General features: G+C 41.6%; 1 long non-coding RNA gene and 1 other non-coding gene across 3 annotated transcripts; both read right to left on the reverse strand.

Moving 5' to 3' along the window:
* Positions 1-110,656: 110,656 nt before the first annotated feature.
* Positions 110,657-110,729, reverse strand: TRNAK-CUU (transfer RNA lysine (anticodon CUU)). The gene has a single exon. It is a non-coding gene; the product is annotated as a tRNA-Lys (tRNA).
* A 14,831-nt stretch (positions 110,730-125,560) lies between these two features.
* LOC137777814 (uncharacterized) lies at positions 125,561-237,259 on the reverse strand. Of its 2 annotated transcripts, XR_011076633.1 has the most exons (5): positions 237,006-237,259; positions 204,731-204,875; positions 203,613-203,778; positions 140,493-140,636; positions 125,561-125,648 (listed from the first exon to the last, which is right to left on the reverse strand). It is a non-coding gene; the product is annotated as an uncharacterized lncRNA (long non-coding RNA). The 2 variants fall into 2 exon arrangements; XR_011076635.1 differs by lacking the exons at positions 125,561-125,648; positions 140,493-140,636 and adding an exon at positions 155,982-157,189.
* Between the last annotated feature and the right edge of the window lie 50,846 nt (positions 237,260-288,105).

A 288,105-nucleotide genomic window follows, 5' to 3' on the forward strand; every position in this document is an offset into this window, starting at 1 on the left:
GGTCCATGCCGTGAGCTGGACCAAGGAGAGGGTCTTGCAGGGCCGGTGGGAGTGAGCTGCCTCGTCTACAAGGTGGGCAGGTGTGCCCACTGCGCTGTGTTCACCTGCGAGGGGACCCAAGCCTGTCCCACAGCAGGAGCGAGCCAGCCGCCAGCTGCCATCAGGAGCAGGGCTTGGAGCTTTCTCTCCCTAAGGTTGCGTTCCAGCTGCCTTGCCCCAGATGGGATCCTGGGAAAGTGAGAGGTAACTGCTTTCATATTCATCTTGAGTGGATTTTTATTACCCCTTTCTCAGTTGACTGTCAGGAGGAAAAAAAAAAGAAGAAGAAAAAAGCCATTTGCTGGAAAAGATAAGATGCACTCGCTCCCAGGTACCAAATGCTTTTTGACAGGGAGCTATTAGATGGAAAATTACCAGTGCAGCGAGGGGGTGTTAGGAGGACAGAGCAGCCTCTGGTCTAAAGGTCTGGAGGCTGCAGAAGGGCAGTGCCAGGGATCAAGCACCCCAAGCAAGGCCCCCAGGCAGCAGCGCTGGGGAGCCTCAAGGCAAAGCATCTTCCACCCAGCCTGTCCTTCTTGCTGGGACAGGCCCCCAGGGCAGCCTCTTACTAGCCCAGGACACTCTGTGTCCACGTCACAGCCCAGGACTCTGGGAACATCGGCTGTCCGTGTTTCATTTTTGAACATCCCGCCACCTGCATTCTTGCTCCAAAGCTGAGCTTAATAAGGTGCTGACGGTTGTTCTGACCGACAGGACCTCAGCGACCACGGGAAGTGGCAGCGACCACGGGAAGTGGCCATGGGAATTCAGCATAAACACACTAGGGCTTCTCTGCTGGACCCTTGAAGACTAAGTGAATCTGTGAAACGCTGTGAACCTGACCGACACGCCCTGCGCTTGCGAACAGGAGTGCCCAGCCAGAGGGCACGATGAAGGGACATCCGGTCACAGTGTCTCCAAAATGCCAGCACTTGAGCGCTCACCCACCCCGGGCCTGTCATCTAAGCAAGAAGGGTGGAAACGGAGGGACTTTGATCCGGTGTGTTCACAGAAAGAGATTTCACACACACACAAACACACACACACACACGCAGGCACACTTGTGCACACACAAGCATTGCACACTAACAAACTTGAGCACACACGCAAGCACACATGCAACATGCATGCAGGTGCACATGCATGCACACGTGTACACACAAATGCACACACAATTGCCCATGCTGCAGACTCGAACACATGCACATACACACATGCACACCCTTTAAACACAGTTTCCTAAAATTTCAATCATGACTCTGCTAATGAAGGTAGGGGGTGTAACAGCTGTACAGCAGTTCCTGTGACATTCAGGTCAATTCACAGTTTCTATAACAACGATTTTGAATTCTTGCTTGTGTGTTCATTTTCTTTATTTTTCACATGATAATTTCTTAGTTTCTTGTCAGTCTAAGCTGACCAACCTGCCTGCTTGCTGCAGGCTTTCTCCGTGAAGCTGCACTTCTGACATTTGTCCTTCAGAGACCTTCCAGCCAGAACAGAAAGCCTTGGCTGGACCCAAGGAGGACATAGGGCAGGCACGGCTCTCACAACCCCCTCCCTCCTCCATTCTTCCTTTCTGATCTATTACCACCCAAAGCACAGCCACATCTCATTCTAGGTGAGCCTTGCAGAAATCAAATCCTAATCGTGCAAGGGCCATTGCATTCTTAACCTTTTATTGAAGAGTATTGTATGGAGACAGAATTGCACATGTGATAAAGACATTTTCACAAATACAACGCCCCTTCGTAAACAGCACCTGGATCAAGAAACAGAATATTACCAGCAATTCCAGGACCCCCTCTGGCCCCCTTCCAGCCACTGCTTCCTACCAAGGGGACCACGATACTGACTCGTAACAACTGAGATAAGCGTCACCTATTTTCGTTAGTTTTATAAAGTACGTAGTCCATTGTGTCTGGCTTATGTCACTGACTGCTGTATCCGTGATATTCATCTAGCTGTACTATTTCTGCACACGTGGCCCTACAGTATTCCATCATGTGAGGACACCACCCCCTCTTCATCCAAGCTACTTCTGATGGGTATTTAGATAAGTTCCGATTTCTGGTTATTACAAATAGTTACACTACAAGCTTCCTTGAACATGTCCTTTGATGACAGCATGTACACAGCTCTGGGGGGTATTAGCCTAAGACTGGGATTTTGGGGTCATGTGATAGGAAAGTTCTTGGCCCTAGTAGATACTGACAAATAGGTCCTACACGGATGCTGATTTACACTGATGCTGGAAGTGTCTCAGAGTTTCAGTTGCACCCTTAACCACATTTAGTATTTTGTGTCTTCTTCATTTTAGTGTTATCACATTGTGCTTTTAATGCACATTTCACTGATAACTAATGAAATCGAGCATCTTTTCATAGGCTGAGTGGTGACTTGGATAAACTCATTTGTGTTTTCTATTTCCTATTGATTTGTAGGAGCTCTTTGTATATTCTGGGTGTGACAGTCAAATACATGGGGCTTACATTATCACTCTCTCTATAATGGTATTTGGTGAATTCAAGTTGTTTATCTTAATGTGGTCTAATTTATTATACTTTTTCTTTTATGATTAGCATGTCGCATGATTTAGTGAAGTAATTTTTGTCTTTTCCGAGCTCATGAAGACGTTCTTCTATGATTTCTTCAAAAAGACGTGTTTTTTTTTTTTTTTCATATGTGGATCTGTGATCCATCTGGAATTGATCTTTATAGTGTGAGGTAGGAGTCAAGACTATTAGATTTTTCATATAAATGTCCATTAAAGCCAGCATCTTTTAGAAACCGTCATCACCAGGTGTGATGCTAAGGCCCTCACGTACATTCACGGTATCTTCTTAATAACTAGTCACCCCAATTTGAGATGAGGACTTGGTTGGGATCACAGAGTTCGCAAGCAACAGAATGAGAATTAGCAGCCAGGTCAGGCTGACTTCAAAGCTCGTCCATCATCCTGTTGTTCTGCTGTTTCCTGGCCTTTCCTCCTACACACGTATGCCCACACACCCACACACACCCTCACACACACACACAGATGCACACACAGAGACACAGACACACACCCATGGCAGAGTCTGTCCAGTGCCTTGGTACAGTAAGTTTTTAAATACTCATGTGGAATTTCTGTATCAAAGAACTAGATTTTACTTTAGATTTATTCCTTTAATGTATAGCAGGAGTTTGCCTCATTGTCCTTTGATGAAACTATTATTTTAAATAATGATTTTCTAAAGAAAAAAAGAGTGAACCAATAAGGAATAACAGATCTGCCCTATCATAGTTTACAGCTGAGAGTTTCCTGAGTTGTAAGAAAGCAGATTGTGTAATTTAAATAGCTGATACTGTTTGCTTTACTGCAGGAGAATACGGGTAAAAGCAGAAGGGGATAATGCTGTGGATTAGAGGGAAGCCAGCCTTGTAAGGACAGCTTCTCTGCACCTTCTGTGCTATCGCAGTCGAAAGACACCAAAATTGCAAATTCCTTGGAGAGTTAAAGATGAGTCGTGCAGGAACATAGCCTGAATTTCCTGAGATGTATGTTGTCTCAGGAAACTATTAATTCTATGTATAATTGGCAGCAGATGATTTTGAGTAGAGCTGAATTTGATGATCTTTCCTTTGCTACCGCAGATGCCAGTTTCCAAGTTGGCTGGTGGAAACAGGAGTCAAGAAGGAGGGTGGGATGCATATGGACAACTTGACGCCCACAGGGACCACTGTTTGGTGGAGACCCTTCTATTTGAGTATTATGCTGTATCAGATGTTCAGTGCATATTTCTTTCATAAAAGTGGTCTAACATCATAATAACCTAATAAATCTTACTTCTTGAGGGACTGATATTACTGAATAGAGTAAGAACAGCTCCAGAACAACACCCGAATAGGATCCTTTCGACGATTTGCAAATGTGACATTAACAGAGAAGAATGTAGAACTGCTTCTAACACCCAGAGTGAAGATTAGCTTCCACTTTACAACTGAATCTGTTTACATGAATATACTAATTAATTCATGTTTATGAATGGGAACAAAAATCTCTGCTATTGAGAAATGTCAGGGTATATGTTCTATTTCTCTTAAAATCAATTCACTGAAAAGGTCCTGGGGATAGACCCCAGGGCCAGTATAAGGGTAGAGATCAATAAATGTACAAACACTAAATAAATAAATAAATAAACAATGATTTTCTTATTAGAAAAAGAATAATACTCTGCATATAAACTTGGGGAATAATGATAGAAAAAAGAAAAATCAAAATTACTGTAATTCCATTATCTAGAAGTTTTTGCTAGTTTATTATATTTCTTTTAGTGTGTTGTCTTTTTCTTTCCTGTACACGTGTGTTTTTCCACAATTGGGATCATTTGGTTCACAGAATTTTGATGACTTTTGTTTCACTTTATATTTTACCAGGAGCATTTTCCATGCTGTTAAATGTTTCTTGAAGGCTATTTTTAATGGCTATAAAATGTTTCTTTGTATGAATGACTATAATTCATTATTCACCTCTTGCTGCGTATTCTAGCTCTTTTTTTTTTTTTTTTTTTTTGCTAGTATATAAATACCTATGGTACCTATGTTCTCTTACAAACCTTTAATCACATTTCTGATTCTTTCCTGATGGTACATCCTTAGACGTAGACTGGCTGGGTCCAAGTGTCCAGCTCCTTTTAGGCTCTTGCTGTGCGGTGTCAAGGACACGGTCTTCACAGAGATGAGGTGTCAACCTAGGTCTCCTGGGGGCTTGTGTTAACTTACACTGTCCATCAGACCCCCAACATACACCTTCGCTGTAGCATCAGAACATGCATGTGGGGAATATGTAATGTGGGATTGAAAAAAGATAGGTTTTGGAGAATCAAGCAGAGTCTGCAATTAATGAAACAAAGAAAAAAATAGGTTTTTTTAAGCTGCTGAAAGAAAAGAAGAAGTTTGAATGCTGGTTAATCAATGTTTTTGACATCATACTCAGGAAAGTTTCTATCTTCCCAGAAAATAAAACTTAGAAATAAGACTCCTGAAGAGTTATTTTCTGGCTTTGTAGCTGAGGAAGTAATATGTGCAATCTTTTGGAAAGGATAAAGGCAATGCCTCTCATGCATAAAATTTTTAATTAAGTTTTTATTTTGGAACAAGAAAGTACAGATTAAGAGCTTGCGTCCTTGTGGCATGTGACAGAGAATTCATCTCACAACTGATTTTATGTAAAGAGGGATTACGAACACCAAGTATGTAAATCTTTTCAGAATATCTAGTGGTTTTTTTTTTTTTTTTCTACTTCCCAAATAGAAAAGCCACACGTGAGAGTTTATATTAAAGCCAACAGCAGAATGTAAGTGAGGGTTCCTGAGGCTTGCTTGCTTGAGCCTTGGAATGTTTTAATCACTTTGGCTGCTTTCAACACAAGGACGTGCAAAATGACTGCACTGCATCTTGGAAACACCACCAGGCTGAGATCCTGACATGACATCTTGTGTTGGGTGTGTCCTCACCCCTCAGACCAACTGTCCTTTCATAACCTGATGCTTCGATTGGTCTCCTCGCCTTTGTTTTGTTATCTATGCCTTTTTTAAAAAAAATTTTTATTGGAGTATAGTTGATTTACAATGTTGTGCTAGCTTCTGCTGTAAGGCAAAGTGAATCAGTTATACATATATCCACTCGTTTTTAGCTTCTTTTCCCGTATAGACCATTACAGAGTATTGAGAAGAGTTCCCTGTGCTATACAGTAGGTCCTTGTTAGTCACCTATTTTATATATGGTGGTACATATGGGCCAATCCCAGTCTCCCAATTTATCCCTCCCCCCTTTCCCCCTGGTAGCCATAAGTTTGTTTTCTACATCTGTGACTCTATTTATGTTTTGTAAATAAGTTTCATTTGTACCACTTTTAAAGGATGGGCTTTGGGTCACCCCCTGACTGAGGGGCTGAATTTCCAAACAGTCAAAGGAGAGTGACAGTATGCCCTTTTCTGATCCTTCTTCAAAGATAACCATGCCTTGGACTTCAAAATTACTCCTTTCCTTTGTAACTTTGTCTCCTTCATAATACATAGTTTACTTGTGAATATTTTTGAACTTTGCATAAATAGAATTGTCTTGTTTTGTTTAAGTGTTCTTCATAATTCCGACGTTACTCCTTCACCAGTTAGTTACACACGCTGCAAAGTTCTTCCTCCAGGCCGTGCCCATCTCTCCTCTTCTTCATTAATATAAGTTAGGACTTCCTAACAGCCTGGTCGTACTCTGTCTCTCCCATGACCTTCACTCGCCAGTGTGAGGACGACCTTGGAAGGGGGTGGAGGTGGTCAGCCAGGGGAGCCCAGATACCAAGTTCTGTATTAGAAATGCTGGGAAATGATGCAGATGTTTTTAACATATACATGTTTCAACATGTGTGTATATGTATATATACATGTATATATATGTATGTGTATATATATGTCGTATATATGTGTGTTTATATGTGTGTATATATGTATAAATAGGTATATATGTATGTGTGCACATGTGTGTGTCCATATACAATGTGGGTGTGTGTATCACGAGAATTGAGAGGAAGAGTGATAGAACTTGGAATACTTGCTCACTTAGGTATTCAGGAACACTAGGAATTGTTCACTCTACATTTCTTTTTTAAAAATTTAAAAAATTATTTTAAAAAGATTTTCTTTTGTTATTGAAGTATAGTTAATTTATGTTGTGTTAGTTTCAGGTGTACAGCACAGTGATTCAGTTATCTATCTATCTATCTATCTATCTATACACTCTTCAGTTTTATATATATATGTATATATATGCTCTTTTTCAGGTTCTTTTCCCTTATAGGTTATTATAAAATATTCGGTCTAGTTCCCTGTGCTATACTGCTATACAGTAGGTCTTTGTTATCTATTTTATATATAGCAGTGTATGTATCTGTTAATCCCAAACTCCTAATTTATCCCTCCCTGCCTTCCCCTTTGGTAACCATAAGTTTGTGCTCTATGTCTGCGGGTCTATTTCTGTTTTGTAAATAAGTTCATTTGTATCTTTTTTTTTTTTTTTTTAGATTCCACATATAAGCGATATCATATGATATTTGTCTTTATCTTTCTGACTTACTTTACTTAGTATGGTCATCTCTAGGTCCATCCATGTTGCTGTAAATGGCATTATTTCATTCTTTTTTGTGGCTGCATAGTATTCCATTGTATACATGTATCACATCTTCTTTATCCGTTCATCTGTCAATGGACAATATAGGGACCCCTCTGAAAGCTCTTTTCTGGTACATGCTGCCATTCCCTGGAGCAGCTGATGGGGCCTGGACTTGGACCTGGACATGGCACTGTTGGTCTTTGGGCTTATTCTTGATTTCCCCCAGAATTCTGGGGCATAATGATAAAAGGAGCAAAAAGTCCTCACTTTGTTCTGTGGGCAGTTGGTTTGCTGGCTCAGGTGAGGGGACCTTCTCGTGAAGGGATGCGTGCCTGACCCCAGATCTGTCAAACAATGCACAGGGCCCCAAGCACAGCTTGGTCTTTTGTTACAGGGCAGATTTGGATTTCACAGATTTGAGAAAACGTGTGGCTGAGGTGTATTCAGTGCCCTGAATGCACTATGCTATGTTTTCACCCTGAGAAGCGGACATGAGTGTATGGGTTGTAATCACCCATGAATTCAGCCTCTGTTGGCAAATTCATCAGGTCAGAATATGTAAAGCCAATATGTGTCAGAAGTTAACATTTTGAAAACTGCTTGGTATTTTTTTTTTTTATTTTTTATTTTATTTATCCATGGCTGTGTTGGGTCTCTGCCTCTGTGCGAGGGCCCTCCCCAGCCGCGGCGAGCGGGGGGCCACCCTTCATCGCGGTGCGCGGGCCTCTCACCGTCGCGGCCCCTCCCGCTGCGGAGCACAGGCTCCAGACGCGCAGGCCCAGCAACTGTGGCTCACGGGCCCAGCTGCTCCGCGGCACGCGGGATCCCCCCAGACCAGGGCTCGAACCCGCGTCCCCCACATTGGCAGGCGGACCCCCAACCACTGCGCCACCAGGGAAGCCCCAACTGCTTGGTATTTGATTCCACACTTGCCTAATTCTAACAAATAATTTGTTTAAGAATTGTATCATAACCAGAAAACACCAAACAGTAAAATGCTTTCAAATATAGGCCAGTAACAAGAGTTGTCATCATAGAGGATGAGAACAGAGAATGAAAATGTTGATTTTTGTTATTCTTGTTATTACGGGTTTGGCACTATGATGGGTATTTTACAAAGGATTCAAGAAGTAGAAATACAGGGCTTCCCTGGTGGCGCAGTGGTTGAGAATCCGCCTGCCAATGCAGGGGACACGGGTTCGAGCCCTGGTCTGGGACGATCCCACATGCCGCGGAGCAACTGGGTCCGTGAGCCACAACTGCTGAGCCTGCGCGTCTGGAGCCCGTGCTCCGCAACAGGAGAGGCCGCGACAGTGAGAGGCCCACACGCCGTGATGAAGAGTGGCCCCCGCTCGCCGCAACTAGAGAAAGCCCTCGCACGGAAACGAAGACCCAACACAGCCAAAAATAAATAATAAATAAATAATAAATAAATTTAAAAAAAAAGAAGAAGCAGAAATACAGTTAAAAAGTAGTTGTAGTAGTCGGTAGATTATTTTCTTTCTAAGTGATCTGGATTTTCACAAGGGTCAAAATGACCAGGTAGCTTTTAGACAGACAGCTGTGTGTCGCTCTTCTCAAGGCAGGAAGCCCGAGAACTTCCCATTTCAAGTGGACTCGAGAGAAGAGTCTTAGAGGAGGTCTTGTACCCGTCACTGGATTCCAGGATCTTCCCAGGCGTCCTGCCCCAGCAGCTGGGCTGGTCACAACCCTCAGAACTGGGGTTGGGAAGGGGGGTTTCCATCGCTTGTCTCCTGGGTTGAGAGACCTTTGGGCACCTGGGTTTGCAGGAGAGATTCTCACAAGTCCAAGACTGGGTCCTACGAGGTCCTGTGGGCAGGTGGCTGGGACAACGGGGAATGTCAGCTGATAAGGCAAATCCTCTGGACACGCCGGGGCAGAAACTCAGTCCCCTCCGCACCCCAGGTACCTGGTTCCCGTCTTTCTTTTCTGCTGCTTTGTTCCAAGTTGCTCGGCCCACAGGGCGCCACCCTTCCAAGTATGACATCATCCCTAAAGCTCTCGGGGTTACCACCAGAGGCCACGTGTATTCAGGGTTTACTGGCAACAGGAATAAACAGTTGGAAACTTTCCTGTGATGTCATTTCCTCAGTCAATTCCATCTTCTACTTTCCAGACACTCTAGGGGCTAATGCGACCTGAACCATTTCCTTCTCTCCTTCGTCTCCCTTTTTCTTCGCGGCTGACAAAGCCATGCTGCGCTTCGTGAGCTCACGGGAGGACCATGGATTTCTCTTGACTTGTTTGCCTCTAACCTCAAGTCACAGGACTTTGTAATTTAAAAAAAAAACAAAACTGAACAGAAACAAAATTATGTTCCAGTCAAGCTACACTAAGAATCTTACCGATAAAGAAGAAATAGCTTGCCACCAAAAAACAAAACAAACAAAAAAACCCTAGAAAAACTAAAAATAACAACAAAAAAAGGAAATTCCCTGGCGGTCCACTGGTTAGGACTCGACACTTTCACTGCCGAGGGCCCAGATGCAACCCCTGGTCTGGGAACTAGGTTCCCACAAGCCGCATGGTGCAGCCAAAAACAAACAAGCAAACGACACTAGACAATAAAAGGTTAACAAAAAAATTTTTTAAAAAAGCAAATTCCAAACCAGTTGATACAAATTCTAACTGAAGTAAACTGAGAGCGAACTTAGAAGGTGACCCACAAATCCACCCCATTTAGCTTCTTAGGACGATGGTGCGGACAACAAGCCTTCCTTACATCAGCCGTATATACATTCTCCAAATATTAGGGGCAGTCCCTGGGCAGTTACAAATGCGGTGCCCTCAGCCGCAGCCTCTGCCATAGGAGGTGGCCCAGAGCTGTGCGGGCTGACAGCAAGCGACAGCCAGCTCAGAGGGTCCCAGAGGGTGTACGTGTCCTTCCTTCCTCGAGGGGCTGCCAACTTCAGCCGTTACGTCCACCACATCTCAGCCCCCAGCAAGCTTTCTGGGGACCCTCCCTGGCACAGGGCTCCACGCCGACCACGTGCCAGTTAAACGGCAGCTGGATAGATGCATCAGCGTCGGCTCTGTTCTGAACAGAAACTCCCAGAAACCACGCCACAACCTTTGCGCTGGGGGCAAGTCCTACAGCAGCCCGACCCCAGCCCTGAGCCCCGGGTGAAGGCAGAGGTCCTTCAGGACACAAACGTGTGTCTGCAGGGTGTCCCTCTGCACCCTTGAGTCACACGTGTCCAAGGAGCTGGCGTCTTTCTGCTCCCTGGGCAACAGTTTCTCAGAGGAAAGCGCTCCTGGAAGGAGACGGGGGACCCGGGCGGTCGCAGGACCTGATGGGCAAGCAGGATCTGCCTATCTTTTAGCCAAACGCTTACACTCGCCAGCCTAAATCCTCTAACTCTGCTGTGATTTTTCTTCCCTCACTTGTCTCAAAGCCAAAGAAACATTTCAGGATGTGAACATGAGATATACTCTCCAGATTTCAACTCAGATTTATTCGGGGGCAAGAACTACAAATTCTCAAAAACTATCAACTACCCAGGGACCAGAGTCTTTGTTTCCCATACCTGTTGGTACATTCAGTACGGTCAGCAAAGAAACTGAAGGAAAGTGTGGTGGGTGTGAAGGAACAAAGGTGTTTGCAGGTTTGCGAAGTTGAAATGCCACCAGCCACTTGTTCAGCTGTGCTTCAGACAGAGGAATTTATTCAGCTTTGCTCCAGAACATGCAAAACAGTCAGCATATCTTTTCATTGCAAGTCAGAAAACAGCAAATACATTTACTTTGTCAGTGTTTGACATTTAACTGGCTTCTCACTTCTTTCATCTTGTTTTTTGAGTTCACCAACTGCAGTTTCAGCAAAGGGACCTGGGAGGGGAGGGTCTGGATGGGGATGGGGGACCTGCGGGGGGCAGGTCTGGATGGCGACAAAGGGAACCTGGGGGGAGATTCTGGATGGGGATGGGGGACCTGGGGGGAGGGTCTGGATGGGGATGGGGGGCCTGAGGGGGGACAGGTCTGGATGGTGACAGGGGGAACATGGGGGGAGGTTCTGGATGGGGATGGGGGTCCTGGGGGGGAGGGTCTGGATGGGAGCAGAGCCAGTGTCCACAGTCAGACTGGCCGGGCAACAGCTGAGAGCAGCCAGCTCACTCAGTGGCCAGGCGGGTAGTTCGTCAGCTTCTCCCGTTCTCTGCATGCCCCCCACCCTCCCCGCATACACACTCAGACTCCACAAAGAGCACACACCTCCCAGACACCCAGATGTGCCCCAGCACACGCAGCAAAGTGGCCCAACGCAGAGAGTCATGAGCAGATTGCTGCCTGAACTGACGCCTTGTTGCATAACCCATGCGAGCCTCCTAAGGCCTCACCCTTAGAAAGGGATCTGTCTGCAAACAGACCAGGACTCTTTTTTTTTTTTTTAATAAATTTATTTATTTATTTATTTGTTTATTTATTTTTGGCTGCGTTGGGTCTTCGTTGCTCTGCGTGGGCTTCTCACTGCAGTGGCTTCTCTTGTTGCGGAGCACAGGCTCTAGGCACGCGGGCTTCAGCAGTTGTAGCACGCAGGCTCAGTAGTTGTGGCGTGTGGGCTCAGTAGTTGTGGCTCATGGGTTCTAGAGTGCAGGCTCAGTAGTTGTGGTGCACGGGCTTAGTTGCTCCGTGGCATGTGGGATCTTCCTGGACCAGGGCTCGAACCAGTGTTCCCTGCATTGGCAGGCGGATTCTTAACCACTGTGCCACCAGGGAAGTCCTTTTTTTTTTTAAACATCTTTATTGGAGTATAATTGCTTTAGACTCTTTTAAGAAACCAAAACCAACCAAAAAACAACCCAACAACATTGTATCCTTTTTCCTAAAAGAAAGGAACAAACAAAAGGCACTTTCTCTGGGGAATGAAGTCATGGGTGTGTTTGTAAGGAAATTGTTTCTGTTTCTATTGGGGTTTGACCTCAGAGCTGACAGTCAAAGGGGAATCATTTTTAACAGGAATAGCGTTTTAACTAGAATAGCCGCCTGGCTGGGAGGCTTAGGTTAGGAATGTCATGCAAATATTCTTTTATTTATGATAAAAAGAAGTACATAGTAATATTTATCAGTTAAGGAGGCAATGATTTAATAAACACATAAATGCTCTTTGAAAATACGGTTAAGTGAGAGGGAGTGTTTAGTTAAATTTTTATGAGAAATTACACTATAGCCATCTGACCAAAATGTAATAAGAGTTAAAAGTGTCTTTATAAATCCATAGGCTGAAGGCTGAAGTCCCAGAGAAACTGTCATATCTAAGATGTTTCAAATAAAATAAGAGTATTGGAAATGTCACAACATCTTTTTCATTTGACAGATGTTTGGGTGTTTTTACAATATTAAATCTGCTAGAGAGATCCTTTATTTATTAAAAGATCCTTCATCTGACAGCCTTTAAAAATCCCAATAATAAATGTAATTGAAAATGGTTAGCCTATATCTAAAATAAATATGTGCATGTTTAGGGCAATATGTCTGCAATATTTAGCCAGAAGGGAACCCTTCCTGTCTCTAAGTACAGACACACATATACACAAATCACAGCATATGCACCTGTGGGCAGGTGTGACATATAGAAATCTCCCCTTAAGATGGCCACACATCTGCTAAGGATACTGTAGACCATCCCTCCTCAAAGTCTATGCAAACTTCATGTATATGTGTATTCTTCAGAGCAGAAATCTCATAGCTTTAATTGGACTGTCAAAGGGCTCAAAATGTCCCCCAAAGTTAAGACAAAAATGCAGCTTGATATGTGAGAGTGTGTGCTCGTGAGTATTTTATTGGTAGCTGCAGCTCCCATGCCTGGACCAGGGGTGGGCAGAAGTTGGGTCTGTGATGGGTGGGCCTCGGAGCACAGATATATGGTCAAATATTATTCTGGTGTTTCTCTGAGGGATGAGATTAAAATCCAAATTGGTGGCCTTTGAGTAAAGCAGACCACCCTCCATCATGTGGGTCTGGTCTGCGTGGGAATAAGTCAACCACTTAAGAGACAAGCAGTGTTAGTCTCTAGGAATATGTCCAACCCATCCCTCAGAAGCTGGATGTCAAAGAGTGAGCACACAGACAGCAGGTCCAGGCCAGACAGACGGCAGGTGTCAGCTCGCCTAACATGGGATGGAGTTATCCTCATAAAAGGGAGAATCCTGCCAGGACGCACACGGGAACAGTCACATTTAGAGAGCCAGGAGGGTGCTCTGGGAGAAGGAGGGGGGTCAGCACCTAGCACTCCCCCCGCCGACCCTGGACAATTCCAGACGTTGGGCTCTAGGACGGAGGCGTGAGGGTGAAATGGGCAGGATGGTGGAGGGATGGACAGTTAACGTCCCGAATAGATGAGACAAACTTTGCCACCATAACCCAGAGTCTGGTTATCAGATCTCAGCTGGAAAGTGGAGACAGAATCTGAGGCGCGAGGCGGAAATCAGGTTATTAGGCTTGAAATTTGAAGTTGGAGTGGCCTTGATCACGTTATCCTCTCCCCGAAGCATTAGATGAGGGCTGGCCTCCGGGAGGGAAAGCCAGAGCTTGCAAATGGGAAGGGAAGAAAGTAGGGGATAAGTGATATTTACCCACTTGCGTCGTGGCAGATGCAGCCCGGCGTTACTGATTTCTTTCCTCCTTAAATCCTCATAACCACTCTGAAGCGCTTATTCTTTTACCATTTCATCAACTGAGACCTAAGTTCAAAGACTTGCAGAAACCCTATTGAATGGTTCGCTTCATATTTCTTGCTGAGCAAAGAAGAATCTAGGTTTCCCAAGAAGATTTTCTTCTGGCCCTTATTTGTACTCATCTCTGCTGAAAAGAAGCTATTCCTTTTATTATGACAGCGGGCTAGGTAACGAAGGGCCCTTTCTTGAATGTCCTAAATAAAAGTGCGTGTGTTCAAAGGATTGCTTAAAAGATTTCCTGCCACTAATTATAGGTGATTTATGGCAAAGGCTGTTTTACCTGTATTGTATTAAGGACATAATGATACTCAGAAGTAACCTGATTGAATGACTTCTGTCACGGAAGACCCCTTGAGCGTTCAGGATGGGTCAGGGGTCCGTCTGACACTGAGGATCCCAGTGTCCATAAATACTGAATGAGGTGTTTGTAACTTAAAGCCTGGGAACCACCTCGTGAGTGGTTTTAAATTCAGCTCAGAAAATAACCTTCCAAATCAATCCACCTGGTTCTTGAGGTCTCCAGACCACATTTTACAACGCTTCCATTTTACAACTGCCTCTAAAACAAAATGATGATCCCCCCCCACCCCGCCCCCAATCTGGATACCTTTATACCTTTACCACCCACTCCGTAAAACAGGAAAGTAAGTGGAAAGGGAATTGTTTATTAAAATATCTGCTCGAGGTATCATTAGCTCCAAGTAACCCCCCTAAGCTTTCCAATCCCCCTGTGGTTATAAATAATTGGAGTGAACACACAGCACTCAAGAGTGGCAATGATGGAGACAAGGATGGTTTGCTCTTACAGAGAAACATTCATCTAAGCTCCTTCACATTAATCAAGATAGATTGTTTTTTAAAAGACCTCTAATTACTTTCCTGTTAATTATTTATATCCTCCAAGTGTTTTATGCTTGCTTGTTCGTTAGTAGCCTCGTGAGGTATGTCGGGTATTAAATATGGATTTACAAGTCTGGCTACTGTGAACAGAGCTGGCTTGCCCCGCCCCACCCGTGGCTAAAGTCACCCATCCTCCTCACTGCCTTCATCGGCAGTGGCTTGTCACCAACCACACGCCAAGCACGGAACAAGAACACCTTGTGGGTCCAGCGGAACATTCCTGTTTTTACCACAGATGCATGGAACTTACATACCTGAGAGAGCATTGCACATAATCCCACCGCGAGCCACGTAAGGATGCCGTTAGCGTCACTGGCCTGGTAGGCCGATTTCATGAGATCCTTGTCCTCACCTCACACCCAAAGCAGACATTACTAATCCACTCCGGATTTGTCCAGCTGGTCCCCGACCCAGGGATAATGCTTCTTCACACAGTGCTCTGAGCGACTTCCTCCAGTTGATTGGTTTTTATCTCCAGCGCCAACTCATATTTGCCATCCGCTCTCCCTCGGAACACCTTAGCGAGCGTGAGCTCATTACCGCTCAGGACGGATCGCTCCTCTGTTAACTCTGGTTGTGGGACCAGCTCTTTCTAAATACTTGCCAACAAGATAACCTATTAAGTGACACTCTAAAATTTCTGCCTCTTACTTCTCCTATATCCATCTTTCTCTTATCCATTCTATTATTTTTACCTCTATTTATCCCTTGGTTTGAAAGTATGAACTCCAGTCATGGTGGAGAGAAAAAAATAGAATACAACTCCTCATATTTTATAGGTTCCGTTTCATTTAAAATCTATCCAAGTTTTAAAATAAACAACCTATATCGTCGGTTTTGGGGATATGGAGAATCATCCAGACAGAAAAACAAAGGCTGTTCTTTTTTTTAATTTTTATTTATTTATTTATTTATTTATTTATGGCTGTGTTGGGTCTTCGTTTCTGTGCGAGGGCTTTCTCCAGTTGCGGCGAGCGGGGGCCACTCTTCATCGCGGTGCGCGGGCCTCTCACTATCGCGGCCTCTCTTGTTGCGGAGCACAGGCTCCAGACGCGCAGGCTCAGTAATTGTGGCTCACGGGCCTAGTTGCTCCCCGGCATGTGGGATCTTCCCAGACCAGGGCTCGAACCCGTGTCCCCTGCATCGGCAGGCAGATTCTCAACCACTGCGCCACCAGGGAAGCCCCCAAAGGCTGTTCTTAACAACTATGATAGATGTGTACCGTGAGAGCACCAATGGTGAGGAATTAGGAAAGAACTCAGAGTCAAAAGCTGAGCTGCATTTTGAAAGACTGAGAGGAGTCTTGCCAGACAGATAATAGGGGAAGCACATTCCAAGGAGAGAAGCAGGGATGTGTGTTCCCATAAAAGCTCTGTTAGGTTAGCGATTCTGGGACTTCGGCTGGAGAGCCCGTGAGAACACAGATCGCTGGTCTCCCCCCAGCATGTCGGATGCCATGGGTTTGGGGTGGGGCCCTAGAACCTGCCTTTCTAACAAGTTTCAATGCCAGTGCTGTTGGTCCAGGGACCCCACTTTGAGCACCCCTGCTTCCAGCCTCAGCAGACTGTGTGCACCTGCCCCTGCTTCCACAAGGATGGGTCTTCTTTTCCACCCGCCTTGCTCTTTGGGCAGTGAGCATGGAAAAGAGTGATAAACAAACTTTCAGGCAAAACCTTGAAGGCTTGTCCATCTGTCAAGGTGACCTGTGTCAGCTTGGCCAACGTGAGATCACGGTGCGTCAGGTCGGCGACCGTCAGGAGTGAGTCTGCGGCCGTGGAGAGAGAAAGCCAAGCAGTGACGGGGATGGGGGAGACTCCAGAGGGCGGCACTGGGGGCCTCCCCTCCGAAGTTCTGCAGGGGCGTCCACGGCGCTCTCACAAGTGACTGAGATTTGGGCTCTGGGTCTTCAAGTCATCCTCTCCCTGCCCGCCTCTCTCCTTCCCCTGAAGGACAGCACTTATGCCACTGTCCTCTTAATATCCTCTCGAACTAAAATTCTTTTGTGTTTCTTCTTCCAATTCCCCAGCCTCCTTCCTTGTTTCAGTTCTCATTCTACCCACCCTTAATGGGATTCCAGACTACACGATCCTAATATTTCAGCTCATAAGCTGTCACTGTTTTGCCAACACTGACGCAATGATGCATACGCTGCTTTGGACTAAGACCGTTGGATGCCTCCGCCTGGCGTTTGGTGCCCTGGAGCCGTTTGCGAGCCACTGGTCCGGCCGGTGAGTCAGTCTGCATCCTCAGGTCTGTAGCTCAGCCCCACTCCCAGAGGCACCCCTCCTGCCAGCAGCTCCGCAAGCGCAGCTGCTCACACGGATTTGTCCTCCCCCTGCTCTGGCCCTTACTTCAGAGGCTACAGCGCACTGATAGAGGTGGCGTCAGATGCATCAAAGAGAGAGAGAGATGCAGAAGGAGAGAGACACACAGAGGAGCCTGGGTCGGGGGCGGGCAGCAGCTCACCGTATTCTGTTACATTTGCTTCGGGGATTCTGTTTGGGACACACATGGCGTGTCCCTAATGAACCCCTCTGCAACGCCTTATTCTTGCTGTGCTTTCCCAGGAGGGAGCTGCTGGGATGTGTGTCCCAAGGCTTTTTCCTCCTGGAGCTGATTTGAACAAAAGCTGCCCCAAATCTGCCCCTCCTTCCGAAGCTGCCCACGTACTTAAGCAGAAGCATCACACGTCTAAAACCAAGAGGGCGGACGGCCACAAGGGATTTGGACAGACGAGAGACATTCTTCTCTCTCTCACTCTGTCTCTGTCTCTCCGTCTCTGTCTCTCCATCCCTGTCTCTGTCTCTCTGTCTCTCCCACAATCTCTTTAGAGAAACAGTTGATTCAGTTTGTGGCTGAAGAGATCCTATATTTTTCTCCCTATTCCCAGGCCCTCACTAGAGTGATTCCTGTACTTCTCAATGCATTCCCCCAACCCAAATGAGTTTGAGACTATCCCAGCATTTGCCACTTACGAGATTTTGTTGTTACTTGTTGATTCCGCCAGACCTTCTCCTCAACCCCCAAGTAGTAAAGTGATTACTGTGTATATATTTTTCTTTAAAATCAAAGTGGATTTTCATGGTTTTGCTCTCAGCACTTACAGCAACCCTAAGTGACCTGAGGGTGCGCTGGGGTAACCCAAAACCCCAGTCGGGGTGTGCTAATCAGTGTGGTCCATTTTCTAAAGCTCTCCTTTCATCCCCCTTGCCCGGCTAATTGCAAATTGGTCCTAAAAACAGGGAAGGCTGAAGAAATGGGGAGAGGCCAAAGCTGCGGGTGAATTCTTACAAGAGGCCTCTGTGTCGCCCCTTCCCTGAGCCACTGGGCCTTTGTGCAGTCACTGCTGCCCAGGAAACAGGACATCTCGGGCCTCGGGAAATGCCAGCTGGATAATTTCATCTTATTGTTTAAAACCCAAGCAGCTTGCCTTCTCTGAAGGTCCGCGGAGTAATGAGAAGGTGCTAACTGTTGTGGATTCTGCCCTGCAATGCCTTTGCCAGGTGCCATTTCACACCATCACGTGAAGGTCCCCAGCCAAGCGAGCCCAGCACAGGCCTGGCTCCGGGTCAGCTCTTCTCTGGGTTGTAAAAGTCTTGGCATTTCTGTCTCTGTTTTGGCCGAAGGAGAGAACATTTTTCAATAGCACTGCTGAAACGCTGCTTTCTCTACTTCAGTGCTTTTTCTGGCAAAAGGATTTGCCGGGAAGAGACCCAAAGAAAAGGGGAAATGATTCAGGGAGGGCAGACGCCCCCTCCTGCGCTCACGGCTCCACAGCCCGTGGCCCCTCTTCCCACATCTCAGTCCCTCCCCCCGGGAGAGTCTCGCGTGTCCCCTGAAGACCACTATTCCACCCCACACCTTTGTGCTGTCCTGCCACGTCGCACGTTAGACAGTGTGACAGCCCTCGGGTCCAAAAAGCAGTCCACTGAGTGCAGGCTGCAACCCGGACCGGGGTCCCTGCAGACGCGGGACGCCCTGTGCCACGTGTACCAGGACCTGAAGACGCAGGTCTGCCCCATCTGTCTACAGGATGCTTCAGGTAGCCTCGGTTCTGTGCCTCCCCCCGTGGGTCCCTCTTCCTTTCTCTCAGTTTCTCCTCAGTGGATGCACGCTCTCCTCCCAAACACGCTTCTGCTTTCCAGCTGTCTGGCCTGCTGGCCACAGGGCCGTGGACGGAGGGCAGAGTTTGGAATGGGGGTGAGATGCTGCTGGGAAACCTTGCCTCGTTTTCCGGAGAAAGCGTAGCTTCTCCCAGCGTGGATGACCTGCGAACACTCTGGCGCCTTGTCCTCTGTCTCTGAGCTCTGGAGAGGGGCTTGAGAGGGTGCTGCCAGCTGGACCCCGCCCCCCAAGTACCCTGAGCACATGTGACACAGGCTCAGGGAGGCCCAGGACCTTTTGAGACCTTCCAAGGGGTGTGACTACAAGTTCACCAGGGAGAGAGGAAGGCGGTAAAAACATGAGTGCCCAAGTTTCATGTGGCCTCCTCTGAAAATAAAATACTTTCTTTAAAAAAATTTTATTTATTTTTGGCTGCGTTGGGTCTTTGTTGCTGCGTGTGGGCCTTCTCTAGTTGTGGTGAGTGGGGGCTACTCTTGGTTGCGGAGCCCGGGCTTTAGGCACACGAGCTTCAGTAGTTGTGGCATGCGGGCGCAGTAGTTGTGGTGCATGGGGTCAGTACTTGTGGTGCACGGGCTTAGTTGCTCCGTGGCACGTGGGATCTTCTTTGACCAGGGCTCGAACCCGTGTCCCCTGCATTGGCAGGCGGATTCTTAACCACTGCACCACCAGGGAAGTCCCAATAAAATATTCTTGATGAATGTAGCTGGACCCTTGTTTCATTTTCATATCAGAACCTTTATATTTTTCTCCACAGTTTCTAGATAAATAGATATTTACTATAATATATAGAAACACACACTGTTCTATCCCATTTCCAATATACTATATTTCAGTTCTTGCCTGACTATTTCTGTAAGTTTCTCAGTATATTTCTAGCCATTCATGCAGTGGTTGCATCCTGAGAAACCCTGAGTGTTTGCCAAGAGGGCACTCAAAGTTCATGACTACCCATGTGAATACAGACATGCCTACACGCCATATTTATAGCAAAAGAGCCTGCAGTTGTATGTTTCCTCTTTAAGCTAGGTTGTTTAAGAGAGTTACATATGTTTTAACGTTTCTGAGTGATTGGAATTTCGGAAGGTTTCAACGTGTGTTATAAATGTTCTATTTTGTTGTGTTTTAATTAAATAATATAGCCTATACCTCTAGGACTTGGGTAATCTATTAAAAGTATCTTTGTAGTCTTGTACAGGAAGGAGGTGTATAAATATTCCATAAACCTTTAGAAAGAATGGGTAGTCTCATTTCTTGGATGTGTGTCAAATGTTTATTAAAACATCATTATTAATGACAGTATGTCCTTGCTCTTTTACTATCTTCTTGAGATATTAGAGTGATGTTATAAAGATATAAAGATCCTCACTGCTCTTGTTTCAGACAATACACTGTTTCCTTTACAACTGTATTTGTGCAATGTGACATTTTCTGATCATTGCCTCTAGCTTTTTTAAAAGTAATAGGCTTTATATCCTAAGCAATTTTAGGTTTAGAGATAAGCTGAACAGAAAGTACAGAGGGTTCTCATATATGCGCCCCTCCCATTTCCCCCATTACTAATATGTTACATGAGGGTGATGTGGTCTGTTTGTCATATTTGTTATGTGTCTGGTATACCTTCTATGTTTCTCCCAAGTTCTTGGATATTCTGTTCTGTCTTTTTCATTCTCCTTCTCTTTGCATTTCAGTTTTGGAAGTTTCTACTGACATTTCCTCAAGTTCACTAATTTTTCCTTCACCTGTGTCCATCTACCGGCGAGCCCATCAAAGGCATTCTTAACTTCTGCACAACGTTTTGATATCTAACGTTTCTTCTTGATTCTTTCTTAGAGTTTCCACCTCTCTGCTTACATGATCCATGTGTTCTGACATGCTGTCCAGGTTTTCCATCACTAGCCCTAGTTTATAAGTCATTGTTGTGTTAAATTCTGGCTCTGCCAAGTCTAATCTCTCTGCCGTACCTGAGTCTGGTTCTGGTGTTGCTCTGTTCCTCAGACTGTGTTTCTTTCTTTTTTCTTTTTAATTTTTAAAAAATTTTGTTGAAGTATAATTGATTTACAATGTTGTGTTAATTTCTTTTGTACAGCATAGTGACTCAGTTATACATATACATATATATATATTCTTTTTCATATTTTTTCCACCCTGGTTTGTCACGAGATATTGAATATAGTTCCTTGTGCTATACAGTAGGGCCTTGTTGTTTCTTTCTTTCGGCATGTCTTGTAACTCTTTCTTGAAAATCTGTGTAATACACCAGGAAAAAGGAATTGAGGTAAATAGGTCCTTAATGTGATGCTTTATGTTTTTCTGCCTGGTGTTAGGGTGTGTTTGCTATTTGCTACAGCTATAGATTTCAGAGGCAAAAATTTCCCTGGTGTCCTTGTTTTTGTCTCCTCTGTTTTTTTTTGGGGGGGGGGGCTGCAGGGGGGTTTCTAGAGCTTCTTAGGTAAGCCTGAGATGTGCTCTTTCGGTTTTATTACCCTGTTATTACCCAGAAGCCCTACTGATGTGGACGTAAGATGTGTGGGCAGGGCAGGGTCCTATGTTTTTATGATTAGGTCTTAGCCCTAGTGAGCCAGTGCTCTGGGCTGTGATGTGAACAAGTGTTTCTCAGGTTTGCCTGCCGCCACCCCTTGTGTATAACAGGAGGGCTAGAGGGGGCTGGAGTTGGATGTTCCCTTTCTGCCATGATGCTTAGGCTCTGGTGAAATAATTCCCCTTGAGGGCAGGCCCTGCCAAGGACGGGGAGCTCCGGGGGATTTACAATGGCTGACTTTCCTCTCTTCTTGCTGAAAGCACGTCTCACGTTCATTGTGAGAACTAGATGGGGTCCTGGAGATAAAACTCAAAAAATTGGGGTCCCCTGGAGTTTTTGCCTCTCAAACTTGTCGACACCAAGCCTCCAGCAGTTCATCAATTACGGTTCAAGTTTTCCTCCCCCAGTGCCTGTGCCTGGGAGGGTCCCACTCCGCAGCTTCTGCTCTGCTGAGTTACGCTTCTCTGTATCCAAAGAAGCGTCTGGATATCCAGAGAAGCGTCTGTCTCCAATTTGGGGGCATCGATTCAGCCTCAGTTAATCTAAGAATAGTTGTTGGTTTTCAGGTTCTCAATTTTTCTCTTCCTGTGGGGATGGAAGTGATGATGTCTAAGCTCCCCCTATGCCAGGCAGGAAACAGAAGGTCCTCTTAACAACCTTATCTTTTATGACAAAGTTAATTTATGTCCTTTTTATTAAAAAACAAAACCCTTCTTCAGAACATGTGAAAACCTGCTGCAAACCTAAAGAAACATGAGATTCAATAGTGTTTATGTCTAAACCTGACTCTTAGTTAGCTTCTGCTTCCACTTGGAAATCTGACTTTTCAAAACAAATTTCTAATAAAATGGGCAGTTTGATGCATTTTCCTCAACCTTCCCATTTGACAAATCCCTAGACACCCTTTAAGAGCCAGGTCAAATATTACCTTGAAGTAAATTTTAGTGAATTGTTTTTCCATGGTGCCTTCATATTTTGGACACGCATTAGCTTTAGAATTTGTCATATTATACTGTAGCGCTTGCATATATTCTTCATTAAATTGTGACCTACCTTGAAAGTTGGAATCTTTAGATATTAATCTCTGTGAGCACACTGTCATGCACATTGAAGGGGCTTAAGTACTTCTTGTTGAGGGTAGAGAGGAAGGAGAAATCTCATCAAGAAAGGCTTTGGGCCAGTGAAGTGCATTGCACACAACCACCAAAAGTCTATGAAATAACTGAATTTACAGTCTGCCACCCCTTAATTCCTACTGGATTAATGTAAAAAATATTTAAAAGTTGAACCGGAAAGCTAAGATAGAGAATTTTGACTATAAGGCCATCCATTGTGAAATTTTGCCGGGGTAAGTTGATTTTACAAGAGTTGCTATGATAGGTGAGAAGTGACAGTTGATTCATGATCACATAGGTTTACATAGGAAAACATAAAACCATCAGGGTAATGTAAGTATTGATACCTGACAGCATAGAGATGAGCACTTAATAAACTAGAAACTCATGTTGTAAACATATTTTTGGCAAGCAAGTTAAAAATGGGAATGAAGATTGATTGAAAAATCTAAGCCCTTCAGCATTTCATTCAAAATAATAAGAAAATAGGTTGATGTAAAGACATGAGAAAATCAAGTGTCGTTTCATAATCTTCTCTGCATATTTATCAGGAGAGAAATGGATTCTTAATTTAAGGCATAAAATGAAATTAATCAAATCCCAAGTCTGCTGTCATTTTTATCCTTTTACTCTTGGTGATGGTCTAAAACATGAAATGAGCTCTGCTAAATAAAATGAACAAAATGTAAATATTGCAGTTTTCCCATTATAGTTATTCTGACTACTTGAATAAACAAACAGCATGGGTTGATATTTGCATATCTGCATAGTATTAACAATTATGTAAACGGAATAGAGCTGCAGAGGTTCATAGGCAGAAAAATCCTACCTGAATAGATGATCAGGTGGATTTTGTGGTGAGTTCTCGGCATTCTTTATGACCTTAGGAAGCCACTTCTCTCTGAAGGAAAGCCATTTCCAGTTCTTACATTACAAAAGAAAAATATCTTACCTCAATTACAAAATAATAGTATGCAATACAGTAAACCTTGCTTTAAGGAAAATTCAAATGTAAAAATTCAAGATTAGAGGAAACATAAGTAAATGGATGATTTCTTATATTCTAAAACAATTTGATAGTATTTATTACTATGGTACATATAAAGTATGGCTTGAATTGACATAAAAAGACACATACAATTTCTTAGGAACACATTTATTGCACAAAAGCTATCAGCATTTATGATTTGATACATCAAGATACAGTTATTAAAATTCCACAACTGCTAAGCATTGCAATTCATGACATTTTCACAAAATAACTGCATGGTCCCATCATTTTAAAACAGGACTTTGAGAACTTATTCAAAAAACAGAAACAGACTTACAGGTATGGAAAACAAACCTATGGCTACCAAAGGGGAAAGGTGGGAGGGGGAGGGATAAATCAGGAGCTTGGGATTAACATACACACACTATTATATATAAAATAGATAACTAGTAAGAACCTACTGTACAGCACAGAGAACTCTACTCAATACTCTGTAATGTATGGGAAAAGAATCTGAAAAAGTATAGACATATGTATATGTATAACTCATCCACTTTGCTGTACACCTGAAACTAACACAACATCGTAAATCAACTATACGCCAATAAAATTTTTAAAAAAATAAATAAGTAAATTAAAAAATGGATGTTGGGGACAGTAAAAATAAATAAATTAATTAATTAAATAAAATAGGACTTTGAAAGTGCAGATGTGGTATGTGCAACAATTAGAGGAAAGTATGAACATAAGTAAACCCAGCAGCTCGTGTAGCGTCCTCCATTTGCTTCCGTGGAGTGTATGTGCTTATTTATTTTGGCTCATTCAGGGGAGAACGGTACCCGTGAGTCTGAAATAGAAGCATGTGTCTGTGGCGGGGTCAGCACGGGGCTCCAGGTGGACGGCGGAAGCATCCGTGAACTTAGACCAGGCAGCGCTGTGCAGCGGCGTTCATCCCGCGGAATCCACACAGGGCTCCACACCTAGGCGTCACGTTCCCCATTTTAAAAAGGATGCACAGGATGACTTAACTGAGTAACTGGTGGCAAAGACAAGATCGGAATCCTAGTCAGTTACGGAGCTCACAGAACCACAGATCTTTCCGAGGTCTGGAAACCATCCCCACCGTCATCCACACCATCGAATTGACCTTTCTTGAGGGCATCTGTGTCCCAGACACCATGCTGGATGCTTTCCCTACCACATCTCATTTGGTCCATCACTCCCTGAGGTAGGGCCCACTGTCTCCGTTTAGCAGAAGTGGGCTGAAACTTTGGTAACTTTAAAAAATCATCCACATCCCACTTGGATGCAATTTTTCCTACTGAATCTATACCCCAGGTCGATTGCACTCTGAGTTCTGTGTCCTCAGGTTGTAAATCATGCTCTCTTACATTAAGAGTTCCCCAGGTTCCTCTCCGAGCTGACACATTGCTCATCTGCCGATTCCAGCCTATTTCGTATGCCTCCCTCAGGAATTCTGGAATTTCTCAGAAACACTGGGTAATAATTTGCAAAATGGCACACGATATATGTAAACTGCAGAGAGATGCTGGCCGAGGTGGTTGTCCACTTCCGAGTCCCAGAAGGGACGGTCAGCCGTCTTCTCTTTTCCATCTGTGCTGTGTCTTCGTAATCCCTTGTCGGGGGGTAGGGGGCTGTAAATAAGGTGGTGGTTAAACCTTAGTTGACAAGGGGGATGAAGAATTCCAGGACCTGGCAGGTCAGTGTGGTGGGTGGTGCTTCCTTGCGGGCACAGACATTGCTCTGTTCTGTTGGTGGCAGTCTGATGGGGCTAATGAGGGGTAGAGAGTGGGGTGTAAAGACAGTAGACCTTGGGCGCAAGTTTTCAACGAGTGGGACTCATGAGAAGCTCATAGTGAAAAGGGACAGAGTGCCATAGAACTGCATGGATCTCAAAGGAGTACCTTTTTCCTCCAAGAGGGAGCTGTCAAGTGTCTCTTCATGGTTCTGAGCACAGTCTTAGGAAATACCACAAGAAGGAGAAAGAGCACTTTGCCCTGGAGAGACTGGAAGGGATGTAATGTCCTCTGGAGAGAAGCAGGTTGGTTCCTGCTGGGGTCAGGAGCACTTAGTGAGGATTTGAGGTGTTAGCGGAGTGTGTCCAATCACGAGACAGGTGTTCTGTAGCGGGACGTGGATGCTTTCAAGGCGGGGAGCCATGAGGGGTAAGTCATCAGAGGATACATGAGATGGGGCTTCCACCTCGGGACAAAGAACACAGAGAACAGGGACGTGTGTGTGTGAGTGTGACATGGGACATCTAGCCGACCCCAAGGTGACACAGCAACAATCCCGAGTCCCTAAATGGAAGGGAGGTTTTCAGATGTCTCTGGGGTTAGTTGTGGCCAAAAAGCATTAACCCTAGACAGGGTTCAGTTCTGTTAATTGAGAGTGTCTTGCTTTTCTGATGTGAGACCCTGTGGTCTCAGTTTTGTCTGTTCCTTCTACAAGGCTGTAACTGGAAGAGTCACTGAGCTTAGAATTCTAGGGGTCTGGATGGAGGCGTAAACCAAAGACCATTTTGATGTCATCCCAAACTCATGATTCTCCCTTCTGCCTGGTGAGGCTGGTGAATTATGCCGTCCCGTCCACGGAGCCTCACTTTTCTATGGGGAGGGAGGCAAATATTTTCTACAAGACTTTTCTTCATCCAAGTTTACATTTTTGACCCAAATAGATTAGTTTTAAAAATCTCATGTGGTACAGAAAAAGAAAAACCAACCTTCAGTTTTAGAAGGCTTTGGCAAGGCTATTTTTCAGACAAGACAAGGGATGTTGAAAACATTCCGAAGTTCTTAAAACATTGATACACGGTCCCATAGGCGTGTCTAAAGACCAGGCAGGCAGACGGCTGTAGGGGACAGAGAACACGTTATTCTTAATCAATGTCCCTCACTTCAGCCAGACCAAATAGTGTGTAGTCTAACAAAGCCTCAGATCTCAAAAGATATTTTTTGTTTTCTTTCTGCTGAGCACAAGTGGCCACCCAGCCTCCCGGGAGTTCAAGGAGGATTTGTGAGCGTCTCATACACCTGTGTGCACCTGCTGGGACACGGGGGTGCAGGAGGACACCTCCACATCTAGGTGCCCCTTACAAAGAGGGGGAAAGGGTTTAACCCCGGGAAATCCTACTTGTTTTTCCAGACTCTTGAAGGAATTTTTAAGGAAATGTGCCTCTTTACTCTCCTGAGGCAGTGAAATGACCTGCCATGAGATTCACAGTGTGTTTCTCATTTTCACAAGAAATGTGAAACCAAATACAAATACAAAACTGCATTATTCCACTTTAATTTTCATTTAAGTCCTATTTCTATGACTATAAATGTAATAGCTTATTGTAGAAAATGTATAAAATTTCAAGGAAGCAGTCAAAATCATGCATATGGGCACATGGGCACCATGAAACTCATTTTAATGAAAGCAAGATCTGGGAAAAATATATAATTCTCACCAAACTGACTTCCTCTCTGCCATCTCAGAGAGAGGTTTTTAAAAATTATTTAAGGTAAAGATTGTTGTCCCATTTAGTTTTGCTTGATAAATTCCTCTTGACTCCTCTGCTGCCCTATAACATAGGTCATTCTTGGGTTATTTTTATTTTAATGAATAGCTCAGTTTATAACACATTATATTGTGCATGAATGAATGGAATTTGACTGCATTGTCCTTTCTGAAAACATTTGCCAACTTGGCATGGCACTTTTTGCTAGAATTATCTCTACACACTACGTGATTTCCCTTCTCTGCCTGGCCATGCCACAGGTTTTTTTTGTTTTTTGTTTTTCGTTTTTAAAATAATCTGTTAGTGAAATAACATGTGGGGAATTTCTAATTCCATGTCTGTTACATAGTACATGCTCAGAAAATGCTATCCACATTATTCACATTACTGACAACAATGTAGGATTTTAAGTTAGTAGCAGTTCTGCAAATGCGTGACCTAGAAATAAATAAGACAGATGTGACTTGGTTTGTAGGACCATCATTTATTAGGTATGGGAACCTGTACAAGGAACCATGATCTTATGAATCCCAGCTTCCTTATATGTAAAGAAGGAATAACGATTTCTTATAAATCTCAAAGAGTTGTATTAATGGAATAAAATATATGAAAATGCCTAAAGCTGTACTTAGTACAGTGTGTACTCAATTACCAGGTCCTGTTCCTTTCCTTCCTTCCTTTCTTTATTTGTCCACCCTTTCTCCCCAGCAGAGTGTCTGCTAAGTTTTGTAGCAAGTGGAAGAATTTGACTCTAAGCACCATGGTGGTTGAGATTTGTTCATTTCTGCAGGTCCAGTCAAAAGTATAATTGGTAGGACAGAGTTGAGTAAATGGTTAGATGAATGCATGAATGAATGAATGACTCATGCACTGGCTGCTTTTATTCCAAGTCTGTCATAGAAATAGACAGCTGGGGAGGGCAGACTGAGTGATGCACCTGGATACATCGGTTATATATCACCGCATGGCCGATTACTCCACACTCAGTGGCTTTAAACAACAAGCGTCATTATTGCACAGTTTCTACGGCTCAGCATGCAGGTGTGACTTAGCGGGTTACCTCTGGCTCAGTGTTTCTCATGAGCTTGTGGTCAAGCTGTTGGTTGGAGCCATGGTCGCATCTGAAGGCTCAAACGTGGCAGGTGTGTCTGCTGTTGAGCATCTCACGTGGCTTTGACCAGGCTCCATCCCCTGCCATGGGAAACTTTGAACAAGACTGCTCATGACTGGCTTTACCCGGGCAAGTGGTCCAAGAGAACAAAAATATACTGGGTGGCTTAAAATAACGGAAATTTATTCTCTTACAGTTCTCGAGGCCAGACATCCAACATCAAGAGGTCAGTGAGCCGAGCTCCCCTTGACGGTTCTGGGGAAGACTCCTTCCTTGCCTCTTCCAGCTTCTGGAAGCTCCTGGAAATTCTTCACGTTCCTTGGCTTATAAATGCCTCATTCCAATTTCTGTCTCCTTCTGTACATGGCCTTCTCCCTGTGTCTCTGTGTCTGAAACTTCCTCTCCTTATAAGGACAGTAGTCATTGGATTAGGTCCACCCTAATTCACTATGTTCTCATCTTGACTTGGTTACATTGCCAAGGACCCATTTCCAGTCTTCAGCGCTTTGGTCTTTAGTATGTATCTTGGAGAGACACAATGTAACCCATAACAGGGGTAGCAGAGATAGCTTGGTACATGGAAGCCTCCAGGGGTCTTTCCAGAATTACTTACAGGTGGTGAATTTTGACAGGCGCTTCCTTGGCAATCAATGTAATTCCCTTTTCTTCATGAGTCTACCTCCTGTGAAAGAGACCAAGGGAGGAAGCAGAAATGACACGAGACCATACAATGGGCTTCAGAGGAAGACAAGTGTCCATGCAGGGCTCTTCCTTTCTTTGTCACTCACATGGAGCAGAAAAGGGTCCAGGGATCTCCTACACCTCATCTGGATCTGCAGGGACCAACCACCCAATTTGTGACACACTCTCAACTCTCATTTGATTATAAAGCAATACAGACGTTCATAAATCTCCATAATAAGAGAAAGCAAACAGAAAAAAAAAATCATTATACAGCTGGCGAAACATAACTCAAAGGAGGGGGACATTATGAAAACTCACAGTAAGTAATTTCCTGAAACAGATTTACTCTAAGAAATGGGAGAAAATTTAGAAAATTTCTGATGAGTCCTCCCACCAAGAAAATTAAGGAGCATTCATTTTAAAGGTGGAAAAATCCACAATCAGAGGAATTCAGATAAAAATTTTAAATACAGGAATTCTGTATTAAAGATATTACAAAATTACTTCTTCTAGGAAGAATTTTGAGAATTTAAAGAACTTGAAGGAATTCAAAGGGTAAGAAAAAGAGAGAAAAAATGAGAGAAAAGGTGAAGACAGTCCTATAAATGCAGTTTAATGTTTATAGGACTCTCAAATTAATAGAGGAAACCTTTTTCCAGTAAAGTGCAGAGCACAAAAGCTCACCAAGTACCAATTAAAATGAATAAACTGGTAACAATTTCCAATCTGAGAATTTTTAATTTTAAGGCAAACAAAGGAAAGAAAATTCATGAATATCCAATTACAATTAAACAGGCTCCCCTTCTTCACCACCAAATAGTGTCCACACTGCACCAAATCGCTCTGTCTATTCCAGTGCAAGATTTCCAAGTTGTTAGTCATATGCAAATGAATAGAAAAATAGTGTTTCTCATTGGTGTATAAAGCATACCATCAATGGACCTCTCCTGGAAAAATGTATATTTTTGCCAACTGAAATAATAACTGACTAATTCAGGAATGGGGAAATATAGTAGAAAAAAATAATAGGAACAAATGAAACCAGTTATATAAAGAGTGTTGTTAGAAAATTGTGCAAATAACTTTTTTGAAAGACAAAATCATAACTTTGATAATAATAGTGCCATTTATTAAGGGCTTGTGAGTGATTAAAAACTTTAATCACACAAATCTTATATAACAATATGGGCCTAAAATCCAAGGTGATAGTAATGAAACAAGAATCATCAGGGGAGGTAGAAGAAGGAATGGGAGAAAAAGGCAGGCTAAATTTCTTTTCACACATACGGTAAAAACAATAGATACTGTTTCTTTCCTTGCTATTTCCAATTAGGGAAAATAGATACAACTCTCCAGATAGATAGATAAATAGGGATATCTATCTAGATACGTCTATCTATCTATCATCTATCTATCTATCTATCTATCTATCTATCTATCTATGATTGGACTCATACATTCCAAGTCACTATGTAAGAAAAATGAGCTAAGTGTAAATAGTTCTGAAGAGACCAAAAATAAACAAAAGCCATTTTACGGAGCCACACTCCACATAGACGTCCATCCATTTCAGAACTGCCCCCAGACTCACTAGTCCAGAAACAATCACACATATTAGAAACGGCATCAACAGAATAGAAAGGAAACAACGTACCGTCTATTTTTCCATCAGCAGTACCTGGTGGCGGCCAACGTGTTTCCTTCTCAGATTTCTCCGCAGCTTAGACGTCTGGCCCTGCTCAGAGCCCCTGAAAAGTAAAAGATTAATTTTCATTAAGTCAGATTAATCTTCAGTAGGGCTGGAAAAATGACCTCTGGCTAGGTAACCTATCTGAATGGGAAGAAACTATTGAACAATATCAAGCAATTCAAAAATCTATTCCTAAAACCACAACAGTGCAAAATCTAGGAGTCAAGCAAACGGAATCCAATGTCTGCGAACCAGTTAGCATGCATTATACAGAATTTTGAGAAGTAAGACATCCATTTCTGGATAAAACTACACTTAAATCTTCACTAAGTAACTCAGAACTTCAAACTATGTAGGAGATTTCATAATACTCCAGTGCCCAAAAATGTTCATGTTAAAGATTACAAATTTTTTATGCTGCATCTTAAAATACTTTAAGATGCAGTATTGTGATACTTTAGTCTGTTGTCAGGGAAGGCAAAGAATGGCTAACTATTATCTTTGGAGTCAAACATCATCAATAAATGAATCTGGTTATTAGTTTTATCCTTCAGTCAATCGTAGGGTGGAGCCTTATAGCCATCCTTCTCTGATTTAGGATTTATGGATGATAAGACATTCTTCAGGACAAGTAGAAAAGATTTTGAGAATCAATCCTCCATTTTTACTTGTTAGTATTGTCTTTTTTTTTAATTTTTATTTTTTATACTATTGGTGTATTATTTTCTATCTTCTTCAGCCTCTGAGCCTCTGAGGATAATTCTGGATGACATTCTGAGCTGAGTCCACAGGAACTCAGGAATGTGTGGAATTCACAATCTGAGTCAAGAAGCGTGTACTTTTGCACTGGACTCAGAAGACATCTGCTGTTTCTGTTCTTACCATGAATTGAGAGCCATGGTGCCCCTCGGGTCTGATATCAGAACTTAGTGGGAGCCTGACAAGGAGAGCTTTGAAATCAGAAGAGATGGGGATTGAGACTATTTGCGAGAGTTAACTAAAGCAGTCAGAATCCCAGGATGCCACCTGGACCGTAAGAAAATAAAACCTGAGAAGCAACTTAAGAATATTAAAGAAAAGCTAAGATCCACCTATAGGAAAGCCGCATGGGAGAGAGCAAATCAAGGTAGTGAAAAGTGAGGCCTTCAAGAGGTAAGAGCCATTCAGACTTGACTTCAAGAAATAAATGCAAAATCTGTGTAGTGAGTTCGGCAGACTAAAGGAGTTCTGTGTGGGGACCAGAAAGGCATTACCTTCCTTACCCAAGAAGGCACTCATGTGACTTAATCCTTCAGAATCCCCAGCACTTAGTATGATATCTGACATATAGCAGGTGCTCATTCCTGGCTTATAAACAAATCCAAGAGTCGGATGCCTGCCGAGTGGAGGTTGGTGATGCCTGAGACAGACGATCCTCTGAAGACCCCTCCTCAGAGATAAACAAATCAGTATCTCACCAGCTTGTAGAAGTGCCAGCCAGAACCAAGGCAGACAGCCTTGGCTAGGTTGACCGCACATGTCCTGGAAATTTCCCACAGGTGTCAGAGAAGGGGGTCAGAGAAGGCGGATCTAACCCCCCGACTTCAGAATGAACCTCCCTGCTACTGTGGGAGGTTTCCGACAATTATCTCAGTTTTGCTTACCTCAGAATATTATCTTGTCAGTCCCAAACCCCCTAACTATCCCTTCCCCCCATCCTTCCCCCCGGGTAACCATAAGTTTGACATGTACACTATATTTTGACATGACTGCTATATTTAAAATGGATAACCAACAAGGACCTACTGTATAGCACGGGGAACTCTGCTCAGTGTTATATGGCAGCCTGGATGGGAGGGGAGTTTGGGGGAGAATGGATACATGTATATGTATGGCTGAGTCCCTTTGCTGTGCAACTGAAACTATCACAACATTGTTAATCGGCTATACTCCGATACAAAATAAAAAGTTTTAAAAAAGAATATTATCTTGTAATAAAATGGAAAAATCCCTCCTAAAACATAAAACCATGTATGTTCGTTTCAGAGAGATCTGGAGAATCTCTTATCTAATCTGCAGGCACAACCTTGGGGTCAAAGAACACAGGTGGGAGAATAAGTGATGGGAGTGAGGAAAGAAAAGCCAGTAGGTGGAAACGTGGGGACCTGGGGGAAAGCAGTGAACCAGCAAATAGCCCCAGATAGGAATCAAATTGGAGTTTTCCTGCAGGAGGCCTGGCTTCCTCAGTAAACATGCAAATGCGTTTTCACCTCCCCTCTGTGAAAGATTTGGCAACGATAAATTCAAAGAGGGTGACCTATTTGATTTTTGCAGTTGTGAGGACAGTAATTGGAATTATATACAAATAATTCTGGTCCAGAAGTACCCTTAGTGATGGATGATACCAGATTGTCAGATCTGTTCCTCTCCTCTGATCCCCACTGGCTCCCAGCCATCCGGGTACACTGTTCCAAAGATAAACACTTTTCTCTAATTTTTTGCGTCTTTGCTTCAGGAGTAATCGGATATCACAGCTATGTCTTATTTTTCAAATAATGAGCGCCAACCAGATGCCCAGTAAATATTTGTTGTTTCATTATTACTGAATTATGTCTTAATTCCAACCCAATTCATGTGCATACACACACTTCTTTCTTTTTCTCTGTAAACTTTTTTCCTCTCAAATTTATCTGTGAGATCGAACTCTAAAACAAGGGATTGTGAGTCTTTCATAACATGGATTAGGGGTAGAGAAGAGCCCTGCATTGCATACCTTCTCTTGGACCTCGCTTCCAACGTTAGGAGCAATTTCATTTCGTCTTTGGGAAAACATTATAGTAATGTTTTATTGACGGGCGAAAGCCTATCTTTCTAAGGGTAAAGTTTCCATTCTGGAGTAGATCGGTGTTTACACGTAGCTGCTTTTGATATATGTCCACATAAGCATATGAATGTGAGCCCCCTGAACTCCACAGAACAGAAGGAGAGACGCACGCAAGATTCCACGCTCTGAATTCTTGCCTTGTCAGTGTTTAATGACTTAACAGCAAACCCCGCAGCGGCAACTGTTGGAGCATTTCTCTGCTTTCCAGAAGTTGCCACTTGGAGCTGGGAGCAGAATGCCTCGAAGGCAGACCTCAGCCCATTTGCCAGCCCAGCAAAGTCATTATCTGCAGAGCAGCGTTCGACAGCAGCTGCAGCAGGAATGGCGGGAGCCCGGGGGCCAGGCTGGCATGGAGATGGCAGCCCCGGCGGCTGCATTCGGAAGCAAACCCTTGGGTGTCCCCCTCCTCCACCCCGTGACAGTGCCCGGCTTAAGGCAAGGTCAAGCCAACCCGCTGAACCACGGTCCAAAGTTACTCTTTGTAAAAAAGACAAGAGTTGTCCCACGCAGTGCTGTGAAGACACAGCCAACTCCGTGCAAGATACTTAAGAAATACAGTCCCTAAATGCCTTCAGTAATCGTGGATTATAAAATATGAAGAGAAAGTAATAAATAGGGAAAGCCTATTAACTTGGTAGCTTTGCAGACAGAGCAAGAGAAAGAGATCAACACATCACTCTTTCCTCTCGCCAGATCCAAGCACAGAAATGCTTCCCAGATGTGACTTCTACCTGCTAACACAGAGCTAACGTTTACCCCTAACTCAGCAGCTGCCCCCATCTTCTGGGTGACATGGTACAGAGGACTGTCTGGCCCCCAGTTCACACTACCCCCCGACGCTGTGAACTGCCTGCCCAGAGATCTTGGGGCCCAGAGTGGTCAGCGTGACGAAGAGAGATGCTAAAATGATGGAAAAGGCAGGTGACAGGGGTCCAGAGGGGACCAGGGCGCCCAGCACGGGTGGTACTGCTGACAAGCTTGGCTTTAGTTTCCCTTTTCCTGGGGTTATTTCCTGGTTCCCTGATGGGCCTCGGTCCACATTTATCTTTTCAAAGGCTGAGTCCTGCTTGAAAAAGTGAGTTCGTATCTTTATCTTCCTGGTGACAGCCAGCTGACATGTCTCTAAGGCCCAAATCCATTCCACTTCCCCAAAAGTTGTCCGAAGAAGTCCCACATGGATGGAAAGGTTGAAACGACAAGTGGACGGAGAAAGGACCTTAGGCTGAGAGCAAGTGACACCCAGTGCACAGGATTTGGGATAGAAGAAGAGGCTACCGTTGGGTGGTGGTTTCCTGGGAATAGTAAATGATTTAAGAAATCAATGCGATATTTGGGTTCTTCAAAAACTTGGTTAGGAAGACCCATTTCCATTTATCACCTTATTTTCATTTTTGTTTTTATTTTTTTTATGATTTCTGAAGTATATTTCAAACTTTTAGTATGAATTTTTTAAAAGACTACTGTTAATAAAGCAAATAAAATATATTGAATCTGAAAGATATGTCTCGTTTATCTTCTAATTCATTACCCTGAGCATTGATCGATTCATGTAGCTTCTGAAACCATGAAATAAAGTTCATAATTTTGGAGATGGAGATGAGAAAAGGGTGGTACAAACAAATATCCTGGGCCTTTATCTAGGTGACCTTCTTTGTAATTCCTCTCTGTATCACCTTGTTTTTAAAGCTTGTTGAGACAAGGCAGAAAAGCAGAAAACTGAGCCAATAATTGGGCTCTTTAAAATCGCCACCATTGATTGACTGCTGTAGTCACCACATGCAATTGTTTTTGGTTCTTTACCTATGGATTTCTGTCAACAGCATGGTAGTAATCTTTAGCAGGTGCTGAGATGGCCCTAAGCTCAGGAAGTGACCAGAGGCTGAAACAGGCCTCCACGGTTAGTAAACCGACTTCACTGGTGCTGAGTTAATAATCATGTGCCCAGTGTTTCCCCCTTCACTGTGTTACCTTGTTAGTGGCAGTTAACACGGGGAGCTCCACAGCTGCTGGGATGCTTGTTCAAAGCAGGGTCCTGGGCCCGACTTCCCGTCTCCTGTGGCTCTGATGCACCCTGTTCTGACCGCTGCCTTCATCTTCCTCCGAGGAAGAGACACATGCACAGCGTCCACCTCAGGAACAAGCATCCTGAACCAACAATGTCATGATGTTGGCCTGGACTTTGCAGCAAAGCCAGCGTCCCCAGAAGGTACTCTTTAGAGGGGCTCTGTGACCCATCTATGAGAGCAGCTTCAATCTAGCATTTCTTTCCTTTCTTTATATTTTCTTTCTGTTTGCACACATGATAACTGAGGTATTGGAAGATCTGAAAGTCCCAGATTGCACTGTCTGAGCTGTTATAATTGGCTTCTCTTTGGTATTCCAGGGAGGACCTCATCCCAGAACTGTGGATAAGATATAATTTCATTAGAAATACCCATGCTGTGTCTTGCGGTATTCCAGTGAGAGAGGTGAACTAAGCTAATTGGTTCAGCTTGAATCTAACCAATTTAGACTCCTGGGTTCATCCCCACAACACAAGTGTCCATCCAACTTGCTTTATGTTTCTTCCTCCAGTGGAATTGGTCAGCTCAACTGTCCTTCACCTCTCCCTGTACTTACATCACTCCATCTCTAACCGTGCTTTTTCCAAGACTTAAATTCTCTTCCCTGTTTATGTAAATTCTACTCATAACTGTTCTACCCTAGAGCAAACACTGTTCTCTTTAAAGTTTGCCAAATGTATTACCTGTAGCCTATGTTAGTTTGCTGCCATTTAATCATATTTTCATTCATTACATCCCTTGCATCGTTATTTAACTTTTTAACATTCTGTAAACTCTGTCTGCAGAAATCATATGTTCTATTTCTTTGGTTTCCCCCAAAGGCTACAGCACAGCCTGGAGAGCATACAGAATATGCATAGTTAAATGACTATTCACTGTTTTGCCTCTGCAAATTATATTTCAGTGCTGGAAGATTGGAAGCATTTAAACAGACTACTTATTTTGAGAAATCAATACGCTTGTATAAAATATACAAAAAGAAAGGCACACTCTTAAATACTCTCAGAAATGTGAAATGTTCAGTTTCTTTAGAAACCCCGAACATGATGTTTTTCTCTTGTAGGCTTACATATTTGCTAACCATAAATGTATATGGTACAGGATTGCTCTACAGGAAAAAGATTCTTTTCCTCTATAGGATAACAACTGTCTTATAAAAATAAATAAAAATTTAAAATATCCTCTCCCGAAGGCAAGCTGCTGTCGGACTTAGAGCTAGGTCTCAATTCCACAGCAACTGGAGGTTATTTTTAGTGATTTTTCACATCTACCTCACGTTGTTCTTTTCTTTCATCGTCCCTTTTCACATATATTTATTTATTTATTTATGGCTGTGTTGGGTCTTCGTTTCTGTGCGATGGCTTTCTCTAGTTGTGGCGAGCGGGGGCCACTCTTCATCGCGGTGCGCGGGCCTCTCACTGTCGCGGCCTCTCTTGTTGCGGGGCACAGGCTCCAGACGCGCAGGTTCAGTAATTGTGGCTCACGGGCCCAGTTGCTCCGCGGCATGTGGGATCCTCCCAGACCAGGGCTCGAACCCGTGTTCCCTGCATTGGCAGGCAGACTCTCAACCACTGCGCCACCAGGGAAGCCCGTAAAGTTAAAGGGGGAAAAATGGGCACGTAGAAAAATGAAACTGATACCTGTCCCAATGTTCCCATAGCAATTTTTGTAGGGAAAGAAGAGACATTCAGCCCTGCCTTCACAATAAACAAACAAACAAATGTATACTAGATTCGGTTTTCCTGATCAAAGCAAATATTTTAACACTGGATGCTTACCCGGGAATTCTAAAGTATATCAGATGTTACATTTTCATGTGATATAATAATTTCTTGGACATCTTGGTCTATTTAATGTGCCTTTTAAAAATATTTTCTGCCTTGTATTTCACTTTAAACATGATCTGTAATTTAAAAAAAAATGTCCAGCTTGGTTTTTCCTTTCTCCTTCTTTTTCTCTAAGGCTTAATTGATAAATGCTTAGTGGAGAAGCAATTGGTTTAAATATTAACATGTAATGAACACGTACTAAAAGAGTCAATTAAATCAGGATGAACTAACCAGAATCCTCCATTAATGAGACCTGAACATATATTCTGCCTTTTGAGGAAAGTGATACCTTGTAGGAAAAGATATTGAGAGCAAGACATGGAGAAAAGGAAAATCAGGGCCTGAGGCTATGACACGGGCTAATGACCTCTGAAGCCCCTGAGTATTTGCAGTTTCGTGCCCATTCCAAGATCCCCCCTGAGAACTAGAGTCATCTCCTTACTTGCCTTCTTCCTAGACTGGGCTCTGGGCTCCTTAAAGAGCTCATGCATTAGGTCCCCACAGCACGGTGCCTGTTCAGGGTAGGTTTCAGGAATGAATTGATGATAAAAATGAAGACCCAGATATCCTGCATGGTTTTCATTCATCAAAAAAAAAAAAAAATATCTCCATTCTGGTTCTGGTCAGCACAGCGTTTATTAAGGTAGGTAGAAACATCACCATAAGAAGCATCAGTCTATTGGGGTTGGGGGTTGGGGGGTGGTTCCAGGGGGCAGTGGGAGCCTGATGACCCGGAGCTCCTCCCCATTAGACCAGTAGCTCTCAGCCATGTTCTCTGGGGGGAACTCAAGGCTCATTACGGCCATGGGTCTGAATGAGGATGTGTTTGCCCGTGTGCAGTGGGAGATTCTTTTGCACTAAAAGAAAGTGGTTAAATACTCAGGCTGTGGACCGAAATGCCCGGGTGCAGACCTATGCTCTGCTAACTACTTGGGTACTTAGCTTGTTTTATGGGTTCAAGTAACCTTCTCATGCCTCTATCAGCAGGAAAACAGCAATAGTAATGGTAAGAACTCCATAGGGCTGGAGTGCAGATTCAAAAGCATGCTGCCTCCCAAAGTGCCTGACACATACATACACGTTGATTTCCATGTCTGCTTAGAGAACCAGCCCAATACAGGGGCCCATCAGCACAGGAGGCCATCGATTTCCTCCTCAACCATTCCCTGGAGACTGGGCGGAACCCCTGCTAAGCTTGGAGCTTGCAAGGAAGCAGCGCTGTCTCCGGTGCTTCAGGGAGCTTCTTGCTATTGAACATGGGTTCACATTCTGGGCTTGTTCCTTAGGCTGGATTCTCAGAAGCAGACAGTCTGAGTCGAGAGTCAGCACCATTTCCAAAGCTGCTTTCCCAAAAGTTTGCTCTGATTGATCTTCCAACCAGAGACCCTCATCTTTCTGCATCCCTACTGTACCCTATATTTTCCCATTCTCTGACATTGAGAGGATTCTACAGAGAAATGTGAAAAAAAATAACGTAAGATCTAGGCACAAAGTCTGTGAGGAACTCTTGGAGACTCTGCAGGGTGAAAGGCAGACAGATTGGGCTGAGCAAGAGAGCAAAGGTCAAGGTTAAGAGTGAGGAGGTGTAGACTGCCACCGCCCACCCTAGAACCCCATACAAGGCGGACCAGCAGATGGACCCTTCCATCCGCTCCCCCAAAGCAGGAGCGTTCCATAATCCATCACACTTTCTGACCCTGGGTATTTTCTTTTCTTCTATGTTAACTTTGTACTTGGACCAAGTCCTTCAAAGACAGCCGAGTGTTTCTGCCTCAGACCCAGATGAAACTCCTTGTTTCCTGCGTTTAGATCAATAGAAAGGGCAAAAGTAATTTAAAGAATTATTGACCTTCTTGGTTGTCTGCACACATTATTTTCATCTTGCTCTATATTTGCAGCCATAAGCATATTTTTTAAAAAAGGGGAAGGTAAAAACTGTATTTTTGATCTCACTAGAGCATCCCTGTTGCAATACTTCATCTCTTTGCCTGCCGAGAAAATGTGCCGCACTTCTTCATGAGAGGAATGAAGATTTATACGTCTCGTCTTTGTTCTGTGCACAACAATTCCAGCTCATGGCTTCAATAAGCTATGACAGTTTGAAGCTTTGGAAATGGTCAGCTGCAGGTAACAGATGATTTCTGAATTCCATCAAAAGACGAGACCATCAGAGGCGTTCTCCCAAGCCTGCACACGCTTCCTCAGATTGTGCTGAGCTGATATAGAAATTTCTCTCCAAACCCAGTGGGCCAGAGTCCTTGAGTTCCCAAAGATTTATGCCCAAGGGAGCCCAACAACCCATTCATAAGCCGCTATGTGGCTAATCTATAAATTAACACCCCCTGGTCCAAAGGCCAGTCAATCAAGTGTAATCATATGGTACCTGGATGCCCGGGCAGGAAACACTCGGATGAATTTAGCAGAAAACCTCCAGTTCATCATCCGAAGATGCCATCAGCTCCTTCTATTTTTGTGTCAGTGGTTTGATAATCAGGCTTTTTGTTCGGAATCATGCTCTTGTGGAGAAAAGGGCAATCAATCGTTTTGTTCACCCTCTCCTCTGACACTCACTGGTACCTTGACTGTGCAGTTTCCATGAATAGCCCTGTGTCCAGACAAAGAGATGAGCGGACGGGGGTTTCTGCCTTTCTAAGTATTCACAGGTTGGCGCCGTCAGTGCCTGGTGGCGGACGGGGCCGGAGCAGAGCGGCTGGGAGAGGACTGAGTCAGCTCTGCAAACCACGGGGTGACCCCGGAGAAAGGAAACGCTACTCGTCTGATACAGAAGGCGGTGAGTGGTACATGTCCCTCAAATTTCAATGAGCTTTCGATGCCTTATTCACACTTTCGCTAAGCCAGTCATTTCTGAACTTACTGCAATCGTTTTCATTATGCAGCACGAACTGACCCTTTAAAGATTTACCAAGTCCAGCTGAGTTCGATGAATTTGCATTGAGCATCTGCTATATGCAAACGGGTCTTTGAGCCTCCGGGCAGGACTCGAGTGATGATGAGAAAGCAGACCTGCTTCCCACGTAGCCCCCAGCCACAGAGGGGTGAGTCGTGTACACACGAAGGACCAGCACCGAAGAGACAGGCGACACCTCATAAAAGGGTCTGAGGGTTCGGAGAGAAGCGAGGTCAGGTGGGATCAGCCAGGCTTTCTGAAGGAGCTGTAATTTCAGATGAGGCTCGGAGGGTCAGGCAGGTGGCTGGCTGTGAGGCGGAAGAGGTGGGGAGGCTGCAGGGGGCCACATGGGCCAAGGGTGGGGGGCACGTGTGCAAACAGGTGGGAGACAGGTGGATATGGCGTGCTGAGAAGTTCGTGATGAATTCCGCGGTGAGACCCCACTGAACGTTCTTCATCTGGGGAAGCACCTGCTTGGAGGTGTTGAGAATACCAAGACCTGTGTGGATTTGGCTTGACAGGGCAGCCTCAGACCCCCTTTTTGTTTTAACAAACATACACGTTTTCAGGCAGGTTTTATTCCACTTTCCTCCACCCTGGTGGCCTCAGCTACAGCCTGAGTATGGCCAAGTGCCCCAGGATTCGTATTACGGCTTGTACCAACTGTATATTCTTCTTTACCTTTCTTGGAACTATACAGATGGACGCCCTTTAATCCTGTATGTAAATTGGCTGGAAAATATTTATTTCAACAGGGAATTTGCCTTTTTAAGAAAGAGAAGTAAAATAGGGGCATGCAGTAAATATTTTAATGGAAAGCCATTTCGGCAAATGGCTTGAAGTATTAGCAATAAGCTTTCAGATAAAGTTTGGGTTGACATTTGAAGTCTGTGGTACATGTAGAAAACTATAAATTGTGTTGGCCAGAGTTTTGCCTTCCGTCTATACAACTTTTTTATAGCTGAAATGCACTGTTTATTCAGATTTGTGCTCTGCTGCAATGTTTGCTACTTTAAAAGTCATATCTGTTTACATTCTCATTATTTTTATAACCTGTATTTTAAAACATAAGGTTTGTTTTGATTTTATGGGGCTTTAAAAGCCTATACAGATACACGATGGCTATAAATTATTCAGACTGATGTTTTAGAGCAGTTTGTGAAAATTATGGCCATGGTTTATACTTAAATCACAACAGTCTCATTATTATTAAAATATTTTGAGAGAGCCTACCACATGTATGCCTGCATTCAGTGCTGGGGACCAAAAGAGGTTGAAGAAACGGTCACTGCCCTTAAGGATACCATACTCCACTTGGTGGCACAGGACAGAAAGTAAAACACTCCCCAAATATAATATTATTGATACATCAGTGACAAGAGCAGGAGGGGGGTGAGGGGAGGGCAGGGCTAGACCTGAAAGGAAAGGGTCTTTGGAGAATGATCCAGTGCTTTGACAAAGCAGGTTGGGAGCTGAGATGCCCCTCCGTCTTTCATTTTTGTCGTTTTCCCCTCATACTGCTTTCAGTTTTATTGTTATTTTAATTTTAAAAACTTAGAATATTGAATATATTTACTTTTCAAAATTTAAAAGATACCAAATCTTTCACAGTGTTGCCATTCAAAAATGAAACACTTAGGTATAAATCTAACAAAATATATATGAGATCTATATGAGGAAGACTACACAATTCTGCCAAACAAAATTAAAGAACTAGAAAGTTCCCAAGACGGCCGAGTAGGAAGACCCTAAGCTCCCCTCCTCCCATGGATGCACCAAAATTACAGCTATTACAGAGAAATTATTGATGAGAAAGACTGGAACCTACCAGAAAAATCTCTTACAACTAAAGATATAAAGAAGGAACCACAATGAGATGGGTAGGATGGGCAGAGTCATGGTATAGTCAAGACCCACACCCCTGGGTGGGCGGCCAACAGACGGGAGAATAATTACAATTGCAGAGGTTCTCCTCAAGAAGTGAGGGGTCTGAGCCCCACATCGAGCTCTGCAGCCTGACGATCCTGCACCAGGAATATGAGACTCCAGAACATTTGGTTTGAAGGTCAGCAGGGCTGACGTTCGGGAGAGCCAGAGGGCTGAGGGAGATGTACTCCACTCTTAAAGGGAGAACACAGAATCTTGCATGACCTGGGTCCCAGGGCAGAAGCAGTAATTTGGAAAGAGCCTGGGTCAGACCTACCACTGATCTTGGAGAGTCACCTGGAGAAGCAGGAGGCAGTTGCATCTCACCTGGGGACATAGACACTGGCAGCAGCCACTTCAGGGAGCTCGTTCCACCACGTGGACGCTGGTGACGACGAGTGCCGTTGTGGGACCCTCCCTCTAGTTTACTAGCCTCAGGACCCAGCCCCACCTCACCCACCAGCCTGTAGGCACCAGTACTGGGACACCTCAGGCCAAGGAACTAACTGGCGGGGGCGCAAGCCCACTCACCAGGACCTGACCCCACATGACACCATGGCACAGGCACTAGAACCTGGGACCCCCAGGGCCCTGCAGCCAGAGACCCCAGGGCTGGCTCTGCCCACCAGAGGGCAAATGAAAACAAAAACACAGTGACCCAAAATCTATGGGATGCAGCAAAAGCTGTTCTAAGAGGGAAGTTTATAGCAATTCACTCTTACCTCAGGAAACAGGTAAAATCTCAAAGTTCTGCTAATAAGCATATAATCATCTTATTGAAAAAATTAAATTTTATTTTTGAAAAAAAAAGTGTAGAATTTTGAGGCAAAAGGGGATGATGCAAGATCTGTACCCAGGCAGAGGTGCCTTTTATCTGTGAAAGCAATGAGAAGCCTTTTTCAGTTAGATATAGACACAGATATTATTCATGCGTCATTTAAAAAAAACTGATTGAACAACCACCCTGGCCAAGAGAGAGATGAATAAAAATTAACAACTCACAAAGAGGGAAATTGCTTAAAAAGATATCAGTCCTTCCTTTTCTACTTCTTGGAATATATATTTTAGAAAATAGTCTCAAATTTGTGTATTACTGGTATTATTGTACAGCATTAGGGAATATCCTTAAAATGATAGCGAGTAATGCCCTTATAATGACAATGAATAACGTCATTATAGTAATGACCTATAAGGCTGATGAAGAGGATGATTTGTTAATGGCACGGAACGTACATTAAGTAAAATATCAAGCTAACAAAAAGAATGCAAAATTATGTAGAGAGAGACAGATTAACTCTTTTTTTAAGTGCTTAAAAAATCAACTGGATGGTACTAGGTCATTTTTGGAGAATAGAATGTAAGAGGTGGTATAAGTTGGGTAATAGGCTAAAATGCTGTAAAAAAGATGCCAAAAATATAGGTGCTCCATCAGAACAGAAGAGTATTTATTTCTCATACAATAGCCTGGAGGCAGGCAGGTGGTTCAGAGCCTGTAGCAGGCTGTGCCCTCAGAGCTCACTAGGGACCCTGGTTTCTCCACCACGCCCTGGGGTGTGGTCCTTGTCCTCTTGTTCAAAGCTGGTCCACTGGCATCAGTCTATGTTCTAGCCTGTGGGGGGAGGGGGGAAGGGGGCTAAGTGGCTTTCCTCTAGAAATGTGATCTGGAACTGGATACTCTCATCTTGCTACAGGAGCCCCTAGGGAAGACTGTCTCTGGCTGGCCTTCAGCCTACCCACTAAAGGGCCGGGGGTCCTAGTATTAAACGTGGGAAAGGGCATGGTGGGGTCTCTTAGCCGTTTCTACGACCAGAGGACTTCTTTTCTCTTCTTAATATTTTCCTCTCACTTTTAATTAAAAAATGGGCATGTATTCCATTTATGATTTTTATAGACACACAAAAAATAGGAAAGCAAAAGATTCTCGCTGGGTTTGTTCTGTAAACCTCTTTTTTTAAAAAAGATAGCTTATTATAGTACCTGCAAAATCTATGGATGTTTCACTCTTTTGTCAGATTCTAATCTGCACATCATGTAGAGAAGAGTGAAATTAATTACCTAATAGAACGTACAATCTCAAAGTCATTTCTGTGGCGATTTCTAATGGAGTAGATTGCTGTTATCCTTTATTTACTACATTTTTATAGCAGATCGGGCTTCCTGAATGTAGCGATCGCTTTGACGAGTAAACTGAGGATATATTCACTCAGTTAAGCCCAGTGTACTCCAGGAAGAATCGGCTGAAATGCCTTAGGTGACCTTGGGAAGTTGTCCTGGGTTAGGAATTCCCCCAAATAACCCTGAATGTGCTACCCAGCACTATTGTACCTTTGGTTCCCGATAATGTGCTTTCTAATTGGATGGACAGCAATACTTTCCCTGCTGTGGATCAGGAAGAAATATCAAGAGGTCCTCCAAAGAGTGCAAACACTCACACCTATTTCTCCAATTATAGGCTCCGGTTTTTAGATCAAACCTTATGTTCAGTTTCAAAATTTGAGTCATAGGTGGGTTTTTTCTTAAATATTCCTAATTACAAGAGGCATAAATGTTAAAGTGAGCAATCTTCCTGAAAACGGTTTTCAATTGAAGTTCTCAACTCACTAATGACAATGAAATGTGGGTGTTATTTAGTTGTCTATCGTAACTGGCAAAGACATATGATGCGATGACACGCGAAACACAAAAGCAGACTGAGAAAATATGAAAGCTCCTGATGGAAAAAATTGGACATGGACGGAATGGTTATGGAACTGGAAGAAAATGTTCATTTAGGGACAAGATAATTGTCCTGTCAATCTAGACCCTGCGGATTTAATAGTCTCCTTGGGTATTTTCGTGGCTGTGAAATTTTCCCCTATGAGTGTGATAGCCACTTCTAAATAAATACAGCCATTTAATAATCTTGATATTACAGGTCAAGATTAGCAGCCATTTACGGAGTAAGATATTGCTCCAAGTTTAAAGTGAGTGATTCATAAAAGTAATGATAGTGGTTCACACTTAGTACAGCCAGGCATATTTAAAATGTGTTATCTGTGTTCATTCACTTAATCCTCAGAACAGTCCTCCGAGATAGGTACTATTATTATCTGCACTGTACGGTTGAAAAGATATCACTGTCAAATTCCTTTCATAACTTTTCTGGGTTCATATGTGTTTTAGAATGTTCAGTGAGGGTGTGTGTGTGTGTGCGCATGTGCACCTGCTACAGAAGACTGGAGAAAGTAGATCACAGAAAGAGGCAAGTAGTTTTTGGAGGAATGTCCCCAAGAAGGCAATTATAATCCCAAAGATGTCGTGACTTGCTTGTTGAAGAGGCTTCCAGTAGGGAGGCAGTTGGTGCTGCTGTAACAGGCTGAGGATAGGCTCAGCTAATAAATTAGAAGAGATGTCTTCTGGTGGGCTGGGGGAGGCATTGGGGTAACAGTCATTCGGGAGGCAAGGTGGATAATAGCAGGAGTGTTTACTGAGTGCCTGTCTTGGGCAGACGCTGTGTCTGCCTTACCCTGAGTTTCTCCTTTCACAGACGAGGGCAGGGAGACACAGCGAGGTCAGTACCGCTGAGGTCATGGCCAGGACCTCACAGAGCAGAGGTTCCTCTCCAGGTGTCCCGACCTCTGGACAGAACACTTCTGAGCACGTGAAGGTGTCAGGAAACGGGTGCACGTTGACAACAAGGACCATCTCGACACAACCCCACAAAGCCCTCATTTGCCGCAGTGCACTTGGGGTGACCCTCATCTGGGCTCCTCCAGGCCCCGGGCCATGTGGGCAGCTCCTTGGTTCCCCTGACCCAGCATCTCTCCAGGTGTCTGTGCACACACAGCCCGTCTCTGCAGCCACAGCAAGTGCTTCTGCAAAGCCATGTCTGTCTTCTTCCACTGACCCTCTCTGCTGTGCCCCCAGCCCGGCACAGCCCTCATGTGCGCTCCTTAAGACGGTCTGTGAAGTCAAAGGAAAGCAGTCGTACGTAGGTTGGGGCAGGAGAAGAAAGAGTTGTTTCTCTGCCTCTTTACTGATGGTTTGGACAAGTTCCAAAGACTCCTTCTCCACACCTTTGTTCAAGGTGCTTCTTGGACCAGAAGCACCTTTCCTTCTTGGCAACATTCGTCAGCATATTTTTATTTTATATTATTTTATTTTATATTATATTATATTGTATTGTATTATATTATTTTATTTTATTTTATATTATTTTATTTTATTTCATTGTATTGTATTGTTTTGTATTGTATTGTGTTTTAGGCTGTGCTGGGTGGCTTGCGGGATCTCAGTTCCCCAACCAGGGATTGAATCCAGGTCAGGACAGTTAAAGCGCCGACTCCCAACCACTAGGCCACCAGGGAACTCCCCAACGTCTATTTTAAATGTTATATTGTCCAGGCAACTTCCTCTGATACTCGCAGGTGAATTTCTCTCCCCCTCTATTGTTCTTTCAACTTATAGCTGGTACTTACCCAGGCTCTTTTTGTCTTTGCTTCCTCCTCTTTAAAGCCGGAGTCCACTAAGTATTTCCCTTGGGGGCTGTCACAGTGTGTGGTACCCTCTGCCCTGCTCACCTGCCCACCTGCCCACCTGCTCACCTGCCCACCTGCCCACCTCAGGGTCGTTGCCCACACTCCTCGATCTGCCTGGAAACACCTCAGGTGTCTGCATGGCTCCTTCTCTCTCTTGATTCAAATCTCGCATCAGAGAGACCTTCCTCTCTGGGTTCTGCAGAAGCCACCTCTGCGACAAGAATCGGAGGGCAAGTCGCTTTACTCAGGAGGTGGTCCCAGGAAGCACAGGCAGGGAGGTGGGAAGAGAAGAAAGGCAAGAAAGGGTGGGCTGCCAGGCAGGGGGCTGCTGGAGCCCCAAACACAGCTCACATTTCTCCCCAGAAGTCTGGGGCACGGGCTCTCCCTGACTTCTGGCTCACCAGACAGAAAGGCCTGAACACCCTCCAAGAACTCCAGAGGCAGTGCTGGCCTTGGGGGGGATAAAGGGAAGTGCCTGGAGCATGGGATGGGCAGAAAGCATGGGTACCACCAGCTCCAGTGGTCCCCATCCATGCCCTTACCGTGCGGCCCTTAGCCTTTTAGCAGGTATCTGCACTAGACATGTGTTTATAGGTTTATTTTTACTGTCTTTCTCCCCCTAGATTCTGTGCTCCGTCAGCGCCTGGACCTATTCTGTTTAATTCCCCGTGGTTCCCTCAGCACAGCACCTGGCACCTGGTAGGTGCTACTGCATAAATAGATGTTAAATGAATCAATGAATAAATGTGTGTTAAAGTTTAATTGACTACCTACTTTTCATCTACAAATTACTTTGTAGGTCAAGGATGCCTAGGGCATCATTGATTCAATACAGTATTTCAAAGATTCTGTTTCTAATGCATGGTAGGGCCTCATTAATTGACAGTGTTTGGAAATGACCTCAAATCAGGCAAATGTTTAGCTGTGACAATTTTGCTTAGTATTGTTTTTGTTGCTTCTCAGTATATTTAATATTTTTCAGTATTAAATGGAGAATCTTTATTTCCATGTTTCTTTATTTCACCAAATTTGGGAAGAGGAACTCTTCTATCCCTATCTATCTATCTATCTATCTATCTATCTATCTATCTATCTATCTATCTATCATCTACTATCTATCATCTATCTATTATTTATCTATCATGTGTACATGTGTGTACAGTGGCTATGGTAGTGTAGGATGTTAGCTCGTCAGATACAGATGTTTTGGATTATAGATGAGAAAATTGAGACTCAAGGTTTTTTTCTTTTTTTTAATTGAAGTATAGTTGATTTACAATGTTATGTTAGTTTCAGGTGTACAGCAAAGTGATTCAGTTATACATACATGTATGTCCATTCTTTTTCAGATTCTTTTCCCTTATAGGTTATTACAAAATATTGAGTAAGTTCCCTGTGCTATACAGTAGGTCCTTATTGGTTATCTATTTTATATACAGTAATGTGTATATGTTAATCTCAAACTATTAATTTATCCCTCCCCCCCCCTACTTTCCCCTTTGGTAACTATAAGTTTGTTTTCTATGTCTGTGGGTCTATTTCTCTTTTGTGTATAAGTTCATTTGTATCATTTTTTAAGATTCCTTATATAAGCGATGTCATATGATACTTGTCTTTGTCTGGCTTACTTCACTTAGTATGATCATCTCTGGGTCCATCCATGTTGCTGCAAATGCTCAAGTGTTTCTGTGATGCATTCAAGGTTGTGTTGCTAAATGTGGGCGACCAGGACTGGAACAAATTGCCCACCTCCTAGGAGAGCATTCTCTCCATGACACGGCGGAGACTTCTTTCATGAGCTGCTATATTAAATGGACAAGCCAATTTCCTTTTGCGTGGCATGGCTCTTATAAGCAGAGCTTTTAAAATGTTCTTTAATTCCCCAAGTGAACATCTGAGCTTGGGTGATAGGATTATTCCTTCCATATACATGAAGGGAGGCCTCTGCGTGAGGCTGAGGGATTGGCCGCAGGTCACGAGAATGAGGGTTTGAATTCCGTGGCCTTCCTCGGATGCTGGAACAGCCCTTTCTTGTGGCTCAGAGAACAAAACGTTATGCAAATCAGGGCACCGTGTTCTGACTTCAGCCCATCTGGACCCTGATTAAGTGAAAGCAATTTCCTCATAATCCTCATTTTAGTGTGCACTTCCTCACTTGACTCTTGAGCCATTTCTACACGAGGCCAATTCAGCTTGAGTGGTTTTTCTTCCACTTAAGGGACTTTATTTTTGCCTAGATGGACTGGATAGTTTGCATTTACCCTTAGCAACATGAGAAGTTATTTGCAGAGGGGAACATTGAAATCAATGTGTTATCATAGGGTGTGGAATTGCAGTACCCATAGAAATTGTCTCATAATTGTTGTCTCCCGTAATCTACTGTCTCTCTTTCTAGTACAAAACATGAGGAAAGCTCAACCAACCTGATGGTTATATTTCTGTTTCCAGAAACATAAGCACCAGACTTAAAGTGCACCAGCCACGCTGTCCAGATGGCAAAAGCTACAGCCTTCGCTCAGGGCATGAAGTGTGCTGGCCTGACTGTGCTTGGCCGTGTGCAGTGGCTCAGATGCCACGGTGAGGCTCGGCTAGAACAAAGCAAATATGCACTTAAACAGTTAGTCTTCAAAATTTCCTTGATGGAAAATTTATGGACATTTCTATTTTTATGCTTTTAAATCTTGACAACTAGATCAGAAGTGCAAATTTCCACCCTTAAGCAATGGACAGAAGGTTTCCAGAGTGCCCTTGCATGTGTGTGTGTGCGTGTGTATGTGTGTGTTTCTGAGACAGATATCATGTGCTTTAGAGACACAGGGGCAGAGACAGTGACAACAACGAGAGAGAAACACAGTCTTCCTGCTGGAACCTTGGTTGACCCAACAAACACACTTTTCCTGACTGGGTTAGATTCTTCTTTATTATTTCCTCTTTCACCTTATCTTGAGGTTATTTGGCCATTCTTTTACTAAATCCGTGAAACTAATGCTAAGCTCATTACTTTCAAACTCTCCTTTTATCCTAAGATTGGCATTTGGGGAGCTCATGCGCTCTCCACAACCATGTTCTTTAATTCTCGAATCTGTCCCGTAACCTCCAAATGCTCACACAGGTGGGCCTGGATCCTCAAAGGACCCAACAGATCCTCCTTGGGGCTGATTTAAGCCAGTGAAGATCCTCTGGGCTGATTTAGGCCAGTGAAAATCCTGGCAGCCAGACTTGCTTGGTGTCACTTGGGTAATCCTGTCTCTGGCCCACCTGCTTCTGAACAATGATGCTGGTGTCTGGTTCTTCCTGACAAACTGGCTCTGTCACGTAGGTGCCCCCAAAGAAACTGTGTCCCTGGAGCAGCCATAGCCCAACACCACTCCAAGCGGCCATGTCAGGTCGTGCAGGCTGTGCACTGCACAACTCCAGGGCGCTGTCATAGCTGTCAGAGATCCATATGTTTACTAAAAGAAAGTTTTAGCTGATGGGGAGTGAAACATTCAGGGGAAATGCAGCCTCTTTTGAGTCTACACAGCATCACCAGATGGGCTTTCTTTGATTGAGCTGGAGAGACTTTGAGGGCTCACCTTGCCTACAGGCTCCACAGTGGTCTTCAGACAGCAGCCTTCCCTCACCTCTGACCCAAAAGGGGGGCATCTCCCAAGCCCATCCTTGCTCTCCCTGCTCATGGCTACGACTTTGCCTCTGCTGTCGACAGCAGTGGCCGCATCCCCTCCATTCCCACACCTGACATGTGCATTGCCTGCCCCACCCACGCATCCACACTAAAATGCTGCTGTTGCTGCTCTGAATTGCATGCAGATAATTCAAGCCCAAGGCAGCTCTGTGACCCCAGCATGAGGCTCTGGGAGAGATGCGCTTGCTCAGCTCTCCCTCTGAAAAGCACTCCTCAGACCCCACCCTTGCTGCTGGCTCCTCTCCCCGCTCTCCTGGGCACTCCCGGACAACCACATCACCCTAGTCCTAAAAGGCAGGTATAGTCTGGGTGGGGAGAATAGTCCAAGCCACAAAGTCCTGGGGCAGGGTGGTGGCCCTTTTCCCACTCCTTGCATACTCCTCTTTCTTCCTGAGCCGGTGTGACTCCTGCTCTTTTAAAACCAGGAGACGGTGTAAGATTTGTGGTAGGTGTAGAATGGACTTACATGGATTTTTGATGAAAAAGCAGGGTCTTGGGTTTATTTTCCAGAAAACAAAATAGTAGACAAGGTAAGAAAAAGGCCCCACGCACCACTGTAAATCAGGAAAACTAGAAGCAGAGTAAACAGCACATTGTTTATGAAGACCCTGTGTGGGCTGAGGTGAATATTTTACGCCCCAGTCATTTGCTGAGCCATAAGGTTGCTAGAGGTCAGTGAAATATACTGATGTGTCGGGCGGTCTCAATTCTGCCAGTGCCCCTTTACATCCAAACTGACAGCCTGGGTCTAAAAGTCACAAACACACAACAGAGGGTGGCGGGAGCACAGAGGTCGTGGATGTGCTAATCCGTTGGGTTCCTTAATGCAAAAAGACGTTCTGCCTTCCCATTATTGTCAGCCATGGGATAAAAAGTATTGCACTTGGCACGTCTTTTATACTGCCCTGCTTATCTACGCATTTCCATGGCAACGATCAGTGTAGCACCCGGATCCTCATTAATCCTCTCAACGCCCCTATTTGGTAGGCAGCTGACTGTGAATATAATCTCTGTTTCGTACGTGAGTGAAGCTTTCTCATCATTTGTGGATGTTGCTGGACAGGAAGAAATGCTTAAAACAGCCGTAAGCAGACACAGCCCTTCATTAGCCGTTTTGGCCAAGACCTACTTGCTTTCCTTTCTGTGTTTCTCTTCTGTGCTTGCATCTCCCCGACATCTTGCTTTCAGAAGCCTCTGTCTCGTCCATTTTAAACAGAGAAACAGAGCAGAATTGCCCCGACTCACCATGTTTGCAAACAAGTAGATGCAGGTGTCTCCACCGCCCCTCTGCTTCAGGTGAAGGAGACCATGGCTGAGTCTGACGGGGCTCCTCACAGAGGACGTGTGTCTGCCAGCACTCACTTTTTCCTTCAGCAATTTTAGAACATTTGCTGTGCTTACTTTTTAATCCTTACCTGATTCCTGGGTTTAGCGTTCACTCAAGTGAGCCTGTGTCACTGGAGGGGCTGGTACCTAAAGTGCCCTGTCTGGATGTGAGCGCCCTGCCCCACGAGTGAAGGCAGGTGACAGTTTGCTTTCCCTTAGGGCAAAGGGAGAGATGCCCTTCAACCTGCATATGACATTGTGGGCCACCCAGTTTTAGGTAAAGAGGCAGCCTTGAAAGAATAAGTGGTTTGGGAGCCCGTTACCAATTTGTGAGACATATACATTAGTTCTAACTCCTGCTCTATTTATTTATTGAAATATTAAGTTAATGTGAATCTTGTTTCAAATGTGGGAAGCTTTGAGTCAGCCAAAGAATATCTGTTCATAAAAGGGGGAAACATCTTTAAAAACCGGTGTTCCAGGAGCTTGTTCACTGACTTTAAACAAACAGTATTTATATAACAATTGGATGTGATGAGATGTGATTGGATATAGAGAATTTGAGATTTTCCTAAAATATATAAAAATATGATGGAGACATGGCATTTTATCCTTCTCATCAGGTTCCCTGTTTTATGTTGCCAGCATTAATATTTGATAGAAATAATAACAAAACAGCATAAGCAGTTAAAGTGCCTGCCAGTGAGTTTAAATATGACCCCAGCTCTGAACCATAGAGAGAACTTCCATCAAATTAGAAGATTATGATATATCCTCCAGTGATTGAACACAAATTGTCCATAAAGGTACCAAATGTAAAAAAATCTTCAGCATTCAGATAAAAATATTCATTTTCTTCTGTATTAGAGTTTTCGCGTTTCTTTGTGAAACCCTTAATTCTCCCAGTCCAATCACACCGGGGGAAAGCAAGTAAATGTAAGTAATAATTACAATAAAACCAAAAAACGATATTGAAGTGCAACTCCACAGCTAACAGAGCTCCTGGAGCTCCTGGGACTTTGAATCCAGTGCTCCCACGTCCCTGCGGGACTGTCTTCCTGGAGGAAGACACTCTGATGTCCAGATTTCTCTTCCTTGTCCCGCTATTTGGTGCCTGGCCATAATGGGTGCTTTTGCTTCTGCCGATGCCCTGTGGATGATTGGCTGCCTGTGCCCATGGGCTTCTCAGCCCACAGCTGTAGAGGCTGTTCTCAGGGGCACAGGAGAGAGCTTCCTTTCCACCAGAAGCTTCTTTCCCAACGGTGACCTCAATCTTGCTGGACTAGCTTGTAAGGACCTGGGAGCAAAGTCCTACGGGGCTGAGGAGGAGACTTAGAGGAATCACAGGGTTTGCGTCTCAGAGTTTCCCTCCACCAGGGATCAAGCACCGTCTCAGGATGGAGCTTGAGTCTCCACTGGCTCGGGATAGGGATCTGGATGCTGAGGGCCCTTTCCTCAGAGGCTGTGATGTTTCAGGATTTTCATCCCAGCGTTGTTAAGTCTCCAAAGTGGATCTCAAATTTCCTCCATTGTTTGGCAAAATCTTAATTGCTTCACTTAGAGTCATGGTGATTATCATGGATTGAATTGTGTCCCCCTACACAAATATATATGTTGAAGTGCAGACCCCTAGCACCACAGAATGGACCTTATTTGGAGACAGGATCTTTAGAGAAGTAATCAAGTGAACAGTGAGGTCATTAGAGTGGTCCCTAATCCAACATGACTGGTGTCCTTATGAGAAGAGACTATTTCGACGCAGATTCATGTGGAAGAAAGACCATGAGGACCCGGGAGGAAGACTGCCTGCAGCAAAGGAGAGGGGCCTGGAGCCAACCCTGCTGACACTTTGACCCTATACTTCTAGCCTCCAGAACTGTGAGACAATAAATGCCTGTTGCTAACGCCCCCCAGTCTGGGGCACTTTGTTACAGCTGCCCTAGAGGACTAACATAGTGGTCAACCAGGGCACACAGATTTGGATTCTGATTCCCAGTGATCTTTCTAAATATCAAATACAGTTGGACATCTGATAGCTACGTACTTTTGAACTGATCCAGGCTGATGGGTAGGGTGATCATGTTATCACCATACAGATGTTTTGAGAGTGATCAGGGGTGCTGCCCTAACTGCCTGAATAAACAGAGATAACGTGGACCCTCCAAGGCAAACAGGGGGCTGGTCATTCTGCACAGGGGCAAAGACTTGTGTCCTTTCTATTCTCCTTCTCTCCTCCAGTCATCAAGAAACCAGCTCATTGTTTGTGGAATATTTTGCAACTAGATTTTGGTAATTGCATCCCTGTGATGTTATTTTATACATCCTTTAACCCCTTCCCCTCCTTTAATTTGCCAGTTGGGTTCTAGAGGCTATCAGATTCAGATTCAGTTTTTTTGCAAGAACACTCGTTGGTGCTGCTGTGCCATCAGGAAGCACACAGTGGCCGGTTGTACCTTCTTTTCTGATAGTGACGTTGAACAAAGCGTTCGTGTATCAACGGCCTGATCCAGCTCCTCCGGGGTTCCCATCAGACTTTCATCTAAGGGGACTGTCAGCTGCCGGCGACTGCCGTTTGGTCTGTTATTTTCGCTTGGGTTTGCAAAATGGTGATGTCTTGCTCTTCCTTCTGCATTTAATAATTGAAACTTTTCCATAAAGAAGAATTTCTATTACCATATGTTTTGTGGGAGAGGCAGGAGAAATCCCTGATACTTGTCTTTTATTTGCCAATGTTCAGACTACAGTGATGGCCTAATAACTTCCAGAATTAACTAGAGTTCGGGTTCATTGGCTTTCATTAGCATCACATGGATTTTGACATACTTGGTGGGTTTCAATTCATCATAGTCACTGCTTTCTTAATGCTCCCATTGTCCTAGCTTTGGCTGATGGAGCCCATTCATTTGGCTCATGTGTGCTTGTGACCTCAGAGTTCTTTATTAGTGTCTTTGCTTTCAGTTACACTATATTCCAGACTCCAGCATTTTCTGCTGCAGACCTGGGATCAGTCATTTGTCAAGGAGCCTTAGTTCTTTTTCATGGGGAATACTAGTAAGGGACCACAATCTGAAAACTAGGCATGCTCATTGTAACTGAATTAATCCTTGCTTCTGGGCTTTTCCAGTACAGAGAGGTAGAAAATGCATATCATTAAAAGAAAGTTCTATAATGAGTTCATATGGATATTTCCCATTCAAATTTAAGATTATAGCCTCTTACACAGCCTCTCTGATATTATGCTTAGAATGTTGATGTTTAATATCATTCGCATGATTATTTATTTCCTTTATCCTATTTCATATATAATAGTTTCAAAACAGTAATGTGATTTTATCCTTAAGGCTTTAGTTATTGGTTGCAGTTTAAGATAGCACTGTCAGTTCTTTCTGTCTTTACATCTCTCTAGGTAATTTTACTAGGTATTGCCATATTTTTCTCCACGGTCGTTGAATCATTTTGCATCCTCACCACAATTATGACAGCACCGTATCCCCAAGGCTTTTCCTCAGAGCATGACACACTTCTAGATTTTGTTCAGTCTGATTGGTGAAAAATTATATCTCAGTGTAGTTTTTTTAAGTTTTCCTTTGTAAACTTACGTATTTTATTTTATCCATTTGAAACATTATTCTGAAAAGGGGTCTGTGGGTTAGGCTCTGGTCTAGAGGGGTCTAGTTAGTATTCTGGAGCTTTCCCACAGCAGGATTCCGCCAAGGAGATGATTGTCAGCAAGACTCTTCCAAGGGAGGAAGCTGGGGTCGATTTAAGTTTCTCTTACACAGTTTTGTACTCTGGTTTCTCCAATAATGAGTTAGACTGAACATCTTTTAATTTTTAAAGGCCATTTGTCTTTCTTTATTTGTGAATTATCTGATCTTGTCTCTTGCTCCTTTTTCTACACATTTTTTTTCTACTTGTATAGTTTTCTGGTCTACTTTTGGAAACTTTCTTGGACTAACAATGCTTTGTGATATGGATTACAAATAAATTTTTTCATATTTTATTACATTGTTTATTTTGAATTTTTTCAGGTAGAGGTGCTTGGGATTTGTTTTTGTAGTAGAATTTATCCTTTTCCTTCTTATTACTTCTGATTTGTGAGTTACAGATGGGAAAGATTTCCCATTCCCAGGTTTTTAAGAGATTCACCCCTGTTTCTTCTAATGCTTTTAAGGTGTTATTTATTTGTTTGTTCATTAGTTCATTCGTTTTTTGTTTAACTCTTTGAACCATTTGGTTTATCACGTTTTTTGTGAGAAATGGATCCAATTTTATCTTTTTCCACATTGTTTCCAGTTATCCAAACATTGTTTTTTTCAGAAGTCCATCTTTCCTTTACTGATTTAAAATGCAGCCCTTTCATATCATATTACAGAAATTTCTAGGTGCAGCTGCGTCTTCTCTTGGATTTTGGATTTTGTTCCCTTGATCTTTCTGTTTATTCATGTGATTTCGGCACCTTTAATTGCAGAGTTTTTATATTATTTTTATGTCTAGTAGTACTAGCCTTCTTATTAAACGTTTCCTGGCTACTTTTGCTTCCTTGCTCTTCCAAATGAACTTTATTGTCAACTTCTCTAGCTTCAGAATTTTAAAAAAATCTGATAGTATTTTTCCTTGGGCTTGCATAAATTTATAATTTAACTTACTCTCTTTTCCTCTATTTGTCTCCTCCCTCTCCGTCGATGACTTTATAATTTTTGCAATAAAATTAGCACACATTCAATATAAAATAATTCAGTCTATGCAGCAAATATAAAAAAGAGTCGGAGAAAGAATTGCTCAAATCCTGGATAAAATAATTTTATTAAGATGGAATCTTTCTATTCATGCTGTATATTACATTTTAAAGTCAGATTCACTTTTCTTAATTTTAATGGAGGGAAAAATAACATGAAAACTAACATGAAACTGAAAGAAATATTTCTTGATCAGTAGAAATATTGATTCTTAAAAGTTCTCTTTAACGTAGAGAAAATATTTAAAATAATATTTAGATGTTAGGGTCATTCTCAAAGAGAGATTATCACTGTTTACCTGCCGCTCATGATGAAAAATTAGCACTCTCATACTTCTTCCTAACTCTCTTTCCTCTGCTTCCTGGCTTTCTTGTTTGTTTTTTCATTAGATAAGATTATGTTTTTTAATCTGTCAAGGTTTACAGCACTTTTCATCTGTGCTGTAACTATATTGCCTACAGTTGTTCAGTATAATTCTATATTCAAATTGATTTGAATCTCCCTATCCAGTTATGCTATTATGCATTTTCCACTCTTGAGTTATTTTGATGCATCCCCTAAATGGACCTCATCATGTAGTTGTTTTGTCAAAAAGTTCTCCCTGGGATGCTCTTGGCTGAGGTTTTCGTGCTGGAGAGTGTCTGGAGGCTGCCTTTATTCTGGGACACCTTGGTAATAAAACTGGGTCATGTTAATAGGACAAAGGTTACACTGAAGAAACAAATGAACCTCGAAATCTTAGTGTCTAACCCCAGCAAAGGCTTCTTTCTGCTCTACTCCGTCATTCCAAGGCCATGACTATGGAGGGACCAGTCTGTGTGCCTGGTTCATCTGTAATACAGGGCAAGAGAGAAAGTGGAAAATTCACAGTCACTCACCTGCCTGGGCTCTCCGGTGACACACGTCACTTATCTCTTGTCATTTATCCAAACTTGTCACTTGGCCTTACCTCACTGTCAGGAGGCTGGGAAAGAAGCAGTAGGTTTGGGCATTGTAACTACCTGCACCTGCGGGTCAGGGTAAAGGTGTTATTTTTGTTTCCTAGGTGCCTCAAACTTCTTTTTTTCTTCTTGGAATTCAGATCTTAACTAGAATAAGTACTACATAAGTGGTTTTTCAATTATTTCCCTAGAATATTTTTTAAATCAAACAGATCTTTCCTTTACTTCAACACTTTTTTATTCTGTTATTCATTTGACCATTTTCTCCATTTCACATGTTGAATTTTCTCAACACAAATGATCCTTTTACATATAATCGTGTTTTCTTTTACTTTCCTCATTCCTCTGAACTGCTCCTTTTTTTTTCTTTTGAAATCACCACGATTACCTTACCTTTCTTCTGTCTTAACAGATTAGAATTTTGATGACTCTATTCTGTGTAGCTGCTCCTAAGGTTTGCAATTAGTGTTATAAAAGCATTAGTATAAGTCCTTAAAATTCTCCACAATCTCCCTTTAATATCATCCTGTTGTTGAACCATCTCTCCTTTGAGCTCCGGTTTTCATGATATTAAGAACTTATTAAGTTCTTCTTGAACATAAAAAACTCAAGAAGTTCTTCCTTTTCTTCTCTCATTTTTTCCAGCCCAGATTCTTGACCCATGTCCTGCATGCTTTACCCCCCTCCCCTCCCCTTCTCGTTCCTTCTCTTCACACAACGTGAGCAGATGTGCCCTCACATTTCTTTTCATCTTGATTGAGCACTGAAACAGGCTCCCCTGTCCAGACTTTCTATTTTCTCTAATTTCATGCATGTTAATTCCTCCTCCGGCTCATAGGTCTGATTTTAAGCCAGCTATTTGCTGTTTCATCTGTTTTGTTGAGGCCTAAGCTGGGACACTCAGGGCGGGGAGTGGATATGGTTATGGGGCACAAAGAAGACCATGCAGAGCCATTATTAGAAGTCGGGGCTCTATACTTCCTTCTGGGAAGCTGGTAAGTGTGTCGGGGTTCACTCATCAAGTGGGGTGTGTATTTTATTTTCAAATAAAGATACCTATTAGCTTTGAATCGTTCCCCAAATCCAAATGGTCCCAAAGTCTTTGCTCCTTTAAGAGTCAGGCAGCCACCATTCTCGGCAGCATTCTCACTGTCCCATTAAGAAAATTAAAAACAAGAGGGTCTTTCCTGAGTTCTGGAAGTTTACTTTAGACTACTGTACTAGACTTAGCATCAGTCGTCATTCTCAAATTTTGTTTATTTCTTTTCTTAGCTGCCCCCTTTGGAAGTTTGCAACATGACACCATCCATGCTCCTTGTTTGGGTGCTGGTGGCATGTTTTAAAACATTGCAGTTGCTGTTTCATTGAGTTCCCGGCAGGGGGCTTTGTGATCTGGCTGAACCCCACCATCTCTGCTCAGAAGTCTTCAAGAATGTGTTTCTGAAAGTGTGATAGTAGAACAACACACAACAGAAACCCTTGGATGCTTCTTCAACATGTGGATTCCTGGCTCTTATCGGAGGTAGGTATACTGTAACAGAAGCTCTGGGAATGTTTAGTTTACGCATTTTAAATACATTTCCTGGCAGATACTAATCACACTAAAATTTGAAAATCCCTGACTATGTAATCTTATGAAAGCTTCTACTTTTTCTCTTTCCAGCCCATAAAGAATTCTAAACACAATATTTTCTTTCTATTAACATTGCAAAATATCATCGAACTATGGTGTGTGTAACAAGGAATAAAGAGATCCCATCTTGGTGTTCGAGGATGCCCACAATTCCATACATACCCGCTCAGACTAGTTTAGTAGAAAAATGACCTGACATTCTCATTCCAGACAGCTCTTTAGATAAAAGAGAAATATATACAAAGTGCTGATGTCTGTACACCCAGAGGCCCTGTTAACGCTAAATAATCATAGTTTGAGCTAACGTCTGGATTTGTGTATAGCAACAATTATTAGTACTAAGTTTTACAGCTTTTCTGCCTGTCGTTTTCTCAAGAAATGAAGATGCGTTGTGTCTCTGCTGGGTGAACCACAGGGATCTCTGGAAGAACAGAATAAAGGTTTGCTTTTTGATGTTTATTTCCATTTTAGGAAATTGCAATATTGTTCATCAGCATTAACTCTGCTTGCAGAACAGCTCACTTTCTTATATATTTTCTCACAAAAGTGTCTGATTATATTGCTTATGTAGTTCTCAAAATCTGATATTAAAATACTAAAAATGTACACATAAAACAAAGGGAGCAAGTACCAAAGTAGGTTCCGTCCTAGTAAAATTATAAGGAAAGCGACAGTTAGAAAAACAGTCTTTATCCTCTTCCCCCCATGGATGCCCATTCCTGCCATGTGCTTCTTCTAGGTCCTTCTTTATAAAGATTACTTTTAATACAGAATCTGGCCCTTTTTATGACTTACTCTGGATAAAATTCCATGTGCCACTTTTCCCAGGAATATTAGAACATAAACCAAGTTTCCTTCAATATCATCAACTTTTGAGTACAAGTTAATTTCCTTAAAAGACAAATGGATATTAAAATACAAATATTATTACATAAGACGGAATTCATAATTTATGCAGAAGTACAATATATAACAACATTATCTCATAGGATGGTTACATGTAATTATACCTTGTGAAGTTTAAAGTTTATAATATTAATTTTAAACAGATGGTGATAACCTAAGAATGCACAGTTTAATCCATAGAACACCCTCTAAAAGTTAATAAAAGGGAGTATAGTTTAAAAAAAACAAGAAAGAAAATAAAATGAGAGACAAAAAATTTTATTAACTACAAAGAAGGCTAGAAAAGAGGAACAGAGACCAAAAAAAAAAGAAAGAAAGAAAAGAAAAAAGAGAGAGAGAGAGAAAAGCAGGAGGGACAAGTAAAAATAAATATGAAGATGGCAGACCTAAACCATATCCATCTTTACTTGAAATGTAAATAAATTAAACATTCCAATTAAAACATACATAATATCTGACTGGAGAAAGAAGTAATATTTAACTCTGGGCTGCCTGCAATAGATGTAAAACAGATATGAAGACCCGAATATGTTGAAAGCAGGAGACTGGGAAAGAACAAATCATATACGTATAGGATAAGTTAAAGCAAGCTAGTATGGCTATATTAATATCAAACTATAAAGAAATGGGACCTAATGGAACTTAAAAGCTTTTGCACAGCAAAGGAAACTATCAACAAAATGAAAAGACAACCTACAGAATAGGAGAAAATATTTGCAAATGATGTGACCTATAAAGGCTAATATCCAAAATACTTAAACAGCTCATACAACTCAACATCACAAAACCAAAGAACCCAATTAAAAAATGGGCAGAAGACCTAAATAGACATTTTTCCAAAGAAGATATACAGACGGCCAAGAGACATGAAAATATACCCCACATCACTAACCATCAGAGAAATGCAAATCAAAACCAAAATGCTATAGCAACTCACACCTGCCAGAATGGCTATCATCAAAAAGAACACAAATAACAAATGTTGGTGAGGATGCAGAGAAACAACTCTTTTTCTTTTTTAATTTTTAAATTTTATTTTATTTATTTTTTATACAGCAGGTTCTTATTAGTTATCCATTTTATGCATAATAGTGTCTACATGTCAATCCCAATCTCTCAATTCATCACACCAACACCCCCCCACCCCCGCCACTTTCCCCCCTTGGTGTCCATACGTTTGTTCTCTATATCTGTGTCTCTATTTCTGCCCTGCAAACCGGTTCATCTGTACCATTTTTCTAGGTTCCACATATATGCGTTAATATACGATATTTGTTTTTCTCTTTCGGACTTACTTCACTCTGTATGACAGTCTCTAGATCCATCCACATCTCTACAAATGACACAATTTCGTTCCTTTTTATGGCTAATATTCCATTGTATATATGTACCACATTTTCTTTATCCATTCGTCTGTCAATGGGCATTTACGTTGCTTCCATGACCTGGCTATTGTAAATAGTGCTGCAATGAACATTGGGGTGCGTGTGTCCTTTTGAATTATGGTTTTCTCTGGGTATATGCCCAGTAGTGGGATTGCTGGGTCATATGGTAGTTCTATTTTTAGGGAAACAACTCTTGTACACTGTTGGTGGCAATGTAAATTGGTGCAGCCACTATGGAAAACAGTAGGGAGGTTATTAAAAAAACTAAAAATAGAGCTACCATATGACCCAGCAATTCCACAAGTGGGTGTATATCTGAAGGAAATGTAAACACTAATTTGAAAAGATCATGCACCCCAATGTTCATAGCAGCATTTTTTATAATACCCAAGATATGGAAGCAACTCACGTGCCCATCAACGGATGAATGGATAAAGAAGATGTGGTGTATATATACAATGGAACATTACTCAGCCATAAAAATGAGTGAAATCTTGCCAGTTGCAACAACATGGATGGACCTAGAGGGTAATATGCTTAGTGAAATAAAACAGGCAGAGAAAGACAAATACTCTATGTTATCACTTACATGTGGAATCTAAAAAATAGAACAAACAAATATTATAAAACAGAAACATACAGACATAGAGAACAAACTAGTGGTTATCGGGGGAAGAGGGAAGAGGGGAGGGGGAAGATAAGGATATGGGATTAAGAGGCACAAACTTCTATGCATAAAATAAACTACAAGGGTATATTGTACAGCACCGGGAATATAGCCATTATCTTGTAATAGCTTTAAATGGAGTATAATCCTATAAAAATATTGAATAACTATGTTGTATTGTACACCTGAAACTAATATAATAGTAAATCAACTATATTTCAATAAAAAAGAAAAATGTAGCAGACAATACTGCCATTACTGTTAGTATTGATATAACTGATAATATCAATCAGACAGGAAGTACTAACAAAGATAAAGTGATAAAGTGTTAGTTATCTTTACTAACAAAGATACAGCATGATTCAACAGGAAGACATAGCAATACTAAATTTGTATGTATCTAGTAACAGATTCTCAAAAAATACAAAGCAAAATCTGATCACTTAAAGGGCAAAATAGTTGAATCCAAAACAAGAGTTGGATATTTGTTCTGTAACACATAGAGAAATTAGACCAAACAAAAAAATCTGTAAGGAACTAGAAGCTCTGAACAACATTAGCACCAATACTTGACCTCATTGACTTTTACAGAGAACTACGAACAACAATGGCAGAATGCCCATTCTTTTCACGTGTGTGTGGAATATGCACCATGACAGAAAACATAACTGAGCGTAAAATGAATACAAAGTATTTCAGTTACTGGAATGTTACAGAATATATTCTTTGGTTACACAGGAATTGAATTGGAAAAAAGGAAAGCAATAACATACTAGCAAACATCCAAAATGCTTGGAAATTAAACCAGACATTTCTAGCTAACTTTTGAGTCAAATAAGAAATCACCCAAAAATGATAATAAAAATTCAACATATCAAAATTTGTGGGATGGGGCTTCCCTGGTGGCGCAGTGGTTGAGAGTCTGCCTGCCAATGCAGGGCACACGGGTTCGAGCCCTGGTCTGGGAGGATCCCACATGCTGCGGAGCAACTAAGCCCGTGAGCCACAACTACTGAGCCTGCGCATCTGGAGCCCGTGCTCCGCAGCGGGAGAGGCCGCGACGGTGAGAGGCCCCCGCTCGCCGCGGCTGGAGAAGGCCCTCGCACAGAAACGAGGACCCAACACAGCCAAAAAAAAAAAAAAAAAAAAATTTTGTGGGATATTAGCAAAGCATTGTGTAGTGGGGAAAAATATCATTTAAATGCCTACATCGGTAATGAATAAAGATTTAAAATCAGTGATTTTAAGTTTCTACTCTAAAAAAATATAAAAAGAAGAGCAAATGAAATGCAAATTAAGTAGAATAGAGTACATAATATAGTTTAGAGCTGAAACCATGCAATGGCAAAGAAGTAAAATTAAGGCTGTCCTTGGAAAGAATTAATAAAAATCTCTAGCATGTTTAAAATTAAGAAAAAGAAAATACAAATTATAAATATCAGGAATTAAAAAGGTCATATCACTATATATGTTAAAATGACAATAAGGAATATTATAAAACTTTATGCCAATAAAGTTTGAAACTTAAAAAAATGAACGAAGTTCTTTAAAAAGTAATTTTATAAAATGGACACAGGAGAATACCTGAATGTCCCTGTATCTATAAAAGCAATTGAATTTTTAATCGATAACTTTTCCCCCCCAAAAATTCTAGGAGCAGATTTTTTCAATGCTGAATTCTGCCAACAGAAAAATATAATATCAGTCTTATGCAAATTAAGAAAATATAATGCCAGTCTTATTCAAATTGTTATAGAAATTTGAGAGGTGAAGAATGCTTACCAACTCACTTTATGAAGCTGGTCCAAACCTAATACAAATATCTCAATAAAATATTAGCACCTTAAATTCAAGCATGTGTAGAATGGATAGTGCCTCATGACCAAATGAGGTTTGGACCAAGAATACAAAGTTGGTGCAACATTCAAAAAATAACCAGTATAACTCATCACATTAATGTAACTAAGGAAAAGTTCCTATACCTACCTTAATAGGTGCAGAAAAAAGATGTGACAAAATTCAACACCCAATTATCATAAAAGTTTTAAATAAACTAGAAATTGAGTGAAAGTTAGTTGGATAAATAGCATCTACAAGAAATCTAAACCTAAAATTTTGATGCGTAAAGATACATCTTTTATCCAATGTCCCTACTCTTTATCATTAATTGGTGACTTTTTATTTTTTTGAGCAATTTCTCTCTTTAAATCAGCCTTGTTTGATAAAACTTCATTTTGTTACTATTTTGATATTATGTTTTAATGCCTTTTCCTTCTTTAAACCTTGAGTCAGTACGTTGTGTTGATATTTCTTCTGTACAATGTTTTTTGACCCAATATGTGTCTTTTTTCCTTAAAGAGATAATTTTATCTCCTTTATATTTGCAGGATAGATATCTGATATTTGTTCTAAAATTTTGTCTTATATTTTCTATTTTAATTCTCCTTTGTTTTCTATCATTTGCCCCATTGAACATCTTTATGTGGTATGTGGGTGGGTGTTTCTTTTAAAAGCATATAAGTTTTGTATTTGGTATTGTGTTACTTTTGTGTATCACTTAGGGTTCATTTGCAAGAAATGGAAATTGATGAAATGGGCCAGAGGCCTGTGCACTAGGCTGCCTCTAGGACAGACTCAGAACTGCACCGTAAAGCTGGCCCACTGCGGGTAAACCAGCGACTTTAATAGGAAGGAGGGCAGTGAGGAGTGGCTACTGGAACCAGTGATTAAAAGAACACTCCGGCGTCACCGGGATGCAAGGATCTGGAAGCTCTCTGGTTACAGCTGCCCTTTGACTTACAAGGAGGGAGCAAGGGGCCCTGGGATACTGCTCAGAAAACCCCAGCATCTCCAAAACAGGTCTTGCCAGCAACAACTACCAAAAATAAAGGAAATTTCCTTGTACCCAGCTTCTAGCTTCTAAATCTTGAAAGAATGCATCTAATTAGTAGATCAAGCTTCATGGAATTCAGGGAAATGCAGCTTGCAATTCTCTTCTGTACCAAGAGCACAGAGAAAAGTGGGAGTAGGTGGTGATTACGGAGCCAGGTCATGGGTTGTGTTTTAATTGGCAATTACATAATCCTCACAGGTGATATTTCCTAGGGGCTCCCCTAATTAATTTACATACATTCTCTACAAATATACATCAAGTCAGAATTATTTACCCGATTCAGTTCTCTAGAGATTTCACAACAATGCAATTTCATACAAGAATTCTGATCTGAATTTTTATAACTAACCTCATTTCAAACTATGTACCTCATGAGTACTCAGTTGACGTGTTTGAAAGTGATTACCAGATATTATTTATTCTTCTGGTATTTCACAGAAAGTGACACACACACCCTCCCAACTATCCTTCTTTCTTCATTATCACCATTGTTTTAGTTAAGAACTTTTTAATTTACAGAGTCTGAATTATTTATTTTGTTCAAATAATTGTAAGAAGGAGAAGATTCCCCCATATAATGTACAGTGTACAGATGCATGTGCACAAGCAGGAAGGAGAAGGTGAAATAGTCACGCACCATTTGGAGAAGATGTTCATAAAGCTCTTGGCTCGGTGCCTGAGGAAGAACAGTGGACCCTGGCTGTCAGTTCATAGCATAAGGAGGCCAAGCTCATTCGGAGTGTTGGTCCCCAAAAAGAAAACACAGGGAAGAAAATTTTGCTTCCAGTGATCCAAAAATGTAGTAAAGGAGCTCGCTAGTACTTCTGGGAAAATAGTTGATCGGCGCCAAAAAGAAATAAATGGCTTTCTTACACCTTTGTGCAATTCAGTTTCACTACTCTACGAAGCCTAAATGCTATCAAAATGCCTCAAAGAGAGTCAGAGAAGGTTTGTTCGGGCAAGGAAAGATCCTGTCAAGCTGGAGAGAACGCTGGTATTTTGTACCACCCTAATGATTGTCTCAAAATCTCAATATTTAGGGAAAAAATAAGTAGAAAGACTAGATCAAAAGTATATCATGGCTTTGGCATTTTCCAGTAGAATCAGTATTTCTGCTCTCAGTTGGTTGGACACTCTAGATCAGGACCCTCCCTGGAGTGTTCTGTGGCTTATCCAAGGTTTAGTTAGCATTCATTAGTTTTTCTCTGTAAAAGCCTGATGATGACATGTTTTATACACTTCCAAAAATTAACCGAAAATAGTAGAACTATTGGAAGTCTCCCATTTGTGAATCATTTAATCCTTGAATCTCAGTAGGTATTAACTACGGCCTTAAGGATGAAGTGATCTTACATTAAGAACAGCAGTCAGTGTTTCTGCCTGTTTTAGAATCAATGCCAAATACCATACGATTGAGCTGCAGTTATTAGCCAGCAAAGGAACTAAAATAATCAGATCCGCCATAGATACGTGTATAAAGGTGGAGCCATCATTTCTATTTTATGACAGAAAAACTGAACCAGTAAGAAGGGGAAAAGTGTGAAAGCTGGTCAAGGACCCCAACTCACTAGAAACTGGCTCTTCTCTTGGTGGAATGGTCAAGAGATCTTAGGACAAATTTGAAATTACATGAGAACTCTGTATATTACCTGTCTTCTCCATTATTTATTAAGTCATTTGAGCAGACTTTTAAAAATTTATTTTATTGAAGTATAGTTGATTTACAATGTTGTGTTAATTTCTCCTGTACAGCAGAGTGATTCAGTTACACACACACATATATATACATTCTTTTTCATATGCTTTTCCTTTATGGTTTATCCCAGGATATTGAATATGGCTCCCTGTGCTATATAGTAGGACATATATAGAACAGGGAACCAAATATTTATATAGTATCCATCCTATATATAATAGTTTGCAGAGCAGAGTTTTTAAATAACTGGATTGAGCCTCAAAGAAACTTGAAGAATATTTTAGGATATGCATAAGAAGGGATTGACAAGATTTGTACCCAAGGATAGACTGGAGTGTTGGAAAGAGGAAAGAAAAGTCTGAATCTGGAGGAGGATTACTTTCTAGTAAAACATCAACTTAGTCTCAGAGGATGGTTTGCAAAGGTCCGTGCCTTTCAGTTGTTCCAAGAACACTTTATCCTGGAGCAGACGTGTCTCTTGGGCACAGAGATTCATAAGATTCTCTTTCTCCTCTGCGTCATACTTGAGATTTCTTAAGGAGGAGGCAGGGACACACCTGTGAGACCTGGAGTGGTTGGTGCCGGTATAGCATCTACAAAGGTAGCAACTGTGCGCGGCTGATGGTCCAGTGCAGGTGAAGGTGGACTCAAGGCTGTTGTTGAAGCATCTACGCCTCCCTTGCTGTCAGCTCTAGCTCAGGTCAGCAATCACTCACAGAGCACCACCGATGGGACATGCGTGTGTGAGCTGCGTGTGGGTCACACAAAGATGAAGAAGCCACGGTACTTCCTCTGGAGAGGCTCACGGTCTGGTTGAGAGTCTACCACATAGACAGGTGGTTTCCATCCCATGTAGTGAAGGCAGAGAGGTTAGCCCAGGTTCTGGGGAAGGTCAGAGGCAATTCACGTGGCCTGACTGGGAGGTTCAGAACAGGCTTCAGAGGAGGAGATGCCCCAGGCTGGGTTTTCCACAATGTGTTAACCGGATGGAAAAGCCGAGAAAAGCATTCCAGGAGGAAAATGGAGCCTGGGAAATGGAGAGAGCTAGAAAACAGGGTCCACAGGCAGCTTGGCATTATTAAGTTTAAAAGTGAAATGTGAAAAGTGTAGGAGATAGGGGCCAGGTCTTTACAAGAGAGCTATCTATAGGAGTTCATCTAGAAATTGGTACAACATGCAATCTGTGCTAAATACCTTATTGAAATGTTTAATTGCATGATCTGTACAGAATTCGCATTACTAGATGATGCCATTTTCTTTACTCTCTAGGACCTGTAAGGAGTAACCAGCTTCAGCCACCTGAATTTTGTCTTGGTCACTTCAATAAATGTTTATAGACGTGGAGGTGGCCGATCAGTAGGGGGTACAGTGGCTGCTCATACAGAGTGGGTCAGGGAGGTGGTAAGGTGTGTGCAGAGTGGAGCGGTAGCATTGTGGGAAGACCAGCTCTCTGGTTGCCATAGGAATAGATGAAGGACTAAGAGTATGGATGCTATGGATAGTCCATTCTTTCTACGTGAATTATCAAGATCTTAGAAGCCCCTTTGACATGGGAGGGGGGCACTTTAGGAACAATTAGTGAACAGATGTGTCTGAAGTGGACGCAAGTCTCTCCTCAGGTGTCACACGTTGAAAAGGTGGCCAGTGGAAATGTTCCTTGTCCAATGAGCCCTCAGCTTCCTCTCCCAGGGCTGATGAAACTTCTATCCTGGGTTTTCCATCATGGCCAGAGCCAATGCAGGGATGTTACCAACATCTTGCTATTTTGTTCTTTTCGTAATTATTTGATTAATAATAATGACTGAGCTACTTAATACTGTATACGTCTGCTAGCATTATTATCTCCCTTAATAGGACAGGAACCCTGATTTCTGAATTTAACCCAGGGTGTATAATAAACTCACAGTTATTCAAGTCTTTTAAAAAGAATGTGTATAGTCCCGGGCTGAAGGGGAATATATTCTGAATATTCTGTGACTGACATTCTTAACATTCGATATTGGACTGAATATAACTTTTGCTACATAGATAAGTGGGCACAGAGTTGGGAATGGGGATGGGGTTATTCTTATGATTTCTATCCTGGAAGCTTTGGAGGTATCTTTAGTTTTAGAGTCTCTTCCTTCATATGTAACACGGGTATACTCTCTTTTACCCTGACACATCTTTGGGGTTTTCTTTCTACTGAAAAGTTCAAGAAGCAGAGTCAGAATGTACTGGACTATCAGGAGAGCAGGTGTGATGGGAAAAGAGAGCTTCTGGAATCAAAGAGACTTGGGTTGAGACTCCTGAAAATGTGGACACTCCCCACCTGTTGCTGGATCCTCTCCAAACACTACCTTCAGGATGCCAAGACTTTTTTTTAAATATACCCTTAGAGAAGCCAAAGTAAAGACTGTAGAAGTAGCTGGGGCTGGAGGGAGAGTAGTTGTGGCTCAGAATGGAAGGTTTGGGGCTCCCTGGAGCTCCTTTCCCTTCTGTTAGTGGACTCAGCCCACAACCACACAATCACACAGGACACAACAGCCAGAGGCTGACTCCGCCACTTCTGCTCATGCATCCTAGGCTGGGGGGGGGGGGGCGGAGGCTGGTTCCCCCAGCAGTGATGAGCTCGGGCATTTGAAGGACACACCAGAATAAAATGACTCACGTAACCATCTTAAATAGAAGAAGCGGAATCAATGAACCAAATCAAACATTGAGAATAAGCGTAGTAAATGCTCTCAAAGATGTAAAACGGGGCAAGGGCAGCAGGAAGGAAAAACACGCAGTTATAAAGAAGAAAGGTCATGCGTTTGGTTTAACAACTATAACAATGGCAATAAAGACTCTGATGAATAGGCTAAATTGCTAATGACAAATTAGTGGACATGCCCTGGAGACATTTGGAAGGAAGAAAAAAGGTAGAAAATGTAGGATATACAGAGGAGAGAAGGAAAAGTGCTGTCATTTATAGAATATTCTTCTTTCAAGAAGAATAGAAAATAAGTAACTGGAAGGAAACGGATGAAGAAATAACGATTGCTAACTTCCAGGAAATAAAGACAGCGCTCTCCTTTGTTGTCCCTTCATTAATATTCTTTTGTGTCATGCAGACCTTGTCTTTTGATTCCCTCCCTTTCTATTTGGTGTTTATGGGGAAAATTTCCATTTTAAAATCTTATCAGCATTATTCACAGTAGCCAAGATATGGAAACAACCCAACTGTCCATCGATGGATGAATAGATAAAGAAGTGCTGTGTGTACATTTATATACAATGGAATCGGAGGCAAAGCTGGGAATTTAGAGTCTTATTATCCTGGTTTTGAATGGGATTTCAAAACACTAATTAGTGCCCTAACTCTCCCCCGAAGCAACCTGTTTCACTCAAAGGCCAGTGAGGAAGCAGAATTAGAAGTGAAAATGCCAAACTAAGGCTAAAACTAGCAAACTGCAGATGACATGAGTGCGTAATGAAAGCCACAATGAGCAAAGGCAGCAGCAGTTAGTCCAGGGAAACCTTCCAGGTCTGTTACTGTGTTCAGTACAGTCTTTAGTTCTTGACTTCAAAGCAACTGAAATGATCTGGTTACTTAAACACTGTAAGAAATGGGATTTTGCAAGCTGTATAAGGTGCCTATGTGTAAATAAAGTAGATAATAAATTGAGTGGGAGTGGTGTGGTGACTTCTTTCATGCTACAGATTCCCGGGCTGTGTTTACGCTTGTGGACCCTGTGTAATGATTAATAGTGACCCTTTCACTCCCGGAGGTGTCCTGGTTTGGGTAATAGATTATACATTCATGCAGTGTATCAGCAAAGTATTTACACATAGGTGTTCTTGAGTTATTTTAGACTTTGGGGCCCTCTTGGACTCATGCTTCACCTGCAGATCTTTAGTGTAAAAAGAATTCAGGGGTCTGATTATGGCTGAGGGTCTGCTTAAAGCACAGCTGAAATTACGTCTGTCAACATGTTATAAAGTAGTAGCCTCAACATGGCTGGGCTGACAGACAAGAATAACTGCTGGACAACCTCTGGGGGTGGGAGCGTGTAGGGATCTTGCATAAGAAAAACTATAGGGTTCTGTGAAAAGGATCTGGATGAAGCCATGAGCAGGAAAAGCAGTGAGCGGTGATTGTGCAAATCAATCATCATCATCATCCTGGTAAATGGGGAGAAAAATGATGTCTGCACCCTGAAACTTCAGTTGAGTTTTCCACTTTATAAAAGTAGAAAATCAGCCTCCATTGTTAACCAAACTAATCCAGAATGTGGAAAGGAGCAGGGAAAAGAGAAATCCAAATAATGCAAGAGTACTGAGTTCCATGAGCAATAGAAAGTAGTTAGAGAAACAGAAAAATCTAGAATGACGTTAGTATGAATGATTCATGCCTCCAAAGCTTGGGTTCCGTAATAGGTTATTACCATAAAAGACGTATATGCACCTTCTATTTTTAAAAAGTATTGTCTGAGCTTCAGAAGGAAGAATTTTCAAAAAGGAATTTTGCAGAAATTCGATCTTCAGGGTACGAAGAAAAGTGAGATGTTGCTGTCATGACCCACCTAAATGTTGTCATATTTGCTAAATTCTTGAAGGTCAAAGACTACTCTCAATCATCACATGAGAACATGAGGACATGGTAAGGTGCAGCCAGGGACACTGTCTTGTGCATCACAGAAAGGGGTTGAGATTTAAACCCTCATCTCACAATCACCTCTCCGATACCTCTGAGTGAGGGCTGAGAGAGAAGGAAAGAAGAACATTCTGGGAGTTTAATGCCTGGCAGATATTATTTGCTGGCTTTTAAGAATGTGTGTGTGTGTGTGTGTGTGTGTGTGTGTGTGTGCAAATTTCTTTCTCTGGTGAACCCTATACGCAACCATAATTAGCAAAAACACATTTTATGTGCTGTCATAGAGATCGGTGCTGACTCTGAAAATTTAGTAACCACCATAAAGGGTATCAGATATAACTGCATCTGTCACTCATCTGGATTTGGTAGAAATACCAGGAGAAAGAAACAAGTCTGCTGTCACTTCATCATCTGATGTGGCTGTGTTCAAGTTGTCCTTTTTGGATATATTCCCTGGGATTCTTTGTCCACGATACAGATGTGGTCCCTGACTTGTTCTCGTTTGGGACAGGTCGAAAGAGCTAAGAAAAAAAGAGGTTAAAATTTGAGCAGTTTTTCAATCCCAAAAGTTATTAAACATTATTCAGCTTAAAAAGGAATTTGTGCAAACTATATTTCAGATTGTCTGAAATTTAGCAGCCTATTTCAAAATCTTCCTCTTGGCATTGGCTATATAGATCCATCAAGTTGAAAAAAAACTAAGTCAGTCTTTATTGGACAGGAAATACCCCTGCAGAACAGACAAATTTGAAAAAAGATAATTGGGATCATTTTTCGCAAGTATGGTAAAATAAATCTGGGTCAAAATGTTCGTACCATTTATTTCTTTTAAGAATATTTGATGTTCTGCTCAACTGTCAAATCATAGAAAAAATGTATAAGGAATTTCTAAAAAGCTATCAGAATATTTAGAACATTTTCTGCCATGAATGTTACATCTTCTTTTGGCTCACACAAAACTCTCCAAATCTTTGTTCTTGATGAGTCACTAAACATTTTGCAGAACTGAATCTGGGTGTAAGATGTAAAAGCCACCAGATAAGGGATTAAATACGGAAACGAGTTTCTTTCTGACAGCTAAAAAGTGTCATGAATTTTAAATGCTTTTTCTTAAAAAGAGTCAAGCTTTTCTCCTTAAGAGTGTTTTCCTTTGACTCTAGAAATTATTTCGGTTGCTTATAGTGTGGTCCTGTGGACTGGTCTGCAAGAAGTTGCCATTCTGAGGTAAGATAAGCAAAAAATCGAACCTTAAAAACTTTTATAGTCATTTGAGCATTGATAGTAAGTTTATATCTGTTTAATCTAATAAAAACTTAGGGGCTTTATTATATATATTTTTCATTTCTCTAATAATTTGATTTTTATATATTTTGTGAAAGTTGAAAACTTTAAAAGAAAAAACTTGTTATTTTGGCACACACAGTTTGAGAAGCATTTTTCTAGCACACACAAACACTTCTACTTGATTTTCCAAAGTTAAAGAGTTCCTGTGACTCCAAATGCCTTTGAAAAATCACAAGTCACTTAGATCTAAATGAGCACCAAAGCGAGTAGTGGTGGAGGTGCTTATAGCTTATCCCCAGGTTATTTTTTTAAATTAATTAATTTATTTATTTATTTTCGGCTGCGTTGGATCTTTGTTGCTGCGTGCGGGCTTTTCCTAGTTGCAGTGAGCGGGGGCATTGTGGTGCAGGGCTTCTCATTGTGGCAACTTCCCTGGTGACCCAGGGGTTAAGAATCCACCTGCCAACGCAGGGGACATGGGTTCAATCCCTGGTCTGGGAAGATCCCACATGCCACAGAGCAACTAAGCTTATGCACCACAACTCCTGAGCCCGCGCTCTAGAGCCCGTGAGCCACAACTCCTGAGCCCGTGCTCTAGAACCCACGAGCCACAACTACTGAAGCCTGTGTGCCGCAATAGGTTATCTTTTTTAATGGAGACAACAGAATCAAAACTGATTGAGAATATATTTTGGAAGCATATATAATTTATAGTTTAAATCTTTTGCACAGCAAAGGAATCCATAAACAAGACAGAAAGACAACCCTCAGAATGGGAGAAAATATTTGCAAACAAAGCAACTGACGAAGGATTAATCTCCAAAATATACAAGCAGCTCATACAGCTCAATATCAAAAAAAACAAACAACCCAATCCAAAAGATCTAAATAGACATTTCTCCGAAGAAGATTACAGATTGCCAAACACATGAAAGGATGCTCAACATCACTGATCATTAGAGAAATGCAAATCAAAACCACAATGAGGTATCACCTCATACCAGTCAGAATGGCCATCATCAAAAAATCTACAAACAATAAATGCTGGAGAGGGTGTAGAGAAAAGGGAACCCTCCTGCACTGTTGGTGGGAATGTAAATTGATACAGCCACTAGGGAGAACAGTATGGATGTTCCTTAAAAAACTAAAAATAGAGCTACCATACCACCCAGCAATCCCACTACTGGGCATATACCCAGAGAAAAACATAATTCAAAAAGAGTCATGTACTACAATGTTCATTGCAGTACTGTTTGCAATAGCCAGGACATGGAAGCAACCTAAGTGTCCATCGACAGATGAATGGATAAAGAAGATGTGGCACATATATACAATGGAATATTATTCAGCCATAAAAAGAAATGAAATTATTTGTAGTGAGGTGGATGGACCTAGAGTCTGTCATACAGAGTGAAGTAAGTCAGAAAGAGAAAAACAAATACCATATGCTAACACACATATATGGAATTTAAAAAAAAAAAAAAAAATGGTTCTGATGAACCTAGGGGCAGGACAGGAATAAAGGACAAGGGCAGGGGGAAGGGTAAGCTGGGACGAAGTGAGAGAGTGTCATGGACACATATACACTACCAAATGTAAAATAGATAGCTAGTGGGAAGCAGCCGCATAGCACAGGGAGATCAGCTTGGTGCTTTGTGACCACCTAGAGGGGTGGGATAGGGAGGGTGGGAGGGAGACCAAGAGGCAGGAGATATGGGGATATGTGTATACGTATAGCTGATTCACTTTGTTATACAGCAGAAACTAACACACCATTATAAAGCAATTATATTCCAATAAAGATGTTAGAAAAAAATGATTGTTGGTCCTTGTTGCTCTTATTCTATTTGCCTTATATGTTCACTAGGCTCTGGCTCCAGAGCTGAAACAATCGTGGAAAATCTGAAGACAGTGAATTAATGTGGTGTCTGTCCCACCGGGATTTAGCATTTCAGCCCGAGCCGATGCTCCCACCTCCAGGGCTTACAGGCCTTAGGTGTTTTCAAGAGAGCTTATGACCTGAACCGCTGAGAAGCTACCGGGAGCTTAGAAGCTTAATTCTGCAACGGGAGAAAAAAATGCGCCCGGATCTCTTCCTTGTTAACGAGGCATTTGAGAGCCCAGAACAATGATTCAGTGTAATATAATCATTCTGAGTGATACGGCTTTGATGCAAGCAGATTTCTGAGTTTAGTGAAATTTGAACTTTATAATCCATGCTGGAAAAAAGATTTTTAAAGAATTTTTGATAGTGCTTTTCTCCCTTTAATGAGATTGCTGGAGAATTGTATGTGTATTTTTCCTTACAAGTTTCATATGTTTTCTAAAAATCAACGTGTTTCATTCTTATAATTTTAAAAACTAAAGTTTTTCAGTCAATAAAACGCCGTTTTCTTGATCAAGTTCCACATGGATTTTCGCCTGAAGCGATAAACGTCCGCTGTGTGTAAACTTCACAGTGGGAGGGGCGATGTCGGACGCTGGGCCCTGTTATGGATTACGATGGGGGTGGATATAGATGTTGTCATGGCTGCAGTGCATGACAGCATGTATATCAGGAGCAAGAGCTGTAGGGGCCTCTCACGGTGAATGCCAGGCTTGCAGAACAACGGTTCTCCATTCAGTTCTCTGGGCCAATAGCACTTAGAAGTCCACAGTGATACTCAGCGTCCTGGGACTAGAAAGCCCCCCGCTTGCTCTGGGCGGACACAGTCTGTCACTGTTTTGCTTTCCACACAGAAGAGCCCCATCTCTAAGTGGCCTGTCCAGATCCAAGCCTGGCCACAGTGTCTGCGTTGCGATGCTCTCTTTGTGTTTGCGTTACGAGGCTGCTGTGCGCTGCTGTCGTATTTAATGAGCGTTTATTAGACACACTCCCTGAGGGTTTTCTGTCAATAGAAGGTCCAACTTTAAAAACCAGTCAATATACATTTAATCAAATATGTGCTCTGAGAATGAAAGACAGACAGTGTTTACCACTTGGTCTAAGTCTCCCAGACGCTGATATTTGCATTTATCATAAAATACCACTAGCATTTCCTCATCTGGCGTCTTAGCCTGGACTTTGAAAACAAAATACCACAGACATTTATTTCTCATAGTTCTGGAAGCTGGAAAGTCCAAAATCAAGGGGTCAGGTAATTTATTTTGGTGAGAGCTGTCTCCCTGGTGTACAGATGGCTGTCTTCTTGCTGTGTTTTTACCTGGCAGGAGAGAGGGAGAGGGAGGGAGGGAAAGAGGGGGTGAAGGAGGACGGATGCTCTGGTATTTCTTATACAAGGACACTAATCCCATCATGGACATCACCCCCATGACCTCCTCTAAACCTAATCTAATTATCTCCCAAAGGCCCCACCTCCAAACACCTTCGTTGGGAATTAGGGATTCTACATATGAATGTCTTGGGAGTGGGTCGGGGAGACACAATTCACTCCACAGCACCTGGGTCTACCACCCTCTGATCATCTCACTATGGGTTGTGGTAGGAGAGGGTGAGGGGTCCACATTTCAGTCTTTCAAGGTCAACTGTTTTGGTCTTATTATATACCGTGTTTCATGCTTTCATTTTATTGTTCCTTCTCCTACATAGACCTTTCAGTAATAGGTATACTTGTTTATTTTATCATTATTTATTTTGCAGGCAATCCATTTTTCAATTGATTTTTACTTCTAGAAATGCCTCATAAACGATCCTATTATTCAGTTTCCAAGTGTGGTTACTGGTATGACCTGCAATCTCATCGGTCCCAATGTCTGTCCCTGACGCATACATATGAAGCCGCTGGTTGTGATACTGTCTCTTCTGTGAGCTACTGCGTCTGCTTTTATTCTTCACAGCACAGTCTTCTTTAAGTATCTATTGATGTCTAGTTAAACAACTCTGAACTTTAAAAAAAATCCCCAAAGGAAATATTCTTATTTTAAAAGGGTTGAATATTCTTGCACGTACATATTGCATGATTGATATTAATATAACAAGATTATGGAAACATATTTATATGCAAAATCAAGCAAACTTTAAGTGAAAGTATGTTCTCATCACTTTGAGGTATATGTCTGGAAATGGAATTGCTGAGTCATATAGGAAGCTCTATGTTTAACATGTTGAATGCCAGCCAAAATGCTTTCCAAAGCAGCTGCACCCTTTTACAATCCCATCAACAGTGTATAAGGGTTCCATTTTCTTTATGTCCTTGCTAGCATTTGTTATTGTTTGCCTTTTTTATTCATCCTAGTGGATGTGAAGTGGTATCTCATCATGGTTTTGATTAGCATTTCCCTAATGACTAATGATTTTGAGTATTATTTCATGTGCTTATTGGCCGTTTATAGATCTTCTTTGGATACATGTCTATTCAAGTCCTTTGTTAATTTTTTCCACCTTAATGGAAATATATTTGACATATAACATTGTGTAAGTTTAAGGTATACACTGTGATGATTTGATATGTATTGACATTATGAAATGATTACCACAGTAATGTTAGTTAACACATCCATTGCATAGTTACCATTTGTGTGTGAGTGTGTGTATATGTGTGTGTATGTGTGTGTGTGGTGAGGTCATTTAAGATCTCTCTTAGCAACTTTCAAGTATATAATACAGTATTGTTAACCATAGTCACCATGCTGTACAGTAGATCCTTAGAACTTATTCATCTTATAACTGGGAGTTTGTGCCCTTTGCTCACCATCTGCCACTTCCCCCACCCCTTGGACTCTGGCAACTACCAATCTATAAGAAATAAAAATAACCCAAATATCTATCTACCGAGGAATGGATAAACAAAATATGGTATATCTATATTGCAGAAGATAAATGGCAATTAAAAGAATAAACTGCATGCATGCTACAACATGGATGAACCTTGAAAACATCGTGCTAAGTGAAAGCAAAGTCTTTGGTGAAAAGACATTCACCAAAGTCTACACTGTTTCCCTTTATAGTTCCACAACAGGCAAATACGCAGAGACAGAAAGTAGATTAGGAACTGCAGGGGACGGAGAGGAGGGAGAGAACAGGGCATGATTACTAATGTGTATGAGATTTTTTTTTCTCAAGTGAAAAAATATTCTAAAATTAGATAATGGTGAAGGTTCAACAACTCTGCAAATATACTAAAAGTAAGAAACCAAAATACAAAATTATACACTTCAGAAGGATGAATTGTATGGTATGTGACTTATATCTCAATAAAACTGTTCATTTGTTTGAACTAAGCAAATGCCGTTCTTGTCTTTACCTGCAAGAGCGTGATGGTCTGCCACAAGGCCTGTGAGCAAGATTAAGGATTTGGGAAATTGAATAAATATAGCCATTTATTTCCTCAAGTAAATTATCAGGGGCAATAACAGGTTTCCCCCAACTTTCATTTTGAAAATTTTCAAACCTACAGAAACACTGAAAGACTAGTATAATAAACACTCAAATACCCTTTGTCCATATCTGACAATTATTAATATGTTAATAACTGGTAACGTATTACCACCTGTGTGTGTGCATGTGCATCTGAATGATCAGATGGTGAGTCACAGAAATCGTGGTCCTTTCTCATCAATACTCCAGATCCAGGATGTGTCTCCTAAGAACAAGGATGTTCTCCTATATAACCTCAGCACCACCACCGGCAAGAGACCCACAGGTGACAGTATGTGTAGCATCCGAGTAGATGATACACAGTCATTAGTCTTGTTTCCCCAGTGTTCCCTGCAAGACACTTTATAGCTTTTTATGGCCCAGATCCAGGATCAAATCATTGCCTAACATCTAACATCTTTCAGTCCAAGACGGTCTCCCTACCTCTTTTATCTTCCCTGTCACTGACATTTTTAAGGAGTCAAGGCCAGTTATTTTTTTAAATGTCCTCTCATTTTTTTTAAAGTATAGATTCATGTTAAACACTTTGGGCAAGAATATCACGTTGGTGATAATGTATCATATCTGGACACGTGATATCAACTGTCCCAGTCTTAGTGAAATTCAGTAGAATAACTTGGTTAAAGGCGGGGTATCTGTCAGACCTCTCCAGTGCAAAGGTACCGTTTAAATTTCTAATTAATAAACAATCTTTGTAATTAATAAGTAATACAAGTGAATATTCTGTTCCCCCAAATAATGAAACAGATACTACGTGCTAAGAATTTATGGGGAGCGTTTCTGATTTCCAGTGAGCATTGCTGGCTGTGTCTACCCTGGGCTGCCTGGTGGGAAAAGTCTGGGGGATTGTCGGTTCTCAAGTTAACGGGGTCACCACAGCAAGGATGTGGGGTTGGGGAGTATTTCTTAATCTATAGCAGTAGTATAATCACATGGAAATTTGAAGACTTAATAGAAGTCTAATAAAGTAATGTTGCAAACTCCTTCTAGGCTTTCTGCATATTTTTAAAATAGATTTAATAGCACCTAATTCTGTAGATTGGTGCCAGGAGAGAGGAGCTGGGTGAATGCCCACGGAAAACGTCTATGCTCTTGGACGTGGTTAAACTATTGTTTCTGTCCCAAGAAGAGCATGTCTGAATAAACTGCAAGTTGAGGGGAACCTTAGAGATAACACTTTGCTTTTCTAGAGCACTTTTGTGCCCAACCACTGGATGCACTCAAATCATCATTCAGTCTACCTCTAGGAGACATACAGGTGGTAATGTACTACCTATATCATTTCCTTTGAGGGCTGGAGAAAACCAGAGCACAAAATTGTGACCTGCTCCGTGAATCCATCCGCATCACTGCAGGGGTGGGAGTGCCTTCATGCTTTCCTGCTCATTTCTTTAACGTTAATGAAAAGCAGATTAATTTTTTCATTGGAGGCTGCTATGAGATAAATGAAAGGTGAGGGCAGCTGAGTCTCTTCCTGCTTGAAAATTGCACATCACATCTTCGGAGACACCTTCCTAATTCTAAAACTATCCTGGAGTAAAAGGAGTAATTTAGACCAAGAGGATGAATGAATGCTGAGTGGAGAACAAAGAACTTAAGGAACCACTCAAAATATCTCAAGGATTTAGTTTGGAGGCAAAGCTGGGAATTTAGAGTCTTATTATCCTGGTTTTGAATGGGATTTCAAAACACTAATTAGTGCCCTAACTCTCCCCCCGAAGCAACCTGTTTCACTCAAAGGCCAGTGAGGAAGCAGAATTAGAAGTGAAAAGAATGATTCTCTAGACGGCTTTGTTGCCCTTCTTCCCCATCTCACTTAGTACTTAACCATGGGGGAAACCACGGGCAGGAATAAGCTGCAGTCTGTGTGAGAGAGACGGGATCCCTGGGGCTGCAGGTGGCATCAGGAACACTGCTCAGAGCAGGTTAGATGGTCTGTGAATTGGGGGTAGGGCAGTAGCAGTTCTGGAAGAACGTGGACTTGGTGGTCAGCCTCAAAGCAGATCACACTGGCCAGCCGGAAGCTTTGCCCACTGAGTTGGGCACACAAATGATTCAAGCACTCTGGCTAGATGTGGGACCATCTGCCAGACCTTCCAACCAGAATCAGGCTCAGGACCTCCTTCTGTTACCTTCACAGCTGCATATCCTATATAAAAGTTAAGGACGGACTTCCTTCAACAAGTTTATATTCTGGAACACAATGTTGAAAAGTACAAACACATCAGTTTGTGAAGTTTAGATCCACGCTCTGAAAGAGGGAAACGCACCCGTTCCCTGTCAGAGCCCCTCACACCTGCAGTTCCCATCACTTTCACCTTTTTCTCCTGGAGAGCAAGTGTGTGTTAAGTTGCTGGGAACCCACATTTTTACTGATTGAATCCAGATACTACTACTGACAGAATGGGTGGCATCAGAATCCCCACCACCGCAAACCTAGCTTGGACATTATTACGGGAAAAAGGAAATACTTCCAGTATGGGTAGAAGCCAAAACGGGACCATGACACCGCCACGGACCTTCAGAGCTGCCAGCTGACAACAGCAAGATGTGAAACAATGACCTGGGCACCAGCAAGGCCTAAGCTAAGGGCCTGGGTGCTGAGTGTTTCCTGGAATCACAACAGCTAACATCTTTATTAAGATCCGGTGATTTTGTTTGGAGCAAATTAATTTGTACTTATCTGCATGAAACACATTCAGTTCCCTCCCTTCGACTAAAAATAGTTTCAATTCCTATCCCTTGGGCAGGTCGCCTGTCTGGGTTTTACACGTGGACATGAAGGCCCGAGGACCCTTGATGAGCTATTGTTTTAGCCACAAAAGGACTGAAGGACCCAGTATTAGAAGTGAGGAGGGGGGTTTTCCTGGTGGCGCAGTGGTTGAGAATCTGCCTGTCAGTGCAGGGGACACGGGTTCGAGCCCTGGTCTGGGAAGATCCCACATGCCGGGGAGCACCTGGGCCCGTGAGCCACAACTACTGAGCCTGCGCGTCTGGAGCCTGTGCTCCGCAACAAGAGAGGCCGCGATAGTGAGAGGCCCACGCACCGCGATGAAGAGCGGCCCCCGCTTGCCACAACTAGAGAAAGCCCTCGCACAGAAACGAAGACCCAACACAGCCAAAATAAATAAATTTATTAAAAAAAAAAAAAAAGTGAGGAGGAAAGAACAATGAGAAACAGTTGATGAGAGTTCCAAATGGAAACAAGAGAGGAAAAGAAGCAGACAGATTTTCCTAAGAAATAATAAAAGAAACGTTTTTAGTTTCGACATCACAAGGTTCCATTGAGTGTCCTGAATAAAAATGGGGGGAAAGAAAGGAAACTTCTCATGGAAATTAGCTGACTGCTTCCCAGCCCCCATTCCCCGCTCTCCTTCCCGACAGTCTTTTATTTCTGATGGGGACCTTGTGGTCCCCAGGAAGCAGACTCCACCCCCAGCCCCAGGGCTGGATGCTATAGTCTATTTCATCTCTCTGGCTACAGAGATTGGTTCAAAAGGCTACTTATGCAGCCTCAATTGGTGACTCCCAGGTTTTCTGGGAATGCAGAGATAAACCATTTGAATGAGGAACGCTGGACCCCAAACAAGGAAGCTGGGAGCTGGTGGCAGCCAGCCTGGTCCCCTGACCTGATGCTGGAAGGCTGAGTGGAGACACAGGGAGAAACTGAGCCCTTGTTGGCACCCATGTCTCTGTTACTGGAGCATGTAATTCCTTTATTGTTCAAGCTCATTTGGGCTTGGGCTTGTTTCTCTCTGTTAATGAGAATTATTTATCATTGAATCCGAGTAAAAGAAATCTCATCAAGAAATTTCAGAACAGCAAGGATGCAGCTATAGTTCTAAAACCTTCTTGCAAGAAAAAATAAAGTACATCACCTCCAAGGAAACGATCAGCTGACTGTCAATTTTTCAGCAAAATTACCAGGTGATAAAAATCATGGAAAAATATCTCCCAAATTTCGAGGGAAAATTATTTTTATCTTAGAAATGTATGTAGTGAATCTCTTCTGAAGTGTGAAGCCATGACATTTTCAAATTTACATTTTTAAGTTCGCCTCCCACTACTCTTTCTTAAGAAGTTGCTTAAAGATGTGCTTTCAAAGAAACGAGGGGCTCGAACAAGGGAGAGGAAGACACGGACTGGGGGCTGCACCCGGTCAACCCAATAAGGGATACAGGGATGTCCTGGGACAGCAGCTGTGCCCCAGCCTGAGGGGTGGTCTGCATGAGTGGGGTGGGGGGAGAGCCTGGGGCAGACACCTCTGCAGGGGTGGTCGCTTGTGGGAAAAGATGACCTGATGGGGCAGACTGGAAAGAAAAGTCGCCTGGAAAAGCATGCAGTTGAAAAAGTTAGGCAGATGTTTACTATAGTGAAGAAGAAAATGCTGTATAAAAATTTCATGGCACACAATTGCTATCAGTGATAATAATAAGAACACAGATTATTGCTTAGTTATCAAAAGATGTGACATGGCGCCATTGGGAGAATGTGATATGGCTTTTGAAGAGCCCCATTCACATCATGACACAGTGAAATGCACCCTTACTGCCTATAACTTATAGATAATTATGAATAGTTAACAAATGTTGTATTTTACAATTAACTGAGCAGTTATGAATTTTATTTTTGTTGTTTTCCTACATTTTGGAACCCCTTTTTTTTCAGCTTTCACACATAAGCGCTTGAAAATCTCATAGGTCCTAAGCAATGATCTATAGTGCCTGATAGATAGGCCATGATGGGGGCAGTGTTAGGACAACACATCATCATCTGCTGTAAAGTGAATCAACTGGAAAAACAATGCAATTGTGATTAATGACAAAATCAACAACTTACACGTATTGAGCGCTTACCACACGCCAGGCTTGTTCCAAACACTATTTATGTGTTATTTTATTTAATGATCTCACTGACTACATGGTATTGGTATTATCGCTTCTATAGATAATGAACGGATGGATTTTAACCTCTAGCCTAGAGCCACCCATGCAATATTTCTCCAGAACCTGATGACATTTAAAACAGAAATCAAGAAACAGCAGAGAAGCACGGTATTTAGAAACATGACAGTCAATACCAGCAGAAAGAAAAAAAAGAAAAAACTTAAAGTGATCATTTGAGGAGTGGGTTTGCAGGTAGGAAGCGGTAGGGAAAAAAACTGCTAATTTTCACTATAAACTTTTTGTACTGTTTGATCTTTGAATACCTGCCTGTATTAATTTACAAACTTTTAAAAAATAAAATAAAGAACATGAAAGCAACAAATGGCATAATTCTGGCCCCAGACAAGCTTTTTTCCATGTTGCTTTCCACATGGACTTGAACTTGGGTGAGTGCTTGCCAGAGTTATTACTACCTGAGTCATGGTAGCAGAACAGAAGTCTCCAGCAGGACCACTGCAATTCCCAGGAGCTGATTCTCCTCTGCCTCGTCACACTGTGATGCTTTTCACTCAATTTTAGACTAGAATTCAAATAGTGATGTGAGAAAGAGACATGAAGAATTTCAATAAAATATTTGCATTCTGAGTTAGGAGGGCAGGAACAATGCCATAGTCTGCTCTCCACTTATATATTGAAATTCCTATTCCTTTGCTCATTTTCCCGATAGCATTTAATGGACAAATGTTAGCAGATGTGAACTTTTTCATGGTAGGTCCTGTTGGTGGAGGGAACTGCTAGGTACATATGAGTTAAATCAAACAGAAACATAGCTGGAGTGTGTGTGCGTGTGTGTGTGTGTGTGTGTGTGTGTGTGTGTGTGTGCATGTTGGGAGGGGTTTAGAGATAGAGACCCTAATCTCCTCTACTGAATTAATCTAATTCATGAAAGCTTGAATCTTCGGGTCTTATTCCAATAGTTAAAATATCCTAACAGAGTTGATCTTTGTACTCAGACATATTTGATCTAGACAGTGCGTTGTAAGGAATTGAATTCCTTCTTTAGCTTAGGTTTCGGCATTCTGTCTCATATTATAATGCAGTGCTAGAACAAAGATCTTTTGAACACTCAGCGATTGTTCATTTTTTTCTCAGGAAACTATGTCCATGTCAAGAATTTCTCCTACTGGGGCATCATTGCTCACCGCCACTGGCAAACACGTAGCTGACGACTTACAGAGATAGAGTGCGGGTAGGGTGACAAAAATCATGATAAACCTCATTGACAATATCCTTCTTTCTGACAGAAACTTACTGAGACACAGGATCTGAAAAGATGTAAGGTTGGTGAAAACTGAGAACTTTTAAGGTTTGATTCTCTTCCAGTGTAGGAAGATGAGTTATTAAATATCCCCAATGCATTCTTAAATTTTTAATGCATACAATGAACAAGGCAGACCACACAACATGGAAACAACAGAAAACTTGTCATTCCCACACAGGAGAAAAGATGGAGTGGGCATGTACCAGGTGACAAGTCATGGGACACAGAAATGGGAAGTTGAAGAACAGGTAAGGTAAAAACATTGAGACAAATGCTAATGTTTTTTTTCAAACTTCAAAGAATGTTGTCAGTGAATTGTGTAATTATTCTCAGTCTTCTCCATAGGGCTGCCATCAGGGAAGTTATGAAATGCCCAGCATCTGGTAGTCAAGTCATCAGTGTCCATGACACCATTTTTTTTCCCATCAGTTGAGTAATCCAGCCATAAGTGAAATCAAAATGTTCTTTCCTTACTTATTATTGATTCAGTATTTTGTTTTAGTAGTCTCTGCTTTTGTGTCAATAGGCTCACAAATAACTCAGAATCCTTTCCACGTCTATCACCAGGCTCAAGGGGCTGCTGTCAGCAGAATCTTCTGTCCTTCATCTCTTGAAAACCAATGATGTGTCCAGCTCCAGGGTGATGATGGCTTTTGCCCTATTTTCCATGTTTTCTCCAAATCCTGCTGAGTAACCTTTAAGTAAAATTTCTGATAACTTGTGAATCAGTTAAATCCCATTTTATTTCTCCACCTTTCAATAAGAATAAGAGTCATGGTTGTTGGAGCTTTGGAATCAGCATTTGTTTGCATATTCCAAGGCTTTTTGTCTCCTGAGACATCAGGGGCAATGGCTGCCTTGCTGTTTACAACCAGGGAGGTCAGGTGGATGATCTGTTTCAAAGTTTACTCTCACCCATTGTCTGAATGTGTCTTCCTCTCATTACCTGTAGGTGTGTGACAGGGGAAATAATACTCATACCAGTTTTCACTATTAATACATTGGGAAAATGTGTTGAACCATAAAATTTTAGCTTTTTCTAAGTTGACATTCTCTTGACTTCCTCTCTACAAGGAGAAAGTGAAATTCAGTATCACAGTGTCTGAACAGTTTTGAAGTACAATTAATATGTTTTTGTTAAATAAAGACCAAAATTTACTTAGATGGGTTCTCTCAGAAAAAAAGAACTTTTAAAAAATCTAACTCCACCAACTCTTTCAAGTCATTTAGGAACTGCCAATAAATTTTTAAGAAAGAAGGAATGAAAGGAAGGAAGGAAGGAAAGAAGGAAAAGAGGGAAGGAAGGAAAAAAGGAAGAAAAGGAAAGAAAGAAAAGAAAGAAAGAAGGAAGGAAGGAAAGAGAAAGAAAGAAAGAAAGAGGGAAAGAAAGAAAGAAAAGGAATGACTCCTGTACCGGAGTTAAGTCTGGGACCTTCTAACTTACATGTCTCTTCAATTACGTCAGTTGAATATGCTTTTTAAAAATTCACTTTAAAAATTCAATCAGTTGGACTGAAATTTTTTTCTTCAAGTTTTAATACCGTAAATTATTTTAAAAATATTAAAATGTTCACAAGACCACAGATTCAAATAGGAAAGGCAGGAAAGTACATGCCCAGTCATGAGCTACTATGGTGGTTTCCAGCTTGGAGGAGTCATAGACCAGAAACAGTGATGTTGGGAGTTTCATGACGGATGGTGATGCATGGAAGCTCTGAGAAACTGCCGTGCTGGACCAGAAAACCTGACTAATTCTGTGCAGCTACTGCCCACGTACATTTAACCTCAGAACTCCCCTTGTAAGAACTGTGAACCTGGAACACGTCCCGTTCTCCAGTGTTTCACTAATCTGTACGACACTTAGGAGAGCTTTCAGGAAATTAAGGTATTAGTCTAGGCACTGAAACTGTACCGTCTTGAATTATATCCAGTGACTTGAATCATATCCAGTCACTCATTAATTCACATTCACTGAGCAGTAACTGCAGGTAAAATAATATCCTAAACCATGTGAAGAATTAAATAATAAATGAGGAAAGTATAAGGGGTCTAACTTCAAAGATTATAATCTATAAAGAAAAATAAAACTTATTCAAGGAGCAAAAATGAAGTATAAGCACATTAAATCAAGTTGAAGATAAATTATTCAGAATCACTGAAGGTTGAAAATAAAGAGGAAATAAAATTGGGTTGAAGATATACAGGTCTTTTTTTTTCCTAAGCCAAATATTAAATAATTAATTTATTTTATAACTCTGAAAAAGTCATTTAACCCCCCCTGACCTCACTTTCCTTATCTGAAAATGAGAAAATTGAGCTAAACTTTTCCTTCCTGCTCTGAAGCTTGATGCCGTGATTCTGACAGAACTTCCCATCCGGCAAAAATGACATTTGAAGAACGACAGGGATTTTCTTTTATCAAAACAAGTAGATAGTTCTTCTGTCACCCATATTCAGATCCCTGGAGATTATTCCAGATGAAAAATTCCATGTGGCAGTTGTGGAAAGTAATGCATTTGACAAATAGCCTCCAGAGCAATTTAAGGGCAAGAAGGGCATGCCTCTAATTCATGCCCCACGCCAGTGCCACATTAATCTTCCTACAAGACAGGTTGGGCACACTGGACCTTGCCCAAAACACTTTAATAGTTTTCCACGGCACACAGCTACTCATTTCAAACTGCCTTGAACGTACGTCCCAAGATTCCATTCTTAATTACAAATTATTGGGTTGCAAAGAAGATAATGCTCATGAGCTACTTTTTGCAAAAGAGAAATATATTAAAAGAAGTGGGGATACCCTTGAAACACAGGGCAGTAAGTACAGCTGGAATTGCTAAGGGCTTCACTAAGGAAGGAAATCATACAGAATCAAGATACTTATGTATTTATTTTTATCGGGATAGAATTCTAATACCACAAAGTTCACCACTTTAGAGTTTACATTTCAGTGGTTTTTCAGATATTCACAAGGTTGTGCAACCATCACCATTGTCTGATTCCAGAATATTTTCAGCACCCAAAGCAACCCACACTCATTACTGTCACTCCCTACTCACCTATCCAGCCTCCTGTAGCAAAAAAGTAATTTATTTACTATCTCCATGGATTTTCCTATTCTGAACATTTTATAAAAATGGAATAACATAATAGGAGGCCTTTTGTGTCTGACTTCTTACAGTTAGAAAGTGTTTTCAAGGTAGATCCACATTGTAGCATGTATCAGGACTTCATTTCTTTTATGGTTGAATAATATTCAATTGTAGTGTTATGCCATGTTTTGTTTATCTATCCATCAGTTGATAGACATTTAGACTGTTTCCTATTTTTGGCTATTCTGAATAATGCTGCTATAAGCATTCATTTACAAGTTATTACATAAACATATGTCTTCATGGGTATATGCTTTGGAGTGGCATATGCCTAGGAGTGAAATTGCTGGATCACGTGGTATCAGGGATTGAATTTTGTCTACCTTCCCACACCCAATTCATATGTCGAAGTTGTAACCCTTATGCAACCTCATTTGGAAATAGGGTCATTGCAGATGTGATTAGTTAAGATAAAGTCATCTTCATTGGAGTAGCCCTTGTGTCCATATAAAATGGGGATATTTGGACACAGACACACTACGTGAACAAGAAGGCAAAGATTGCAGGGATGTGTCTACAAACCAAGGACCACAAACCATGGCAACAAACACCGGAAGCCTGGAGAGAGGCAGGGAACAGATCCTCCCCCAGAACCATAGGCAGGAACCAACCCTGTGGACGCCTTGGTCTCACACCTCCAGCCTCCACAACTGTAAAACTATACAATTCTGTTGTTGCAGAACATAATACTTTGTTCTGGTAGCCCTGGGAAATTAATTCATATGGTAATTCTACGTTTGATTTTTGAGGGACTGTCAAAGTGATTTTTCAAAGTGGCTGTGACATTTCACATTCGCACCATCATTGCCTGAGGGTTTCGATTTCTCCACATCCTAGCCAGCGCATGGCATTGTCCAACTTTTAAATTATTGTTATCCTGGTGGGTGTGTAGTGGCGCCTCGTTATGCTTTTGAAAGTATCTCCTTATAATCCTTATTATTCCTGTAAGATTAACAATAATGTCTCCTCTTTCTTCCCTGATTTTAGTAATTTGAGTCCTTTTGCCCCCCTCGGTCAGTACAGCTAAATGTTTGCCAGTTTTATTGATCCTTTTAAAGAACCAACTTTTGCTTTTGCTGATTTTCTCTATTTCATTTCCTTCCACTCTAGACTTTCTTATTTCCTTCCTTCTTCTTGCTTTGTATTTAGTTTCTCTTCCTTTTCTAATTTCTTAAAATGAAAGCCTAGGTCATTTATTTGAGATCTTTCTTCTTGTTTAATTTAGTCATTTACAGCTACAAATTTCCCTCAGCACAGCTTTTGCTGCATCCTATAATTTTTGGTACAGTGTGCTTTTGTTTTCTCTAATCTTAAATTATTTTCTAAATTTCCTTGTGATTTTTTCTTTGACTCATTGTTTACTTTGAAGTGTGTTGCTTAATTTTCACAAATTTGTAAGTTTCTCAAATTTCCTACTGCTGTTGATTCCTAATTTCATTACCTTGTGGTCAGAAAACATACTTTTTATGATTTCAATCCTTTTAAATTTATTGAGACTTGTTTTGTGGCATAACATACGGTCTATTCTGAAGAATGTCCTATGTGCACTTGGCAAGAATGTGGATTCTGTTGTTGTTGAGTGTTCTGTGCATGTCTGTCAGGCCTATGTTTACAGAGCTGTTTGAGTCTTCTGTTTTCTTGCTAATCGTCTGCCTAGTTGTTTTGTCTATTATTGAAAGTGGTTTGTCAAAGTCTCCAATTTTTGTTGCTGATTAGTTTATTTCTCCCTATATTTGTCTGGTTTTGCTTCATGTATTTCGGGACTCTGTTGTTGGTGCATATATGTTTATGATTGTCATATTTTCTTAGGTGATTGGTCATTTCATCATTACAGTGTGTCCTTGTCTCTAGTGGCTGTCTTAAGCCTGTTCTTACTGATATTAGTACGGCCCCTCCAGCTCTCTTTTGGTTACTGTTTTACGGTGTATCATTTTCCACCCTTTTATGTTCAAACCTTTTGTGCCTTTGAATATAAACGATCTCCTCTACACAACAGGTAGCTGGATCTTGTCTTTGTATCCATTCTGCCAATCTACCTTTTTTTTGGTGTAATTACTGAGGTAGAATTTATGTATGCCATTTTATCATGTGTTTCTTATATATCCCATGTCTTTTCTGTACCTCGATTTCTCTATTATTGCCTCCCTCTTTGTTAACTAGATATTTTTCTAGTGAATACTTTAATCCCCTTACTGTTTATTTTACTGTATATTTTTAAAGTTTTTAATGTTTATTTTGGGGATTACTGTCAACATCTTTATTTATACCAATCTTATTTGGATTACTATCAAATTAAAGTCAATGCTATACAAAAAACTTTGTATAGTTGTGGTCTCCCTTCCCCCCTTATTGTCACAAAATATATCTTTATGTATTGTTTCCATCAACTTGGGCTTATAGTTATTGCAGTATGCATTTTTATTTTAAATCAAATAGGGAAAAACAGTGTTACAGACAAAAAAATGTATTTTTACTGCCTTTTGTATTTACCTGTGTAATTACCTTTACTGGTACTCTTTATTTCTTTAATGAATTCAAGTTAATGTCTGATGTTCTTTCTTTTCAAAATAAAGGACTGCTTATAGTATTTCTTGTAGGATAGATATGCTATCAATGAACTCTCTTAGTTATTGTTTATCTGATTATCTGATTATTATTGGTTATCTGGGACTTCTTAATTTCTTCTTCATTTTCTGTAGCATAGCTTTGCTGGTTACAAGATTCTTGTTTGGCAGCTTTGTTTTGTTTTTTTCTTTCAGGGCTTTTAATAAGTCACCCACTGCCTCTGGCCCTTATGGTTTCTGCCATTTGATATCTTGTCAGATCAAGACATTTAGACTATCTGTTTTTATTTTTCTTGCATGTACTCTCATTATCCTGGATTATTTCTAACAGTCATTGCATCAATCTAGTCCCTGAAATGAAACATAGAATTTCTCACACCAGAAATGTGCACCCAAGTAATCTGAGCCCTGCAGTTACCAAACTCTTTGTCTAATCACCATCAGAGATTTTCACAGCTTACTGGCAACTTCATATTCCAAGGTGCTGCAGCCATTAGAATCTGGCTGGCCCTCTCTCTTCTCTCACTTCTACTTCCCTCCTTACCATCTCCCTGCCTAATCTCCTACAATATCTCCTAATTCTTTTCAGACAATATGATCAGTTAGTCAGTTCTCTTCAGCTCTTATCCCGTGATTCACCTTCAGGCTCTCTGTTACATACCCAAACTCATCAAAATGTCTATAAAAACAAAAAAAAAATTGCTTCTATTTAATAAGGTCTAACCTATTTTGGAAGCAATTAGCAACTCAACATTAGTCTCCTGCTCCATTAAATATTCACAGTCACATTTATGTGCAGGAGGGTCCATTGTTCTTCCCCCTTACATATAATTTCCTACAGCACATTTTTATACCATGGAGTATGATTCATTTGTCAGGTCTAATTACACTATGAGTTTCTTGAGAGCAAGTAAAAGATATTCAGTATGTAGTAGATGGTGAGTTAATTTTTTTAAATGATAATGACCTAGATTGTGTTTAATTTACTTAATAAACACACTAAGCGCACACCACAATTTGCTGGTGCAGCTGTATAATATACACGCCGTGTGAGCAATATTTACAAAGGAAGTAAATAAGACAATGATAGGATGCGTATAAGGACCCAATCAGCCTGAACATGATGCTTCGTTCCACTGGACATCGTAGATGCAAATATCTCATTTTGATCCATCCTGGTCCCTAGTGACCCTCTCATTCACCTGGAAGGGCCTGGTATGACCCTGCCTTTCGTGTCCTGATGAAGAGGATATTTCATTACCTTTGCTGTTAACCCCCTATAGTACTTACGGAAATTCCAGCACATCCAGACTGAATTTCCTCTCCTTTTATTCAGGTTTCATGAGTTTTTCATACACAGAAAGACACAGTAAAATTTTCAAGGAAAAAAAAAGATTCATGGTGCAGCTGATTTGCATTCAAAAGTGAATCATCTAAAATCCATTATACTGACTTTTCATCAAAAGGCAGCTAAGATGGGAACTCTTTTTGCTACAGGGGGACCCTTCTTTCTAAATGGACTATCGTCCCATAGTAATAAGGCCTTGTATAGGGACAGCACTTCACACTCCAAGCTTTGTTACATAAAGAATTAACTCATTTTATTCACCCAGGGAGGCAGGCAGGCTTTATAAGGCTTTTTTTTAAATGAAGACACTGAACTATAGAGCAATTTGATTTGCCTTGGTCGTACTAATTATTAGAAGTGAATTCCTCTGACAGTGGTATTGAAGGTGATTTTCACAGTATCAACAGTGGCTATGGCAGGGGTAGGGGCCAAGGGGTATGAAAGGCAAGTTTAGGTAGCTCTCAACAAATACCTTTTTTTTAATTGAAGTATAGTTGATTTATAATATTGTGCTAGTTTCAGGTGTATACAAAGTGGTTCAGTTATATAAGTATATGACTGATAATAATATAAATATATATATATTTCAGATTATTTTACATTACAGGTTATTTCAAGATACTGAATATAGTTTCCTGTGTTATACAGTAGGTCCTGTTGTTTATCTATTTTATATATAGTAGCGTGTCTCTGGTAATCCCATACTCCTAATTTATTCCTCCCCATTCCCTTTTCCCCTTGGTAACCGTAAGTTTGCTTTCTATGTCCGTAACAAACACCTTTTTTAAAACCATAAGTAATAATCTGAATAAAGGAATCCATGCCACTTCTGCAGCTCTTGATGATGGTGAAAATAAGGCTTATGATGTTGATAATGATGGTGATGATGGTGTTATCAGAAACTAAATAAAGGCCAGGGATTGTGGTAGGGGCTTAGATTGAATGAATTTATTAAATACTCACAGAATCATTAAAAGTTGACTGCATTGGTCAGGGTCCAATCAGGAGGAAGAAACTTCACAGTAATTTGAATAGAAGTTTACTATAAAGAATTTTAAAACAATTATAAGAGGACTAAAGATATAGAAGGAACTTTAAAAAGTAGTGTACAGCTGAGGGGGAGCATCTAAGGAAAGGAAAACTTGGAAGGGTTGCCTACCTCAAGCCTGGGGTGCAGACCTCGTTTGACCAGTGGGTTGGAGCCCACTGCACAGTGGAAACAGTTGCTGGGTTGCCAGAGTCGAACCAGAGTCATAGGACAGAAGGACGCCACCATCTTGGGCACATGGGAGCGCAGGTGGTGGGCAGGTATGCAGAGGGAGTCCTGCTCGAGGTCACAGCAGCATTGCCATGGGAACTGTGGTACAGTGTCCATCTTAGGAGGGCCCCGGTTAGCACCCTTTGGGGAACAGGTGAACTGAGGCAGGTGGGATGTGTGCACATGGAGCTGGGGTGCCACTGCTGGGACAAGATAGGAGCGGCGCTGGTGTGTCCACGACTTGTGAGCTGGAGCCTGTGATTCCCGAGGCGAGGTGGGGCTGTGCGGTCCCTGAGAGGCTACCTGCTTGAGGGCACGGTTGGGGCAGCGTGAATAGGGTGCCCGCGCAGACATGCAGAGCTAACTGGCAGTGCCACGGGAACAGAAAAGAGCAAACTCTGCGCAGGAACCAGGAAGAGGAGCCCCTTCCTTTGCCGTGTCTCCCCAGCTCTCTCCACACTCAACACTTCACGCTGTGCTAACCGCAAAGGAAACGTCCATTACATCAGAGCAGGTACTGAAGGATGGATTTCCAGCTGAGAGCAGTAAATTCAACTGGCACAGTAGGAATGCTATTAGTCCCGTTTTATTTTTATTTTTGTATTTATTACTTTTCTACGTTTTTTTATCCCAGCTTTATTGAGGTATGATTGACAAATAAAAATTGTATGTATTTAGGTTGTACAATGTGACTTTTAAGGTACCTAATTTGATGATTTAACATATATTAACTAATAAATTTTAAATATTAAATGTCATTTTATATAATTATATATTAAATATTAAATCAAATAAATATTAAAGTATATGAATATAGAGATAGATGATGATATATAGATAGATGTTAGATAGATAGATAGATAGATAGATAGATAGATAGATAGATAGATAGACAGACAAGAAACAGGTTTAGAGGGGTTAATTTGCTCAAATAATGTATTCAGAAAGTAAAGGAGTTACCATACTCACTGAGACATTTTAACCAAGGCATGTTCTTGATGCCTAATATGACAGATGCGCTGTGGTGCGGACTTCAAGCCATCCACACCAGAATGCATCTATCATATTAGGTGTCAAGAATGGTTCCAAATCCATTCTCATTCTCATCTTTTTCCAGCCAGAGACCATGTTTCCCCCGCACTCCTCCAACCGCTGCCCTTGCTGATGGATTCGGCCAAATGTTCAAGTTCTGTCCTAGAAAGTGAGAGGAAGTGACGGCGGCCACGATCTTTTTTTTCCCCCTTAACCAGCTAAATGGCTAGAGAAACCATGACCTTATTTGCTTGCTTAGAAGCAAACATGTAAACACGTCAAGGACGGCGGGACCAGCCTCGATCTGACCCCCATCATCACTACGAGTCTCCCACGAGCGGGAATTTACCCCTAACTGTCAAGCCAGCTTCTTCAAACTTGCCCTCGTATATTCATAGGCAGATAGTTGTATACATAAAATGTCAAAATATATTGAAAATGATTACCTGTTTTATCCTCTGTTGCATATTTAATGCTCACTGAATATTTATTGGATAAGAAATGAGAGAATGCTTACCTTAATTGTGGTTAAAATTAATAAAGCCTGTTTAGGATCTTCCTACTGTGTGTAAAATAATATTTGTGACAATCCTACGACTCATCTCTCATGGATTACACTTTGAATTTTTTTTCTTTGCCATAAGAGCAATCCCGTTATTTATTCCTCTCTCTTTGTTTAACACACAATTGTTCCTGAGTTGCTCCCCTTAGCGCTGTTGTGCATTGATCTTTAGTGCGTCTCCTCTTTGAGGACAGAGGCTATACGATGCTGACATCGATTCCTATCCATTTCAGTATGGACTCGTGGACATCTATGTAATACTTTGCATTACAATCCAGGACGACTGTATTTTGCTGTTCAGATTGTTCCAGCTTTGGTCATTGCAAGCTCTTTCAGTTTAGCTTTTGTGTCCCTTTCACATGCTGCCATCATTTTGTTTTCTGAGGACTTTCTTACTTCCTGGAACTACAAGGATCCCCAGTTCATCTTGTACATTTCCTTCTCCAGCCCTAGAAGCAGCTTTCTCTAAGGAGTCCTGGTTCCCTTTATTGGAGAATGACATTAGAAACCAAGAACTGTGCTCATTTCTAATGCAGTGTCACTGTGTCTAGGCTCTCTCAGAGGACAGAACTAGAAAATACATGTATGTTTACTAACCCATGTGTACGCACATATCTATAAATTATTTAATCTATCCATCTGTATCTATATTAGGTTAAACGTGAGCTCATACTGATGCCTCTGCATCTAGTTTAGGAACAAATGATTCATTCTAGTTTTTCTCCCTTGTTTAACAGAAATTTCACCCTCCAACAATGAGGAACCCGACTCCCTCCATCTGGCATTGATTTGTTTAACTGTTCAAATCTATTATACACGTGTAGTAGTATCAGAACTGTTAATCTGAAATACCATGCTAGTTGTCTTCTGACTAACCTTGAGTTAGTTGTCTTCTCACTTAGATTATGGGTTTTTCATTTTAAAAATTTATTTGTGTGTAACCAAGGAAGATTACTTCAGCTTGGTATAAAATTCAGATGAATGTTGTGATGAGATGGGTGACAAGATATTGCAAAAATATAAGACTCTGAATGGAACATTAGCATATAATTGATTTTATCTGGATTGTATCAAGATCCCTTGAAAAAGGCACTCTGATTAGCTTTTGCTGTTGATTCTTGGTTGCATGGAGTATGAAAGAATTATTATGAAGCTCCATTAGGAAAAGATAGAAAGAAAATTAGAGAGCAAAAATTTACCTCTGAGATTAGTACACACAATCCCATCATGACACATCAGATTTTAACATCCTAATGCTGGTATTCTCTTAAATTTTCAGTCACTTTCCAGGTATCTGGACACCAACCCATTGTCACAAGCAATGTGGGTAGATCAGGGTTTCCCAACAGTGTCACTATCGACATTTGGCTATTGACATATTGACAGATAATTCCTGTGAATTACAGAATGTTTAACCTTTACCCGTTAGATTTCCACCTACCCTCCAACCCCAGTTGTAACAACCAAACTGTCCCCAGATGGTGCCAGATGTCCAGTACAGGGCAATATTGTCCTCATTTGTAAACCACAGGTATAGATTTGAGGCTTGGTTGGATCTATTTAAAAATTTTCTTTGATTATTTGTTTTCAAGTGAAAAACGCCTCTGCCATAGATGAGGAAGAGGTTTGCACTTATATTCTCAGATCTGATGGTCTCAATTGGGCTCCACAGTAATACCATTTTCTTAGCCAGATATGTGTATATATGAGATAGATGCACCCTTAGACTTTCTGCTGCATGGCTCTTTTCAGAAATAACTTTTTAAAATGGGGCTCAGCAGGTTTGTGGCTTTCAAATATTTTGTAGCTGAAGAACCCAGTTTCCATCCAGACATCTTTGGAGATGAGAAGTAGAGGGGATGGGTGAGAGATTCAGGGGGGAATTTTCAATCCCAAATTAAAGAGTATTTTTAAAAATAAAACTTTCAGATATACGTCTAACCTTTGGGAATAACCAAAAGTTCCTTGAATAAGTAAACTTTTACCCACTCACAATTTGCCTTTACCGTTAATAAATTGTGCCAATGCAGCCTCTTTAATTACAGCCTATTATTAAACAGTGCTGCCTTTCTCTAGTTTAAAACTTAGAATCCAGTTCTTCATTGAAAGAGAGATTTTCACTTATTTTTCATTTGAAAGGCATGCACTGTCCTGGGTGTGTTTAGGAGTTCCCTCAGTGAATTCATCATAATTGGCTGAAATATTTTTACAGAATCTGATCCAGGTTGAGTTTGCCAATGCTATGAATTACAGAACAGTTCTTCCTGACCTAAACAGTTGTCAGTCTATGGAAATCAGTGCTGCTTGAGGTTAACTTATATCAGAAGTTAATGCTTAGGCTCTTAACATTGTGGACTTTTAAGTCTCAGATATTCCTGGCGTGACAAGTAGAGACAGAGGCCAGTCTTCTTGGCAGGACACTTAGTGAACACTTGCCTGGAGCACATTATTTTTCCAGGCCTTTAGCCCTTACGAGGGAAGAGTCTAAAAGGTCCTTAGAATCCATCTTTCATTCTAAACCTAAGTTGGCTGATGGTCAAGCAGAATAAATAACTTACTCATAGTCTCCCAGCTGGCTGGTGGGCGTGACAGGTCAGAACTTGCATTGTCTGTACTTCTCACTCCCAGCTCATGTCTCTATCTGCCAGGCCTCCCTCCAGGGCATGGGAGCCAGTCTGATGGGTGGTCCACTCATAGTCAAAGGGGTCAGAACCCAGGGTCTCTGAACAGAAGTTCAGAGCCAGAAAAGGCCAAGCAGAGATGACCTGGGTATATCATGACTTCTTTCAAATACAAGCATACCCTGAAGTCCATCGCAGTATATCTTATTCTATTCTATTCTACTGTATCATGACATATCACATACTATATTACATGAAAAAAGCTAACAGGGCTGTGGGTGAAGTCAGGTGGCAGCTGGACCCCTGGCCCCAAGCCCTCTTTCACTTTCCTTTTGGCCAATCAGCACAGGGGAAAAAAAGAGAGCTAAAATGTAAAATGTAAGTATCAGGAAAATGCAATTTTCTCTAGTAAAGTACCAAGAAGAGAGGAAGATGAAGATGACTAGTAGGGAACAAAATGAGATGGGAATGGGTATCTGGGCAACCAGAGCATCAGGAGGAATAGGAAGACTTATTCTATGCCACCGTGATTGTCTTAGGTCAACTGGCAGTCTCAAGGAATAGGAAAAAAGGACAAGCTCATTCAGAAATTCATACAATGGGAGATGGTAGGCAAATATAAACTGTGCCTGATTCATGACATTTATATCAAGGTCTGGGTAGGTGTAACAGAAAATGGAGAAATAAAAAGCAATTCCAAAAGAAAAAAATGGATTCTTCTTAAATCTGTGGCTGAAATGGATGTGTCTTTCAGTCAGAACCAGTCTGTTAGGTAAAGCATTATGAAGCTGTTATCACCCTTAGTTGAGAATGCCGATTCTCAAAAAAGAAATAAGAAAAAGAAAAAAAAAAGACCCAAAATGAAACAGATGAAGATTCCAGGAATTTTGTAACAAGGCAGAAAGGAAATGACTTTATGCTGATTTTCCATAATGTTGTGTATCCCACATAGGAGCTCAAAGAGGCACAGTCGAACTGATTAACCCAAAGGACAAGCCATGGTGGGTGTCCACAGAGCAGGTTTTACCTTATTCTTGAACTCATACCAATCCCTCTCTCGCCTGTGGTTGAACCAGGTCTGGTCTCTGACTCGTCACAGGGTGACATATTCAAATGTCAAAACTGCAGAAACCTGACCAGCAGCCAGAGACTAGCGTAGACCCAGAATAATTGGACAACCAAGTCGATTTAAGCTATTTTCCTTAGAAATTGGGTTACAGAAGTCCTCCTCTGAGAAACTGCACAAAGGCTGCTTGTTGCTCTTTATTAAAATTATTATCCAAACCCTCTCAGAAGGGGTGCCACGGTTGGTTTCCACAAAAGGAGGTTCACCTGTACCATCAACTTATTGCAAGAGAAAAGGTTATATGTGAAACCAGAGGCACCATTTAGAGAGAGACAGAGGGAGAGAGATGAGTAGATTATATTAAGCAGAAAATTGGCAAAGGCTTGACGATCTCTTGCTAAGGCTGTTCATGGCATCTCCCCACAGATGGCAGAGCCTCAGGTTAGCCTGAATTGAAAAATGGCAGCTGCGCGTGTGTGTACGTGTGTATTTGGGAAGGGGCTGTGGATAGTGATAGGAAACAATTCAGGCTAACCATAAAAAGCGTCACTTAACATAGCCACAACCAAGAGGCTTCTTGTGTGTCCCGCTCATGCTGCACCCCTGGGTCATCATAGCGTAAGGCCCACATGCTCCCCTCTCAGATGAGAACCTTGTCTTCTACCAAGAAAACAGAAGCAACCGAAAGGGGAACTTCTTCATCTTCCCTCCACAAAGTCCACCACGCCTCCTGCATCCCCTCCCCTCCTGTAAAGAGGGACAAAGTACGCACGTGCCTGCCATTCCTCACTGTGGGGGAAACCACCCCAGCACCGTCTCGTGGGCTTTGCTCCTGCGTTACACCTTATTATTATTGTCTTTTACACAATCAATTCCTCTTTCTTGATTTATTCCCATTATGGTGCAGTATTTCTCATCTTTAATACACAAGCCCTTCCTTCATCCTACGGCTCTTTCTGGTTGTTTCTCCATTTCTCAGTTCCACATGACAGCGAAAGGGACCAGAATACACTGCTCCCAAGTATGCCACTTTGGATTATTTTGAGCTGAAAGCAATTGAGAATCAACATATGCAGAAATAAGCCTCCTTGGAGCTTCCCTTATTGGACTAAGAAAGGAACTTCTAGAAATGAGGAGTGCCTTAAATCCACGAAGAAGACAGGAAGCTGGCACCGAGACGGGCCTGTACAGATAAACCTTACAAAAGTAACCCTGATCTTACATTAGTTTCCCCGTATGTTTACCTTCCCGCAATTTACTGCCCCTAGAAATTCGAAACCCTTTTCCTGTGTGTTTTCACTTCTCCACAAATGTATTGCCCTTTGTTAGAATGGTATATAAGCCTCCAGGCTAGACTATGTTTATGGGGTTTTCATTTCATTTCTGTAAAGCCCCATAGGTACACCCTGTGCCAGTGAGAGAGGAGAGGGTCTCCCAGTTCAAGCAGACGGCAGACGGTGAGCCCAGGACCGCCTGTGGGTTAGTGCCCAGCGGAGTTAATAGACGTGCCACAGCTGTCCCCCGACTGCAGCTCAGGGTGCCCCGGCATTCAGGAGAGAAAAAGTCAGGAAAGCGGGAGGTAAATAAAAGACAATAGACGTATTACAGAATGAGACTGAGTTTCATTTTTGGCCCTGGAGCCAACTGTGCAGTTTCAACCATCTCGCGTGAGCTGCTCTATTTGTGCACATTGGGAGTCAAGGCCATTCTGGGACTGGGGGCTGGGAGGCACCTGACGGCCCGAAACAGAAACGTGCACACTTTTCGGCTCCAAAATAATTCGACCTGCGCCACCTGGAAAAGCAGCTGCCCGGAGATGAGGAAAGTTTCTGTAGGTTGGACAGTCGCACACAGAAGCCACAGAAACGGAAAAGCCAGGATCAGAGAGTAAAGCAGTGTTAAATCAGCGCAGTGCAGGGCTGCCGGCAGCACTGCGTGCAAATACACCCCAGGTAATTCAGCGCTGATTACCCAGGGCTGTGCTTCTCCCACCTCTCTTCAGCACTCCTCTTTGTTCACCACGCACTTTCGGGTTTTCCTGCATTTCCAGCTGTTACTGGGTCACCTGCAAGGTGCAGCACGTGGCTGCATGCACGTCAGGATTTCCATATAGACAGCTTCTCACTGCTCTAGCGGTTCCCACGAGCAGAGCGGGAAGCCTCTTCAGTGCACGCGCCTGTGTGTACAAGTGTATATACATATTCATGTGTTTATTTCCATAACAGCAGCTACACTACAGAATCCACTGGTTTGATCATTTCAACTCTGCTCTGCTTGGAAAGCTAATAGAACAAAACCCAAGGAAAAGACATCAAAGTCACAATTCATGTCGCGTGATCTCCACCTGCCACAACAGAGTCGAGTTGCCTGTGACCTTTGGGGGAATTTCGGCCAAGAAACAGCCTGGGAAGGTAGATCAGGGGCCAAGAGACCTTGCCCATTTGCCTCTGAGCTCCTGTAGATGGCTGCTTTTTAAGGACTGGAAAGGGTATACACGTGTGACACTGTTGCCGTAGCTCCCATTTGACAATGCCAAGGCTTTTGGCTGGATCTTACGCACAGACTCAGCGATGCCCCTCATCCTTTGTTTACGCCTTCCCCCTGCAGACAGTCTGCTGCTCTCAGCTCCTGAGCCACGGCTTCCTGGGTCCTCTTTCACCATCTCACACCCCACAGCACCATTGTGGAAAATGAGAGCAGGAACTGAACTCTAGTGATACTGTTTCCATCGCCAGCTGCAGTGGAAACCTGGACACGATGTACATTGATACTGAAGAACACAGCATCCAATTCCCTGCTATATGAGGGTTTTTTCTTATTTATTTTTTTGCTATATATTACTTAACAGCCTCATCTGCTACTGCTTCACTCTGAAGTCCTTGGGGACAAAGACAGAGTCTTGGACATATTTTATTTCTAGCGTCCAGCCAGTGTCTGGCACATGGGAGACACATGTAAATTAGCTGTTGGATTATTTTAATAGGTCATCATGGAAGGGTTCCTGAAGTGTGTGGGTCCCAGTCTGCTTGTTAATCTGGTAATAGGTTAACTGGAGGAGGTTAGAAGCTAGAGTTTGTTGCAATAGTCCAGTTTCACAATATTAAAAGGTAAAACTAAGTTTGAAGATTTTATTCACTTATTCAACAAATATTCGATGTCTGTTATGTGCTAGAGCTCATAAACAGTGAGGGAACACATAAAGATGCCTCTGTGAATAGTTATAGTGGAAGAGTCAGGCAGAAGACGAGAGACTCGCACCCACATTCTACATAGTTCTAAGGACAACAAATGCGGCAGGGGAGAGGGCTAGGTGTGCAGTGACCAGGGAGCCTCACGTGAGGTCCCTCTGAGCAAGCACCCGAGGGAAGTGTGGGGTGATCGTGCACGTGTCTGAGGGAAGGATGCTCTGGTTCACAGGCTGTGGGGCAGTAGGATGCCCAGATGTCCTAGAAATAGCGGGGAGGCCAGGCCGGCTAGAGCAGAATGAAGGGGCAGGTGAAAAGGGGGTGAGGGCCTAGATCCTGGAGGACTTCCCGGGCCGTAGTGAGGGCTTTCCTTCGTTCCTGAGTGAGAGGAGACATTGAGGGAATAATGACATCACATAACGGGTATTTTAACAGGATCGCTCCGGCTGCCATGTTGAGAATACATTGTCAAGGTCACAAGAAAGGATACTAAATTAAAAAAAAATATTGAAAGAGTTTAGGCATGGATGGTGGTAGCTTGAAGGATGGTGTATCGTAATGGAAGGGACAGAAGGTAATAAGATTCCAAGGGGATTTTGTGATGTGATATGAAAGAAAAAAGAAATCAAGGCTGACGTTCAGGTTTTGTTCTAAACAGCTGGAAGGATAGAGGAGAACAATCTAGATATCAGGGTGGTACAGGGAAAGTGAGTAGCAGAAACGCAACTCGGGACATGTAGTTTGAAGCCTCCTGAGCGCTCAGGTGGGTCAAGTGGGCAGCTGGATGGACGGGTGTGAATGTTGGGTAAGGGGCCCAGGGACTTGCATTTGGGGTGGTCAGCGTGGGGACCCATGTGACAGGACGAGATCATACAGGACATGGGCGTTGACAGCAACGAGCAGAGGTCGGGGGCACCTAATTTTAGAGGTTGGAGCGATGAGGAAAAGGACAAAGTAGACAAAGAAGGAGCATCCATAGAAAGAAGAGGGAAAGAAGATGAATATAGGTTTGTGGAAGCCAAGTGAAGAAAATTTCAAGGATGTGAATGATAGCTGTGTCAAAGGCTGGGGACGAGTGGAGTGAGATGAAGACTGAAGTGTTACCGTTGTAGTTTTTTTCTAGCTTTTAGCTGTATTCCTTCATTTCTGGTAAAATTTTCTATTGATAGAATTTAAAACATAGAAAAGTTGGTAGAATAAAACAAGGATATTTCCTATACTCTTTACCCATATTCACCAAGTGTTTCTGTTTTGCCCTATTTGTATTATAAATTTCTCTCTCTATATCTACATATGAATATTTAGATAGGTATTTTTCTTCTGAATTACTTTTTGGAATTATCATGTCCCTTTACTCCTAAATAGTTGAGTAAGTAGTTCCTAAGAATGAGGACATTCTCTTATATAATGCTGATATCGTTGGCAAAATTGACAAAATTAAGAAAGATTAATATATAATGATCTAATCTATTGTGTCCATGTTAGTTTTTCACTAGTCCCCATAGTTATGGTTTATTGATAAACTATAGTTTATAGTTTTTTAATTACTGTTTTCCTAGTCTAGGATCAAATGCAGGATCATACAGCTCAATTAGCTGTCATGTCTCTTTTAATTTCGAGGTGTTTCTCAGCTTTTCTATATCTTTCCTGACCTTGATACTTTGTAAGAGTACAGACCAATGATTTTTAGAATGTACTTCAATTCGAATTTGTCTGACGCTTCCTCATGATTAGGTGATGTCTTTTGGCAGGAATGGCATCAGGGTGACATTACATCCTTCCCGGAACATCCTATTAGGGGGCACATGATGTCATTTAAGATGGTGTTTGCCAGGTTTCCCTACAATAATGTTACTATTGTCCCTTTTAGGTAATTTTTTGTGGTGATAATTTGTGGGGAGGTCATTTTAACATGTAAATATCCAATTCTACATTAAATAACCTGTTAGTTTTGAAACACACTGATAATTTTCCAAGTCCACCGTTCGTTTTATATTAACACTCAACTGTGAGGAGGAGCTTACTGTTCTTCATTTTTTATCATCTGGTTGTTTGTTTTCCTTGTTTATATCGTCATGTATTAATGACTTTTTATTATTCAGTGGGTGCTAATCCATTACTATAATTGTTTCTTTTTACGTTCAACTTGTCCCAAAAGTGACCAGGGCAAACCTGTTCATGTTAGTACCTGTGACCTTGTGACCTTGTGACCTATGACCTCCTCCCACTATCCTTTCAGCATTTCTCCATTTTCTGGTGCAATAAGATGTCCCAGGACCATCTCAGAATTTCCCTGTCCCAACTGTGGCCTCATTTATCCAAGGAAAGCTTTTTCATTTTCCTGGAGAATGATATTTAGAAATCAAGATCTGGGTGTTTATCAGACATTTGTGTATCTTCCTTTGTGAGTTTTCTATTCAATATCTCATATTTGATGGTATAGTTTTCTCTATTTTCTACTTTGAATTGTCTCCAAAAGTGAATTAATTAAACTCAAACTGAAACTTGGATGAGGTGAAAATTCCTAAAGGGAATAATTGTTCTTCCCTAAAGAAAACTCCAAAAGTCAAATACGTACAATTTTTTTCATAAAACATGATATTACAGAGGGGTATAATATTCATACCTGTTCTACTTTCATTATTGAAGGGTCACGCCCTTCATCCTTGCCCTTTTCCTCAATCAACCTTAATGTATTCTCATGGATTAAATTGCCAATCTAATATCCAAAAAACTGGGGTAAGTATTAAACACATTAGAATAATTATTGGCTAATTATCCTATCTATTTTTAAATGAATTATATCCTTTCTAAGAAATGTCACAATACTTCTACATGCAACACATTATTGGAATAACATTAAATCTAAGAAAATCTATGTCAGTCATCTAACTCGGGATATACAATCTTCTGTCCAAATTCTTACAGACGGGCCCCACTGATGCCTAACCTTCCCAGCGAAAGTGAGCACTTGCTTGAACTGCTTGTTTTCTCCCAGTGGGTGTGTGTCCTCAGCTCCCCGTTGGGCCCCCCACTGATGCCAGGGACAGGAAGCTGAGGGCTGACTCAGAAAACACTCTCTTTAGCTGCGGGATTGAGGCGGACGCTCAGCTCCTCAGTGGGGCCCGCTGACACCAGGGGAGGACGGGGGGCAGGGCAGCCTCACCGAGTCCCAGCCCTCACACCTTGCCCCCGCCAACCCGACTCCCCCTGCTGATGCCGTGAAGGTGAGAGGGTCCAGCCTCCCTCTGGGCGTCACTGACTGTGAGTGGAGGGGTGGAGGGGAGCGCTGAGTAGCCTGGCTGCCTTCGGGTGTTAAATCTTCCTGCTGCTAGGTGAGGGGTGAGGCTCAGCTCACAGGGGGATCCTGCCTCTGAGGGGAGGGGCTTCAGAGATTTGCTCCTTGCATAGTGGGTGGGAGGTGGGACAGAAGACCTGAAGAGACATTTTTCCAAAGAAGATAGCCAGATAGTAAACAGGCACGTGAAAAGATACTCAACATTGCTACTCGTCAGGGAAATCAAAACAAAACCCCAATGAGATATTGCCTCACACCCGTCAGAATGGCCATCATCAAAAAGTCTACAAATAACAAATGTTGGCCAGGATGTGGAGAAAAGGGAACTCTTGTTCACTGTTGGTGGGAGTGTAAATTGGTGCAGCCACTATGGAAAACGTTATAGAGGTTCCTCAAAAACTTAAAAATAGGACTACTATATGATCCAGCAATTCCACTCCTGGGAATATACTGGGAAAAAAATGAAAACACTAATTTGAAAAGATACATGCACCCCAATGTTCATAGCGGCATTATTTGCAATAGTCAATATATGGAAGCAACCCAAGTGTCCACCGACAGATGAATGGATAAAGAAGATGTGGTACATATGTACAATGGAATATTACTCAGCCATAAAAACCAAAAAATTCTGCCATTTGCAGTGATGTGGCTGGACCTAGAGATTATTATGCTTAGTGAAATAAGTCAGACAGAGAAAGACGAATACTGTATGATATCCCTTATATATGGAATCTAAAAAATAAAACAAAAGAATGTATATGCAAAACAGAAATAGACTCACAGACATAGAGAACAAACGAGTGGTTACCAGTTGGGAGAGGGAAAGGGGCAGGGGCAAGATAGGGGTAGGGGATGAAGAGATACAAACTGCTATGTATAAAATAGATAAGCAACAAGCATATATTGTACAGCACAGGGAATCATAGCCATTATCTTGTAATAACATATAATGGAGTATAATCTATAAAAATACTGAATCACCATGCTGTACACCTGAAGCTAATATAATATTGTAAAGCAACTATACTTCAATTTTTAAAAAGTCAGTGGTAAGTAGATACTGTGGGACTCCTTGAATGTAAAGTAGGAAAGCAGGTGGACCAGTCTGTTGATAGAGGTCAGTGGTGGTTACTGTGGGGAGGGTAGTGACTGCTAGAGCTTACGGGGACTCCTGGGATACAGGTGTGTCCTGCGCCTGGGTGCTGGTTACACAGACATGCTCACTGATATAATGAATATTATCCTCCAATAGAAAGTTTAAAGAATAGTTTACTAGAGGAAAGCTGTATACAAGAAAGAAGTGGAATCTTGAGAAAATGACATCTTCTTTCTTGGAAACAGTAAGAACGTTCTTCTTTATAGTTTGAAATTGCACTGAACTCTTTAATTCCATATTTAAGCTTTTCCCACCCTCTCCCCAAAATCCTACTTTGAATACATTAAAAAAATCAAATGGTAGCTATAGATGCTAGTTTGCAGCTCTAAATGCCTTTTATAAAATATGTTCTTCATTATTTTAAGAAAAGGAATTATAATCCATCTTTACTCTTTCATCCCCCACTTGAAAGACAAAAATCTTGTCAAGATTAAAAGAAAAGGGGGGTTTTCTTTACCCTGACATTACCATTATAATGTATTTATAACACAGCACGATCTCTATCTTGAAAATAGGGAAAATGCAAATGCACTAAGATGTTGAAAATTCAAGATCATCAAAATATGACTACAGCATGACCATGGCAGAGATAAGCAAGGAAAGGCAAGCATAGGAAGACACCATCCTGATCTCAGGATTATTCTGATAATTCAGCACTCAGTGTCTTCATGTAGTCAAGTTTCCCCAATATAAATTGTTCTAGCTCTGGCACTGCTGTTTCCCAGGCAATTGCTTTTAAAGCAGAACACATTCTTATGCTAAGTAAGTGTGCATGCCTTGGTGCTGAATATCATTTCTTATTCTAAGACTAGAGTATTAAAAATAAATATTTGCAGCCCCCATGATAGTAAAATAAACACACTACAATGAGAATGTAAGGGCAAAAGAAGAAAAAAACATTTAAATGCTGAAATTATTTAAAAAAGAAAGAAAGAAAGAAAACACAAGCAACTGTTTGGCCTTTTAGAACTCATTGACTTGAAATGAATTATTTGCTGATTAGGAATTTTGCTGTTGTTGTTGTTTTCCCCTTAAATTAATAGTATCTAGTTAGATAAGCAAATCTATCCTTTTTTGCTTAGATGGACCCCAGTTTATATAACAGCATAGAAATTTATTAATTAATGTTCTACTAATGCAAAGAAATGTCCTTCACACACAGCAGACAAATAAAATCACCAACAAAATCATGGTTTAATTATTTCCTTAATAGCAACTTGAAATCAATACATCAACCTAATACCCACTGCCAAGACTTAATTCCCATCGTATTCACTTGCTTTTATGTGGTTTCAAGCAATCAGAAGATGGAGGAGAGAGAATGCATTTCATTCATATTATAATAACAACTTGAAAAAATTACAGATTTAATGTTTCAAAGGGAGCAAAACAAGGAAAAGGCAATGAATAAAGAGGACAAGCACCGGTGTGTTTCATAGCTCCGGCATCCACTTCCAGGGCTGAGAAAAATAGAATCAACCATCTTATCCCCACTGGCTCCAGCTTCACCTCCAGGATAAATCAAACAGCTGAGCATATGTCCATGAATCCAGGCTCTCAAATTACTTTCCTGATTTGGTCACCAGTTGACGTGATCTTGCAAAGCTTACTTCCATTTCCTAAGCACAGGTGGTTTTAGAAACAGTTGCCTCTTTTGCGTAGCGGACAATCACTAAATGATGCTTTTTATAGAAAAGGTGCATTGCATTAAATTGTTTATAACGCATATTTCCTCAAAACAAATCATATTTTTCTTACGGACCTTCCTGAGGCCGTTACATTCCTATACAGAAACTATAAATTCCCCAGACACAACATTCAGATTCAGATTCTATTTATGTTTATTGGCTGAGCAATGAAAAAATGTCTGGCGGTATTTTAGGAATGTTCACATACTTCATGAAATTTAATCCTTACAACAATCAGTTATGAAATTTATTTTTTTAATGACAAAAATAAAGCAGTTATGGGGGCTTCCCTGTTGGCACAGTGGTTGAGAATCTGCCTGCTAATGCAGGGGACACGGGTTCGAGCCCTGGTCTGGGAAGATCCCACATGCCATGGAGCAACTGGGCCCGTAAGCCACAACTACTGAGCCTGCGTGTCTGGAGCCTGTGCTCCGCAACAAGAGAGGCCGCGATGGTGAGAGGCCCGCGCACCGCGATGAAGAGTGGCCCCCGCTTGCCACAACTAGAGAAAGCCCTCGCACAGAAACGAAGACCCAACACAGCCAAAAATAAATAAACAAATAAATAAATTTTAAAAATAAATAAATAAATAAAGCAGTTACTACTTTTTTTTTTTTTTTTTTTTTTAAACAAATAAGGAGGACTTCCCTGGTGGCGCAGTGGTTAAGAATCCACCTGCCAATGCAGGGGACACGGGTTCGAGCCCTGGTTCGGGAAGATCCCACATGCCGCGGAGCAGCCAAGCCCGTGCGCCACAACTACTGAAGCCTGCGCACCTAGAGCCTGTGCTCCGCAACAAGAGAAGCCACTGCAATGAGAAGCCCGCACACCGCAGCGAAGAATAGCCCCCGCTCGCCGCAACTAGAGAAAGCCTGTGCACAGCCACAAAGACACAACGCAGCCGTAATTAAAAATACAAATAAATAAATAAATTTATAAAAACAAAAAACATATAAGGATTTGGGGACTCAGAGCGGTTAAGTGACTTATGAGGTGATAGAACTAAGAAGTGGTTTACACTGGGATTGAAAACTGGGCTCCTTCCTGCATGTTCTCTATGTAATAAACCATTACTGAGAAAAGAGGCGACGACCTCCCAGCAGACTCCCCGCAGGCCCCCAGAAGCCCAGCCTGGTTGCAGTTTTATCTTCACAGCCTTTCACTGACTGTGTGCGGCTTCTGTGGCACTGACTTGCCCCCAGCCCTCATATCCTGTCGCCTGGACCAGAGAAATGGTATCTCTGTCAAAGCACCCAGGGACGTAACAGCTGCTGAGCCAGGAACGTACCTCATTTGTGTGCCCACAGTTCCTAAAGAGCTGAGCCGTGGTATTGACCTGCTAGGAGGCACTTGCCTGGAATAAGCGTTTCGTCACTTATTCAGTAAATACTTCATTTTAAGGAATTACATGAGCGTGGCAGGCACTGCGTTAGACACTGGGAATAAAGCAGAGCCTCAGTAACAGTCTCAGCAGGAGACAGACATGTCCACAGTCACAGTTGCTCTGGCTACGCCCCAGGATGTGTGAGGATACGTCCAGGGGCAGAGGGGGCTGTACTGGGCATTCTGGTCAGTCCAGAGAGACTCTGCAGAAATGTCCCTGAGGTTCCAGTACAGTGAGGGCTCACATTGCACTGGAGACCTCTACGTTTGCAAAATTAATTAATGTTGTATACCACCTTACAATTTTACATTAAGAAATGAAGTGTACGACCATTCTCCAGAAGAGCTAGTCAGACAAATGGCAGGCCAAGTGCCACATTGAACACACTTCCCAATGTCTTGTGGATGGCCTGTTCGCTCCTTGACAAAAAGGGCTGAAGACCAGCGGACTTTATCAAGATCCCCTGGAGCTGATAAATCCCCCAAAATCTCTGTATAAGAACAACCGAGGCTTCCTTTCAAGTTCATCAACATTAGACATTACCAACTTCATCAAAATACCTTTATAATGATGTTTAACCTACAATCACATGAATAAGCTTTATTTACTTTTAAGATGAAATGATTACACGTATTAATTCGTACAGGTATTGCTAATCTACCTGAGTTCCTTTTGTATTTGGCCTGTTTCCCAAATCGCGCAAACTCACCATTTTTGTCTGCATTCTCTCCAGGTTTCTCTTTAATGCCTAGACACTGATGCTCTTCAAAGAGATGGGAAAATAGGTGAAGAGGCAACGGGGGAGAAGACTTAGGCGTTTTAACTTGGGGGTTCCCATTTACAACAGCTAAGACAGCCCCTTCATTTAGGGACTCTGTGGGCTTTAGCGCAGAAAAGCCTAATCACAGGAACTCAGACATCGGCAGAGTCTGGGAGCCCAGAAGGAAACAATGACAGGCTGGGTATAAAGTCTAGTGTTTTGACTTTCAAGTCCACATAGCCTGACCCTCTTAGAAAGAGCTTGGGCAGAGAGTTGATCAGATGCCCCATGGGCTGTGCTACAGTCAGGGACCGCAGGACCCTAGCTGGCAGAGAAAAAGAAGAACCAAGGATGAGAAATGCTGTCTTCGGACCACGGTGTTTCTGACAGGATCCTGCGGTTACGGCAGTGCCCCTTAGCTACTCCGGATCACACAGCTGTGAGAAAAGGGAGGAATAGCCCCAAAGCATGTACAGCGTCTGATGTGTCTGTTAGGCTGTGTAGTGTTCAGGTTCTCAAATACAACTTTCACAAAATGTGGGGAAATGCTGGCGTGTCCGGAGGGAATTAGCTGGAGGCAGGCAGCTCAGGCGATCCCCGTGGTCACAATGATGCTTTCATCGGCAATGTTCCTAAAAAAAGTTTACAGGCCAGTTTGGTTCTTTCAGAAAAGTATCACGTGACACTGTAGGAAAATCTAAACATTCGGATGATACAAACAAAGAGACTTAGGAATTTTGTGTGATCTATGAAAGAATAAAGGCGAATTTTTAGCTGATTTTATGAAGTCTGCTTGTAAAATAACTATATAGGGAAACAGAAGAAGGAGCAGAGCCAGGACAGGCTGTGGTCTGTCAATGTCTCCCTTATAAATTCCTAGAGGGAAGGTCAGGGCCAAGGGCATGGTGGGCCCTGGGGGCACAGGTGTGGCCGGGGCCGGGTGTGGATAGGGAGGGAGGGAAATGGGAGGGAAGGGGGAGGGAAGGCACTGACCACATGGGGCAGGAGATGGGTCTGGGAGTGCATAAGACCAGAATAAAGAATAAAGCAAGAAAAAAGAAACACGTAACTGGATGTAACACGACATCATATCGAAGTCAGTGAGGAAAGGATTAAGGATTCATAGAGTACCTTAATGACATAGCATAGAAATGGAGATTTTTAAAGCCAAACCATGAGCAAGTATATGAATATAATTAGCTTCCTGGATAAAGAAGAGGACCACCAGTAGGAAGTGTGAAAGATGGCTTTGAGCCAATAGCTAGTTTATGTCCAGAAAAAGTCAGAATAAGGTAAAGGCTTCTTCTTCTATATCAGCCAGATAATATTATTATTCCATGTAAGATTATAATTTCATTCTCTGCAATGTCCCGGATCCCGGAATGAAGTTGGAAGTTAAAATGAACAAACAAACACAATCCCTTTCCTGAAGATGAGAGGGTTGACCTCTGTTATCTCTAAGATCTAAACCTCCAAGAGTGAATTTGCATCATTACACCTGTTTGTTTTATTTTTTATTTTTTTTAGTTTTGGCCATACCTCGCAGCTTGTGGAATCTTAGTTCCCTGACCAGGGATCAAACCTGGGCCCTCAGCAGCAAGAGTGCAGAGTCTTAACCACTGGACCACCAGGGAATTCCCTCATTACACCTGTTTAATAACACATCGTGTGCATTCTTAATGGACCGTCTCTAAGGGCTCAGTGGCTCAATTCAATTAAAGTGAGTCCTTGTCAAGCTACTACATGTGAAGGCAAAATAGTAAGAAATGATATTCCATTGTTACTAATGGGCTCTTACAACCTCCTGGGCTGTGTGTGTGTGTGTGTGTGTGTGTGTGTGTGTGTGTGTGTGTGTGTGTATTTGCTATTGTCAACGTTCCTCTTTTAGTAGTATTTGTTAAGTATTCTATTTTTTTGGTGATATTGAGCTTAATAAGCTAATATGTTTTCCTTTACATGTTAATACTATTTATCAACTTCTTTAGAGATGCTTATTTAATGTATATTAATCCCCAAGGAAGGCAACTTATTAATACCCAGGAGGCATTATTTTAGAAAGTATGTATTGTCAGATAAATTGCGTTAAGTTTTGCCAGGGTCAAGCAGAGGGAGCAAGTTTCTCAGCCACTAAAAGCCTCGTGCCGAAGCCAGAACCCAAGGAGCTACGTACCTGCTTTACTTCAGTGCGTAGTTAACGAGGGCAGCTTTGGCAGAGAATTAGGGCGGAATCCATCCCAATTCCCAGAGTAAAACATCAGAATTAGATTTTTATACATTTTTCCAGTTATGTTTATGCACATAGAAGCATTTACCCAAAGAACTTTTATACACACTATTCTATATCTTTGCTTTTTATCAGGTAATATCCCATCAACACCACATATATTTATTGCATAAATTTCAACTGCTGTGAATACAAGCCCACAGTCCCCTATTCCACATCCTTAGGGTCAGATGTATTTCAGTAGTCACAATTTTTCAAAGTTTGGAAAGATAATACTCTTTATAATAAATTCCCAGAAAGGTCTGGGGAGGCACTTCTTTTTCAACCATACTGATATTTCTTCAGTGTAACAAATTTACACTGACTGGAATGAATAAAAGCTATCAACAACACAGAACAGATTCACCAACAAATGTGTACACTGCAAACTCTTTTTAAAACTTCAGTGTCCAGAATGTTTGGATTTTTGAATTGCTGATATAGATGGGTATCACACTGCTTGGAGTCACTAGATTTATTATCCATTTTCCTACGGATGGAACTCAGGTTATTTTAGGGATTTTATTATTAAATACAGGACTGAAATGAACATTTTTAAAAATGCATCTTTGGAGAAATACGAGGATATATCCTTAGGATGAAGTTCCAGAAGTAGAATTGATATTGAAGATGAAGTCAATTGACATGTGATTTTACATTTTGGCAAATATCGCCAAATTCCCTTCCAAGGAAGTTGCACCAATGTAATATTCTCACTAGCAGTATATGAAAGGTCTGTTTCCTTGTAATCCTCCTGTATTAGATATCTGGGCTGCTGTAACAAAGTACCACAACTTGGGTGGCTTATGTGGTATAAATGCCTTGCCTCACAGCCCCGGAGGGTAGAAGTATGAGATCAGCGTTGGCAGGGCTGGTTCTGTCTGATGGCTATGACGGACAGTCTGTTCCAGACTCCACTCCCAGCTCCAGTAACCTGGGACATTCCTTGGCTTATAGACGGCTGTCTTCTCCCTGTGTTTTTCCCCTTACATGTCTTTTTGCCCACATTTCCCCTTTTTATAAGAATGCCAGTCCCATTGGACTAGGGTCCACCCTAGTGGCCTCATCTTACCTTGATCGTCTGCAGGGACCTGTTTCCAAATAAGGTCATGTTGGCAGGTCCTGGGGGTTAGGGCGTCACCGTGTGGTGGGGACTCAATACAGCCATAGCAGCTCCCGACGGGGACTATTATGAAACTTTCCCAACATGGTAAGTAAAAATCCGCATCTCACGATTTCAATTTCCATTTCAAGTTGGATTTGAGTATTTTATGTAATTTTGTGAACTTTTTATTTTGAAATGAATATAGATGCACAAGGAGGTTGCAAAAATAGTGCGTGGAGTCCTGTAAATCCTTCACCTAGCTTCCTCCAAAAGTGACGTCTTCTAGAACTGCAGTATAATATTAAACCCAGGAAACGGACGCTGGTATGATGCTGTGGACGAGACTACAGATCCTACACTGTTCTCGTCAGTTTTCACACGTACTCTGTGTGTGTGGTAGGTACGGGTAACTGTTCTCTTCCAGCATGTGCTTGGATCTCGTGTGCAGATCTGTGCATCCATCCCTACAGCCAAGGCAGAGAAGCACAGAGAACCTTGTCATCCTACCCCCTTGATCACATCCTCCACCCCACCCCATCCCTGCCCTCCCAGCAGCACTGAGCCACTCTCCACCTCCAGTTCTGCCATTCCAAGGATGTTATAACAACGGTATCATTCAACATGTAACCTTTAGACATCAGCTTTTCACTCAGCATAATGAATGCCCTTATGTTGTGTCATACAGTGGTGCCTAATACATGCATCAACCTATTTGCCCCTTCCTATTGCCAAGTAGTATTCCGCTGAATTATTTTTTAAAAAAACATTTAAAAAAAAATATTTATTTATTTGGTTGCTTTGGGGCTTAGTCACAGCAGGTGGGCTCCTTAGTTGCGGCTCACGGGCTCCTTAGTTGTGGCATGTGAACTCTTACTTGTGGCATGCATGTGGGATCTAGTTCCCGGACCAGGGATTGAACCGCAGCCCCCTGCATCGGGAGCCCGGAGTTTAACCACTGTGCCACCAGGGAAGTCCCTCCGTTGAATTATTTTTAATATTAGTAATCAGTGATGTTTATTTTTTTGTTAATTGCCTGTAAATACTTTTGCCTATTTTAAAAGGGTGTTGTCTTTCTTTCTGTTGTTGGCTTTGTCTTGCTTTATTAGTGTTTTTTTTTCCATTTAGAATTTTCTTTATCATATCAATTTATCAATCATTTATTTTGTGGGTCCTTGAGTTTCTGTCACCCACAGAAAGGACTCCCATTCAAAACTTGTTGAATTTAACAAAAATGTTAAAATCTCAAATCTGTTTAGAATTATTCTGTGTGTGTTAAGGAGTGAGGTAGGGATCTAGTTACCCTGCGTGTCTTAAATGTATATTTCCTACAGATGATTTTGTGCAAACTTTTTGTCCATCTCCATATATATGCGCATTTGGGTGCTTGCACCTGCTTGAAAAGCATGTGGTTTGTGAACCCCAGGTTAATTATGACATAAAACTTACTCAGCTGCTAAACATCACCTACTAGTTTATAGGAAAATTGTCCAGGATTCCAGATCTAGGTGAAAAAAATGGGAATTTGGGCAGGTGTAGGTAGACATTAAGAAAATATAAAAAGTATTAACTTGCAAATACAGGGTGTAGGCTTTTCAGATGATGCAAGTGTATAGGTTTCCAGCCAGATTCCCAAGGTCAATACACCTACATCTATCATCGTATTTTTTTTACAAAAAGTCCTCCCTAACCTTAAGACTAGCAGTACAGGTAGGGTAGGATACAGGGTGCAATCTCAGTAGAGCTTTCCCACGGATGGGAGGGCGGGTCCAGCAGCTAGAGCTATTCTTCCACTTGGAGACACAGTGACCTACCTGGTCGTAGCCCTCATGCAGGGGCTTGGCTGTAGCATCATGACCACAGTGAGTGCTCCGCAAAGACAATACAGCCAGGGGATGGGGCTCCAGCCCTCAGCTGGCCTTGGTGATGAACTGCTGGTGATTTTCCTCTATGCTGTTCTCATGCCCAGACAATATTCCCGTAGGGAACTTGCTAACACATGTAATCTCCAGGGATGAGGATAAAGGAGAGTGGAGAGAGCCACATACCATGCAAATAATGACTTTCTCCCACAAAAATCTCTGAAGACCCCGCAGACTCACGGGCCTCCGGGCTGGAAGGACACCCAGATTCTGTCTATGGGAACTCTCCCTGGATGGACGCATCTCTCTCATAGCATCTGCACTGGTGCAGCCTGATGGCATTAACGTGGCTTTGAAGTCATGGAGTCCTGGGGGTCCGTCCTGCTGCACAACTTAATAGATGCGTGACGTTGCCTGAGTTAGTTAATTTCCTCCATCATGAGATGGGGATAATGGAAGTGTGTGCATTACGGTTTTCTTGAGCACGTCAGGTTAGATAATTTAGGCAGCATGCCCAACATCGTGCTGGGTACATGGTATTAAATATGAAACTGCCAGCATCGGTACCTCCCGTGTCCAGACACTCCTTTCCTGAGGCCATCCTACAACTTAGGGGTAAAATGCCGCCAAGATTTCTCAGTTCACTGCCATCTGCTAGTGAGTCCATGGCGCAGGATGAAGCTCATCAAAGGTCAATTTATTTTGTTTCTTTCTTCGACTAGTAACTGTCCCCACCGTCTCAGGAACGTGAGAGCCTGCCCTGGGCAAAACGAGGAGGTCAAGTGGACAATCTGAAAAGCTCTTTCCTAATAAACTGTTAGTGGGTGATAATGCCTTACTGTGTCTGCCTTCCCATATAACATATTTGTCGTTTTAAAAAGAACCCTCAATGTCCTATCCCAAAGGAGTCACTAACCGTGGAATTCTTGTGCCCAAGGAAGGTCGTGTGGGGAATCAGGGGTGAGCAATGGGGTTTTTTCCTTGCCGTTCCCATTTGGTCATAGAGGCGTCTGCCCTGATAGAGGACGTCTGTTATTTTTTGCCCACCCAGCATCTGTTTCCATGGTGAAGGAAGAGAATACTCATTTTTCCTTTTGGGAACTACCCCTCCCTGATGTGGCAGGACCACCAAGTGGTCCTCCTCTCCTGGCCAATCAGAATCCTCCTTGCCCGGGGGACTGGAACAGGGGTGGACACGTGACCCAAGCAGACCACTTCACCGGGTAGCCATACGAGCCCAGGAAGAGGAAGCGAATCTCATTCTGGTCATGAACACCAAGGACCAGGTAAGCCTGTGAATCACCTTTGCCGTCACCTGAGCAAAGTAGAGACAAGAGATGGAGTGAATGAGAGAGATATTTTCAGGGCATCTTTTGAGCATCTAGAGACAGTGATGTGGGATCTAGCGCTTGTCTATTTTTCTTCTCAGTTTAAGTGTGTTTGAGGGGATTCATATTACAAAGAGCTAGAAGAATCAGGTACAAATGGATCACTGGTTGAGAAGTGGAGAGTTATAAAAATCTATTACCACCATTGAACAGAGAACTTGAAATTTAGGCTGTATTGACCATAAGCCTATAGCATAAAAAAGTAAAACGTAGACCTTATCAATGTATCTACACTGCACGCAGATCCTTTGATGGTTCCGTATCACAGCATAAACTCTCTTTGAATCAGACTCAGGTCTCAACACTGACACTAGTCATTCTCGATATGCCCATCCAGTTTCATGCCACTTCCTGAGTTTTCATTTTGTTAATTTGAAATTGAAGACCTTGGATTCCGGCCTCGCAGAGATTTGACTTTGCCACTTGCAACTTCATTGGCCTTGAGCAAGTGGCCAAACTATCTTATCTTCAAAAAATTTTTTGTAATTTTTATTGGAATGTAGTTGATTTAAAATGTTATGTTAGTTTCCTGTGTACAGCAAAGTGAATCAGTTATATATACATATACATAGATCCACTCTTTTTTAGATTCTATTCCCATATAGGCCATTACAGAGTATTGAGTAGAGTTCCCCGAGCTCTACAGTAGGTCCTTATTAGTTATCTATTGAATATTTTATATGTAGTAGTGTGTATATGTTAATCCCAATCTCCCAGTTTAACCCTCCCCTTCCCCCCCCCCCCCCCCCCCGGGTAACCATGAATTTGTTTTCTACATCTGTGTCTCTATTTCCATTTTGTAGATAAGTTCATTTGTACACTTCTTTTAGATTCCACATATAAGCAATATCATATGATATTTGTCTTTCTCTGTCTGGCTTACTTCACTCAGTATGACAATCTCTAGGTCCATCCACGTTGCTGCAAATGGCATTATTCCGTTCTTTTTTATGGCCGAGTAATATTCCATCGTCTATATGTAAACAAAATAGTTTGGGGCCTTGAAGGAGTCCTGTATTGCTATTGTTCGTCACTACCTCCCTGGGTCAGGAGCGATGTTCTCTCAGTACAGTGATGACGTCTAATATATCTACAGGTGGAGAGGAAACATGTGTGCCTTCTATTCAAATATCATGTCCACAACACTAAGAATGTATTTAGTTCAGGGAATCTTAAAATTTGTGAAAACAAGCATGTGAGTAATCGGAACCGTAAAAACAACTGATGTGATCCTCAGACTGAGCAGCCAAAGAATGTCAGAATCTTACAAATTAATCCTATTAAGTCAGAATAAATATTATAATTGTAATGACTAAATTATTGATTAAAGTAATTAAGTCAATGGAAAATTAATTATTAATATTATTAATTATTATAATTTGTAGATAATAAATATAAATAAATAATATATATTATTTATTATAATTATTAATAAAATTAGTTATTATACTTGTGGACATCCCATCATCAGGTCTCTGTGTCTAGTTAAATTATGTTTTATTACTCTCTCTCTTAATTATAAAGACTTTACCTGAAAAAAACAAAATAGTTTGGGAGATAATAGTAACTACCACACAGTATTGTTATAAGATTTAAATGAGATAGAGAATTAAAGTGTCTGGCCCGTAGTCAGTTCTCAATGACTATGAACTACTTTTGATGCTGTGATTGTATATCTTCAGCTTGCAGCACATGGCCTGCATGTGATAGCATCTAGATAGATTTTTTTTTTAATTAATAAGTAAATATATCCTTAGCCTTGAAAATTTCTTCAGTTCATGTTGTCCTCCACTGCAGGGCCAATTCCTTGTTTTATGGAGCCAGGGCAATAGTGCTCAGGACCATGAGTGGGCCCTGAGGCCAGTAAAACAGGTGTTAAGGTCCGCTATTCTATTTTTTATTTATGGGACTCGGACAGGTCACTGACTCGGGCGGGTCAGTCTCCTTGCCTGTACTTGGTGGCAGTGGGACTACATACTCTTAGGGTTGTCAAGAGGATGAAATAAGATGATTTAATAAGTGATTTGCATGACCTAATAACCTCCCCCTCTTCCCCCTTTTTAGTGGCTGGTGCCTAGCATACATTGGTACAGAAATTCCTCGGTAAGTAGATATTATGGATATTCTTTTAAATATTGCTTTTTGGTCCACAAATAGCAAGAAAAAGACAAAATCACTAAGACAAGCTCCGTTTGTCTATGAGCACCTCTGCCTGACGCCTGATAGCAAAACCCTTTATTTTAGTTTATATGGAATGGAAAATAGAATTGCAAATCTGCCACCAACATTAGTAAAAAGATCAACTACGATTCACGACTACTGCTCCGGTCTCCATTTTGCTTCTTTCCAGCTACACAAATCACACCAGAGCTTCAGTCATTTCACACCTTGGTGACAGCAGCCACCCTTACCCTAGGTGCTCCATTTGTCCTTAGTTATGCAGAGGATCACCCAGCTCTGCACCCCTGTCCCATTGATGGTGTACAAGGTCAGGATGAATGAAGCCATCCACAAGCACATGGTGGAGTAACCTGACTCCCTCTACCAAGGAAGGACAAATATTCCATGTAGCTCATTGTCAATTAAGCGTGCAGTTCTGTGGAAAGCACATGTCAGGTATTAGGGCTGGGAAATGCTGAGGGAAATAGCTCGTACCATCTTTAAAAGGCTCGGGCCATGTGCATAAGTACGGCTGGTGAAATAAGCCTGGTCTCTGGCAGCTTACTTCCATTTGTGTGATTCACACTTTTCATATTTTCACACCTGAAGTGGCGTCAGAAGTGGATAAACTCCATCAGCAAGGGGTCTGTGAGGTCTTCATGACCAGCACTCAGATATTTTCAGCTCAGTCAATACTCAGGAAGGATTAGGATGATGTCAATGAGGGTATTCACTTGTTTCTTTTACGAAACGCAAGGTTCTAGCGTTCTTCAATGTTCATGAAAGTCTGACGCAACACAGTCAAATTAAGTAACGAAGATAATCTGGAGACTTATCAAATCAGAATGTAATACTGGAAAATCAAAGCCAAAGCATTTCAAATTTTTGCAATTTTAGATATATTTGTGGACGTTTGTAAAGTTGTGATGACAGCAAATTTAACGTAGTGATTAACAGCATGAGTTTTAAAGTGAAATTGCTTAGGTTTGTAATTCTTCTCCATCACTTTCTAGCTGTGTGGTTTATTTACCCTCCCAGGTCTCAGCTTCCTATTCCCTAAAATGAAGATAAAAATAGTTACTCTTCATGGTCATGTTGTGATATTAGATATACATAAGGTACCTGTTATAGTAGCTGGCACTCAGTGAGGGCTCAATAACTGTTGGCCATTATTATTTTCAATTAAGGATCTGAGAGCCGATCCTCGATTACTATGGAAACCAGGTTATTACGCATGCGTTCTTGCCGCTGTCACACTCTGTGATGTGAACATGAGATGATCAGCTCCACAGGTCCAGGTCGGTCTCAGTGTTCCTGGACAACAGACTTTCATGGAATTATCAACTGTCAGGGGACATTTTAGGGTCTCCATTTGTGAAATCATCATCCGTGTCGATCAGGAGATGTCTTCCCCGCCCCTCAAGGTCTCCCATGAGCGTATTTTTCTCCATCCTTGGTGAAAGTATTCAGGGCAAAGAGAAGTGCAGGCAGTTGTTCTGACTTGTCCTTCATTCCATCACAGATAGCGACACACAGTGGGTGAGAGCATTTTGGAAGGAGCCCCCTGCACTCACTACTGTTCTCTGTCTCACTATCTCTGTGTTGCATCCAAGGTCATTCCCATGTCCGCCCGTCTGCATTAACACAAGAGGGTGTTCTCTCTAAACTCAACCTCCTGGCTCATTACTATGCATGAGGTTTGATTTCGCTACTCCAATTTGTGGACGTGCCCCAACGGAACAACAACATTTAAAATGGCCATTTTGTTTGCTCTGTGCCAGCACCTACCTGCTGCTGTACATGCCAATGTCAGCTACCAACTGGTAACAAAGGGACTGACTCCCCTTATTTGCATCAAGAAAGAAGTCTGTGGTTGCCTGTCTCTACCCTGGCCAAGTCCAGCAATATGCCTTTACAGACCAAGGTTAAAGGATATTTTCCTGCCCTCTGAGCCCATCCCTCGGGCTACTAGGAAGCAGTAGATAATAGGGCTGTGAGTGACCTTGAAAATGACCAGATAATGTGAGATCTTTGCCAACATTTTCTTTCACTTTGGAGAAAACAGCCCTGCTGTCTATTTGGAAAAACACAGGAGGTGAGGTATCGCTTGATCGTTGCATAAAAGCCTGTCTGTGCGATGCCCAATTTCTGTTCTCAGAATATCTTTTTAGAGCCAGTTAGGGCTTTGGGGAAAGTATGGCAGAGAGAGGATTTCATGCAGCGCAGCTTTCAGCATCACTCTTTATTTTTGTCATTCTTGGTGGAAGAGCTTCCAGATTCAACATCTGCCGTCAGTCTTTTTTGTGAAATGAAGTTTCACGTGGAAGAGAAACATTCTTTTTTTTAAATCAAAAGTAAGGAGATAAAAGCAACTAAATGCTGTTAGGAGACAAAATGGTTGCTGAAAAATTCAGCTTGCAGGTCTGAAGCTGGGACCTGCCATCGCAGGGGATGGGATGTATGAACAGAATGTCTTTGCCGAGTATTTTAATTGAACGTTTTTGAAATGAGACTAAATGTCAAAAAAGCAAAAATAAAAGTGAAAGCAGGAACTCCTGAAGTATCTTGTAACACCCTGGGAAAGTGTTCCAGTTTTGAGTTCGTTAAAAGCAGCTTCCTGGAGTTACCTTTCTCTCAAATCCTTCTCTTCCATCAAAAGAGGAAACAAAACACAAAAATAAGAGCTGGATGAGAGCCCCCGGGGCCCTGCTGCAAACATCTTGGTCCCAGTTCCCGTCACTAGCTTCCCCGGCTCTTGCGTGGCCGGGCCCCCTTCTGCAATGTTCTCATGGGTTGTTTTCCATCCTGTGTACACGGGACGGCATCCGTGTCCCCTTCCATCAGTGGAGCCAAGAATTGGGTTCCTGGTTGCCCAGCAACAGCACCTCTGCTTTCAGGGTAGCCCAAGACACGAAGATGGCTTCCACCTTCTGAATTTCATGAATGATGAACACAGAATGCATCTAACCCTGTGAAGACGACTCCAGGAGATAGAAGAGCTTCACGGGAGGAAAGGAAAGGTCCCTGCAGGCGTGAGGAGTGGCCACCACCTGTTTCTGGGCAACAGCACCTACCCAGAAACCACCCAGCCCTGCGGCACTGGGGTCTGAGCTTTCCTGGAGAAGGAAAGCTCCTCATAAGGTCTTCGCGTGACAAGCAAACACAGGGAAAGCGAATGGGGGACCGTAACACAGGCATCTGTAATGTTATTAATCTTCAGCCCCAGACACGGATTAAGAGCCTGCTGCCATCTGATAGGATTCTGAGCCCAGCCCATGCTCCTGATTACAGGAGGCGCCCTTTACCGAGAATGCGTTGCGGGGAAAAGGGAGCCCGCGTCCTAGCAGCTTGGGGCGTCCTCAGAGACACATCTCCACCACCAGGGCGTGCCTCCACCTGCTGTGCAATGAACGGGAGTGGAGGGGAGGCCAGAGGAGGGAGCAGCCCCCGTGTACCTGCACAATGCCAGGGCCTCTCCCCGCACCTTCTCCTGCCCCAGCAAGACACCAGAGCCCACCTCCTGGGGGCCCTGATTCCTGGAACCCCTTCTTTTCTTGATCTTTTAAAAAGATGTTCTTAACAAGAGACCTGTACTTTCCCCACCTGTCCTTCCATGTCTATTTCAATTTTTCCTCTTAATCATCCCTCCAGAACTGGAGACTGTCAGTGTTTTCAGGGACTTTTACACACAAAGGCTTTCAGGACCCTATAGCCACTGGGAGGAAGACAGCTTGCCTTAAGGTGCAGTGTAGCTAAGGGTTTCTCCTTCTTTCCCTTCAGAGACACCCACATCTTCCTCCCTCGGGGACAAGGGCTTCTCTGAGCAGAAAGGAGCGAGGCTTGTATAGATTCCGTCATTTTCCTTCGGCAAGATGTAGTTTTCCAAGAAGGAATTACAGCTGTCTTACTCACGGGTTCCAATGATGTTCTCTAAAAACAAAAACAAGCTAATGGAAAAAAATTCCACCCCAGCAGAACAGAACCTGCCTGTCAGCCAGCATCTTAACCCCTCTTCCTGCCTCGCGAGCAGAGCTATGTGAAAGGCATCGGAAAAGGGATTTCTACCAGCCAAAGTGTTTCCAAGTTAATGTCAAGAGATTAGGAGATTTTAAGAACTCTGGGAAACCAGAGCCGAGAATCACAGGAAAGAAATACCATCCTCTGTCTCTCTTGTCTCCGTCTCTCTCTCTGCAGGGGAGGGGAAGAGGGGAAAGGCTACGTACTTAAAGCTGCAAAGTGTGTAGGAGCCTGAATATTTTAGCGGAAGTATTAACTAGCAAGACTTCGAGAAGGAAGAGTGAAGCTCATTTGTCTAGGAGACCCGGGACAGCAGGGGGTGCACCCTCTCCGTGTCCCACCCCTGCTCCTTCCTGTAAGAGCTGCACTGAGGTTATCTGATCGCGGATCCCAGTGAAGACCCCTTACAGACGCAGCCCGAGTGCTGCCGTGTCACCACACCACACGCTCGGTCCACACTTTTTTTTTTCCTTTTTTCTTTACTGGAGTATATAGTTGTTTTACAACGTTGTGTTAGTTTCTAGTGTACAGCGAAGTGGAGTTCCCTGTGCTATACAGCAGGTTCTTATTATCTATTTTATACATATTAGTGTATATATGTCAATCCCAATCTCCCAGTTTATCTCACCACCACCACTTTCCCCCCTTGGTGTCCATACGTTTGTTCTCTACATCTGTGTCTCTATTTCTGGGTCTTTTGTAGAGACATGGATGGACCTAGAGACTGTCATACAGAGTGAAGTAAGTCAGAAAGAGAAAAACAAATATCCTATATTAATGCATATATGTGGAATCCAGAAAAATGGTACAGATGAACCGGTTCGGTCCACACTTTTATTTGCTTATATCTTTCAAAGGATCAAAGGCCCCTTCAGTCCTTCCTACATAGTTTGGAGGGAGGGTAGGGTAGGTTCTTGCTTTGGCACGTGGTCTAGCAACCACCCTTTAAAGAGATGTGGGAGAGAGGATTAAACCCAAAGGCCCAGGCATGACGTGCCTCTTTTAGCTCTGAAACACATAGGAAATTCCAGACTAATTTGTTAAAATGTGTCTTTCGTTGTACGTTACTTTTTTTTTTTAAATAGACTTTTGTTTTCAAAACAATTTAAGGTTTACAGAAAAATAAGTGGAAAGTACAGAGAGTTCCTCTAACGATTGCGTCTCTTGTTACCTGTATCTGATGCTCTGGCATCAGGGGCCTGGCTGACCCTGGAGAGACCGCCCCCCCTCCACCAGCGTTGGTCAGTTCTGGAGAATAAACGACTCCTTCCAGATGCAAACCCCCGGTCCAGGGTCCACACCCCGACCCACCTTCTCCTCTGCCGAGCTCCCTGCTCTGGACAGTTCATCACACCGTGGCAGGTCCTGCACAGCTAGGGACAGTCCCACGACCCAGAGCCTACCGGAACCACTGAGACCAGCTGATTCTAAGCCTGCCTACCCTGCCTTGTTGTTCCTTCGTATGGAAATTGTAATAAGCCCCTTGCTGGCAGCTCCGGCGTCTTCACAGACCCCAGTGCTTCCCATGGTTCAGGGAGGAGAAGCACCCTCTGCTCTTGGGAAATGTAACAGACTGTGGTTCACTGGCAATCGTCTCCTGGTCTGTTGGCCTTGCTTTATCTAAATTACAATAAAACCTATATTTTCAAACATTTCCCCGTACTCCATTGCATTTTCCCTATTATTAATGTCTTGCATCTATTGATAGTCGTGACTTTTCCTCCTCAGTCTGTTGATGTGATGGATTACAAGAGTTGATTTCAGGATGTTGAGCCAGCCTTGTACATCTGGGGTAAATCCAACTTGGTTGTGCTGTGTAATTCTTTCTAATCATTGTTAGATTAGTTTTCCTAGAATTTTGCCCAGGATGTTTGTATCCATGCTCATGAAAGATATTAGCCTGCAGTTCCCCTTTCTTGGAATGGCTTTGGTTTTGGTATCAGCATGATGTTCGCCTCCCGGAATGAGTTAGGAAGTGCACGTTACTTTCAACCACAGCCAAGATCATCCCTCAGTGGGACACGCCATCCACAGGAGATAGACTTTGGGTTGCACTTGTAGTAACAGCAATGTGTTTACGCGTCACTGCCCATCTTTTCTGTTCAGCACCTGGACTCCAAGTTAGAGGCTGCTGGGGATCCCTCGTGCTCCCCGGAAGCTCAGAGCTGAGGGTGGGCTTGCGATGGGTGTGCTGGCCTTCTCGGTGGACAGCGGGTGGGCTGTCACCTGGAGTAAGGTCAGGCCTCCTTGTCCTGAGCTCCCGGCTCTGAGAACCAGGCCAGGCACCTGGGTGATGCTCTGACTTGACAGGTGGGCTCCTCGTGGTTAAGAGACCACTGGCTCAAGAGGTCAGAGCTGAGAGAAGGAAGTGAGATGAGAAGAAGTGCTGTTTATCCAGCACAGATGTCACGCGCTCCGATACCGTCAGCTCGCCAAAGGCTGCAGAGCCAGGGCCCCGGCATGAAACACCGCTGGCCATTCCTGGTGTAACCTGGAGCAGACACAGGGCCCTGGAGCAGAGCCAGGAGTGTTATGGGGACCAGGGAGGAAGGATCAGTGAGGAGACCAGGGAGGAGGGGCAGCTGTGCTCTCTAGCTCAGTCTAGAATTCTGCATTTTTGTTGAGTGGCCTTTGGCTTCCCAAATCTATCTTTGAAGTCAGCCCGCTAAAATGTTTCCTAATGGTTCCTTTCCAACAAACAAACAAAAATCAAGAAGGAGGTCTTCTGGTCAGTTATTTGCTCTTCTTACACCTCCCCTCCCCCACCCTCACATCACAATGTGCTCCTTTATCCCAAGATGCTGCCCACCTGCCCCAGACCCTAACCTCTAGGTTGCACAGCAAACGTGGGTGCCTTGGGCTCAGGGGCGCAGTGGTGAGTCAGAACCGTGTGCCGTGAGCCAAGCAGCATGGGCGTAGGCAAATATCAGCATTTATTAGAGCAGTTTGCCAACTACTGAGGTTGATTATAGGGACAATGGTGAATAACCGTGTGTGTGTGTATGTGTGTGTACACGCAGCTGTGCGGGATGGACTGAGTGCCACTCCAGCTCTATGGTATTTATTCTAAAGAGGTCTTTAAAGTGCTTTTGGAGTGGCTCGCATTAAAAGGCACTCCTGCCATGGGGCTGTTAAGCCCTCAGATTAAAGCAGCGAGTCGCAGAAAGCCCCTGATAAGGCTGCCCTGGATGAGAGTAGGATCCTGTCAGAAGGTGTGAGTGGCCTTTCCCTTTGGGTCTGAGAGCTCTGGGTCCTTAGATATCCACCAGTAGCCCCATGCTTCTCCTGAACTTCCTCCAGGAAAAGCTCTTCTCAGGAGAGTTGACCTCATTCAGTGTCAGGTACCCAAGGCTGATCTGATGTAAGTAGAGCCCTTCCAAAGGCGTGAGACCTTCATCCCACAGAATGAACCTCTAATGTGAACTCATATCCCGTAGCAAACGGTGAAGGTCATTTGAGAGTTTTTGTTATTTCCTGGCTATTTTGGAGGCATCAGGGGCATCTGGTATTTCCTCAAGTCCCCGCGTAGAAGTGACACCTGCTCTCTCCACGCATCCACCAGCTAAGTCCTGATATTTGGATTCTGGCAGCAGAATGCAATGACTCCAGCGCTTTATTCTCTGACAGGTTGTAGAATATTGTTCCCTGATGAGTGAATCAAATTCAGTTTGCTTTTCTGAAGTGGGTCGGGTGTACGGAGCCAGTCAGAGAGCACACCCATTCAGAAATGGCTGTCTTATTACAGAGCATCTTCAGAGAGACTGTTGGGGAAATAGAATGACCATTTTATCACCTCGTAAGCACATCTCAGCAATGATATCAAGTGCTTAAATAGAATTCTTTTTGCTAATAATTGGAAATAACCCTTTACAAAATAGAATGTCAGACTCATTAAGATCGAATATGGAAAGTGGTGGGAGCATCCTGTAAGATGCACTATTTGTGGAGGTTATCACAATGGTATTAGCTAGCAAAATGAACAATTCAACTGCCTGAGGACATTGTTGCCAACACAGTGCAAAGAATAGCATGTGATGTATTAATCCTGCTGCACTAATGCCATTTGGGAGTATAGGGGCTATTTAGATTTCACAGGAAGTTGAGTCTCAAGATGAAAGGTGATTCTGAAACACCAACTTTTGTTATCAGCAGCACAGAGCAGTGTTTGGGTAAATTTCCTCGTGTGTTTCTGTGGACATGGCGATTACCAAGAAGCTGTAAGGCCGCGTGCCATTGCCACACTTAAATCTAATCCTAGAATACTCAGTCCAGTACTTTTGGTTATATCAGGAGGGTAATAATTCCTATTTCTCTACAGTATATGACATGAGGAAATATGGGCCTTATATCAAGTGCAAAGCTTCAACTTGCATTGAAATCTGACACAAGCCTTAATCAAGAGCATACAAAATTTCATAATAATGCACTGAAAGAAATTGATTACTTCCAATAGGTTTATCTTATTAATTCATTTTATTCATTTTATTTCAGGGAGGGAGGAAGGAAGGCAGGGAAGAATGAAGGCAGGGAGGGAGGGAGGGAGGAAGGAAGGAAGGAAGGAAGGAAGGAAGGAAGGAAGGAAGGAAGGTAGGAAGGAAGGAAGGAAGTTAGGAAGGAAGGAAGGAAGGGAGGAAGGGAGGAAAGGAGGAAGGGAAGGAAGGGGGGAATTCCTACTTGTTCCCTAAGCACCCCAAAGGGCGATGGCTGTAGACAAGAGTTGGTGATGGTGTAAGTACCACTGTGCTAACCCATGGCACGCCCTCGGGGAATATGCCAGCATCGCTACAGCTCTTTCTCTGAACAGTGCACTGCACAGAGAAGCTTAGAAATTCCTTGTAAAACTCATGCTTTCTATTTCCTTTTCTCCTTTCCTAATGGACCACAGGGTAACTATCACTCAACAAACAACAACGAGGTTGAGTAGGTACGGTAAGCAAACGTGGTCTGATACCGACACAGAGTTTTAGATTTTTCACCTTCGAGGTACCCTGGAGATTCTCTTAAGTGATCTTCTCATCATAAAGATCAGGAAATGACCATGTAGGTCTCCTAAGACCAAGCCCAGAGTCCTTCCCATCACATAGACAGAAGTCCAAGGAGAGAATTTAATTTTCTCTGGCTCCTTTGAACGTTTCTCTGCACTTCGTTTTATCCAGGGAGTCAGAAGTATCCCTCCCACCAGGACAGACAATGGACCCATGGGCCTGGGGCCCTGTGGGCAGCTGCAAGGCAGGGCAGGCTCAGGGACTGGGTCAGAACCCAGTTCCTTTTCCTCTTTACCCGTGTGCTTAGTGCAACCGCAGTCTTAACTCCCTGGACATCCAGGGAGACGTGACCTCACTCCCACCCAAGGACAGTCATCTGGGCACTGGCTTTTCCCATCCCCCGTGATTATGAGACAGCTCCCACCTGGGATCTGGGGACTAAGCCTGAAGCCTGTGGTTTCAATTGTCCCAGCTGACTGGAGCCTGTTTCTGTTACTGGGACTCTATCAGCTACTTCACATGTGTTTTCTCAGGGTCCCCCTGAGGCTGTGTGTCCACAGCGTTGTTTGAGGACCACACGGGATGCTTTGTGGGGAGGACCGTGTGTCATCAGTGGCGCTGCATGTTCTACAGCCGCCTTTCGGCCGCATCCTGTACTTAGCATTTTCAAGGCTTTGAGAACTCCTGCAGAAAATAACCCAGGTAACCTCAGAGTCTGCCAGCCATAGATGACAGCGTAAGACCTGTCTTCATGTCTCATTAGCAACCTCCCCTGGGACCGCTGACTCTGAGGGAAAGTGTGTACTAAGGCCAAGGGGTTTGCACAGAACATTCTGGAGCCTGCACTCATCACACCCCCAACGGTTAATGTCACACATTTTCCACTAAACCACGAACAGGACAGCTTTATCTCCTCTCCTGAAATGGTGGACAGACAGGCCTGCTGTGTCTTCATCTTTATTTTAAAGTCTGCTGACAGAAGTGACCCATCCTGGATGTGCAGCCCCAGGTGCAGCACCCTAATACCTCCTGAGGCTGGTGTCCTTACAAGCACCCAGCTCAGGGAGAGGCCTGCGTGGGGGGATGGGTGATTTCACACCAAGGCCTCCCCCTCCCCCCAGCAGGAACACAGGCCTGGCGCTGGGCATCCTTACAGCACAGGGCTAAACCCCGGCTGCTGACCCCTGATCACAAACAGAACCGGGGCGGGGGGCGCTTTATCATAGTGTCCCACCGCCAAAGGAACAGGAAAATGTCTGCTGGGTGTTTTCAGAGCAGTGTCTTGAGCGAATATACTTTGGTTACACTCTGTAAAGGAAGGTAGCTGTGTCTCAGGTCCCTCGTGTTGAAATGTCAGCCCAGACCAGTCCGGACTGCAACCTTCTACAGAGTGATCTGGGCTCAGACAGAACATCGTTGTGGCCGCTGGCCTCCCGTGGGGGTCCTGTCCTTCACTGCTGGGGGTAAAAACAGTGCTTATTTTGAGGCAACCTTTTGCATACTAAATATTGTCTGTTTGAGGAGGTCCGTCAGTGGCAGAGAGTTTGCGTAAACCCGAGAACTTTCGGCAGCTGCCTTTGTCTGAAGCACAGGCAGCTTTTGTAACTTCCAGGCGTTCCGTGGCCTGTGCTAAAGCCACCTGGTCAGTCACTCGGAAAGTGTAAATAAGGGGCCGTGTTCTTTGAAGCCGGATGCGTGCATATGGACGAGGTTCAGCTCAGGCAACTTGCTTTCTAAATGAAATGTCACTAGAGACTTTAGTCTCAGGAATAACGCCATGAAATACAACGTAGAATAATAGAAGGTCACCTCATTCCCTGGGCGGCTCCTGGAGAGAGCTCTTACTTTCTGAAACCCAGGCGATGCCTAAACTCTACATCTGATCTGCTTTTTCTTCTCTTTTCCACGTTCGGTCCCCATGTTTGACAAGCCTCGGTTTGGATTGCCATTGAGGCAAGAGATCATTGGCTTGACAAGCATTAATAAACCACATCTACACTTTATATTTATGAAGAATTTCACAGAGTTTGAGCTGGTCTCCATGGAAGAGCTCTCTGAGATCGTGGAGATGGTATTAATGCCCAGTGATCTTAGCACGTGTGCATGTTCACCTGTCCTAAGATTGGATGAGGCATCTTATCTAATTTTCTCCACAACCCTATGAAATAGACACCACGGGGAAAACGAAGTCAAGAGAGGTTATGTAACAGACAAAATCAGCACATACTATGAGCTATTTTTTTTTAACTTTTTATTTTATATTGGAGTATAGTTTTTTTTTTAATTGGAGTATAGTTGCTTTACCATGTTGTGTTAGTTTCTGCTGTACAACGAAGTGAATCAGCTGTATGTATACATATACCCCTCCCTCTTGGACCTCCCTCCCACTCCCCCTGCCATCCCACCCGTCTAGGTCACCACAGAGCACCAAGCTGAGCTCCCTGCGCTGTACAGCAGGTTCCCACCAGCTCTCTGTTTTACACATGGTAGTATATGTATATGTCAAGCCTAATTTCCCAATTCGTCCCACCCTCCCCTTCCCCCCATTGTGTCCACATGTCCATTCCCTACGTCTGTGTCTCTATTCCTGCCCTGCAAATATTGATTAACAATGTTGTGATAGTTTCAAGTACACAGCAAAGTGATTCAGTTATACATATAAATGTACCTATTCTTTTTCAAATTCTTTTCCCGTTTAGATTGTTACATAATATTGAGCAGAGTTCCCTGTGCTATACAGTAGGTCCTTGTTGGTTATCCATTTTACTTATTTATTTATTTTTTAAATAGATCTTTATTGGATCTTTATAATCGCTTCACGATACTGTGTTAGTTTCTGTTGTATAACAAAATGAATCAGCCATATGCACATGCATGTCCCCATATCCCCTCCCTCTTGAGCCTCCCTACCCTCCCTATCCCACCCCTCTAGGTGGTCCCAAAGCACCGAGCTGATCTCCCTGTGCTACGCGGCTGCTTCCCACTAGCTATCTATTTTACCTTTGGTAGTGTATATATGTCCATGCCACTCTCTCACTTTGTCCCAGCTTACCCTTCCCCCTCCCCGTGTCCTCAAGTCTATTCTCTATATCAGCATCTTTATTCCTGTCCTGCCCCCAGGTTCATCAGAACCATTTTTTTTTTAGATTCCATATATATGTGTTAGCATACGGTATTTGTTTTTCTCTTTCGGACTTACTTCACTCTGTATGACAGACCCTAGGTCCATCCACCTCACTACAAATAACTCAGTTTCGTTTCTTTTTATGGCTGAGTAATATTCCACTGTATATATGGGCCACATCTTCTTAATCCATTCATTTGTCGATGGACATTTAGGTTGGTTCCATGTCCTGCTATTGTAAATAGAGCTGCAATGAACGTTGTGGTACATGTCTCTTTTTGAATTACGGTTTTCTCAGGGTATATTCCCAGTAGTAGGATTGCTGGGTCATATGGTAGTTCTATTTTTAGTTTTTTAAGGAACCTCCATACTGTTCTCCGTAGTGGCTGTATCAATTTACATTCCTGTCAACAGCCTTGCTATGGTTTTAATTTTCATTCCCCTTTACTTAATGTTCTCTGATGTTTCATATGCTCATTGGATATTTGTATTTCTTTCCTTATGAAGTGTCTGTCCAAATCTTTTGTTAAGATTTTATAATTGCTTGTTTGTTGCATTATAAGAACCTTTTATATATTCTAAATACCAATCCTTTGTCAGACACGTTTTTTGAAAATATTTTCTCATTCTATGGCATGCCATGTATTTTTAAGGATGTATTTTGATATGCTGGTGCTTTTACTTTTGATGAAGTATAATTTGTCACTGTTTTCCCGTAATGTTTATTGCTTTCTGTATCCTGGCCAAGAGACTGTTCCTCCTCCATGTCATGAAGAAGTTCTCCTATGTTTTCCTCTAAAGTCTTCATAACTTCAGCTTTTATATTTAGGTTGTGTAATCAAGCTCAAAATAATTTTGTGTACATGGTGGAGCATGGATCAAAGTTTGTTGGGTTTTTTTTTTTCCTATGGGTGTGCAGATTTACCATCACCATCTTTAAACGGACTTTCAATTTCCTTTGGATTGCTCTGGCACCTTGGTTGAAAATCAAATGACTAAGTTTGTTTCTATTTCTGGGCTTTATGTCCTGTTTATACTGTTCTATTAATTTATTTGTTCTTCTTCATGCCTGAAAAATCACATTGTCTTGATTACTATAGCTTTATATTGTCTTGAAGTCAGATAGTATATAGCTCCCCATTTATTTGGATCTTCTTTAATTTCTTTCACCAATGTTTCTTTTTAATTTTTTTCAGTGTAGACTTCTTATATATCTTTTGCAAAATGTGTTCCTAAGTATTTTATGATTTTTACACTATTAAAAATGGAATTTAAAAATTGGCATTTCCAATTGGCTGCTGATATTATATAGAAAAATTGTTTTTGTCTTGTGTCAAGATTAGCTCTCCACCCTTCTCTGGTCAACAGGATCTTAGCCAGACAATTCTCCATTTTTTATTCCTTTTCCGTTTCATGACTGCCCAAACTCTGCCTGTTTACCTATCTTTTCCACTACCAAGTAGTTACCCTTTACCTGGGCAAAGCTTGATCCAACCTCACAATCAGGAAAGGTCCCCACAGAAAATTAACTATGAAATGTGAGCTCATCTCTTAGCAATCTTTGTCCATCTAGTCTGGAGATACATAGTTAATAATATTATATAATATATAATAATACATAATATATGATATATTGTATTATTTATGTACTAATATACAATATTGTAAACAGTATTGTATATTATATAGTAGTACATATAATACATTATACTATATTTATACATTTATACAAAATATTATAGACAGAGATTAGGTGAGATTTTATGAGCTTTCTAATTGTTTTCATTGGGAGGTTTAGTCTGCTAAATGCTACTATAGCAGACACAAAAGCAGACCCAGGGCTGACATTTAAGAGTTAATATTAAATGGATTAGAAACGGAAAGAGAAAGAGAGACAGAGAGAGCTAAGAACTTGTTCTAAACCATTTCTATCACTTATCTAAAGGTGCCATTTGGAATAGATATTTGGATCTACACGGAATAGATAGAGCTGTGATAACTCACCTTCCACTGATATCCTGTTATGTTTTATCTCTACTTCTTTCTTTGCTAAGACTCTTCTTATATTAATTTATGTCCTAATTTATGTACTACTAAGTCACCTTGCCTCCTTGGAGCCACCAGAGTTCAAAGCTCCATACAACTCTATTTTTTTCCTTCATCTATGTACTTAGGATAATGTCTCCTACATATAAGCACTTGATAAATACCTGTTGAGAAAGAAGAAAGGACTACTGGCTTTTACAATAAACATTTTCAAGTTAAATATTATGTTATAAAACAGATGGTCCTCATATGTGTAAACATAGTTAAATGCTTCTGTGTCCAAATTCCTTCCCAGAATTTTCTGGGATCTTGCTTTTTCAAATCCCAAATCCTGTGAGAAATCTTTCAATAAATCAGGAAAACAGGAAATGCAGTATAATTTTCACATAAAAAATAAAACTTAACAAGCGACATGGAGACTTTACCTGTTCAGGGGGATCTATTGACAACAAGTCAAAAGCAAGAGCTGATACTCAGTTGACGGTGAAGGTCAACATTTCCGTGGACCAGGTTAGGAACACGGAGAGAGAAGACATCCTGTTCTAATTCGTCTCTCATGTAGTTGTCGCCATATTATGTGTTTTCTGGCTCTGTGTGCTGCTAATGGTGAAGCATTCTTGCAAATAAAACAGATATTAATACATTTATATGCACAGTATATTTTGTACGACTCCTGTGAGTACTGCTCCAACGAATAGCAAGCTTTGGAAGCAAGAAAAAGAGTCCTTAATTTGGCGACTTCATTAGGAGATTCCTTGGAGTGCTATTAACCTTGCTAGCTATAGGCTACAGTTCTCTGTAAATAACTGAACAGAAGAGATAAAAGAAAAATAATAATAATGTTCTGAAATATTGTGACATGGAGTTAGAAACTGATCTGAAATCTGAATTAAAAAGCGATAGTGATGTCAACCAAAAACCCAGTATTAGAGCAAGACAGCAAAGCTCAATGTGAAGATGCTCTGGGACGCATTTAACAACGAGACCAACTTCAACACAAAATGGGGCATTTTCTATATCTGGGATATTTGTCATGAAACAACGATCAACATTATAGGATAGGGCAATTAATCCTTTGTACTTAAGGTAATGAAATCTTCTAATATTAAATATTTGTAGTATTATCTTTCAATTTTTACAAAATTGTCTTTAGTATCAATATTCCCTGCTATTACTGCTTTTATTGCCAAACAATGTCTCTATCAAGTAGAGATCATTTCTGTATTTCCAAATATTTTTACTATTTGAATATTTTGAATATTTCTGGTTTTTATTATTTTAAAATACATCAAAATATATTTGTTAATAAGCCATGCTTTTATTATATTATATATAGTTATAATTTTTTTAAAGAAAACCTCTAAAAGGTTTAGTGAAATTCTGCCACAGAAATACGATGTAATGCCTAGCATCACAGTCACTTGTTATGTTAAAATACAAAAATAAAGAGTTACAAAAAATGAAGAGTAACTCTTAATGTTAAGAATTTCTGGGAATTTTAATTTCTCTTCCTTGAATCCTCATATTTAATACTGGAGATTTAAAAACACTAAATACAGTTATAGAATCTGCAGTTTGACGGTAAGAAATTATTTATTGTAGGCATCTCTGGAACAATACAGTCTAATATTTCTCAAGCTTTTTTCAACCGTTAACCTGGGGTTCAATCAATGACAGAAGCAATGATTGCCCTTTGCTGTGTTTGTTTTGAGATATTATTTATCTCAATTATATGGATCTAAGCAAGTCAACAATTTATGACAAGATTCTAAAGCCTCTGAAGCTTGCTACCTATACAGATAGCATTCAAGAATGCTTGATTGCAGGTGTTAAAATAAAAAACAAATGACGACCAGCCTTGAAAATTCCCTGAGTGTACAATACCATTTTAGTCATACAAACAAAGCTTAATATAGCTTATTTTGCAAGACTACCTTGACCTGGGTCATTTCTTGTTTATGCCTCTGTAAATCATGAGGAAAACTTGTGTTCCCCAAGGTTGATATGAGATAACACTAACCGATTTCCTATCATTTAAGAACATTCTAATATTATAACCAATCACTGTGAAGAATAAGCAGTCACTGCTTTTCACTATATAAGCTGCTTTATAACAATATACCCCAGAGCTTCTTTCCTTGTTTTGGTTGGTGTGCTCCCAGGATGCAAACCGTCTCTTTGGTGTGTGCACCGTAAACTTTTATTAACTATTATTTGGTGATTTATTGTTTTTACTTCTGTTATTTCTGAACTTTTGATGCACTATATAGTATTAGATGGTCCAGTGAGGCGTTCCTTTAAAAGACTGTGATTCAATTCCATGACCAGTTTTGAAAAAAATGGAGGTAAATTGAGTGTTTCATGATTTTAATGATAAAATCTTGTTTCTCTTTATTAGTTTCTTTCTCTTGGAGCATTTACTAGATTATTATCCTGGTGCAAGTCAGGAAGTTACTGTGCTGTATTCTTTTTCTAGCCCCATGTATACCAAAACAACCATCACAGTTAAGACTATAATTTTTGAACATGAACAAGTGTAATACGAGATAGTCTGATTTTGTGGGCTAAGGTCATAGCTGCCGTACTTATTTTTTTATCTTAAGAAATGTAATTGTCTTCTGTGCATATTCATTTTATATCTAGATGTAATAATATGTTTATCTGAAAGAGTCTGTATATTTTAAGGAAAGTTGTTTAAAACTAATACTTGGAGAGCACTATGGCGCTTGGGAGGTAGGGGACAAGGCAAAGAGAGAAAGGGGGGGTGAGGGGTTGAGCAGAGGAGGTCAAGAGAAACGTGCAAACATTGGGACAGAGTCGGGGAGGAAGGTCCTTCAAGAAAAACACAATGTCAAACATCTGGAGATGCCAGTAAAGATGAGACTGAAACGTAGGAATCAGAACAATAAAATAGTGGTTTGCTTGGAAATAAAAATTTCACTGGAGGTAGAGACAAGACTGTTGTAAATTGACGAGTGAAGAAAAAGGAGGTGAGGAAGTGGATGTAACACGTTCTGAGTTGGCTTCCAAGAGTTTCAGCTGTGCAGAGGAGGTGACAGGATTTCTGGAGGAGTGGAAAATCTCCACAATCTTAGACAGGATGTTAATATAAATAACACAGGCTTAGCATGGGCACTGAGTGAGGTCATGTCTTTGGAGCGTTCACTCCAGGACCATGTACACAGTAAGCACTTAGTATGCGTTAAGCAGTATAATTTGTAAGTTTTGAAATCTGGAGAACAAAAAGTACTATTTCGTCATTTTTTATATGGTTTTTGTTTCTTTAATTACTTGTTTGTTGGCCCTTGGACTTTTGTGAATTGTGATTTTATACCATTTGCCTGGTTGTTTTCTATTGAGTTGTTTTTCTTTTGTTTATTATTTTCAGAAGCTTTATACAAAATATGTTTTGGTTACATATTCCTTTGTGTCTCTCCACACTGCACACTGAAAGACTCTATTTTTGACATGCTTTTACTTTTCCTTCCAACTTAGCCACATCCTGTGCTTTCTTAAAATCCAGTGGAATTTTAGTTCCAGATGACAATTATTTTTACATTAGGCCTCTGAGTACTCAGAAATAATTTCTTGGCAGCTGCTTTATGTTTTATAATCCTACTATCTGCCATATAGTTAGACTGTACAAAGGATGTGAATTTAGTTAGTCTGCTCTGCACCCTGTGGACCCCTTCGTTCCTCTGCACTTTTAAGTTTTATTTTATGTTTCTATAAGTTTCTGTGATGTTTTCATCATTTACATACCTTTTTTCCCGGCTTTTAGAATTCCTAGAGGTGGATTTAGAACTTATAAATTTATTGTCCATATTTCAATGTTTTTTTTCAATACCCACCTTTTATTTCCTTCACACACGTTTCCTCCTTACAAATTATTTTCTCACCAAGACCCTTTATTATCCACTCACTAAATCTTTAGTCTTTTGTTTCCACAACAATATTTTAGAGCTCCAAGAACCCTCGAGAGATTTCTTTCCTTCCTATTAACTACTTCTGTCCCATCTATTTCTTCTTTTCCTTCTCTTCTACCTTTACCTCCTGTTCCTCCTCCTCCTTGGTTTCTTTTTTAATGGATTATATCTCACTTTTTGATGAGGACTATTTATTTCAAGGTTTTTCTTTTCCACTCTATTAATTTTGTTTCCATAGGGTTTTTTTCTATTTGACGTCTTGCTCTTAGGCTTTGATTCCTGTGTGTAAATGTCTGTAGATAAGAGTCTAAGGTGGATAAATTCCTAGGTGTCATCTGTTTTCTCATTTACAGCAAGGATTCTTGGAAAGAAATGAAGATTCACATTAAGAATGTCACATTTGGTGATTTCAGGAGACCAGTAGGATGGGAGTTAAGTTGGAATTCACCTAGAGTTTATTTTCTAGGTTGGGAGTCTCCCCGTACCTCCCATGGTATTACGTTACCTAAGACAGTACCCCAGATCAAGAGCTCCTGCTTCTGAAGGCTGCGTTCTTTGCTTCATCCCAGAGGCAAACACTGCTTTTAGTGTGTGTATCTCATTGGTGGTTGTTATGGCAGCACTGGCCCAGCTATACTCCCTGTGTGGCCACTGACAGATATAAGGAAATCAGCGTGAGTGACTAGATTGGGAGTCAAATGATGATATCATTCGGACATGCTACGTCGAGCCTGTTGGGTGTCCAAGTAATAAGCCCAGACAGAATGTAAAACTATGGCTCTAAAGCTCCTACAGGAACACGTGTGTTGAGAGCTGCACAGGAAACCAGCAAGATGGAAGAGACAGATGATAACCTTGAAAGAAAACTTATCAAACACAAAGAAACCTTTAAGATAACAAAACTGTAAAATGCATCCTTTTAGAAGATGAAGAAATCAGGAAAAATGCGGAAAGCAATGTGGAAGCAGAAGGAATTACCATAACATGTAAAGGAAACTAGAGTGTCAAGCTAGAGGGTAGATTTTACCCTTCAAAATATTAGGTAAAAAACCAGACGTGAAATTAAAATATAGGAATAGTTGACTCTTCTAAGATACAGACATACTGTCTTGCTTTTGTTTTTTGCTGTTCTTAAAGGATTTGTTTCTCCCACATTTTGATGTAAATTTAATCTTTCCTATATGAAGAAAGAGTCCCATAAAATGAAAGAAACATACGGATAGGAATTACCCCCAAAGTGTACTTTCATCAAGGTAGAGTAGAGGAATCTAAGTACTGTAGACATTTAATAGACACTCTATACAAACAAAGTAATGAAACTGCCTGCCTCATAGATCAAAATAAGTATAAACAGGATAGAAGTGTTGTTTGCAGCTCCTGCTGTGAGCAGGGAGCATATCTTACAGTTAGTGTAACCAGGTGACGTAGCATCAGAGGCTTAGGGTGAAACCAGAATGCAGAAAAGTAAGTGAAAGTTGGATATAGTAATGGAAAACCAGGAAGAATCATTGAAGTCAAAGAGAAAAATCAAGATGGGTGTTAAAGGTGATGGAAAACACAGATGCTCAAAGAAAAAAGGGTCTATGGATTGAACATCCCCATAGACAAAATAAACAATTCAGGGTTTTTTTTCCCCTTTAGAAGCAAGATGTATTTGTTTATTATGAGGTATGGGATATTAGATTTTCTCTGAAAGGCCTTATACCTGCTGCATGCTAGCTCTTTCTGGTTCAAGGTTTCTTCCTAAGCCTCAAATAAAATTCCATCACAATTTAAAAAGCAAAACAAACAAAAAAGGATGAACAACATCATTCTTCTATATCTTATTTGTGAAGATTCCCTAGTCATCTAATTCAATGATATGCAAAGTTAACTATTTCCTGCAACTTCGTTTCAAAGCATGGGGCTATCCAGATGGAAGGCTGTGAGTTTCACGACACAACAAACAACATTTCTTTCTCCTGTATTTTTTCACTGAAATCCCTGGTGACTTTGTTGTGCTTTGACTCAGCTTCCCTGGTGACTATCTGCTTCACTGCTTTCCCGTTACATCCAAACCTTGAGGAGGGGGCAGCCGCGGGAGGACTGACCCGCCTTCAGCAACACTGAGACCTGGCTGATTCCGGTTCTTCCCTCTCTTTCCTTCCAGATTAACCTCTTCCCAGGGAATTAGTATGAGCTACAAAAAGTTCCCGCCAGAGTAAGACTAACCCTCACTCAGATTTTACCTGGTAAGAGGTTAAGGTATTAACCCTTCCAGCAAGTGCTTCAAAGTCCAGAAAAATAAATGAGTCGAAGTTCACATTTATGATCAGTAGCCTGGAAATTTTGTTGGCAGGATCTTGCCCTACAACCTTCCACCTCATCTGATAGGCATCTGCTTTCTGTAGCCCCACATAGGCTTATCCTTTTAGAGGGAGTATCACACCAAAATTTTAACTTTTTGATTCATGTTTCCTTAACATTGGCAGAACTGGAAGTACAAATTTGGCCCTGATTTTTAGAACTCAGCCCCACTGAAATTTCTTTCAGGACAAATTCACTTTGCCCCGGCCATCTTGCTTAACTTCTCTGCTTTCACTCACTTTTAGTATCATTTCAGCTGAGTGTCTATCCGCATCTGAATATTACATCCTGATGTCTGAGACCCTCTACTCGACCCTACTGTCTGTGGTTGGTTTCACCATGGCTGTGTTTCAGATGCAATAATACTGAATAATTCTTTGGAGAACTTCTCCACCCGTTTCCTCATGGACAGTATTTGTGTCTTCAAATCAAATGGACCTCCTGAATCACCAATTTCCAATGGGTCAATTTTCTACAAGAATAGTTCATCTGTGGCCAACTTAGTGTGTCCATCCAGTTGCCTGCTTGGGTCCCCTCTTGAAATGGCCATGTGTACTCAACCGTCTCCATCTTTCTTCTTTTATTGTCTTCCGCCTCCAATTCTTTCAGGCATTGTCCCCAGAGTGCCAGTGAAAAAACACTTCTCAGCAAGACCACCAGCCAGCCCTACCTTTCCAAAGCCAAGGGTCACCTTCACTCATCTTCAGCTGCACATGGCACAGCTGGTCGCTCTTTGCTTCTTGAAACTCTTTCTTGTCTTGACTTCAATCTCTCCTAGTTCTTTCCCTCCCTTGGCTGATGCTTCTTCTCGGTCTCCTTCCCCAGTTCCTCCTCATCTCAGAGATAAATGTCCCCACCTACCGTCTCCTTTAAGTAGTCTCTCTCTTTCCTAAGATGATCTCATTCAGGGTCACACCTTTAAGTGCGTTTTACACACCAGCAACTCCCAGATTTGTATCCCCAGCCTCGCCCTCTCCCCAGAGCTCCTGTTTCCAACCACGCTCACGCCACTTGTGTAGCTAATAGACGTCTCTAAATTAACTTCCAAAACTGAGCTTTTGGCTTTTTAACTCCTCCACAACTCCTACCAAAATCTGCTTCTCTATGATTTTACATGTCTCAAGGACTGGACACTTCAAATGACTACGTCGTCACCTCGAGAGGTGGTCCAGCCCCCTCACCTCCAGCACAGCTCTGGCTTTTTGCTACTTTGTAAGCTTGTTCCTATCTCAGCATTAAGAGCAGAGGGCCCTTGGCAATACTTTCTGTTGGGCTTTTAAAGGCTCAAAACAAAAAAAACCCAAAAAAAACCACACACACACACAACCCAAAGCCTGGTCCATATTTTTAAAGTTCTAAAACGAATCCTAAGTCACTTGCCTCGTCTCTCTCATCCACACATGCACACACTCACACCAGCTGCTTAGCCCATGGTCAAAGCCACCTTGCAGGCAACTTCAGCAGTGCCCTGCCCTGGGGAGGGCACTTGAACAGCTCTGCCTTTCTGCTGCCACAAGTGTTATATTAAGAGACTCTTGTCAAATACGAACTACAGAGTGAAAAGTGTCTCCATCTCTCCCAACCTTTTTTCTTTGTCTTTCTTTCATAACATTTCTGTCCACTGGTCAATATCATTTATAAGTGATTATATCAGCCATTCTTTTAGCTTATGGAGATACAAATTGGCAAGAGATGTTATCTGTGATCTGAAAGTGTTTTCTGTTTGATATTAGTTTTAGATCTCCCATTTTTCACAGAAAGAGACATTCTCTGCCATGGGGTCATGCATCTCTAATTTTATCTGCCTTCAATTAAAAGAAAAAGATCAGTAATGAACCCAGAATGAAAAGTTTCTATAAACAACCGGCTAAGAAGGGATTGTTATTGCATTTTTCATTTTGAGATATGCATTTAATACTCTATTTCATCACTGTGGGAGGAAAATAATCTTGCCAAGGTCCAGGGCTTTGTGGCAGGGAAAATCCTGGTAAGCATTTGCCTCTTTGCAGTTAGCTGCATTACTGCAAATTCCTACAAAGGCGAGAGGCTACCCTCCTAGAGAGACAGAAAACAGTGCTCTGTGGGCAGCAATTCCATTTCTGGAACCACCATAGGAGTCACGGCTTATTGCTTTTCTCACAAAGCAGCTCAGAGGAAAGATGCTTCCATTAGACTTACCAGGAAGGTTGCTGCTGGATGGGATTCGAGGGGGTCATCCAAGCCCTTCCCCTGCATCCAGGGATGACTCCACAGAAATGATTCACTGCAGATGAGAACATTCTCTGTTTAAATGTTTCCAGGGAACAGTCAGATCCACGTTTCCTGAGGACAATCAGAAATGATGCATTCATGATTTCTCTTTATTGCCAAGGGAAAAAATAATAATAGATAGATTTAACTGTAAGATAACATAAGATTGTCATGGACAGAAATGACTTCTCCTTATAAACGCTGAGCCCATTCAGCCCCAATCAATAGCCAGGATTGCAGATGTTGGAATTTAGGCAACTTACAGCTGAAAAATAAGTGGGTAAATCCAAATATGCTTTTGTAGTGGAACCACACCTGTAATGCACACACTTTCTTTGTCTTGGTTGGGTACAGAAAATAGAAAAATGCAGTAGGAATGTAGAGACATAACCATTTCTTTCTGTGTTTTTTAAGCCAGTATTTGTTCCTGGGATCTCTTCCTTTTGACTTTAAGCTGAACTGTCAGCCCATATATTAATTTCAGCTAACTTCTTGTACAAAAATAAGGTGAGGCTGGAGTCCATCTGGAGGAAACTTATTGAAATTTGTGGACCAGGAAGTGACCACTTTTGTGATATTTACTCTCTCCTCTTCCCCTGTGCAAAATTTTGCTCACAGAGCATTGACAGGCATGCAGGTTGTTTCTGAGCCATTTCCAAAAGTGAGACAAGCACAGAACTCAGACTGATACAATACCCGGGTGTCCATGACCAGCCACTAATTACCCCTGTGCTGGCCTGAAATGTCCCTGCTCTGTCTCAGAATAACACAATTCAACATGAGCAGTCATCTCTGCTTTGGCTTCTGTATTCTTGGTGTCCATTAGTTTGCTGTTTCACTAAACAGGGGGTGAAAGGAATTTGGTACAAGCTGTTATTGGAGGGATGACAGCTCTGGCAGACCTTGACAAATTTGCTAATAAAAATAAAACTATTGGAAGTTAATTAACTTTCCTTTTTAGGATAGAGAATAGAGCCCGACACATAGTAGTTGCTGAACAATTTTCACTAAGTGAAAGTGAGTGGATAGATGCACGATTATTGTAAAATTGGTGCTCCTTTATCCTTAAATGTTAGTTTTTTCCCAGTGGACGAGTTGATTAACTGTTTCGGCTGCCATTTGGACCAGGACTGATGCTGAATGACAGAGACAGACCCTTTGATTGCACATTCTTTGAGGAATGAAATGGATCCAAGTAGCTTTTCCCTGCAAAGTTTCAGTTGGCTGCTTTTGCAGAATTTGCATGTGAGAAAATACGAAAGGATTTTGACTCACTGATCAGATTCCTTTAATTTCAGGTTCACAATGTCTTTTAATATTTTAAAAGAGAGGAAGACGGGGTGTCATGGTACAGCCATGGCTAAGACATGACTAAGACAACTAAATTATTCTCACGGGAAAGAAAGTCCTGGTGACATTAACCATGACGGTTTTTTTCCCTTCGCCCTTTTCTCTAGTGTAGAGCCCGATGCTCGTCTCCTGATTAAGAGACTGAAAATAGAGGAACGTCTTCCCCTCGTGACCCAGCTGCTCTGGCTGCATCGTTCCCATCACTCTTTCTTTTCCCTTCACATTAGCCACCCTCACCTCTGTACGCGCTCACCAGACTGCCTCACTATTCCCATGTTGCCACTGGCGTCACTGCCCAAGGAGCTGGTTTTGACCCTGGGATCTGTCATCACGGCTCTCCTAGCACAGGTGCATCTACTTCAAAGCATCTCTCAGGGGTCCTTTTACATTTTTTCATATCTAGGTGATTATCAGCCTCTTTGTTTCCTCACGAGGCCATAGTCTTCACTAGAGAAAGGACCAAGCACTACTTTTCTCATCACTATTCCAGCTCATTGCCTGGCCCAGAGCTGGCACTTGATAAATATTTACTGATTGAACAGATTAGTGAAGAAACTAACATTTGAAGGAGAGGTGCCATGATCTCCACCACAGCACATGTGAAGGAGAAATGCGATGGCTCCGATGGAACATTCCTTGCACAACAAGGATTAGCTGGTAAAATGTGTGGGTTCCAGAAATCTCCTTCCCCTCAAATGTATCTATAGAAAAGTCTTCATTAGAGACCTTTTTTATTTTTGGTTCAGGCTAAGACACTCTTAGTCTAAGATCCAAATGCTTCTGGAAAGGTTGACTAGCTACTAGCTGTTATCACTTAGATGTGAATCAGTTATAATTTTTAGTACTTGGGCTCAGTATGCTGGAGGCTTTACTCAACTTACTGGATTGGAGACAATAAGGGCAGAGCAAGTTTGGAAATTGAGAACATTTTTTTTGCTACAAAAAAGCCACAAAATACCACTGAAGCTTCTGCTACCCTCAGATGTGTGAGGGTCGCTGTGATCCAAGGTGACTGGGCTTTAAGGTCCACGCAGGGCAGAGGAGACGGTAATTTGACACACAGAAAAATGGGGATTTAGAAGGGAAACTTCACACAAAGAGCCAGGAACTTTGATAAGCTACACCTTCTGTGAAAAAATAGACTAGAAAGAAATCTTCTTGCCAGTGTGGGGAGATTCAAATGGCATTAATCCATCTGGGTTTGGCTCTGGCGAGAAAAATCTACCTGAGAATTCATTTATAGCCACAACTACTTTATGTGGTTTTAAATTTTGAGCTGACATGCCTTCTGGTCACAGCATGTTCCTGGGTTGGAAGGGTGCAAAACCTCAGTAGATTTGCATGCTCAACTCAAAACGACACTTCACAGACAGTGGCCAGAATATGATGAACTCTTAATCAAATCTCTCTCTCTCTCTCTCTCTCACACACACACACACACACACACACACACACATCTTCACTAACTGAGAGATTCAGCCTTCGGAACTCTGTGATACTAAATAAAAGAAGTAAGGTTAAATGTTTGAAGCTGTAAAAGAGAAAATAGGATATATGAGCAAGGTACAATTTATTCTCACAAATAACCAAGCCAACTTGGTAAAGATTCAAATACAACTTCTGGAAACAGAACATTTCCATTGGAATAAAATCCCCAATGGATAAGTACACCTAAAATCAGACATAGATGATAAAAGAAGTAGTAAACTGAAAGTTAGATGTGAAGCACTTCCCCATAAAGCAGGTTAGAGAGACAGAGAGAGAAAATATGAGAGAGAAATGGAAAATAAAATACGTAGGTTTGACATACGTCTAAATGGAACTCTAGATAAAGAAAATGGAAAGAATAAAGGAGAGGAAGCACTTAAAAGATAAAAGCAGGAAAAAAAAAAACCCTATTCCTCAGACCCAGAAAGTCTAATGACTCCAGATAAAAATAAATCCACACAAGGAAGACAGAGCGAGAAAGACAGAGAATAAAAGAACAAGGGAGAGAAGACAGATTACCACAAAGGAAAGGCTTGCTGCTCTTCTCGTCAGCTATTGGAAGATGCTTCAGATGATGGAGAAATAGTATCTTCAATTGTGCTGAGAGAAAGCAGCCGTCAACCTCAAATTCTATTCACAGTAAGTCTTGCAAGAATGGTGAAATACAGACATTTTTAGACTAATGAAAACAGATCATCAAAAGACTTTCTCTAAAGGACTTTGTAAAGAAAGTATTTCAGGAGAAGAGTGTGCAACGCTGGACAAAAGGTTGAATTTGCAAGACGGAATGTAGACACCAAAGACCGTAGTAAATGCTTATTGTGCAATTACCATGTACCAGGCAATTGTCTAAGCACTTCACATGTGTTAGCTCATTTGGTCCTCACTATGTGCTATGAGTCAGTGGAGAAAGGTCATCTGTTCAACAGATGGTCCTGGAGCAACTGGACTTCTGTACAGACAATAAATAAGTATGCCTTGACCCTTACCTCACGCCATATGCCAAAATTAACTAAAAAGGATCCTATGCCTACACATAAAAGTTAAACTGCAGTAGTGGAAATAATACAACTAATCTTTGTAACTTTGTGGTATGTAAAGATTTCATAGACAACACTTAAAAGTCATGAATGATAAAAGAAAAACAATAAAATAAGCCCTATCAAAATTAAAACATTTATTCTTTGAAAGACACTATATTTAAAAAAATAAAAGGCAAGCCAGGGACTGAGAGAAAATATTTGCAATATATATCATCTCAGGAAGGACTTGTATCAGGGATACATAAAGAGCTCTCACAACTCAATAATAAGAAGACAAGCAACTCCATAAAAAAATAGGCAAAAGATTTGAACATTCAAAGATATTTGAATGCCAAATGGACTCATTAATACATGCTCAGTAGCATTAAGAAAACACAAATAGAAACCCAAATGTGGTACCACTATAATTCAGTAGAATGGCTAAAATTAAAAGTTAAAATTCCAAGTGTGAGCATAGATATGGAGAAACTGGAGTGCTCACGTGTTGGTGGGAGGAGTATGAAATGGTACAATCATCTTGCAATCAGTTTGGCAATTTCTTTTAAGTTAACCATAGACTGGCAATATGACCCAGCAGGTTCTGAGTTTTTACTGAAAAGAAATGAGAACTTGTGTCCATGCAGAGACTTTTACATGAACGTTCATAGCAGCTTGATTCATAATAGCCCCAAACTGGAAACACCCCAAATATCCATCAACAGGTGACTGGATAAGCGAATTACTGTGCAATCGTACTACTGAATTCTGCTTAGCAATAAAAAGGAAAAGCTATTGTTATAAGCGGAAACGTGGATAACCCTCAAAAACATTACAGTGATTATGGTGTGTAAAAGAAGTCAAACTAAAATGTGTATGTACTGTATGAAGGATGAGTTCCATTTATATAAAGTCTAAGAAGGAAATCTAACGTGGAGTTTCAGAAAGCAGATCAGTGGTCACCTGGGGCCAGGGATGGGGTGGAGTATGCCTGGGGAGGGGCTCAAAGGTAGAAGCTTTTGGGGATTCTCTGTATCTTGATGGGCTGGTGATTACATGGCTGTGCATAATTGTCAAGACTCAAACTGTGCACTTAAATTGTGTGTAAATTATACCTCAGTGAAATTTATTTTAAAAAATAAACATATCCTCTATGGTGACCTAAATGGGAAGGAAATCCAAAAGAGAGGGGATATATGTATACGTAGAGCTGATTTACTTTGCTGTACAGCAGAAACTAACACAACATTGTAAAGCAACTATACTCCAATAAAAATTAATTAAAAACATAAAGATAAACAAGATAGAACTAAAATACTGGTCAACAATAAATGTAAGGGGAAAAGGGTTTGACCAAAGTTAAAACGTCCTAAAATACATCTACTGTTCTAGAGCAGGTTGGAGATACTGATTAGACTTGAAATAACTATGAGATTTTGATGATAAGAATTTTAATGATAATCACTAAGATAGAAATAGAGTGTGTATGTTTTCAAAAGAGTGAATATGGGTGAACGGGTGCGTGTGTCGGGGGGTAGGGATGAAATAAAAACAAAACACAAAACCAATCCTATAAAACAGAGAAAAGAAGAAGAAAAAGAGTCTTGCCCCCTTGCCTGTGATGAAAATGATGCATTTTATGCATTTGATTCAGTTTTATGTTAGTTCTCTACCGTTCTGGATTTACATGTTTTCCTAGGTGATTTTATCTCTGGTTTCCCCAACACCTTACGCACCTAATTTACAAATATATCCACGTCAACACAAAAATTTACCATTTCCTTTTGCATCCTGGAGAAAAAGATATCCTTCTCTCTGTTTAAGATTGAGCCTTTCACATCCCTGCCACCTGCTCAAACTTCCTCTTCTTATCCTATGAATTATTTTCTCTTACTTCTATCTCTTTATCTCCCGGGTCCATCTCTCTCTCTCTCACATACACACACACATATGCATGGTTTGTGATTTTATATATATATATATATATATATATAAACACACACACGTATATATGTATATACATATAGATATGCACAGACTGCAACTCCCTGTCTAATTCATGACCATCTATCGTGACTATGAGACTCTCATGCCCATGATTTCCCTCAAACTGCTCTGAGATCAGTGGTGACACCCTAGGTAATAAATCCCATAGATAATTTTCACTGCTTATTATACTGTATGTGAAATTTGGTTCTATTTGCCACTCCTATCCTGCTGTTGGTTTTCTCTTCTCTCAACCATCTGTTATATGTGTCCAGGTCACCAGACAGCTGATAAATTAGAATTTCTTGAATGGAAGATGGCTTGCTTTCTCTCCCCTTTTGCTTTATTCTTAACCTACTAAACCCTCCTTCCTCCAGGAAGCCTTCCTGGCCATTTCTGGCTGGGTTTCTGAAATATCTGTGTTCTTAAAGCAACTTCTGCATTATGTGTCTTCTGCTGTAGGAATGTGAGTTCCTTGAGTACAGGTGTTGAACACTTTCTATCTTACACCAGATGTTCAGCCCATTGTTACAGGGCCCTCTGTAGGAGGACCTCAGTGTATATTTGGTGGATGAATGAAGATGAAGATGGGAACTACCTATAGTCATTATTGTTAATATTTCCCTTTATTTCCTTTTGGGCTAGGGCATGAATGGCTGGCATGATATCAAGGAGTCAGGGTCTTGGAAAAATAGAAAGAAAGGGGACTTCTGAACAGAGGACAGATGCTAAAGGAAATTGACTACCCTTTAACTAAGCATGGTTTAAAACTAGAAGTTCTCACTCTCTTTGGGATACTCAAGACATCCCAGGTCGTCACCCTTTAGTTTCCAAGACAGATATAAATAATGGCATATTGGTACATTTTTAACAACTGGCTCTCCGCAGTAAAGAAACATAAAACAAAGAAGAGCCTTAATATGTAGCATTTTCCTGTAATAGAAATAGCCCATCATAGCTGATTTTAACCTATGTGATGTCAACTAGCTTTCACAATTCCTAAAAATTTGAAAATTGGCTTGTGTGAGCTGGTACAAGCTGCCTTTAGCACACCACTGGATGTAAATAATGTATGTACAAAGGTCAATTTATTGGCCTCCCATTTGTATAATGCCTTTCAATTCATAGTATTTTGTACAGATTTCCTGGAAGACACGGAAATATTATTATTGATGTTTAATAAATGAGGAAATTAAAACTCAGAGAATTTAATAACTTATGGTATCAAGAAGGATGATTTTGGCAGCCAATAATAGAAATCCCTTTCTTCAGTTGACTTAAAAATAAAGAGTTTAGTATCTTTGTAATGGGCACACCAAAGGGAAAATCAGGTTTCAGAACTGTGCGTGTCCCTCATGATGAGTTTAAACACCCTCCCTTGTTCCCTTTCTCCTCTGACGTTCTTGGTGTTGGCTGGACCCTCTGCCTTGATATTCAGGCTGGTTCGGGCAGTCCAGCTGGACTTGGCAATGGCCAGCGCAAGGGCGAAGACTATCTCCTCCCGGCCCAAGACTTAGGGTCAAGGAACCTTTCCCAGAAACTCCCCCTGAGATTGACCTCATTTCTCACTGACCACAACTGGGTCACGTGTCCAAGGCCAGAACACTTGAGGGCAAGAGAATGGGATAGCTTGGCTGACTCAGCTAAACGGATACTCTCCCAGTGCTGGGGGTGAGTCAGTGTCATCTGGGATCCGCTGGAGAAAGCTACAGATCCAAACACATCTGGTGTTCTGTTAGGGAGGAAAAGATGGGCAATGGATAAGCAACGGGCAGTGTCCATAGAGTAGCCAAGTTCAGAGTCTAGTTGGTGGTGAAGCCTGCAATCTACCGTCATAATCAAGCACCACCTTCCCAAACATGACATCCAGTTTCTTTATAAAGATGTAGATAAAAATCATCTTTCTTTGCACTCCTCTGACATTTTTGTATGCAATTATCTTTGTTTGTTATTCCAGCAAAGTTACATGGATTTGCCTACTATATTTCATGTTCTAGGTGTAGGGGCTTGCCTCTGTGTATTTCTTGTATGAGCATATACATAAACTCTGTGTTACCGGGTGACAACACTGTTTATACTACCAATTTGTGCTCACACAGTGCCTTGCAAGGAAAAGGCACAAACACTATATATATATGTATATATACACAAATATATATAGTATATATATAAACTAATATATATATAATATATATACATTCGAAAAAGAAAACTTCCAGGCTTCTCTTCCACAGGAGTCTTTCAACAACTTTCCAATATTGTGCACTGTTCAGTAGAGACAAACTTTAAAAGTTAGAGTCCTGAAAGAGAATTTTTTCTAAAAATTATTGCAAGCATTGGAAAATAAGGAGTTACAGCCCAAAATATCTTGCAACTATAACTATCGAGCTCACTGCAGTGATTACTATAACGTGCAGTGTGGCAGAGTTACAGTTGCCATGGGAACCATAAATTTGATTTTCTGGGGTTTTGTGTGTACAAAATCTCAACTATAATGCTGCCTTCATGTATTGTCTTTTTCATTTGTTATACACGTACTTGGGTCCAAAGTAGGTCACCTGAACTAAACACAGAAATGTTGGTTGCTTTCTTCAAAGTTTTCTTTAATATCTCAGCAGTATCAGAGTTAATTCAGAAAGTGCATGTATAAAAAATTATTTTTGATCTTACTGCAGACATAATAGGTTAATCTCTTCCATCCCAGCTTACACCATTATTTGGAATAAAAGCCTCCTCTGTATTTTCAGCTTTTGATCTATTCACTTTTCAAAAGTTTATGTGAGTTGGTGCTGTTTCAGGTGGATAACAGATGATACAGTCCTATCGATGTTTTGTTGTTTGTCTTTTGTTTTCTAATAATTCCTTTATATACTATTTCTGACTAGATTATCTCTCGGCTTCAGTCTTTTAATAGAATGAAGCTCATCTCCTTACCTGGGATGGAGTGCTTTACCAATACCCATGATGTAATGGCCATAGTTCAACCAACCTGATTTTCTATTGCTCTTTTCTATAAGTTCTTTGAAACATTGAGAACTCACATCTCTATGACTTTAATGAAGAGAAGGTTTGAATTGCTGCAGATACAAAGTCCTGGCAGACTCTAGATTTAGCCTTTACTCCCTGTTGCAGGTCTGTCTTGACATAGCAGGAAATGCTAGCTTTCTCATTAACTATAGGAGTGCACAAGATGTTCCAAGTTTATTTGGCTACAGTGAATCAGAGCATTGCTTTCATCTGATTTTCCCCCGTGAGAAGTCGACAAGAATTTCCCACACCACTGCTTTGCCAGGGCTAACAGCAGCCGCTAATGTTATTTAGCTATTGCTTCCACGTCTCGTATTTTGGATAAGGAACGTTCATACTTGTTTGCTGAATAAATTTGGACACTGTGCTGTTTTACCTTGAAGACTTCACATTGTCACAATTTTCCCATTTCTTTAATGTAAGTAGACAAAAACCTAAATTCTACCACTCTCAGCAGAGCTCTGGAGTGGTTAATTGAAACGTTGCTTGACAGAAAGCATTTTTTAATAATTGTTGCATTTTTAAATAAAAACAGAAAAGACTATGATAGTGTGTCGATGTCAGTTTCGATAAGGGATGAACAGGTATTGTGATGCATTGCACCAGCTACAATAAATCAAAACTTCAGAGACAGGATGGCATATTTAACATACTCGTCATTTTGTAATGATGAGGCAGGCGGTGACTCACCACAAACTAGCAAAAGACAAGGGCAACATTCACGGCATCAGCATGCCTGCAGGCAGATTTGATGGTGCCAGCAATCTTCACCTGTGTGTGTGTAATTCACCTGAATAATCTTCAGAATCCTAAATCCTTCGAATTACTCAGTGTAAAACAGAGGGCTGAGGAAAGAAGATGGGGTAAATTAAAGAACGAAAAAAACCAGATCATCAACCGGATCGCTCAGCAAACATGTACTGATGAGCTTTCGGAGAACTGGGTACCATAGGAGTAGAAAATATCCCCAAGGTTTAATTTGGGGGATGTCTGTCAGTGAAACAATAACTTGTAGAGACACGTGACAAGCGGCCTTGCCTGAGTTCGTGCTAAATGGCAAAAAAAATTACATGAAGGAAACATGTACATGGTGCACAAGACTCAGTCCACTAAAACACATAGAAATCTTGGATAAAATACAATAACAATACAAAACTATATGTCAACCATTCATTTAATTCTCACAAAAAGTCTGTGATGAAAATAACAGTGAAATACACTATCCTCCTACTAGAAGAGCTAAAATCCCCCCAAAAAAACCTATCGCTAGAGAGGATGGGGAACAACAGGAACTTATATTCCTTGATGGTAGGAACGCAGTAGGGTACAGTCACTTCAGAAGGCAGTTTCTTACAAAGGTAAACATAGTATCATCATACGATCCAACAATTATGCTCCTAGGTATTTATCCAACTGATTGGTGAACGTATGTCCACACAAAAATCTCCGTGCAAATACTTATAGCAGCCATAATCATAATCATCAAAAATTCGAAGCAGACATAATGCCCTTCAGTAGGTGAACAAGCAGAATCTGTACAATGGAACATCATTTAGCTCTAAGAAAGGATACACTGTCAACCCATGTGACAAAGTGGAGGAATCTTAAATTCACATCATTCTAAGTGAAAGAAACAAGTCTGAGGAGGCGACATACGGCGTGTTTCCAACTACGTGACATTTCATAACAACCAAAGCCATGGAGATTGAAAACAGATCAGTGCTTGTCAGGGCAAAGCGTTGAATACACGAAGCACAGGGGATTTTCTTTTCCTTCGTGATTTTATTTAATTATTTAAATAAATAAATAATGTTTATTTTAATTAAAATAGTTTTGAGTTACAGGAAAAATGGCAACTATAATACAGAAGAGACCTAATATACCCACACCCTATTGCTGACATCTTACTTATGTACGGTATATTTATCGCAACTAATGAACCAATACTGATACACTATTATTAACTAAAGCCCATACTCTATTCAGATTACCTTATGTTTTATCTAATGTTCTTCTTCTTCTGTCCAAGAATCCCATCTAGGCCACCACATTACATTACACACGACCTCAGTCAGGGGATCAAGGTCAACGTCAACAATGATGTCATGCTGATAGCGTGTACTCTTGATATGATGTGATGAAATGGACTTTACCCCTGTGGTCTTCCTTCCCCAAACCCCAATCTAATGAAGAGAAAAACATCCAACAAAACCCAAACTGAGGGACAGTCTACAGAATACTTGGCCCGCACTCCTCAGAACTGTCAAGGTCATCAAAAACAAGGAGCACCTCAGAAACTGTCACAGCCCAGTGGAGCTTCAGGAGACATAAAACTAAACATTACACAGTCCTCTGGGTGGGATCCTGAGACCGAGAAAGGACATTAGGTTAAAACTAAGGAAATCTGGATAAAATATGGTCTTTAGTTAATAACAATGCATCTCTATTGGTTCAACAGTTGTGGTAAATGTACCATCCTAATGTAAGGTGTTAACACTTAAGGAAAATGGATGTGGGGTGTCAGGGAACTCTCTGTACTGTCTTTGCAATGATCTGTCATTGTAATCCCACAATGAATATACTTAAGCATAGAGATATTTTTATGTTGTCCAAAATATTACAAGTGAATGTCAGGAACAAGATTCAAGCAGAGGAATGATAACAGTCAGAGTCTGAACTTTAGCTACAACTGTGTATAGTATTTCTATATATATCAATGTCAAAAAAAAAAAAAAAAGATATTTTTAGGTGCCAGAGACAAGAAGGAAAGGAGTCGATCAAGAATCTAGGTGGGAACTGCCCTCACAGGAGCCCACGGGCCTGACTCAGGGCCCACAGGGGAGGCCGTCTGGCTTTGTCTGTACAGCATGTAGCAAGAAGAGAGAATCTTGCAGAAAGCCCGTAGTCTGGAAGAACTGACCCATCCGTGCAAAATGCAGACCCCAGTTCCAAGGCAGCTGCCCCGTCCACGCTGCTTCCTCAGAACAGTTCTCACAGCATAGCATGCCCCCCAGACTCTTCCCTACTGAGGACCCTGCCCCAGCAAAGGCTTCAAGAAATCTGGGTCCAGGCCTCAGCGCGAAACCCTTCTCCTTTATCTGAGGCAGGGCGCTCTAAGAACTAAAAAACAGTCCTTGAGTTTATACTTTGAAACACATGTTGGGCCAAATGTCGCAAACCCATCTTTTTCACAAGCCCTGATAGTGACCTGACACTTCACCTTAGATGACGGAGTATCAGGCAGCACGTGTGTTGTGTACTTGGACCTTGGCTGCTTCAGAAAGACTCTCATTTTTAACACCTTGTTCATCCAGGCAACACGTGGATGACTATTTACACCGGGAAAAGCTAAGCTAGTGGGGAACACGTCTGGCGCTGAAGGGTCCGCGTTCCTCACCGGGCCTCACTTTCAGGAAGATGTCCCTGGTGCTGACCTTTCTACGGGCTCCCAATCCAACAGCATGTTGTGTGTTTTTGCTCATTGTCTTCCCCTTATGTCAGCATTTACATTAAAGCCATTTATATCATCTCCAGGAGTCTCTATCCTTAGTTCTCACCTCCTTCGTCTCTATAAATGGAAGGAAAGAAATGGTCCCACCAAAACCTGGCCTGTCATCACCTCAGATAACGCAGGTAAGGCCCCCTGCTGCTCTTCTGTTGTGATGCCACGTCATGTCATCGTCCCAGTTCAACACTTAACAGAAGCACCAAGGTCATCGGCCCCCTTCTCCCTTGCAGGATGTTCAAACTTCAGGGTGCTGGGGAGTCGCACGAATAGCTTGTTTCATCAGCAGGTTGTTAGGTGACTCTCAATCCCGGGTGGCTCGATCAAAGGCGCCGCATCTCCACAAGCTCCCAGGTGACTGGGACCTGAGGCCTCCTTGAGGGGCCTCACTCTCTCCCAAGCGTGTTCGTTCTCCTTCTTTGGAACCTTCTTCAACTCTCCCTTATGGACCGCACCTCACTTTCTGTTCAAAGCTCATCCCTGCAACTAATTTTTCTCAACAAATAAGAGTCAAAGAGTACGCTTTTAGATGACTCAGTTTTCCGAATTATGAAATGGCTTATTAAGTCGTACTTGCCTTATCTACGAGAGATACTGTGAAGACAATACTAATACTTATAAAGCATTTGAAGTCTCGAATATGAAAAGTACTTTATGAAATATTGACGACCCATCTGTTCCACTGTGTAGTCAAGACGTTTTCCACCTGTGTGTTCTCAGACAGTATTATTTCTGAAGAGAGATGTTTTTCCTTGCAATAATTATAAATGCCTATCACATTCATAAACAAACTTTGTTCAGCAATTTGCTCCAGTGTTTCCCAAGCAGCTCACCATAAAACAAAAGGACTTGAAAAGATCTGGATATAAAAGCTAATACACCTCTACACCAGGCGGAACTATTCTCACATCATTCTGGAAAGAGATTAATTAATCAATTTTTAAAGTATTTTTTTGTTCCAGTAAGGAGCAAATGTGCCTTCTTACGTACAAAAAAAAAAGTGTCCTGAAGTGCCGCCAGGCAGTAGAAAGGGTGGTATTTTGCAGACAATGGGCTTAGAGGAAGTAAATTTGAAAGAAGGCAAAATATATTAAACCAATGCTTCCAAAATGACATTAATGCCACAGATTATAATGAAGTACTAGACAGTAAACAGAGCAGTATTTCATAGTAAAACAAGTTTGGGAAGCACAGGGTCAGATCCAGTGAAATGGGAGGCTTTGCAGACACCCCAGAACCTGTGACACAGATTGTGTGCATTGTGACCCTCTGAGAGGGGGGAGTGTAGGTCACGTGGTCTGCCCGTATTGCCTGTTTTTAATGCTGCTTGGTCATCTAAATTTACATTGTAAGTCGTGGAAAATTTGGTAGCAGATAACGGACAGGGGAGAGTTTAGATATACGTCTCCTCGCGCCTGCGGCGACTGACATGGCACGTGGCACCTCCTGCTCAACCTCTTATTTGCCTATAAAATACATAAACACTGAAGGAGGAGATGTTAGCAGTGATCAGATGATGAAGGAAATGTTTACATAGGCTTTGAAATATATTACAGCCATGTTCCCAAATTGCTGTCCTCAGAATACCTCTGCATAAGATGTTCCTGGAATAAAGGAAGTTTGGAAATGCTGCTTTAGTTCCACCTCTACCTGATTCAAAGACTTTCCATACTTTAGCACAAGGTGCTGCTTCCTCAGGGCACTGTATTGCCTTCTGCCAGGAAAAACTCCGTGATACCCTTTGCGTTCAGTGACTGCACAGTAGGCGTGCCCCGGAGATGTCCAATGCTGCCCTTCGCCGCTGCGCGTCAGGAAGCGTCATGATGTGGGTTGGAGATCCACAGTGGACACCCCGGGGGCGAGAAACTTCCCAGAACACACCCATTTCCATGCCCTTAATCTCATGCTTCCCAAACCTACTCAATGATGAATCCACTTTTCTCTGTAACACCCACAAGGACTCCTGAAACATTAATGTTACGTCATTGGCCACACTTTGGAGGACACCCTCGCTGGGGGTCAGACCTGAGAATCTCAACCACTAGAACAGCAACACCCTTGGAAGCATAACTGAGAGCCTTCAAGCAGTGACTAAGGTTAAAAATAGCAGCAAGGCAAAGAGCACATGATGTGACATCGGTGTCACTTTCACTAAGTTAAGAAAAAAGGAATCTCTCTGGCAGGAAAGGAATATAAAATTGATTCGCTTCGGGGAAGGCTGAGACAGCAGAAGTCCCATGGATAAAAATGAGCATCATGGGCTTCCCTGGTGGCGCAGTGGCTAAGAATCCGCCTGCCAATATGCAGGGGACATGGGTTCGAGCCCTGGTCCGGGATCATGCCCCAGAGCAACTAAGCCCGTGCGCCACAACTACTGAGCCTGTGCTATAGAACCCACGTGCCACAACTACTGAAGCCCACGCACCGCAACTACTGCAGCCCACACGCCTAGAGCCCGTGCTCCGCAACAAGAGAAGCCACCGCAGTGGGAAGCCCGCGCACCGCAACGAAGAGCAGCCCCCGCTCGCCGCAACTGGAGAAAGCCCACACGCAGCAATGAACACCCAACGCAGCCAAAAATAAATAAATAAATTTTTAAAAAAAGAACTAAGGGAATACGACACAAAATCACAAACACACACACACACACACACACACAAAATGAGCATCGTGAGGAAAGAACAGGAGGGAGGGTGTGGAGAAGTGGCAGGAAGAGAAGAAGGAAAAGCGAGACAGAGCAGAGGTGATGGAGGGCAGAAGGGAAAGCGAGTAGGAGAGGAGATGGTAGGTTAAGCTGTTGGGAAGTGCAACGGCAAGACATGGCAGTGGAGGAAGAGAGCGCTGTCCATGAAAGGAGAAGCATTTAAATTCACCGACTAAGTAACTAACAGCCATCTACTACCACAGTTCTACGTAATGGGAGCAAGTAGCACTGATGCTTGCCATCCCCCCCCATCCCCCCACCGCATCACTGGGCTGCACTGGGTGACGAAGTTCCCCCTTCCCCTGGGATGTCCCGGTCTCAGCGCTGAAAGTCCTGTATCCACGGAAACAACGCAGGAGCAGTCCCATCAGGACGGCTGGACACCCCGGTCAGCACTGACTCAAAAGCGCAGTGCAGTCAGGGCCAGTCGGTAAAGCATCCCCGTAGCAGGGCACATGGTCACCACTGCTTCACCCTAACCGCACACGCGACCGAGAAACCCCAGAACCTGCAGTGGTGGTAAGTGAAAGTGTTTCCTCTTCAACAGTCCGTGAAGGAGGCACATCGCACCCCAGCTTAGCCCAGGAACTGATGTTCATCTTGATGCTTTTATGTCCATTAAAAGGTTAACTTCTTCTCTGTGCTCTGTGGTGCAGGGTAATGTGTTCTGGTCAACAAAAATACTGAAGATGAAAGTTCCCATGCTCATAATGTCTTTATCTTCAGGTATAGGAAAATTAATCTATGAGGATGGGTGAATTTTCTGATGATGGCGCGTAAGACGTGGTATTCCTTGAATATATGTTGTCTACATATATTGAGGCACTTTCCAACTCACCTTTCTAGTTATGTTTTAAGGCTGGACAGCAAGACTGATTTGCATTCCTTGATCACTCAACAATTCAGATTTGGGGCAGATAGTTGACAAACGTGCTTAGTGATATGGGGAAGCTAGGCTAGGATGACCATGTGCCCGGATAAGGCACCAAAGGGAATCACTTTCCCTGTGTTTTGGACCAAGAAAAGATTTATGTGCAAGATCTGAACATGCTCTGCCAAGCCTGAAAGCAATTAGGAGAAAAGGGCGCCATGGGCCGAAGGATGAGATTTGTTTCTTGGGTCACTGGTCACAAGGCAGAAAGCACTGCCTGTCCTTTCCACGAGGAACGGCACTGAGATACTGCCTCATCGCCCACCTCCGATCTGGCAGTGCTGCCATAAGGGAGGGATCCGAGCTTAGGGAACATCCAGAGGCTGCAGACTCCTACTTTTCTGCTTCATCCTGAAGGGTAGATAGAGAAGAGCCATTGGCAGGTGAATGGAATAGCAGTCGTAGAATGGCCAGCTGCGCACTTTCCAGTTTCCAGAAGTGAGCCCTCAGGCATTGTAGCACAGCAAGAGCACAGTGCGTGAGAAAAGGTAAATATTAGACACCCACTGGGGTCTCACGACTCTCAGTATTCCCCAGCCAGCCCCGCATTCACCATTCTGCTTCCTGTTCATCGTTCTTCGGCTTTTTCCCAGGGACTGATCTGGAGAGAAAATTCTAAGGGAATAGAAGAGGTGGTTAGCGATTTAGGTAGTCCCATTAGCCCAGCAATTACCTTTCAGTGAAACCCTGAATAACACACTTCTCACATTCTGTATAAAAATAACATTTATTGTTTTTAAATTTAAATTATATTGTGAAATCTATTCCATGAATTATAAGTAGCTTATTTCATAAACAATTAAAATTAGACCACTACCAAAATTATAAAAATGAAAGTATAAATCATCCACAACCCCACTACTCATAAATCACCACCGTATCAGTAACACAGGATCATGTATTATTCTTCTACATTAATTGTTTTCTTTTTACAGATTATGCAATTACCACAGTTTTGTAGAACATTTAGAGAAATCAGCAAAATAATAAAGAGAAAATAAAGTTGCCATAATAACTCTATCACACAGAGATAATTATCTCAACATTTTGTTTATATTGTTTTAGTCAATGACTCATAAATACACCCTCTATGTTCTTTCGTTTTACAAAATTAGAATTATATTTTCTACTTTTTGTAATTAGCTTCTTTTTACTTATCAAAGTATTAGATGGTTTAGTCTTCTTTAGAAAGTTTGCATGTATCCAAGACGTTAATTGGCTTTATTTTTTATTACTTTCATAAAAATACTCAATTTATTCCAGAGTAGTAGAAAATATTTGCAATATTAGTGACTATATAGTGATTTCCAATGTTAGTGACAATTTTTAGCAATTATATTCTTTCCTCTAGCATGTATTGGTACCTGCTATTTTGGGTAGCAGGTTTAGACTACAGTCTGGGCGCCGGTATCACGAGGGGCTGATGGACTGTCCCTAACAGGGGGAGGGCTGGGTGGGTTGTGTGACATAGGACCCTGAGAGTAGGACCTGGGGAGAGAGGATTCCAACGTCAATGGCTGAAACCAAATCTTCTACTATAGGGGCTCTCTGTGTTTTAAAGACTCATAAAGGAAAAAAAGGGATTTTTTTTCCCTACTCAAAATAATTTCTTCAAACACATTTCTTGACCTGGCGTGGGGGAAGAAGACATCAAAGCTGCCCACACAGATGCCACCTTGGCCTCTCACCTTCTCCAGAGCCACCTAGGTGAAGAGATGGCATGAGCAGACAGGTTGTGGACAGAACCTCTGGCGGTAGTGTGCCAAATGGTGGGGCAGGGTACTAACGGCAGGAGGTCGGTCAGCAGACTGATTTGTTACAGTCTAGGCAAGAGTAGATGCGGAATCAACCAGGCAGCATAAATGAGAGTGAAGAAGATCTCAGTGACGTTTCGGATGTTGAATGGACAGGGCTGATGGCTGACTACGTGCATATCAAGAGTCATATAAACAGAAGAGCTGGGTAGATGGTAGTATCATTAATCAAGATAGGAAGCAAAATATTTTTGTTCCTGGAGACAGAAGTGGTGAAATATAATGGGTTAAATTTTATGCCAAAAGACGGTAGAACAATAAATCTGATACAAGTGATTAGAGCTAGAGATTCAGCTTTAGGAGTCACTGGTATGTAGATGGCATTTGAAGTCATGAAGCAGGTGAGATAACTGGGGAATTAGAGAAAAAGACTGGTGATGGAATCCTGGAGATAAGAATTACGTTCCAGGAAGATCACGGGGTCAAAAACTGTCACAAGAGACAAATAATGGTAAAACAATCAACTTAAAAGGAAAACATAACGATTATAAATATATCTACACCCAACATCAGACTGTCTAAATATATAAACCAAACCTTGACAGATCTGAAAGGAGAAATAGACAGCCATACAATAATATTAAGAGACTTCAATACACTACTTTAAATATTGGACAGATCATCCAGACATAAAATCAATAAGGAAACAACAGGCTTGAACAATACTTTAGACCAATGGACCAACAAGACATACACAGAATATTCCATGCTCCAACAGTAGCATGATACACATTCTTCTCAGATGCACACAGAACATTCTCCAGGTTGGATTATATGCTAGGTCACAAAACAAGTCTTATCAAATTTAAGATTGAAATCATTTCAAGTATCTTTTTCAACCACAATGGAATCAAACTAGAAATCAGTAATAAAAGGAAGATGAGAAAACTCGCAAATATATGGAAATTAAGCAAGGCACTCTTCAACAACCACTGCAAAGAAGAAGTCTAAAGGGAAACGAGAAAATATCTTGAGACAAATAAAGATGAAACACAATGTACCAAACTTATGTGATGCAGTAAAAACAGTACTGAGGGGGAAGTTTATGGTGATAAATGTCTAAATTTAAGAAGAAGAAGGATCTCAAATAAACAATCTAAATTTACACCTCAAGAGACTAGAAAAGGAACCAACTAAGCCCAAAGTTAGTAGAAGAAAGCGAATTATAAAAATTAGATAGGAAATAAAAGAATTATAAAATAGAAAATAGAAAATTGACAATATTGAGTTGATTTTTCACAAAATAATCAATAAAATCATCAAACCTTTAGCTAGACTACTGAAGAAAAAGAGAGAAGACTCAAATAAATATAATCAGAAATGAAAGAGGACACCATGGAACTGATGCCACAGAAATTTAAAAAAACTCATAAAGGACTATTATGAACTACTATTATACAGTGACAAATTGGACAACCTAGAAAAAATGAGTAAAGTCCTAGAAATATACAACGTATCAAGATTGACTCAAAAAGAAATAGAAAGCCTAAGCTTTTAAAAGTCATTGGCACAACTCATTCCAAGGATACTATATCTTCTAAGTTTTTAAGACTTGTTTCTCAGACAAATGTATCCTAAAATATGTATTTTTAAAAATCCAGTTTGGAATATTTCTAGTCCTACATTAAGGCTGTTTCATATCTAGAAGGTTTCTGTCCTTGTCAATAAATTACAGAGTCCACCTAGGAGAGGTCAGTGACGTTCTTATGGTATTGGGTCTGAACTGGATCAAAGTTAAACCTGTGTTTTCCATTGCGGAGCATATTCAAGGTCCAGCTCTTATTAATGTTTTCAAATCTCTTCTGTTCATATACCCCTAAAATGTTCATCCGAATAACCACGGTCTTTTAGGATATTTACGTGGCTTCTCCCTGTCTAGCTGTGTTCCTCTTATCTCTGAACACAGGCCCAAGACAGTGCCGTTGGTGCTGCTAACTCGGGCTGCTTTGTCTAATCCTACGGATGCGTAGACTGGCTTCTCTCCAAAAGCTACTGCAGCAAAACTCTGGCTGGGAGGAGGCGTGTGGGTAAGAGAAAGCTGGGCTGGGATGTCCCTGGCAGTGCCAGAGGATGATGCAAGTGAATGGATCCATGGATGAAGTGCAGCTTTCTGGGACAGGCTCTCCGGCTGTCCCCCCATGAGGTCCTGCACTGCTGATTCCCGGCCACAGCCCTGCATTTAAATCCTACTGCCGCCTGCATTGCTGAGAGGAAAAGCAGCACAGGCTCACGAGCACACTCTCCGAGAACAGGACCCATTGGGGCTTTTCCTTCCTTAGCAGATGCTGAGCTGGGATGCAGCATCTGGCTTCATGGAGAAAGCTTGTGTCTCTACTTTAGATTGAAATGGCATCCCTGAGTAGCTCACGGCTCACCTTGACCTTCGTGTCCACGCACAGTACACAGGTTCCTGCTGCAGGCAAGGTCACCTCAAATGTTAAAGTTGCCTCGAATGACTGAAAATAAATAAATTCCCTAAAATGTGAACAGAGGGAGTGTGGGTGAGGCAGTTTGTCCTTGAAGGTTTTGTGGGAGGATGTTAGGGAATTTTAGGGATTGATTTGGAAGGTGACAGAGACTTTCTCATTGACTTATGTAACTGCAGCCTGGCGGTGTCGAAATTAGCTAGTGAAAGAAAGGGGAAACCTGAATCTTAAATCTTATTACCATTTCTGTAGGTAAAAAACAGTCAAATATTGTCAATTTCATATGGCTTAACCCAGTGTAAGAGTTATATAGGTTATAGACACTAGCGATCTAAGTTAGATTTAAATTTAAGGAAGTCTCCGTTAAGCCCAGGGATGTGAAATGTTGAGAAGCGATGAAAATAATAAAAAAAAAAAAAGAGCCCCCAGCTAGTTCAAAACAGCTCTTGCTTTGGCAATGGTGGCAGAAAAGAGAAAACTCAAGGAAACCCTCGAGGTATGGTTGCCAGGGAATTCTCTTTGTAAAAGTGGTGTGAAGTCATTAGAATTATAGCTTCTTAGGAGACTAGGAATTTGCCTTCAATTTTTAATAAACAAGAGGATTTTGCGTTGGAATTCATGCCAATTTGGGGAGTATGGAGGTTCACGTGGAAGCATTTGATCATCGAGGACCTCGTGTTGCTGAAGGTGGCGTTACTGCTCCGCTCTCTCATCAGCATCCCCATGTCTAAGGGACCCTGCTTTGCTGGCAGAGCCCAGGGCAAATGAGAGGGTGAGCAGGTGAGCTTGGCAATGGTACCCGGCACCGAGTGGGCCGAGGGGACCCTGACACGAGCTCCACAGTGGGAACCTCTCACTCAGTATCGATTCACAGCCCTCTACCTTCGTGCTGACACAAGCTTTCTGCCTGTCAGAGCCTTTTAACCTCTGCCTTGCCTCTGTGCCCCATCCCCTGCAGCTTACCCACAACTCACTGCTGGCTCTGACAGCTTTTGTTTTGCGTTGCCTTGTTTTGTGCTTAAGCTGAAAGCAGCCTCGATATCCACAAAGTTAGCTTTTATTCCTGTCTATCCTTGCATATATAATGGGCTGAAGTCAAAATAAGGTTTCTTTTTTCTTTGTTTTTTTTCATGAACTGGTTATTGACTTTTTAAACATCTTGGAAAATATTTCCTAAGTAAGCATCAGGGTAGACCAAACAATAAATATTTTGGAGTGTTCCTCTGGCATTTCTTTCATCTTTGGGACCTAGTGGGAATGGTGGCCACCACGCAGTCTGGAGTCAAAGGTCAAGATGCCAGTCTTGGTGACTCGGCTAGCTGCAAACGGGTGAAGCATTTCCTCCCTGTAAGCCTGTTTTCTCTTAGGTAAATGGGAATAATAATAGGTAACTTCATTAAGGAATAGTTGGAAGTACTCATTGATAGACTGCAATAAACATCGCTCAATAAATGCTAGCTGTCATTATCATTATTCTTCTTATTAATCCTGATACCCAAAGAGTCCCCCTGTAAAGTCCACTTCATCTACTGCTCTATAATTACTGTTCTGTGGATTTCTGTTCTCAGTACAATACCTTTCAGAGGTAGAGGACTAGAGATTTTCTGTGATTTATTGACACTAGGGTTTGTTAAGTGGGGTAGCAACAAAGCACGAAGGGCAATGAAATATCTCACTTTCTCCAAACCTTTCAAACGAACACTTTAAAACTATGGAATGTTCAATACTACCCATCTCTCCAGAAAGCAGTACCTAAGGGTTGGTTTTGGTCCCTGATATTTTTAATTTTTAATAATAAAGGATTCTGCTAAGACTGTGAATTCATTATCTTGTGGCATTTTGTTCAGTAGTTGTCTTGCTGGAACCCATAAGGACAAAACCCTCTAATGTTAAGAGTTGAAATGGAAACAGCAAAATGATTTTCCTTGGTCGGCTCTCTACGTGGGTGGCAAGAACACCAGTCACTTTTGGAAAAGCCAGTAATGCCCCTTAGGGTCTAGCGAGGGCAGGACAGAGGAAAACAAGCTTCAGTATCTGAACACTCCCTGGAGTTACAGGCGGAATACAATGAGTGGGCCACAGACCCTGAGGGTAGTGCCCACATCCTCCACCAGCGTTTACGACAACCGGACTCTGCAGCCCTTAAACTCTAAAACAGAATAATGTGGGCTCTTCAATTCTGCACTTTGGTTTGTTTTGTTTGTTTGTTTAAAAAAGATGCTTCAGGGACTGTGTGATGACTGGTAAGTCCTACTCCTTACCTAGCTGTTTTTTCCATGTCATCCAGCCTCGATGAGCTAGGAACGTGCATTGACTTTTGGGTGTTATTTTGCAGCCTGATACCGGGTGCTCTGACCCCCGCGTTTCTGGTCACCTCTGGGTCTGTTTGGCCAGCTCAGCCCCGTAAGTCTCAGTAAGAAGGTGGAGGCTAAATGTGTCTAAAACATCAGTGGCTTTTGGTAAGGGATCGTCAGCGGAGTCTCATCTGCTTCACTGAGCTTGAATTATTTAGCAGAATCGCCTTTATTTTCTCCACTCAGCATGAGGCCTCTGAATTTCACCCCTCACATCCTTCAGGCCTACTTCGGTTATATATTTTCTATTATAATGCTTATCATCCGTTGCTTTTTGCCAAGGTGACTCTTCTCCCCTCCCCCATGGAGGGGAGCATGGTCCCAATTTTAGAAATCCCTGAAGTAAAGCCTATTTGAGTAACCTTTCAAGAGTAACCTTTCCTGTACGGAAACGATTTCTCCAGCCCGAGTCTTGAGAACTTTAAATGCTATTGATCTTTCCTCTGAAATTCAGGGTGTCTCCTGCACATTTTAAATATGTTAATTTATTCACCAAATATTTACTGAGTAACCACAAAAAAATTTAAGTCCTTGAATTCAGTTTCAGCCTGTTTCCTTTGGCTGCCTAAATCTCAGTATGTTAATTAGGGCTGCCAGATTTAGCAAATGAAATACCAGGAGTCCAGATAAATTTGGTTTTCAAATAAATAACAAATAAAAGTTAATTATACGTGTGTCCCATGCAATATTTGTGACATATTGATACTAAACAATTATCTAAAATTCAAATTTAACTGGGCATTCTGTATTTTATCAGACAACCTATGTTTTATCTGATCAGCTTAATACCCAAAGCTAAGTGCTAATGTTTTTCTAGACTAAATCTTAATCTAATTTTCAATCAGAAAATAATTTTCATTTGAACCCCCTTCACTTTCCCACTAACCTAGATTTAAAATTGTCTCCTTTCTGGTCCTGTAATTACTTCTCATCTGAAATTCAAATGTAACAGATACATGTTCATACAAATTGTCCTAAGAATGTGAGTCAACATAGAAAAAACAAATTCAACCTGTTCATTTAAAATATGTTCAGTTTTTGAGTACCTTCCTTCAAGACCTGTTTGTTTCTAACTTGACCTTTCTCTAGTTGTGTGTGGTAAGAGCAAAAGCACATCAGAGTGAAAAATGGATAGAGAAAAAGGTGAAGTTGGAAGTGAGACAGATTTGTACGGTACTTTCATCCATCCATCACTAATGTTCTGTGAGACTTGCTGATGGTCTGATTATGGTGAACCCAGGTACAAGGTGAATTACGAGCATCAGTGGAAAAAGGCAAATGAGAGCAGACAAGCCGATTTAAGCATTTCAGGAATATGAAATTAGCTAGTATAATAAACTGCAAGAAAGTTGTGGAAAGTTTTTCCTCTTTGGCTTATAAAGCTTAGTAGTGGGGGTATGGAACTCGCTTCTCATTCAATGGCACTCACAGTCATTTGCTGCAATATCTTCCTATAGTGCGTGATAAACATAGCTCATATTTAACCAAAAGGACCCTCATTGTCAAGGACATCATCTTCAAAAACACTTGGAACACCTGGGAATGATGAAATAAAAATTATTTTCACTGATTTATTTGTATTTTAGTGGAAGAAAGTATCCTCTTTAGAACATTCAAGAGTAGCTTCTGAGACACCCCCTCTGTTTAGAGGCACGTCCATAAACAGTTGTAAGGGGTCGGATGTCACAGAGCGGTGGGTGTGCAGAGCTTGTTACGCTTGCTCAATGACCATCACCATGCCCTGGGTTCTCATTGCCGAGTTTCCTCTTGATGATTCATGACCTCATTTAAGGCAGATCTTCTCTCTGATCTTTCAGAATATTATACAAAATGAACAGCATGGCCTAGAAAATGTTTGTAATGGTCAAGAAACACCATCATCAGCGAGAGGCTTTGAAAAGACAAGGAAATAACTTTATCAGTGAGGCACCCAGGCTGTCAACTATGCACCTTGGCAAGACCTCATTATTGTATTTTTTTCCTGAAAAATTAAAAAAAAAATAGTTCATTATTTTTTCGTCCTTATTTTGATCTCTTAATTAAGCAGAGAGATGTACTAGCTATGAGAGACATGCCTAAATGTTCTCTTCAAAATCTGTTCGCAGCATAGTAGCACTCAGAAGGCTGGTGTAAACGAATACCTGAAAATGGGCAAGATGGTCCTAAACTTTGCACCTGATATCTTTTGAAGGGTGAGTCAGGAAGAAGTTGCTAGAAAAATTGCTCCTTTCACCGTCACAGATAAGCAATTATCTTATTCAGTATATTACTAAAACAATAGCTTTATCTAATATATTCAGAACTTAGTGGAAAATTTTTCTTTAAAAAACGAATGGATAAAGAAGATGTGAGATATATATATATATATATAATGGAATATTACTCAGCATAAAAAGAATGAAATAATGCCATTTGCAGCATGGATGGACCTAGAGATTATCATACTAAATAAAGTAAGTCAGAGAAAGACAAATATCATATGATATCACTTACATGTGGAAGCTAAAAAAATGATACAGATAAACTTATTTACAAAACAGAAATAGACTCACACAGGTAGAAAACAAACTTATGGTTACCAAATGGGATAGTGGGGGAAGGGAAGATAAATTAGGAGTTTGGGATTATCATATATATGCTACTACATATAAAATAGGTAGACAGCAGGGTCCTACTGGAGAGCACAAGGAAATCTACTCAATATCCTGTAATAACCTATGTGGGAAAAGAATCTGGAAAGTGTATATATATATATATATATATATATGTGTGTGTGTGTGTGTGTGTGTGTGTATATATATATGTGTGTATATATATATATATATATAACTGAATCACTTTGCTGTATACCTGAAACTAACACAACATTGTAAATTAACTCTACTTCAAAAACTATACTTTAAAAAACCAACTCTATTACTAAGGTCTGAGGATTCCAGCCTCTGACAAAATCTGTAGTTGTTTTCCTCCTGTTAAGGCAATAACAAACAGGGGCTGGTGGACAAAAAACCTTTCCCTCAGATAAAAAGTGTACCACGAGCTTGTCTACCTTTATCCCATGTTACTGTGTAATTTCACGCCTAAAGCATCGCAAGATGGATTCTTCTCAAGGGGACCCGATTATGTGACCTGATTTGAATGTCAGTCTCAAGGTTTTAATAGTTTTTCCTACTAGAAATGTCTCAAACCTAAGTTAAATATCGCACACCTTCATGTAGCCCAATTCAACTTAATTCAATACAAAAATTGCATGCTTGCTAGTGGGGAGGGCACAGCACGATGCCGGGTGATGGGAGGAAGCAGTGAGCTCGCAGTAGGGCTGGCACACACGTGTAAGAAGATGTACAAAGGTAACGTGAGTGGGTATAATTAAATCACGGTGTGCTCTCGGGCAGGAGGTGCAGGGATGGGGTTATGTCCCATAAGCTTCTGTTATGGAATATTTTTGGAGAGGGTGAGTTCTCAGGTGATCTTTAAAGGATGACCTCTCTCATCAGAGAATGCAGGGGGGAGGAGTTCTAGGAGGAGAGACCAGGTGGTGAGGCTGGGGGACAGCTGGTCTCCACGCTCCATGGCCGATGGGTGAAAAATTGCTGCAATGAACTCTCCAAAGTCAGGCTCCACATCTTGTTCTTTAGCCCGAAACCTCACATGCGGTCGGTGCCCAACATGTTCTTTTTAAGGGGAATGAAGTCTTAATCAGAGGCCCCAGTCCTACCACGGAGAGTGAAATTATGCTGAAATTTCTTTGAAGACTTCAAGATTCCTTTCTCAAGTGATGGAAGGCCGTCCTTTTGATTCTTATCAGCTATGCATCTTTAGTTAGAGGTTAATCGGCCCGCATCTCTCGATGGCAGCGAAGGGGCGGTGGTTCGGCGATGTGTTGAAAAACCAGTCTTCCTCCTGTGTGTCCTTTACTTTCACACAAAACACTTCACTTCTGACACTCTGGTCACCAAACATGTGGGATTTTTCCCACACCAAGCAATTCTGTGACATGAGCTGGAGGTCCTACAGTTTAACTCAGTTTAATTCAATTCGGACACTACCTGGAGACAGCGTGAGACCCACAGGTTAAGGCTCAGTCCCTCAAAACTGCTCTCACCCACTTCAGATGTCAACTGCAAGTCTGGGTTACCACCTAAGAGTCTGACAAATCAGCTACAAATCTGAGGCTCCCATGACCCCCCCCTTGGGGTTTAATTAGTTTGCAAGAGTGGCTCACAGAACTCAGGGAAACACTTAGGTTTACCAGTTTATTAAAGGATCTGACAAAGGACACAGATAAACAGCCAGATGAAGAGATACGTAGGGTGAGGTTTGGGAGGGTCCTGGGCCCTGGAGCTTCTGTCCCCGTGAGGCTGGGCTGCATCATTCTCCTAGTAAGTGGGTGCGTTTGCCAACCTGAACCCCGTACTTCCGGGAATTCTAAGAAGGCTTTATCACGTAGGCATGATCAGTCACTGCTCCGCTTTCAGCCTTTCTCTCTGCTCAAGAGAATGGGTGGGGCTGAAAATTGCAAGCTTCTAATCATGTCTTGGTCTTTCCAGTGATCAGCCCCCCAGGAGCCCGCCCAGAGTCTCCTCATTAGGACAAAAGACACTTTCATCAAAAGACAAAATATCGCCCAGGAAATTCCAAGGGTTTCAGGTGCCCTGTGGCAGGAAATGGGGTCAACCACCAAATAGTAAAACAAAAGATGCTCGCAGTGATTTTATCGCTTAGGCAATTATGAGGGCTTCAGGAGCTCCTTGCCAGGAACTAGGGCAGAGACCAATACATGTTTTCTACCTCACAGGTGACTTGCTTTATTATTCTCTTATCTACACAAAAACCTTGCATCATAGGCATTTTAATCTCTGTTTTACAAATCAGGAATCCACAGCTCAGAGGTGTGAACTAAGTGCCTTTGACCATAGAGCTAACAAGTGACCAGTACAAGAGATGATCAGGGTCTGTTCTGGTAGCTCCCCGTACCCTCCTCACGCGTGTGGTCCAGCACGCGGCTGACCAGGGGGTGTCCGGGAATTTGATCATCCTGGCAGCTGCGGTCGGGAGCTGTTGGTGAGAATGGTCCAGGAGAGAAGGGCAGGTGGTCTAACTCAGGGTCGGGTGCTGACCAGGGGGCTCTCAACACCCATGTTGTGGATGAACTCATGGCCTGTCAAAGCAGAGGTGAAATGGAGCAGGACGCTAGGGTCCTTCCCCCACCCCATGTCCTCCACCTGCCTTTTGCTGCAGAAAAACTTTAACCAAAGAGTAAGTTTAATCAGAGAAGTGAGAAAACACAGAAGCAAAAGAAAACAGTCAAACAGGCCAAAATAATAACAGTGTAGTCATTAAGCAAAATCAAGAACATCTAGTTCCTCCTTTAGGGCTCTAGATAATATTCTGAGCCATATCCTGTGAGCTGTCTTGTAGATACTGAAACCTCCACCCAGTTGAAGAAGTGAACTACATGATGACCAGACTGTAGCCATGACATAAGCTGCCACAATTCTGAGAACTGGCCCCAAAGAAATGGGAACAAACCGACCCTGGAACTGAAGATGAACGGTACCTAAAACCATCAAGAGGACGCTGGTCAGACCACCGATGATCAGTTTCAAGATGACTGTCAGAGCTGCCTGTGCTCTTCCTGCACGGAGCCCCCTCCCTCTGTCTATACACCCCTGAAACTCCCCTTTAAAAGCCCTTACCCACTGATTGTCAAGGGGGGAGTCGGCCTTTGGACATGAGTCTGCCTTCTCCCCAGGTTGCTGGCCTTCGAAATAAAGCAAACTCTCCTTTCCACCAACCTTGCCTCTTGAGTATTGGCTTCTGAGAGGCGAGCAGCCAGACCCCACTTTCGGTAAACAGAGGGACCAGGAGAGGGGGGTTTGAAAGGCAAGCCCAGCCTCTCCCCGTTCTGCTTGGTCTTCAAGCCACACACGTATAACAGGTAAATTACACCAAGGAAGGAAAAAGTCCTATGGATTCTGCATGTTTCTGATGAGGCTCTGATCTCACACTTAAGAGTTCTCCTATCCTACGTGGTGTAGGTCCGTCTTAAACCTTTTCTTCCTCATGTGCTAAATGGAGTATAAAACAGCTGGGGCTGTGGTTATGTTTCAGCATAACAATGCATGGGATAATGTTTTGTAAGGTGAATTCTTCAGAAAACGTACAGTGTTACTAATTATAACAAGAAACTTATCTGAACTAAATGACATCAACATCAGGAAGCATGTCACCATCCTGACAGCTTTGGGGGGGAAGAGTACAGTTTTCAGTGTCCTCCACGTGACCAATTCATTTTGAAAATGAGTAAGTTTTTTCATGCAGGAAATGTCTCTCATCCTGGAGAGACTAACAGTACATGTTCAGCAATGCTGAAGGCAAAAAAATTTTATTCAATTTTTTCCCCTTTATAGATCTAACAACTACCAAACCGTGAGAACACTACTGGCTTGAAACTAAGATTTCACCAAGGTGCAAGGATTTTAATACATTCACTTTGGGGTTTCTTCTTCATCTATACCTCAAAAATCTCTAATTCCACTTCTCGAGACATGACTACACCCTACAGGAGTCTTTGAGGACCACCTTCAGAGCCTTTGTTGCCTTGGATTTTAACCGAGTTAGAATTCATCACCCTTAGAGCCACTGAGGATCTTCTGCCAGTCAATGTGAAATACATTTAGATAATGACTCTGCCGCTCTGATGCTGTTTGGCTATTCATGTGAGATGCAGTTACTGTGTTTACTTCTCCATGTGATGAGAACCGTTAAGGGCAGAATCCAGTCATTAAGGAGGGATATTATGGGAATTTTGAAGTGATTTTCTGTGGCTGTTCTTCACTATGAATTTGCACATGCAGAGCAGCCTTATTGATCCTCCCCCAAGCAGGAATTATCATAGGCAAGTTCCAACTTCAATCTGACAATGTGTTTCTCAGTTTTCAATTTTCTAGGTACAGATTCTTCCAATAAAATTTCCATCCTTCTCTGAGAAGTTTGCTTTAAACTGGTTAGTATATCATTAACTCCGTCTCAGGGTAATAGATACCATTTGTTGGCAAAATGGAACTCTCACATCAAACACTTGGCAGGAAAGAATCAAAGGAGACGAGTGTAAGATATGTCTGGTGGGTGATTTAGTTTTTTACGTAGCCTTAGTAACGACATCATTGCAGGGGCACGTGGAGAAAATTAATAACTTCGTTTTCTTGCACAATGGGGACAGCTCACCTCCCAAACCTACACTTGAGAACAACAAAAGGACTTTGGTTTTTTACTCCCCAAGATGGATGACAGTGGAAAAGACTTCTAATGAATCATCACCTGATAAAACTTAGATTTATTGAAATCCTGAATTCACACTGTGCATTTACACACACATCGTGGAGAGTACACACAAAATCATCCAGCTGAATAATGGTTTTAGTGCTTAATTAATTAGTTAACTCATTAACACATCCCTGCATCCAACAAATATTTACTGATAGCTTATTCTGAGCAGCTATTTACAATGGCAGATGTGAGTGAGGAAGGTGTTTCTTGTCTTCAAGAATTTACAGTCTAGCTGGGAGACTGGCACATAAACAATCACAATCTTTTGGTACAGTGGCATCTCAGTGGGTGATGCAAAGGATGTATTATGAGGCATATGACAACTTTTGCCTATTGAAGGAATTACAAATATACATCACAAAAGTTTGTATCAAGACCCAGAAAAGATGATCAGAACCCAAGGATTCCTCTTCAGTGAGTCATTCTTCTTTCTCAACCTATTCCTTCTGTTTCTGTCTTTGTGATTCAGTTAACTCTTCAAGGGCACAGGTAAAAATCGTGGCCCATTTGCCCTTTTGCTACGACTCAGTTCCCATTTACTACTATTATTTTGTAAGCTTTGTGGGGTATCTCTTTACTCCCAGGAAGCTCTTTCTTACATATATAACACTAATATTTCCTGCTGCAATTAAGTCTTATCATTTTCTTATTCTTTTTAACTAACATAAATTAACTGCCGTATTTCTCAAGACAGAATCTCTGGTCTTTATTTTTCATTTTGTCCATTCTGGCTGAACTGTAATCTCCCATTCTACTTCCCCCACCCCAATGCTTTTACATTTGAAAACTTCTATTTGACCTGGAGCATTTAAATATTATCCCCTGTGTTACATTTCCCAGTCACTTCATAGCAATCAGTGGCTCTCTCTATTCGGCATTTTTGAAAAACCCCAACAAGGAATTGCCAAGTTGTACTGTTATATTCATATTTAAACGTCTAGCTTCTCCACTGGGCTGTGAGTTTCTCAAGGGAAGTAACCTTGTTAAATTCATTTGTTATCCCCAGCATTTGTCACATAGGAGGCGCTCAGTAAGTATTTTGTAGAATAAACCTATGGTCCTCTATTGATGTATCTCATTATCTGGCTCCATGTTCCCAAATCTCTACTACCACAACTCACGTCATTTGCATTCACTTTTCTATTAAACTAGAACTTTTCAGATAGTGTTTCAGAAACCTTGGGTGGGTCTCCATTACCTTCAATAGAAAATGTGAATTGCTTAGCTTGTTACAGAATTGTCTCCACCAGCTCATGCTACTTCTCAGTCCTACCTCTCACCCCTTCCCAGCCCTAGATTCAATAAAATAATCTCTGCCCTAAGTCTGTTACGCCCTTCTATGTCTCTCAATGTTGCCCAAGCTGTTTTTTAATATCTTCAATGCCAGCTTCCTCTACCTGAACCTCCTCCACAGCCAAGCAGAATGCCATCTCCACCAAGCAACACCTCTCCTGCACCCTTGATAGAGCACACGGCTTCTCCCATCTTACCTCCTTAGCATATCATACACATTTTTCTATAGTACGTATGTTATGATGTTTGTTACGTCTCCAAACATGTTTGTTATGTGCTGTTTATGGAGTTCTGTCTTCATCACTGGTCAGTGAGCCCTTTGGCGTCAAAGACAGGTCTTACTCATCTTTGATCCTTGGTACAACATACATTTGCAGAAAAATAATACGTATCTAGGACACGTGTATCATTCAACTGATTAGCCAATAATGATAATTGTAGAAATGATAATGAATCTGTAAATAAATACTTGCCTTAAAAATCAAAGTACTGCTAAAAATTATGTGTCCCCAAGCTTTATTTTTCCAAAAAGACACCAGAAATATTCTGGCAGATTCTTTTCTCTATGATTGAAAATGCACTCTTCCTCTTTCCCTAGATAGAAGGAAAAATAAAAAGGAAAGAAGAGTAGTTGCAGCACACCTGTGTTGGCAAGCTGTCAAACCCTCCACCCTGACATTAATTGGATCATCCTCTGAATGGGGGGAACTGACGGAAAATGCAGTGCGAGGAGATGCCTGGGAAGAACAAATGCTACCCTGCCCATCAACAGTGATGAAAGTGACACCTCCAGAGTTATCTTTTATTCCATACAAACAGATGGCTTCAAACACATGCCACATACAGCCATTTCCTCCTGCTCACCTCTGAGTGTTTAGGGCAGCTTGAAAAACCAAAAATTAAAACCCAAACACAAAGAGCACTTCCTGGGGGGCGGGTGGGGTGTGAGTCACAAAGCTGAAAGCAATTATCAATGGATTTTTAAGTGTCTGCTTGCTGTTTTCTTAAATGACCTGCTATATGAAAGGACTTTTAAGATGGGGGCTAGCCAAACAGAGAAAAAAAAATGCTCTTGATTTTTGCTTTCCACTGGTTACAAAAGAAACCAAACAAAACACAAAAAGATAAATAAGACAAGTAAAAAGCCATATTCACTGAGTGTATCCACCCCCCTACTGCAAGAGAAAATTAATGTCCAAAGAAATTTCTATTCAGATTTACACCATCATATCAGAGAAAAATAACTGAAAACTTGCCCCCAAATGTTTATGTGAGATGATATAAATCTAGGATAAGGGATATAAATGGTCAAATAATTTTTTAACTATTGTCTTCATTTAACAAAGAAATCAGAGTCAACAAGTGTTATGAATTTTACCCTTCTCTCATTTGGAATTTTAGTCAACTCTATTTTTAAAAAATCAAATTATACTCAGCCAAGCAAGCACCTATCTTAATTTGCAGTGCTTAAGGAATATAGGAGTTGGGCAAACGTGTTTGTGAGCTCTCACCCACATAATGGAAAGTTGATGCTGGTTTGGTTCCAAGAATGCATGCAACTTAAATCAGGAGAAGATGGAAGAAATAGATATGGGTGGAAGGCATTAAAAAGCAAAGTTGTTCTCTACCAAATAGGTCTAAAGAGAGGCGGCAGGTGTTTCCGTGGAATAAATATTTAAAAATGGATAGAAGTGGACAGAGTATGTGGAGGACCAAGGTGGGGATATTTGGGAAGGAGAGACATGGATTTGAGAAACGTAGCCCTACTATGGATTCAACCCTTTCTCTGGTCTCTAAGAGATTCAGCTACAGGTTAGCATAGATGCCATTTCATCGTTTAGTGTTTCTGTACTGTGCTTCCTTGTATACAAGTCCTGGAATAGATTGAGTCACAAGGAGTCTCAGCATTTTCTGGGGTTATAACCTAAGGGACAAAATACTTGTTCTACGTTTTCTTTTTAGTAATCATTTAGAAATGATTCTAGGATCATTACATCTTTGTATCATTTCATAATGCCATAAAGAAACGCTGACTTCTACCTGGATTACAGTTTGGGAGGGGATTTTCCAGTGAATTTCTGTTCCCTACGGACAGCCTAATCCTATATTATTAATCTAATAAATACATATTAAGTTTTAGTTCACTACCAAATGTAAAATAGATAGCTAGTGGGAAGCAGCCGCATAGCACAGCGAGATCAGCTCCGTGCTCTGTGACCACCTAGAGGGGTGGGATAGGGAGGGTGGGAGGCAGATGCAAGAGGGAGGAGATATGGGGACATATGTATATGTATGGCTGATTCACTTTGTTATACAGCAGAAACTAACACACCATTGTAAAGCAATTATACTCCAATAAAGATGTTAAAAAAAAAAAGTTTTAGTTCAGACAAGACGCTATTTTAGGTGCTGGTATAAAAGATAAATGCACATTGGCATTGCTCTCCAGGACTATAGAGTCTATTGGGAAAGATTCGGTCATGTAAACTGCTTTGATAAATAAAACAGAGTTTAAGTACAGATAAGGGAGAAAGGAATTCTCACTGACAATTAGCAGAGGGTCAAAAGCAGACTTTGCAGGGGAGGAAACATTTCAGCTGGGGCTTTAAGGAAGATTAGGCACTCCTCTGGCAGAGAAATAAAAGGCAGATGGTTGAAATAGAAAAGTTTGTGCAAAGGAATGGTGACATTAAAGAGAGCGGGGTGCCCAGGCCACAGAGAAGTACACTGTGTCTGAGCATGAAGGGAATCCAGGGGAGGGACCAATGCTGGGAAAGCAGGTGGGAAGACTCAGAGGTGACTTGCATGTCCCTCTGAGGAGTGATCTTGCTTGGGAGCACGGTGCCACCTGATTTCCCTGGTGACAACACGAGGACAACAGACTGAAGCAGAAAGACACGGAAGACAAGGCCAGCTAGTGCCTCAGTGCAGTGACCCAGGTGAGAGCTGCTGGTACCAGACCCCACACAGAGGAGGTACAGGTGGAGGAAAAGACGCCAGAGCCTAAGGTCAGGAACTCAAAGAGCAAGACTGAGGCCAAACTGGACACAGGCAGCTGAGAGGTGAAGTCAGGCCCAAAGGAAGTGTCCAGATTGGAGGTTTTCTTATTTATGACAAGAGACACCTGGAGGAAAGGCCTGCTGGTGAGGGGAACACAGTGAACCCGTGTCTGAACAGGCTGATTTTAGCTGGGGATGACGCGAGGGAACCCAGATGCAAGATATGGGTCTTGGACCCAAGTAGGGTCAGGGCTGTGAGTGTAGATGTGACTCTACCATCCCGGCGAAATGTAGATATAAAGTCCCAGGAGAGAGAATTTCTCATACCTTAGGCATTTCTGCATATTTCTCTTCTTCTAATTTGCCCCCTCAAAATTTGACACAGTAGACAGGTCTTTTAAAAAGACCTGTCTTTGCTACCCCAAAGCTTTCGCGCAGACTGGCATGGCTGCCCTGCATGTACTTATGTTTGGTCTTTCCGCGGCCGCAGCCACCTTCTTCACACCCTTTCACTGTCTGCTTCTACAACACATATTCAGCAGACTCCCCCACCGGTCTGCTCATCTCTACCTTGTTCATCTTCTTCAGAGCACTTATCTCAATGAATTTTCTGTGTCCCTAAGCATTTATGGTATATCTTCCCCCTCTGATTATCAGCTCAGGGAAGACAGGGGCTGTGTCTGATGTGCCCACCAATGTATACCCTGTCCCTGGCATGTGGTAATGCTTAATCAATAATTGTTGAATTAAATGATAGATTTATAGAGGAAGGAAACTAGAGAAAGCTCCCTTGCAGGGGAGGAGGGGGGACTTTCATCCACCTAGTACTGTGAAGAGGCGTATTAAAAATTGATCTGTGTGAAACACAAATGGTGAATTAAAAATTTGAGGATGCTAAAAAGATTATGTGAAAGAGGAAGAGGAGAAATGGGATTCTGGGGATGTGTGCTTAACAGAAGGTGCGAGTGTGACAGAGAAAGGGGAGCAGAAGAATGAGGCAGGAGAGGATAGAAGAGAGGTTAATAAGGATGGAAATAAAAGGGAGAGTGTCGTGTAGGAGCCTGTGGGAAGTTAGGAAATGTGCACTCTCTCTGTCCCCCTCAGAACTTAAGCTATGCCTCATTCATAAGTTAGATATTTATACTAAGTATTACATGCAAGAAAGGGATGTTTAAAGCATCATACTGCTAACCCATGCAGAAGAACCACTTAGGTACCCAGGAATCTCTAGGTGACCACTGGGTTAGATATCCTTTTTGCCATCTAGGAAAGTAAAACTCAGAGATTTTAAATGATAGTGTAAAAACAGGACTGGTCTAGGTCTCTAAGCTGTAGGCGAGCATTTGAATTGTTATTATCATGCTGAGGGGTAACTTGGACCTTGAATGTGTCCTAAAGAGTTTTCACCAGGTATCTGCCTGAAGCCCTGACCCTTTAAGGGAACTCAGTTCTAGACCTGTGCTTGTCCTGATTCACACACATGCACAAAGTGACCTTGGGATCACCCTAAGAGTCTAGTTAGAGACACCCAGAGCAGACAGGAGCCCAGGAACCTCCCTTGTTTGTGTGTCCATTGCTGGAATTCCTGAATCTTGGACAGTGCCTGGTGCCTGGCAGGCACTAACTAACTACCGTTGAGTAAATGAATCTTCCATATTTCTTTTTTTTTATTTTTTTTTTTATTTTATTTTTGGCTGCGTTGGGTCTTCGTTGCTGCATGCAGGCTTTTTCTAGTTGCGGCGAGCGGGGGCTACTCTTCGTTGTGGTGCGTGGGCTTCTCATTGCAGTGGCCTCTCCTGTTGTGGAGCACGGGCTCTAGGTACACGGACTTCAGTAGTTGTGGCACGCAGGCTCAGTAGTTGTGGCTCGTGGGCTCTAGAGCGCAGGTTCAGTAGCTGTGGTGCACGGGCTTAGTTGCTCTGTGGCATGTGGGATCTTCCCGGACCAGGGATCGAACCCGTGTCCCCTGCATTGGCAGGCAGAGTCTTATCCACTGTGCCACCAGAGAAGCCCTCTTCCATATTTCTTAAAGGACCACACCTTAACTGCTCCAATTAGCTATTTCACTGTTTCAAATTATAAAAAGAAATGTTCTCTTCCATAAAAAAATAAATAAATAAATGGCATTGGAGTTTTCATAGCCATAGTGAAACAAGAAAGACATTCCCAAAAGTGGTTATGACATATGTTAGAAAACAAAGAACAAAAGTTTTTTTTTTTTCCTTCAGAGCCATTATCATGATCTGAAATAGTGTCATATGTTTCTTGTGTTTACTTGTCTCCTACACTGGACCACTGCCATTACTCCCTTACTTCACCCACGCATTCAACAGACCTACCAAGAACGGTTATGTACCGAGCACTCTTCTGGGTGCAAGGACTGAACAAGCAATGGATAAGACAAAAAGTCCTTGCCCTCGTAACGCCCACATTTTGGTAGGAGAGACAATGATTAATATGTATCTTGGTTTTCATAGTATCTCTAGAACCTATCGTAGTGCCTGATAATCAGTAAATAGTTACTGAATGAATTAATAATTTAAAAAAAACACTACTTGCTAGACAGGCTATGTGCACTGAAGATACAGCCCTATCCTTTTGGAGTGTACTATTTATTTATGATTATGTTTTTAAGTAGCTAGAATGGCTTTGGCTTAAAGGTAGAAGAATAACAATCTACTCTTATGCCTGGAATTATAACTGAGCCACAGTTCTGCAGAAATTGCTCAGTAAGGCAACGCTGAATAATCTGACTAAGAGCAGCCTCTAAATAACTGGAGCAACTTATAAACTATCTGTTTACAATATCTGGACAAGAGGTTTAACTGAGGAGGTTGGAATTAAATGCCTCTAAAGTGTCTATGATATTTTTTACATTGAGCCAAAAAGACAATGAAAGATGAAGCCACTAAAATAGACCAAAATATAACTTCAGTAATATAAAGAAAATCAAGAGACAATATCAAAGCAGATTTTATGGTCCAACCACTATGATTTAACCAATCCAGAGAAGAAACTATGAGTCACGTATATTTTCAGCCACTTCTGTCCATTAGGGAAACATTTTTACCATTAGACTCATTAAGAAAATCAAGGAAGGAGTGTCTATCAATCTCAGGGGGCTTCTGGAAAGCGCAGGTGAAACCCTGAAATAGTCGACGTGCTTCCAGGCTGTGTATCTGAGGGGAGCAGAGGATGAGGGGACTGCTTCTGAAAGGTTCATGTGCTGCACAATCCCTGGGGGTCGGGGGGGGGGAGGGGGTGGAGAGGGCGCTGTTAAAATGAGGACGGGACGCAGCAGGTCTGGGGAGGGCCCGGGACTCTGCATTCCTAACACGCTCCCAGGTGCGACCTCGCTGCCCATCTGGACGCCCCTTGAGGAGCAGAGCGTCACGGGACGCCTGTCACCGCACAGAAGCTGCGCATCAGTTCGCTCCGCCGCTTGCTGGAAACCTGTCCACGGATGAGCCGCTTGAATTCCCTGACACGACTCCTCAGCTATAAAATCACACGGAAACAACTACGTGAAGTGTTTTCACTAGGATTCAAATGAAGTAACACGACGCTCCCTGGCTGTGTGCGCTTGAGAACGTCGGGTACCCACCCTCAAGCTCCTCCCTTCACCTGAAGAGGGGGCACCTTCGTGCACCTGCCGTGATGGAGGGTGCAGGTGGGCGCGCCAGGCACCTAGGACCCCGCCCGGCACACAGTGGGCGCCAAAGAGACTCGGGCTCTTTACCTGTGGTCTGGCACTGAGCCTGTGTCTCTGAATATGAAAATACCCATGTTGCGGGGACGACTTGCTGAGACATTCAGGCCACTGGGTTTAAAGCAAAGTCATCGCATTTGTTTCCTTTCCTTCGGTTCTTTTCCAAAGTGTTTACAGCAACTTGGGAGAATGCCCTTCATTTTACCCGGAGGAAAGTTCTGTTTTTAAAATCAGCAGCAAAACAGTAATCAAGACGGTATGGTACTGGCACAAAAACAGAAATATAGATCAATGGAACAGGATAGAAAGCCCAGAGATAAACCCACGCACCTATGGTCACCTTATCTTTGATAAAGGAGGCAAGAGTATACAATGGAGAAAAGACAGCCTCTTCAATAAGTGGTGCTGGGAAAACTGGACAGCTACATGTAAAAGAATGAAATTAGAACACTCCCTAACACCATACACAAAAATAAACTCAAAATGGATTAAAGACCTAAATGTAAGGCCAGACACTATAAAACTCTTAGAGGAAAACATAGGCAGAACACTCTTTGACATAAATCACAGCAAGATCCATTTTGACCCACCTCCTAGAGAAATGGAAATAAAACCAAAAATAAACAAATGGGACCTAATGAATCTTAAAAGCTTTTGCACAGCAAAGGAAACCATAAACAAGACGAAAGAAAACCCTCAGAATGGGAGAAAGTATTTGCAAACAAAGCAACTGACAAAGGATTGATCTCCAAAATATACAAGCAGCTCATGCAGCTCAATATCAAAAAAACAAACAACCCAATCCAAAAATGGGCAGAAGTCCTAAATAGACATTTCTCCAAAGAAGATATACAGATTGCCAACAAACACATGAAAGGATGCTCAACATCACTAATTATTAGAAAAATGCAAATCAAAACTATAATGAGATATCATCTCACACCAGTCAGAATGGCCATCATCAAAAAATCTACAAACTATAAATGCTGGAGAGGGTGTGGAAAAAAGGGAACCCTCTTGCACTGTTGGTGGGAATGTAAATTGATACAGCCACTGTGCAGAACAGTATGGAGGTTCCTTAAAAAACTAAAAGTAGAACTACCATACGACCCAGCAATCCCACTACTGGGCATATACCCTGAGAAAACCATAAATCAAAAAGAGTCATGTACCACAATGTTCACTGCAGCACTATTTACAATAGCCAGGACATGGATGCGACCCAAGTGTCCACTGACAGATGAATGGATAAAGAAGATGTGGCACATACATACAATGGAATATTACTCAGCCATAAAAAGAAATGAAACTGAGTTATTTGTAGTGAGGTGGATGGACCTGGAGTCTGCCATACAGAGTGAAGTAAGTCAGAAAGAGAAAAACAAATACCATATGCTAACACATATATATCGAATCTAAAAAAAAAAATGGTTCTGAAGAACCTGGGGGCAGGACAGGAATAAAGACACAGATGTAGAGAATGGACTTGAGGATATGGGGAGGGGGAAGGGTAAGCTGGGACGAAGTGAGAGAGTGGCATGGACATATATACACTACCAAATGTAAAGTAGATAGCTAGTGGGAAGCAGCCGCATAGCACAGGGAGATCAGCTCAGTGCTTTGTGACCACCTAGAGGGGTGGGATAGGGAAGGTGGGAGGGAGACACAAGAGGGAGGAGATATGGGGATATATGTATAGCTGATTCACTTTGTTATACAGCAGAAGCTAACACACCACTGTAAAGCAATTATACTCCAATAAAGATGTACTAAAAAAGAAAAATTAAAAAAATAAAATAAAATCAGCAGCAAAAACTCTTCCTGTGTTGCACAAGGATTGCTCGGTGTCTGCCACTCATGTCGCTACATTTCAGTGTTCTGTTATTTTTGCTCCTTTTTACCAATGTGCACCAATAAACAACACTAGCAAAAGACCCACCTGCAGTTGCCCTAAATACTCAGGTAAAACTGAAATTTTTTTGAAGGAGAAAAATGCCCTGCTAAGGAGAAGATAGCTGACATTGGAAATACATTTTTTGGTTCTCATTTATAAAGCAGTGACCCATTATTTTTATCTCAAAAATTCATTAATGACACAAGGTACTCCACTTATTGTCAGAACAGAGTGACTTACAGGAAGCCCTTGACCCTTCATCTGTAAGAACTCTCTTACTCCCCTGAAGTGCCTCCGTGTTTTCATCATTGGGGTCTACTGGTATCAGTGCTGGAAGCCCTCTGGAGAGGGTCATGTAGAGGGAGGGAAGGCTGATTAAGATCAGTTTTGCTTTTAAATTAGTGGTCACCTAACAGACCAGGACAAGGTGGAAGTTCTAAGTATAGCATGAGGTCTTCTGAACTCCACTAATTGTTGCTGATTGTTTTACGGTTTTCAGAAATTCTCTGAGACCTAAACTGCTCTACAAGCTAATCCAGTCAAATTGCGGCATCTTTAAGGGATTAACTTCTAAGGTCCATTTTTTATATTTGATCTGACTCTAGGAGAGCTCTTTATTCCCTAGTTTTATCCTCCGAAGTAGCCGGTGCACAATCTAGGTTGTACCGTCTTCAGTCTACAAACAACCCCTCATTTGTCTTTCACCACAGCCTCCAGCGTTCTTGACAGTGCTTTAGGTTCTAACTTCTCCACACTCTGTTGTAAATGAGATCAATTCTGATGGGAAAAGATTCTATTTGTTTTATGGGCTGATTCTCCCTGGCCCCCTTAGCATAAAGTCTGAGCCAAGAGTCTGGAGCTGGTGTGAGGACAATGGCAAACTTCTCTCTGAGTGACGCCCCTGTTTTGGGAGCTGTAGTTCAGTGGTCGAGAGTGGGAGGGGGCAGCAGCTTGAGATCCTCTCATCTTGTCTCCTGGAATGTAAACACCACCTCATAAGCCAGCGAAAGTGCAGCTTGGCCCCAGGATCTCAGCTGCACTCAAGGTAGAGCCCCTGTCCAATGAGTGCGGCAGGGCAGAGGAAGGATGCCCTTATCCCTCAACTGCACTTTCCCTGAACTGAGATTCGGCAACAGGTGGCTGGGGACGGGATGAGAAGAGTTAAAGTTCTACTCCTTCCGGGAAGAAAGCCCTCCAAACTGGATCTGGGAGGAGAGAGAAGCCTGGGTTCCTGACAACAGCAGTCTGGAATGGAGTCTCTGTATCACTGAGGTGAGGAGAGATGACAGGGTGGGAGCAATCTTGGGTCAAACACCGCAGATTCTTGCCTTTCTTAACAAATTTTCATAGATATATTTGAATAAATTTTGCTTCACTTTCTGTTTGCATTTAGAACCAGTTCCAGAGTCTGACTTTCTAATAACTAATTTTCACCAATTTTACTGGAGAGTTAGTCAGCAAAGCACATCACACTGTCAGGCTGGAATTTGATCCCTGGTCTGATTTATTTATAAAATATATTTATTGAATCACAAGATTCAAATTTCTACACTAAATGTCTCATTCCTCTAATATTTTTCCCCCCAAACACTCCCTAACATTTTCCCTTAAACACTCACTTTCCAACTGAATTTAAGAATAGATTGTTGAACAGAATAGATTATAATGTGATAAGCTATTATTGATTAGTAACAGATAAATAGCTATCTACTTATTGCCCCGGTGGGATAGTAGAAAGAGCACTGGAACATGGGTCCAAATAAATGAAACATTAAATATTTGTCCTTGGAGAAATCTTTAACAAATTTCCTGATCTCAGTTCCTTTAACTCTAAAATAATGGAGTTAAATATCTGTAACATTCTTTCCATAGCTTTAGTTTCCATGTTCTGAGTGAATTTTATGGTAATTTTTATTTCCATTAAAAATTATTTCTAAATCCTGAAAAAGAATGTTAAAGGTCTCAGGTCAGCCGTTGTAAGAATCGGTAGAGTGGAGTAATACAGGATGTTAGCGTGAGAAGTTAGAAAATAATGAGAAAAAGTGTAGGAGGAGAAGTTGTAAAAAGCCCACGGAGCAAGATGTATTGGCCTTACAGTCTGGAATATACTTCATAGTCTGTAAGGAGAATTAGTTTGACAAGACTGAAGGCAATCATCCTGTCATCATTTATGTGAGCCTGGAGTAAACAAAATCATCAAAGGTACTTCGAATTTTATTAGTGAGGAGACTTTACACATTTCTTTGTATTTGTAAGAATGGAAGGATATTTTTCATTTTATAAACTGATCATCAAATCTCTCAACGTCTATACAAAATTAGGTATAATTAAGACCAAATTAATGTTGGTACTTAATGGCAGTGAGAAATTAACTTTCCACAGTCTCCTCCATAGAACGAAACAGAAGTGGCTGTCAGATAAATACAAGCTCTTACGAGAGCTTGTTTAAGAATGAGATTTACAATCTCTCACCACAGGGAAATAAAAGTCTATATCTACATTTGTTAGCCATAAGAAGAAACTAAGTTACGTCTACATGAATAATTAGAGTAATCACATTGAAAATGTGGGTTCTAAACTCAAGTTCCCTCACCTCCCTAGATACTTGGGGAAATTTGAAAAAAAAAATAGGTATCTGTTTTTATAGAATTATTCAGACAATTATTTTAGCCACTTTTCCTGGTATGAAGCAACATAGGAGTCTGTATATAATAAAATGAATAATGTCACTAGATAGGTTCACCGTGACAATAAGCCTTAAATACTATACTTTCTATGGTCAGTAACACAAACATACGAAATTTTAAGATTCAACATTTTTCCCCTAATCATTCTTCCATGTCTGAAAAAAAAAAAGCACCTTAAAAAAAAAATTGGATCAGAAACAAAAGGAGACATTTAGTTGTAACATTTGTCAAGCTTATTATTTCTTAATCAAAAATCTTGTCCTGTATGTTTTTTTCAGTATCTGATTGTGAATTTTTGCCAGAAAAATGATAGTAATTATGAGAGTGTATAAGTGGCTGGCTAAAGAAAAACTTCAGTAATTATTCCCAACACAGCACTTCAAGTAGCTCAGAGATGCTTTTAATTTGAATGCCCTCAGAAGAAATTCAGAAATATCTGTTCCTATCTTAATGGAAGTGTTAAATCTCTCATAATAATCACATTTGTGTTCTCATAGCCCCTTTCTTCAAAGGAGTGTGAAGAGACATCATGGACTCCATTAACACCGAGTAGCAGTTTTTCTCTTTTCCCCAGACCACATTCAGCAAGGTCCACTTGGGTGACCAGCAAGCTCAGGCACAGGAAAGTTAAGTGATCCCTGCAAAGTCCACATAAGTCAGGAAAGACCTGAACTGGACGACTCTGGGTCCCACAGCACCTCCTATAAAGGACAAACAGCTTATCATTCCTTTCCCACAGCAGTAAGACTGTTTTCCATGTATTTAAGAGAGGAATGAAAATTTAAAATACAAAACATATTTCTTCATAGTCTAACAGTAGCTACTGTGATGGTTAATTACAAGTGTCAGCTTGGCCATGGCACCCAGCTATGTTGTCAAACACCAGTCCAGAAGTCCCTGGGAAGGTCTTTTTTAGATTTTGTATTTGTTGGCCCTCACAATTGCATAACTCAGTTCTTAAAATCTCTCTCTCTACACAACTGGGGCAGAAGTAGCTAAGAATGATAGAGAATTGTTGCAAATTGTTCCAATCTTGTTGCTGGATTTGGTCACAGAGGTCATGCTGTTGGTGACATTCCTGGAGTCTGCTTTAAGGTTGTCAAAGTAGCCCATGTCTCTCTTTTGGCCTTATCCAAAGGCAAGAGGAAAGACCAAGATCATAAGTTTTTGATGGTGAAAGCACGATAGTAATCAATTTTCATATGCCAAATAAAAAAATTCCCAGCTTCTGAGAAGGACATCTTGGTTTCCCACTTGTGTGAAACCTTGTTTTTAACTTTCTTTGAAATGGGAACATACGGCTAAAGTCTGAACAGGCAAGATTGTTGGAGATTTAAGTAAACAAAAAGAAAAGACAGCCAACTGACTAAAATTGGGAAGGGCCAAAAAGAAATTGAGAAGTAATGCCTCTGAATAACGGGAATGAGAGAATTTTATAAAAAGAATTACTATGGTTTATAGAAACCTATTTGCATAAAATAGACTATTTCCACCTGAGATAGGTCTTGAGTTAAAAGAGAAAGCTGGTTGCAGCCCATAGTATGTTGGGAAGCCACTGCAGGGAGGGTAATCTCTGATTTGCAGCATTTGTCAATGTCTATGGCATAAATACTTCCACCACGGCCAATTTCAAGCTGCAAATTCCAGTTTCTAAACACAGAGTTGGTTAGAGACACACACAGCCAACATCCACAAGCAATTACAATTAGGAGACAGTCTCAGAGGCCCCTCTGGGTGCAGCCCTATTTCCAAGCTAACACTACGTGGCTGAGTAGAAAATAGGAGAAAATGCTCACATTTTAACACTGTCTTATTTCCCATTCTCTAAAGCAGACGGCTGACTCAGTTTATGAGCTCCAGTGACAAAGGAAAAAATACTCACTTCTTCTTTGGGAAAAAATAGAGGCAAAGAAAGGTCTTAGCTCTATTGTTGTATACAGAGGACAGCAAATCACATGCAGTGAAAAGTGTCTGCTTTTTAACTTCCCTTGAAGTTCTGTTCAGATGCAAAATGAAAAAGCAAGGAAGAGTAAATCTTTTTTTTTTTTTTTTTTGGCTGCGTTGGGTCTTCATTGCTGCGCGCAGGCTTTCTCTAGTGCGGCGAGCGGGGGCTACTCTTCGTTGCGGTGTGCGGGCTTCTCATTGCCGTGGCTTCTCTTGTTGCTCAGCATGGGCTCTAGGCACGCGGGCTTCAGTAGTTGTGGCACACGGGCTCAGTAGTTGTGGCACACGGGCTCAGTAGTTGTGGCACACGGGCTCTAGAGCACAGGCTCAGTAGTTGTGGCGCACGGGCTTAGTTGCTCCGCGGCATGTGGGATCTTCCCGGACCAGGGCTCGAACCCGTGTCCCCTGCATTGGCAGGAAGAGTCTCAACCACTGCACCACCAGGGAAGTCCAGGAAGAGTACATCTGATGAGCTAAGACTAAAGTCCAATAATGAGGCAGTTAACATTTCCTGCAGGGCATTATAAGCATCCTTTCCTAAATTGCTATATTGTCCTTTGCTTCTGGAATTTTATCCATATCTATGTAACATGTCATTTTCTAATGGAGAACTTCTTCATATTGGTATCACTTAATTTTTCCAGGGGAACAGTGGTCTATAGTGAGGTACCTTAATGGATTTACTCTGTTAAACAGCCTGTTCACAACAAAGAGTTGATTTTTTTTTCATTTTGCAAAAACTGGTTTGTGTATTACAAATTATTTTAAAAATAGAACAAATCAAATTATACTCATGAAATATGGTCATAGACTTTAGTAGTTTGTTTTAGCTTCCTTTGAAAAATCAAATTTCTTGATGCTTTTGATGACACAGAAATGGACAAAAGTCACCTTTCAGTGCTTTCGGTAAGGGAAAGCGGAGTTTGATTTCCTGACTGTTTACGCTGGTGATGTAGCATACAGGTATGCCTGTTTCCTTTGAGCTTCCTTCCTCTCACTGAACCAGACCCATCTCTCCCTCCACCTGCAGCTTCCCTTCTTCTCTTTCAACAGCTATTTTCTCACCTGCACCCAATCAATGAGCCATTTCTCACCTCCATAGGGGAAAAGTCAAATTCTCAGATATCTGGTTGGATATTTTGGACACCAACCTCAGAGTTCTTTACAAATACAGGTTAAAAAAAGAGACAACGGGTCCAAAATGGAGTCACTTGTGCTAAGCCCACATCACAACTGAAACTCAATACCTAAGCTAATTGCAGTTTAAACCTCCCCCAGGAATGCAGTCTTAACCATCAGTCCGGAAGTTTCTGGTCAGCACCAGTGAGGTGATAGGCCACGTGGCCCCTCCCTTCCCCCAGAGCCAGGGAGGTAAACCCTCTCTCGTTTTCCCTCCCCTCCTGCCTACACAAGCTACAGCTCTGTGAGCTCCTCTCTACTTGCTACATGGGATGATGCCCGAGTCATGAATTGTTCCAAAAAGCCAGTTAGATCTTTAAAATTTACTCAGTTGAATTTTTGCTATTTAACAAACACCAGAGATAAAAGAGGGGTTGTCACTGAACTCAGAGAAAGTAAGACTAATGTCCGGGACATGATGTTCTTTAAAGCAGAAGACTTCAATTTAAACAGAGCACTTAGTGAATTATCAGCCTGATTTTATGGACTTCTCAGAAAAAGAAATGGCTTGCACACAAAGTAGGAATAGCTTCTTATGCTATAGGCTTTTACATCAAGAGGAACACTTTAAATTTCCTACTGGCACATCTGACTAAAAAAAAGAAAAAAAAAGAATAAGAAACCAACCAGCCATGAAAATACATCTCACCATTTCTTCTTGGCTCAAAGCCTCAAGGTATTAAAGTCTATTTTTGTTAGAGAGCTTGCTTCATTAAAAAACTTTTCTACAACATCATTTTTTTAAAAAACCCTGGGTAACCTTTTTCGTTGAAGCAGTGATAGGGTGTGGACAAGGTGGGGACAGCCTGCACAACGGAGAAGGAGCAAAAGGGGGAACACTAACACCCCCTTAAAAGCAGCAGGAATTGGCCAGGAAAAAAAAAAACCCTGTAGCTCTTGCTAATATAATACATTTAGAGGCTCTTCCCTGGCCATTAACAAAAATAAGCGTGTATATGGGGGAACTGGAATTCCTTTCATTCTCAGCTACCTTTAGCCCTTCTATAGAAAGGACACTTTGTGCAGTTTTCATTCTCTGTTTCAGTTGGTTAGTCAGCCTTTGAAGGAAATCGGTTTAAATAACTACCAGTCTGTTAACAAAGACACATTATATTTCCTTAAATCAAACACTTAATTTTGCCACTGTTCTCACTGCTTCCTGTCTGACACCTATCTTACTGTTCCCATTGTTAGTCAGGCAGCAAGCTGTCACTCAAACCACACACAGCATATTCCTGGATCTAACAGAATTCCCCAAGGTTTTAAAATAGTCTATGTGGCTCTTATCTCAAAGAACAATATGAAATTTTCAATATGCAAGATGTGAGTAATTACATATATTTACGTACAACTAAATAGTGCATAACACGGTCCAGCTGTTTACCGCAAAGTAAATTTGAAAGGTTCTCCTCTCCAAACAGGAACGAGAAATGTCACAAAGTCATGGACTTTGACAGAAAGGAGAGACAGTGCAATCCAAGAGTTAGAACTGGGAGAAAAATAAGGCTGCATTTAGACACAGAAATTATACAGACAGGTGGAAGGACGTGAGAGAACTCGGAGGTCAGAAAGAAGACTTTATAAAATTTCTTTTTAAGACACACAGGTTAGCTTATATTTTGTTAAAGGATAATTTTCAAAAAGAAGTGACGTCATGATTCATATAAAATGAACACATATTACATGTTTTATTTAATTCAATAATGAAGGGATTGATAAAATGTTGCATCCAGTTCAAAGGATCATAAGGAATAAGAGAAAATGGAGTAAAGGGATGCTGAAATAAATTTGGTAGATACAAAAGGAGCCTCTTCATGATGGGGAAAGAAGAAGAATGAATCTGTATGTTTACGGACAAGAGGTTGCATTGCTATCAGTCACCTACAACTTACAGAGCTGTAAAATAGTGCAAAGGCAATAAAAGGCTAGAATCAAGATAACCTGCATAGTTTTCCATTGAAACACAAGTTCCTCCCTAAAACTCAACAGCTCATTTGCCTAGCAGAGGATGGTCATCGGTAGGTTATCAACTACATTATCAATTTTGGTGTTAAGGCTTGATATGGACTGAAGTTTTTGTCCCTAAAAATTAGTATTTTGAAGCCTAATCCTCATTGTGATGGTATTTGGAGGTGAGGTCTTTGGGAGGTAATTAGGTCATAAGGATGGAGCCCTTATGAATGGGATTAGTGCCTTTATAAAAAAAGGATACTTGGGACCCCTCTCTCTGCTCTCTGCCTGTGAGGGTACAAGATGCCAGCAGTGTAAACCCGGAAAAGAGTCCCCATCAGAGCCCAACCATGCTGGTACCCTGACATCAGACTTCCAGCCTCCAGAACTGTGAGAAATGAATGTCTGTTGTTGATAAGCCACTGAGTCTATGGTACTTTGTTATGGCAGCCCCAACTGACTAAGACACAGCTTATCTAGAATCACCAAACTCATCGCATGTTTAAGAATGAAACCTAGTCATGGTGAACAGGTTAGAAGGATGCTGAAAGGTGAGTGAATGATGGACGTTACTAGGAGAAGGCTGGAGACCCTCAGGAGTAGAATGGGGTTTGGGTCAGACAGCCCTGGAATTGAATTCCAGCTCATCTGTTTTCCACCTACCCTGAGTTTGGGTAAGTTGTATAAAAATGGAATGGAATGAAATCCATGGAAGTTTCCAAATTTCTATATAGCAGAAGCGTAAGAAGGACAATTCATAAGCTCCACACTTGACGTGAACTCTGTGTGTGTGTGTGTTTAGATTACAGTTACCTAGATTACTTAGGGAGTTTGTTGAGATGGATGGAGACTGAGGGGGAGGGGAATGTCAAATGGCCGGGAAGGATCACATGGTAAATACTCCATGATTGTATTGTAGTAGATGTGCTCTTATCTAAGGTGATATTGATCATCAGTTGAATCAATAAATTAATATTAATTAAAGCAGGGAATCTTTAAAAATGATACACTCACAACTTTAGACATTTTGTTTTATGACAAGATACTACTTCACATTCATTTCCAATCTTATGTTGTGGTGTCAAGGCTTATTCTTTAAGTGTCACTGCTGATCAAAATGGTATAAACCTAAAGTGGAATGAGAATTTTAAAGACCTGTTCACTAAATACAGGTGCCTTCAAAATGTTATAATTTTTCTCTCCAAACATTTACTGCTGCCTTGTTCACAGAGTGAATGTAAGTTTTGGGGTTCTGAAAATGATATAACTGTGTGATCTATTTATGAAAAACAATACAAATTTGTGAAGATAAAGTTAGGTAAGAAAGTGCATATTTATTTAGAAGGAGAAAAGTAATCACAACAAAATAAAATTTTTCAAAGAACTAGTAACTACCACAAAATTGTCCAAATAGAATTTTTTAATAATCAACTGTTTGACATAACTCTATTTTCGGTTCCCTTTTAGGCTGCCTAATTTTGATTGCTTTTCTTTATGACAAAACTATTGTAATGTCACTGATTACAAAGAGAACAGAAAGATCACTTTATCTTTCCTCTAGAATTATTGATGGAAACTTTGTTTTTATTATTGAGCTTTTAGCTTTACAATTCATTACTGGTAATGACATAAACATTTTAGGTTTGCTATCAAATTCAGATGGATTGTTTGCGTTTTCTAGAATAGTGATTAATCTTAATACTCTCTGAATTGACAACACACATTAACCAGATTTTTGGTATGCTCTTGTTATTGTGGGGTTTTGTGAGTTTTGCCAGGTCCAAGGATTTGGAAGACTTTCTACAGACCAGCTCCTGGCTGGTGAGTCCATACAACAACTGTATTGCTCTTCTGGGAAGTCATTCTTACAGCAGGATACTTCGCAATAACAAAAGAAATCTGACTTCAAACCACACAAATATACTGCATGAAACCCAAGTGAATGCACCCCCAACTCACTCAACAACCCCTTAGCTACAACTTGGTATCTGCCCATCCCAACACCTCGCAGTTACAGGTGAAGCATCATTGAAGGTAAAGTGGAGAGGAACACACAGGCCTTCATCAATTGAAACTGAAATATTTTACTTTCACAAATTTTACAAAAACACATTGGTTGGGCCTCCCCCAGACGTGCAAGGAAACTGTGCAGAGGAGACCCTAAAACCTACACTGTGTTCCCTGCATGCTATGTTCCTCTGCCCGTTCCTAATTTAGAAGCAATATTTTAAGGCAACTTTCTTTCATCTATTCTTTCCAAGGTGTTATAATTTGTTTTCAGAGAAAAAAATTCTTCTATTTTGTTAAATTTCATCTGCTTATGTAATATCTAATGAGGTTATTGATACATACAAATGGTAACCTGTATTACAGGCACAAGGTAGTTTGGGGACAAATATCACCAATTCTGCGTGTGTAAACAGTGGTTATACATTGAATAGAATACTTAAATAGTCAACAATAAAAAGGTATGAACTTCTGATACACGTGGCAACACAAATGATTCTTAAACTAATTACGCTGAGTGAGAGAAGCCGGACAAAAAGAAGTACAGGTTACATGGTTCCGTTTATGGAAAACTGTAGAACATACAAACTACAGTCAGAGAAAGCAGAGAGTGGTGACCTAGGAGCCCGGGAGTATGTGGGGCAGGGGTCACAGTCGGGAGAGGGGATACCTCTGAGTGTGGTTGATATGTTCACTGTCTTGACTGTGCTGATAGTTTCTCAGGTTTATCTATGTGTCAAAACCTATTAAACTGGGCTCTCCCCTTCTGAGATGGACCACATTCTGCCCATGGAATGTGCTTCTCTGCTTTCATTTTACTGTGGCTTCATTCTTTCCTGCACGCAGCCAAGGACCCTCCCTTGGCAGCCCCACCCAGGAATCGCCGAGACCTGGGATGTGACCGTCCTCTCACAACCCATTTTCCTGCAACCTCTTTACAGGTGATATTATTAAATCTGCTTCTTACCTTAAAAAACTTATTCAACTGTCCTCTTTAAAAATATGCGATTTTTATGTCAATTATACTCAATAAAACTAATCTTTTAAAATGTTTGGCCTGTTTACTGACGGGGGAGAGCAATCGTGCACCGAAAACACTGCGATCCCTGGAAAACACGTTCCAGAAGGAAGCAGGGGAGAAGGCCTGGGTGTGGATCTGAGGGGCTGTTCCAGAGCAGGCTGAGTGGACGTCTAGGTAAGTACAAGAGTGTCGCTGTGGAGACCTGTACTGTGGCATAGGGCTTAACACCCTGGCAAGTTCCCCGGGAAAAGGGTCTCATACACTCCTGGGTGGCTCAGTAGGGGAAGAAGCAATAGCCCATATCCAGTAGAGACCATGGAAAACTGTGGAAGAAGGATTCAAAATGCTCCAAAAAGTAGGCACGCTGTAACGGATCTACGGTGTAAGTTCAGGACACCTACCAGGTGACTTTTTTCCTAAATAGTTCCCAGAGGCAACAAGACACGTGCAGGTGAGTGAGTCACCAACACCGTCCACTGCGAGCTCAAGGGTAGCTGTCCCCATAGGACACAGTGATGGGAGGAGAAGCTGTGACAGAGCTGGGCTCCCCAGTAACATGGGGATGATAGAATCACTCACGTGGTTATTTCTATATCCTGTTATAACTGTAAACGGGCAAATACAAGAACAAGGACTGCTGAGGGCACGGATATCCAGACTCAGACCTCTCAGGAGTGAAAGCTTGGGTCCACGAGGCAGGACACACTGATCAACTAGCCAGAGAAGGGAATCCAGAACAGGTGGCAGAGGAATTTGATAAAGAACATGCATTACGGCCTCAGGAGTGCAGTAATGGTCCCAGCAATCCTCTTCGTTTAAGTTTTCCAAAAGTCATGACAAACCAGAGTCCTAAAGAGGCAGGATCTGGATGACATAAACTCAGTGTCAGATGGAAGTGGGTCAAAGTGATGCAAGTTTTGGACCATAGTAGGTGCTGTCGGTACCCCATCCAGGTGAGCTTTGGGGGCTGGCTGCTGCTAATAGCTCTGAGAAGCCCTCTTCTGCCAGCTAGGGGCCACCTCACTGGTGACGCTCCTGTCCCCTCCCTCATCCCTAAAGAAGCCACTTGCCAATGCTTGACCTTGACTCAAGGTTGGACCAACTCTGCACAGCCTTCCGGAGGCTAAGTGGGAGGCTTGTCTCCAGCTAACAGCATATTCTCCTAACATTTATTCTTCCTCTCTTGCTTCTCTCACTCCCCCTGTCCAAAATTGCTCACTCAAGAATTCCTGCCTCGGTGCTGTTTGTAGGAAATGGGAAGTAAGACAGTGGGTTTCTGCACTGTAGTTATGTTTCAATTCTTAATTTCTGTAGAATGGTCTTAGCTCTGCTAATCAGTCTTAGGGAGGGTTATGTGATCGAATCTGTAATATAACAAAAATGCTGAAGATCAGGCAGGTACTAGGGAAGCACCAAATCAAAAAAGTTAACAGTTTTAGCTTTTCACTCATCAGAACTTCCATGCCATGTTAAACCAGGGGAATAAGTTTGTAGGAAACTCTGTTTTCATTGGTGATAATATAGTTTCATGAGAATGAGGTAAAATAATTTATGTTTAGAAATCTTTTCGTAGAGCAAGTGCTTTTGTAAATGCTAAGTAAGTAGAATAATAGCATAAACTTTTCATCCCTGAGTATCATTTCCTCCCAAAGGGAACATATAGGATATTGCCTCACCGCATGGCATGCTCTGCTGTTGTTCTCTAATCACTCAACTGTGTGTACAATCTGGTGTGTCTTGAGGGAACCGGATCTCACAGGGCCTGCCATTTACATGTTATTCAAAAGAATTACTCCTTTTTCAAATAATCTGTTTAAAAAATTATTAGTGAGGTGTGAAAAACACTCCATTATTATCCACTTAGGCAATGCCGTTTGAACATGACACTCTGTACTATAATAGCAAACTTTCTGGATGGATAAAGATCTCTATAAAGTCCATCAATTTTTACCTTTCCTTAAAAAGTAAAAATTAGACATAAACCAAATGTCCAATTAAGGGAGGCTTGTCTAATAAATTATGGCCAATTCAATACAATAAAGTATTTCATGGTCACTAAAATCAGGTTATGGAAAAATATGTAATGACGTGGAAACACTATGTATTGAGTGGGAAAAGCAGGTTACATAATAATGTATAAACCCCAAGCTCTTTTACATATAAAAGTAAAATATAAGGTATGTATATATGTACAGTTATATATCTGTATGTTTATATACATGCTCATATATATGCACACATACATATACCTGCATTCACACATATTTGTATATATTAAATAAACATGAAATATATATTTATAAATGTAAGTATTATATATTCAACAAATCTCTGCATTTTTGAAGAGGCTTCTCTTTCTCCCTGCTCCCTTCTTCCCCACCACCAACTGGTCCAATCCCTTGTCTTTCTTTAGCACTACCCTGTGTCTAATTAAGTCATAAAATATTAGATGGGAAAAATTCCTAGGGATTAACTGGTGTAACTCTCTAGTCAAAGCCACATACGTGACATGGACAGTTTAACCTTCAGGGAACAATTCTGGTAACAAGGAGTGCAAAGCTTCATTTCGTGGCAGAATCAGCATCTTGTGAAGTCTTCTTTGGGAGCTTTCCTTTCTCCTAAGAGCTCTATTATTATTATTATTACCAGAAATTTTATTTCTCATGATTACCTTCAATTGGTCCCCAAATCTTGCACTCAGAAGTACAACAGCTTCCAAGAACATTTCTTGAAATGTTGGAAAATATATGACATTGAAACATCTTTTCTTTTGGCTAAAAATCTTTCTTTTCTCCAGTGCGTCCTAATGAATCTTTCTGTCTTTAGCTGAACTAAATAGAAAGCTGTGTTTGAAAACTCATGGTGACAAGGGACATAAGTTAACGGCTAGAAGGGTTGTTGGGAAGTTATTTCATATATGTTTTCCATGATAAAAGGCCCAAACTGGCGTGGAAGCAGCAGAAAGCAGGAGAGAAAGAAAAAAAGAAGGATCTGTGAGGCTAAACCTAATTAATAATTTTGGTAATGAAGAAATAGATTATTAATAGATGCCCTTAATACTTAAAAGAAAGTTATATTTAGAGGAAAACTTTCAGAACTAGGCTAATAGTACCCCAAAGTTATTTTCCTAGTCAGCATTCAGAGACCTGCTCTAGTTAAAGCTTAAGAAAAAGTGTTTGTGAAGGATTCCACTTCTAGGTAGCATAGAGTGGGTTGCACAAGGCAGGGTCACCTCTGCAAACTTTAGGGAAAAAACAGATAATTTACAGAAATTGTCTAATTTTAAAGGCTTGGGATAGTTATGGGATTGAAGAAAACTAGATGAAATACAATCCCAGAGAGGAGAAGCCTTCCCAGGGGAGCTGTGGGTGCCATGCTCCTCCTCCCATCCGGGGCCATCTGCCAGCTGTAGACACGAGCTGTATGAATCAGGCAGGTCCCGAAAAGCCCCAGGTCGGGGGAAAGGAAACAAACAAAACCTGAAGCAGCCAAATGGGACTGGAGGGAAAAAAGGGAAACTTGAATAACCTCAAATACGTATTTCATTTTGTTCAAGGGATGTTTGCTGAATTCTGTGCCTGCCCTGGAGGCTAGAGAGAGAATGCAGGGGTTTCTCAACTAGCATTGTAATTCAGCCTTTTGCAGGATGAGATTCTGAGTTTGATTTTCCGTAATCCCAGCCCAGCAGCTACAGGAGACGAAGGTCTCTTTCAGGGTAGTCACAGAAGCTTTCAGGTCATTTTTGTGGTACTTGAGCTGGGTATTCAAATACCTCACCCCACCCCTTTCTTTCCCCACTTTGTCCAGTGACCTTAGGAGTAAGTAGCCAACCTCATTATACTTGTTAATTTGGTAAAAATGTTCAAAAGTGTCATATACATGTTCACTGACATTCTTATTTCCTGTAGCTGTTTGACTGGGAGTCTCCAACAGTGATACTTTGTATCTCTGTTGCCAGACCACGCCATGAGCTATCGGTGCTCTCATTACTACTGGAAATAGAGTCATTAGTGTCTTTAAATCCAATCAGATTCCAGAAACCCCAGAACCAATTTAGAAAATTTATTCTTAAAATTCTGTATATATATAAGCACAAAAGCTTATATGCTACCAATATATCATGAAATGAAATTATGGGGAAGCAGAAGGACAGCAAAGATGACTGAGACAGAGAAGGAGGGAGAGCAAATATAAGGCAACGCTCCCGGCTGACCATTGCTTGACACCAAGAATAACTGATTGCTAATCTCATGGGACAGTCTTCTAAGACACCTTATGAATTTCAGCGTTGCAGGAAAGTCAGAGAGCAGGAAGAGAAAAGAAGTTCCATCTCCTGTCACAGGTTCCCCTTTGTCAAAAGTGTGCCCTGATCTTCAGCAGTAACTCCTAAGACATTATTAGGTTATTATTTTTCATAATGTACATTACATAATAATCTCCCAACTAGCACAAGGTTACAAGATGGTGGAATCGTCCACATGTTTTTGCTATGCCAAATAAATCAATATGATTGGAAGGAAAGTCCATTGCAAAACATGCAGTAAAGATGCCAAATAAACTTGCAAGTGACCTGTCATAATCATTACCAATATGAGTAAAACTTTGTGCAAAATAATTAGAAAGTGACATAGGGGAAAAATTATTTACAGATTAGATGAGTGTAATCATGAATTTCCATGTTGAGTACAAATGAAGTATATTCTTTATTCATATTATTTTGACAGTTTTAATCACAGAACACAAAAATGTTCTTTTTCCAAATTAAAACTAATTAAAAACTCTCTAAAGAACAATCTGCAACAACGAAACTCAACAGAACTAGAAGTACTCAGCAAAAGTGCTCAAGTAGTTGAAAAGGAGAAGTTACAAAACGTATTCTAATTTCGATAATGTAACTCATCACAAAACATCATTCTAAGCTTATTTTTAATTTAATAATATTTCTGTGCTGGCAGATATTATCTTTATCAACTAGCCATGTTTGCCTTTAGACTAAGCTTCAAATGTCTTTGCAGATGTAACAAATTACTAGAAGACTCTGTCATCAAGGATGGTTAGATTCATCATTTATTCATACAGCAAATATGCGTGTACCTACTATGCTCCTAGGACCGGAAGATATAAGCAAATGAAGAGAAGCATGTTTCTAATAAAGCAAAAGCTGCAAGAGTGAATAGAAGAAAGGGAGAGAGGAGAGAATTAAAGAATTAATGAGAGTCAAGTTTCCGGAAACAAAGGGGTTTTTAGCTGGTAGGTGAGGGTAACATTGCTGAGGCCTAATCCATCCTCCCTCTAAGAGTCCTGAAGGCAATTCTGATTTGTTTCGCAGCCACTTCAAAACAATACTTTCAGGCAAATTCCCACTCAGGTTGTGCTTTTATGTAGCCATTAATCATCACACTGCGGGCAGATTTGAACCTGACTGCATAAAGGCAGAAGTGAAGAATCAGCTCAGTTAAAGGAAGACTGAGGAAAACTTAAGAGCTATGAAATTCTGAAATGCTGTCCTGAGAAGGAGTTGCCTATTTAAGAAAAGGAAAGCAAGGTTTTTGCTGTGTCGTTTCGCTGGTTTTTTTAATTTTTACTGGAATCTAGTTGATTTACAATGTTGTGTTAGCTTCAGGGTTACAGCAAAGTGAATCAGTTATGCATATACAAGGACTGTGCTAAGCCAGCAGGGAAGATAGAAAAAAGACACTCAATATTGGTAATTCCTGAGAACGACAGTTACCTGTTTCTCTATAAAAGAAAGCCTTTCTATAGCATATGGTTATGCTATCGCCAGTGTATAAAAACAATTAATTAGATCATCAGCTTTTATTTTATGATGCAGTGATTTACAAACTCACCTTAGATCCAGCTGAAGTACAGAATGAAAGGACGTGGCCTGCAGCTCCTAAGACGGAACCAATGAACCCTCCTGCTGCAGGCCCTGCCCCATGTAACCCCCTCCTCTGAGCGCCTGACTTCTCACTCATACACTGCCTCGGTGTTTAGGGGATATTCCTTCCATGATTAGATCACCAGAGCCTGACTTCCTTCTTGCTAGTGGGTTGTCTCCTGTCGGTTCTGATGAAGCAAGCTACCATGTTTGGGAGGTCCCTGTGGCCAGTAACGGAGGGTGGCTGTTGGCTGACAGTTAGCTAGGACCTGGTCCAGCAGTTTAAAAGGGACTGAATGCTTCCAGCAATCGTGCAAGTGAGTTTGGAAATGGATCCTGGCCCTGCTGAGCCTTCACGGGAGACCCCAGCCCCGACCATCACCTTGGTTACAGCTTACAGTCTCAGGAGAGGTCCTACAGCAGAGAACTCAACTAAACTACCCCCAGACCCTGACCCACAGAAATGGTGAGATGGCTAGGCATGTTTTTAAGCTACTAAGTTGTGGTGATCTGTTACAGCAGTAGATAAATAACACAAATAGCAAGTACGCCACCAAAAAATTATGTAATTCTATTTATTTTTACTATAGTTTGTATTAGGGAAATCAATATGTTTATGTAAAAATAGAGTTAACAGCACTATGACTCCTTGGTAAATAACCCTACATGTAATCGAATTACATTTACATTTCATCTAATTATCTTCTGTCACCTGACGTAGCTGGTTTATTCATTTTTCAAATTAGAATTGGTCAATGTGAAACAATCCAGAAACAAAGAATAAAGTGTAGGAAGAGTATATTTTCAACCAAATATGACAGAAGGACAAAAAGAGCTGTAGGTAATGTCCTCACGACATTGAGGGGGTCTTTAGAGATAGGACATGAAGATGATCAGATACAGTCCCAGATGAGAAACTGAGCCCCAGAGCACATAGTCTGTGTGGCTCACTAGCTAAGAATGTTTTTTACACTTTTTAAAGGTTGTACACAAAAAATAAAATAAAAAAAGAATATGGAACAAAGTCTGTATGTGGCCTATAAAACTTAAAATAGTGTACATATCTGACAGACTTCTACAGGAAAAGGATGGCTACTCCTGTTCTATCATGATATGGGCTTGAGTTACTCAGGTGTTTGCACTTTCAAAACTCAGAAGATGGACCTTGACAGCCTGGCATTTCATTTTACGTATATTTTACATAAAAAGATAAAAACTGAAACCTCCGAACAAATGTTAAACTCTAGTTAATAACAAGGATGTTGAAAGAAATACTTAGAGAAATTACATTGATGACTGCGATTTACTTTGAAGTGCTTCAAAAAAATAAGACATTTATGGATGGATATAGGAGTGAATAAATACACAGATACACGATAAATTAATTACATTAAAATGTTAATAGTGGAACCTAGGGAGTCAACATGTGCATCTTCACTGCAAAATTTTTTCAGCTTTATTGTAGATGTCTGAAATTTTTCATAATAAAGTGTCATGAAGAAATAAAATTCTACACGGTGCTTACTGTCCAGAAGCCTCTTTAGTGAGCATGAATTATACGGTCACAACAAGCTCCCAAAACATAGGTGTGCAAAGCTGTGACTTTATGTCTTTAACTCAATTTAGGTTTGGGCTCCAAGTCCCAGCCTAAGCAGAAAGCTTAATCAACTCTGTGTTTGTGTTTGTTCTCAATTCAAGCCAGTGATTCCTCAGTCAGTTCAAACCTATAATTTAGACACTTGCCTGTTTAAAAATAAATAAATAAAAATAAGAAAGGAAGGAAGGAAGGGAGGGAGGGAGGGAGGGAGGGAGGAGGGAGGGAGGGAAAGGAGAGAGGGAGGGAGGGAAGGAGAGAGGGAGGGAGGGATGGGAGGGAGGGAGGGAGGGAAGGAGAGAGGGAGGGAGAGAGGGAGGGAAGGGAGGGAAGGAAGGAGAGAGGGAGGGAGGGAGGAAGGGGAGGGAGGGAGGGAGGGGAAAGGAAAGAGAGAGAAATCTCCCGTTCACCCTTTCCTCCCTGGTGCCCTGAGGGGCTCCCTCCGCCAGCCTGAACTCTACGCTCAGGGGGCAGGCGGGCTCCTTCCAGGCGGCTCTGCAGGCTGTCTGACCCCCACCACCCCTGCCTTGTTTCCCTGGCGGGCAGCACTGCTTATACTTCAAGTTGCAATGAGTTTTTCTCTTGTATCCCTGACAGGCCATTCACGCCACATTTTTTGATGCATTTTCTCATGTTCCTACCTGGTGACCTTGTCTTAGCTCCTGGTAAGACATTTCTGTCTCTCCGTTGACTCAGGGCTCTGCTGAGGCCCCAGGGAAATTTACAGATTGTCTTCCATCCCTGGCTTCCCAAGAAGCCAGGGAAGCTCTGGGGCTTTGGTGGCTGCTCTGTACCTTGGTGGCTAGACGATCACATTTGTGAGCCTGCTGTCTGCAGAGTGGATGGCAAGTCCCCTGCGCTCCTAGGTTCTCCGGAGCACTGAGCAGCATTCTATTTTGCTGTTCAGCTCTCTCATCTCAAGATATGAGCATAGGAGGACACCTACCCCTACTGCTTCCAACTGCATTCTTCTCCCCAAACTGCTCTCCTCCACCCCTGGATGGATTATTCAGTGGTGGCCTTGGTTTTCTCTGTGTGTGTGTCTGTGTGTGTGTGTGTGTGAGACCTGTGGGGTGCCTGTCCTACACATTTGCGTTGTGTTTCCAGTCTATTCTCACCCACTGTAAGTCCTAGTTTGAACTTAGACACTAAGTATCAAAGCAAGTCTTTTTTCTCACATCTTTATTACATTGGTCCCTTTTCAGCTGGCTCCCAAATGTGAGAAGACTGGCTTCATGATGAAGGGCAAGAACAGTAAATAAAATAACACTTCCACATCCGTCCACAGATGATTGCTTTATACGTACCACCACATTTACAGTAGAGAAGGAGAGAGAAGACATGTAAGTCATGCAAGTGTTATTGTAAATAATGCATATTATTGATTTATTTGTATATTTATTTTTACACCATATTTTGTTCTCAAAAAGGATATGAGAAGCAACTGGACCCTGTAAACTGTGTTGCATGAGAAGAATGAATAAATACTACGAGGGATGAAAGGAAGGAGCACTCATGCTAAGGTCCAGGAGGACAAGGCTGGGGTCAGGGCAGATGGGGGTGGGAAGTGAAGAGACAGTTTCACACAGAATTTCTGCCACTACCTGGGCTGTTTGACTGACTAGAACTCCCTTAATGAATCCTGAAGTCCTGTGTCTCCATCCAACTGTAGACAGACCTCGGAGATCCAGCAACAGCAATCACAGAATGATGAATATAAAGTTTTCTCCTTCAAAGGGAGCCTCAATACTCAATAAAACTTCACCATAATCCTTGAACTAGAAAACTCCCTCTCTCTCTCCTAAGCCTGACCACACGGTCAGAATTATTTCTGCTACCAAAGAAGGAGGAAGAGGAAGAAGGGGAGCAGTGGGGGGGAACCCCAGCCTCAGACTGATATCACCTGGACTTTTCAACACTAAGCAAGACTCCTGGATCCATATGGTCTTGTCCTCCAGCCCCAATAAAATGGGAACTGACACTTATGCTCATGTCTAGGACCTCCCCTGTAATCTGGTTCACACCCACCGCCATGTCCAGAAATCATTCTATCTACTCTCCGTCCCTTCTTCTTGGTATTTATCCTGCTTGATGTTATTTATGATTCCTGGATCTCTGGTTTGGTGTCTGTCATTGATTTTGGAAAATTCTTGGCCATTATTACTGCAAATATCTCTTTTCTTCCACACTTTCTTTCATCTCTTTCTGGTATTACAATTATATATTTGTTATACCTTTTGAAAGTACCCCACAGTTCTTGAATGCTTTGTTCCATTTTTATTCATTCTTTTTCCCCTTTCCATCTCATTTGGGGACATTCCTATTGACCTATCTTCAAGCTTTTTTTTTTCTCATTAATTTCTAGCATTTCCTTTTGATTGTTTCTTAGGATTTCTATCTCTCTGCTTAATGTTATACATCTGTTCTTACATGTTGTCTAATTTTTCCATTAGAGTCCTTAATATATTAATCATAGTTATTCTAAAATTCCCTGTATGATAATTTCAAAATTTGTTTCACGTCTGAGTCTGGTTCTGATGCTTGTTTTGTCTCTTTAGTCTGCTTTTTCTTGCATTTTATCATGCCTTCTGCTTTTGTTGCTGTTGTTGTGAAAAGCCAGATAGAAACTGAGATGAACAGTCCTCTGTTGTGAGGTTTTATGTTAATCTGGATAAGAGTTGGGCTGCATTTAATGTATTTTTAGTTGTAGGTGCCAGAGTCTTCAAATTACCTATGCATCTTGTTTTCATCTCCTGTGTTGTTTGGGGGCTTCTGTAAGAATGCCTCCTTAGCTGAGTCTGCATCTTGCAGCTTTTTCAGCTGTAATCCACTCTTATATTGGAGAATTGTGGATGGGGTGATAATGGGTGGGGAGGGGAATTGTTCTATAATATTATGAATGCATCTCAGCTTTTAATTGGTCCCGTGACCTTCACAAGTGTCTCTCACCCTCTCCCCCCGAGATGAGAAAGGGAAGGAAGAGAGGTCTGGAGTCTGAGAAATGCCGTTCCCCCGGGGCAAATGAGGCTCCAGTGAGGTCTTTTTCCCCAAAGTAGGTCCTTGTTATGGAGAACTCTTCCTCCTCCTGCCAAAGCCCGGAGGGGAGCTTACTCAGCTCTTCACCATGAAAATCTGATAAGTTCCTGGAGGTAAGAGTCACGTAAGTGTGGGAGCCCCCCGCGAGATGGAGGTCCGTGAGCTTCTCACTTCCCAAGTCCACACGCAGGCTCGGCAATTCAGCAAAACAACCGTGGAAGTGTTCCTACCAGTTTATGGGTCCAACAGTTTCTGTTCCAGGTAAGTAGATCTTGGCTGTGACTCTGGATTCAACCATCTCTACAGACTTGGGGCAGGGGGCGGCGGGGGGCGGGGGGGTCTGCCCTGAGATCTCAATTCCTGTTGGATCCAAGAAAGTCATTGCTTTCTAATTCGTTTCATTTTTTCTTATTGTAAGGGTAGGAGTGACAACTTCTAAGCTCTCCATATGTCAGAACTGCAGCAGGAAATCTTTTTTAAATTTCAATATATTGTTCTCGATTGGCTACTTTGCAATAAAACTTAAATGTTCTCAAGTCTCTTTCAACTCAAAATAAAATGACACACAACCCCTTCATCTCCTAACCTCCCCAATTACTTCATTCTTTTCTCCCCTTTTCTATCAAATCTCTTGAAATAATTGTCAAAAATTCCTGTCGCCACCTCTCTTCACTCACACCTCAGCCCTCTGTACACCCATTTCTGCTCTCATTATCCCGTCAAACTTGCCAAGAGCTGCCTTGTTGATAACTCAGAGGACCATGTTTTTTAATCTCTCAGGAGATTTGAATCATTATTTCTCTCTCATTAAAACGTTTTCTTCCCATAATGTCCATTACCACAATTGCAGTTTTTCCTCTTCCTTTTTCGGTTACCTGCGTCTCATTTTTGAAAGGAATTTCTACTTTTTTCCAGTCCTTTTACCATTGCTATTCTTCTGGGTTCTATCCTAGTCTCTCTTCTCTTCTTATTCTGCCGCCTTTCCTACACAACCCATTCACTCCTATTGCTACAACTGCCATCGATACGACAGTAATTCCTGAATCTCTGCAGCCACTCGAGAATGTTCTCCTGAGTTTCTATTCCACTTCTCCTTGGATAGCTCCTTGGATGCCCCATAAGCACTATAAAGTCATTGTACCCAAATAAATGTCATGTCTGGTGCTTCCTTTTTCAGTAAATGGCACTGCCATGCACTGTCTTGCCAAAAAAGTATACTGTAGCATGACTTACTACAATATACATTACTGTATATTACAGTATTATTTATGTATAATACAGTATACAATTTTATGATAGTGTAATGTGTTACAATTTTATAGTTATAGTATAACATATTTTATATAGATAGATAGAAATGCTCTCTCTTATTCTCTCAACTAACCTAAAACCAAATACCAAACATTGGTTATTAACAGCTCTCAAACCTGTCCACTCTTTCCATCATCAATTCTGTGAACCTACTTCCAGCCTCTGCAACCAACCTGTATTCCTAACTCCAGGGTTGCCTCTCTCCAATCCGTTTGGAAACTTTCACTGTCAACGTGGACTTTTTAAAATGGAAATCTGCATATGTCATTCCCTTGCTTAAATTCTTTAATGCTTCATTCTATTAGCAAAAAGAGCAAACTCCTTAACTTGGCTTACAAAGGCCGATGCAATCTGGCTTCTGCTTAACTAACTCTTTTCGAGGTTCCTGCCTGAGCCCCTTAACCGGTGAGTGAATGGGACCAGCTAAAGATCCATTCACCTGGCAAACTCAGTTTTCTCTTTGGTCAGGGCTTAGCCTAGCTATCACTTCTAAGAGGAAGTCTTCACCAGCCATCCTTCCAAGTCTGGTTTTGATGCTGCCCTTATGTGTTTTCATAGCATCTGTATTTCCTATATTATGTTATATTTCAATTGACAGTTAACTTACCTTTATTCCCATACAATAGATGTGTAACTTGGCTGGTCACATGCGTTTCAGCTTTTGTCAGTGTGCCTTCCTGTTATGCAAAGGCTTGAAAGCTAAAATCTCCACTTCTCACACTTCCTTGTGGCCAGGTTTTTTGGATACGTTTAGGTTCCCCAGTTGGATGTACCTGCATAGGGACCACAGTTCAGAACAGTGGGAAGGTGAGTGCTGGGACATGAGGCGCCCACTGTGGGCATCACCAGCTGCATAGCTGGCTCTGGAGCCACACCTGGGACTCAGGTAAGGTTGTATCATCCTGGAGGCCACCGGAGCAGTTGCACAACCCCCCCCCCCACCCCGATCCCTGCTTGTGGCAGAGGCAGAGGCTCCACTGGCAAGGCAGTCTGGGGAATTTTTCTAGTAGTAAAATTTTCTGGAGGCTCAGTCTGGAGCCTTCATCATCTCAACTATTTTACAAGCATCTAATTTATGTATTCAATCTGTTTCTGCCTGAACCTCTAAGCGGTATATATTATCCATCCCAGAGGTCTTCAAACATCTTCATCCTGTTCATCTCATAAGAAGCTCTCAATACAGAGTTGTTGACTGATGGGTAGACATACATCAAAGATGCTATTACCCTTCTCTGGATCATTTCTGGAGAATTTTTTTGATATTTCAATAAAGTAACAAAGAATACCAGAATACATGTGACGATCACATCTAATGATAGCCAGAATAATTACTCTCATCACCTAAATAAAACTCATAGTAGTAAAAGAATACATAGTCTTATTCTACAGGAGATCATTAGAAGCCGTGTGTTCATGAAGTTACTGTGGCACATTGGTTATTTTGGAAACACATCTTAATAGCTCGGCATGAATTCATTTCTATCAAAAGTTAAAGCGCCACATTTTCTGCTGTGTATGCACTGGAACATTTTAACTATTTGAATAAAAATGTTATTCAGTTTATTCGAGTTTGAAAAAAGCAGTAAGCTATCTGTATCATTTTTTTCTTGTTGATCTAAATGTCTAAACCTATGAGAGACGGTAAACAAACCTGCACCAGGACAGGCATTAAATTCCTGTATTGCGAGCAAAGGAAAGAGTATAAGAAAATATCAGTCCACATACTTCTGGGAGCAAAGTGTTTACGCAAACCATCCGGACAAGCGGTCTTCCATCTGAGTTCCGTTCCAGACAAGTCTCGCCTCAGGTTCTCAGGCCAGGCAACGGCTGCTCAGTGACATGGCTGTGTGGCCACAGGTTAACTGTATTTCTGTAAGAAGAATATTTGAGCAACAGATGAAGCCACCCAGGGAAACTCTGAGATAAGGTTAATTAGAAATATTGAAGTAAGGCAAGTGTTCTTTGATGGCAAGTTTGGGCAAAGGCGGAGAAGGGAAGCTTCTGTGTGGCAAGGATAATTGAAGGCTGAGGCCGAGTTTGGGAACAGGTGTGTCTCAGAGCAGCATTCACTGCAGTAGACTGCTTAGGAACTTTTTTTTTTTTTTTAATTTTAAAGTCCAGACACAAGCTTTTGCTAGATAGAAACTTTTTCAAATGTGACAGGATCAGAAGTCCTGGAAAAATATCCAGTGGTTAAAATTGGTTCCCAGCTCAATGGGTTTAAAATGTTCATCGCTCTTCCCCATGACGCACTCTCCCTTCCTCCAGTAATGCAAACTGGATGCCCCCCAGGTCACTTGTATTAGTTAATAGAGGCTACACGGTTCTAATAAACAGACTCAAAATGCAAACGGCTCAAACACGATAGAATTTTATTTTCCCATTATCTAACCCCCATAGGCTGCTGACCCTGGTGGGCAGCTGGTTCTCTTCCAGGTATTCAGGTCACCCCCACATACAGATCTCCCTCGACTGATGGGCTTATGTCACAATGAGCCCGTCGTAAGTTGAAGATATCCTAAGGCGAAATGCATTTAATACACCTGACCTACCAAACATCACAGCTTAGCCTCACTTACCTTCAACGTGCTCAGAGCACTAACCTTAGCCTACAGTTGGGCAAAATCATCTAACACAAAGGCTATTTTATAATACAGTGTTGAGTATCTCATGCAATTTATTGACTACTATACTGACAGTGAAAAGCAGAGTGGTAGCCTTGGTACACATCCGTCGTTCACCCTTGTGACTGCAGGGCTTCCCAGCATCACGAGAGAGGATTGTACCATGTACCACTAGTCTGGGAAAAGATCAAAATTCAAAATTCAAAGGACAGTTTCTACTAAATGCATATCGCTTTCACACCATTGTAAGGTTAAAAAATTGTAAAGTCAAAACACTGTAAGTTGGGGACATCCATCTGAAATGGCTATTGGTCCTCTGCATCCAGCTAGCAGAAGGGAAAGGAAAACATCAGGGGGGTCTTCTGATCTCTCCTAAGTGCCCCCAGAATGGATATTCTTTGATATCCTAGGCAAAAACAGGTGTCATCGTTCATGTCCTCCAGAGTATTTTTTTAAAATAAGACGCCCTTTTGAAGAGAAAATGTCATTACTTTCCAACATTTTCAGAAAAGAAAACCGAATAACAACAATTTAAATTGACATATACACACTGCTATATTTAAAATAGATAACCAACAAGGACCTACTGGATAGCACAGGGAACTCTGCTCAATATTCTGTAACAATCTAATTGGGAAATGAATTTGAAAAAGAATAGATACATGTATATGTATAACTGAATCACTTTGTTGTACACCTGAAACTAACACAACATTGTTAATCAACTATACTCCAATATGAAATAAAAAGTTAGAAAACAAAATAAAATAAAATCTTCACATGGACACACTAGTTTTCTTAATCAGTAAGCAAAGACCTATGGGTTATTTCACACTTTCACAGTCATTCAAGCTAGGACAAGCCTGCTGTAGCATTTCTTTTATTTATGAAAGTAAAAAATTACTTTCATTTATACTCATGCACCTGCACACAGTTCCCTTATTTGTAATCTCTTCCATTAGTTGGGTATAGTTGTTACAACTGATGAGTAACATTGATACATTATTATTAAACAAAGTCCAGAGTCTACACTAGGGTTCACTCTTTGTGCCGTATGTTCTATGGGTTTTGACAACTGCATAATATCAGGTATCTGCCATTACCGGATCATACAGAATAACTTCACTGTGCTAAAAATACCCTGTGCTCTATCTATATACCCCTCCCACCCCCATTCCCCAAACCCTGGCAACCACTGAACTTTTTACTGTTTCCATAGCTTTGTCCTTTCCAGAGTGTCATATAGTTGCAATCGTACACTATAGCTTTTTCAGACTGGCTTCTTTCACTAAGAAATTTGCATTTAAGTTTCTTTTGAGTCTTCTCCTGCCTTGATAGCTTCTTTTCATTGCTGAATTATATTCCATTATATGGATGTACCACACTTTGTTCATCCATTTACCTACTGAAGGGCATATCAGTTACTTTCAGCTTTGAACAATTATTAATAAAACCACAATAAACATTTAAGTGCAGGTGTTTTGTGTGGACAGAAGTTCTTGACTCATTTGAGTCAATAGCTGACTCACATAGTAAGAGTGCCCTTCCTTTTGTAAGAAATCAGCAAACGGCCTTCCAAAGTCACTGCCCCACTTTGCATTCCCTGTGGCAACAAATAAGACTTCCTGTTGTTCCACATCTTCACCAGCCTTGGCTTGTCAGGGTTTTTTGGCTTCTAGCCATTCTAATAGACATGTACTGGCATCTCATTGTTTCAATTTGCAATTTTCTAAGGACATGTGAAGTTGAGCATCTTTTTGTATGTTCATTTGACATCTCTCTGTCTTCTCTGGTGAAGAATCTATTGAGATTTTTGCCCGTTTTTTTAACTGGGTTGTTTGTTTTCTTAATGTTGAGTTTTAAGGGTTCTTTGCATATTTTGGATACAAGTCATTTACCAATATGTGTTTTCAAATATTTTCTCTTGGTCTGTGACTTGTCTCTTCATTCCCTTAACAGTGTTTTTCTCAGAGCAGAAGTTTTTAATTTTAATGAAATTCAACTTATCAACTTTTTCTTTCATCGATCATGTTTTTGGTGTCATATCCAAAAAATCATCACCAAACCCAAGGCCACTGAGATTTTTTTCTATGCTGTTTTCCAGAGGTTTTTATAGTTTTGCATTTTACATTTAGGTCTATCCATTTTCAGCTCCTACAGTATTTTGATATTGAAGTTTGTTTAGTATAGTGATTATCAACTGGTGTCAGGGTCCCTCAGGGGATATTTTGTGAAATTTTGGTTGTTATATCCATTGACATCTAGTAAGTAGAGGATAGGAATCCTGCTAAACATCCTGCAATGCACAGAGCAGCCTATCACAAAAAAGGATTGTCTGACCCAAATATCAATAATCCCCAGTAGAGGAACCTAGGTCTAGCACATGTCACGTGGTATTGTTTTGTGTGAAAACTAAAATATAACTTATCAAAAAAATTGTGAGATACACTGAAAACCATGGTTGGTGAGAAATTTATAGCACAAAATGCATACATTTAAAATATAAAGTTCTAAAATCAATAATCTAAGCTTTCACTTTAGGAATTTATAGAAAAAAGGGAAATGTAAGCCTAAAGCATACAGAAAAAAGAAAACAATAAAAATAGAACAGAAATCAATGAAATTAGAAAACAGGAAAACCAGAGAGATAGGTAAAACCAAAGCTGTCTCTTTAAAAAGATTAATAAAATTGATAAACCTATAACAAGGCTAATCTCACCACAAAGGAGGGGGGGCACAATTGAATATCAGAAATGAATGTGGTTTCATCATTACTGACCCCATGAATGCTCAAGGATAATAAAGAAATACTATGGTACATGACTCTTTTTGAACTATGGTTTTCTCAGGGTATATGCCCAGTAGTGGGATTGCTGGGTCGCATGGTAGTTCTATTTTTAGTTTTTTAAGGAACCTCCATACTGTTCTCCATAGTGGCTATATCAATTTGCATTCCCACCAACCGTGCAAGAGGGTTCCCTTTTCTCCACACCCTCTCCAGCATTTATTGTTTGTGGATTTTTTGATGACGGCCATTCTGACCGGTATGAGGTGATACCTCATTACACTACCAAATGTAAAATAGATAGCTAGTGGGAAGCAGCCGCATAGCACAGGGAGATCAGCTCCGTGCTTTGTGACCACCTACAGGGGTGGGATAGGGAGGGTGGGAGGGAGATGCAAGAGGGAAGGGATATGGGAATATATGTATACGTGTAGCTGATTCACTTTGTTATAAAGCAGAAACTAACACAACATTGTAAAGCAATTATACTCCAATAAAGGACCAGTAGGTCCTTTACCAATAAAGATGTAAAAAACATAATGATACAATTTTAAAAAATGGTAAAAGTGAGGAAAAAAAAAGAAATACTATGAAGACCTCTATGTCCAGCAATGTGATGACTTCCTTGAAAGATACAAGCTACCAAGACTCCCACAAGGAGAAATAAGATAATCTGAATAGGCCTGTATCTGTTCAGGAAGTGGAATCATGAATAACCTTCCAACAAAGAAAACGTCAGGCTCAGATGCCTTCACTGGTGCACCCTACAAACTTAGGGAAGAAATACCAGCTCTCAATTCCATATAGGCCATTACAGAGTATTGAGAAGAGTTCCCTGTGCTATGCAGTAGGTCCTTATTAGTTATCTATTTTATATATAGTAGTGTGTATATGTCAATCCCATGGGAAAACAATCTAAAAAAGAGTGGATATAGGTATACGCATAACTGATTCACTTTGCTGTACACCTAAAACTAACACAACATTGTAAATCACCTATACCCCAATAAAAAATTTTTTTAAATGCTACATACTGTATGATTCCAATTATGTGATATCTTGGAAAAGGCAGAGACTGTATAAAGATCAGGGATTGCCTGAGGTTCATGGGGAGGAGAAGGAGGATGAAATAGGGGTAGCACAGGGGACTGTTTTGGGGGTGTACTGTTCTGTGGGACACTGTTATTTTAGACATAGACCCTATGCATTTGTCAAAACCCACTGAACTTTGCAGCACACAGAGTGAAACTTAACGAATGCATGCATATTTTTAAAAACTTTTGTAACAAATTGGTTGAGTCATAGAATGGAAGGCAGAATTTGACAACAATTTGTATTCTAAATATATGAAACAATCTCACTAAAGGGATGGGGAGAAAAGGTGATGACCTAAGTAACTTCGAAAATGAGAAGAGTCTGCAAAATTAAAGACAAAAGAAATTGTCCACAAGACCTGCACTCCAGTTGATAAAGTTGTATCCCTCAGGAGTAAGTTTAAGAATTCTGATACTGCTATACATGAACACTGGAATGAAAAAAATTATGTAAATGACTGGTGGATGGTATGAGCCCCTTTTCTCACTGTTGGAGGGAGAGGTCACAGATAAGCAAGGGGGGAGCCTAGAATGACCCACATGGAAATAGACTAGAGCTTACTCTAATCACAAATAGTTATATAGAGAATTATTTATAAATACGTGTACCAGGGGTTAGTATGTGCACATATATTTCCTTGCTCTGTCAGCTGAGATGGTTCATTGACAGTGGCACCCCAGTATTAATGAGCACACCCAGTGCCCCATCCTTGGTTTCTAACACCATTATCCAATAAAAGGAAACAGGGTTCCCTGGAGAAATGGCTGATTCCTGAACTGAGGTTAGAAATATTCCAGTGAGCTTCTAACAGTTTGAGGTTTCAAAAAGTAAGAAAGTGTTCAAAGAGAGAGAGAGAGAGAGAGAGGAGGAGAGGAGAGGGGAGGGAAGGGGAGGGGAAGGGAGGGGAGGAAAGAAAAGGGAAGGGCAGGGACTGGAAACTTAGTTTCCCTTGGAGGCAGACAGACTTTTGTTAAGGAGACTAGAATATGGGGGTTACATTTAAACGGTTACTTTTCTCCTCCCCTTGTCACAAAACACAGAGGCATTTTTCTCCTGTCTTCACCCTGCGAACCTGGTGGGTTTCCCTCCTCCCTGTGTCAAAGGCTAGAGTGGATTTGAGTTGGATGGTTTTTTTCCCAGTTTGGTTGCCCCTAGTGAAGGCCAGTTGGTTGGGATTTGTTGAAATCGTTTCGTTGGAGGTCAGGCCTTGTTAAGAAGAACGGAAAGCTCTTGGCACCTTTCAAAGTGACTACCCCACCCCTACTCCTCACCAAGAGCAGAGGGGGTTCGTCCTTAATCCTCATCGGAACCCCGTAGGGCTCTTGGCGATACAACACCCAGACGTGTGATGTCTCCCCCGCAAGACTGGGTGGGCCCCCTGGGCTTTTTAAGTCTCAGGTCTGTCCACAATGAGACTACAGCAATTCACCAGTTACGGCTTAAGTTTGCATACCCTGGGTCTGGCTGCAGCAGTGGGTTTCTGCTCCAGTAAGTTACGATTCGCTATCATCACCTGTCTCTCCCACGTTGGGGATGGTGGTCTGCCTTGTGTTCTCAATTCTGTGGTGGATCTCAGAAGAGCTGACGATTTTCAGTTCATATTTTTTTTTAAGGTTGTGAGAACAGCAATGACTTCCAAGCTCCTTACATATCGTGCCCAAAATGAATGATTTATTTCTCCCTTTCTTTTTTACCTGCATGTTGTTCATATAATATCAAGAAAATAAATATTTGAAAAGGCTGGTTAGAAATATATCATTGCTTACCCAGATTACTAATTCCTCAATATTACGAAAGCCTCAGAGGCTTATGTCATGTAAAAATATGTATCATTAATTTTTCATGGTTAAAATTCTCTGTTGACCTCTGTGAATATTTTCCTGGCATTAAACACTGACAGAAATAATCATATATGCCTTGGGTATTTAGTTAACTGCCCAATACACAGTTTGGGGTCTTTAAAAAATTTATATTCATGTTGCAAATCATTCCTCTTTTTTGGTTATGGGCCCCCACATCTCTTGTGTCCCCTGATGCAGAAGTTTTGTTGTGGTCTTTCCTGTGCTTTGTGGTAAGGTGATATTACCTATCCACAAAACAAAGCCTGGACATGTGCAAACTGAAACTACATCGGCTTTTTATTACCCTAAAAATTTTAAACTTACTCTCCGACTTTTTGCATACTATAATCCAGGGTTTTCTACTTTTTAAGCAACATAACTGCTTCTCAAGATTCTTTCTTCTAGTGAGTATCTATTTGGGTACTTGAATTCTCAAGGTGTTCTAAGATAAATTTTTTCGAGGCTAAACATCATGTCATTGTTCCTGGAAACATACATAAATTCTCCAAGCTCCACTTTGCTATTGAGGTCTCAAGTAAGAAGGTGAAAGCCTCCTAGCTGAGATATCATTATGGCTTTTTGTCCTCTTTCCAAATGTGGTTATAGGGTAGAGCTAAAACCACCTTGTTGTATAGTAACCGCAGACTTTGTGCCACTCAAACATATAAAATGTACTTGTGTTATTATTAAAAATGCAGATTAGTTAGTAAGAAGGAAGTCTTTTCGGAAATCACTGAAGCTGACAGTCGTTCTCAGTTTGCAGCCTCATGTTTCCACATCAGCTACAGCGAACAGGTAACAGACCAGAGAGGAGAATACCATAGCTACGCGAAACCAACCTCCTCAGCCCAAACCACACGGCCTCTGTCGAGAAACACTTGCTCCAGAGCCTTTGCAAAAGGACCGCTCTTCTCAACTCCCAAAGAAGGGAGTAAGTCCAGCAGGTCTTGAGAACCAGCAGGGGGAGTTAGTCGCGAAGCTTCCTGGGCCCTGGGAATCTGGCCAGTTCCCAGGGATCAGCGAACATTCTGAGACTTATGATTAGAAATACGAGCATTTAACTTAATAGCCAGAGCTGCACATTTGCACGTAAGCTGATGATTATCAGCTTGCGGCTTGGCGAAAAAGCAGGATTCCTTGGGGCGACACTTTGAAGTCTCACTCGTGGCGTGGACGCACCGCCCGGGACCTTCCCAATTGGGATTCCAGATTGCTGTTCCAGGGACTTCTCAGCATTGCTTGGATCTGGATGAAGTTCTCCTAAATTGGTGATGTATGCGCTATCTCTTTATATGTTGCTTGTTCTCCCAACCTGGTGATGAATTTTCTCTCAAACTCGTAACATACGTGGCAGGGCAAGTGCTCCCAAATTGATGATGTATGTGTATATATATATGTAGCTTGTCCTTATACTGTAACCTACTACTATTATAATAAATTTCCTTACTTCTTGCAAGAAAAAAAAAAAAAGGACCGCTCTTCTTGGTGCTTCCACCTGTGGCTTTTCAACAAAGAACTTAGGCCTTTAGGGAGGGGGAAGGGCACATGTAAGCAGCCTTGTGGTTCATTCGTTTATGCGTTCATCACTCCTCTGAGTCTTGCTATGCCCCAGGCTGTTTTATACAGCGACGGATAGATAGAAAATACCGTGTTTGCCGAGGAGCAGCTCAGAGACTGGCATATGCACAAAAGCAAACACTTAGGAAAAAGGGGCTATCATGGAGGTGAACCCAAGGGGCTATGGGAGAATGCAGTGGAAGCACCTGACCTCGCCATTAGTGAGGGGAAAAACAGTCTTCACCTAAGAGACAGCATCTCAAACGATTGATGATGTAATATCCAGATAACGAAGAGGATGGCATTTCAGGCAAAGGGAGACACATGAGCAAAGGCTGGAAGATTACACATAGTTTGGGATGGCTTGAGCATGATCGGGGTACAGGGAAGTGTGTGTATTTAAGATAAAAGACATTTGAACATACTTATATATGTATGTGGGAAGTAGCAAAGGACAGGGGTCAGCAAAGAGGGAAGAATCCACTGGAACGGATGAAGGCTTTTAGCAAATTGGGAGCAGATGTATTTAACATAGGCTTAAAGTTAAGGCAGTGAACAGATGTACAAGGATTTTGTCAGCTTCCACTAAGAAATATTTTGCTGGGTTTTCAGCTAGTGATAAAAACAAAGATCTTCAGTCAAATAAGATTAGTAGAAAAGTAAAATTTTATCATGCACAGCGTTAAATATCTGCAGAATAATGGACCACATGGTACATCTGTGGCAAATCCAATGGATAGTTTAGTGCCTTCAACCATCAGTGCCTTGAATTCTAGCATCAAAGAAAGTAGGCTGTGTACATTATATAGGGTTGATGGTTGGCAAGGAACAAACAGTAGGAAACTGTGGAAAAGTGATGAGAAAATCAACAATGTTACTCTGGCAATGAGTACAGGGCTCATCTACAATCCAGAGGAGGAGGAGGAGAGGAAAATGAAATCTGGACAGGGGTTACCTGGCTGGGGTACACGGAACTGAAATGGGGAAGACTGAGACACAGACGTGCAGAGTAGGAAAGTGAAAAGATGAAGTCAGAGAAGAGATTGTGGAAATTCAGAATGGGAATATGGAGTGGTTCCAAAAGACCCCAAAGGTGATGACATTTAAGGTGCTTTCCCAAAGGAGTTTCCCCCAAATTACTCACAACTTGACAACTTGATGTCAGAGAAAATATGACGATGTTAAGGCACTAAATGCAAAAAAAAAAGGCTAACAAAGCCTTCACACTTTGTTCTCAACATGCAGATTCCTGGTTCTCCAGTTAAAATAGTTCCTCTCCACAAGGTCTTCTATGCCCTTCACAAACGCTGGCCTCCTGAGTCTTCAAAACACAGATCAAAACAAAAAAAATGTCCATCAACAGAGGAATGAATAAAGAAGATGTGGTACATATATACAATGGAATATTACTCAGCCATAAAAAAGAACAAAATAATACCATTTGCAGCAACACGGATGGACCTGGAGACGATCATACTAAGTGAAGTAAGTCAGACAGAGAAAGACAAATATCATATGATATCACTCATATGTGGAATCTAATTTTTAAAATATGATACAAATGAACTTATTTACAAAACAGAAACACATTCACAGATTTCAAAAACAAATGTATGGTTACCAAAGGGGAAACGCCAGGGGAGGGATAAATTAGGAGCTTGGGATTAACATACACACACTACTATATATAAAATCGATAGCCAACAAGGACCTACTATACAGCACAGGGAACTCTACTCAGTATTCTGTAATAAATATGGGTAAAGAATATGAAGAAGAATGAATATATATATATATATATATGTATAACTGAATCACTTTTCTGTACACCTGAAAGTAACACAATATTGTAAATCAACTCTACTCCAATAAATTCTTTTTAAAAAGAGTACAATACTAGTGTGTGCCTGCCTGTTTTGTCTCCTATCAATGTGATGTTCAAACTCTCTCCCCTTAATACTCAGCCTCTAACCTGCTTTAACACCAGAAGTAAATGTTATCTCTACCTAGAAATCTTTCCTAAACCCACAGTTCCACCCCAGCTGAATTATTCCCATCTCCTCTTGCTACTTGGCACCCTATGCATACCTCTAGCAGCCTGTGTGCCACATAACACTCATTTATGACCACGTTTCCGTGCAAGGGTCTCTCCCACGGAATGCAAGGACCTTGAGAAAGTGAGCAAAATCTTACCTCTGTATCCCTAGTACATGGCACTTACTTGGTAAATATTTGCTGAACTGAACTAGATGATATACCCCAATGCTCTTTTACATTTGTGGGTTTCCATCTTTTCCCCTAAAAATAATAATAATGCTAGCTAATGTGTGTTGACCAATTACACGCCAAACACACTATATTCAGTGTATCACTTAATGCAGTAATCCTGTAAGTTACACATCATTATTCCCACATTATTGATGAAGAAAACAAGTTGTTTATATCATATTTATAGCATTAAATTCCTTGTATGTAATCACAGGGGTTGCTACTCTAGAGACATTTGTGTGTATTCACTGCCCATGGGTCTATTATCTGAGGGGGACCACTCATCACCAGTAACCATAGCTCCCAAGAAGACAGTGACTGTTTCCTGGGGAGGGGAGGGGTGAGATGTACCCTCAAGGAAATACATAAACATTTCAGTAAAAGGATGTGGAATTTAGTAAATGCCATCCAGATGGTTTTGAAAGCTCTTGACCGTGGGGGTGAAGTCTTGCCCACCTCCTCACTGAGAATCACTGCTCATGTTTAGACTCGTGTCACCAATGCTGTAAATATGAAGGGTAGAAAAAGCCTAGCCCATTACGTGAATGTCAAGAGGAACTTTGGTGATTGGTGTTGGTAGAACAGAAGCCTTAGCTCTCTGACTGGAAAATGTGTCACCCTCTCTTCCTATTTCCTGAGTTGGGGAACATTAGAAAATGGGCCTGAGAAGCCACTGTTTGGTGGATTTACCCCCTGAAGAAGGAGGTGGGTGGATGCAGGTAAGGCTGGGCCCACAGATACAAAGGCAGACATGTGCATTGCACACAGAACTCATAACTGCCACTTTCCATTCTGAAGGGCAGAATAAGGAAGGTAAGATGGAGACCCCAACTCTCAACCTTAAGTCACTCGGCCATCACTCAACAGAGAAGACCACGCAACAGTCCTGGTGTGTTGCTGCTTCCTTTTCTGTGAAGGCTTTCCAGTGAAGCTCTAAAATGACACTGATGATAAGAAAAGATTCATTGAAGAAAACAAAATCTATTTGAGAAAAACAATTCCAGATTTCTAAGTGAAGTAGAGTCAAAGTGCCATATTGAACACCGTTTGCCCCTCTTCCCCTAAAATACTAGTAAGTGTTGATAAAGGACACACACACACACACACACACGACAAACAATAGTCAAGCACTGAAAATGTTCACATCTCTGTCTTGGAAACATGACGGAATAGACGTCTCCCATGTTCAAAGAGCTAACACTTGACTTGAACTGCCCACCCGTGACTTCCAAGGTCTAGAGAAGCTTTCACAGCTAACTCATCCTTCCTCCGGCCCCACAAAACCCATCACAGGCACAGTGTTTATTTTTTGCCGTCACAGCACTATCTTCTCCAATTAAGAAATAGGTGCTGTTTTTATTATCTTTTTTCAGGCTCTCTGTGCATGAGAGCTTGATTATGCTAATCAACGTTCCAGAACTTCCAGACAAGCAAGTGCCCTCCATTAAAATGTACGAGTGCTGCAGACAACTGAATGGGGTTAACCTGGCATGTTGTTTTGCTGTGTGTGTGTGTGTGTGTGTGTGTGCGTGCACGTGCACGCAGGCACGCAGGGGAAGCCAGGAGCTCTGCGGTCAGGGCAGAAAGAGAAAACTACTTTAACATGACTTCCCCATCTTGAAGATCTGGCTCCTGGATGTCCCTGCTGTAGCTTCCTCAGATTGTTTCACTTTTCCTGCCCCTTGTTTTCATTTCTCTTACCTCCTGCCTTCCCTGGCTCTTTCAGGAAACCCCGACGAGCACACGGGCATAAGTGACCACAGCATAAAAATGTCAGGTGATTACTTGGTGCTGAACAAACAGCTGCCTGATGCAGAAGCAGACACCTTCACCGAGCGTGTCTGTTCCATTCTAGCCTCGGGCAAATCCGTCTCGCTCGCTCTTTTTATTTCATGCATATTGCTTCTAGGTCTGTTTTGTGGAGACATCCGCTGCATCTCCCCACGGAGCAGGCAAGGGCAAGCGGATGTGCAATTTCACTAGTCCAGCAGCACAGCGCGATGCAGTCAGTGAAAACACATACCCTGCCTTGGAGGTCTGGGCTTTCTCCAGGCAGCGTGCCCTAATTTGCCCTAATGTCCTGTCTTCTGAGCATGCCCAGTGACCGGCACACGATGGGGTCCCAGGGGCCGGGTGGGGGGCTCCGGCTGAGCTAGCAGAAGCAGAGCCGCTGCGAACCCCTCATTAAGAAACATGACATGCAACATTGACCTCGTGAGGATGCAGGCGATGGAAGTGATGCAGCATCAGAGAGCATTTGCCCTCGGCTCCAGCATTTAGTCCATTCGGAAGTCGCCGTTTTCCCTTTTTCTGATCCAACGTTCCTTTCAAAAGCCCCTCTGACACCGGTCCGTGAGAGCAGCTGTGATTGTCTAAGTAACAGGTCCCAGAGACTTTGGTCCTCCTGGTGGTCCTGGGAAGCTCTGGGACGCGGCAATAGTGTCCGGAGGGGACACTCAGCTGCCCTGTGAGACCCGGTTCCTCCTCCTGCCATAGTCAACCTTCACGTGAGGTGCCCACTCTTGTCTCAGCGAATAGAAACTCAGAGGTGCCGGTGGAGATAGCAGTTGCGCCACGTGGGACTTGAGTGTATCCATCTCTCCAAATACTCCTCACTAATTAACTAGCCCGGAGCCAGTCCTGTGGTAACAAAGTCTGATGAACTGCCAGGAAGACAAGAACCGGGCTTCTGGTCTTAATTTTCTCCTCTGGAAACATTTGCAGTGACGTTATCTTACTGAGGAGTTATTCTAGTACATATAAGGATATTTTCTCCATCCCAATTGTATAAATTAGCTCCAGATTTCAGGTTGAATAGGCTTTTCTTGATATGGTAGAATTGACAGGGTTGGTGACCTATGTCTGGCAACTTGCAAAGCAGGCAGACATCCTACTCCCTGTGAAAACGGGCTGTAAATTCTCTGTTTTCGTTTTACATAGTGATTTTCCCTTACATCATCATGCTTAAGTCCAGGCCCTGGAATCGTGGCGCCTCTCGCAGCTCCGTGGGCGGGGCCGGGGCGCGAGGGAGGGGGCGTGGTCCAGGCGCCGTGGTGCGCATGCGCCGAGGGCCCCTGCGCCTGTTCACTGCTGCCCCAGTCGGTTCGACGGCAACTGTTTACACCTCGGTCTTATATTCTCTTATTGTTCTTGGTTCTTCCACCAAACTGCTCTTTCCTGAGAATTCTACTGCCTTGTTTTATTCTAGAGCCCCAGCATGTGGACACTTCCTGTCACACAATAAGCACTTAATTATTGCTTGATATATGAATGCTTAATAAAAAGCAAGCCTGAATTTACAGAACCACTAAGCCAGCGGGGAACAGTCCTAACGTAGCCCGCATCTGACTAATGAGGAAATGCAGTGGCTTGCCTAATAAATACGTTTCTGGAGCAGCAAAAACTTTCCTGTCCGTCTCCCGTCCATCGAAACCCAATCAATTGGCTTTGCTGTCACGAACATCCAGAATCTGACAATGTCTCATCATACCCTCCACTACCACCCAGCTCTGGGCCATTACCCTTTCTTACATGAATTATTGTTATAGATCTTCTCTGTTCCCACCTTAGATCTCTTACAACCATAAGCCTCAAAACACCCTTTAAAAGTCGTCACATTAAATTAATCCTCGGCTCAAAGCCCCCAAATTCCTCCCCAGCTCCTTCAGAGTAAGAGGTAAAATCCTTACAATGACCTGCATGATCTGGCCCCTCCTCCGCCTCTCTGTCCCCTCTGCTGCCATGTCCCTCCTTCGTTCTGCTCAGCTGTGCTGGCCTCTGCTTTTACTCAGATACACCAAGCATCCTCCTGCCTCTTTATCTTCTGCCTGGACATTCTGCCCAAGATACTGGAATAATCTACTCCATCGCTTCCTCCTGATCTTACTCAAATATCCCCATCCCATAGGTCTTCCCTGTCAACCTTTGAAAATCTCACACACCGGGGCTGCCACTAAAGTGAAGGGCCCCCTGGCAACCTCTTTTGATGGGGTTTCTGGACATGGAGACCACTGGGCTCACCCAAAGTTGGCGTGTCAGCACCGTTTTAACAGCCCAATATCATGCAATCCCGTGAAAGAAACGTTGCCTGACCAGTGACAATAATCTGTTTACCAGGCCACCTCCTAGAATCAGAAGCTGGATACAAGGTCCTGAGATGACCTCGTCAGTGTAGTCCCAGAGGCCATCTGGCTCACCCCATGCAAGAGATAGACAGTCTCCCAAGGGGGAGAAATGGGGACAATGTCTCTTTTCAAATTTGAAATGCCTTAACCCAATGGCACTGCCAGCCATAGCTTGTCCCAGACACTTCAGTGACTTAGGTATTTTAATGAAGTTGCTCTAAAATACAGGCACTACACTTGCCCAGTTCTAAAGGTGGTGTTCTCTTTCTCTCTCTCTCTCTCTCTCACACGCACACACACACACCACGCATACCCCACACTCACACACATATACTCCACACAACATACCACACACACACTCATGCACACCACACTACACGCCACACACTACACACACACCACCACCCCACACACATATGCACACATCACACACGACTCCCTCATAAACAGGTGCACACCACACACTATGTGTGCATATATCCAAACCACCTCCACATATGCACATGCACACAGCACACGCTACACGTCACACACACACATACACACCCCACGTGCTTTTCATCTACAGTGATAGACCCTGAACACAGGCGTGTGGTTGTATTTTTTCTGATGTCCTTCTGTTCTACTGATTGGTCAGTATCCTCCGCAGTCTGATTTCGGAGAATCCATGGCCTGGGCTGTAACCGAGCCTCGCAGCGGAGAATCCAGGCCTTTGCCGTCCCATTGAACATGTGCTTTTAGCTAGGCCTGTCTCTCAGCACCTGTTCCCACAGATCTTGGCCCTTGCTTGGGTCTCAGTTCATCCCCAGCCTCACGCCACCTGCCATGAATACTCAACCTTGATGCAATAAAAACTCTGAACCATTTCAATGCCAACCTCTTTCCTTGAAGCTGGTTAGTTCTTTCTCCCAAATTGTTACATTTAATGATGACCCACAGCTAAAAATACAGCTAAATTAACATCTATTACTACCCTTCAAAGGAACACTAATTAAAGCAAAATATATTTTGGCTATGTGGATAAAATTTAAGTAACTGAGGTTTTATATGTCATGTCTTCTTGAAGAAGTATGTTCCCCTTAATTCTAGAGATTTCTGAGACAGAAGCATATGCTGTATGGTGAAATGCCAGAAATGGGACTGATTAGCAGAGAAATCAACGCACACAAGTGCACCTAAGATTCGTGTGTCCTTATGTCTTCAACTATTATAAAGAAACATTATCCCAGGGGGAAAATAATTCAAGAAAGAACTGGATATATGGAACTGTTATTCCGTGGCAGAAAGTTAATAGACAGGCAGACAGGTGTCTGTCGGCTGTGACAAACAGTGTGAAAGTACTGTGAATTCTTAAGAGTGTTCTTTTTTTTTTATTTTACCAGTCAGAAATTTGTTCTGGAGGGGGAATGGAGGATAGGATATCCCTCACTATCACAGGAAGAATGGACATGAAGGCAGCATCGCGAGTTTCATCTGGCAGTCATAGGAGACTGCACAAGCTTAATGCATTATTCACTAGGAAGTTATGAAATCACAGAGGGAACAGATATGTAAATTCATAGTACAAGATAGTCAGCTTCTTAAATGAAAGCAGATGGAAGACTTTTCGGTTGCGTTAAAAACTCGTGGTGCCAAAATGCAAACCAAGAGAAGATTCTGCGGGAACTTGGCTTGGGAGTGTTTTAGTTTTAATAGTATAATTTAAGACAATATTTGTATGCCACGGGGACAAGAGGGGCCATAGAAAGAGCCGGAGCTAAGCAGAAAGGGAAGCCTGGGTGTGCTTCAGCAATTTCTTTAGACTCTCTAAGCTTCAATCTCCTCCTTTGTAAACTAAGAAAGTGAGACCTACTTTGTAAAATGAGACCCATTGTGAAGGCTTTGGTACATTTAGGAACACAGTGATTGACAAGAAGTGGGCACTCAAAAAAATGTTAGCTGGTTTTCCTGTCTTCTTGGAAAACTTCGGTCAGTGAAACACTCTGAGGGTGTCATTGCAAATGTCAACCTGGGCCTGGGATCTTGTAGGCAGGCTGCTTAGACTCCGATTTACCAGAGGCTGTTGTCGGGAAGGAAAAACTTTTCCTCCACACTCTTGGGTTATTGCTTGGGAGCCTGCAAATTAAACTAAGAAAAGAGATTAACAGGAGAAAAGGCACACAGTTATTAATATTTACATGCCTGGGAGTTCACAGAAAAGAAGTGAAACTCAAAGAAGTGGCTGTACTCAGGGTCTTATATACCATTTTGACAAAGAAAAAAAGGGGGGGGGATTGGGCTTTGAGGGATGATAGATCATATGGAAGTGACTAGGAAATATATGGGAGAACTGATGAAGGATACAAATTATTTTAGTAAGATCTGTTTATATAAACAAGCATCTTCATCAAGGGAAATTTATGCCCTGCATTGGGCAGATGAGGGCGGGCAGAGAACTCTTCCTGCATCTGATGATTCTCAGTTATCTTCAGCTCAAAATAATCTTCACGCCAAAGTGGCGGCATATTTTGGGATGGCACATTCTGATTCCCTTCATGTTCCACAGTTAAGTTTTATATATATAAGTTATATATATATATGTTATATATATATACATATATATAACAGTTGAGAGAGAGATATATGTGTGTGTGTGTGTATATATATATATATATATATATATATATCACTCTGAATAATAGATATATATCCAGGAAGAACTTTGTTTTGAAGCTGTATCCTAACACATTTCCAGGTTTCTGACTTCCGGGAGGCATCTCTCAATTGTTTTCAAGCACAATTCAAAGGAGGCGCTTAGAAGATCAGTTGCTCAGAATTCTTATCCAACCTAATAGAGGTTAAATGAATTTCCAGCTGTTCGTAAAGCAAAACTCATGTGTACGTCTCTGGAACCTGCTGTGCATTTATTCATTGTATTCATCATTAAGATATTCTGGGGTGGTCCAGGACCAGACTAGACCTCCGGGAGTAATGAATAGTAATACTGTGGTAAAGAGTATAGTCCTCTATATAAATATGGAAAGAATTCTTGCTGTTTTGGAGTTTGGTTAACCCTTCCAGAACAGATTGGTTCCAGTTATTTTACTCAGAGGTAATTTGCTATATAAATTTTAAGTGTTTACAAAATTATAAACAGCAAGAAATTGCAACTCAGAAATTCTGGGATTCTGGGTTCATCAGGGTCACAGAAAGGATTTAACCCACTAAACATGACTAAAAAAGGCAAGACTTCCCAGAGTCTGGGTCCCTCATCAACAGTCCCATTCTGGAAACATACTTCAATCCTGAAACCAGGTGAGGCTGGCGATGCTTTTCTGTGGCTATGTCCCTTCTGCTCCTTCCCGCCCATGAATTCAAGGTAATAAGCTTCTCTAAACCACAACACTAAGGGAATAAGTGGTTCCAATGAACCCTGGCATATCGCTGTGATTCGAGGACTCATCTCTGTGATGGTGATCTGGTCCCCCTTTAAGAGTCCTCTGTTTTGTCTACCATTTCCACTGCATGATGCATAAGAATACATGTAGATCTGTGAAGAAATTAACTCCCTGAGTTTTAAAAGTTGGATATTGTTGAAATATAACTTTTAAAAATTGTGCATCGCTGTATTGCACACCTGTAACTTTATTGTGTTGTACATCAACTCTACTTCAGTAAAAAGTTGGATATTATCGGAATCCAGGCAGAGAAGGTAAGGTGTATGTTTAAAAGCTGATATATTTCCAATCAGTTTGACTGGACTCCAAACTAACATTATACATCATCAATATGCTACCATCTCCCATAACTCTTGCTATTCCTGTTCCTGGCCCTTCCTAAGGACCACCAGCTGCAGTGAATTATGCTCAACTGCAGGGTGGTTTTGTGACAATAACAAATGAGGAGAAGGAGACCACACAGTGTGTCTCCACTTGAGGCTTGAGGTTTTTAGCGACACGCGTGCCTGCTTGGATTCTGCAGCCTCCAGATGCAGGGACAGATATGAGTGCCTCGGACAGATGCTGGCTTGTGAGCTCCACTGCACCTCTGCTCCTGCAATCCTTCAGTTTGTGCTGATTTTCATTTCTTCCCCAGAGCATCTCAAAAACTATAACTGCATTCATTACTGTGGGTGATGCACGTGAGTTTCAAAAAGGTGCTTATAACTTTAATTTCTTAGTAAACAAAACCGATGGCACCATGCCTAAGACAAGCTCAGTCAGTAATTAAACCTCTATCTCATGTCCACGTCCACTATGGAATTGCTTTGCTATTATTCACACTTTTTTTTTTTTTTTAACATCTTTATTGAAGTATAATTGCCTTACAATGCTGTGTTAGCTTCTGCTTTATAACAAAGTGAATCAGTTATACATATACAATATGTTCCCATTTCTCTTCCCTCTTGCATCTCCCTCCCTTCCACCCTCCCCATCCCACCCCTCTAGGTGGTCACAAAGCACCGAGCTGATCTCCCTGTGCTATGCGGCTGCTTCCCACTAGTTATCTATTTTACATTTGGTAGTGTATATATGTCCATGACACTCTCTTACCCTGTCACATCTCTTCTACACTAACATCAGATAAAATAGATTTTCAAAATAATAATTTAAGAAAATATGTTCTGATAGAATTTTCGAATCACTAGGATGATAAAAATTAATATATACATAAGCGTTGACATAGCTACAAGACTGTCATATCCACCATTTGAACAGAAGATGTTCATGCATTTACATAAGTACATGAAGGTTTTCTCAGACAAAAACTTGGTGAGGCACAGGAGATTTGAACTATACCATTAGAAGCCTTGATTTAGCATTTGGTAGAGATGCATAGAGTTCTACATCTAAAAATGGGAAAATATATATCCATTTCAATTGTCCTTCTACTCCTCAGTCTGCATGGTGATGACCACACACTTCATCTAATTCTTAAATGTAGAAACCCAGGAATCCACCCAGGTTCACCTCCTCACCCACATCTAACCAATCACCATATTCTGTCAATTGCACCTGCCCAATCAGCACACTTCCGTCTATTTTTACAGCCACAAACTTCCTTAAACACGGTGACATCTGCACCTTGAAGATGCTGCAGATCATGATGATGGTGATGACAGGGGAAGAGCAGAACTCATGTGGCTCGTACATGCCAAGTACTTTCCACATACGAACTCGTTCAGTCCTCACAATGGCTCGGCTGGGAAGATGTGTAATTTTCTCCACTTTCCAGGTGAGAAAACCAGAGCACAATGTTAAATATTTAAGTGCTTAGTGGTGAAACCAGGACTAAGTCCAGGGGACCCGGCAGTAGAGTCTGTGCTCTTTCTTACACCTCACTGTAACTTATCCCTTCAAAGTATTTTTCACCTAAGCCTAGAACACTAAAACCATTTTCTTTTACCCTCAGGGTGAAAATTCAAATTCCTTAATAAGGCACAAAGGGTAGCTCCATCCTCTAGCCTGATCCCTTGTCCATCCTGCATCACACTCTACTTATTTTAGATACTTTCATTTCTTTGAACACTTCTGTGTGCATTCTTGCCTCAAATGGACCACTGCACATCCTTTTCCATCTACTTCTTCACCAATTTTGCTTGGCTAATTTCTACCCATTCTTCATGCAGCTGTTAGTAAGGCATTCTGCCTCTAGGACGACTCTCTCAACCCTCTCCCAGGATAATTCTAAGTATCCTTCCAGTGAATTCCTGTTGCATCTTTTATTCTCTGCGTGCCTCCTCTAATTGACTGTAAGTTCCTTGAAGGCAGAAAACACTCGCTATTCAATTTGTACCCCCCATGTATCCTGGCATATAGAACGCACTCAGTTAGGTATCAACAATTCTCAACATGAGGTCATTGTACGAACTTCAGAAATTCAAACAATTCCCTTGAAATTTTATGTCAAATGTTGTAAGCATGTGGATGTGTACTTTGGGCGGGGGCAGGTACGGGAAATAATTGCATTTTAAAAAAAATTTGGTGGAGTACAGTTGATGTACAATGTTGTGTTAGTTTCAGGTGTAGAGTCACGTGAATCAGTTATACATATACATATATCCACTCTTTTTCAGATTCTATTCCCATATAGCTCATTACAGGGTACTGAGTAGAGTTCCCTGTGCTATACAGTAAGTCCTTGTTGATTATCTGTTTTATATATAATAGTATGTATATGTAAATCCCAATCTCCCAATTTATCCCTCCCCTCGCTTACACCCCTGGTCACCAAAAGTTTGTTTTCTACATCTGTGACTCTATTTCTGGTTTGTAAATAAGTTCATTTTTACCATTTTTTAGATTCCACATATAAGCAATATCATATGATAGTCGTCCTTCTCTGCCTGACTTACTTCACTCAGTACAACAATCTTTAGGTCCATCTAGGTTGCTGCAAATGACATTATTTCATTCTTTTTTATGGCTGAGTAATATTCCACTGTGTATATATGTACCACATCTTCTTTATCCATTCTCTGTCAATGGACATTTAGGTTGCTTCCATGTCTTGGCTATGTAAGTAGGACTTCCTAAATGAAGCTCCAAATGCACAAATCATAAAGCAAAAAAAAAGGGCTTCCAAAATAATAAATTTCAAGGGAAAATTTATCATCTTTCATAATGGAGAGCCAGTAGGTACTATCTAAAGTTGATAAATCAAGAATCAAGATAAATCAAGAAATCTATGACTTGCCACTGAGCTAGGGTGTGTCTGTAGGTGAAATAAATTGGAAGTCCTCCAAAAGCAGCTTTACAGAACCTGTCTCCTGGAGGAGGCCCATAACTTCACAATATTTCCCAGGATCTGCCCGTCCCATAAGATTAGCAGGTGCACCTTACTACCCCTTAGGTGGCAAGCTGGATATATTTTCTGATTCTGTGGTTCCATTCATATTAAGGAATTGAGGGCTGCAATTAGGAAACCCATATTAATAGTTCCTATATAAATTAAATGTCATTATTGAGCCTGTCCAGGATATGAAATTATTTTAGTCAATCAAGTGTTCTAATTAATGGAGAGCAATAACAAGTCAGATGTGACTATCCAGTGATGAAATGGATTTGTGTGAGTGGTTGGTGGAATTTGCCTTTTCACTTTATAATTGCAATTGATTTTCAGATTTCAAAGAAGCAGAATAAGATAAAAGACATGCTACTGAGTGAAATTTAATCTTTGATGATTCAACAAGATCTCACAGGCTTTGGGGTCAGTGCTGGAAGCATTCATCATCATTCCTGTGGCTGTGCGGTAATAATGATTTCTGGTTGAAGGGTCAGTTTTTACTCTGCTCATTTAAGACAGAGTAAAAACTGAGTCAGGAAGAGAAGAGAAAAGTGTTAAAAAAATTTAGTGGATGACTTCAAGGAGAATAAAGGGAATTTGTATTCACTGGCTGTGGTGGCTGAATTGTTTTCTGTTCTATAACATGCATTAACTTTCCACCCTCCTTCTGCGGCCTCGTAACGGATTCATTATTACTTTTTTAATGATAAAAGTGTTCAGACCAAGTGTTTCATTAAAAGGACAAGCCTGAGCGGGTCCTGAGCACAAAGCCTTCAGTTCTATGAAGTAGAAAGTTAATGTTCACAGAAATTCGCATGTCCTCTGTATTCAACAGAAGGACAAAAACACATTAGTCGTTTTCCACCCTCATTGGGATTGGGGTGAATAGGAAATAGGAGGGAAATAAGAGAAGCAAGGACTGTCCTTTCAAGGCGATCTGTCGGGGTCTTGAAGCAAGCATTATGCTCCGTCTAGCATTCATCAGCCTTCTCAAACACCTGGTGATTAATTCTGCACAATGAGAGAAGTGTCAAAGAAATCCAAGACTGGAAACACATTTGAATCAGAAACCCAGAGCCCACAAAGAACTCCAGCTGTCTTCAGTAAGTCAAGACCTTTCTTCCTAACTGCCTGCCGGTCATCTCCAAGAGGCTGTTACATTTATCATGACAACAAAGTATATTTATCATGTTCTTCCCGAATGCGGTCCTCCTCTTTTCTACCTCATTTCACCCCTTGAGGAGGAATTCATCAACTCATCCTCTGAGCTACTTCTATACCTAGTTTAGTGTACGGATGCCTCGATGATCACCTTTTACCTATAAGTAATGTAGGGTACAGTGGCCTATTAGTATCTGCCAAGACAGTCAGCAGACTGAGCCCTCTGAGAGCAGGGACCGTCATTCATTACTGCATCCACAGCGTTTTGCATAGTACAGACCTCAGAAAACAGTTTAAAATAAGAAGAGCTAAGATGCACTGAACATTATATGCCAGACACCGTTCTAAGTATTGACTCACCTATTCTTTATAACAGCCCTTTGAAACAGGCACGCTATTTTCCCAATTTCACAGGTGAAGAAACTGAAGCACAGAAAGTTTAAGTAGCTTTTCTGGGGTCACATACGTAGTGATGGTAGGAGCCATGATTCAAATCTAGGGAGTCTGTCCCCAGTCTGCCTGAACTCTTCATAATGTTTTATCGGTGTCTTCCAATGGTTTCCAATGGTTAAACTTCCTCTCTCTCTCTCTCTCTCTTTCTCCCTCTCTCTCTCTTTCTCTCTCTCTCTCAGAAGAGAAAGTATACTCAATACTTTGAGGAATTACCACCAATTGGCCTCCACCAGTTGGTCCTGTCAGCTGAGAGTCTCAGCTCTCTTCCAAACTAAGTGTTGGCCCATCAACAGGGTGAGCTTACTTTGCCTAAATCCTGACTGATTATCCTAACAATACCTTACTTCATAACCAATACTGGAGCTTTTTCTGCAACTGCCTCAATGCAGACACTGTGATGTAATCCTATATATCATAGGTTTTGAATAAACAAACATATTGAATTAAATTTCACTTTCGGCAACAGGAAAACATGATATCTTGAAAACTTATCTGTCTATAGAACACATAAAATGCTGGAAAATGTAAAGATAAACACAAAGCAAAATAAAAACTTTAAACCCTAAACTGAACCAACAAGGAATTAAGAAAAATTTCTACGTGCCCAAAACAAAGAAAGCACAGAAAACAGAATTTTTAAGAGTGCACTAAAGCCACAAGTGCCCCCAAACCTTTTTGCCAATTTTAGTAAATTCAAGTACTGAATGTTCCCAATCACAAGAGGGATAAGAGACATGGGCCTGGGCCCAAGAAAGTGGAGGATTGAGAACTGAGAAACCTACGTGTAATTGGGACCCTCAGAGAGCTGACGCCTCAATGATAGAATAACACAAAACAAAAATTCAACCGACTGCATGGAAAAGAGACTTGTCTGTCTTGGTCTGGGATTTGTGGTCACGGTTCTGCCTTCATGAGCATTTGAGGTTTGAATTTATACTTTCTGCCCAGTCCAGGAAACACAGATTTGCAAAATTACAGTAAGGAAGTGGCTCAAAGAGATATGGCGACCAGCAGATGCAAAAGCAAAGTGTCTATGGCGTTCAGGGCAGCATAAACTCCAATCTGAAATTATGAAACACATGAGCAATAAATGACCAAAAGATTAAGGAGCAAAGAGAGTCCAGACGACATCATATGTTAGGGTCCTTGCATACAGAATAAAAATAAACATGAATAAGATTTTTTAAAGGAACAAACCAGAGAATTGATAACATGACCCCCCAAAACTTACTATCTTAGAAAGGCAAGCAGGTTTAGAATCTACCCACATATAACTTCTAGAGATGAAAAACGTGTCATAAATATGTTAAAAAATTCTATGGATAGATTAAAAGGCAGACTAGACACTGCTGAAGGGAAAAATAGCAATGGTCTGGAAAGATATAAAAAATGCATTTGAGAGAGAAATGAAAAAATATGGAGAGGCTAAGAGGCATGTTGGATAGAATGGGAAGACAGAACATAATTTTCAGAAGAGAAGAAATTAAATGTAGAAGAGAAAGTAGTCAAGGAGATATTGGTGAGACATTTCCATATTTGAAGCAAGTCGTGTAATCTTAGATTTAGTAAGAACTACAGTCATAGGGCAATAAATTAAGGAAAAATATTAAAAATATGACAATAAAACCATAGAACAACAAAGAAAAAGAAAGCTCAAGCTGCCTCTGAGTTAAGACATAACTACAAAATAAAAACAATGAGATTGAGAGCTGACTTCTCAGTAGATTAATAGAAGCCAGAACATGGTGGAATAACTCATTCAATACCTGGAAAGAAAATATTTACCAACCCAAAGTATGAAACACTTAGGACAGTTACTCAAGAAAGACAGTGCATTCTATTTTCAGGCAAAAACTGGTTTACTAAGAACTTTCTCATAAAAGAAAGTCAAAAGGAAGGATAGAAGAAGGAATGTAATAAGTCCAGAAGAAATACCTGAAACACACAAAGGAATAGTGAGCAAGAAACTGTTCAGCACGCGGGTAGATCTTAATGAACGCTGGTTACATAAGAAATAGGGTTGTCAAATTTCAGGATAAACAAAACAAAATACTCAAAATACTGGTTAATAATAGCATGCAAGTTGGAAAGGCACTAACTAATTTAAAAACTGAAGGTATTTACATGTTTCAGGGTGATGGCAGAGCACTTAGCTAACTTTCTACTTGACTGGTTATGCAACTTACAATTAAAAAGTGACCACTGAGATAATAGAAATAGCCCATATAAATTTCAAACCAGGAGTAGAAAGCACAGTGCAGCAATAAAACCTCAATGAAGCACCCATCCCAACAAAAAAGAAAAAGATTGATTAGGAGTATAATATTCAAAAAAACCTAATTCCAAATATATGAGTAATCACAGTAAATGAAAGTGGGTAAACTCTCATTAAAAGTCATTGTTATATTTTTTAATCTCCAGCTGTATATTATATTATTATACAATACTACTACCAAGGGATAATTACTCACCACCAAAAGGACCTTCAGACAAAACACATACTTTAGCCAGAAAACAAACAAAAGCATTAGTAGGGAAAGAGGATAAATACAGATAAGAGGTTTCCATGGACTGAACTGTGTCCTCCTGAGATTCCTATGTTGAAGCCCTGACTCCCAAGGTGATGGTACTTGGGGATGAGGCCTCTGGGGGATGATTAGGGTTAGATGAGGCCATGAGGGAGGGGCCCTCATGATGGAATTAGTGTCTTTAGTACACTAATGCAAGTCTGGAGAGAGCTTGCTCAGTCTGCCATGGGATTCCACAGGGAATAGGTGGCCGTCTACAGGGCAGAAAGAGAGTCCTCACCAGAACCCGGCCACGCTGGCACCTTGACCTCAGACTTCCAGCCTCCAGGACTGTGAGAAATAACTTCTGTCGTTTAAGCCACCAGTCTGTAGTATTTTGTTATGGCAGCCCGAGTTGATATTCAAAGGTTCCAAGAAAATAAAGATCCCTTGTAGCCAAATTTCAAAGCAGATAAAATAATATGTATAGAGGTTTCCCTGGTGGCGCAGTGGTTGAGAATCTGCCTGCTAATGCAGGGGACATGGGTTCGAGCCCTGGTCTGGGAAGATCCCACATGCCGCGGAGCAACTAAGCCTGTGAGCCACAACTACTGAGCCTGCGCGTCTGGAGCGTGTGCTCCGCAACAAGAGAGGCCGCGATAATGAGAGGCCTGCGCACCACGATGAAGAGTGGCCCCCACTTGCCGCAACTAGAGAAAGCCCTCGCACAGAAACGAAGACCCAACACAGCCATAAATAAATAAATAAACCCAAAAGTTTAAAAAAAAAAGAAAGGAGAAAGGAGAACTTGTGAGAACACAAGTTTCTAAAAAAAACAAGCTTGTGTCAAGGCTCTAAGTTCCACTAAAAAAAAAAATAATATGTATAAAACGAAAATTTACAGAAATTTAGGGGAGAACTGAAAAATTTACTACCTTAATAAAATGTCTCTCTCAAATAGGCAAAAAAGTTAGTGAGAATGCTGACATTCTGAAAAGAGCAATGAACAGTGTACAATTAGTGACTGAGAACACACCGTAACCAAGCACACGAGGAGGGGTGTATGTGACATGTGTGCCCTCCCATAGTGTAAACCCCACATGTACCAAAAATCACAGCACATCTCCTTACCCAGATTCACCGTTCTGTAGCTCACAACCATCACAGACAGGTTTTTTGAATAGGCAACAAAATCCAAAATATACTAGGATTGGAAGAAAAGAAACAAGACTATCATCCTGTTTTCTTATAAAATAGCCAAGAGAATTACTAGGGAACACACAGACGTAATAAGGGAACTTAGCAATTTTGCTGGATATACAACATATAGATTAAAAATCAATGACATTTCTATACATCAACAACAAAATGTAGTTTTAAAAAGATACCATTTAAAATAATATTCCATATATACATGGAATGAATTTTCATGAGAAGTATATAACCCAGTTGGATAAAATTTCAGAGCCTTTTTTAAATAAATTAAAGCAGGCCTAAATAAATGGAGCAAAATGCCATATCTAGAAATTGAAAGATGTCCTAAAATTGTCAGTTCTCCTCAAATTCGTGTAAAAAATTCAATGTAAACCCAATTAAAATTCCAACAGAGTTTTTCTTGAACTTCCTGAAACTTAACATACTAATTTCAAAATGTATGTGAATGAACACACAGTTCGGGGACGGTCCCGCAGGCGTAATCTCTTATAGAAAAGTGACAGTAGGTAGGACAGGAAAGTGAGGCTGCAGAAACGGGTGGAAACACAGGAACTGATGGAGGGGCTGGAAACACGCACAGACTTTTATGACTCTTGTCACGTGGCGGAGCGGGCCTGCCCGTTGTGGAGAGAAGGTGGAACATTTCATGACAGTGCCCAGCAGCTGTTTATAAACACAGCCAAACGAAGGATAGCATCCCTCCCTGACAAAATTAACTAAGATGAGTTTCATGTGAAGGGTCAGACCTGAAAGTTCTGAAAGAAAATGAAGGATTAACACTGCTGTCATCTCGAGTCGATTTTTAAAACAAGATGCAAAATCATTTAAAAATGGATACACTTCATCACACAAAAATCATCCCTTCTGCTTATCAAAACTCAGCATAAAGCATGTGTGACAGAGACAGAGAGAGACAGAGACAGAGAGGTGACAAAGCGGGGAGACACTGTCTGCAATACGTGGGTGGCACATAGTCTCGGCAAAGAATCAGTGTCTGGTGTGCATTTTTAAAATCTACAAAACAATAGAGAAACAACAGCCACAGGAAACTGGACAACATTAGCAGGAGAGGAAACCTTAGAAATGAACTTAAAAATTTTAACTTTTGCCATCTCTCAATTAATCAGGGAAGTGAAACTAAATTCCAAGGAGATATAATTTCGTACTCACCAGATGGGTAAAAATTAAATTAAATAGTCTGATAATAACAAGAGTCCATAAGACTGTAAAGCGATAGAGACTCTTGCACACAGCGTAGTATAAATTGGACAAACATTTTGCAGAGGGATTTTGTCTAAAAATATTAAGGTCAACAGTGAACATGCCTTCCAGGTCTGGGAAGATGCCACAAATAAATTCACAAGCGTACAGAGCATGTAGCGGAATTATAGAAGGGATTCTATAGGCATTTTTTAAGCAGTGGAAACATCCAAATATCAATTAAGTGGTGAATAAATAAGTTGTGACAGTTTTGTAGAGTGACGTATCACACAGCAGTGGAAAAGAAGACACAGTTACACACCGACCAACTTGGAAGAATCTTACAAATAAAACGTTGAGAGGATACAAAGCTTTAAAAGATACATAGGTAAAGGGTCCTTATGCAAACCTGCAGCTAATGTTATTCTTAAAGGTTAAATACCAAACCTTTCCCTTTAAGGTTGGGGACAGGGCAAGAATATCTACTTTTACCATTTCTATTCGAAACGTACCCTGGGTCCCATCCAGGGCAATTAAGAGAGAGGGGTGGGGGGAAGGAGGAAGAAGGGGAGGGAGAGAGAGAGAGAGACAGATGGACAGAGAGATTGAGAAAAGGAGAGAGAAAAACAAAAAGAAAGAAAGAGAAACAGACAAGTGGGAAGATTGGAAAGTAAAGAGTAAAGTTTTGGGGCTTCCCTGGTGGCGCAGTGGTTGAGAATCTGCCTGCCAATGCAGGGGACACGGGTTTGAGCCCTGGTCTGGGAGGATCCCACGTGCCGCGGAGCAACTGGGCCCGTGAGCCACAACTACTGAGCCTGCGCGTCTGGAGCCTGTGCTCCGCAACAAGAGAGGCCATGATAGTGAGAGGCCCGCGCACCATGATGAAGAGTGGCCCCCGCTCGCCGCAACTGGAGAGAGCCCTCGCACAGAAACGAAGACCCAACACCGCCAAAAATAAATAAATAAAGAAGCTTTCATTTAAAAAAAAAAAAAAAGAGTAAAGCTTTTGTATGTGCAGGTTACATGATTTTGTATATAGAAAATCTGAGGGAACATACAAATACCAGAACAGATGAACTTAGCAAGGTCTCAGGTTAAAAGATCAATATATAAAATATTAATTATATTTCTACCAGCAATAAACAATTAGAGAATGAGGTTTAAAACCTCAGAATTGTTAGTAGCATTATAAAGAACCCCTAGGAACACATTTAACAAAAGATGGACAACACTTCTAGAAAACATTGCTGAAAGAAATTTTAAAAGGCCCAAATAAATGGAGCTATAAATCATGTTGGTGCATTGAAAAGCTCTATATTGTTAAAATGTCAGTTCTCTTCCAGAATGATCTAGAGGTTCAATGCAACTCCAAAAAAATTATATCAGTCTCTTTTAAAAACTAGAAATTGGCAAGTTAATTTCAGAATTTACATGGGAATACAAATGACCTCAAGTAGCAAGACAATCATGAAGTTAAACAAAATTAGAGCATTTGCACTCCCTGACTTCAAGGCTAACTCTAAAGCAACAGTAACAAATATCATGTGCTATTTGCAGAAGTATATACAAATAGATCAGCGGAAATGAGAAGAATCTAGAAATAAACTCACATGTGTCGTAGGTTATTCTGAGAACAAAAAAAGGTGTCAAAGTAAATCAATGAGAAAAAGAAAGCCTTCTCAATAAATGGTCCTGGAAAAAGAAGATAGCCAGTAGCACCATTTAAACGTTTTATGTTTATGAACTCGCTTGAATTCTCACACAATCATATGAGGAAAATACTATGACTATCTCCATTGTTACAGAGAGGAAACCGAGGCACGGAGTAGGCAGATAACTTTCCTACAGTCACACAGCTCACAAAGACCAGAACCAGAATTAAGACTGTAGCAACATGGAGGGTTCAAAGCAAGGTAGGGTAGGATAGACGGGTTGTGGAAGAAGCTGCATTTGACCTGGGAAAGAAGAAAAGTGTTCATTTGGGGGGCAGTTTTCCTCCATGATTTTCTCTGGGTCCCTTTCCTGCTTTGTATGTTTCTGGCCCCAGAGGGTCCTCACTCTAGTTACCTCCCTTTGAAGAGGTCATGATCTAGCCATGCTTTACTGCCTCTTGAAGGGGAGGTACCAGACCCCTTTGAGCCAGGAAAATATAAACCACAATTCCCCCAAGATGAAATAGATCATTTGAATAGCCCTATAAATATTAAGGAAACTGAATTTATAAATACTCCCCAAGAAAGAAAATTTCAGGCCCAGATGGTTTCACTGGAGAAGTCTACCTAATGTATAAAAAACTAACAGGAAATGTGCAGAATCTCTTCCAGAAAATAGAAAACCACTCTGATTTAGCATAATGCTGGAAGTTGTAGCCAGTATAATAAGGCAAGACAAGGAAAAGAAAGACATAGAGATTGGAAAGGAAGAAATAAAACATCCCTATTTGGTAATGACATGGTTGTCTACATAGAAAATCCCAAAGAATTTACAAAAGAAAAAAAATACTCTCAGAGCTAATAAGTGAGCTCAGTAAGTTCACAGGATACAAGATCAACATTTAAAAATCAATTGTGTTGTGTGTATATAATTTATATATAATATAACGTTTATAATTATAAATTGTTATATATATAATACATATACATGTTTATATGACATATTATATATGAATTAATAATATGTATATATAACATATATATTACATATATTGTACATTTATATTACATATATATGTATTAGCAATAAACACGTGGGCACCAAACTTTCAAAAACACTATTTATAACCACTCAAAATATCAATGAATGAATTATTTACATGTAAACCTAACAAACATGTATAGAACTTATGTGCTAAAAACCACACTGATGAAAGAAGTCCAAGAAGAACCAAATAAATTGAGGGATATACCATGTTCAAAAATTGGAAGATTCAACATAGTAAAGAAGTCACTTCTTGACAAATTGATGTACAAACTTAACATAATTCTTATCAAAATCCCAGAAAGATTTTGTGTAGATATAGGCAAAATTGTTCTAAAATCTCTATGAAGAAGTAAAGGAGCTAGAATGGCTAACATAATTTTGAAAAAGAAGAATAAAGTGGAAGCATTCAGTCTACCTGGTTTTAAGACTTATTACATGGTTATAATAATATCTATGGAATTGGCAGAGTTATAGACACATAGATTAATGGGATAGAACAGAGAACCCAGAAATAGGTCCACACAAATAGATCCAAAAGATTTTCCAAAAAAGTGCAAAAGCCATTTAACAGAAGAATACAGACTTTTCAACAAATGGGGCTGGAGCAATCGGACAAAAATTTTAAAAAGAATCTTGACCTATGACTCACACTTTATCCAATAATTAACCCAAAGTGCACAAATAAATCATGGACTTAAAGGTAAAACAAAAAACTATAAAACTTTTAGAAAACAACGTAGAAGAAAATCTTTGAAAACTAGGAGTAGGTGAAGAATTCTTAGACCTGACATTAAAGCCATCATCGATCAAAGGACAATTTGATAAAATGGACCTCATCAAAATTCAAAATCTCACGTTGTAAAAGATACTATGAAGAAAATGAAGAGACAAGCTATCAAGTGGAGAAAATATTCCCCAGCTACATATCAAAGGACTGGTATCTAGAATATCTGTATCTATAGATACAGGTAAACATGTACACATCTCAAAACAGAGCAGTTGAAAAACAAGCAATCCAGTTAAAACATGGGCAACATCCATGAAAAGACATTTCAGTGAAAAGGATATACAGATGTCGACTAAGCTCTTAAAAGATACGTAGGGGGATAGGGCAAGATGGCAGAAGAGTAAGACGCGGAGATCACCTTCCTTCCCACAGATACATTAGAAATACATCTACACGTGGAACCGCTCCTACAGAACACCCACTGAACGCTGGCAGAAGACGTCAGACCTCCCAAAAGGCAAGAAACTCCCCACGTACTTGGGTAGGGCAAAAGAAAAAAGAAAAAAAAGAGACAAAAGAATAGGGACGGGACCTGCACCAGTGGGAGGGAGCCGTGAAGGAGGAAAGGTTTCCACTCACTAGGAAGCCCCTTCGCGGGCGGAGACTGCGGGTGGCGGAGGGGGGAGCTTCGGAGCCACGGAGGAGAGCGCAGCCACAGGGGTGCGGAGGGCAAAGCGGAGAGGTTCCCGCACGGAGGCTCGGCGCCGAGCAGCACTCACCAGCCCGAGAGGCTTGTCTGCTCCCCCGCCGGGGCGGGCGGGGCTGGGAGCTGAGGCTCGGGCTGCGGTCGGATCGCAGGGAGAGGACTGGGGTTGGCGGTGTGAACACGGCCTGAAGGGGTTAGTGCGCCACAGCTAGCCGGGAGGGAGTCCGGGAAAAAGTCTGCAGCTGCCGAAGAGGCAAGAGACTTTTTCTTACCTCTTTGCTTCCTGGTGCGCGAGGAGAGGGGATTCAGAGCGCCGCCTAAACGAGCTCCAGAGACTGGCGCGAGCCGCAGCTATCAGCGCGGACCCCAGAGACGGGCCTGAGACGCTAAGGCTGCTGCTGCCGCCACCAAGAAGCCTGTGTGCGAGCACAGGTCACATCCACACCGCCCCTCCCGGGAGCCGGTGCAGCCCTCCACGGCCAGGCTCCCGTGATCCAGGGACAACTTTCCCGGGAGAACGCGCGGCGCGCCTCAGGCTGGTGCACCGTCACGACGCCTCTGCCGCCGCAGGCTCGCCCCGCCTCCTCCGTACCCCTCCCTCCCCCCGGCCTGAGTGAGCCAGAGCCCCCGAAGCAGCTGCTCCTTTAACCCCGTCCTGTCTGGGCGGGGAACAGACGCCCTCAGGTGACCTACACGCAGAGGCGGGTCCAAATCCAAAGCTGAACTCCAGGAGCTGTACGAACAAAGAAGAGAAAGGGAAGTCTCTCCCAGCAGCCTCAGAAGCAGCGGATTAAACCTCCACAAACAACTTGATGTGCCTGCATCTGTTGAATACTTGAATAGACAACGAATCATCCCAAATTCAGGAGGTGGACTTTGGGAGCAAGATATATTAATTTTTCCCCTTTTCCTTTTTTTGTGAGTGTATGTGTACATGCTTCTGGGTGAGATTTTGTCTGTATAGCTTTGCTTTATAATAGCTTTATTTTACTTCACTATATTTTATCCTCTTTCTTTCTTTCCTTCTTTCTATTTTTTCTCCCTTTTACTCTGAGCCGTGTGGATGAAAGTCTCCTGGTGCTCCAGCCAGGCATCAGGGCCGTGCCTCTGAGGTGGGAGAGCCAACTTCAGGACACTGGTCCACAAGAGACCTCCCAGCTCCACGTAATACCAAACGGCAAAAATCTCTCAGAGATCTCCATCTCAACATCAAGACCCAGCTTCACTCAATGACCAGCAAGCTACAGTGCTGGACACCCTATGCCAAACAGCTAGCAAGACAGGAACACAGCCCCATCCATTAGCAGAGAGGCTGCCTAAAATCATAATAAGGCCACAGACACCCCAAAATACACCACCAGACGTGGACGTGCCCACCAGAAAGACAAGATCCGGCCTCATCCACCAGAACACAGGCACTAGTTCCCTCAACCAGGAAGCCTACACAACCCACTGAACCAACCTTAGCCACTGGGGACAGATACCAAAAACAACGGGAACTACGAACCTGCAGCCTGTGAAAAGGAGACCCCAAAGACAGTAAGATAAGCAAAATGAGATGACAGAAAAACACACAGCAGATGAAGGAGCAGGGTCAAAACACACCAGACCTAACAAATGAAGAGGAAGTACGTAGTCTACCCGAAAAAGAATTCAGAATGATGATAGTAAGGATGATCCAAAACCTTGGAAATAGAATAGACAAATGCAAGAAACATTTAACAAGGACGTAGAAGAACTAAAGAGGAACCAAGCAACGATGAAAAACACAATAAATGAAATTAAAAATACTCTAGATGGGATCAGTAGCAGAATAACTGAGGCAGAAGAACGGATAAGTGACCTGGAAGATAAAATGGTGGAAATAACTACTGCAGAGCAGAATAAAGAAAAAAGAATGAAAAGAACTGAGGACAGTCTCAGAGACCTCTGGGACAACATTAAACGCACCAACATTCGAATTATAGGGGTCCCAGAAGAAGAAGAGAAAAAGAAAGGGACTGAGAAAATATTTGAAGAGATTATAGTTGAAAACTTCCCTAATATGGGAAAGGAAATAGTTAATCAAGCCTGGAAGCACAGAGAGTCTCATACAGGATAAATCCAAGGAGAAACACGCCAAGACACATATTAATCAAACTGTCAAATATAAAGAAAACATATTAAAAGCAGCAAGGGAAAAACAACAAATAACACACAAGGGAATCCCCATAAGGTTAACATCTGATCTTTCAGCAGAAATTCTGCAAGCCAGAAGGGAGTGGCAGGATATACTTAAAGTGATGAAGGAGAAAAACCTACAGCCAAGAATACTCTACCCAGCAAGGATCTCATTCAGATTTGATGGAGAAATTAAAACCTTTACAGACAAGCAAAAGCTGAGAGAGTTCAGCACCACCAAACCAGCTTTACAACAAATGCTAAAGGAACTTTTCTGGCAAGAAACACAAGAGAAGGAAAACACCTACAATAACAAACGCAAAACATTTAAGAAAATGGGAATAGGAACATACATATCGATAATTACCTTGAATGTAAATGGATTAAATGCTCCCACCAAAAGACACAGACTGGCTGAATGGATACAAAAACAGGATCCATATATATGCTGTCTACAAGAGACCCACTTCAGACCTAGAGACACATACAGACTGAAAGTGAGGGGATGGAAAAAGATATTCCATGCAAATGGAAATCAAAAGAAAGCTGGAGTAGCAATTCTCATATCAGACAAAATAGACTTTAAAATAAAGACTATTACAAGAGACAAAGAAGGACACTATATAATGATCAAGGGATCGATCCAAGAGGAAGGTATAACAATTGTAAATATTTATGCACCCAACATAGGAGCACCTCAATACATAAGGCAAATACTAACAGCCATAAAAGGGGAAATCGACAGCAACACAATCATAGTAGGGGACTTTAACACCCCACTTTCACCAATGGACAAATCATCCAAAATGAAAATAAATAAGGAAACACAAGCTTTAAATGGTACATTAAACAAGATGGACTTAATGGATATTTATAGGACATTCCACCCAAAAACAACAGAATACACATTTTTCTCAAGTGCTCATGGAACATTCTCCAGGATAGATCATATCTTGGGTCACAAATCAAGCCTTGGTAAATTTAAGAAAATTGAAGTCGTATCAAGTATCTTTTCCAACCACAACACTATGAGACTAGATATCAATTACAGGAAAAGATCTGTAAAAAATACAAACACATGGAGGCTACACAATACACTACTTAATAACGAAGTGATCACTGAAGAAATCAAAGGGGAAATCAAAAAATACCTAGAAACAAATGACAATGGAGACACGACGGCCCAAAACCTATGGGACGCAGCAAAAGCAGTGCTAAGAGGGAAGTTTATAGCAATACAAGCCTACCTCAAGAAACAGGAAACATCTCGAATAAACAACCTAACCTTGCACCTGAAGCAATTAGAGAAAGAAGCACCAAAAAACCCCAAAGCTAGCAGAAGGAAAGATATCATAAAGATCAGATCAGAAATAAATGAAAAAGAAATGAAGGAAACAATAGCAAAAATCAATGAAACTAAAAGCCGGTTCTTTGAGAAGATAAACTAAATTGATAAACCATTAGCCAGACTCATCAAGAGAAAAAGGGAGAAGACTCAAATTAATAGAATTAGAAATGAAAAAGGAGAAGTAACCACTGACACTGCAGAAATACAAACGATCATGAGAGATTACTACAAGCAACTCTATGCCAATAAAATGGACAACCTGGAAGAAATGGACAGATTCTTAGAAATGCACAACCTGCCGAGACTGAACCAGGAAGAAATAGAAAATATGAACTTACCAATCACAAGCACTGAAATTGGAACTGTGATTAAAAATCTTCCAACAAACAAAAGCCCAGGACCAGATGGCTTCACAGGCGAATTCTATCAAACATTTAGAGAAGAGCTAACACCTATCCTTCTCAAACTCTTCCAAAATATTGCAGAGGGAGGAACACTCCCAAACTCATTCCACGAGGCCACCATCACCCTGATACCAAAACCAGACAAAGATGTCACAAAGAAAGAAAACTACAGGCCAATATCACTGATGAACATAGATGCAAAAATCCTCAACAAAATACTAGCAAACAGAATCCAACAGCACATTAAAAGGATCATACACCATGATCAAGTGGGGTTTATCCCAGGAATGCAAGGATTCTTCAATATACGCAAATCAATCAACGTGATACACCATATTAACAAACTGAAGGAGAAAAACCATATGATCATCTCAATAGATGCAGAGAAAGCTTTCGACAAAATTCAACACCCATTTATGATAAAAGCCCTGCAGAAAGTAGGCATAGACGGAACTTTCCTCAACATAATAAAGGCCATATATGACAAACCCACAGCCAACATTGTCCTCAATGGTGAAAAACTGAAACCATTTCCACTAAGATCAGGAACAAGACAAGGTTGCCCACTCTCACCACTATTATTCAACATAGTTTTGGAAGTGTTAGCCACAGCAATCAGAGAAGACAAAGAAATAAAAGGAATCCAAATCAGAAAAGAAGAAGTAAAGCTGTCACTGTCTGCAGATGACATGATACTATACATAGAGAATCCTAAAGATGCTACCAGAAAACTCCTAGAGCTAATCAATGAATTTGGTAAAGTAGCAGGATACAAAATTAATGCACAGAAATCTCTTGCATTTCTATACACTAATGACGAAAAATCTGAAAGTGAAATTAAGAAAACACTCCCGTTTACCATTGCAACAAAAAGAATAAAATATCTAGGAATAAACCTACCTAAGGAGACAAAAGACCTGTATGCAGAAAATTATAAGACACTGATGAAAGAAATTAAAGATGATACAAATAGATGGAGAGATATACCATGTTCCTGGATTGGAAGAATCAACATTGTGAAAATGACTCTACTACCCAAAGCAATCTACAGATTCAATGCAATCCCTATCAAACTACCACCGGCATTTTTCACAGAACTAGAACAAAAAATCTCACAATTTGTATGGAAACACAAAAGACCCCGAATAGCCAAAGCAATCTTGAGAACGAAAAATGGAGCTGGGGGAATCAGGCTCCCTGACTTCAGACTATATTACAAAGCTTCAGTAATCAAGACAGTTTGGCACTGGCACAAAAACAGAAATATAGATCAATGGAACAGGATAGAAAGCCCAGAGATAAACCCACGCACATATGGTCACCTTATCTTTGATAAAGGAGGCAAGCATATACAGTGGAGAAAAGACAGCCTCTTCAATAAGTGGTGCTGGGAAAATTGGACAGATACATGTAAAAGTATGAAATTAGAACACTCCCTGACACCATACACAAAAATAAACTCAAAATGGATTAAAGACCTAAGTGTAAGGCCAGACACTATCAAACTCTTAGAGGAAAACATAGGCAGAACACTCTATGACATAAATCACAGCAAGATTCTTTTTGACCCAGCTCCTAGAGAAATGGAAATAAAAACACAAATAAACAAATGGGACCTAATGAAACTTAAAAGCTTTTGCACAGCAAAGGAAACCATAAACAACACCAAAAGACAACCCTCAGAATGGGAGAAAATATTTGCAAATGAAGCAACTGACAAAGGATCTCCAAGATTTACAAGCAGCTCATGCAGCTCAATAACAAAAAAACGAACAACCCAATCCAAAAATGGGCAGAAGACCTAAATAGACATTTCTCCAAAGAAGATATACAGATTGCCAACAGACACATGAAAGAATGCTCAACATCATTAATCATTAGAGAAATGCAAATCAAAACTACAATGAGATATCATCTCACACCAGTCAGAATGGCCATCATCAAAAAATCTAGAAACAATAAATGCTGGAGAGGGTGTGGAGGAAAGGGAACACTCTTGCACTGTTGGTGGGAATGTAAATTGATACAGCCACTATGGAGAACAGTATGGAGGTTCCTTAAAAAACTACAAATAGAACTACCATACGACCCAGCAATCCCACTACTGGGCATATACCCTGAGAAAACCATAGTTCAAAAAGAGTCATGTACCAAAATGTTCATTGCAGCTCTATTTACAATAGCCAGGACATGGAAGCAACCTAAGTGTCCATCATCGGATGAATGGATAAAGAAGATGTGGCACATATATACAATGGAATATTACTCAGCCATAAAAAGAAATGAAATGGAGGTATTTGTAATGAGGCGGATGGAGTTAGAGTGTGTCATACAGAGTGAAGTAAGTCAGAAAGAGAAAAACAAATACCGTATGCTAACACATATATATGGAATCTAAGGAAAAAAAAAAAAAAAAGGCCATGAAGAACCTAGTGGCAAGACGGGAATAAAGACACAGACCTACTAGAGAATGGACTTGAGAATATGGGGAGGGGGAGGGGTAAGATGTGACAGGGTGAGAGAGTGGCATGGACATATATACACTACCAAATGTAAAATAGATAGCTAGTGGGAAGCAGCCGCATAGCACAGGGAGATCAGCTCGGTGCTTTGTGACCACCTAGAGGGGTGGGATGGGGAGGGTGGGAGGGAGGGAGATGCAAGAGGGAAGAGATATGGGAACATATGTATATGTATAACTGATTCACTTTGTTATAAAGCAGAAACTAACACACCATTGTAAAGCAATTATACTTCAATAAAGATGTTTAAAAAAAAAAAAAAAGATACTTAACACCCCTAGCCATTAGATAAATGCAGCGAGATAATCTTACACACCTATTAGAATGGCTAAAACAAAAATAGAACAGCAAATGCTGGTGAACATGTGGATAAACTCAATCGCTCACAGACTGCTGGCAGGAATATAAAATGGTGAATCACTCTGGAAGTCAGTTCGGCAGTGTCTTCAAAAATTAAACATGCAGCTACCATATGACCCAGAATTGCACTCCTGGGCATTTATCCCAAAGAAATGAAAACAAGCTGATGCAAAAACCTCTGCACCAGTGTGCACAGCAGCTTTATTTGTAATAGCCAAAAGCTGAGAACAAGTGTGATGTCCTTCAAGGGGTGAATGGTTAGATAAACTGTTGATAGCAAAATATTCCTACCATAGAATACTACCCAGCAATCAAAAGAAATAACTATTGATATATGCAAGAACCTGAATGAATCTCCAGAACACTATTATAAGAGGAAAAGCCAGTCCCCAAAAGTTGCAGACTATGTGATTCCATTTATAAAACATTCCTGGAATGGCAAAATGATAGGAACGGAGAACAGAACAGTGGTCACTTAGGGGTGAGGGAAGGAGTAGGGACAGAAGGAAAGCAGGTGTGGCTGTAAAAGCACAAGAGAGAGCCCATGACGATGGGACTATTCTGTGTCTCGAGTACATCAACGTCAGTATCCCGGTCGTATATTGTACTGCAGTTGTGAAGTACTGCCGAACTGACTTCCAGAGCGATTCCACCATTTTATATTCCTGCCAGCAGCCTGTGAGTGATTGAGTTTATCCATATGTTCACCAGCATTTGCTGTTCTATTTTTTTTTTTAGCCATTACTGCAGCTTGCATTCAGGGAAGCTGTGTAAAGGGTACCCATGATCTCTCTATATCTTATAATTGCATGTGAATCTACAGTTTTCTCAAAATAAAAAATGTGATTAAAAAAAAGTAAAGTGCTTCATAACTGGTCTCCCCCACTAAACTAAAACTCCGTGAATAACTGTCTTCCTTTATATTATCTCACCACTGTAGCTGCCAACTAATAATGTGTCAAATGCATCAATAAAGTGTACTACTATTATTGTGTTTGCTTAAAAAATTGAGTGAAAAAATTTGCGCACACACATATACACATATATACATATGGTTCTTAGCACTTGAAAACTACTCAAAGTTAATCACAATTAGATAAATGCAAAATAATACAACACAGACACCTTGAAATGATGATTGGAGAACATGAAAAAGTCTGACAATACATCCTGTGGGTGTGGCTGTGAAGAATTACACCTTCTGTACATCGCTGGGTAGAAACGCAAACAAGCACAACCCTTGGGGAGAGGAATTTGGCAATATTTAGTAAAACTATAAATATACTTACATTTAGACCCAGCAATATGACTTCTAGGAATGTACACTGAAGATACATCTTCAACAATATGAAAATAAACATGCACAAAGTTATTCATTGTGGCAGTGTTTGTACTTGCAAAATATTTGAAAGAGACTAGATGCCCGTACATTGAAGAATGATTAAATAAACTCTGGCACATCCACAAAACAGAGTACCAGTACCATGCAACTGTAAAGAAATGTGGAAGATCTACGCAGTGATAGAGATTTCTTTGATATGTTGATAAATGCAAAAAGGAAAAGTCCAAAAGAGTATCTGTATTGTGCCACCTTTCACGTAAGAGAGATGGGGTATACAAAAACGTATATGTGTCTCCTCATTGTGTGCAAAAGAGTTACAGGAAGGATAAACAGAAATTAGTGAGACTGGTTACCTGCACAGGGAGGAAAAGGCCATAGGATAATAGGAATGATGGGGCAGTGACATTTCTCTTAATACAGCTTCTTTTCTTAGTAGCTCTGACTTTTAGCACAATGGTAAAGCTTCATATACACTCAAAATAATAAATTAAAATTAACTAGGATGTGAATGGAACTCAAATTTAATACCAGCTGTAAAAAATGAATCTATTTTAGAAAAAGATTGCTTAATTACATAATCGCAATGTAGGGTGTAGAAAAGAAACTAGCCTAAGTAACTATGGAAAACACCATTTTGATTGTATACGCTAAGATTTATGACAAAAAGGAATATACACAAATATTTTATTCTAGTTAATAAACGTATTTCTCAAAGGGTTAGCTTTACATGCATACTAGTACTGAACTATGAAAATATGGAAAAGAAAACCAGGTATCTCGCTGTTGCAGAAAGAAGTCACAGTACTGAAATACTAAAATATAAAGAAGTTACAATCGCTGAAAGGGGGGAGACTATATAACGACAGTGTGGTGTTGGGTTAGAATCAGAGGTACCGGTATGAATTTATGGTTTTAATACATGTGCAGAGATATCAAAACTGGAATAGATTGACATATGTGTACAGGGATCCCCAGCTTTTCAAAAGTTCACTTTACGCCACTTTGCTTTCACGAAAGACGTACACTAGTACCTGTTTTCACTACGGGAAAGAAGAGGATATCACTTTTATGAAAACAGGTAATTGCTTCTTTAATTGCTTCTTTACTTTGTGCCTTTTCGGCTTACAAAAGTTTCCTCAGGAATGTTCTACTTTCGGATAACAGGGGAAACCTGTACCACAACCCTTTGTATCCACAGCTACAGAAGCAAAACCCAGGAATACAGAGGGCTGACTGTATTTATTGTACTACACCATTTGTATAAGGGACTCCTGGAACCAATCCCCCACGGATACCGAGAGACGACTGTATATGTGTGTGTGTTACAAAAACTACGTACACTTCCTAGTTGTGTGCCCTGGGGACACCTAAAGGCAGTGACACCCCAGAAGCAGTGAATGTACCCAGAACCCAGATCTTGGTTTCTAAATAAGATTCTCGCATAAAGGAAACCAGGGCTCCTTGGAGAAATGACTGGTTCTGGACAAGGAAAATACAAAATGAGCCCAAACATCTTGTGGTTCCTGAAAGTAAGGAAATGCTCAGCAAATAACAAGGACATGTTGAAAGGACACAGAAATAACTTGAAGAAACCCTCAGTGTCCAATGCTGGGACAATCTGAGCAGCAAAGTAAATAGAGGATTCGATTATAATCCTCAGAGGGAATAAATATCCAGATTCAGTATTGATATAAATAAATATTTGAGGAATAAAGGACAACTCCTCCTCACAGCAGAATTTCAATTAATAAATGTAGAAGGACTGGGAAGAGTAGAAGTATCCCCGTGACGTCAATACTGCAGCAGCAATTACTGCAGACAAAAATCATCAATAAATACTAACACTAGCGAGTGAAACTACAATGAGAAATAGAGTAGCTGCCTAGCCTCAAACTATCTCCTCCAAAATACTGATTCATTACGAAGGGAAAGATGGTGAGTTTACAGTGGAGAAAGCCTGAAGATACCACCCTAACAGAGCAATGAAGATGAGCGTTAACACCATCGGCAGTGAGATGCTGGGCCTACATTCCACGCCCCTTGGAAATGCGTTGGGGCGGGCACATTGTTTCTGATGTATTCCTGCCAAAAAGATATGACTTGACTCTAATCGTGAGGAAACATCAGACATATCCAAATTGGGTGACATTCTACAGAGTAGTTGAACTTACTCTTCAAAAGTGGAAGGTCATTCCAAAAAAAAACGTGAAGAACACAGATTTGTTCAGACCAAGGGGACCAGGCGCCTGCATGTAACGTACGATCCCAGACTGGACCCCAGCCCAGAAAAAAGGGCACTAGTGGGACGACTGATGAACTTCGTAGAAGGTTCTGTAGATTAGGGCCAAGTTCATTTCTAGTTTCCATACTTGCGCTATGGTTAGGTAAGACGTTAGCATAGGGGGAAACTGGGTGAAGGTTGTATGGAAACTCTTCACTATTTTTCCAACGTTTCTGTAATTCTAAAATGATCATTTTCAAAGATTTTATTTAAAACAAACAATTGCGTGAAAATGGCCCATTAAACAATCTCAGCTAAAGTAACCCAGGGCAAATACTAGATTAAGCCTTTGGCTTTCCCATGCAAGCCCATGTGCATTCTTAAGGGAACCTTCACAAAGAATTGAGAGTAAGGTACGGGGAAACAGGAAAATCACGAAAGAAGATGTGTGTGTATGAATTCCGATGCGGCTGTTAGCATAGGGAAGAAGGCAAATATACTGGGTACCTTCTACGTTTTTTAGAGACATGCTCTCCAGACAAAGGATGGCTCTGCACTAAAAAGCCTGTGATTACATGAAATTCTGCTCTAACTTCTCACCAGCAGCAGGGCCAGGGGTGCTGTGGCGGGGGCCCAGGAAGCCAGGCGCCCACTTCGGATGTAGCCACGGCGGATGGATGGTGGGAGCAGAGCTGAGCCACGTGGAGGAGACGCGGGGCTGGTCCGTCCGCAGCCGTTCCTGCTCTTGCCCTGCAAACTACTCACTGACGGCCAGCGTCACAGAGGCTCCTGGAGAGGCGAGCATGTCAGGAGAAGCCACAATCACAAATGCCAGTGTCCTGACACAAGGAAGCTGTGCCTCTCGGCCATGTCATAGCACAGCCTGTGTTACCGGCGAGGCTCCCGGCTCCGCCATCCCCCGGGGCTGAGCATCTCCACGGGGTCGTCTGCATCCGGGCAGCAGTGGGAAAGGTTCCTGGGAGACGCCTGAACGGGTCAGGCCCGGGAAAGGTGAACCGGACCTCTCCAACGTGACACTGACCAGAACTGTCACTCGGCCCACCTGGCTGTGGGAACGCCTGGGAAGCATCATCTAAGAGCCCCATTTGCTGAGCTTCTTCCTGCATCTCACACACATGGACCCTGGGGGTTTTCCCATCCACGCTTCTCGTCCTGACGTTATTCACTCAAAATCTCAAATGCAACTTTTTTCATTCAAAATTATATTTTAGAGATATTTATATTAACACAGAGAGATCTGGTTCATTCATTTAAACTGTTATAATGTATTTCGTGGTATGAATAAACTAATGAATAAATAATCCTTTATAGGTGAGAATACGGTTATTTTCAATTTTTTAGCTATTATAAGCAAGGCTGCAATGAGCATCCTTTATATGGCTCTGTGTGCCCATACAGGAACATTTTGTTTATTGAAATGAATTTATACGCAAGAAAACACTACAGAATGGGTATGAACGCATACATATGTACTTAAAATATTATAAATGCACGGTAACCTCATATACTAATAGCACTTTGAGTAGAAAGGGAGGAATAAAGGAAGGAGGTAAAGTGGGAGCCTAAACTAAAAATTTTTAATTATATCTCATTTATTTATTTTTAAATTTTTATTTTATATTGCAGTATAGTGGATTAACAATGTTGTGTTAGTTTCAGGTGTACAGCAAAGGGATTCAGTTCTACATATACGTGTATCTACACTAAACAAAATATGCCAGAATGCTGGCATGTGTTTGATCTGAGTGGTGGATAACTAAGCATGTTTAAAACAATTTACTAACAAGAAAACTCTGCTGCCATCTGAACGCTGACCATTTTAACCACAGCGGATCCTCTAATCCCATCAGAGAAGCTCGCCTCAGCCCCAGCGCCATCTCTCTCCTCACCAAAATCCAAGGTCTATATTTCACACTTCATTTGCGAATTGACCTTGCAGCCTCTTGCTTGACCTTCAGGGCCAGCAAGACCGGGCTAGAAGGAGTGCAGAGCGCTATTAACCAGCCAGGTTTTTAAATCCTGTGCCAGGAAACAAGCTTAAAGGAGACATTTCCCAGCCCCTAATATGCAATTTTGGATGCACACAGCTGGATGACACAACTTGAAATGTTCCAGGATTTGGTTAATTGGGGGCGCTACAGGTATAATTTAATTGTGCGCTCAATTTTATAGCCTTTATTTTTGGAAGGCAAGAAAATAAATAAATTTGAGCATAGATTGCAGAGTAAACATCCTGTGATAATTTTACCCCATCATGTAATTATGAACCTTTCCGCACAGCTTCCTCTTTGTCAGCCTCAAAACCCTGAACTTCATTATGGCAGCAACAAGAGTTTTCTTTTCTTTTTAATTAAGTTTACTTTTCGATTTAGAACTCATCATGCTGACAGATGCTTTAATTCACTTGGAGTTCTACATTTCACTTTGCATTTTATCTCCTTCTTGCTTCTGGGAGCTTGTACATAAGAAAATTGTCCAGGGATGGATGGGCCACACAAAATTGCTTAGGAGACTGCCAATGAATTAGATTTGATTGGGAGCTATTTCCCTGTAGTCACCAGCTTCCCCTCCCCCATAGGCACCAGCGGATTGTTCTCAGAGGCTACGGTATTCCTGTCACTTATTTTCTTCTGGAGCCATGTATTATATTAGAATCTCCATGTACATTACCAGAAATCCGCACACCGACCCTGCCTGTGGCTATTAGCGTCCCCGTTTGAGAGGCAGGGCATGGAGACCCCTTCCATCCAGTGCGCAGTAGAAGCGGAACAGAAACACAGGTCTGTCTGACTCCAGACCTCAGACCCGTCATGGGTTCTCATTGCTCAGGCTGTTTAATTTAGTTTAGAAGCTGAAGTTGCTTCTACAGTGAGAACCAGTGGTCATAACTGGCCAATTCCGCTCAGTTGAGAAGTTGGTAGTGGCCATCATTTGAAATTTCTTGCCTCCCAACCTGAAGGTAAATGGAAACATTTAACAGTTCCTCGTTGAGCTTTGCCTTATGTCGAATGCCTTTGAGCTGAAGCCAGAAGAAAGCTCGGTGACATTCCAAGGTGAATGGCCTCCTTTACGGGCGCCTGCATTCGCAACACTAATGTTGTGTTGCCAGGGTTTTCTCTCCGTTATAAAGTTCAAAATGATGTAACCATACGCCCACCTAGGCTTCTGAATGTACACCTTTGCACTGAAACTTAGATCTTTCGGCTGCATCTGTATTTTCTCTCCCTTGTGTCAGGCTGTGGAATGCCTATCAGCAAACCCGTCCCCTGGTGGAACCCCAGGGGTGATTAATGTGTGTTATTTCTACAATTAGGACTTAATGTTCCCTTAAGTGATTTATTTTGTTAGTTCTGGATGAGTTACTTTTGTTTTTTATACTTTCTCATTACTGATTTGTATTTTTGCCAGCCTCCTTTAAAGGAGTATAAAACAGCGCTGCCATTAGGCAAATTATTGGTAGACATTATTCAAATTGTATCCTAGTTTGTATATTTTAATTTACAAAGGGGGAGGACAAAGATTCATGAGGCAGTTTTCATTGCATGGCTGAAATATCCCTGAAAACTTGCAAAGCCAAATTCCTTTACCTGTCTAGAGAGCCGTCTAAAGGAAGGGGCTCTGACACCCAACTGTGCATCCCCTCTGAGTTGTGTTGGCACTTCTGGACTTTATAATGGCCCATTATGGTGCACAAAGAGGATGCGTTACTCCTAAAAGTAAAATGGACGCATTGTCACCTGGTTCTCCAATGCCTCGCCACAGAGTTGAAAAGCTTGACTACCTGAGACGCTCAACACCCCTCCTCTGTTCTTGGAACCACCATTTCTAGCGTAAAACTTTGCCCTTGCATCACTGCACTTCACAGAAATGAAACAAATGGATTGTAATACAACCACCTTCTATCGTAAGTAGGTGGAGAGTTTTTGCCAGCCTGGAAAACTGCACCTCTCCGTATTCACAGATTGATTTGAGCAGGTCAACTCTCACTGTTTTGGACAGTCACACCAATTCTCTGCTCTTCAGATTCTATAAGATGAAGACTAACTTGAGAAAACTCTGTCAATCTCAAATTGATCATAATAAGACTTAGAAATGTCACAGCTTTTCTTAGCATCCTGCATTAGGTACTCTTGATTATACATGGCAGGAAACCCCAGAAATTGTTATCATATTCAGAAGTCCCAGCATAAGATATGTCAAGATGCTACATTATTTATATAAAAATTCACTGATGGCTGTGTCAGGAAGATAGATCTCCTGCGTCAATGGGCTTTTTCTCAAGGCAAGTGCAACCGTACTGAACTTGCAAAGAAGGATAAGAAGTATGGAATAGGTAGAATCCTACCTAGAGATACGATTTCAACAATAGAACTTGACTTCAAGCCAAAAGCCCACATCACTCTGTGCAAAGAAGGAAAGGCAACCCAAGACTCTCAATCTGAACCAGAATCTGTACCCAGAGGATTGAGGTCTGGTGCATGACAGCAGCAGGCTGTGGGAAGAACTTCTACATGTGGTCGTGTTCAATGTCAGTGTCATGGTCCAGGCTGGTATTTCCCATATAAAGTGAGAGACACAAGAGCCAAGTACAGTTTCTAGATCTTAGCCACGTAAGTTGAGCCAAGATTGGGCTCCAAATCCAGAGATAAATGAGAGATTAATCAGGACACCAAGAAGAAGTGGCACTGACAAAGCAGGGCCATTGGAAGAAGGCTGTACATTGTCCTGCAGGGACACATCAAGACCTGAGTGCAGGTCACCCAGTTACGCTCAGAGCCCACATGTGAGCTGGTCCAAGTCTTCTCAAACACTATCCCCCTTTGCAAGTACAGCCAACAGGCATGCCTGGGGCTGAGTTTCTTGGGAGAATCTTTCCATAGATCCAGAGATGAATTTACAAATAAGTCAATGAAGTTCAAGCTTCAGGCAGCTCAGTTGCACCAGCTACTTCCAAGGCCCTGTACTTAATTTTCAATGTATAATACATTCTTTTCCATAAAAGGGACTCTAAATGTGATAACTTCAGGCCTCACGAGACCTCAGTCCACCTCTGCCGAGACCCTATCAAAGCTCTCGAGTCTGCAGTCTTCAGGGTTTCAAACCATACATGGCCCTTCATGGAATAAATTTGGTGTATGGGTCTTTCATAAGAAACGCTTTACTTTTTACAGCACAGAGGGACCCCAAAGCGTCTCAGAGGAAGACCCAATTCATAACACTCATAATCACAGCTCTAGTTGTTTATCTCAGTTGATCACTCCAACAGAAAGAAGATGTAAAGAGATTTACGAGGTACTGGCCAAATTAGAAACAACTTTAAAAGATAAGCCCTTGTAATTTTATTTGTAGATAGGTATTGAAATAAGTCACTCGAAATCTAGAAAGTAACCAACTTCTGTAATCGAAAACAGCTAAAAATTCCTGAACTTCTCATCAGGTAAACTGTCCTGGAACATATATAATATGTAAAATGTATAATATATAATATATATAACATATATAATATATCTAGAGGGTTTAGTCCTGCTAAAGGCTGTAGCTAAAGGCTGCAGATAGAGCCCAGGGACACAGCTCTGTATTATGGTGCAGAGCGGAAGAAAACACGCCTTAGAGTGAGGTCACCAATGTTGTGACCATCAAAGTATTAGGTACAAAATCTGAAAGGACATCACATATGAGCTGGAGGACGGATAGAAAAAAATAGCAACTATAAGGGGCGCTACAGGTGGAAGGAAGGAGGGAAGGAAGGAAGGAGGGAGGGAGGGAGGGAAGGAGGGAAGGAAGGGAGGGAAGGAGGGAAGGAAGGGAGGGAGGGAGGGAAGGAGGGAAGGAAGGAGGGAGGGAGGGAAGGAGGGAAGGAAGGAGGGAAGGAGGGAAGGAAGGGAGGGAAGGAGGGAAGGAAAGGAGGGAGGGAGGGAAGGAAGGAGGGAGGGAAGGAGGGAAGGAAGGGAGGCAAGAAATGCTGGTACATGGCACCGTTTGCCTATGCAAATCCCACACTGCAAACTTTGATTTGGAAGAACTCCTTGATCTGCTTCTTTATATAATCAAATTAAATGGTGTGGATTTTCATATAAATATGGATTTTCACACTTACATATTTTATACTGCTTGTGGAAGAGGCATCTGACATTCAAGCCACTCAAAGGTCAGCAGTATCTACCTGCAAAAAATGCCTTATTTTATTTTTAAAGTGCTATTATTTCAGAAGATAGTTGTCATACAGCCCTGCCCAAATTCCTTCCATGAATTCTATGGATAATCAACATTTCTGGTGTACTAAAATTAATTCTAGATTTGGAAACATTTCAGAAATTGTACTATATACCCAGTTAACTGGCATAATCTGTCATCATTTCCTTCAAGACAAATAATCAGGAAAACTTAACCAAGACTCCACATTGATGTTTTTCAGGATTCTTTCCAGGGATAAACATCTCCGACTTTGATAGACTCCTTTTCAACGTGTTACCAAGTCTATCTCGAAGTTCAGCAGCAACAATCATGGTTTTGTACCAGTTCATTGAAATGAGATTCACCGGACTTCATCATTCCCAACAGTGGGTCTTTATTGACTGCAGCTCATTTTAAGGAACCTGTGGTTAAGTTCCACCGCCATCCTGCCCTGTCACCTCCAAAAAAATAGCCAAGATGACAGGACCACACAGACTGCTCAGAACTCCTGCAAGCATGCTGCAGAAGAGAGGACCGGTCAGCCTTGATAGGTTTCTCATTACTCAAGTTGTCATTCCGTGTTTGTCCACCATATAGTCCTGTTGACTTACTAATGGAGTGATTTCTAAAGACTTGCCTTTAAACTCTTGAACCAGCTAAAGGCTTAAAGAGAATGAGAACATATTCTTAATGGTTTTTGTTTGTTTGTTTGTTCACCTGTATCTACTCACTTCACCATTTTAGTACAAGATTTAGTGCTTTCTAAAACTGGATCACCACTTTTCTGCCCTCAGATGTCTGGAGTGACAGTGACTTCGTGGTGTCTCCATGGCGGTCACCTCGAGTTATTCTCCAGTAGGAGAACGGACAACAGAAAAGACATTCACTACTTCTCATCTAATGCCATCCAGCATAAAGATTTTTCTCTAAACTTTCCAAGGATTTGTCAAAAGTACAAAATAAGGGAAACAGTGACTTTTTGTCAGAGGGCTACAATACTTTAAGAGAGGTGTATTAGCCAGGGCCAGAGCGGGAAACAGGTAACATACTCAAATTAGGATTATTCGAGGTAGGACGAATAAGAAACTATTTGCAATGGTGGGAGCAGGATGCAGGTATAGCTCTAGAGATGTGCAGTAGCTTGAAACTAGTAACCATGGAGATGTAACCACAGCCTCATCTCAAAGGGCTGAGAGGAGGGAGAACTTACTGGAAATCAGATGAGCATGTGGAGAGAGTTTTCAGAGAGTCCCATCTTGAGAGAGGCAGTGACCTCCGTCGAAGGCCGCATCAGCCCCAGGCAACCCTGCAGGGATGGACCTGGGGAAATAGGCATCCTGTCCTGACTCTCTTTATCCTCTGATCTGCTGACTCTCCATAGGTTGGATCAGCTAGAACCTGGAAGGGAGCCCAGGGATGTGGTGCATCCAGTGAGCCTTCCAGAGTGACAGGGAGGGCCAGTGGGTGGAGGGCGGGTCTGCAGAGGCCAATAAAAGGGGCTTTGCAAGTATAGTGTAGAGGCAGCCTTGCAAATGGACAGCATTGAGGACTGAGCAGGAGGTGACAGGATGTGTGGGAGAGATCAGGGCTCGGTCCTTCGGAGTCCCTGCCACCGCCTGAGTTTTGGGTGGAATTACACTCAGATAACAGTGTATAATAGATAATCGTATCAAGAGAAACCTCTTCAATATCTCTCTCTATGATTTACTAAGACCCGCTCAAAAAAAATTCAGGTCGCCACTTGGAAATTAATTTGGTGCTGTCTGCAGCCAGGGACAAAACTAGGGATCTGAACCTGACTCATTAAGTTCTAATGAGGCAGTGTGAATTGCAGACTGATTAGGGCCCAGGTCTAGGTCAAAACAAGGTCAAAAAGAAGATGTCAATTATTGTGGGTGTACATTTATATCTCTACCTACATATCCGTAATACTTCTACAGCTAGATTTATTAAATAGTCTATCTTTGTTTCCCTTTGCTCTCTCTTTATGATATCATTGAAGTAGAACAGCTTACTGTCTTGAAGAAATAAATGATCATCCCTCACATATATTTATTCACATTTATTACATGTTTAGGCTGTTTGTGTGTGTGTGCTTTTCTGCCCTTTTGGGTATCAAAACGATATAATAAGCGTTTGGTGTTATTTTAGACTCTAAGCTCCTAGGAGACGGAACCATAGCAAACCTCTCCCACCTATACCACCAGCGACAGAGCACTTTTGCACTCATTACACAGAGCTGCTCTCTCAAAGATGCCAACAGATAACTACAGGCCGACTTGTTTACCAAAACTCTCCATACACATTTAAGATATCCTGTCAGTTTGGGTTCCCAAATCCATCACTTACGTGATCTCTGACTTCTATCTGAGGTGGGCAAGACAGTGTATCAACCTGTTTATCTTTACTCTAAATCTAGTCTGTAGGAAATGAACAGATCCAAGAACATGCTCTGAATACAAATCAAACTCCCAGAGGTTTAATATCCAGATTTCGTCTTGCTGTTTGTATTGTTTAGGAATAAATGAAGGTATAATAAATCAGACTCTGAAAGAAATAAAAAATATCCAACATTAGTAAAGTGTTGTTATCTTGGCCTGAGACATAGGAAGACTCGGTTCCAGCTTTTGATTTTTCGGTAATTAGCCGTCTTGCCCTGTGAAAATCATTTAACTAGTCTGAGAGTCTGATTTTCTGATGCTAATTGAGGGGGTGGGTGGATGGGTTAGTAAATGAGCTTTAATGCTATTTTCAGCTCCAAAGTTATACTTGTAACATAAATTAAATGGCAATAAGAGAAATGCATGCAAAAAAAGGCTAAAGAGACATTAAGAAATAGCAAAAAATACTTAAGTCATCAGATGTTGATAATTATAGGATGCCATCCGGAGTCCTAGAAGAGTCCATAACGGTGAAAGCTCAGGAAATAACTGCCTCAGGGAGTGAATGAATAAGATCCTTCCTGATGGATGTCAAAAATCAAGCAATGCAAAAAGCATTGGGTAATGGGTGAGCCTGAAATTAAACCCAATGTAATGGTGGAAAAGATGACTAATGATGTGAATGTCTCCAGTTTTTGTCAGGGAAATGCCACGGCATCCTTGCTAAATAGGTAGTGCAAGCCCGGCATTTAAGCCCACGAACTAGGCTGGAAAAAACAGACCTGCTGCACCCACCCCCATCCGTTCAGAAAGCGTTCTGGGAAGGATGCGGGATAGTGGATTGGATGTGCGGAGGGGGCTTCAAGATACCTAATTTTGTTCAGAAAAGAGCTCCACTTCTATAGAGGGAGAAAAATGTCGTTATCCAAAAATGAAACCCTGATACATCCAGAACCTGCGTGATTTAACCACAGATCAAAAACTTAGACAAAAAAACAGATCCTACAGTATTTCTCTTTCTCTGTTTGACTTATTTCATTTAGCATAATGCCTTCAAGGTCCATCCATGTTGTAGCGAATGGCAAGATTTCCTTTCTGTTTATGGAGGAATAACATTCCATTGTATACATCTATAGCTATGACTATATATCTACATTTTCTTTATCTGCTCATCCACTGATGGACACCTGGGCCATTTCCATGTCTTGGCTTTTGTAAATAATCCTGCAGTGAACATGGGGGTGCAGATATCTTTCCCAATTAGTGTCTTCGTTTGCTTCAGATAAATAACCAGTAGTGGAATTGATGGATGATAGGGTAGTTCTACTCTGATCTTTCTGAGGAATCTCCTTACTGGTGAAATGTGTGAAGGTGGTCAAAAGGTACAAACTCCCAGTTACAAAATAAGTCCTGGGGATGTAATGCACAGCATGATGACTATAGTTAATAATACTCTACATCTGAAAATTGCCAAGAGAGTAAATCTTAAAAGTTCTCCTTGCAAGAATAAAAACTGTAACTATGTGTGGTGATGGATGTTAGCTGGACTTACTGCGGTGATCATTTTACAGCATATACAAATACCAGATCGTCACGTTGTACACCTGAAACTAATATAATATTATGTGTCAATTACATGTCAGTAAAAACAGAAACAGCTCAACAACCAAAATAAGTGAAGATCCACCTATGGTTTTCTAAAAATCCATGAAGGGAGTTTCAGAGTCTACAGAAAGCCCCGGATTGTCCTTTACTTTCCCACCCTCTCCTCCCACACTCTGACATTACTTCGCTTTACAAATTAAGCTCCCAGCAGCACTTCCTTTCTCTCTCTTTCCAACCTACTCCCTTTCTCTCTATTCCTTAGTCACGTGGCTCCGAGTAACTTGTGTTAGGCATGAAAGGGTATCTCCCATGTAGGAGGTGGGGGGAGAAGGAGCACGCACGGGGTGGCACTTCAGGGTCCCCTTGGTGGGGTGGGCTAGTGGGGGACGGAAGACTGAACACCACTCTCTGACCTTTAGGTGACGAGTATCCCAGCAGGAAACTTAATTCAGCCCAAATGGTTCAAACAAAGAGACGCTAATAAAACGACCAGATACTAGACAGGGGCATGTGAGTAGGTTCAAGGGAAAACAAGGGATATTGGGGCACCCGGGGACCAGCTGTTACCCTCCCTGGAGCGGGCAGTGAGGGCTGCCCGGCAGGAGAGGTAACCAAGGAAAGACCGAGCTGCTGGCAGAGACGCAGGCTCGGTGCAAAGAGATGTGAAGAGGAGGGAGCTGCCCCCGTTCTCGGGCCCTTGCTTCCCGGTGGCCAGCTGGCAGGACTATCCAGGCCGGGTCAGCCGCCAGGACACAGAGCAGGGAGGGCGGAGTGAGGGGCACACAGAGGTGGAGGTAGACAGAATTACCGGCCCAGATGTCTCCCCTCTCAGCTATTACTGCTCGGCCACAAATCCTGGCCACCTGGGTCACAACGGATGCTCTCCTGTGTACTGGAATCCTTGTTCTTTGCTTCCAACCCCTTTCCTGTGATCCTGGGCCCAGATCTCAGTCTGGGCTCGAAGTCAAGCACCAAGAGAATTCCTCTGATGGCAAGTGCAGGAGGCACTGCGTGTGCAGCCTGGCCTGGGGACCACGTATGTGACGGTCACCACCTCCTGGTCCCACCAGCTGTGCAATGGTCCTGCAGCCGGAGTCCAGGGGAGTCCCCAGGTATTGCTCTTTTTATAAGATTCTGTTTTTCAGCATTCTACTTTGTGGCAAGGGGAGTTTGCAAGGCCCTGAATCAACTCCTTTGTCCTCTAGGGTTTAGGGGGACAGAGCTTAGAGCTCAGACAGTGTGGAATTTCCATCAGGATGAGGAGAAATTCAGGCCTGCAGCTCAAGGGAGCTCAGAGCTCACAGGAGCTCCAGCTTGGGGCTCACATCAACACTCTTTCATCTTATTGCGTGTGCTGAGATTTGAGGGTGCTGGTCTGGGTTCCCCAAGCATTATTCACAATAATATTTCTCTGGAGAAAAATTAATTTCTGGTTCAAAGCAAATGATGTTTTGGAATCACCTCCCACCAGATATAAAGTTGGCCATCACATGTTCTAAAATAAATAGGGTGAAAATTTTAATCTGAAGTAGGGAAGAAATGAGGGAAAATGTTTAGGGTTAGTGAATCAGTTTACTTGCCAAATTCTACTTTGAAAATCTTAACATGGGCTCGAATTCACTAACACTTGATTCCTGAAAAGCATGAATTTTACTTAAAAATTCACGTTGAATTTTAAAAATGTCTCTCCTTTTATTGTGTCTGTATCCAGTGTTTTACAGCTAAAAAGAACTGTGTGCTTCAGCTCTTGGAGCTTTTTCTGAAGCATCACGGCTGTAGCGACCCTGGACCGGCTCTCCTTCTCCAGTCACAGGTATGCTCTCGTCAGCCTTAGCTGGCCTGAAAGGGCCTCGTGGGAATTCCCTCCAGGAACGTCCATTAGCGTCTCCACCTGCTACGTTCTCCACCTCTGAAATTCTTTAAAGAGTTTTCCCCCTTTGTTTTGTTTTGTCTTGTTTTCAAACCTAGATCATCTTATCCTGAGTGAGTATCTCGGCCACCTTACTTTCCTCTTAGGTCTTCAACAACTGCTTCTCGTGTCATGGCCAGATCCCTTTTCCCCCCCTCCACTGACCCCAATGTGGACGACCCAAAGCTCTCCCTTCCCTTCCCCCCTTTCACCCCTTTCACCCCTCCACCCCACGTCCGCAGACCCTCCCTGCTTCTTGGCCTCTGGCCTTGGTCTTCTTTGCTTCACCCCCACCTTTCCCATGTTCTGGAGATGCCTTCTGTCATAGTTTCCTAGGGCTGCTATAACAAATGACCACAAACGTGGTGGTCTAAAAGAATGCCAATTTGCTCTCTTGCAGTGCTGGGGACTAGAGGTCTGAAGTCGGTCTCCCTGGGTCACAACTCCCTCCCGAGACCCCCTGGGGGATCTGTCTCCTCGCCTTTCCAGATGCAGAGCTGCACTCCTCGTATTGGGGGGCCCCTCCGCCGCCGCAGCTGCCACAGCTCAGCATCTTTACGTCTCCCTCCGCGGCGTTGGCCTCACTGCCGTCTCTCTTCTGTGTGTCCCTTCTCCCTTTGCTCTGTCTTACAAGGACCCATAACAGCCCACCCTGACCACTGGGGATGAACCCCGGATCTCCAGATCTCAAACTTAATAACATCTGCAAATCTTTTTATTAAACCATATAAAGTAACATTTACAGGTTCTAGGGATTAGGACGTGGACATCTTTGGGCTGTTTTGCCAGCCTTCCCTGAGGGCAGTTTTGAGCGTCCCAAGTTCAACGCACATGACCGATTTCACTACAGTCTCATCTTGTGAAGACAGTACTTCTATGAGGCCTTTCTGTCTCCCAGCTTGAGACCTGGGTCAGCCTCTCCTCCCCCTCCCCTTCTTCTGCACGATGCTCACGTCCAGACCCACAATCACACCTTCCTGCTACAGCCCCTGCTCCCACTGCTACCAACTTAGTGCAGGCCCTGCTTCTGCATTCTTGGCGCATTGCAGTAAACTCTCCCCAACCCTGCTGCGGACATCCCTCCTCCCAGTGGACGCCACTGCTGGATAAAACATCCCTCGATCACCATTCCAATCACGGCACAAGACAACCTACCTGCTGCGGCCTCAGGGTCCTCGTTCTGCCAGACGAGGCTCAAATCTCCGAGTCCGGTACCCAACCATCCCATCCCGTCCTTTAACCTGTTACAAACCTATCCTTCTAGCTAAACGCTATCGCCAAACCAAAGTGGAATTTCCATTTTCCAATTTCTGTCCATCCAAATCCTCCATTCCTCGTGCCCCCTCCTCCTGGAAGCCTCCCCTGATTACTAAGCAAGCAACGCTTTCTCCTTCCTCTGAACAACCTGGTTCTTATTCACACATTTCTCATATTGCTCTGCACTATAGTTATTTGTGTCGATTTCTTTTCTCTTAGGTGATTTCAGGTTCTGTGGACGATGATATGATATCAGACTTCCACTGTCACTTTGTAGAATGCTGGCTTACACGTAGTAAATGTTTATGAAAACTCTTGTTAAGTAAACCAGTGAATTAGAAAATGATTGGTTTCCCCTTCGACTCTTTCTAACTAAGTCTTAGCCCTGTTTACTGCTCTGGACACCTTGGTGCCAGGTCACTTGTATCCATAAAGCCAAGAAATGCTGTGCTTAGAATTTCTTTGAATATGACCTTGAGCTAAGCTGGAAAACGGAGTGAGGACACTTACAGCCTCCTCGCTTCAGCTGTCGAGGTCTGGGGGGCACTTCTAGTTATTGGTGGTCCCTGCGCTGCCCTCATAGTGCATGACTCCCCAGAAATGGCCTTTGCTAAAATGGAACATGAAAAATTACTTTTCCACTTGCTCAACTTCAGCACACCCATCAGCAGCAATTATAGTCACTTACGTGTGATGACACAGACGTTGCATAGCTGTTCTTTGTAAATGAAAGCACATGACCAGGAAAGAGGGCCATTACACAAGAATTATACTCTGGGCTGCGTGTTAAATCCAAAATCAAATTACAGTTTAATCGACAATTTCATAGTAATTACAGCATTTTTAAAAAGGGGTGACACAATTATTTAGGCAGAGTGATGGAGAGGATTAATAAATCCAGTATGTAATTTGGGGGAAGAAAGAAAAGAAGAAAAATTGCCTCTCTTTCCTTCTAACTCAGAAGTGTTCAAAGCAGCAGTAATATTTGAGTATGACCCTCCCATCCCCCTGGTTGCCTCTCATGGTAGGAAAAACAATTAGTCATTTGACATGGAATTTTAAAACAAGTTTACACCTTATTATACACAAATGAAGATGGTGTAGTGCTTAGTGCAAAGTGAAGGACAATGGGATTTGCCTTTGGGGAAGCCCAGACCTCTTCCGTCCAGTGGTCTTTCCCCCAACGTGGCAGCTGAGCACGTGAAGGGTGGCCAGTCCAAAAGGAGATCTACTGTGAATACAAAATGCACACTAGACTTTGAAGACGTGGTATGAAAAAAACCCAGTAAAATAACTCATTAATTCTTTTTTGTATTATTACCCTTGGAATTATAATATTTGGGATGTATTGGGTTACGTAAAACATATTTTTTAAATTAATTTTACCTATTTCTTCTTGCTGTCTTAATGTAGCTCACGTTATATTTCTGCTGGCCTGGACCACATGCTGTTCGTTGAAACTATCCTCAACAGGCAATTCTTGGTCTTACGGAATTACGAATTCATGAAGTGCCTCAAAAACCCACTGGAATGGCCAAAAATGAACATCATGAAATGAGAAATAGAAATCAGATTCGTGAGCTGTTTGTATATTTTGGAAATTAAGCCCTTGTCGGTTGCATCATTTGCAAATATTTTCTCCCATTCCGTAAGTTGTCTTTTCATTTTGTTTATGGTTTCCTTTGCTGTGCAACCAAACCATGATAGAAAAGAATATATATATATATATACGCACACACACATATATGTATATATACATATATATATTTATGTATATATGCATATATATTTATGTATATATACACATATATTTATGTGTATATATATAGAATATATATATATATATACACACATATATATGTATATATACATATATATATATTCTCTTCCATCATGGTTTGGTTGCACAGCAAAGGAAACCATAAACAAAATGAAAAGACAACTTACGGAATGGGAGAAAATATATATACATATACATATATATAATATTATATATTATATATATATATATAACTGAGTCACTTTGCTATACAGAAGAAATTAACACAACAATGTAAATCAACTGTACTTCAATACAATTTTTTAAAAAAGAAGTCAGATTACAGTCAAGTAAAACCGACCATGTCTCCGAGCTTGGTTACATCCTTGAAGAACGTTTCCCAGATTCTGTAGCACATCCTCCCACTTGACCCTCACAGACTCACTAGCTGGTGATCTCACCCCAAAACACAGGTGAGATCGCTGAGGCTTACCAAGGAGGACTGGCTGAGGGCCACATCGTCAGGGGCAAAGCTGGGCTCCAAACCCAAACCTCTGTCTCTGAGTTCTTTGTAACTGGGACTAAAATTTCATCACACGCTCTTTTCATCAAGATTCTCCATTAAAACAGAACCAATGGGATCAGAGAAGAGCAAGCACAGAGGTCTTTAAGGATGCGGCGGCTCCCCAAACAGAATGCATTTCTCACGAAATGCATATATATGTATGTGTGTGTGTATATATGTGCATTGCTGCTGGCCTGGACCATGTGCTCTTCATTTAAACCATCCCCAACATACAATTCCTGGTCTCGCTGAATTATGAATATATACACATATACATACATACACATATACATATACAGTGTGTGTGTATGTAATGGTAAACTGTTAAGATGTTGGTTACGGTGATATATATATTAAATCTCTGAAGTGGAAAAACAAAATCTTAAACGATAACAGGGAATTCCCTGGCGGTCCAGCGGTTAGGACTCGGCCCTTTCACTGCCGTGGGCCCAGGTTCAATCCCTGGTCCAGGAACTAAGATCCCCGCAAGCTGCACAGCACGGCCAAAAAAAACAAAAAAAAATTTTTTAAAGATAACAACAAAAGCAAAACAAAGCAAAAGCCCCAGTGCAACAAAAGCTAGAAGGTGTAATTTTTTCTTTGACAAGAAGAGGTGCTTTCAGAAAGTAAAACTCACTAATATCCATTCTTGAATTTTCTTTTAGTGGTTAGAGAGCAAAAAGTGAAAAGAAGAAAGCACTAGCGAAGACAATTGGTTTCTGTAAGTCTTAATGAGTTGCTTTCTACTGCAACCCTAACCAGGTCATCATTCCAACAGATTTTAGAAACTATCACTCAACTGGATTGAGTTATTTGGCTGGTGGCAAATACGTTAAACCATCTAAGACAGAGCCTTTAATGTCATTCTGATTCCAGAATTCTGTTCTACCATTTGTCATTCACTGTTGCCAGTCTAGAGGCGTAAACTAGGAGTCTTCTTCTCCATCTAGCAGTGAGTTCACTCAGCCGAGAGGTGACATTTTTTCAGCATCCCAACAGAGGCAGACATATCTGGCAACTGCTGAGAGGGGATATTCAGATATGCCAAAACAGAGCTGTGCTAGTGCCTCAGGTTTTTTTTGCAAGTCTGCCTAGGGATCAGGTGTGTTTGTAATAACTTGTTATATGGGAGACTCTGCAATCTCTTCACAAATTATCAAGAGACAACTTTCAGCCTCTGCTATAAGCAGGGCAGGTTACTCTACTGAGACCCATAGGATTTCAAAGTCTTCCCATTTCTCTGCCTGGAAAATGTAGTCACCAACCTGGATCCTACTCAAATGTGCCAGAAAAGAACTGCTTTCTTCCCAGCCTTTTCCACGCACAGTCCTTTGCACATACCTTACACAGAGCACCACCATTCTGCAGCGTGATATCACTTACAGGGAAAGTCTTATCTTAGTTATGTCGGTATTCCCAGATCTTGGAGTTTCTGGTTTTCTCAATATTTAGATACAGTAGAATTCTATGAGTTTTTTTTTTTTTATTAATTGGAGAATTAGAAAAAAGTAAAAATGGGTAGGGAGATCAGAATATGTGAAGGAAATTTTCACATCATATAGCATCTAGAAAAACTGTTATTTCTTTTCTTTAGGAATATTAATGTCTAGCAGAGAAATAGGAGAACCTGCTCTCCTTCCTTCAGAAATTATAGTCACTAACAAAACAATGATAAATTAGCAACTAAAACTTATAGAATAGTTGCTACAAGTTTACAATGTGGCTTATTTTAGGGCAATTCCTTGTAACCACCTTATGAAGCAGGTGTAATTATCCCTATTTAACAGATAATAAGCAAAGGCTCAAAACTCTCATGGCAAGTGTGGAGTCACTGGGCTTTGAACACAAGCCACCACATGGCTTAAGCCCTACATGTGGGAAAGGCTCAATCCACGTTTTGGATGAATTGCGGAATGAGAGCGTGGGAAATCTTGAGCTGCGTGGGGAACTAAATGTTTGTGATTCATTCTCTCCTGTTGACGTGGAAGCAACACCAGCAGGAAGGAAAGAAGGTAACCTCATCAAATTTCCTGGGACAAGGCTCATGACGGATCTTCCAACAAATGAATTAACTGTGTTTGCTAGCTGGAGAGTCCTTGTCTATTGGGTGCTTTCATCAGGCTGTGTAGGATCACTCATGGTAAGGAACCCTGAGTTTAGGAAACATAGCGCCCTTTAAAATGTAACTCTCTGAATATCCCTGAATATAACTAGCTATGCAGCTGTCTGAAAAGACTTCAGCATAACATAAACATGTATTATGTGTGAGTGACGTGAATTCACACATCCCTTGGAGACCTCATATGTCAGTCTGAGTCAGAGCAGGATATAACTCTGCAAAAACAAAACAGTAATAGAAGGTGCTCTGAAAGTCCCAGACTCTCCGTACTTCATCTGTGCTTTGCATTAACTTGAGTTCTTAATATTATTAGTGCAGCTTGACACTGGGTAAGAGCTCTGATTCGTGTGCGTCTGATTGACATGAGCTATGAGCTTCATGTCATCTAAGTTACTCAGCATTTACAAAGTATTCACTCGCTATGCAGCATCGGGTATGCTACTAACATTGCCATATGGGTGTGTCACCTTGGTCCCTTCATGCACTGGGCCTCATCTAAGCTATCTTTTCTTTGGCTGACCAGTACCTGGACATAGACGTCTAGCCTTGATCATGCAGGTGATTAAAGAAGCTTCCGTCCGAAACAGTAACTCCTAGCCACATGCGGCTATCTAAATGTAAATGAACTAAATTAAAATTAAAGATTAAATCAAATTAACCATTTGGCTCTTCTGTCACACTAGCCATAGTTCAAGCACTAAGGTGAGTGGCCACCATAATTGGAGAACATGAATACAGAATCTTTCCACCTCTGTAGAAAGTTCTCTGAGCAGCATTGCTCTAGGAGGTGGATTAGCCGCGTGATAAAGAGCCTGGATCCATGGATCTCCATGTGGAGTGACCCCCCGCCCAGGCTGATCTAGACCTTTGAGCTGCCATATGAATGAAATAAACTTTATTAAGCCACAAAATTGGGGGCCTATTGGTTACAGCACTTTCGCCCACCTTAATGTTTAAACCTGTATAATCTAATTTTCTAGGGACAATGTCTATATTTCAATATCAAAAAGATACAAGCAGGATGCATCTAATGTACAGTTTAGATTGAGCACTGCAGATGTATTCTTTATCTTTTCCTGCTCTTTATCACCAGCACCTAACACAGGGCTCTACAAGAGAGGTGGTGCATATTTAGGGGTGTGATGATGATGGTAGTTACCGCGAGTAATGCAGGACCTACCTGTCTGTGTCATAGGGCTACCTGCATCTCTTCAGGAGACACTGCACTTCTGGAGTTCAGTTTCCTCTGCATCTTTCTCTGTTATTCCCACCGGTGTCAGCAGAGCCCTCTCTCTTAGGCTGCGTCACGCTGCAGTTTATTTTGATTTACCTGACATTTCCTCACACATAAAAACTCCTTTGAAGTTTTTATAACCACAAAATGCAATTTTAATAAATCCTCTTTTTATGGCAAACTTGCCCTGCAAACATCAATGGCTTTCTTCAATGTATGTGAGAGAAGTGATTCAGCAAATTAGCAAAGTGGCAGCTCCAAGCTCTTATCCCCACGAAGCATCAAAAGACAAAAAGAAATTGTCAGAAACAACTTTTCAGAACTCCAGGAAATAGCACCGTTTGCAGCAACCAAGAAAAATACAAAAATGGTAGGAAAGCTTAGTGACATTTTTACCTACCTTCGCCCCACTCCCTACAGCGGGTCCCTATTACTGCCCGGTGCAAGGATCTACATGTGCATCCTGGGGGGAGGTGCCTAATACAGCTCCTAACATATAACATGTTCTCAGTACGTAACTGTTGGATTAAATAACACATAAATGCAAAAGTATTGACTAAACTACAGATACACCCATTTTGAGTCTCTAAGGAGCAGCAAATACAAGTCAAGTCAGCTCATGCTGTCATCTGGTTCCCTCCCTCCTCCTTCCCTCCCTTTCCTCTCTCTGTATCGCTCTCTCTCCTCTCTCTCTCTTTGTCTCTCTCTGACTCTCTGTCTCTCTGTCTCTGTCTCTCTCTGTCTCTCTCTCTCTCTCACACACACACACACACACACACACACACATTTTATTCCTTGCCTAATTCTTCCAATTCCATTCCAAGCACGACAGCGGTAGAATCACAGGAAAAATTAGAAAAGCATAGTTGGACACGGAATAAAATTTTGAAAGAGCAGCCTTGTCAAAAAAGGAGCGTTTTAGAAGCTCAAGACAGAAGATGATTAATGTCCAAAGACCAAAAGTCATATTCCGGTGGAGATGAGAGCACCTGAAACCTCACTTGTGGCCAGAAAACACAAGAGAAAACGGAAACGGTATAAGAGCAGTGACTGCAAACGTAGAAAGAAAAACCAGGAAGATTTAGAAGCTATGAAACTTAGCGTTGAGGGGAAAGTCTATTCCACTGTATTTAGTACTCGACCCGTGAAATGTAGGCACTTATGATATCAGACAAAAATAACAAATAGCACCCAGAGATGTAAAATGAATAAAAGGGGTAAGATGAAATACTATTATATCCTTATAAAATTCCAGCAAGGTGCTGAGCTCATAATAAAATTCAATAAATATTTGATGATTGATTGATATTTCAGTTCACGAATCCTGAAAAAGTGATGAAGACATTTATTCAGGGCTCAAGGAAAGGACAAGTAAAAGCTCTTGGGCAGAAACCATGATTTGTGCTGTCACTGGGTGCAATAATACACTGAGTGTGGAAATTGAGAAAGGAAAATTGTGGAGGGGATGGAAGAGGACAGAAAGCCACCCCGGGAGTCCCGGGACGGGACAGGGGAAGTGTTAGCATCCTGGAGAATGAGGTGAGAACTTGACGATTCTGTCAAAGGAAAAATACTGAATAGAGTTAAGGCTGGTGTTGTTGAAACAATGAAATATAGTCACAATTATAACACATGTAAACTTAATTGCCAGTGAACTACATTTCAGGAAGGTTAGGAAGGAGGCTGATGGACTACGGCAAAGGATGTTATCGTATATCCTGCTTTATTTCTGAAGACTTTGAAACGTATGAGTTCATATTCTAAAAAGAGACGAATAAGCAGATTGAGAGCAAAATAGGCTTATTCTTCAGCTTTTTAAAATAATAACTAATTCATCTTTGCAATAAAAATATCTTTCCTTCCACAGATTCAGAAACACTGCTGAATATAGATTATAATGAATTGGGAGAAAATACAAATGTATCAGCATAATTAATAGCAGTAACAAAAATATTAAATTAGAGCCTTTTCTAAAGAACGTAGAAGACAGATTAATATTGGAATTCTAAGGATTCCTATTTCTTCCTTTCTTTTTCTTTTTTTTTTTTTTTGCAGAGTTTGGGTTCTTTGTTTAAGAAGTATTACTGCTTATGGCAAAAGAAAGAATGTTAAACCCTTGGGGATAACATTATGCTTCCGTAACATGATGCGTGCCTGATGCGAAGCAGAATCAGGATATCCTGAAATTGTATCCAAAGAATAATCTGTCTTATAAAAATATATTTTGTATATTTTTTTGAAAACCTATCAATATTAAGTACAAAGTCATCCTGCAGTTATTAATATATCACTACCATAGTTTTGCTTTTGTTCTTGTTCTTTAGGAAACTGTGTTGTCAAAATCGGTTAAGGAGTCACGCGTGCTCCAGTTTCACTTACAAATGCAGGAAACCTGAGCTGACCTGAGGTCTGGGGTTAACAGTGAGATTAATTTACTTGCATTGGAGCCACGTAGAAGGTCTTACCATCCAGCAAGCTCTGAAAGATGTCAGTTTAGTAAGCCAGACCAAAATGCTAAGGATGTTGCATGTGTGTGCTTTAATAATTTAGGGGACAGACAGGAAAATCACAAACGAAGCAAAATCCAAGGAATCCAAAATCCATCTCTGTGGCTGTCAGACAGTTGTTCTGGGGATGTTAAGTAAAAATTATTTTGGAGAAGCACAAAGAGTAAATATCAATAAAGTGCCTGATAGCAAAACTGAGGGTGTCAGGGAACCTTATTACAGGTAACTTCTTCATCCGTACTCCACTTTTACTCACTCAACTCTTTCTTTTTTTTCTGAAGTATACTTGATTTACAGTGTTGTGCTAGTTTCAGGTATACAGCCCAGTGATTCGGTTATTATTTTTTTTCATATTCTTTTCCATTATAGGTTATTACAAGATATTGAATATAGTTCCCTGTGCTATACAGTAAATCCTTGTTGTCTATCTGTTTTATATATAATAGTGTGTATCTCTTAATCCCATACTCCTAATTTATCCCTCCCTTCCTCTTTCCCCCTTGGTAACCATAAGTTTGTTTTCTATGTCTGTGAGTCTGTTTCTGTTTTCGTAAATAAATTCATTTGTATTATTTTTTTAGATTCCACATATAAGTGATATCACATAATAGTCGTCTTTCTCCATCTGACTTACTTCACTTAGTATGGTATTCTCTAGGTCCATCCATGTTGCTGCAAATGGCAATATTTCATTCTTTTTTTAAAATTTTTTACTTTATTTATTTATTTTTTAATAGATCTTTGTTGGAGTATAATTGCTTCATAATACCCCGTTAGTTTCTGTTGCACAACAAAGTGAATCAGCCATATGCATACACGTGTCCCCATATCCCCTCCCTCTTGCGTCTCCCTCACACCCTCCCTATCCCATCCCCTCTAGGTGGTCACAGAGCAACAAACTGATCTCCCTGTGCTATGTGGCTGCTTCCCACTAGCTATCTATTTTACATTTGTTAGTGTATTTATGTCCATGCCACTCTCTCACTTTGTCCCAGCTTACCCTTCCCCCGCCCCGTGTCCTCAAGTCCGTTCTTTACATCTGCGTCTTTATTCCTGTCCTGCCCCTAGGTTCATCAGAACCACTATTTAAGATTCCATATATATATATGTGTTAGCATACGGTATTTGTTTTTCTCTTTCTGACTTACTTCACTCTGTATGACAGACTCTAGGTTCATCCATCTCGCTGCAAATAACTCAATTTCGTTTCTTTTTATGGCTGAGCAACATTCCATTGTATATATGTGCCACATCTTCTTTATCCATTCATCTGTCGATGGACATGTAGGTTGGTTCCATGTCCTGGCTATTGTAAATAGTGCTGCAATGAACACTGTGGTACATGTCTTTTTGAATTATGATTTTCTCAACTCTTTCTTTAAATAAACCCGTCTAAGAGGCTGTGAGGCATCTAGGGGAATGGAAACAATCTCACTGAACCAGACTGCTCTTTTATGAAACATTTTGTATCTTGTTTCATGATTTATCCTCTTTGCCTCATGTCTCTATGTCTCTTCCAAACCCCTGTTTATAGCTTTTTGTCTTAAACCACTTAAAATTACATCTCTACTTTGTCAAAAAGCAATATCAAACGTTGGTGAGGGTTTAAGACTGTATTTTCTGGAGAGATAAGATAGTAGCCATTCAAGGTCAGGCCTCAAAATTCCTGGTACTTCTACCCATGACCTAGGGGACATCTCTCCTGAAGGTTCTGAATTCATTAAGAAACAGTTTCCATTTTCCAAGTTATGAACAAAGAGCTAAAATTGCCAAGTAAATTTTCATTTTTCATGCTTTAGCTGTTGCATTTACTCATAAAATTGCAGGATATGTCAAAGAACCGACTCTGCATATTTCATACCATAATAAAACAAACCTGTTCACTATTATAGGCCATTTTTATGAATCCAGGATGTAGCCAAAAGAACAGAAAAGTGCAGCAAAACAAAGAAGGTCACTGGAGGTTCAATGATATCTCCAGGACATGGGAACAATCTTGCCTACCATCTTTGTAAAAAGACGTGCTGATCGCAGACACATCGCTACAAAGAGTCTAAAAAATTGTCAAAAATTATTTGGAAAATATCTTCTTTGAAAAATCCTTTGCTATATGGGTTGAAACCCATTTTTTCACAGTGGTTAAGACTTTCAGGTTCTTAGACCTGGTGCCACGCCCCACTCGGTGCCTTCCTAGTTTAACTCCCAAGACTCTGACTGACCACACGTGGAACCTGTCTATTCGGAGGGATACAGGACAGGAGGCCCAGCCCACCAGGTACCCTCCTCTGTGGGGCAGTCATCACAGCAGCCCACTTAACCCTCTGGAATCTGCTCTCCCCGGCTCTCCAGGTGATAGCTCACCTGTCAGAAAGCAGGACTGACCTCACATTGACCGAGCACAGGGCATTCCAGCCTAGAAGACTCAAGCTGCACAGGAGCCAACACTTTTGTAACAATTCCATAGGCATAACCTCCAGGGTCTCTGCAAGAAATGTGCCCAGTTATGAGCGTACAGTGAGGGAAGCCCAACACTGATTTCCCATAAGGTATTTATAGTCCAAGTGCAATTTGCCAGTTGGGGGTCATTTGGACCACAAGAAATGTTGCTTGTAATGCATGATCCAATTGCATCTGGTTGCTGGGAGAACAAGATAGGGAGTTAACCGTTGGTCAAATTCTCATCCAAAAGAGCAAAAGATTTTCCTAAACTTTTACGCAAGTTGGCATTTCCCAAAAGAAAGTTCTGTGAAGCGATTGCTTCCCTTGTGAGGTATGCATCATGGAAGGAAGGAAGGAAAGAAGGAGAGAAAGAGAGAGAGAAAGACAAAGATTTGTTGGCAAACACCGTCTAAGATTCATATATTAATGTGAATTTTGCACTTAGAGGAATTTCCCTGCATGTGTGATTTCCCCTACATATTATATGCACATTGCATGCCGCTAATCTCCAGGATGCCTCACATTGTTTATTTAGCAAAAAAAAAAAGTAAGCGTCCTCCCCTGCCCAGTGCCATTTTACTAAAACTAATGAGTGATGCTATTGCAAATGAACTTAGGGGATCATAGAGGATTTTTAAATAAGAAAGACTTTCTTGATTCTTCTGCGTTAGCACAGGTTATATCACTGATCCTCACTCGCTCTTGAAATTTTCTTGGATTCAAGGCTCTATCTTGATTTGAATTCTGCACAGAAAAGTGGAGAATCCAAATGAACCAATCGGGGAGAGGCAACAGAACTGAAAGAAACTGAAAGAAACCATTTTGGTTTTACCACATGAGGTTGCACTGAAATAGAACTTAATATGCATTAGGGTGACTGGCTGGGACCCAGAGCAGTTTCAGACTCTATAAGACAGAAAATCTAAAGTAGACGAAATGAACAAATATGCACGTTCAGAATATAAAATGGTGACAATAAATGCAACTCTTTTAGGCACAAGTTCCAAAGCCAACATCTCTACAAAAGTGTATATAGTATTTTCTCAGTGATTGTATACATACTGCTCTCAGTATAGATTTTTTAACTGTTGGTTATTTGGTTGTTAAGCCAGATAAGCCCATAAAAATATATGTATGAGGACATGAATTTGTGAAGAAAATGAATTTCTGTGCATAAATGACGCCAAGGCATTAAAGATGTCTTCAACTTCTTCACAAATGCCCCTTTTATTTTTTCAATAGGAATTCAATGAACAAATAAGCTAAACAGAGACGATGTCTCCTTGTAGTATATTAAACTGAATGACTGATTCCAGGAAGGTTAGTGTTGATACTTTTTAGATGTGATCACCAGCAGCCAGCTGTGAATAAGAACTCCATAAAGAGCAGAGCTGGGGACAACAGGACACATATCTTCCATCTGATGGACCAATACAAAAGTAGAGTTTACGACTGCATATTTCAAACCTTGATCAGTGAGAAATCCTGAGTCTTGGCACAAATATAAACATGGGCCATAAATTAGCCATAAAAAGGGCACTACACTTTCAGGATCTGGGGCCCTGTCTAAATTTACAAGCTGTTTGCAGAGCCTCTGAGACTAATGGATGAATAAAATATTCCAGCCAACTAGTAAAGTAAGTATTATGCATGATTGAAAAGTACTGTAGCTGACTGCTCTGATTAATCAAGGGTGAATTACTGTTAATGTACGTAATAAATGTCACGGGCTGTTTTTCACTGAGAGGAAGCCAGGCACTCTATGGGCTCCACTGTTTTGAGAGCTGTGGATGAAACAATGATTAATTAACCATCGGGAAGTTTTATAATTCCGTAATACTTTCTGGCTAAAACAGAACAGCCTTTTAACCCACTGCCTAGGAAGGGAGCCACTCTGCCCCACCCAAATCCTCATGGGCCAGGGGAAGAGTTTTCATCAACTTCTCAGCTCTGGTTCTGTTCTGAGGTCACTTATAATATGATCATGATTAAAGAAGGAGAAAACTGAGTAGTAGGTTGTCCTATTCACAGCAAGTTCAGAAGTCATCGTGACACCCACTGCCTGGGGAAGCAGAACAAATCTGCCTGATGAAGCCTGAGTCATGTACCTCCCGGGTGTGGCTGGGCCTCTGAGCAGGTGAGCTCAGCGTAAGTGAAGGACGCGTGTGCGGAATGCCAGGTAATCAGGGCCCAGGAGCCAGACTGAGGTATGGCCAGGTGTGGGGAGAGCCCAGGGGAGCCAGGCTGGCTTAGGAGAGGTCAGAGACGGGCGGGGTCAGTGCAGACGGCTGGCCGGGCAGAGACCTGCCCAACAAGCAAACGTCAGGGCCAGGTCAGGGGTCAGTCCAGACAAAGATGCATTTATAGTAGAGTCTTAATATACAGTTTTCGGAGACTCTTAACCCTAAATTAGGGTCCAGGTGTATTCAAGTCTGCCCTCTGAAGTGTGATGGAAAGCAACACAGGGGCTACATTCACTGGGTTGCCAAGGGTCCCTCTGAGGACAAGACCTGTGAGCTGAGACCTGAAAGATGAGATGGATCTACGGGTAAGTGGGAGCAGCAAGGACAAGGTGGATTGGAGTTCCAAGGAAGAGCGACTGCAAAAGTATCTACAGAACAATAGGGTCAGTGAGTTCAAGGTAAGTTTGGTACCAAACAAACCTTGGATCCGCTCACCCGACAGGCAGCAAAGCCAGTCTATTGATGCCAGTTGTGGTGGAGGAAAGTGCAGCGTATATTTGCAGGGCACCAAGCAAGGAGAATGGGCAACTAATGCTCAAAAGACCCGAACCCCCAGTGGCTATCAGGCAAAGGATTTTTAAAGGCAACTTTAGGGATGAGGGTCGCAGGGTGTGTGATCAGCTCATGAACATTCATATGATTGGTTGGTGGTGACATAACTGGGAGATATTATGGGAATCTCAATGCTCAACCTTCTCGTTCCAAGCAGTCTGGGGTCTTCGTGCTTGCGGTCAGCAGTTTCTATCTGGTGGAGTCCTGGTTTCTATAAAACCGAAGGATATGCATCAGATTGTTATCTGTATCCCTTCAGGAGGATCTAGGAGTCCTGTGACTGTTTTATCGAACTATTGCTCAAGCGGTTATTAATTTTCTCTCTTGACTGCTTTTCTTCTGTTTCTGCATCTTCTCACTTCTTTAATTATTCACTGTTTGAGTCTGCTCTTTGGAACTTGGGCAAGGTCTAGGAGACGAAGCTTTTTCTACAAACAATAAGCAGGGGACCCAGAGGGGCTTGTATCTGGGAAGACCCTGCCCGTTCCTGCTCGGTTTTGAGGATGAATAGGAATTGGAAAGAAAACAAATTCAGTGAGGATCAGTAAGACCTAGAGCAGAGGAAAAGAAGGCAGGAGAGAATTTATTTCCTTTCTTCTCATCCTTCCTGAGACCTCCCACATGGGAGATGTGATGGATGGGGTGGGGGGGGGGTATTCAGCACCTTTTGACTTCAGTCACAAATCTGTGGCAAATTAAGAAATGCCATGTTCGTTTTTATATCATTTCTCTTATAAATAATTAACAGTGATTTGATATAATTTGAGATCACATCATGCCACCAAGCTAAACACCACCAAGCCCCAGAGAGAGAATATGATGACATTGGCTTCTGGAATGTTATCACTCCTTTTCTCCCTGTCTCCCTTCCTCTGATCTCTTTAGAGGAACGTGACATGCACATTTTTCAAACACCTGCACTGGCGTCTTTTGCCAAATATTCCAACTAGCATTTTCCAGAGTCCCTAGAAAAATACTTTGGTTCACTGATCAAGTGAATTCCTTTTCCTTCAAATTTGTCCTGGATACATTTTAAGCTGTCTATCTGAAATTACTCTATATGCCAAAGTGGAAATAAAAATGGTGTTGCTAGAAAACATGTTTTCAGACTTTGCCTTCCAGAGAGGGTATTCTTTCCTGTATCTATATTGTTAGTTTCCATTCTGTTTGTAAATCTGCTAAATGCCCGCTAAGTCAGTTCTCTGTCCTTATGTTTAGTAAGCTCAGTTTTTCCCTTTGCCTACATGAGAGTCCCAGCTGTTTGCTCTTGTTTGCAGAAGTGTCTAAGGCTACAGTGTCATTAGCCAGAGAGAGGAAATCACAGAAAGTTCGGCATGGAAGAGGTTCTTATATGTTCATCCCAACCCATCCTCTAATTTTACTAAAGAGAAAAGTAGACTCTGAAGAAGCAAGTGGTTCCCTCAAGGCTTTACTCTGAGGTGGTGGCAGAACAAGGTCTGAGCCGTCGCAGACTCCAGATCCAACCGTCTCTCCTCTTCACCCCGAGAGAATGACAGGTGGTTACACAGCAGACGGTCTGCAGGCTGGGAGTGTTGGGGGAGGCAGAGGGATGAGAAGGAAGGGGTCTGTGCACACTCTGAAGACAGGTCTTCACTTCTGAGCACGCTTGGCAAAGCCATCAGATACAGGGGGAGGTCGAGAGGTCAGCTTCGTAGAAACGCAGAGTCATCTCCTGGACTTTACAAACGAGCTCGGTCCTTACATTGGTCTGCTCTCCATGCTCTTTTCTGCTTATTACTCTGGGGTAAGCATCTGCCCATAGGGTACCACAGGAGAAACCTGACATTTTTAAGATCCCAATTTTATTTGATGACAAGTAATTTAAAACATTACTACTAAAACAGACATGGGGTATTTTAGGGAAAAGAATACTACATTCAACTGAATTTTTAAGATGAAAAATGAGACTGCCAAATAATCTCTGACTTGAAGAGGGTCTCTTTGAGCTACTTTTCTTACACCCCCCAGAGGGTATGCATTCATCCTCCTGTGTAAGAGTTTGAAGACTGAGGAGAAATATTCTGACCGAACAAATAGTATTCTAAATCACATTTTATGATGAACCATTTTGGATCTCAAAATTATAAAACCGTATGAATGCAAGAGTCCACACATTTTTTAAGCCCTACTGAAAAACAGGTTTTTTTGCATTTGCTTCAGATTTTCCTCTGGAGATGTGTCAATTCTGACATTTTATAACAGCCGAGAGGGAGACCTTCCAGCCTCCAGTCTGGCAGCAGATCTGTCACCCCACCATCAGCCTTGACCACAGAAATGTCACACATGTGAGGAGTCAGGGAACAAGAAACAGGACTCTTGTTACTGAGGGGTCTTTTTTTATTTTCAATTTTTTAAGACGCATTTATTCCTACAGAAAACAACAAAATTTTGAGAGAGCTTTTTTGATTCAAGTTAAGTGATTGTATCTTTAATTTATCCATATGATTCTAAAATAATATTAAATTCCTACTAGGTACCAGGCAGTGGCTAGAAACTGCATTACTGTTCGCGCAAGTTCACGTGCCAGACGCACAGTGAAGCCAAACAAACCAAAACTTTGGAGTGTGGAGCAGAGAAGGGTTTATTGCAGGGCCACGCAAGGTGACGAGGTGGCACTTGCCCTGAAAAAGCCTCGAGCTCCCCGAAGGGTTTCAGCAAAGCCTTTTTAAAGGCCAGGAGTTGGGGGGGTGGGGGGTGGTCGCAGGGTACGTGATCCGCTCGCGCACGATCCTCTGATTGGCTGATGGTGAGGCAGCAGGGTGATGTCACAGGGGTCACAGTATCAGTCCTGAGGCTCCAGGAGGCCTGGGGCTGCGCGCTCATGATCATCAAGTAGTTCTTCCATTTGAGGTGGGGGGGGGGGCAGTTCCCATCTGCAAAACAACTCAGGAGTGTGCATCGACTACTGTTATCCAGGTACTTCAGAGAGGAGCTAACGCAGAGGATATGGGGAGGGCCTGTCCCGGGAAGGCCCCAGAGGGTCCTGCTCAGTTACAAGTCCACATTTTTTCCCTGAGGCTTTGAATTCTTGTAACCAGGCAGAGGTTTTCTTATGAATGACTTTGAACCCAGGTAGCAATCCAACTTATTGGAATGCACTCCATTTTACTATCCTGCTGTCTCTTGAGAAGAAGACTCAAGTAATTTGACCAAGGAAGGGAAGAAGGAGAAAGCCCATCCTCACAAGACACCGTCATTAAGAAAATATGACAAAAGTCTTCTATTCTGGGGTCCTCTTGGAAAAACAGTAGGTGACCTATATATACAGTAAAAAAAAAAAAAAAAAAATGCATGGACAACATACATACCACTGAGGGAAAAGACATAGAGTGGAACTTTTTCTGCTAGGTCAACATGCTTTTGGCTTGGTTTCAATGGACACGTGTCCAGAGCTTAGCTCAGCCGCTCCATGGTGTTGCTGCCTCAGCATCCGTTCTGCATGGCCAAGCAGGGGCCTGGGGGGGGGGCCTTAGACGGACACCAGCCCCTGGTGCCAGCACGTGCCCTAGATGACAGCCCACAGGGTCACGAGCAGGTGTATGTTCCTGACATGACTCCCCAGCCGCCCTTTGATGAGTGGTCTCCCTGTCTCTCAGGGTCTTCCCCTTACGTGCCCCTTAGATGAGACCCCTATGGGTCTTACCAAAATCCTGCCCTTTTGGCTTGAATTGACCCACCTGGCCTTAGCCCAGGAACCACAAAACTCTCCGCCACTGTCCCTAATAAAGGCAGGTACCCTGGTCCTGCTCCTCTCTCCCTCTCTCTCCCTCTCTCTCTCTCTCTCTCTGCTCCCTCTGGACCTTCCTTTGGGCCCCCTGAGATGTTCCCTGTGCTTCACCCAGGACCTGTGAGTCATAAGCTTCTCTGTTTCAACTTCTCTTGTGCTGTTGAACCAGGCTCCCCGTCCAGCACCCTGTACTCCTCTTCACAAATGCTAACAAAGTCAAAACAACATGGATTTCAGGTAGTTCCCTGAATGTAAAGCTGTTAAAGGGAAATGCCAAAAACAGGAAAAATACAGGTATGAAATGTATTTTTCACTCCATCAAAGGGGTGGTTCAGAGCAGGTGGACGCCATCAGAACAAGGAGTGAGGTGTATGAATGAGCAAATCTAAGGATTGGGTGACACTAAATGAAAGATCTTCTACTGACCATGGACACACCAAGAGTGAAGCTTATATAATTTTTTTAAACCCTGACCACTAGCAGTGAGACAAAAGCAGAAGAATATCCAATCCTGTCACCTCCCCCCATTCCCTGCATTTAATAAATTGTCTCATTATCATCAGAGATAATGAGGAAAATATTATTAATAAAGGGATATTGGAGAAGATGTGAATTACTTTTTTGGTAAATGGACTAGGTCAAACAGTCTCATCTTTATAAACACACCCATGTGACTTACCTAATAATGCAATGATCTATCCAAGGCACAATTCAGTCAGTTTTCTTTATCAATGAGGACTTGACTCCCTAGCTACAGTAAATCCAGCTTCAGTCAGCCAAAGGATCAAATTCATTACCTGAAATTCCTTTTTTAACATTGTTATTGGCGTATAATTGCTTTATAGTGCTGTGTTAGTTGCTGCTGTATAACAAAGTGAATCAGCTATACGTATACATACATCCCCATATCCCCTCCCTCTTGTGTCTCCCTCCCACCCTCCCTATCCCACCCCTCTAGGTGGACACAAAGCACCTAGGTGATCTCCCTGTGTGATGCCACTGCTTCCCACTAGCTCTCTGTTTCACATTTGGCATTACCTGAAATTTTTACAGAAAAAAAAAAACAAACATACGGCCCTCTCATTTGTTCGTCTTTGATAATTTTTCAACAAACATTTATTGAGCACCCACTATGTTCCTGGCTGTTGTACTAGGTGCTGGAGCTACAAAAATAATCAGATCCAGTCTCTACCCACAAGGAGAAAACATATGAAGAATAAATCCTACCATAATATGATGTGTTATGATTAATGAACAGAGGGCATGAAGGGACACCTAACTCTAAATGAGGAAAGGAATGGTCACAGGAACATCACTGAAGGACAGCCCTTGACCTGAGACTTACGGTATAACTTGGAACTTTCCAGAAAAAGAAAAAAGTATGTGCAAAGATATATAGATGTGAAAGCACATGCTTTATTCCCAGGACCAGCAAATAAGATAGTCCAACCAAAATATAGTGGACTTATAGAGGAAAGTGCCAAAGGATGATGATGAAGATTAGGATAATAATAATAAGTTGGATAAGCAGTCGGTAATGAAAACCTTTGGGTGCGATGCATAAGCACGTTTCTGTGGCTGATGGGAAGGTGATGAATTATATGGTCAAATTTTCATTTTTATAATGGTCACCACGGCAACTGCATGGATGATGAAGAGGAAGGAAAGAAACTGGAGGAGGGTAGACTTTAAAAGGCCCGTGGGATCCTCCAGAGAAAGAGACAGTGCCGGCGGGAAGGAAAGCAGCGACCGGAAGGAAAGCAGCGACCGGAAGGAAAGCAGCGAAGGAAGGAAAGCAGCGACCGGAAGGAAAGCAGCGACCGGAAGGTGGAGTGAAGAAGCAGACGCGAGATGCCTGGAGGAGATGGAACCAGCCAGGCTGGCTTCTCAGCTGACTTGTGCAAGAAAAGAGGAGAAAGAATGAGGGCGATGTGAGGAAACGATACAGATAGTACAGACTTTTTAGACCTAAAAAACAATATGACCACAATGCGTTAACATTGGCTACATGGCAAAGAGGTAACTCTGAGGAAAATATCGAGCCTTATATTGATTTATTAGGAAATAAGTGAGGTTGAATTAGAATTGAACGAAAGTTTAAACTTAAAAATTTAGGAGAAAAAAACTTTAAATCAAGTAGAAAAAATAATTTAAAAAAATAAGAGTAGATACTTAAAGAATTAGCAAATTTCTTAAAAGCAGAAATAGGTATTCAAAGCAAAAGTTGATCCTTTGAAATAAATAACAATTGTTACTATTTATACAGGGCTTTCCCAGGCACTATTCTCAGCATTATATTTATTAACAGAATTAATCTTTTAACAGCCCTACAAAATAAATGCCATTTTTATAACTTTCTTAAAAATGAGGAAACCAAGGCATATGGAGTTAAATTGAGTTGCCCAAGATCACAGAGCTAGTAAAAAAATTAACAAAGTAGAAACTTTGGCAAGTGTGATCAAGAAAATAAAAAATAAAAAGATATAAATAAAGAAAATATCAGGAAGTGGGGCACAGCTTCAAATATAATAGGGATTTAAGAATTAACAAGAGAAGTCTATGTACAACTTAACCATAAATTTTAAATATTAAGTTAATTTGAAAAACTTTAGGCAATAAGGACCCAAATAGATTAATAAAAGTAGAGGAAATGAAAGTGTTAATCAAAGATTTACCATTACCATCCAAAAGGCACTGTTCTAGGGACTTCCCTGGCTGTCCAGTGGTTAAGGCTCCTCACTTCCACTGCAGGGGGCGTGCAGCCCTCCTTCTGCAGGGCAGTGTCGGCCAGACCCAGAGGAAGCCAAACACACACGCCCACTGCACCAGAGCAGGGGGGGCACCAGCTGAAAAAGAGTATCACAGAGGATCAGGATTCTCTTAATGTAACATCCAGTGTGTTCAAATTACTTGTGTGACAAGGACTAGTATCTAGAATACATAAAGAACTCTCAAAAGCCAACAATCAAAGAATGCGAACACATTGAAAATCCGCTCATCTTACCAAAAACCAGGAAAATTACATGAATGAGAAAAGATGATCAACTGATGTGAAGATGAATCAGAGGATGAGAAGGATTTTAAAGCAACCATAACAAAAACGCTTCAACAAGAAGCCACATTGCGTATGCTTCCAAAGTTAAGTGGGTATGGATTCAGACTACATTTCTAGAAATTTAGAATGTGTATTATAATCTCCAGGATAGGCACCAAGAAAATAAATTTAAAATATACAGGGAAGGAAATGAGAAGGGGATCAAAATGGCACACTAGAAAAAAAAAATCGATTTAACACTAAAAAGGACAGTGATGAAGAAATTGAGGAACAAAAAGATGTAAGACAAATAGGAAACAAATAACAAGATGGCAGAAGTCAGTCTTGTGTTAGTCAGGCTTCTCCAGGGAAACAGAACCAGCAAGAAACATATATATCTAAAGAGATTCATTATAAGGAATTGGCTCACGCAATTATACAATTAGACCCAGGAGAGCCCTTGGTGTAAGTTCCAGTCTGAAGGGCCTTAGGATCAAGACTCAAGAAGAACTGATGTTTCAGCTGGAGTCCAAAGGCAGGAAAGGGCTGATGTCTTTATTGCAAGGATTATTTTTTCGAGACTTACTTTCTTGTCTGGGTCATTGTAAGACAGGCTGAAGGCTACATAAAATCCAAAATTGAGGGACAGATAACTGGGATTTTTTTTTTTAAGTCATGCAGCTTCTTTTAATTTTCTTTATATTGGAGTAGAGTTGATTAACTAAGATGTTGTGTTAGTGTCAGGTGTACAGCAAAGTGATTCAGGTCTACATATACATGTGTCTATTCTTTTTCAAATTCTTTTCCCATATAGGTCATTACAGGGCATTGAGCAGAGTTCCCTGTGCTGTACAGTAGGTCCTTGTTGGTTATCTATTTTAAATATAGCAGTGTGTACATGTCAATCCCAGACTCCCCATCTATCCCTCTCCCTCCCCACCCTTCCCCCCCTGGTAACCATAAATTCGTTCTCTAAATCTGTGAGCCTGTTTCTGTTTTGTAATTAAGTTCATTTGTATCATTTTTTTTAGATTCCACATATAGATGCAGCATCTTAAAAAAATAGCGACACTCTTCCAAAGGGCGTCCACTGACATCCATACGAAGGAAGAAGATGACATTTTTTTTCCCCGCCTTATCCACTGTGTCCTCTCATCACACACTTTTATTTGGAACTCAGCTAATGCAAATCAGCAATTCACTGTTGAAAAGCCCAAAACAAACACGCTTCATAAAATACTGCATTGATTTCATCTGAATCCTCTACGCTCCGTCTTCTTCCATCACGGCGGAGTCTGTTCAAAGTTGCTCAGGCTGACCTCTTACAGACAGCAATTACTCGGGAAGTAACTCCCTGTGACAATTCATGTCTTTACACATTTCTGAGAAGTGTCATTTTCTCAGGCGAGAAAAAGGTATCCTGTCATCCAACACGAACTTCCTATCTGAGATGTGATTTCACAGCCTTTCTTTTGAAATCTGCTAATAGTGGCTGGTCCCCAAGCACGGGACTAAATGGTTTAATTACAGACAGGTGGTGAAAGGACATGATTTTCTTGTTTCCTTTTCCCAGAATGATTGGTACAATAAGATGTCCTGAAAGAAGTGTACGTCTGCAGGGTCACTGCTGGTTAATTTCCACCCATATGGAAGTTACTTGGATTTGCTTTGATTTCCAATAACTTCCTTCAGGTAAACGCCCGGAGGGAAGAACCTGCAGACGCAGGCATCATCCATAGGGCTGTAGGTGTAGTCAGTGATCAGTCTGCCAGCGGAGTCTGCCTGCCACCACTACTGGCCCCCACTCTGACCCTAATCTGCACCGAAATCATGCTTTATGATAAACAGATTTCAATCCCATAATTGTGCAAATTTTGAATCCTATATTTAGCAAAGAACTTTGATCTGTACAAATGAAATGCACATGCTGAAAGTGGAAATATCTGTACAAAAGGGGATAATAAACTAGGAAGCTGATGTGGGTCCTTTTGTTGTTGGGATGCACATGAGAATGCCCGGTGGCCCATTAGTCTACAGGCTGATGATGATCAAAGACAAGGATGTAGCCAGTTGGCTCCAAATCCCCCCAGCTGTCACAGCTGCCTTCTTGGTCAGTTATCTATCCAAGAGAGGTGGGTACCAAGAGCCAAAGCATCATTGATCTCTCAAACTAATAAGAAGGGAGCCTAGTCTCTATCTAGCCGGGAAAATCAAGAGGACGTCTTACAGATCAGTCGGTTTAGACCAAAAATAGATTAATTGACCTTAGTCAAAGACACCAAGGTACGGTGGAAGAATTTCAGAATCAATTTGCCGGCCTCAACATTCTTTTCTTCTCAACTGTATCTCATCTTGGATGATAGTAACTTGTTGTTTATTTCTCATGTTGTTATTTATTTTATATTTGTTATTTTTAAACATATGTATTTTGTAGTTTCTGTCTATATGACTTTTGAAACTCTGGGGGCACTGTCTTTTTTTTTTAAAAGATTTTTTTTTTTGATGTGGACCATTTTTTTAAAGGCTTTATTAAATTTGTTGCAATATTGATTCTGTTTTATGTTTTGGTTTTTTGGTCCCGAGGCATGTGGGATCTTAGCTCCCCGACCAGGGATCAAATCCATGTCACCTGCATTGGAAGGCAGAGTCTTAACAACTAGACCCCCAGGGAAGTCCCAGTGTCTCGATATTTGTTGTTTGTGTTGATTCTTGCCCATTCTCTCTGTGTCCTCCTATGCTTTGTAATTTTAGATTGTGAATACATTTTCAGTAGGATTACGTGTGCGGAAATAGTATGCCACCTGCATTAAGAAGGTATTACTCCAAATAAATTATACATTTGACTTTGTAGGCACCTCAGCGATGTTTCCGGTCTCTGTTATTTTTCATTTGGGAGATTTGGGATTATAAATTAATATAAATTCAAACTTTAAACCCACCTCTATGGGGCACTAGTGATTACAAACTCTCAGGGAGATTATGGATTTTTTCACACCAAACTCTAATCATGATAAACAAGCTTCCACACTTCCTCCCTCATCAATGAGCAATTCATCTGTATTTACGGCTTCCACTAGAGCCTTTCCCTTTCAAGGCCTGGACCAAATGCAGGATTCTCAGTTCCAATCCCCCATCTTCATCAGGTACATGATTTACTTTTTGTGGCCATAAAATGCATGCTTCCTGGTTATTGAGATTGGTGAAATCCCCAAGGCAACTTGGTTCAGTACCCACCGACCACTGTTAGTTGTAGTTTTCTCCTTGCTTTCAGCCTGGGGCAATTTCTCTTACTTTCTTACAAATTCACCTCTGCACTTAAAAGTATACTTGCTAAACTTTATCCAGCATTTCTAGGTGTCTTGGTAGCAGGAACGTTTCAGATAACCTAATGGGCCAACTTGCTATATACAGTAGTCCTACCATTCAGACAGACAAACACACACAACTGGCCCATACTGTTGCATTTTGACTCTGTGTTTTCTGATGGCAAGCTATCCCAGAAATAATCTCCATTTATCCAGGGACCAATCATCCATCTCATGCCTTGTTTGGACAGTTCCCTCTTCTGTGTATATTCCTACTTTATAGCTCGCCGACGTCTCCTCCAGAGGAACAGCGGGGAAGGGAATTAGACAAGCATTGGCAAGTCCCATTTTAACAGCATCAGTAAAAAGATTTCATGTTAGCAGAACTCTAACAGGAGTTTTGTGAACGATCTGAGGATCGAGTCATCTGGTTTCCCTATTTTTAGCTATGACTTACTTAGAAATCACTAAGTCCCTTTCACGTAGATAAGTCTCTCATTGTGTGTGTCTCTCTAAGGATGTTTTGTTCACTGCACCTGTCCAAGAAGAAAAAGTGTCTCATCATTGGATCCGTTGGAATAGCAAGCAGATTATCTTTGCTTTGGGGGCATGAAGGGGAGGAAGAGCAGCTGTTGGCCCCGGATTGCAGAGACATGCCTGGCATTTAGGAGATGTGCAGAAACAAGAAGATTCCTTTGTATGCTCTTTCTAAAGTGACCGAAGGAAAAAAAAAAGTGGCAGGCAGGGCACACGGCAGCTGGTTGCTCTTAGAACACACCATTAAAAGATTAATATTTCCCTCAGGAGTGGCGAGCTCTGGCCCTACGGGGCCCTGCTCTACCCAGAGAGAATTAGAGGGATTGGGGTTTGTGCTGCAGGACAGACAACACTCACCACGGCTCAATCAAGAGCTGAACGGACGTGGTTCCGTCACCCAGTCAGCAAAACGCCGCCTGTGCCACCCCCGCAGGGACGGGTCCAGGTGTCTGAGATGCTCTGATGTGCTTCCATCCTGACTCCCCCTGGTCCTCACGTCCCTTCCTGTCTCTCTCCTGATCTGAGGTCTTCTTCATCGTGACCCCTCTAAGTCTCTTAAACTCCTCTTGACGCTTTAGGGGTTTTTTATTTTGATTCGTTTCCTACTATCCTGTTATTTCTGAAAACAGTGGTTCTCAAAATTCAATGTCCAGGACTGAGGTTTTAATTCGGGTTTTGTTGTGTAATTATTTTCACCGTAAGCTCCCCAGGAAATTTCGATGCACGTACATCTCTGGAATAGTCTTTAAGAAACATTGCATTTCTACGTGCAGAAAATTAAACTGAAATATCATTTTTTATTTAAAAAAATCAACAAATTAAGCAGAGCACATCTTGCCCTAAAATAATCATGAGATGCCACAAAGAAAATCGTTAAGTGGTGATGAAACCATTGAACAACCATCAGTAGTTTGATGGTCTCCATCTAGAACAACCAGTTGAGCTTTGAGGAGGAACAAATTGCTGTTTTCTCCTCAGTGTTAGCTTGAAGTCAGCCCCCGGCAGGGAGGGGGGCATTTCTAATACAATCACCAATTTCTAATAGATTGTGGACACGCCCTTGGCTTGGTGAAGAGTCAGGAATGGGACAGTCTGTCCTTCTGAGGAAATTCCAAGCAGCTTAATTATAATTTCCACTTGCTCTTCAGGAAAATAATGGTGGTATTTGCTCCATGCCTAAATGAGTTGAAGTTGTAGGTAATAAAAACAACGATCATCAAGGATCATTGTCATTTGCATCAAGAATTATGTGATGCACTTTACCTGCTCTCGGCGCCACCCCGGGACAAGCAGCAGTGTTCCTGTTTTATCCATGATGATGACAAACGTTTGGGAAAGCCCTCGAAGTTTCACGTCCAGCGTGAAATGCTTTATGTGTGGTAACTCATTTATCCCACTCGACATCCCTGTGGGGGAATTCTATCACCATGTCCACCTTTATAGATGAGAAACCAAGGCCCAGAGAGGTTAAGCAACCTCCCCAGGGTTACAGAGCTAATCTATGGTGGGACGGGATTTCAAACCAGGCGACCCAACCCGAGTTCTACCTCTAACTGCTGGAGCGTTGTTCTCACGGTTACGAGTGGACCAGAGACACCAGCAGGGCTTCTCAAAGCAGAGCGCTGGGCCCCTCCAGAGCCTCTGACCAGCACGCCTGGATGGCGCCCAAGATTCTGGTTTCCACCAGCTGCCCGAGGATCCCGACATGCTTCTCAGGAACCACACTTTGAGAACCACTGTGCGACTAGACGACACTGATGATGGGATTCCCGCCGTGTGTCTTGGATTCTAGAGTGAGGAAGCCCCCAGCTGAAATGTCTTCTGACACTAAGCACTGCACAGGCTTGGGTCACAGTCGCCACAAGATGCCCCTACTTCAGGCTCCAGCCGCAACTCAGGGTTCCCAAGGCCAACCTGGGATACAAATCCGGGGGTCTCATTACCCCTTTATGTTCAGTAAGGCTCTAGGCTGGCCCATGGATCTCAGGAAAGTGCAGTCCTCGTGATCACGGTTTTATTAGAGGGAGAAGGATATAAACCAGGACCATCCACAAAAGGAGGTGCTTAGAGTGTGGTCTGGAGGGTCCTCATCCCGTGGAATCAGGACCCGCCATCTCCCAGCACAACCATGTGTCACAACGTGCAGAGGGCTGTTACCCAGGAAGCTCACCGAGCTTCGAGTCCCAGGGGTTCCCGGGGCTCACTGCATCGGCGTGATTGACTGACCCCCTTCCCTTCCCCTGAGGCTGGGCTGCTATCAGCCCCACCCTCTGCTCACCTGTCCTCCCAGCACACGTGGCCTGTCCTGAGTCTGCTCCTCATCTCGTAAACCTTCAGGCCCATTATGAATAACAAAGATGCTCCTGTCACTCAAGAAATGTCAAGGACTTAGGGGCCCAGGAACAGAGGACAAAGGCCAGCCAGAGCCTTTAGTACACAGGACAAACCGAAGTCAAACGTTCACAATAAGCTGGTAAGTGTCAGACCAGGTTGCCCAAAGTTAAGACGTGGTAAGTGGTACGTTCGTGACTGAAACCTACCTCTTTCTATGCAATGGTTTTGACTCATAATTGTTACATTTGCTAATTCCTGGTATCTTTTTTTACAGTGGTGAAAAATTCTTCATAAGTTATTAGCAAAGTAGGTGATGTTGGAGGGCTGGGTGGGAGGGGTGATACAGAGCAGGACCCTGTGGGGCTCCTGGGCACGAAAGCCTTTCCGTGTCCCCCACTTCTTGATTACAGGAAATGGGCTTCATTCAGCCTCCAGGACCTTCCCAGAGTTCCAACGGGCAGGTTCAAACAGATGCTAATCAGGGAAGGGAGGGGATGCAGAGACAAGGGAGGAACAGTCAGGAAACAACAGCGCAGCCTTGGGGCAGGGTCCTGGTTCCCCCTCAAGGGATGCACACAGCAATATCTTTGAGCTGTTTTGCAGACACTGAAACCCCCTCCAGGTGGGAGATGTTAACTGTCTGCTGCTCACAAGCTTGGAGACACCAGACCTGTTGGAACTAGAAGGTTGATGATGCCGACTCCCGATGACCTCACCACCAGCCAATCAGAAGAGTGTCCACGAGCCGACCACGCCCTCTTTGAACCATTACTATGAACCTCCTCACGACCCCCTCCAGGGCAGGGCACACAGTCTTGAGGGCATTAGCTCACTGTGGCCCCCTTTGCCTGGCAAAGCAATAAGGCTGTTCTTTTCTACTTCACCCAAAACTCTGTCTCCGAGATTTAATTCGGTGTCAGGGTACACAGGCCGGATTCAGCTTCGGGGGAAAGGGCAAGCCTTGGGAATTTGCCCTTGACAAGTCTCCACTGCCAAGACTTAAACTGAATTTTCTTTTTTTCAGTATTTCTTCTCTGTTTACTGCAAAGCATCCGTCTTCCTCCCTGTCTTTTTTCTCTGTCTGGGCAGCTCTAACAAATACTGCACTGGTTAGTACATCACTGCAATTTTAATTGCCATCATTATCACCAGCAAATATTCTTCCTGCTCTATTTCACGCACTGTTATATATAAGTGCAGCCCATCTGTGATCTGTGCTAAGTGGGCCTCCAAATGTTGGTGCCATATTCAAGAGCTAATTACAAGTGGCCATATCTCACCATGGCAGCACG

The sequence above is a fragment of the Eschrichtius robustus genome, chromosome 15, assembly GCF_028021215.1.
Source record: "Eschrichtius robustus isolate mEscRob2 chromosome 15, mEscRob2.pri, whole genome shotgun sequence".
Classification (NCBI taxonomy): Eukaryota; Metazoa; Chordata; class Mammalia; order Artiodactyla; family Eschrichtiidae; genus Eschrichtius; species Eschrichtius robustus.